The sequence below is a fragment of the Dendronephthya gigantea genome, unplaced genomic scaffold, assembly GCF_004324835.1.
Source record: "Dendronephthya gigantea isolate DGI-Jeju-01 unplaced genomic scaffold, DenGig_1.0 000162F, whole genome shotgun sequence".
Lineage (NCBI taxonomy): Eukaryota > Metazoa > Cnidaria > Anthozoa > Malacalcyonacea > Nephtheidae > Dendronephthya > Dendronephthya gigantea.
The window spans coordinates 1-288,358 of NW_021163172.1; the positions used below are offsets into that span (position 1 = coordinate 1).

At 38.1% G+C, this 288,358-nt stretch overlaps 15 protein-coding genes and 3 long non-coding RNA genes across 19 annotated transcripts; 16 read left to right on the forward strand and 2 right to left on the reverse strand.

Moving 5' to 3' along the window:
• Positions 1-91: 91 nt before the first annotated feature.
• LOC114537689 (probable ATP-dependent RNA helicase DDX10) lies at positions 92-3,227 on the reverse strand (the record flags this gene model as incomplete). The annotated part of the gene is made up of 11 exons (XM_028558791.1): positions 3,015-3,227; positions 2,459-2,519; positions 2,112-2,242; positions 1,887-1,967; positions 1,547-1,745; positions 1,168-1,282; positions 1,064-1,097; positions 778-840; positions 592-696; positions 299-461; positions 92-176 (listed from the first exon to the last, which is right to left on the reverse strand). Coding segments are annotated over exons 1-11 (1,181 nt in total), but the record flags the coding sequence as incomplete, so codon positions are not given.
• A 400-nt stretch (positions 3,228-3,627) lies between these two features.
• On the forward strand, positions 3,628-23,550 carry LOC114537690 (CAD protein-like). Its single transcript, XM_028558792.1, has 40 exons — positions 3,628-3,801; positions 4,597-4,866; positions 5,265-5,323; positions 5,461-5,544; positions 5,817-5,955; positions 6,219-6,393; positions 6,810-7,242; positions 7,502-7,633; positions 8,124-8,357; positions 8,876-9,097; positions 9,444-9,632; positions 9,740-9,973; positions 10,166-10,303; positions 10,699-10,866; positions 11,087-11,169; positions 11,622-11,868; positions 12,081-12,179; positions 12,258-12,359; positions 12,781-12,903; positions 13,059-13,241; positions 13,478-13,696; positions 14,142-14,309; positions 14,772-15,059; positions 15,464-15,700; positions 16,102-16,350; positions 16,785-16,949; positions 17,235-17,366; positions 17,690-17,891; positions 17,977-18,092; positions 18,400-18,615; positions 18,941-19,148; positions 19,443-19,615; positions 20,079-20,153; positions 20,243-20,384; positions 20,807-20,877; positions 20,955-21,080; positions 21,327-21,482; positions 21,892-21,993; positions 22,160-22,254; positions 22,854-23,550. The coding sequence occupies exons 1-40, from the start codon at positions 3,720-3,722 to the stop codon at positions 22,951-22,953; spliced, it is 6,636 nt and encodes a 2,211-aa protein (XP_028414593.1). The 5' UTR covers positions 3,628-3,719; the 3' UTR covers positions 22,954-23,550.
• Positions 23,551-25,722: 2,172 nt separating this feature from the next.
• LOC114537706 lies at positions 25,723-42,403 on the forward strand. Its single transcript, XM_028558805.1, has 14 exons — positions 25,723-25,942; positions 26,018-26,074; positions 28,757-28,887; positions 29,684-29,851; positions 30,621-31,030; positions 35,106-35,337; positions 36,273-36,408; positions 36,897-37,117; positions 37,904-38,160; positions 38,612-38,901; positions 39,051-39,540; positions 40,285-40,463; positions 41,101-41,159; positions 41,341-42,403. The coding sequence occupies exons 5-14, from the start codon at positions 30,781-30,783 to the stop codon at positions 41,720-41,722; spliced, it is 2,496 nt and encodes an 831-aa protein (XP_028414606.1). The 5' UTR covers positions 25,723-25,942; positions 26,018-26,074; positions 28,757-28,887; positions 29,684-29,851; positions 30,621-30,780; the 3' UTR covers positions 41,723-42,403.
• Positions 42,404-42,584: 181 nt separating this feature from the next.
• Positions 42,585-49,458, forward strand: LOC114537699 (DEP domain-containing mTOR-interacting protein-like). Its single transcript, XM_028558801.1, has 9 exons — positions 42,585-42,612; positions 42,734-43,024; positions 44,789-44,909; positions 45,818-46,002; positions 46,345-46,557; positions 47,312-47,398; positions 47,643-47,713; positions 47,931-48,035; positions 48,108-49,458. Exons 2-9 carry the CDS (start codon positions 42,775-42,777, stop codon positions 48,237-48,239), a joined length of 1,164 nt encoding a protein of 387 aa, XP_028414602.1. The 5' UTR covers positions 42,585-42,612; positions 42,734-42,774; the 3' UTR covers positions 48,240-49,458.
• Positions 49,459-50,003: 545 nt separating this feature from the next.
• Positions 50,004-53,205, forward strand: LOC114537708 (NAD-dependent protein deacetylase sirtuin-6-like). Its single transcript, XM_028558807.1, has 7 exons — positions 50,004-50,069; positions 50,669-50,979; positions 51,068-51,217; positions 51,538-51,618; positions 51,925-52,048; positions 52,443-52,629; positions 52,736-53,205. The coding sequence occupies exons 1-7, from the start codon at positions 50,004-50,006 to the stop codon at positions 53,203-53,205; spliced, it is 1,389 nt and encodes a 462-aa protein (XP_028414608.1).
• A 2,232-nt stretch (positions 53,206-55,437) lies between these two features.
• LOC114537705 lies at positions 55,438-56,649 on the forward strand. The gene is made up of 3 exons (XM_028558804.1): positions 55,438-55,606; positions 55,756-55,857; positions 56,450-56,649. Exons 1-3 carry the CDS (start codon positions 55,529-55,531, stop codon positions 56,573-56,575), a joined length of 306 nt encoding a protein of 101 aa, XP_028414605.1. The 5' UTR covers positions 55,438-55,528; the 3' UTR covers positions 56,576-56,649.
• Positions 56,650-57,412: 763 nt separating this feature from the next.
• LOC114537707 lies at positions 57,413-58,790 on the forward strand. The gene is made up of 3 exons (XR_003688626.1): positions 57,413-57,509; positions 58,077-58,181; positions 58,574-58,790. It is a non-coding gene; the product is annotated as an uncharacterized LOC114537707 (long non-coding RNA).
• Positions 58,791-60,229: 1,439 nt separating this feature from the next.
• LOC114537693 (tenascin-like) lies at positions 60,230-62,718 on the forward strand. Its single transcript, XM_028558795.1, has 6 exons — positions 60,230-60,359; positions 60,696-60,767; positions 60,932-61,003; positions 61,485-61,556; positions 61,853-61,966; positions 62,533-62,718. Exons 1-6 carry the CDS (start codon positions 60,273-60,275, stop codon positions 62,677-62,679), a joined length of 564 nt encoding a protein of 187 aa, XP_028414596.1. The 5' UTR covers positions 60,230-60,272; the 3' UTR covers positions 62,680-62,718.
• A 1,609-nt stretch (positions 62,719-64,327) lies between these two features.
• On the forward strand, positions 64,328-91,177 carry LOC114537691. Of its 2 annotated transcripts, none has more exons than XM_028558793.1 (29): positions 64,328-65,091; positions 68,824-69,055; positions 69,752-69,982; positions 71,901-72,054; positions 72,310-72,372; positions 76,240-76,374; positions 76,901-77,032; positions 77,184-77,310; positions 77,554-77,848; positions 78,203-78,660; positions 79,154-79,321; positions 79,689-79,949; positions 81,101-81,190; positions 81,359-81,558; positions 81,697-81,804; positions 82,517-82,681; positions 82,807-83,166; positions 83,517-83,676; positions 83,863-84,021; positions 84,348-84,431; positions 84,716-84,967; positions 85,453-85,719; positions 86,299-86,485; positions 86,773-87,000; positions 87,362-87,557; positions 87,880-88,162; positions 88,921-89,143; positions 89,349-89,497; positions 89,664-91,177. In XM_028558793.1, the coding sequence occupies exons 1-29, from the start codon at positions 64,603-64,605 to the stop codon at positions 89,817-89,819; spliced, it is 6,012 nt and encodes a 2,003-aa protein (XP_028414594.1). In that variant the 5' UTR covers positions 64,328-64,602; the 3' UTR covers positions 89,820-91,177. The 2 variants fall into 2 exon arrangements, with proteins under 2 accessions (XP_028414594.1, XP_028414595.1); XM_028558794.1 differs by having other exon boundaries at positions 78,317-78,660.
• A 3,455-nt stretch (positions 91,178-94,632) lies between these two features.
• LOC114537709 lies at positions 94,633-155,484 on the forward strand. Its single transcript, XM_028558808.1, has 13 exons — positions 94,633-95,273; positions 95,823-95,885; positions 96,104-96,262; positions 96,572-96,689; positions 96,959-97,143; positions 97,558-97,770; positions 98,022-98,189; positions 98,791-98,964; positions 99,093-99,227; positions 153,381-153,643; positions 154,253-154,334; positions 154,988-155,133; positions 155,347-155,484. Exons 1-13 carry the CDS (start codon positions 95,201-95,203, stop codon positions 155,482-155,484), a joined length of 1,917 nt encoding a protein of 638 aa, XP_028414609.1. The 5' UTR covers positions 94,633-95,200.
• On the forward strand, positions 100,337-101,646 carry LOC114537700. Its single transcript, XM_028558802.1, has 3 exons — positions 100,337-100,407; positions 101,063-101,208; positions 101,419-101,646. The coding sequence occupies exons 1-3, from the start codon at positions 100,368-100,370 to the stop codon at positions 101,554-101,556; spliced, it is 324 nt and encodes a 107-aa protein (XP_028414603.1). The 5' UTR covers positions 100,337-100,367; the 3' UTR covers positions 101,557-101,646.
• On the forward strand, positions 140,128-140,949 carry LOC114537703. The gene is made up of 3 exons (XR_003688625.1): positions 140,128-140,194; positions 140,520-140,654; positions 140,859-140,949. It is a non-coding gene; the product is annotated as an uncharacterized LOC114537703 (long non-coding RNA).
• An 11,736-nt stretch (positions 155,485-167,220) lies between the features above and the next one.
• On the forward strand, positions 167,221-169,323 carry LOC114537710 (zinc finger MYM-type protein 1-like). The gene has a single exon (XM_028558809.1). The coding sequence runs from the start codon at positions 167,221-167,223 to the stop codon at positions 169,321-169,323; it is 2,103 nt and encodes a 700-aa protein (XP_028414610.1).
• Positions 169,324-171,481: 2,158 nt separating this feature from the next.
• Positions 171,482-172,852, reverse strand: LOC114537711 (zinc finger BED domain-containing protein 4-like). Its single transcript, XM_028558810.1, has one exon. The coding sequence runs from the start codon at positions 172,850-172,852 to the stop codon at positions 171,482-171,484; it is 1,371 nt and encodes a 456-aa protein (XP_028414611.1).
• Positions 172,853-196,695: 23,843 nt separating this feature from the next.
• On the forward strand, positions 196,696-198,122 carry LOC114537712. The gene is made up of 3 exons (XM_028558811.1): positions 196,696-197,048; positions 197,157-197,297; positions 197,415-198,122. The coding sequence occupies exons 1-3, from the start codon at positions 196,842-196,844 to the stop codon at positions 198,120-198,122; spliced, it is 1,056 nt and encodes a 351-aa protein (XP_028414612.1). The 5' UTR covers positions 196,696-196,841.
• A 5,906-nt stretch (positions 198,123-204,028) lies between these two features.
• LOC114537713 (properdin-like) lies at positions 204,029-205,602 on the forward strand. Its single transcript, XM_028558812.1, has 4 exons — positions 204,029-204,221; positions 204,736-204,909; positions 205,038-205,172; positions 205,406-205,602. The coding sequence occupies exons 1-4, from the start codon at positions 204,029-204,031 to the stop codon at positions 205,594-205,596; spliced, it is 693 nt and encodes a 230-aa protein (XP_028414613.1). The 3' UTR covers positions 205,597-205,602.
• Positions 205,603-231,502: 25,900 nt separating this feature from the next.
• On the forward strand, positions 231,503-232,005 carry LOC114537702. The gene is made up of 2 exons (XR_003688624.1): positions 231,503-231,602; positions 231,930-232,005. It is a non-coding gene; the product is annotated as an uncharacterized LOC114537702 (long non-coding RNA).
• Positions 232,006-264,060: 32,055 nt separating this feature from the next.
• On the forward strand, positions 264,061-282,321 carry LOC114537701 (MAM and LDL-receptor class A domain-containing protein 2-like; the record flags this gene model as incomplete). Its single annotated transcript, XM_028558803.1, has 9 exons — positions 264,061-264,146; positions 264,352-264,431; positions 278,825-278,992; positions 279,431-279,604; positions 279,746-279,880; positions 280,116-280,378; positions 280,982-281,063; positions 281,616-281,761; positions 281,943-282,321. Coding segments are annotated over 9 exons (1,272 nt in total), but the record flags the coding sequence as incomplete, so codon positions are not given.
• Between the last annotated feature and the right edge of the window lie 6,037 nt (positions 282,322-288,358).

Consider the following 288,358-nt stretch of genomic DNA (forward strand, 5'->3'; position numbering starts at 1 on the left):
AAGAAGAGATGAAGGAGAGTTGGTCAGAGATATGAAGAGCTCTGAAGTTACTAAAGATTGTGAACGTTATTTCAAACATCATGAGGTTAACCTTGCTGTTCTTCCAGCCCGGTGAATGTAGGTATTTGCATCCTCGGGACAATCAAGTTGAATCACCCAATGTACCGCCGGAAAATCTGTTCGGAAAATACATTTTGAAATGCAAATCATCCCGTCAATCGTTTGACAATTCGTGCACTAAACTCTTAACTCAAATTTCATAGCGCTTTCGTTCAAATTTTATATGAATTTCGCTCACCCAAGCCGCGAGCAGCTATATCCGTAGCGAACAAAACTGCCGACGTTTTCCGACAGAAATCATTGTAAATCGCGACACGTTTTATCTGATTCTGCTTTCCATAGAGTGCCATTAGTTGGACGCCTGGCCTGAGACGACGATATACCTCGTATGTGAATTTCACCTAAGAAAAATTGAAAAGTATTCAAGATGAATTAGTAAATTGTTGTTTCATGAATATGAATCATGGTGTAGAGCTCCTAATGTAAACAAACACTTTGTTTCATTTTGAACTAGTAATGATCGCAACTCACCTGCTTGCAGCTGGATAGAAACACCAAGATCTTGCTTTTCAGGTGATTTTTGATAAAGGAATATAAGAAATTGATCTTGTCTTCAAGTTCACAAACAACGTAACTCTATAATGGATCGCAAAACTTTTAATATCGAAGTGTATAAATAATTAGGTTGGCAGAAAGAATGAAAGTTGTTCAGCTCACTTGTTTTAATTCCTGAGGCGTGGTAGCTTCGGAATCTTTGTACACAGATACATACTCTGGGTCCTAAAGTAGAGTGTGCCATTAATATATCTGTCTTACACTGGATAGCTCTATCAGTTCTGAGCTGTTCTTCCTGGACGTCCAGTAAGGATCATCTCTTATTGATCCAGTGTTGCTACAGGACGAAGCTTAAACTAAACTAACTTTGTTTATATATATTGGATCAGTTCTAAACAGTTTTTCATAGATGTAAAAAAGTGTACACAGCTATTAATGGAAAACTTACGTGAAGGCTTAGTCTAGCCAAATCACTCACAGAGCTAAAGAAAAAAGATTTCATCAAAATTTGTCAAAAGTACATAATGCAATATCAATTTTCTCTTTCATTACCTGGTTTGTGTAGCAGAGTAAAGAAGTGTTTGCCTTTCCTCAGGAAGATTTTCAATGATAGCATTTACTGTTTCACTAAAGCCCATGTCTAATATTCTGTCTGCCTCATCAAGCACTGCAAACAAATGAAACTCTAGTTGCCTTTGAGGCCATTTTTTAAAGTTAAAACAGGTTTTGGAGAGAAGTACAGCACCTGGATTAATAGTGGGAATGTTTAGAATTTAAAAGGCAAAGAGATCAAGGTTGTAGAAAGTTCTGACAAGCTGCTGTGTCCAACAAATGGACAAGCAATGTGAAGAATATGATAACTTTCTATGGAGAAGATTCCTTGCTATGCCATTTGACTGTAAAAGAGGTGAGTTTTCTAACCATTACCTACCCAACATTTTTAAATTGCTACAATCGAAATTGGGTGTTTCATCCATATGTTGCAAGAGACGTCCAGGCGTACACACTATGATATTTGTTTTGTGAATTCTCTGTTGTTCAAAACTGACTTCTTTACCGCCAATTATCAGACCAGCTGATATGTCGTGATGTTTGCCAATTTTACACAGCACTTCAAATGTCTGATACGCCTGTGTCAAAATAAATGTTATGTCCTACAGTAATACAATATTTGTTTCCCATGCAGGCCGGGATAAACTTCACTTGGTTCTGTTGGTAGAATTTATAGGTCCACTTCATTTAAATTCAGTTAGGGTTTAGAGTAGACATACCAGTTCTCTTGTTGGAGAAATGACTAATGCTCCAAGACCATCAATGGCTGACCACTTTAATTTCCATAAGCACTCCAGCAACTTGTGTTTTAAAAGATTACATAAATAATAATATTGATGTATGTATACACCTCTTATACGGACATCTCTCTAATACAGATGCCCCAATAATATGGCATAGACATCTCTTTAATAAGGACATTTCTATGCCATCACTTTACTCACAGGAATAAGAAAAGCTAGTGTCTTTCCAGAACCAGTCTTGGCAGCTCCAAGGACATCCAAACCCTTCAATGCAATTGGTATACTTTTCTTCTGAATTTCTGTAGGATTTATGTACGCACAACTTTCTAGTGCTAAAATTAAAAATAGCTTTTCTTCTGAATCTCTGTAGGATTTATGTACGCACAACTTTCTAGTGCTTAAAATAAAAAAAAGCTTGATATTTTATACTACTTTCACTTGCTTTCTTCAGGTTTCTGAAGTGTTTGATGAATGGAAGTGCAGTTCATTGAACAATTTAGTCATCTTTCATTAGGATCAAGCATTTAACCCTTATTGATATGTCTCACCTCTTTGCGTCCGACTTGAGAGTGGAATATCTGAGAACTTGGTGATGGTTGAAGCATCAAGCTTTGGTAGAAACAAAGAATTATTGAAAATTAAACAATGATAACAATGCATGGTTGGTAGTGATTATTCAGAACTTCACGATGTGCATGTATGCAGGCAATGAATAGATCTAGTTAAAGCTTGTTAGGATTACACTGGCCATTAACCTTTTGATCATTTGACAGAGCTGATCAACCAAATGCTGTCAATCTAAGTCAATTAGAATTGATTTATTCAATATGTGGTGTCTAGGAATCGTTGTCAGTCATGTCAGCGATCATTTCAGAATTCTCTGCTAAAATCCTAGAACCACTGTCAGTCTAGATCGTGTTATTTCAGATGTCGTCAGGAGTTGTTTACTCAAATTACGAATTGAAATCGTCTAAGAAATTTAAAATGTACTAAATATAGGCTAATTCAGACCTTTCATAACAAGGCAAAGCATTCGCTCCTAAATAGCGCTCAAAAGACGCCGATTCTACGATATTCGATACATAAAAACATCTTCCAACTCACAGCTAAAATATCCTGATCAAGCGCACTCATTTCAATCTCTTCATCCTTAACTTTTCTCAGCCTAGCTTCGCGTTTCGCCCATTTTGACTTCATTTTAGGCTTCCTGGTGCTCTCAGCTTTCTTATTCTTCTTTCCCTTGTCCATTTTGAAAAGAGGAAAACAATGAAAACCTCTAAAATTTTGTTCAAATCGTAAAAAATCACGAAAACGTGGCCGCCATGTTTGGAAAAGAAAACCCCAAAAACTGATTGGTTGATGAAACAACCAATCACCATTGGAGAAATGGGAGAACCAGATTTAAAATTTAACATATGCGAAGCGGTATTTTTAAATAATTCTAAAATTGTTTTTAACCTGCAAAACTAAACACAATGAGGCAAACTCTTTCCCTCTCCTGGTTTAAAAAGACGCAAGAAAATTTATTGACCGATAAAGTTTTAAAAAACCCTGAAAAGCACTTAAAGCAGGTACCATGAGAAAAAGAGAAAGTAAAAGATAACATAAAGTAGTCCAAAATGCAGATAGAATTCGCTGGCGCATTTTGGAACCTTTTCAAATATTTACCCGCCATAGCCCGCCAAATTCAGCCAATGAGCACGTGAAGTCAAACGTGTTCGAAGCGAAGGATTGTTCGAAAACCGTTGAAAAAGTAGCTTTTTATTTTCAAAGTTTCATGATCTTGGCAAGATCGCAAGTGTAATCGTTATGGCAAGTCTTGTTCTTGAAGACGGAACCGTATTTAAGGGCAAGCTCTTCGGAGCCGCCAGAAACTCGCCTGGGGAAGTTGGTAGGTCTTGAAACGAGATCGGAATAATAGTATAAACCCGATTACTAATGTATATTCATGTAGTGAAGAATGGTAGCATGATTTGAGCGTATTAATACTGTTCTGATCGGCTTCCATCGAGAGTAATTTTACTTAAAAACATCGTTTTATTTTGTGATGTTGTTATTGAAGTTCTACTTTGTTGTTTTACTTTAATTGTTATGTAGAGCGCAGACGATCTTATATTTGTACTTTTTATACGTGATTATAATTTAAATTATTCAAAGATATTTATCGTGTTATGTGCGATGTTTTTCATGCAAAATTTCCTTTCGTTTGTGAGAATATGTTGTTCGTGACCGTCGATTATAAACCTACCCTCGTTAACCTCGTGGGGTTTATCAAACTCGTCGATGATAGGAAAAATATACCGCAATAATAATATTGGAACAGCATGTATTCTAATTTTAGCATTGTGTGTGGGCTGTGGGGGTAGAGGTGGGGTAGGGGTGAGGTGATCACCACAACTACCAGAGGGGCCCTTGGTCAGAGCAAACTTAAAATAAAAGGACAATCAACCTACCAACCAAACCCATGCCATAAATTGTTGAGGGGCCTGCCTTGCCCTGACCCTATTCAATCTTTTCTTGCAAACACACCTGGCAGATTTCAAAACATTGACACCGTGCATTAGGAAAAGCAATACTGTGATTGTACCTATATTCCAAACTCCACCCCCCAAGTCCATTTCTTTCACAATGGAACCGTAATGATCAATATTTGATGATAATGTTCACTACCATAAAACTTTCCTAGTATTTCAGACTGGGATGGTTGGCTACCCTGAATCACTCACAGATCCATCGTACCGTGCCCAGATCTTGGTTCTCACCTATCCTCTCATCGGCAACTATGGTATACCTGGTAATAGCCTCGATAAATTTGGCATTTTGGAGGCATTCGAGTCAGAGAAACTCTGGTTATCAGGTTTGGTTGTTGGGGATTATGTGGAAGAATACAGTCATTGGAATGCCAAGAAATCACTGTCAGAATGGTTGAAAGAACATGACATTCCTGGGATTCAGGGTAAGTGGGAATCTTAACCCACAGGATTGGGATCAGGGTAGGAACAAGCACACATTGCATGGATTGGGTTGTTTAAACTCCAAATAAAGTAGATCAAACAATAAAATTTGGTACTGATTAGTCATAGCTTATATCTAAATTTGCACCCCTCTTGCAATCAACTTAGCCTTGGGTGAAGGAAATACACCCCCCTCATGTTGTCCTGTTAAATCCATCCCTGTAGTATGTTACCTTATGATAATTTAGAACTTACATTTCATCCAAACCTTATGCTTATATACAACATCCCAAGTGCTTAATGCTCTAGATTTCAAAGTATTCTGTGATATTAATCCACTGGCAATCAGAGAGGTTGGAGCATTTTGCCATTTGACCAAAGAGCTAATATGAATTTGTAGGTGTTGATACCAGAGCACTCACAAAGAAAATCAGAGAAAAAGGCACAATGTTGGGAAAGGTTTGAGCTTTTTTGTTTTAAAAATAATTAATGAACAGAAAGGTATTTGAGTCATATATTTTACTTATCTGGTGCACAATATCAACACAAGTAAATTGCATTAGTTGAAGAACATGTATTTATGGTAATTTTTTTAGATTATTATTCATGGCACAGAGTCATCTGCTGTCCCCTTTGATAACCCTGATGAACGCAATCTTGTTGCTGAAGTTTCATTGAAGGTAAACTTCCTACACAAATTTCCTCTTCATTTAACAAAATTTCAATGCTTAGTTACCTCATTATTCTTTAGATTCAATAGTTCTTGTGTCATTCTAACAGAACTTTATCATAACAGTATTAATCCTAGGAAATTGAATAATCTGACTCTAAATAAGGAAAACAATTACAATGGCCACTCCTGTGTGCATTCTGGAATAATAGAAAAAGAAAGACAGACTGAGTTCTGTTTTTCTCTTGATTTCTCTAACTGACAAGGTCATTGTTCTTCTAGAAACCTGTTGTATATAACCCCGAAGGCGATGTAAAGATTATAACTGTTGATTGTGGGTTGAAATACAATCAGATCCGATGCCTGGTGTCTCGGGGTGCTTGTGTTGAAGTGGTTCCGTGGGACTATGATTTTAACCAAGGTACACAGTGTTGAAAAGTGTTAATATGTCATGGTTTTTGATCATGCATTATTAGGCAAGATTAATTGAGTCAAAAAGATTTTAATTTTCCAAGATTTTGAGAAAAGAAAGCTGCAGTCCAGCTACTGATGCAGATATAGGTTACCTTACAAGCAGCATAGAACTGCAAGCAAAAATTTGACTTGGGCTAGTGTAGCATAGAACTTGACAGAGACATTGTTGTTATTTAATACCAATTGACTTATAGTTGTACGTTTGTTAAGGTGAATTTGATGCTGTATTTCTGAGCAATGGCCCTGGAGATCCGATGCAATGTTCGGCCACAATTGAAAACATCCGGAAACTTGTGAACAGCAAGACACAGAAACCGATCTTTGGAATTTGTTTGGGACATCAATTGCTCTCACTCGCAGTTGGATTAAAAACCTTCAAGATGAAGTAATACGTTGTTGTATATTGAACTCGAACACACGAATAAGAACACGATTTGGGCAAAGTTAAAACTAAAAACAGAATGAGATAACTGGAAGGGTATTCTGGTAGTGCCATTTGTTCCCAGCTAGAACAGGCAGAACCTTTGTTTTAAAATGCACTCTCGGAAAAAATACAATAGATGATTCTCCCCTGTTCCAGATCAGGCGGTCTGGCAATTTTTAAGAAAATAAGAGCGCTTGTTAACTATCGGTGTACTAACGGAACGTAAAATAATACAATAATAATGGATAACGGTCAACCACGGTCTTATGTGAACAAAGGTTCCAAGTTTTTGGGCAATTGTGAATGGTAGACCAGAGACAATTACAAGCGTTTTTCGTGCCTATCAGATAAGTTATTCCAGACTTTCGTTTTTCCAGGTATGGGAACCGCGGTCACAATCAACCTTGCATCCATGAAGAAACTGGTCGATGTTTTATCACAACACAAAACCATGGATTCGCCGTCGACACCAAAACTCTGCCCTCGGACTGGTCCGTGCTGTTTACGAACGCAAACGACAAGACAAACGAAGGAATCATTCACAACAGTTCCCCATTTTTCAGCGTACAATTCCATCCCGAACATACAGCAGGACCCGAGGATTTGGAATGTCTTTTTGACGTGTTTCTACAAACCGTACGCGATTTTAAGACGGGAACGAAGACTAGTGTTAAAGACTTGATTAATAAAAGATTCGCTGTTCCGTCTATCTCCTCAGACATCTCAGTTCGACCAAAGAAAGTGCTTATTTTGGGATCGGGTGGACTGTCGATCGGTCAGGCTGGAGAATTTGATTATTCCGGTTCTCAAGTGAGTTCGTTGTTTTTCATCCCCGTTACTTGTTGGGATGTACCCCAGTGTGGTTTTGTAGGAGGGTGGATTACGGGCCCCCCTGCCGCTATAGGAAAAGAGGTACTATTCAGATTGTCAGAGACCCTCCACACCCCGTCTCAGGCTAGGTGGGTGCACCCAGGCCCTGCCCTGAGTTGCAAGGAGTCTTCAACCTTCTCTAAGGAAAATCAAGACCCCCAGAAGGTAATTTCAAATCAGTTTTATTCCGTAATTTTAGGCTATCAAAGCTTTAAAAGAAGAAGGGATTCAGACCGTCCTTATCAATCCAAACATCGCCACAGTTCAAACGTCAAAGGGCCTGGCTGACAGAGTATATTTTTTGCCCGTTACAACCGAATATGTTACACAGGTATTTAATATTATTTCTCTTTAACATCGTACGTATTATTGTCATCAGGGTCATTTTTTCTGACTCAGATTGTATAAACAGATTTATGCTGAGATATCCACTAATATCGTTTAGCCACAACAATATGAAAATTGAATCATAAATGAATATTTACAAAAACCTAGTTGAGATCTAGCTTAAAATATTACCTTGAACTTTCGCTGAGAGTTGAAGTTAAAGGTTACACGAACTGAATTATTGCATGTTCAAGTGAATTGGCAATCCTGCCCAGAAACTTTTTCATGTTTTAAAAGTGATTTTGCGTTCATATTGGATCCCAAACATTTATTAACGCCAAGCAAAAGCGCGCTTTTATTGACTGTAAAATACAGTCAATAAAATGTATGAGAAGCGGTAAATGAAATGGTGGATAGCGGGAAACTTGGCCAGTAAAGAGCTAGTTTTTCCAACGCGAGGACTACTATTGACCCAATAGTCTTTTTTCTAACAGGTTATTGAAAGCGAACGACCCAACGGAATTTTGCTATCATTTGGCGGCCAAACCGCGTTGAATTGTGGTGTAAAACTGCAGGAGGAAGGCGTTCTGTCAAAATACCAACTCCGGATTCTCGGAACGCCTGTACAGTCGATAATCAACACCGAAGACAGACAGATATTTTCTCAGAAGCTCAGTGAAATAGGCGAAAAATGCGCTCCAAGCGAAGCTGCATATTCTATGGAAGAGGTAGGTATCAAGGTGTCCTTTTTGAGCGTTTCAAATATTTCTTTTGATAGTTTTAATGGTTTGTCAGCACAGCCCATAGCTTAGGATAAAGAATCAAATATTTGTCAACACTTTTGCGATCGATTTCGCGTTGTTTTCATTGGTTTTGTGTCAGAAAAACAAATAAAACGCCACAAAAATTAGGTGCTATTTACATATTCCTGTTGGCCTGGAGAAAGCCGTTTCTGCGTCGGTTTTTGTAATACGGTTATGAAATTTGTTTAGTATCTTAGTTTATTTTCGGAAGTAGCCACAGTAATTTTATGTATGAATACTATTTATTGCAAGTTCGCCAAAACAATATGAAATGACTGTGCAATACACCTTTCTTATAATGACGTTAACGCGGAAAGTCTGATGTTTCACGAAATTCGATTGGTTCCACAAAACTATCGAATCAACAAACTTCGTGTAACATCAGACTTTCCGCGTTTGCCGTCGTTATGAAAAAGGTCTATTGCGAGTGTTTCGTCTTCTAGGTTCTAGCAGCAGCGTCGAGGCTTGGTTACCCGGTGATGGTCCGCGCGGCCTTTGCCCTCGGTGGCCTGGGATCTGGCTTTGCAAAAGACGAGGAGGAGTTGGTTCGACTCGCACGGATTGCCTTCGCCCACACGAAGCAGGTGTTGGTTGATAAGGCGTTGAGAGGATGGAAAGAGGTCGAATATGAAGTCGTGCGTGATGCATACGACAATTGTGTAACGGTAAGCGACCATTGAGCTCATTTTATATCTGAAGTGACAATATCAGATGGCAGGCTCGTTCGGGGAAATCATTTCTGGTAGTTCATGAGCAAACCACGACAGGTTATTGTAGAATACTACCTACACTGAACCACCACGTTTGAGATATCTTTCTCAGGTAGTTCAGACACAAACCAAGACAGCATATTGTAGAATACTACCTACACTGGACCACCACGTTTGAGAAATCTTTCTCAGATAGTTCAGACACAAACCACGGCAGTTAATTGTAGAATACTACCTACACTGGATCACCACGTCAGACTTTTTTATACATTATAATTAAAAAAATGGTTTCCATCCACAGGTATGCAACATGGAAAACGTGGATCCACTTGGAATACACACGGGTGAATCAATCGTTGTAGCTCCCAGTCAAACGTTAAGTAATGCTGAATACAACATGCTTCGTACGACTGCAATCAAAATGATTCGACATCTTGGCATTATTGGAGAATGTAACATTCAATATGCCTTAAATCCTTATTCGAGCGAGGTTAGTTGCAAAAGTAAGAGCAATCTCTCATCGATCCTGTTTTACTACAGGAGGAAACCAAATGTATAAGTTTCAAATTTGAATAAGTATTTTTAATTTTCATTTAGTATTACATCATTGAAGTAAATGCTCGGCTTTCACGAAGCTCTGCACTGGCCTCAAAAGCCACTGGATATCCCCTGGCGTACGTCGCTGCTAAGCTATCCCTAGGAATCCCCTTACCTGATCTCAAGAACTCTGTGACTAACTCGACCACTGCCTGTTTTGAACCAAGCCTTGATTACGTGGTCGTGAAGGTGCCCAGATGGGATTTGAAGAAGTTTAACAGAGTCAGCACCAAGGTAAGGAAGTTACTCATGAAAGTTAGTTTACTTCTTTGTTGTTATCCATCTTGTTTTTCAAAATAGTTGCGATCTAAACCTTTCTGATCTAAACCTTTCTGATCTAAACCTTTCTGATTTAAACCTTTCTGATCTAAACCTTTTTGATCTAAACCTTTTTGATCTAAACCTTTCCTGCTTGATATTGTCAAGATTGGTTCTTCGATGAAAAGCGTTGGTGAAGTTATGGCGATTGGTCGCAAGTTCGAAGAAGCTCTGCAGAAAGCATTGAGAATGGTTGATGAATATAACATTGGCTTCGATGCAAATGGCTGCGAGGTTACTGAAGATGTAAGTGAATAAAAGTGTCTGTATTAGAGAGATGTCTGTATTAGAGAGATGTCTGTATTAGAGAGATGTCTGTATTAGAGAGATGTCTCTATTAGAGAGATGTCTGTATTAGAGAGATGTCTGTATTAGAGAGATGTCTGTAATAGAGAGATGTCTGTATTAGAGAGATGTCTGTATTAGAGAGATGTCTGTATTAGAGAGATGTCTGTATTAGAGAGATGTCTGTATTAGAGACATGGCTGCATTAAAGAGATGTCTGTATTAGAGAGATGTCTGTATTAGAGAGGTGTCTGTATTAGAGAGATGTCTGTATTAAAAAAGTGCTTGTATTAGAAAGGCATTGCCCGTATTCTTATTTCCGTATTTGAATTTATTGCTAAATAACATTTATGTAGGAACTGAGGCAACCTTCTGATAAACGTATTCACGTGCTGGCGGCAGCTTTGGAAGAAGGTTATGATGTTGACAAACTTTACGAGTTAACGAAGATAGATCGCTGGTTCTTGTATCGAATGAAAAACATCATTGACGTGAAGAAAAACCTAAAAGAAAGCCATTTGAAGGTATAGTTAATCGATGATGAATCATCGATTAATCATCTCTGCTTGATGTAGTCAAGTTATTGATTATAACTGATCACTCAGGGGAGGCCAGGTCAGGTGATCCTCTCTGGAACCTCGAGGGAGGACTTTTAGATCTGGTAGAGAGATACAGTTTAATTTAGGTTATGAAATTGTTGAGTCAGTGAAGGAAAGGTTTTGATCATGTTGGCTTTTTTTTCAGGTTCACGATTTATCTCCACCTCAGCTACTTGAAGCAAAGAAACTCGGCTTTTCTGATAAACAAATTGCCAAAGTCATTCAAAGGTTGGTAAATTCTTACTATACTATATGATACGATACCATATCATACTGTACCATACAATACAATACCATACCATACCATACTGTACCATACCATACCATACCATACTGTACCATACCATACCATACTGTACCATACCATACCATACCATATGATATCATACCATACCATTAAATACTGTACCATACTATACCATATCATATACCATACCATTAAATACTGTACCATACCATACCAAACCATACTGTACCATACCATACCATACCAACCATATCAATACAGTGCTATGCTGGGCAATATTATACCATGCTATAGCTACTATGCTATGTTGCACACAGTTATATCATACTATGCTGTATAAAGCTATACTACGCCATTTTTGACCATTGGATTAACTATACCGTAACGTTACCAAACTCTGTAATACCATTACATTTACATTTCTTTTCCTCAGCACCGAAGCCAGTGTTCGTCATGCAAGAAAGACAATGAACATCATGCCATGTGTTAAACAGATAGACACAGTGGCAGCAGAATATCCAGCAGTTACCAACTATCTGTACTTGACCTACAGCGGTGATCAGAACGATCTGGAGTTTCCTGGTGATGCTATGATGGTCCTAGGCTCTGGAGTGTATCGTATTGGGAGCAGTGTCGAATTTGATTGGTGTGCTGTTGGCTGCATACGTGAACTTCGCAGAGTAAGTATGTCTCGCTCCATGTAAACAGGCCCTATGTCACAGACCTCAAGCTGTTACAGGAACTGATTGAAAAAACTGATTGGACAAACTCATTGGAAATGACAGTTTGTGGATTGACACAAACTGATTGGAAAGAAAGAATTACTAGGTTTGAACAAGTTTCCAAGTTACCTGTTACCGCTTAACTATATTTATCTCATTCTATACCACAGCTTGGCAAACAGACGATAATGGTGAACTACAATCCAGAGACGGTTAGCACTGATTATGACGAGTGTGACAGACTATATTTTGATGAAATATCTTACGAGGTAAGCATTTGTCCATTGTTTATAGGTAGAGTTGTTTTAACACCCAATTCAGAATTAACTGCTTTCCGTTTTCCTAAGACCGTGATGGATATATATGAGATGGAGAATCCTGAGGGTGTGATATTGTCCATGGGAGGACAGTTACCGAACAATATCGCAATGGCATTGCATCGTAGTCAGGTATAATGGAGCTTAACGAATCTATAAATAAAGTTAGTTTAGTTTAGGTTTCCTCCTGTAGTAACACTGGATCAATAAGAGATGATCCTTACTGGATCTCTAGGTATAAAACAGTTTAGAACTGATAGAGCTATCCAGTATGAATAAAGTTAGTTTAGTTTAGGTTTCCTCCTGTAGTAACACTGGATCAATAAGAGATGATCCTTACTGGACCTCTAGGAAGAATAGTTTAGAACTGATAGAGCTATCTAGTATAAATAAAGTTTGTTTAGTTTAGGTTTCCTCCTGTAGTAACACTGGATCAATCAGAAATTATCTTTTGACTAGACCTCTAGGAAGAGTTAATTGATAGTGCTGCTATCTGGTATGATTAAAGACTAAAGTGTAATTTTGTTCACCGAAATACGTTTCTTTGCTCCAGGTTCGAGTCTTGGGAACTTCTCCTGAAATGATCGACAATGCGGAAAACAGATTTAAATTTTCTCGTTTGTTGGACAGTGTGAACATTTTACAGCCGAAGTGGAAAGAATTAACGACGCTAGAAGTAAGCACAAGTCAGAGATCGTTTAAAAGCCAAGGTTTTGAGCCAAGATTAACGTAATCTACCATGTCTAAGTTTCATTTATAGCCGGTGATGTGTCCGCAGTATGATCTGGTTTTGCGTGTTTAGACATACGAATTTGTTTCGTCTGTTAATAGGCAGCCAAAGAATTCTGCAACACAGTTGGATATCCGTGTCTTGTTCGACCATCGTATGTGCTGAGCGGTGCAGCGATGTATGTTGCTTTCTCTGATGATAATCTCACTGAATATATGGCAATGACTGCGTCAGTTTCCCGTGAACATCCAGTCGTCATTTCCAAGTTTATTATGGAGGCTAAGGTGAGTTTTCAGGTATTCGGATTGATGGAATGGTATTCGGATTGATGGAATGGTATTCGGATTGATGGAATGGTATTCGGATGGATTTCGTCAGGAGAGTTAATATTACTAGTGTTAAACTATGGAGGTAGCTGACTAGCTGCCAAGACCAAGCGTGGTGAATTGGGTATAGCTAGAGTGGTAATGCCTTGAAGGTTGTGATTCCAACATGACAAGACTTCTTCTCACCCTCTCAGGAAATCGACGTGGATGCGGTGGCCTGTGACGGGGAAGTCCTCGCTCTCGCCATTTCTGAACACGTTGAGAATGCTGGCGTTCATTCTGGGGACGCTACGTTGGTTCTCCCCGCTCAAGATATCAATAAAGAAACTATGGAGAAAATACGGAATGTCTGTTATGCCATTGGCAAGGCGCTGATGGTCAGCGGCCCTTTCAATATGCAACTCATCGCTAAGGTAAGAATGTACACTGGAGGTAAACGAGATAACGTTTGATAGAAAGGGAATCGGAGGGTACTTGTCTCTGAGAAAACTCGATAACAAGGAAGAAAATTTTAGAACTGATGAGCTATCTAGTATAAAAGTTAGTTTAGGTTTCCTCCTGTAGTAACACTGGACCAATAAGAGATGATCCTTACTGGACCTCTAGGAAGAACAGTTTAGAACTGATAGAGCTATCCAGTATAAATAAAGTTAGCTTAGTTTAGGTTTCCTCCTGTAGTAAAACTGGATCAATAAGAGATGATCCTTACTGGACCTCTAGGAAGAACAGTTTAAAACTGATAGAGCTATCCAGTATAAATAAAGTTAGTTTAGTTTAGGTTCAATAAGTTTGTGTCAAATTTGAGGTGACGTCAAGTTTGCTTTCTGTATTAATCAATACAACTCTCTATTTTTGTAGGACAACGAACTAAAAGTAATTGAATGTAACCTCAGAGTGTCCAGATCATTTCCCTTCGTATCCAAAACACTCAATCACGATTTCGTTGCGATGGCAACGCGCGTGATCTGCAATGCTGATATCGAACCAGTGAATGAATTGAACTGCAATGGCCGTGTGGGAGTAAAGGTGGGTATTTAATGTCCCTCGTTGTTTCCTGGGTACATCAAGCTTTTTTTCACGAGGGTCTACAGGTGGCAGCGTGGACAACCACGAAGTTGCCCGCAGTCACCATACAATATTGTACCATACTGTACCATACCATACCATACTGTACCATACCATACTGTACCATACCGTACCATACCATACCATACTGTACCATACCATACTGTACCATACGTACCATACCATACCATACCATACTGTACCATACCATACTGTACCATACCGTACCATACCATACCATACCATACCATACCATACCATACCATACCTTGTTCTGTATTACTAAAGATTTGTGCTGTATTAGTAAAGATACGCTATCAATTGTTTTTTGGTTCCCGAGTATTTTCAACCAAGGTTAACATCATTATGATTGAGAGGGCCGATGTGTCTTTCTGTTAAAATATCAACATTTTTCCCTCGTAGGTTCCACAATTCTCGTTCGCTCGCTTGGCTGGGGCAGACGCGATGCTTGGCGTGGAGATGGCCAGCACAGGTGAGGTCGCGTGTTTCGGAGAAAATCGTTACGAAGCTTATCTTAAAGGATTGATCAGCACCGGGATGACCGTGCCGAAGGAAAGCATCCTTCTGTCCATCGGGAGCTTCAAGGCGAAGAATGAAATGCTGCCCAGCGTTAAGACTTTGAGGAGTTTGGGTTTTCAACTGTACGCAAGCCTTGGTACAGCAGACTTTTATACAGAACACGGAATTGAGGTTGGTTCTAAACGTTGGACATGTAAAAAACCTTCCAAATTCCTGTTCCCTGCCCTAATCTTATTAATAATATGTTTCATATTTTGTTCAGTGTTTTGTTATCGAAAAATAGACTATAATATAAAAAGAATTCAAGACGTAGCCTGACTAAAATTTGAGAAGGTTATCGGCTTTTTGTATTTTGACTGTAATCTTTAAAACTCCGATGCATATGTGGTGAATAATTTGACATTATATGAAAATTTTGTTAAGAATTTTAGCTGGAAAATATAACTTTTATTTGTGTAAAAACGTGAACTATAGGGTTGTCAATAACTTAGCATTGAGTTTATCTGAAACCACGAGTCATAAGTGCCACCAACACAGGGGATCCTTTATTAATCTAGGACTTTTCGTTTCTATAGGTCCATCCAGTTGACTGGCCCTTCGAAGATGTGAACGGGAATGGCAATAAAAAGAAAAACATTGCTGATTATTTAACACAAAATAAGTTCGACATGGTTATCAATCTTCCGTTGAGAAACTCCGGTGCTAGGAGGTCTTCTGCATTCCTGACTCATGGTTATCGGACGAGACGGATGGCTATCGATTACTCGATACCATTGATCACCGATATCAAGTGTGCCAAACTTTTCATTGAGGTAAAAGAAAGATAGATTTAAACTATGTTGAAACTCTTGGTTTTTAATTGGATTGGCTTGAAAGTATATTTCACTTTGGTCATGGTAAAGGAAAGATTTTAATATTTCGTATAATTGGTTTAAAAACTTTATCTTCTAACTAGAAACATATAAAAGACATTTAGACATTTTCACAACAAATAGACTAAGAGCCTATTTACATGGAGCGAGTTATCTCGGCTAGGCGAGGTGAAACTGCATATAATGAAAAATTAAGCCTTTGATGTGATCGGCTTTTTACCAAGTCTAGCCGGAATAACTCGCTCCATGTAAACAGGCCCTAAAATGGGAGTCCTTGGTAAAACAGTTTAAACTCGTATAGCCATCCGTTGTAAACTAATACACAGATAATAAATCTCCAGGCCTTACGAAGAGTGCGTGGTTCACCTGCCATCAAAACTCACATCGACTGTCTGTCCTCATTCCAAGCGTATCGCCTGCCAGGCTTGATCGACATTCACGTACACATGCGAGAGCCTGGCGCGAATTACAAAGAAGATTTCGATTCTGGTACAGCGGCAGCGCTTGCTGGCGGCATTACAATGGTGCTGGCAATGCCTAACACAAACCCTGCCGTCATCGACCAAGAGTCGTTCCAAGTTGCACAACAGGTATAGATTCCGACATATCAAACATTCATAATGTGCCCGCGCTGGGGGCAGTTGTATTCAACTCTTAATTGAATTTTGCGTGGTTTAATAACCACTTTTCTATTCCTCCAATTCCTGGTTTTTTAAAATCCGTTTTGCCACTCCAGTATGAAGTTGTAACATCGGTCAAGTAGTTGACATTGAACAAAAGTATTTAACATATAAAGTGCTTAAAAGTTAAATCCACTTTTTAAATGTTTGTTTTTAAATAAACTGTCATTTAAACTAAACAGTTCTCGTATAAGCGAGCGAGGGAGCTGGATAGAATTGAATACGAGAATCCGAAGCAAATTTCTAAATGGATTTAGTGTATGGTGTAAACTTGCAAGGACGCTTCAAAATAGGTAATGCTAACACTGTTGACGAATCATCACAAGTGTATCTTTCGTTTTTAGGCCGCTGCCCATGGTTCACGCTGCGATTACGGTCTGTATTTTGGTGCCTGTGCCACAAACACAACTCTCTCCCCACAACTTGCAAGACAAGCCGCTGGTCTCAAGATGTACCTGAATGACACTTACACGACTTTAAAAATGGACGACTGTGGTTTGTGGATGAAGGTGCTGTTCATATTGAACACGAGTTACCCCGTTTTTGTTCAGTTGCTCCCCGTGAACTTTGCCCCATTGACTTCAATCTTTGATTTTAAAAAGCTCTTCTATCTCCCTGTTTAATGAGGGGTTTTTTTTATCGCATTATTTGAAATGTGCTTAATCAAGCTCATCAAATGAGATTGGTTCCACTTTGCATTGTTTTCGAACGTGCGACATTTTCGTTGAATGAAAATACGCCTTAACCACTGTTCTGATGATTTCGTACTTCAACTTTGTATTTGTGTCTTTTAGCATTTAAACAATTGGCCAAAACATCTTCCAATCTGTTGCCATGCCGAGGGGCAAACGACGGCGGCCATTTTGTTGCTTGCTGAACTGTGTGACAGACCTGTACACATTTGTCATGTTGCTAGACAGTCGGAGGTTAGTCGCGTAGAACAGTTGAAAAGTTACTGGGCCCGGTTGTATCAAGCCGTTTAGCTTAAACGGTGGATAAGTCAAAATTAAATAACACTCTTAGATCTCTCTTGAATGAGTCAACTTGAATATTATGCACTGAATATGTAGTTGTAAACAGTATCTTTGTATCAAGGTCAAAAACATTTAGTCCGCTTGTTGAATAAAGCGGCAGGCTTGATTTCTATTTTGAACTTATCCACCGTTTAAGCTAAACGGGCTTGATACAACCGGCCCCTGGAGTGTTCATGGTTTCCCTGTTGAGTAACTCGAAGATTTTCGTCATTTAGATCACCGTTATTCGAGCCATGAAAGAGAAAGGTTTTCCGGTCACCTGCGAGGTTGCACCACATCATTTGTTTTTGACCGAGGACGACTTGAACCGAATTGGACCAACCAGGGGCCGAGTTAAACCACCCCTCGTCACCACTGAAGACCAACAGGCATTGTGGGATAACATGGATATCATTGATTGCTTTGCAACCGATCATGGTATATGTCCCTTTAGTGAATTTCAGTGTGGCTATGTTTGTTTTGTTTGATTCTAACTGTAGTTGATAAATGTGTCTCTATTCAGCTCCACATTCTGTGTCCGAGAAAGATTCTGAGAATGCCCCTCCAGGATTTCCAGGATTGGAGACAATGTTGCCATTACTTTTGACAGCCGTTCACCAAGGAAGATTGACCATCGAGGTAAGTTTCATGATATTATTTTATTCCTCTAAAGGTAAAGTATGGATCATCTCTTATTGATCCAGTGTTACTACAGGAGGAAACCTAAACTAAACTAACTTTTTTTAAACTGGATAGCTCTATCAGTTCTAAAACTGTTCTTCATAGAGGTCCAGTAAGAATCATCCCTTTGTGATCCAGTGTTACTAACGGAGAAAACCTAAACTAAGTTTATACTGGATAGCTTTATCAATTCTAAACTGTCCTTTCTAGACTGCAAACACACAAGTGAAAGACGCTTGAACTAACCACATTAATCTCTCTTAAGGATATCATACTTCGGCTCCACACCAACCCAAGACGTATATTTGGTTTGCATGAGCAACCTGACACGTACATTGAAGTCGAGGTGGGCTCAGAGTGGACGATACCTGACGCTATGAAATACACAAAGTCGAAATGGACACCTTTCGCTGGCATGAAGGTCTACGGATCTGTTAAACGTGTCTATCTGAGAGGACAAATTGCTATGGTTGATGGCAAGGTTAGGAAATTAGATTTAATGCAGTACTTACTGCTTTGCAATGTTTTATTCAGTGTTTCACTTTCAACCTTCCTCAATGTCAGTTGATCATTGCAGTGCTGCTAGTCTGACTGAGTGTTGACTGTTGCTACTAATACTAGCCTGACTAGTCTAGTACTTACTGCTTTGCAATGTTTTATTCAGTGTTTCACTTTCAACCTTCCTCAATGTCAGTTGATCATTGCAGTACTGCTAGTCTGACTGAGTGTTGACTGAGTGTTGACTGTTGCTACTAATACTAACCTGACTAGTCTAGTACTTACTGTTTGCAATGTTTTTTCTACAGGTGTTAACTGAGCCTGGTTATGGTATAGACATTCGTTGCCATGGCTTCGTGCCGTTCACGTCAGCACCAGTGAAACCTCATGCCGTGGGCTCAGCTCCTAGCAGTCCACTAAAGTCCTCCGAGCAACGCTGGGGATTTCCCCCAACTGTGCAGCGTAATTTGGACACGGCCTTCTATTCTGGAGAACATACGTCATCATCACGGCTAGGTACTTAGTGTAGGCCTTCTTCATGCTCAATCATCTCAGATTTGGTATGACATCGAATTTGCTCTGTAGAGACAAAAAACTCTTCTACGAACTTTAACTTTGTAAAATTACCCGCCTCGTTTGAAGCTATTGTTTTTGTGCACTTATGCAAATTTGGGAAGTTTTTGGTCTCCTAAGATTTGGTCGAGTTTTGTTGAATTTAGGGGGGGGGAAGCATTCACAATCGTTAGAACCATATGTAGATTACCTGCTAAACATGGGATGATTTGTCAAGACGTTTTCCTCTCTTCTTAGACGCCATAACTCCAGCTCATCCGCACGACGGTCAGCAGCCCACACCAGCGTCGTATCCCGCCGCTCTTCGTCCATCGCCGCCAAGCATTCGGAAATTCATGCTACCGCCTACGTCATTTCATGGCTTGCATAAACATCACGTGCTCTCTGTAAAAAGCTTCACAAAGAAACAGGTGAACAGAGATTTCACTTTCATCCCTTCGACAATTCATGGCTGATTTAATAGTTAGGAAAGGTTTCGGAACACCCTGTATTATATAATCGAGATAAACCTCGACGTTTTAACCAATAACAGCTTTGAGGTTTTCATTCACAACTACAGGCTTTTACATTCTAAACTACAGGGGCCGGTTGCTCGAAAGGCGTTTAGCTTAAACGGTGGATAAGTTCAAAATGAAAAACAAAATTATTCATTTATTGAAAAACTGAGCCGAACTATTTCGATGTAAATAGTTTAATTGTCAATGAAAGTATATATTTAATGCATAAGATGTAGGTTCAATCATTTACAAGATGTATGAGAGTATTTTTAAACTTTGGCTTATCCATGCACCGTTTAAGCTAAACGCCTTTCGAACAACCGGCCCATGGCTTTTACATAAGTACTGCAAATGTATGATCCTTATTGGATTTTAGTTGCGACACCTATTCAATGTTGCTCACGAAATGAGAATGGTCGTTCAGAGAGATGGCTACGTTCCTATTCTTGAGGTATTGCCTGGAATTTGCTTCATATTTTCAAAGGCAACCATCGTCGCGATATGGACATCGCTATAGTAACTTGTGTCTTGTACAACTAGGGTCGAATCATGGGCTCCATCTTCTTCGAAGCAAGCACAAGAACATTTTGTTCTTTCGCGGCCGCCATGCAAAGATTGGGAGGATCTGTCATCCCTTTGAAGGTTTCTGATTCTTCAACAATGAAGGGTGAAACTCTTTCTGGTATGAATAATGATGTAGAATATTATTTTACCTGATGATGATGATACCATGATGTCGTGACATTGTGGATCCCTAGAATGTAAAAGGGTCTAATGAGTCATATCGATTTAGAAACCCAGTAAGAATCATCTCTTATTGATCCAGTGTTACTATACAGGAGGAAACCTAAACTAAACTAACTTTATTTATGCTGGTTAGCTCTATCAGTTCTAAACTGTTCTTCCTTGAGTTCCGGTGAGGATCATCTCCTATTGATCTAGTGTTACTACAAGAGGAAACCTAAACTAACTTCATTTATACTAGATAACTCTTTCGGTTCTAAACTTTCTTCCTAGGGACCTCGTGTCAAAAACAGGGGTCGAGAAGATCGTGTAACGTGGGCCTAAATATTTCCACCATAAATTGTGGCTCGTATTTTTCAGATACTGTTCAAATGATGCAATCATATTGCGATGTCGTTGTCTTGCGTCATCCGACCCCCGGAGCAGTAGAGGTAGCTACATAATCTTTGTGTCCTCCACGTGTCGGCCACGTGATTATTGATGGAGAATACTGTACTGCTATTTCTAGAAGGCGGCGAAGAATTCTCTGAAACCGGTGATCAATTGCGGTGATGGCGTGGGGGAACACCCAACCCAGGCCCTTCTCGATGTCTTTACGATTCGTGAGGAAATTGGCACGGTGAATGGTTTAACGGTAAGTATAGGGGAGATCTCACAGAACAGGAATATACGAGCTTTTACCCGTTTGAGTTTGGCATTCGGACCTGAATTAAAATTTTAGTAGATCTATCCAGTGATTACTATAAGATCAGGATTAGGGTAGATAGCTAGATTTTGGGAGAGCCCACATTTAAGGTGAACACGCTTATCGGGAGATAAACATGAGCTACATTCACACGTGTCTGAAGATCAAGAAAGGATCTTGTCTTTATTGTTGTAGGTAACAATGATTGGTGATCTCAAGCATGGACGAACGGTTCATTCCTTGGCGCGGTTGCTCAGCCTATATCGAGTGGATCTCAGATATGTCTCTCCTGAAAGCCTAAAGATGCCCAAAGAGGTCAAAGATTATGTTGCTCAGCGAGGAATTACTCAGGTTTGTGTTTACACAGTCAGTGTTGAGTTAAGTGATCTGCAAGGGCCAAGGGTATACTTCCACTGGAAATTGTTATAAGTCCTACAGAGACCGGTTGTATCAAGCCCGTTTAGCTTAAACGGTGGAAAGTCAAAATTAAATAACACTCTTACATCTGTCTTGAATGAGTCAACTTGAAATATAAACAGTGTCTTTGTATTAAGGTTAAAAACATTTAGTTCGCTTCTTGAATAAAACAGTAAACTTGCTTTCTTTTTTGAACTTATCCACCGTTTAAGCTAAACGGGCTTGACACAACCGGGCCCTGAACTACACAAGAATCGAAGGATTTCAAGAAAGTTATATAATGTTCACGAAAGTCATCTTTTCCTTTTGAGAATTTTCTTTGAATGCCATTCATTTTTAACAGACGGAATATACAAGTCTCGAGGAAGTGTTACCAGATTCAGATGTTGTTTACATCACACGGGTCCAAAAAGAAAGATTCAAAAGCGTTGATGAATACATTAAGGTTAGTCATTCACAAGATGCAGTGTTTTTGTATGTTTTAACTTTGATCCACCGTTTGAGCTTACACACTTTTCGAACAATCGACCCCAGAGCATCGTTTGAAAACCTTTAAACCTATTCAAAAGCTATGACCGGCCTCTAACAGTTTTCCCACGACTTTCCTACAGGTGTCTGATCGTTATATTATAACGCCAGAGATTTTAACCAAAGCGAAAGAAAAAATGGTGGTGATGCATCCTTTACCAAGAGTTAATGAAATCAGGTAGGGCATATGCTGAAATATGTGACTAACAAAAACACACTTACAGTATATACACTAAATTGATCGATCGTATTAGGCCTCTGACAGGCGTCTTGGCAAGTTTTTTGTTACTAAGTTTCGCTTGTGAAATCGTACATGTTCAACGTGAAGTTAAACCTCCTACAGTTTTTCCCCTCGTGTCTTCTTTCTTCGAAATAAAAAGGTTTTTTATACTAAGAAAAAGGTCTTTGAACGATGATTACAAGTGGAGTTTGATTTGAAGGTGATTTGCTGTCTGTAGTGTAAACAAACTCTTCTTTCACCTTTTCAACTGCCATATTTCGTAATATAACAAACTGTCTGCAAATCTAACGTGTTATGGTTCGCTATATGGTTCTAAATTACGGCTGAGTTCACATGGGTTTGGAACTATGCTGAAATTCGCCGGTTTCCTCACGTGAACGCGGTAGAACCGTTCAAATCTTCATCCATTTTTCACCCTGTGAACACCTTAACCAGAGTTCTTGCATGTCGAGATCTTGTCCATGGGCAGATCCGTCTGGACATTACCTTTTAAACTGGAATTAAAGTTTACATGAAGTTTCTGTCGTCCTTTTCAGCACTGAAGTAGACACAGATCCCCGGGCTGCCTATTTCCGTCAAGCAGAGTATGGTATGTACGTTCGCATGGCATTGCTTGCCCTGGTCGTTGGCAAGTGAAGTTCACTCCTATTCTATGAATCAAATGAAAAGTAGGCTTTGATATTTGTTTTAGCCGAATTTAGCGTGTTGCGAACTAGATTCGTTTTAGAAACATTTGTATAATTTGAATGTATACCATTCATGACTTCGTTGAAACTTCACAATGGATATTTAAGCGAGAAAGAACAGTGCATGTTATAGTTCAGATGAGTATTAGAAACAGTTTATCGAGAGCTATTCACTTTAATAATTAGTCGTATGAGGTCTATGTTAGTCTAATCAATACCTACTTATGCATTATTATAAACAACCCATTTTGGACGATGTGAAATAGTCTGAATTAACTGAGTTAATTAAATGAAGAGATAAACCTACACACTTTTCCATCGTTAAGCTTGATGTGTTTATGACACTTACATAATTGAATGCACGGAGACGAATCTTTTCATTTAAATTCAAACGCATCACGAAGATTGTGACAGCACGCTATTATAGCTCTCGTTTTAGCTTAACAATACATGAATTTTGTAGCATTATGACAGGGTCAAATACATCCAAAAACCATCAAATAATAGTTTTGTAGACCTCTAGAATACTATATAAAATTCACAATTTCACTATCGGCCTGGAATAAAAAACTTTCCTAGCGTTCTCAACGGCAATATATAAGATGAAAGTTGCAATATCCTAAGGCTATTTTTCCACTTCAACCCTATTACAAAACGTTGCATATATTGCTTTGTTAAAATCGTTATTGTCCTCCTGAATGCTCAGAGAATCAATGATTTACGCTAACGCTTTGTTAAGATATGCTGTTAATTGTGTTTCTTGGTCCGGTGTGAATACTTCGTCACATCGTAAAAACTCTTGAAGGTAACAAGCCATTAAGATTTGTCACTCCACGAGCAATCAGTGAGCTTAAGCAAGTGACGTTTTTGACAACACAAACGGGATGAGTAACGTAAAAAGACTGGGTCAAGGATTGTGATTGGTGAAAAACAAAAACTTTACTTCCGGTTAACGTACGTGTTGTCAAAGACGTCACTTGCTTATATAAGCTCACCATTAATTCATGAATTCTGTCAAATGAGATGTTGTGACATTGTGGAACCGCTAGAATGTAAACGGGTCTAATGAGTCATTGTCGATTTAGAACCCCGTTTACGCAATACCGGATTCAAATGGTCACGACATCAGTTTAAGTTGTTTTATGGCATCTTTATCCCAATAACTGTTTTATTTGGTGGCAGATCATATTAAGACAATCATACTTTTGGGGGTAAAACTCGCATTGACATGGCTAGATTTGGGTAAAACTCGCTTTGACATGGCTAGATTTGATATCGTGACGATGCGAATAGTGTATACATGGTCTTAGTGTCAAAAATGGCGGCAAAATTTCGTATTAGTTTTTGAAAAGCTCGCTCACTGGTTCAACACCGTAACTGAGATATTGGAATGTTGTCGAAATCGTGTAAACATCTTTCTGTTTATCTTTTTTCTGTTTTCGCGGCGTAGACGAGGAATCCTGCCAGACAAAGGCCTTTTCATTTGTATGGGTCTTTATCTTCGCCACAAAGTCAAAGCACTTGATACAACAACTTCTCGGACAAACAAATTCCTCAAAGTTGACCTTCAATGATCGCACAAATTTTGAGTGCGAATTATTGTAGACCGCTTGCAGAGTAAACTAGGACAATGTGTCACCACATGCTTTTTGATCTTCTTTTCACCTTTAAGTATTTTTTTGTTGAGAGCTTTAATGTATATAGCTTTTGATGACTCATTTTTCCATCAACTGTTCCTGGCTTGAATTTGAATTGAAGGGTGTATAATTCCACTCGAAATTAAGACCCTTTCAACCTCTAGAATTTACCTGCATCGAGTGAAGTGCCAAAAATCGTAAAAGCTTTTGAGCGATATGCACAATAGTCAATACCATGCATGCATTGTTTATCTGTCAACGAAAATTTAGTTAAGTGTAATGCAAAAGAATACTCTATATATGGCATATGAAAAGTTTGACCTCTGCATGCCAGGTTTTTGAATGACACTTTTTTTATTTATTTTAACAGCATAATTGGTGCTATTATTTACGAGATACTGTTTCATACAAAAAACATAGTTCTAGAAAACAGCATGAATTTCTAGTACTTTAGTGAAAACAGATGCAACAAGAGCTAGTAGCTCCGGACGTAAACATTTTCCGTTTGACTAAAGTATACAGTCGAAAAATCGAAATAAATGTTACGAAAATGTTTATATTTTAAGTTAACATTGCTGTGAAAAATTCCATGAATTATACCAAGTCTTGTGACCAAAAATCTTTATTGTTCGTTTCCCTGTGTTGTAAAACCTATGATGAAATAAGGGCGTGTTTCCAACGTCAAACTTTTGCTATGCAGAAGTATTAAAACAATATGAACTTTTAGAGAATGACGTGAAATGTTTCTATTGAGTATTGTTCTCTAATGTATATCCGGCTAATTAAATTAAATTAGATTAAGAGTTTGTGCTTGTTTTCAGAAAATCGTAGGTAAGTCGTACAATAAATAGTGTTGGCTTTGTACTTACAAAGGATGCATGTACTTACAAGGAATTGCTAAATCGTTCGTCAAAAGATGAGCGCGATTTTGTAGCCTAAAAATGAGATATTCAGAGATTCCTTTTCAGAGGTGGATTTGAACAATTTTGAGCCAGTTCAGATTTTCGTATATATTTGCATTTTCGATATTTCCTGATCTGTATTTAGACTGGAAACGATGCGTTACGACGTACGTAGAGACAATATCAAGATTCCAATAGTCTCTTCCGAATTCCAATTGATTAGTTAAGGTCATTTTATATCGACTTTGTGTGGCCAATGTTTGTGAATGCAGTGACCATATATAGGGTAGATAAACTACGTGGTTTTTTAGTTATTATTCGATCGACTGGGTAACCGTAGAAAGAAACGAGTTTTCCGGCGCGGTGGTTGTAACGATTGGCGAGTTTGATTGCTCGTAAGGTAAGTATATCACAGTATTTTTACCGCTTCACAAAATATGCAACTTATTAGTTATTTTGTATTTACATTTGCCAGTTTAGGAAAGTGTCGCGGATATATTGGTTTGCGGTTGAAGTACAGAGATTATCGCTGGTAAGTTTTTCGAATCGATGTTGTAATAAATTCAGAACGCAGACCAAGGCTGGATTTCCACTTGCAGGAAAATGAGAAGAGTAAAGCTGAATTAATTAATTTGTTTATTTATTCTGTCAAAATTCCAAAAAATATATGGAAATATTTCGATCTAGCGAACTGTTTCTCTACAAGTGGAAATACAAACTGACTGCCGAGAATTCTCCCACTAAATCCTATTATTTCTTCGACTTTGACGAAAGCGTTTGTAAGTCACGTTGTCGGCACTCGGCATAAATTTTACGCTGTCTGTTCATGAAAAGTGATGTGTGTCGCGTGACAGAATTTATCAATTCGTTTATACTGAGAACTATTGCCCACGCTTGCGATTAGCGTTGATTGAAAGTATAACTAAAAAAATCCAGTCGGTTCGTGTTGACATCAATCATTTAAAATTGATCAAAGATCTCTTTCGCTTTACAAACTAGTTCCTAATCCTCTTTAGTCTTTACCGCACTTTTAGACTTGTGACGACGTCACAACAGAATAGTTGCAATCTAGGATTAAATACGGTTTTCGCTCAATTTCGAAATGAAATTTAACAAATAACAACGATTAAACGTCAAGTCCTACCCATTATTACAAATTCGAAAGATTTCCAAAACTCGAAAATATTTACATTACAATATTTACATAGGTTTTAATTTTTCAATGTCGATTTACTGTTATTTACTGTTATCACAGGTTATTACCGCGACACATCTATGTACAATAATACAATTACTAATGACATGTGTCGGCAGAATTTGAAAACGCAAAAAATTTTTATCCGCGTCCACACGTAAACACAAAAACGATCCGAAAACGCTAAAGTTATATGATCCTGCAATAAACCTTCATGTTCTCCACCCGCGTGTCACAAGTTGGATGTCGAATTCAAAGCAAAAATCTACCAAAACCAAAGTAAAACACAAGAATGAGGACTTTCGGACAGACGACAAGCTCGAACTCATAAATGTTGTTGTTGAAGTATCTATTAAATGCATGTCGTGTATAAGAAATTGTGTATAACCATACTCCGACATTTTGGACATGTTTCTCTCGTAAAATACTTCCGCAAATGCTAAAAGAATTGGCGAAGATTTTACTCACCATGAAAATAACCTAAATAAGACTTATTTGAGGCTAATACAGCAATATAAAATTGAGATTAAGCCAGCAGACTTGAAACAAGCCTCATTAATATGGAAACGACTTGATGCATGACGTCATCGTTTTCAAATTTATCCGGCAAAGCTCTCCACACGTATCCGCTTAGCCGTCGTTTTCAAATTCTTCCACTCTGGAGAGCGTTTTCATATTCTTCCGTTTTCAGTGGGCGAAAACGCCGTATACGTGTGGACGATACGCGTAACCGTGGGAATATTCTTGCGTTTTCAAATTCTTCCGGCATCGTGTGGAAACATTGTGTAGTGTTGTTTTAGGTAAATTATAGCGCGTCGTAACCTGTAACTTTTACACATCTTAAAAGCCCAAGCGAAGCGAAGCCAACTTTAATCTTTAAGTGGTCCGCATCTCGTTGATAGATAGATATACAGGGTGTCCCAAAAAAAAGCAACCACTTAAATATGCAGAACATTAACACAGCTCTAAAGCGCAATAGATAAGCACCTCTGGGAATTGAAAATGGCTCTTAATCCTTCATTTACAATGCTAAAAGTCATTTTAGCTGAACTATGGTGCAAACCCGAACAATTTTAATATTCTTGCATATTTAAGTGGTTGCGTTTTTTTTGGGACACCCTGTATATAGATATAGATATAGATAGATAGTAAATTCTGTCATTCTTCTAAACCGTCGTTCATTGTTTAAAGCGTCGCCACAGCCTGAAATTGTGTTTATAAAGCCCTAAACTAATTCCACGGCCTAAATTTTCAAACGAAATGCGAAATATTTCGCCTGCTTTTTTGGATGTTAGCAATGAAGCAGAATTAATTTAATCAAGTGGTCGAAATTCAAAAGAAACAGGCGAAATATTTCGCATTTCGTTGAGAAAAAGTGCCCGTGGAATTAGGCCCTAACGTTTCTGAATTGCGTTTATACATTTCCAAAACTCTTCAATAATTAACATCACTTCAAAGACACACTGGGTTTGCCGTTTTGCAAGTTGAAAGAAAAATTTCATCGTGTGAAATTGGGTTTGGAATTGATTAATTCAGGCATACAAGTAATGCCTAAAATTTATGTTGACATTGAAAGCTTTTAGAAAAAAACTAAGATTCACACGATTAAAATTGTGGATAATACACCTCTATACACACGTTATGCATGCATGCACGATCAGATAAAGATAATGGATCCACATGTTGTCTGAAAAGTACGTGAACAACAAACGATTCGACAGATAAAATACTTCATGCCAATATTCAATAAGATACATGCAGCATGCATGCAGGCCAGGCAATATCGCCTTCCATCGCATTCGCTAAAATATATAGATGTTTGTAACCTTTATATTCGTCAAAGCTGAGTGTCTACAATTGCATTTGAAATGTTAAGTTTTAATTCATATTTTGTATGATAATGTTTTCATTTTTTGTATAACCGACAGGTGATAATTAGGGTGGCTCGATAGGAATGTAATACTTTAGGATTTCTTCCCTTTAAAAAGGTTGACAGCGTAAAATTTTCTTTTTTTTTAGGTAATTGCCCCCAGCCTAAGTGCTGACTGCTGAGTAACGAAAGCATTAGTGGCCACAGTTTACCAGGGAACCGGCGAGGAGGAATCGGTGTTCTAGTTGCGAAAATCTATTTTGCATAAAATTTCCAAAAGGTAATTTGTCTAGAAACGTTGGAAGTTTCAAACTTTATTATAAGCATCGTTCACTGGACTAAGACTGTAACTGTGCAATATACTCAGAAAGAAGTACAAATCTACGGTCAAACGTTTTAGAGGAAAAAAATGCTCTTTCCATAATTCATTCCTATAGTAAGCCATCTTTACTAGACTTCCTGTTGAGAGCCGACATAATAGTCGACAATGGGTTTTTTTGAAAGATGTTTTTCTCCGATACAACCAGATTAATTCAAAGCATACTGCTGTGGTTGGTAAAAAAACAATTTAGTTTTAGCTCAAGGCTTAAATCATAGTTCTATCGCAACATAACAAGCATTGCTTTGACGTCGCAACCGGCAGCTTGCATGAGTAAACATACTTTATTCGCACGATTTTTCAGCGTCCTATTCGCTGCCACTGGGCTGGAATGCAATTATAAATTGTTTATGCCGACGTTTTCACTGTGATAAATATATATACATGCCAACATGGCATAAAAAACGTAATAGTCGCTTTCCACTGTTAAAAAACAACCAGTGTAGTTAACAAAAATATTTACATTCTAGAATTTAGAAAAGACCTTTTGCTATATTGGTTATAGCCTATAGTATATATATTTTTTTAATACGTATTCATATCCTTATTAATAATATTGCCTTAACTCTACCCTAGTTTACTTTTGAAGAGTTCGCTTGCATTGTATGTGAAATGTAAATATTAAATTCTTCTGACGTATGGAATATAGAGCCAGTGACATTGACATAAGCCGTTATTTTGTTACGTTGTTTTGCAGCTTAACATTACACGCGAGTAATCCACCGAAAACATCCGTCACAAGTCGAATAGGTATAATCCGACAAATATTGGATCCAGTGAAACCATTAAGTTCGAGATAGGAACTCGTATGCTGTGTTTGACGATCCACTGATTTTAATAAACATAACTTGCCGACGAACGGCAGGTGAGTGTAAATAAATTCACACATTTCCCAGACCCAATACTCGTTGCCTGTGTGATACTGAATAGAAACTGGCAGTCGTTCAAATATTTTTACCACAAAAAATGTTATCCGACTTTATAAAACATTTGACGGGATTAGTCAAAAAGATTTATGACACGCGAGTAAAGTTTCTGATAGTTTTAAACAGCCGTCTGGTATGTTCTGAGCTTGAGGAGTTATTGACTGTTAGAAACAATTTTTTTAATCATCACGATGCTTATTTTGAGAATGTTTCTTTGTAACTTTTCACATACGATATAGTTGAATTCTAATGTTTTAGAACTAAGCTCTCAAAGTTGACTACAAAAACAACCACAGTACATAGCTTTTCGCCTTTGAATTTTCTTATCAGCATTGTATGTTTGACTTCTGTATTTTGAAAACAAACCGTATTATACAAAAGGCTATTTGGTTTTAATCTACCTGCATGCCTCTAAACTCTAAAGGCATTTGATAGAGCTTAACGGATTACAACTCGTCCGCGTGTGGTTCAAGGTTTACAGTTTTTAAAGGACATATACAGCCTTTATTGAAATAAGCTGTGAACGTTTGAGTTTCACTTGGATAAAATGGCATGGTATCGTTTTCCGGTTTTACGTTCGTACGAGTCCGGTTTTCAAATCCATCTTTCTCAAAAAGATTATGATAATTTTCATTTTTCTTAATTAAAGGAAGATTATACAGTTGAATGGTTGCAGTTCTAATTACATTATCCTGTATCGCGTTTCAGCTTAGCGTTTCTCATCTGAAATCCCGCCACTGAAGATTCGGAGGTATTTTTCGCCACGGGAAACGAGAAAAAATTTATCTAATTTCCTGGTGCAAAGGAGGCTCGAATAGCGTTCCAAGTGGGTCGATTATTTTCACAAAAAGCGATCCGAAGATTCGTCATGGCACTCGCGAACCGAGGTGCGGATGTCGAAGTTGAGATGGACCCGAAAGGCGAGTCGCTGGTCAAAGGCACCAACTTCGCTGGGAATAAGAATTTTGGAATATTTTCAATTCGTACTCAGATGGAAAAGATCTTACTTGTCGTTGCGGCGATTTTGCTGATTCTGTGCATCGTTTTTATTGCGCTTTTGGCGAAAGAAACTGCGGATAACGATAGCTCTAAAGCATCGACAACTGGTGGCCGTGAAGGTAATTAGAGTTCAATTTTTTTTCTGATCGGGAATGTAGCTGCATGTATTCAGATTCAATGATTTTGTTTCAACCTTTTGCACATTTTCTTCGCGGTAGCTATTTTTCGTCGCGGCCGGCAACTCTGCATCTCATGCTATGAACAATCGCGGTGTGGTTTTGTTAAAGTCGAGGAAACTCATCGATATAGTTTCAGTATCGAATGGTATTTGATAGACGCAAATGAAAAGGAGCGATGACCCACGGGGCTTTGACGATTTCAGTGCGCTTATATTTTCTGTCTTAGTGTCCGTTTAAACCAGAAGAGGCCGAACAAAATGGCAGCAATATTTATTAATCAACTGAAAAAATGCTGACTTAATCACTGATCCAATTCACACCTTGGTAAACATAAATTAAAGTAATTCGCCAATTCTATTTCAATTTTCAAATCGAATACGAAACTTCAGCTGCACATAGACGCGAATTGCGCAAGAAATTCGTTACCTTCTGCTTTTACTGTTTTTAACGCTTCATTTGTGACATATTTACATGTACTTGTGGGGATAAGTCTTGTACCGCGCGCTCTCTTACTAACGGTGTTTTGAAACGGAATAGATTTCGCGTTATCCTATTTCCGATTGTGAAGCCAAAACTTTTCTGTTTTCTTAACACTTTCCGCGGTGTCGGCAGCCTGAAGTTAGGCCCGAAAGCAAAGGTTATTGTAGAGGCCAAATTCGCAAGTAAACAGGGTGAGAACTATTATCACCCACCAGAGATAATCGACCCGTAGACCAGAATATAGGTTGATCAAAACTTCGCAGATCAGAGAAGACTTTTGTTTTCGGAGATTATTATTTGAAATATCCATGCAATATTCGGTGAAGTTTTTGCCGCATTTTTGCGCAGCTGTTAACGCTAAAATTCAAGATAAATTTGCATGTGGTTGCTATGGTTTTTCGTAACTAGATAATAATTCTCTAAATGGCGTGACACGTCAATGAATAGTTGGAAATAGAATTCACGAGTTAGCGCTGCGCTTTTCATCTTTCAAACCGATCGCATATTCTTACGCAAGTATCGGGCTAGGTAATGCATTAGAAACGCATCAACGGTCATAAAATTGATATATCCCCAGTGATAACAATCTAATATGGCACTTCATTTAAAAAAATGAGAAGTCATTTTACGAACGTAAAGCAGATTATCATATAAGAAAAAAGAGAACCGCTTGAAATTATATTTGTTCTTATACCCGTTCGTCATTGCTATTTTTCCTCGCTTTTTTTTTCAGAAATGTTCGTTTGTCATTATTGCTAAAGCACGTATATTTGTTTTGGGAAGTTAGCTGAGTCATGCGTTCTGTCATTGTTGATTAGGAGACAAGCTCTTGACTTGAAATCACGCGATTACACGAGCGATTTTCTCGTTTTATTCCGAATTATTCGTATGTTGTTTTGTGAATTATGTACGCAGTTGTGTAAGCTTTGCGAAGGAAGGTGTAACACTGTAACCTATTCTGTGTTTACTCAGTTTACTCAGGAAACGAAAATCGCCCGTGTAGCTGGGGCTTTGTATAATATAGGAAGACAATTTGTGGTTGGTTTCAGGGATACATGTTCATACATGCTTAGCATTTACTAAATTATAACTTTAGGAAAATAACCTAAACAAACAGATAATAAGTCTTTCGTCAAACATGTTTTCATGCGTGGGAAACATTGGCATGGTCGCATGTATATTAAACAAATATTTTTAAAAACAGCAGGGCTCTTTAAATCATCTTAAGTTATGCCGTGTACGCATGTTTTATAACTATACATACTCCTGCAACATAAATTATTTTGTGTATAGAATAATGGGTTTAAAACGGCCGGTTGTACCATGATTCTTCGAGTTATCATCATGCAGGTTTCAGAGATTCAAATGTAAGCGATAAAACGTGTCTGATCATGAAACGCGAAAAAATGGAAATATTTGACCTTGGATGGGTCACCCCACTGAGGTGATGACGAATGATGTTACACATTTGGTTCTTATCTGAAATGTGTTGCTTTTCGTTTAAACTCTTCGAACACAAGTATATTGTACGGCACCGAAATGGGTTTCGTTAGCAAAATTTTAGAAGGTGCATGAACACTTAAAATTAGTTCGGGTGGTCTGCATGGATACTTTAATCATATTACGTTGTAACACAATATACTTTAAGGTGTCATTGACAGAATTGTCAGGAGGGCTTTATTTATTTGAAGCTTCCAACTCTAATAACACAGAGCCATCCAGTATAAATAAAGTTTGTTTTGTTTAGGTTTCCTCTTGTAGTAACACTGGATCAATAAGAGATGATCCTTACTGGACCTCTAGGAAAAACAGTTTAGAACTGATAGAGCTATCCAGTATGAATAAAGTTAGTTTAGTTTAGGTTTCCTCCTGTAGTAACACTAGATCAATAAGAGTTGATCCTTACTGGACCTCTAGGAAGAACAGTTTAGAACTGATATAGAGCTATCCAGTATAAATAAAGTTAGTTTAGTTTAGGTTTCCTCCTGTAGTAACACTGGATCAATAAGAGATGATCCTTACTGGACCTCTGGGAAGAACAGTTTAGAACGGATAGAACTGCCCAGTATAAATAAAGTTAGTTTAGTTTAGGTTTCTTCCTGTAGTAACACTGGATCAATAAAAGATGATCCTTACTGGACCTCTAGGAAGAACAGTTTAAATAGATAATTTTCCTGCCCATTTCCGGACAATGCAGCTGTAATCAATTTTGCAATCTTCGATTAATCTGTTTCCTTGCTCGGAGATATTTAATTTAGTTTAAATTACGTGCGACATTGTGTAACAGGGAGCCAGATAATCTGTCAATATATTGCCAGCGTAGTTCAAGAGGTGTATGTAAAAAAAACGTTCATCTCGCAAGTTCGTGAGAACGTCTCATGCAAGATGGCCATTTCATGAACGGGTTAAATATATTCAAGTGCTTTTTGTGTGAGTCGACTCTCCTGACGAAGGCCCTCAGGTCGAAACGTCGAGAAGTGTTCTGTTTACTTTAGGCAGTTGTTATGCCACATTTGATGCTAACGCCTCTTACAGACGAGCAAGTTTTCTATGATAAGTTTTTATATATATAACGAGTTTTAATTGGCAATTGCACGTGTGTATGCACGACAAAATGTTCTATGACAAGTTTTTCTTTGACAAGTTTTATTTGCTCGTGGGACAAGGTCTTGTGTTAGAAAAAATTGTCAAAGTTGGGTGCACAGACGAACAATTCAAACTTGTCACATAAAAACTTGTCATAGAAAACTTGATCGTCTGTAAGAGGCGAGGCTTGTTTGAGGACGCTGCCACGCTGCCTCCCGAGTATATATTCAATACGTTTTCTGTCAAAGATATATATATATATATATATATTATATATATATATATATATATATATTTATATATATATTATATTATATATATATATAATATATATATATATATATATATATATATATATTACTATCACGGCAACTATCATAGCGCGACATTTAAATTCACCTGATGAGTGTGGCAAGCACTGCTTGTTATACGAAACAAATTTGTAGTGAATGAAATCATATGAAGTAAACCATTTTTACTGAATTTTATTCCCGTTTTCTCGAATTTTATTTTATTTATATATATCGCCTCAAAATTGTTTAGCTAGCTTTTAGCCTGTCGATACAGTTTGCTCATAGCATGATACACATCACTGTCATATGGCATATGCCTACATACAAAAACCGCTCGCCCAAAGCTTGCTAACTTGGCGCTGATAGCATGTCTTTGAATGGGGTGCAGTTAAAAGACGGGTGCGGATGTGCGGATGAGTATTCTTAAAGCACGGCTCAACGGCAACAGGGCTTTTTGAATCTTCAGTCAAGTGGATGTGGTCCGTCCCTCTGAGATATAAATCAAGCTGAATGATTCGTAGTATTCAGTTTAGTAACTCGAACTTCAAACACTTTCTATGAGGTCGGACTTATAAATGTGCAGGTTTTCAACAAAGGCCTTGGCTTATGAATTATGTAAATATTTCATTCCTTGACGTTGATTTCTTTCATTTCAGCCCAAACGACTGCTGAACCAAACCAAACCACATCAAAGCCTACCGCAATGCCCTCGCCAAAGCCTACCACCAAGCCTTCAGGAAAGTACGTCTATTCCGATGAAGCTCAGCGTATTAAGTTTCCTGACTTTTTGAAGAGGGTTCAGGACACTTATTACGAGTATAATCGTGACCAGTTTGCCTGGCAGTCCCATAAAAATGTTGCAGAAATAACTGATGATTTGAAAACTAGGTCAGTTCCATGATTCTTTTTCGTTTGTGCTAGTTATATTTGTTTGTTTTTAACAGCTGAAGCGATAAATAATCTTTTATCCTTTTCGTTCTAAACGGTTCGTCTCCTATTCTTCCAGTGTTACTACAGGAGGAAGCCTAAACTAAACTAACTTAATTTATACTGGATAGCTCTATCAGTTCTAAACTGTTCTTCTAGGAGGTCCAGTAAGGATAATCTCTTATTGATCCAGTGTTACTACAGGAGGAAACCAAAACTAAACTAACTTTATTTATACTTGATAGCTTTATCAGTTCAAAACTGTTCTTTCTAGAGGTCCAGTAAGGATCAACTCTTATTGATCTAGTGTTACTACAGGAGGAAACCTAAACTAAACTAACTTTATTAATACTGGATAGCTCTATTAGTTCTAAACTGTTCTTCCTATATAGGAGGTCCAGTAAGGATCATCTCTTATTCTACAGGAGGAAACCTAAATTGAACTAACTTTATTTATACTGGATAGCTCTATCAATTCTAAACTGTTCTTCCTAGAGGTCCAGTAAGGATCATCTCTTATTGATCCAGTGTTACTACAGAAGGAAACCCAAACTAACTAGCTAAAAACTGCACTATGCTCGTTTCTAAATCTTCGTCTTAAGCTCATTCTATACGATTCATCAGATATAGTTATTGGTCAGCAATATAAGCCCCGTTTACACAACACTGGATTTATTGGTACGGCACGGCTAAAATGGGTACCCGTGCCCATTTCATCTGTGCTCGGCCTTTGTTTTGGTAGCCTGAATGCCAATAAAATTGGGCACGGGTACCAATTTTAGCCGTGCCGTGCCAATAAATTGAGTGTAGTGTAAACGGGGCTATAGACCCAGTTCAGGTGGTACTTTTTAAATCGAATCGCTTGGTTAAATTTATATACTTGTGACTTTTTTCAGACATCTGGCATACAATGCAACTCCAGCGTATCTCAAAGCAAAAACAGACGCTGCGTTTAAGCTCCTGAAAGAAATCAACTCAACTGCTTTGGATGAAAACTTGATGACGCCACGAGAAGTTAAAGCCCTTGAACAGGTTCGTTTTCGAGAGCTAAGCGTCATAGTTCAATAAGTTCATGCATGGACTTTGCTATTGTGTTTTATTATGTAGTTCTATACTAGAATATCTATCCTTCTCAAGAAAAGGAGAGGAAAATTTGTCACTGATGCATTTTCGATAAAACAGGCGAATATACAGCCTTAGGATTGTCAAGATTTTCTATGGATTTAAAAACGAAATCTGACTGATTTCTTTGCCAACAAAATCCACGCCAGTAGCCATAAATGTTACGTTGTAAGAGCAATGAACTGTAAGGCTGAATTTCCACTTGCAGAGAAATGGTTCCCTAGCGAAATACTTGCATATTTTCTATTTTGCTATAAGAACAATCAAGCTGAACGAACTTATTTATCCTGTTCAGTAAAATTCAAAAGAAAAATGTAAATATTTCGCTAGCGAAACCTTTCTCTGGCGAACCCTAAGTTGTTTAAACCTTCGTTCATACGGCGTTCGTTATTTTTTAGGTTAAACATTTCCTCAGAACTGTATTCGGGGCTCCTTTTGACGAAAACTTTTACAATGGCGATTGGATGCTTGGTCCTAATCACTTTTGTTGGCAGGCTATTTGTTCCATTGCCTATGACATCAACGCTTACGCTTTCTACATCAGCCCCACGAACTTTAGCGATGCTGAAAAAATGATCCAAAAGATTTTGGCCAATAAACAATCCATCTTGCAATACAAGTAAGAGTTAAACAATTAAACAATAGCCTGTATTCAGGAAAGTTCCCGGAATTGAGAGCACCGGTTTCTATGTTTGCAGTATACAGTATCCTGTATTTTGGCGATGTTCAAGATATTTAATGTTTTCGGCATATCACTTAAAAATCGCTTTATGAATGCCTCAATGCCTTAATGAAAAGCTCTGGGGCCGGTTGTATGAAAGCCGGATAGCGCTATCCACCGGATAGTGGTTTTTTCAATCGCTTCAAAATCGCTCGTTATTTGCCACAACTTTGATTAAATTTTAGTATTCTTAAATCGAGGATCCTCTTTAATAATTGTTAATAATTGATAATAAATTTTATCGCTTTTCGAGCATTTTTAGAACGGTTGAAAAAATCACTATGCGGTGGATAGCGCTATCCGGCTTTGATACAACCGGCCCCTGTTCTCGCGATTTATCAAATTTAACGTATAAGTTTATGTTTGTTTTTATTCAACATCGCTGTCATGTCAAATTTTAACGCCTGTATATTCAAAACGTCCACCTACACTTACACTTTTTGAGTGTGACATAAAAATTATGTTATTCCTGATCAATGAAAAGTGCTTTCATAATCAGAGGAAAGATTTAAGGTAAACAACTGAAAATCAAGCTCTTATTCGAGTGCAAATACCACAAAGGAATCGCTATGAAGTAATTGAGATCTTTCGCTCAATGAGTTTGAGTGTGAGTGAGCTTTTAGAATACATGCAGGCGTAAGATTTCATGCACTGTTATTGCAATTATTTCGTTGTTTTACTTAGGTCAAATATGCAACTTGGTGTGAAAACTGGTATGGTTCGTTCCAAATTTAATTGTATTTCTGGCATAGATGCGTTTAAACAAGAGTTCAAAAAAATTTCAAGCGAAAACGATCCTGCCGACGTACTGCAGGAGTGGTTTGTGAAGTATTACATCAGAGCTGAGTTTACAAAAGATTTTTCTAAGAATGACCAAAACAAATGGATGGCTAAATATGGTAAAACGTTTCAGCAATCTGTGAATGACAGTTTGATAGAAGGTAGGAAAGTGCAAGATCATACTCGTAAGATATAAAAAAAAGGGATTTAAGAAGAAGAGTTTAGATACTACAGAAGGAAAACTAAACTAACTTTATTTATACTGGATAGCTCTATCAGTTCTAAACTGTTCTTCCTAGAGGTCCAGTAAGAATCATCTCTTATTGATCCAGTGTTACTACTGGAGGAAACCTAAACTAAACTAACTTTATTTACACTGGATAGCTCTATCAGTTCTAAACTGTTCTTCCTAAAGGTCCAGTAAGGATCATCTCTCATTGATCCAGTGTTAATACAGGAGGAAACCTAAACTAAACGTACTTCATTTATACTGGCTCTATCAGTTTTTAACTGTTCTTAATTCCTGGAGGTCTAATAGAGATCATCCCATATTGACTTAGTAGGCTTCAATCCAGTGTTAACACGACTAATTCAGAGATAATATGTTTGCAGGTATTGGCCAACCTGTCGTTGATCTGATTGATTACATGGAGAAAGTCCACCTTAGGCATTGTCTTCCAAGGGATGTGGCTAGCGGTATAGCAGAACTTCCAGTTGACTTCATCTACTTTGATGGAAATGTAACAGCGAATTCTACGACAAAACGTTTGCCGATAACAAATGATTTACTGGATGGAAAGAAATCTTACAAGAATATTCTACCTTACTTCACCACCAGCGATATTACGCCAGAAAGAATCAACGAAATTGGTCATGAAAGATTGAATGCTTTGTATCCGCAGGTATTTGTAATATGTTGTTGTTTATTTGCTTCTGTTTGTTTGCTTGTTTATTTGTTTACCTGTTTTCCTTAATCCGGACCGGTACCGGTTCTCCGGCTGTCCAGGGACATGTCCATGGCTGTTCAAACCCTACGAATTCTTTCCTTCAGGTGATCGAAATCGCAAAGGCTGTAACGAATATCTCCGATGAAGCGAATGCCATCAAAAGATTCCGAGAAATTCTCAGCAATCAATCGTCCTATTACAACGATGCTCCTTTCCCGGAAATTGAATCAAACGGCACTGCTCATAAACGTTGCACCGACGAGGATGAAGCGAAAAAATACTGCCCGAAACGCTATGAATCTTTGTTAAAATGGAAAGCAACATGTAGAGAGACCATGAGCATGCTCTCTCCAAAGCTCATACCATTGTTTTATCACACTGGTGATAAAATAACCGTACCAAACTGCCCGATTGATATGCTCCCGAGTTTCAATCCTTCCTCAGGCGCGCAGTTTTTCCAGCAGGCGGACGCTAACTGCAAGAGGTCGGCGAAATTTGGACTGCCGTTTTTCTTAGAGAATCATGGACCACGATTTTCTGAATGGTCCGTGACCGCTCACGAATCGTGGCCTGGTCACCATACACAGATACAAGGTAAGATTTGCTTCTAACTCTAAAGCCTGGTTTCCATTTAGTTGTAATTGTCGTGAACATGTCATTTTCACCGATGAGAAATTGTGGGGATGTAAATTCGTCTTCATTCCTGTATTCAAATCTGTCATTGTTGTCTGCAGACGTATAGAAATATTCTATCACATCAGCCAACTTGACATGTTCACGACACTCACGACTAAATGGAAACCAGGCATTAGCGACATTGAACTGGAGAGGAGAACAAGGCGAAACCAGTTCAGCTAGCCTTCCACAGTCATCAAAAATCATAATACAAGTGCAATTGACCATAACAAAAAAGATGGCGGGTGTATATTTTACCAGAATGCATTGCGGTCGGAAATCGTTTAAAAACGCGAACTGACGTCTTTTAAAGGACAGGCATAAAACAGGAAGTTATTTTCTTCGCTGTGTTAAAATTTCACGTCATTAGGAGTTTTTCTTGCCATCTTTTTTCAGTCAATCATTTTTAATGCATGCAATGCATTCTGGTAAAATGGACCTGCCGCTATCTTTTTCGTTACGGTCAATTGCCAATTCATACTGACCTATAGTATTACTGTCGAGCATGCATGCTGACATTGTACATTTCTCGATCTTTTGGTAACTTCTCAAGATTATATTTACTTTGAATTATTCTGTGCGGAGTTTCTATGCACACGAATCAAACTATACGTTCGCCTGAATCCGAGAACTTTACACCTGTTTTTTCTGCGATTTTTTCAGCTCAAATTGAGTATTTCAAGGATAAATATGGCGGCGTTCCAAAATGGATCGACGATAAGACATACTACACGTTCTTCACCGAAGGATGGGGCTTGTATTCAGAAAACCCTGTCATCGCTAAAGATACGAACACTTATGATGGCCAGCTGATGCAGAAATTTGGCATGCTGAAGTGGCAGGTAATAAAGATCGTTTGTGTTTTAACATTCCTTGTTTCGTTGGGAGGGGAAGCCATACGTCAAGTAATCGTTGAAGAAATGAGAAGTATATCCGATTTCCTAACTCGACATAAGCTATGACATTTCCTAACTCGCATAGCCTCTTACAGACGATCAAGTTTTCTATGACAAGTTTTTATGTGACAGATTTTAATTGTTCGTCTGTACGCCCAGCTTTAACAACAAGTGTACTTGTCATAGAAAAAAAATGTCAGAGTCGGCCGTACAGACGAACAATTCAAACTTGTCATAGAAAAATTGCTCGTCTGTAAGAGACTTAAGGCCGGTAAACACTTTTTCGGCGACAAATTTCAAACGTCTGAACAGGGAAATTTTAGTGAAAACAGTGATGTAGCCTAGTGTGTGTCAGCCTTCACAAACAACTTGTCACGAGTACACATATATGTTTGTGTATGTTATTATGCTTAATTGTATTTTACATTGTGTGTGCAATTTTTTGCGATTAATAATCTCTCTCCCTCCACATTTCATCACCGAGTATATAAATTATAGTTGTCTTGGCCTTTTTTTAACAAGTCTATATATAAGTTTTCTCTATGAATGAATTATTTTCACTCATATTTCTTTTAATTTTTAGGTTTGGAGAGCGCTTCGTCTGATTGTCGATACCGGTCTGCATTATCGAGGCATGAACAGGTGTGTATGTTTGTGTACACCGGTAAAAACCCCCAGTTGTCCCTCCGTAATCCTACCCGATTATAATTGGACGGAATACATATTTTGAGCGAAGCGATTGGCTTCAAATGTTCATACCAGTACGTGTACAGTGTTAGTATATAGATCATCGCCTGAACTACGTCATGTTTTGCTCTTTCAGAACTAGAGCACTGTGGTACTTCTCGGAATATGCCTGGGACAGCTCCGATTTGGCGCAGAAAGAGATAACTCGTTACCAGGGCGTTCCCGGTCAAGCGACGGCGTACATGTTGGGTCAGCAGAAGCTCGTGCAGCTCCGGGGGTACGCGAAAAAGATGCTCAACGAATCGTTCAACATTCAAGATTTTCATTACCAGGTTCTGTCGCAAGGCTCGGCACCAGAAGCCTATCTTCAGAAACACGTAACAAAATACGTGCAATGCAGTCTGGGAAAACTAAATGGTACAACGTGTGACGTAATTTTGAAACCGCCGAAAAAGACTGCCACCCAGAGCGTTGCGGACGAGGGACCTCCCCAGCCTCCCAAACGTCATCACTATTAAAGAGTTTTAATGCTTTCTTAATCCGATAGGAACGATTGTATAAATTGATCTCGTTCAAAATTTTAATCATTACGTAATCGTAGTCACTGATCTGCAAACCAGAACTGGATAGTCCTAACATACTTTTCAAATGCATTGACCAATTTTACGGAGAAAATATTTTAAACCATTGACGACGTTCAAATTTCGGCATTGTTATTTCACTGTTTTTGTAGAATGTGTTAGTGCAACGGGCGAAATCATTTCTAAAGAGCCAATCTAGTTCACTTCTGATGGATGTTTTATAGTCTGTTGTCTTGCAGTATATATGGGCGGCAAATCGACCAAAGCCGATGCATTATTGCTTTATTGATAGTAGACTACATTACATACGTCAGAAGTGAATTGGCCTACACATAATGGATCACAGATTGATGAGACCTTGGTTAAATCTTCCTGCGTCTATTCCAAATACACTTTCAATACAATTATTTCTAAGGTGGTGCATTTGAATGTTGATATATAGAAACTTGCAAAGCATAGTCAGAACTGTTTTAAAATGGGCCCTGATGTGTTAGTTAGTAATATATAACTACCAGATGCAACAAAGCACCTAGTTTTGAAACGGGCCTTCATAAACACTTATTTTATAGCATAGTTTAATCATTAATTAATAAACGTAAATTTTCATTGATTGAAAAATTACTTTTGCCATCAATTATAACCGGATAGCTTTTATCAGCTATAACCCTGTCTTCAAGATTATTGTCAAATTAGGAAATCACCTCAAATTACTAATTTTTCGTATTTTATTAGACGAAAAATTTGCGTACCTATTTTTTACAAATGTCGTATTTGTGGCGCCTGTAGATTTTAAGGGGTTCAGAAATCGGGCGTCGCAGGATTTGCGGGTAAGTAACATGCGTAACATATTGACATACGTCCATTTAATACCACGGCTTAATTAATCGCCATTTAATCCACACGCCATGCTAAGGTTTCATGTTTGAAAAGTATCTTGTTTGCAAACAGAATCCGATGCGGGGAGACGGTTGTCGAAGTGCAGACCAGAAATGGCTCAAGTCGCTCAGAATCGTTCGCGGAAAGCCGAGCTAGTTATTGTAAGCGAATATTTGAGACTTCGTTTGCATTGTGGGCAGCCATCGATGATAAAGGACAGACGATACCACGCTCGTTTGTACCAGAAGTGCTTCGTTGGTCGTGAACTCGTCGACTGGCTTGTGGAACATTTGGAAGCGACTAATCGAAATATCGCTGTCCAGTGCATGCGGGCTTTGCAAGATATTGGATTGATACATCATGGTATTGTATATTTCTATGTTTACGGACCTAGAATTTAATTAGACTCTGGCGTATACGAAATGCTCAAATTTGCACGTTGGTACCTCGTCTGCCCTGTACGAGTCGCACGCTCCAGGCAGCTGGGCACAACTTAATGCGAACACGCGAGTTCTCGCCCGAAGGTGTGAGATACTTGTCCGGATCTTGAGTAAGGCTTTCTCTGCGCTAAAAGTAACGTGGAGTAAGGAATAAAGGCTGGTTAGGACGTGTTTATGTTCGCCCGAAGCCGTCTAGTTCACGTTTCTCATGCATGCTAGTTCGCATGTCTATAGTTGAACAACCGTTCTGATACCGATGCAGGCAAGAGTTCTTGCTCTATCGCTGTTTCGGCCTGCCATCGTTTTCAGAATTTCGACTGAGCACAGTTAACTGTGGACCGAGCTTGCAGAGCGCGTTCGTCTTCGGGGAAATTACTTTAGAGTCTTGAAATGCAACTTCCCAGCACGGAAGTTTTACAATATCCGTGTTGTAATGAAAGACAGAAAGTATTCAAGTTTCAATTTAATAATCCCCTAGCATTTGTTCGCCGGAAATTCGCATACGGTAACGTGGCAAATTACGGCAATTCAACTGTAGTTTATCCCGAAACTTCAAACTTTTGTTAACCATTGTTTGTGTCAAAATACACAAGTCGGTTCCGTTGAATGCTTGAAATGATAACCTATGACCCGTCGTAGACAAAACAAGTTTTATCGTATATATATTAATCATATATATCATGCATTTTGTGTGTTTTTTTTGCAATAACTTCAAGCACAATAATGTAAATATTTTTCGTTGGCGACAATGGCTAAGGTTTCAAATATTTGCGTTCGGCTCGACTGCAGTGTCTGTCAAGGATCAGAAGTGTCATGTCGATAATTTCGTCACGAAAGAATTGAGAAATGTATAATTGTTTAAAATATGTGACCCCATGATGGTTTTGTATTTAAATGGTAACTTTGTACGGTTGTAATAAAATTTCGCCACGTTTGTCTCAAGATAGTTGTGCAAAGAATACACAAACATCGCTTGAAGTGACATCTTTATACCTCACTGTGAGAGGTTTTGTAAAAACACCGGAAATATAAGTGAGTAAAATTAGATTCCTGCTTAACTAATGGCGACTTGGAAATTAAGCACTTGGAAATTTTGAAACATAATACACATAATTGCAGGGTTTCGAAGTTCAGCCGGTAGAAAAAACAATAGCTGATATACGATATTGATTTTTTTACAACCTTTTTTTTTATTGTTTAAAATATTTATCGTCAACAAAACCTATTTCCAGCCACGAACACGAGATTGAATTTGCGAATGACGACGTGATACGCATTCCCAAATAGTCGGTCCTTGTTCTTCGAGAATACACTACATACTTGATACTTTATGCGCGAATGCGCCGATTAAGTGTAGATATATCGGGAGAAAACCTATTTGCCTTTGAGCTCCGGAGTACGACATCAAGTTATCATTTGGATATAAGAAATTTTCGATTCAAAGGTGTGGATAAATTTCATTTGGGAAGTAAAAGAAAGCTTGGTATTTCTCTTTCAACGACACATTTCATCACGTGTGGTTGACAAGTTCGAAAATTACCATTAACAAAATGAAATTGATAAATCAAATTAATGCATGAAACCTTTTTCCTTTTTATTCGAGAAGGCAGTATCAGAACTCCCTTCGTCTCTCGCAAAACACTTTGAAAGTTTTCAGTTAATGATTGTTCTTTTGATTATACTCTAGTATGCGACGATCATCAATTTAAGGATCAGATGCTGTTCTACAGATTTCGTCGGGATGATGGTAGTGGTGGTTTTGATAAGGAAACAGAATTTGTATTCCAAGCCGTCGACCTTTATAACAGGTTTTTAGAATTTCGAGTTGTTTTAAGTAAACGTAGCATATTACAGCCGATGCATGAAATCAGTCAACTGTTTTTATTTTATTTTACTTTTCTATTTTACTTATGTATGATTAATACCGTTAAAGTCATCCTCAATGTTCTCACTGCATAACATCTGTGACCAGCTCTCCTTCATCTCTTCTTATTACGTGTTCATATCATCTCAACCTTGCTTCCTCATCTTCTCTGCAACGTCTACCACCTCACATCTTCTTCTGATCTCTTCATTCCATAATATCTCTGACCAACTCTCCTTCATCTCTTCTTATTACGTGACCATATCATCTCAACCTTGCTTCCTCATCTTCTCTGCAATGTCTACCACCTCACATCTTCTTCTGATCTCTTCATTCCATATATAATATCTCTGACCAGCTCTCCTTCATCATCTCTTCTTATTACATGACCATATCATCTCAACCTTGCTTCCCTCATCTTCTCTGCAATGTCTACCACCTCACATCTTGTTCTGATCTCTTCATTCCATAATATCTCTGACCATCTCTCCTTCATCTCTTCATATTACATGTCCATATCATCTCAATCTTGCCTCCCTCATTTTCTCTGCAATGTCTACCATCTCACATCTTCTGATCTCTTCATTTCATAATATCTCTGACCAGTTCTCCCTCATCTCTTCTTATTACGTGTCCATATCATCTCAACCTTGCTTCCTCATATTCTCTGCAATGTCTACCACCTCACATCTTCTTCAGATCTCTTCATTTCATAATATCTCTGACCAACTCTCCTTCATCTCTTCTTATTACGTGTCCATATCATCTCAACCTTGCTTCCCTCATCTTCTCTGCGATGTCTACCACATTGCATCTGTATAATCAAAATCTCATTTCGTTCTTTTTCTAAAGAATTTTAGCAGATCAAAAGAAATTCGTGGTCTTGCAAGATATTCAATATAACGGCCAAGTATTCAAAACTTGTTTTTTCGCTCGTCGCTTCATTGATTGGCTGGTTTTGAATGGCGAGACTCATTCACGTGACGAAGGAGTTGAAATCGGAAAAGCTTTTCTACAGACCGGAGTTATAAAACAATGTAAGTGATAGTTGTCACAGCTCTAGATAGCTTTATAGCTTTACTAAAACTGTTCTAAACTGTTCTTCTTGGAGGTCCAGTAAGGTTCATCTCTTATTGATACAGTGTAACTACAGGAGGAAACCTAAACTAAACTAACTTTGTTTACACTGGATAGCTCTATCAGTTCTAAACTGTTCTTCCTAGAGATCCAGTAAGGATCATCTCTTATTCATCCAGTGTTACTACAGAAGGAAACCTAAACTAAACTAACCTTATTTATACTGGATATAGCTCTATCAGTTTTGAACTGTTCTTCTCAGTTCTTAATGAAACCTAATATAATTTAAAACTAAATTGCAGTGTCCCCCAGCATCGCTTTTCAAGATGATAGCCTTTACTACCAGTTTCGAATTGAAGATATGAAGACATCAAAGCTGATGAATGTTGTGAACCTGAGCGAACTAGATAAAAACAAGCAAATCACGACCTCTACAAAAAAGGATGGAACACCGATCAAAAATATCGTGCATTTCTTTGATGACATGGCCAAACTTCAGGTCAACAAGTCAAAAGGTTTGTGTTTTTGTCTTCAGAGTTGCCTATTATATGGATTATGGTATCCGTAATATCAACTTGTTATTTGCAAATGAGAACCTGTGTAGATGTGCACGAAATATTGTGCTGACAAAGAAAGTATTGATATTTGACGGACATGTTCAGGACTTTAGAATTTCCAAGAAAGGTTCAATATTTCTAGTACAACACTTCAAAAGTTCTTTGTCTTTTGTGTTTTACAGTCTGACCTCCCGTGAGGCTGGTTACAGTTGCTTTGGTTTTGCGGTAGAGTTATATCTTTAATATCTAAGACAATAGAATATTCTTTTCGACTAATGTGACAAAAAGAGGTTGAACAGTAGTCGGGAATCCGAATGCAGAATACAGGCTGTAGTTAAAAAGGTCCTATACTTCAAGAAGGTTGCACAGGTCATTAACAAGTTAAATAAAGCGAACGGTATACACGCTGACACAAAGTAATTGATAGGGAAGTCGAGTACTGTTTCTTTCTACATGCATCTCATCAGTTTGGATCAGTTTTATAATGTTTTTAAAGACAAGTCTATCAATCTAGTTATTCTAGTATCCTCTAATGTCATTAACATTGTCACGCGATTGTTTCACGAAATTCATCACGCACGTCATTTCCAGTGCAATATCTATGCTAATATCAATGCATGTCTAGATATATTCATTTTCCATATTAAGCTGTCTCTGTAACTGATCAGTATAGTTTATGATCGTGTCTTCAAAACTGTCAAACTTGTTTCAGAACTAAACAGACGGCGCCATTCAAGCTTCGACACGCCTCCAAATACTCCTCCAAACATGGAAGACGTTCAAATTTCGCCCAGACCAGGTAAAGATTGAATGTATCTCGTATAGTAAATAGCGAATGCCTAATCTCTGAAAAATTGTACGCACGAGTCAATGCTTCAACACAGCCTTCATGAAACCTTGTATGTATACTTTAATCATATACCAGTCATGTTCCGTTGCAAGTGATTGAATGTATCCCTGAAGAAACTATATCGTACCACTGTATTTATTATAACGGCAGATACCTTGAAGTTATATGACCGATTAATTTCAATTGATTTCAGTCGTACTGAGAGATGTGACCGTTGAAGAGTTAGAAGACAGAAGAAACCCGTATGTCATGACAAAAATATCTGTAAGTTTGGGCCAATTTAAGACGCCGAATTTCACAAGCCGAGCTTGCCTGAAATATGCAAATAAAAACTTCGCGAGATTTCGACCGGCCGCCCTCCATCAGGAGTTTAAAGCTTTCACCATACCATATTTCGACGAGACATCATGAAGTTCTCGTGTTTGTTTAAAGACCGTTATTCACTCGAATTCACTCGCTATTTCTGTTCAAAATCATCTAGATTTTGCGGGATGCTGTTGGATATGGATTCGTCGTTCGCGGTAGTATGCCTGTCTACGTTCAAACTGTCGATCCTGACGGCCCGGCAGCTGCCGCAGGCGTGAAGGTCTGTGTAATCATAAATATCCCAAACAGTCAAATGCATTCAATCTGTAATTATCATGATGTTCTTCCACAGGTAAGGCAGTATATTCACTCTGTGAACGGAAAGTATGTGTTAAGATGGACGCATCGCGAGGTTGCGGACGTAATCCTGAACTCGCCAAACGTCGTTGAACTGGTGGTCATGAACCATTTCAGGGGTTCCTAGAGAGATCGTCTCCGCTTGCGTAAAACACTGAAGTTTCGGACTAAATCAAATCCATTCAGGTTTTTTGGGGGGGTCTTTAGTCGATTTGTCCATCGGAAAGCCTTTGATGGTGAGTTCAGAAATGGTTCATAGTGTTGCAGTATGATTGTGTAAATATATGGTTGGTATTCGGTCTGTGACCTCCAGCGACGAGAATCTAGGATCATTGGTGTTGATGATTCTTTTCTCAGAAGTTAAAAAAGATATGCCCGCTTGGGCAAAATTGGTTTTGAGCTTTTTTAACGCTATCTCCCTCTTCCCTGTAAAGGTGGAGGGGATAGTTCATCCTACAGGGGCCTCTTGCATGTGGGAACAACTTCACAAATGCTGCTTACTTACAGCTATAAACTGTGATCGAGCGAAGACGATTGGACTCGACCAGCTTAGATAAATCATACAGCTAAGCTTGGTCTATATTGGACAACATTTTAAAAGTAAACTCCGTCTTCCGTACAGTTAAAACTCATGAGAGGTTTAACCGTTTAACTCATTTTAAGATGTGATGTTGGCCATAGTTCTTGTCTCGATCAAAATTTTGTTTACAGCTGGAATCCTACATTACCATTGTCATCAGTGGACAATACAGGAAAATAGTTTGGATACATAATATTGAGAATATACAACACTAGCGTTTTATACTGCATTTTATAAAGGTTCAGGTATAAATTTTATAATGAGATATACTTTTTAATCACCGTTTGATTTGAGCTTAAAGTTTTAGTCACGAATTGTAGAAATTGTGTCAAGGTATGTATATAGTTTATGCAGTCAGATTTTACATTGATTAATACAATTAATTGCCAGGGGCCAGTTGTATGAAAGGCTAGTTAACTTTCAACTGTACTTACTGTAGTTAAGGACAGAATTGGCCAATAAAAGTCGTGTATTTCTAAGAGTTAACCATGCAAAATGTAGTTAACTAGGTTAAAATGTGGAGCTAACTGGGATTTAACCATGCAAAAAAGAGTTTTATACAACCGGCCCCTGATATTTACCTCTGTTACCCAGCAATGAAAATGTAAATACTATGCTGGAAAAAATGCGCACATACAATTAAATTATTCAGTATATATTTTAAATTTTTACGGTAGTAATTTTGTAAATATAAAAATATCGCTACGATGTAACTGTTTAACTACTTTTCGAACTTTCATATTTTTTTATGCAAAAATAAAAATATAGTCACAACGATCAAATGGATTGCTAGTTATAATCTTAGTGAATTTATTCTTATTTTATCTTCAACTCTTCCTGGATTTCCGCGGCAAACGACGCGAAAATTGAGTGAGAAACTGTTTATTTTTTAACAGGGACCTTGCAAGGAGCGGCTCCCTTGCAAGGAGCGGCTTCGCAATCTGCATAGGCTGCCCAAGACAATTGGAAGTTCGTTTGTTCATGATTTGAAAGCATTGTAAAATGAGTTGATGAAAATTGAATTGAGCGAGCTATCATTCGATTGGCGAATCTTATTTTGCAAGCAAGCTAGCTAAACTGTTTTTCGAAAGTAAAGCACGCAAACATTTTATACTTTGGTTAAATTTTTCCAGAAAGAAAACTACCAAAGATTAAAGGGAAGAAAGGGAAGTTCATACCAAATTAGTGATTTTCCTTGAAAGCAGGAATTTGGACTGATATACAACTTCCTTTGTTTGATACTTAAGGGAAATTTAGGAACCTCAGATATATCGCCAAGGAATTTTCCAAGCGAAGTTTCTGAATTTCAAAATGGCCGTCGACTATGCGTCTGGTTTGTCTGATTATCCACATAAAGGAAAGTGTGGAGCGCCAGAGGTTTGTTGTTTTTCCTTGTTTCTTTGTAGATACAGTCTCTCGTTCAGCCAAGTTCTTTGTGATTTGTTTTTGTGTTGTACTGTGTGCAAAATCATTTCATTTCTTTCAATTTCGATATGAAAAGCGGCGTGCACTTTTTAAAGCATCTTGTGGACAATGCATTTATCACCTGCGATCTGACCAAAAAATACAAAAAAATTCTGTGTATTTTTGGCAGTTGATAAACTGATTATCACGTTATTAAATAAATTAGTTATGTCTTCAAATGCTGCTTTTTTTATTATCAAATTTGAATCGTTTTTGATGATGCACAACTTTGAAAGTTTTTATGCGAGGAATATAATTTTGTGTTTGGGGGGAAATGTAGTGGCTATATATCCATTATTTTAAAAGGTTAACTGCTTTAAGATGAAGGGGAAAGTCACCTGCCTTTGCAGCTTGCGATAGATTGCTACATTAACCCACTGAGTTACAGTGTTCCTTAAATGACTTTTTTATTCAGCTTTATCTGAAATAAGTCAGTGTCTCACATCAGGAAAGAGCTTGAAGAGTGCTGCTTCTTTAAGAATAAACAAAACCTAAATATCAAAATTTATTAGCTTTTTGACTCAGAAGAGGAACTCGAGAGAAAAATAGTTGAATTAACAAAGTTAATCAAGGAATCGAAACACACAGTATTTCACACGGGAGCCGGGATAAGCACTTCCTGTGGGATACCAGACTTCCGTGGTCCAAAGGGCGTCTGGACCTTGGAGGCTAAAGGAGAAAAACCGACGTTTGATGTGACCTTCAAGAGTGCAGAGCCAAGTTTGACACATATGGCAATTGTAGAGCTTGAGAGGGAAGGCTACCTGAAGTTTGTTGTTAGTCAGAATGTTGATGGCCTGCATTTGAAATCAGGTTTTCCCAGGTATGAAATTGTACCTTAACTGTCCTTTATTTACATATCTTGTGCCTAGCAGTTAGAGAAATGATATTTATAATTGTTTTCATTTCAGGTCAAAGCTGGCAGAACTGCACGGAAACATGTTTGTAGAACAATGTGATAATTGTGGAAGGCAATATCTGTTTGGGGATCCTGTCAAGACTCTTGGTTTAAAACGAACTGGGAATTTTTGTTTGAAGGGTGGAAAGAGAGGAAAATGCAGGTGAGATTTTGGACTGATTATATAAGTGAACTGATTACATAACATGAAGGTTTAAATACTTTTTCAACTTTTTAAATACTTTTCCCCATAATCAGTCATCTATTTGCAACGTAATATATTCCAATTTGTTTTGATTTTTTGTTTTCTATTGGCCCATTTTTATCACATGTTTTGCCCCCATACAAAACATGTGTTCTCCGCTATTTATTTTCATACTAATTCTCCTGACGAAGGCCCTCGGGTCGAAACGTCGAGAAGTGTTGTTATACCACATTTGATACTTTTCCAACTGATGATTGTTGGTAATATTTCGCATTCAGGGGTAAACTTCGTGACACAATATTAGACTGGGAGGACTCTCTTCCAAATGATGATCTGGCTGCATCTGAACATCATTCAAGGTGAAATTTTTGTGATGACCATCCAGTCATGACCATATCATCCAGTGAAATATTATTGTACAGTACACGTTTCTTATTACCAATGATAATAAAAATAATGAATAGTAATAGCTACAATTTATAGTGCATGTGTTCCATGTTGTATGTGTTCACCTGATACACATTATGTTCCCCTTTATACCCAGTATGTCCGTTCTTATATACCCTCCTAAGTCCTAACACACTGACTTGTTCCTATAAACTCCCTCTTGTATACACCATCCTACACATTTACTCCATCTGATCCATGACCTTCCTCCCATTTAGACAAGCAGATTTATCCGTGTGTCTTGGCACTTCATTGCAAATCAACCCGAGCGGTAATCTTCCGGCTCAAACCGTGAAACATGGCGGGAAACTGGTCATCATTAACTTGCAAAAAACTAAACACGTACGTCAATTTTGGTTGAAACATTATTGCATATCACTTCTTATAACAACCAGAATATTTGGGTACTTTTACGAAAATAACATTGCAAGTTCGCATGTGGATCTTTAGACTTAAACTAAACTAAATATTTCAAACACAATTGCTGAATTGCAAAAGCCCGTCTACAAGTTCTTCTGGGATTTTAAATGCGTTTTCATCTTTTGATGGATGTGAACGTGTGGATAAGTTACACGGACGTTTAGTTCTGTTTAGTTTACGCTTACAACTACTGATCAGAAAGCGGCTATTCGCTCTTTTGCATCCAACAAGTGGAGATGCAAACTCTTGATGATAAATATATGTGAAAGCTTCACCTAACAGGATTGACATAAACAATTTCTTTCGCATTTTATAGGACAAAAAAGCGTGCTTGGTTATCCACGGTTACGTGGACAAGGTTATGGAAGGTGTAGCAAGACATTTAAACATGATAATTCCACAGTTTGTCCCGATTTCGCCGTTCAAAGACACGGGCGCACCTCCCGTGTTGCAAGCCCCTGTCAAATACGACACAAAACACTGGTTATTGAAAAAAGAGGGCGGTCTTCTCAGAAAGGATACTAAAAAGTTTTCGAGAATTGAATACTTTTGAATCGGGCGAATCTAAAAGAACACCCGATTGGCAAAAAAAATCGAGTGAAAATAAAGGGTGTGAATGTGGAGAGGAAAAATCTGGTGTCACTCCAGTTAAACGCGATCAATCTGAACTGAACTTCGAAGATCAACTGGATGTTAGTTCTTCTTGCGATTCTAGTTTCATTGAAAGAAGTTGGGACCAGGGTAGTGCTGATATAGTTGGGAAAAAGGAATTAAAGGGTGATTGTGGAAGATCAGATTTGACCTCGAGTGAGAGTGGTCAAGATGAAGAAGCGAGGTCAAAAAATACATCTGATCTCCGAAACACGGAGAATGCCTGCAGCTCTGGTTTAGATTGTATCCAATCAGGGGATTCTGCTACGAATCTGGAGCACGAACAATCGAATATCAACGAGAGTTTGATAGTAAAGAACGAGGATCCAAGATCATCTTTGCTTGATCCGAGTGCAACACATTTTCCCTCAAAACATCTCGAAGTTCCACTGAAGAAAGCGAAGTATAACCAGGATGCAGGTGTTTAAACGCTTACGCATGCCCAGACAATGTACATATATTCATACGACAAAGCTATTGTATTGTAAAACGCGTCTGATCTCGCCGCCTGAAATTGCGCAAAGTAATATTTACACAGGCGCCGTCCTTGTATATGATAATTCGCATATTTTACCTTCGCATTAAACATTTTATTCTAAATTATCTTTTAAAGAAATGATATTGTCTATAACTGCGTATTTTTTTAACCGATTAAGACTGATAATTATTGTGAGCTTTTTGAATTTCAAAGTAATGTTTAGGTTTTTACCATATCGCTCCCAGTTCACAGTATAAAACTATGTTCAGAGCTGAAGAGATGTATATCTTGAAGCCGTGCGTTTTTAGCAACGCCGTGACGTGGTATTTTCCTTCGTTTTGACTCTCCGAAAGTTTATTATTTTTTTCGGCTTGATTCTTGTAAGTTTGGTTGCCACATCCAGTGCATAAAAAGATCAGTGTGCCTGTTCTGCATCGAACATGCATGTACCACGACTTAGACCTGTAGTTTTCAAATAATATTCTCGCCTCAATTTTGGCGGGTTTTACAACAAAAACGCAACTTTCGGTCAATTAATCATATGATTTACGGTAACAACGACCAAACTGTCCTTTTGTATATGAGTACAGACAAATTACTGGTATTTTAGAGTGTTTCAAGAACTCTGCATTCAAGTATATTGTTGTTTACATCTGCCTAACACGGGAAACGCAGCTTCGCCGCTATATTCTTAACGAAATACCTTATTTCAATTCAAAATATGACCGGTCTGGCCATTTTGGCCGCTTAAGCGCCCTATGAACGCATGCATGAGCCTATATTCGTGTCGTTTGCAAATACTCGTGAAAATCTGTGAGAATTTATGTCGTTTTTCTTATTTTCCCATCAATAATTAGACTTGTACAGACTACAGGCGTTTTTAAAAATCTACTAACGAGACCATAATGAAGATTCTATAGTGAAATAAAACATTTGAAATGCTTCAGATTGTCTGCTTTTGGTTCCCGAGATTTTCGTTTTGAAATCAATAGGAAATCTCCATGCAACCTGACGTTTTAAAAAGAATTTCACTTTTAGAATATAATGAAATAGTTGAATGCGTTTATTCAAAATGTTTACCCAGTTTAAACTGTTGATTATTCATTAGGAAATTTTAATTAAAAAAACCGCTTGTTTAAATACGTTTCGCAAACAAATTTGTATTTAATAAATGACGTAATGCTTGTAGTTGAACGTGAAAGGTACTTTTCCTGCGTTATTTTTTTACCAAGATTTCTTAAACACGAAAAGCTCTAGTATCGACATCTCAATACAGACATCTCTCTAATACAGATAACTCCTCAATACAGACATCTCTTTAATACAGACATTTCTCTAATACAGACAACTCCATACAAGCATCTCTCTAATACAGACATCTCTCTAATACAGACATCTCTCTAATACAGACACCTCCATACAAGCATCTCTAGAATTTAGGCACCTTTCTAATACAGACAATTCTCTAATACAGACATCTCTCTAATACAGACATCTCTCTAATGCAGACAACTCCATACAAGCATCTCTAGAATTTAGGCACCTTTCTAATACAGACATCTCTCTAATACAGACATGCATCTCTCTAATACAGACATCTCTCTAGTACAGACATCTCTCTAACACAGACATCTCTTTAATACAAACATCTCTCTAATACAAACATCTCTCTAATACAGACATCTCTCTAATAGAGACATCTCTCTAATACAGACATCTTTCTAATACAGACATCTTTCTAATACAGACCTCTCTCTAATACAGACCTCTCTCTAATACAGACACCTCTCTAATACAGACACCTCTCTAATACAGACATATCTCTAATACAGACACCTCTCTAATACAGACCTCTCTCTAATACAGACACCTCTCTAATACAGACACCTCTCTAGTACAGACATCTCTCTAATACAGACAATCCTCCTTATACAATCGCTTCTAATACAGACGCCTCAGACCAGCACCTCTTTAATCATTGCACTAAGAGAGGTGCTCTTGGGCCGCTGTGCAAATTTTAATATAAGTAACAAATGCCCAGCGCAAACTTCTGAGCGAAGTTTATTTTCATAGCGGTATTAAACATTGAGTTTTTTACTTGCTGTTAATTCTGTTGAACAAATGTTAAATTAGCTCGAGGGAGATTCATTTACTCAGGGGTTATGTGAATCCTACTATAATAAGTACCGTTTCGTTGAGAACAGTCTAATTTTGCTTACCTTTTCGTGTGCATATAACGTCATATTGAAAGCGTGTGGATTTTAGTCAGAAAAATGAAGACATTTATCTTCGTGCTCGTTCTGTTTGCTTTGGCTTTCGCCGATGAAGAAAAGAGATTTTTGTTGGACGATGTATGTACTTTTCGTTGATTTGGAATAGAATGATGTAGAATGAATCTATTTGCATGTCCGAGACGTTATAGCCTCAATTTAGATTGATTTGATGTAAGGTTATTAACGTTTAAACATATTAATCTTGCAATTCCTTTAACTCATTTTAGAAATGTAACGATGATAGCGACTGTCCTGGCCAATGCTGCCTAGAACGTTATTGGATAGGAAAGAAGTGCCATGATTATATCTCGGAAGGAAGTCGATGCTATGTACGTGTATTATCATTTTGCTATTTGCTGAAAATTCTATCCCCTGCCCTCATAAAGACGCGGCAATATAGTTTTGATTGCTGGATAACAAAGATTGACGGAACGTCGAATAAAGGTTTCGGAATATTTCCGCAAGTGATGTGTGGTAAAGCATTCATGAATCTTTTTCGTGTTTAAAAAGTTAAAAGTCGATTTCTCCTCTAAGTTGAAAATGGCATGAAGCTGAGAAGCTGAGGGTGGCATTTTGGTGGTTTGGGATGAGATTCAGTGCAAAACACTGTTTAATTAACTGAGAACAACTTGAGCATTTCAACCGCGTGGGACACACAATCATCGCAGATTCTTTCTCCCTCCTACAATGTGTTTTGCTGTGCTTTTAAGCGCTAGCCAAACGGAATGAATGAATCTTTCCCCTTGAAAATCACACTTGCACCGTAGCAATGAAATATTTGACTCGAATCACTTTTTTCCAGGAGTAATATATATGCAATAATAAGCGTGTAATCATTCAGAAATATTAAATATGGATTGGTTATTCTTTAACTAGGGTATGCATGTCTTACTGTAATAACTCCTTATGTTTTTTATACAGCATAGTTCTCTCGGCTGTGGATGCGAGCCAGGAACCTCTTGCCAATACGTATCAGGTGGCGGAGTTTTGGGTCTCCCTTCTTACAGATGTGTTTCTGATGGAGGCGAAGGATCTGGGTCGTTGTAAAACAAACGTCATTGCATAAACATGTAAAGTTTGTGAAGAATAATTAGCTAATAATTAAACGTAAAGAAAAACAACGCTGTCTGTTTGTGTATTGTTTGCCGATGCATTCAACTGATTCAAGCCATCTCAATTAAGTCAATTTGTAGTTTCATGGTTTATTATATGTTACTAACCTTTGCTTAATTCTTAAAACGTGTCTCTAAGGACATTATAACGGAGGTGTCTGGCTAAATGATTTACAATTGTACTAAAGTTTTAACGTAATACAAAATATACAACATTTGCCAAGTTCGCAACGCCATCTCACAGAGTAAATGATAGTTAAGATTAGATATCTATATCATTTACTCTGTATCAAATGTGGTATAACAACTGCCTAAATTAGACAAAACACTCTAGGTTACTCTGTGTTTTATTTTCGAAATATTTCGCAGGCAAATTTGGCAATTTTGCTAAATTTAGTATCGTGTTCATTCCATGCAGACATTTTCTTTTTATCGCAAAGAGAAAAATAGTCCAAATTAAGCGACATGTGATTCAGGCAGCGATAAATCAGATTTTGGTGAAGAAGTCTGATAAGAATCTAATTCGTTAAGGATTTCTGTATGAAGCAGCAAATTTATACTAAGAAAAATGCATTCAAGAAACCCAATCAATATATAGTTAACAGCTAGCCTAAACAGTGAAAATTGTTTTTTAAATTGTGTGTGCCCAGGTGTTATACCAAATGCGTTTATATATAGATCTTGGCTTGATTATAAAAGTGATAGGAAAGTTTGCGGTTTCTTCAGTTCAGTTCAGTTATACATCACATACAAGCAATTGCAAGGAATTTTTTTGTCCGTTTTTCAAAATGAAATCTTTCATCGTCGCTGCGTTGGTTGTTGTTTTTGCCCTTGTGGCCATTGCAGAGGAGAAGCGATTCTTTATTAAGGTTTGCTTGAAATATAGGGAGTAAACCTAAACTAAACTAACTTTATTTACACTGGATAGCTCTATCCTTTGTCAGTTCTAAACTGTTCTTCCTAGAGGTCCAGTAAGAATCATCTCTTATTGATTCAGCGTTACTACAGGAGGAAACCTAAACTAAACTAACTTTATTTATACTGGATAGCTCTATCAGTTCTAAACTGTTCTTCCTATAGAGGTCCAGTAAGGATCATCTCTTATTGATTCAGTGTTACTACAGGAGAAAACCTAAACTAAACAAACTTTATTTACACTGGATAGTTCTATCAGTTCTAAACTGTTCTTCCTAGAGGTCCAGTAAGGATCATCTCTTATTGATCCAGCGTTACTATACAGGAGGAAACCCAAACTAAACTAACTTTATTTATACTGGATAGCCCCATCAGTTTTAAACTGTTCTTCCAAGAGGTCCAGTAAGGATCATCTCTTATTGATCCAGTGTTACTACAGGAGGAAACCTAAACTAAACTAACTTTGTTTTATACTGCATGGATAGCTCTCAGATCAAATCATTATACTATATCATTCTTAGACATGTAGGTCTGATCAAGATTGTCAAGAGGGGCAATGCTGCGCGAAGTACTTCCTTGTTGGCAAATGCCAAAACTACCTCCAAGAAGGAAAGTTATGTCTTGGGGTATGTTTGGTGAAAACCACACATCACTTAAAATACAAACTCAGTATTAATAAAGGATGGTGTAAAAAAAGATGAGATTGACGTTATACCATTCGGATTATCATTAAAAGTAATATGACAGGGTGTAATATGATAATTTACATTGAAAAGAGAGAATATTAAGGCATGTTTATACTTGCAATTTTGCTGCGATTTTATTAGCGATATTCTTCCTTTGATAGATGTGAACGAGTTAATTAATTACTGATGTTCAATGAAGAGCTCTTATTAATCAGTGCATTCGTAACTAATTACTCATTCACATCTATCAAAAGGCAATCACATAGGGTGATGTGCGAAAGGGCTATACGATTAAGTTATACGAGTTTTTAACATTTTGCTTTTCGCGATAGGGTTTTGGGAAGCGTGGTTTGGGTTTCAAGCCAAGCTGTGGCTGTGCTGAAGGGCTATCCTGCCAAAAGTCTGGCTTTTTTCTTCGAAAATGTGTGGTGGAGGAAGGATCTGGCGAGATGTAGTTCCAAAAGTTATACCATCACATAACTCGACTCGTGGACATGCATGCTAAAAATAAAATGATCAAATAAAGTTGAAAAGTAATTAAAAATGAAATTCGCAATTACCTCTCAATTCTTTATCTCTGCAAAAGGCTTCGGAAAACGATTACGGCATGCAACAAAACCAGATTCCAAGTGAAGCTGGACAAACCAACAATCTTTGATGCTCAGCCGCCTTGTCAGACATGGACAAACTAGAAAACAATAAACTGACATTGTTTCCTAGTAAGCAATGTTTCATGAAGGAAGACAAACCAGGAAACATTGTTTCCTAGCCATGTTTCATGAAGGTGGAAAACCAGGAAACATTGTTTCCTAGCCACGTTTCATGAAGGTAGACAAACCAGGAAACATTGTTTCCTAGCCACGTTTCATGAAGGTAGACAAACCAGGAAACATTGTTTCCTAGCCATGTTTCATGAAGGTAGACAAACCAGGAAACATTGTTTCCTAGCCATGTTTCATGAAGGTAGACAAACCAGGAAACATTGTTTCCTAGCCATGTTTCATGAAGGTAGACAAACCAGGAAACATTGTTTCCTAGCCATGTTTCATGAAGGTGGACAAACCAGGAAACATTGTTTCCTAGCCATGTTTCATGAAGGTAGACAAACCAGGAAACATTGTTTCCTAGCCATGTTTCATGAAGGTAGACAAACCAGGAAACATTGTTTCCTAGCCATGTTTCATGAAGGTGGACAAACCAGGAAACATTGTTTCCTAGCCATGTTTCATGAAGGTGGACAAACCAGGAAACATTGTTTCCTAGCCATGTTTCATGAAGGTAGACAAACCAGGAAACATTGTTTCCTAGCCATGTTTCATGAAGGTAGACAACCAGGAAACATTGTTTCCTACCCATGTTTCATGAAGGTGGACAAACCAGGAAACATTGTTTCCTAGCCATATTTCATGAAGGTGGACAAACCAGGAAACATTGTTTCCTAGCCATGTTTCATGAAGGTAGATAAACCAGGAAACATTGTTTCCTAGCCATGTTTCATAAAGGCGGACAAACCAGGAAACATTGTTTGCTAGCCATGTTTGACAAAGAGTTCTCAAGAAACTCTGTGTGACAACAATGCATGCTTCTTTAGGCTAGACAAACCATGAAACTTTGTTTCCACAGCCATGTTTATCAAAGTTAAACAAACCAAGATAAAATTACGCTGCATGTTTTGTGAATCAGAAAACATTATTGACTGCATACAGGCTATTTTGAAGAGCTCAATATATACATTTGTAGGCAAGAAATATCAACACGATTATGTTTTAGTACACGAAAGTACATGAAATCGATAAAGCCGGTGTATCAAGAACAAGAAGAGCATTTTGGCATAAATTAGTATTTAAGCAAACTGTCTGGGTACACATCAGTTGAGTAAATATTAAAAAACATTCTGTTTCCACAGGTGCATTTTTTCCCTTAATAAAAACTAGTCATATATATCTCAGCATAAAAATATTTCTCTTCATTCCACTTGAGGGAATAGAAGGAACTTGTCTGTTTTTTGTATCCACTTGTTTCACTTTAGATATGAGAGCCTTTATTTTGGTCGCCTTGTTCGTCGTTTTGGCTGTGGTTGTAACTGCAGAGGATATCGAGGAGAGACATTTTTTGAAGGTAAGAGACCTGCATATGATGCAGTGGTCATTAGTATACTCATTACAAGATGGACCGACAAAATAAGTAGAACTCGCTTTTCGCTTCATTTCAAAATGAAGCAGTTAGCTCAGCCCGAAAACCATCCGCACACGTGAGACAGAAACGTTTTTATTCCTGTTGTGAAACTGCGGTAATAACAAAAGTATTACTTCACGTCCGCGTCGTAGATTTGGTGTATCTTAAGGTCGCTATAATAGCTAGCTCTCGTGAGCGGCGGGCTTATTCAAAGATCCGCATCCATCCCTTCGTCCCAATCTGAGCCGGGCTGAAAAACGGTATTTTCTCATTGTATAGCGATGCAGATCCGATCGACATTGTCGCAGAGGAGTTTGCTGTAAAGGATTTTGCCGGAGAGCGTGTCCAAAGGTAACTTGAATTTTGATACCGAAAACCTGCGTGCGTGCTTCACTGTTCATAGCAGAGTTTTTGGCGATTTTTCCGCGGCTTTCGTGTATCTTTATAGAAATTGCGTATATGGCGGTATATGTATAGTATATAGGTGTCGTACAATGAAATACCGTGTTTTGTAGAGATGCGAGTCTGATGGTGATTGTCAAAAGGGGCAGTGCTGTGGAGGTTTCTGCCGTAAAAAATGTATTAAGGTGGGTAATTAAATATTTTCTTATGGAATTTCACCATCCCTGACACTTAGTGTGGAGAGAAAGGCGCACTGCTGTAGAACCGCTGTTCACAAAATATGTTGGATTTATGGAAGAGTTTTTGGCGATCAGTTTCCCGCAGCTATATCGTGTAAAAAATCGTTATCCCAAGCGTGAGAATTTTGTCAACATTGGTTAACGTTTTAAAAGATACTCACTTAGACTTGGTTTATGATCAATAATTTCGAAACAAATTTACGAGGACATGCAGACAGCATTCTTCCTTAGCCTTACGGGGTTTTGCGAACCCACAATCTTTAGTTCGAATACCGCTCGAATATTTTATTTCGACGCGGAAAAAATTGGGCGTGACTTATATATAAGCTGTCTATATGCCATTTTTTATTTGTAGTACTGTATAACGACTGTATACTGACTGTATTTACGCCTGAGGCGTCTTAACATGAAATACTGTGTTTTATAGAGATGCAAGTCTGATGGTGACTGTAAAAAGGGGGAGTGCTGTGGAGGTTTCTGCCGTAAAAGATGTATTAAGGTATAATTCAATATTTTATTTTGATCTATTCAATTTACACCAATTATCAATTTACGCAAATTAATAATAATGAAATTATTGGCACTTTGTATACATATATATTGGAATTTCGCCTCGAGCTTAATATTATTGCACTGATGAAGGCCCGTGGGTTAACGGACCGAAAGCTTTGCAGTATTAAATACTTACGTAGTGTACCTACAAGCTAATTTAAACGTACAAGAATATTATAGATGCAAACGTGTAAACATACAAGAATATTATAGATGTCAGTTTGTTTTCTTTCTAATTTGTAGCGATGTAAATCTGAAGACGATTGCAAAGAAGGACAATGCTGTTTGAAATATTTTTCACATTTCCGATCAGGAATTTGCCAGGATTATAAACAAGAGGGGGAAAAATGCTATAAGGTTAGTATGTTATTTTTTCTACCAGCGAAAATTGCCCGACAGTAAAACTTCACAGTAAAAAAAAACACGCCTGGCAGTAAAGTTCACTTTCAACCTTCCTCGTGCAATGTCAGTTGATCATTGCAGTATACTGCTAGTCTGATTGAGTGTTGACTGTTGCTACTAATACTAGCCTGACTAGTCTAGTACGTACTGCTTTGCAATGTTGTATTCCGTGTTTCTCTTTCAACCTTCCTCAATGTCAGTTGATCATTGCAGTACTGCTGGTCTGACTAAGTGCTGACTGTTGCTACTAATATTAGCCTGACTAGTCTAGTACTTACTGTTTGCAATGTTTTATTCAGTGTTTCACTTTCAACCTTCCTCAATGTCTAAGCGCTAATTGTTGCTACTGTAATACAAACAAGCCTATTAGTTTAGTGAAATCTTACTATAGTATACGTACTCAAGTAGTACTCGATGCGTTGGAGTGCTTTGTTTCAACGGTTCACTTTCGGTCTCAACTCCTGTGCATGATTGCTGTAAACTATCCCTCTGAAATTAATGTTTTTTTACAATCAATACAGAAATCCAATTTTCACTCCATGAGGCGTAGTTGTGGTTGTGCTGAAGGCTTGCAATGCGAAGTAAAAAAAGCGTTCTTCTTTGGCTTTGGCTACTCTCGTCCTGGAAAGTGTGTCAGTGAGGAAGGCTCTGGTGAGATTGACGATTAACTGAACATCCCCAGCTTGCTAGTTTGTATGTTCATGCAATAAAACGTATCTCTGGCTGTAATTTTTTGTATTATGTATGAGGCGTAATGTAATTTTTTTGGAAGAAAGGAGTAGCGTTAAAAGAACCTAATATTTTTCATGCACGGGGAACTGACCTACTTTCCCAAAGGCGAAATCGAAGAAGAGTTGGTTAAATCAATTTTGAAAATGAAATCGATAGCTCGAGCAATCAAATATTCAAGTAGGTCGATCCTAACAGTCGAAGGAGATCTTTTCTATTGGCTAGTAAAATACGATAGATACACGAGATGAAAGGCATTTTTTATCGGAAGTATGCTCAGTTTGAACTAATATAAATTATCTAAAATATGATCATCTTTGGCACTTTGCTACAAGGGGTGCTTTGTGACATCGACACGCACAGTTGCAGCATTAGGCTTTTCAAAATTCAACCAATATAAAGTTAATTGTACATCTTAACAACATGGCTTTTCGTCACGAAATACAATGTTTAATTTGCATACAATATAGTTGCACGTGGAAAATCACTACAGCCAGGCCCGTGTATTTTATATCGGAAAAATCCAACAAAAGAACCTTTATATAGGCTCAAGCATATAAGCAACAGAGTAGAACATCAAAATAATCACAATTTGAAATAGTATTTTCAGTTACAATTGGCTTCGCCTCAATGGCACATGCTAAAAAACAGACTCAATTGTCTGCCAAAAATGTTCATTTGTATGTATGCTATTTTTTGTCTTTGGCACAAACAAGCTCTATTTGACGTAATCAAAAGTGCTTGTGAATTTTTACTAGCCGAAGGAACGTCACTCTCACGAGCGAATAAAAAAATTGCTTCCTGTCCGTAGTCTGTACATTAAGCATATTACATTTTAGTTTCAACGACTCTTGCTATTCTCGTAGTTTTGTTTATGGCTTTAGTGTTACCACAAAGAAATGTTTACCCCCTGGTCTTGCCAGCCAAAAGCGTCTACAGTTATAGTATATATTCAAATACATATTGTTATTGTGATTGGTCCTGCTGTTCTCACGTCATACGATGCAATATTACCGTTGTATTTTCCCATGGAATTTTAGACATTTCAAGTATGAGGTTAATATAATATACGAGTACGTTTTGAGCCTGGTTTGTTCTTAATATCTGCGTTTTATGCAAGTTTTCGGATCCGTTAGGTGGACGTTTAGATATTGTATACAACAAGCAGTTGCCATAATGTTGCGGTTTTTACCCCACGTTGTTTTTGCCAATAACATGTTGTTTTTCTAGTCAATTTCACGCGCGCGTTTGTCGTGTGAGCGTAGACAGGCGATCGCAGAGCATGTCGTGCAAAATATGAGCGGAAAGTTTTTAAAGAACGCTTTCCGTTATTTTGTCCCATTGAAGATGGCCTTCCATCTTGTTCCCCAACTTCCTCGATCCACGACGAGGCTCTACTTTTCTCCTCGGCTCTCGAGATATTTTTCTCGAGACTTTAGCCTCGATATTCCTCATTGGTCATGCCTCTTGAACGTGGGCCTCGCGCGCGATTTCAATGAGATGAGACGGTGGTCGACCAATCAGCGTGAAGAGCGCCAGGTCGCGTTGTTATTGAATTCTCCGACAATGCGTGTGTTTCACTTTGGCTCTCATTACAAAAGCACTGAACTTCACCAACAACTTCAACAAATGCCATTTAAATCGCGAATTCCAATCGAATACGCTCAGAATTGAACGAGCAGATGGCCTGAGTTTCAATGATGGCCAAACCGGTTTTATATGGCTGAGAATCAGCGAGAAAGTACGATTTGAGCGGTTTTAAAGTAGGAACGTGCTAGTCATATGCATAGTTAGCGTTGTGGAAAGTTGAAAGTTGACCACGATATTTTAAAGGGAAATGGTCTATTTGCGAAAGGGCTGAAATGTTGCCGAAGCTTAGGAAATTTCTGACGAGGCAAAGTCGATCGAGGTCAGATAAAGGGGAAGAGAACGGCGATGTTGTACTGCCTACGGATTTGGCTGATCAAGACAACTTGTTTACAGAGGACCCGTATCGCAATCGAACAGGTTCGATGGGCGACAATATTTTTAACCAAGAGCTACATTTCATTGTGGACTATTTAGGATACTCTCAGGTCTCCGAAGTACAGTCGATTTCACTGCTTTTGGAAAGCGTAAAGCGTGTTAAAAAAGGCTGCTCCGAAGCTAGCCGTGTCGACTTCGTAATCAAAGAAGGAGTTCTAAAGATTTCCACAGTCGGTTGTCATGCATTAATTCTTACCGTGCCACTGTATATTGTTGCCCTCTGTGCACAGGAATCGCTTAGAGGGTTTGATAAGTGTTTTGGCTTAAACATCACTCGAAAGAATTCCCACCTTTGCTATGTTTTTCAAGCTGGCTCGAGCCTCGAGGTAGGTTCGATTTGTACTATACAAAATTGCCTTGTCATTAAATTCTTCCGCCTGCGTTATTACGGCGTAAATATTCTAGGTTTTTTGTCAATTGTCTAAAGGAGCCATGCCATTGCTTTGTAAACTTTCACGAGGGTCACAACACCGATATTATGAAAATTATATTTCAACAAACTTGTGTAATTAAACGAATCGCAGGGGAGCTCTACAAGGGGGCCAAGATTTATACTAGATACAGTGTCTTTTCCCGGCTTTAACATAACATGTCGACGGTGTTTGCCTATTAAAAAATTAAATCCCAGCAGTAGTTTACCCTTATCACATTTACAGATTACGAATAGTTTCGAGGCTTTTTTAAAAATACCCGGGGAAATTCGACACCACGAAAAGAAATATCAACTTGTTTGTTTTTCGGACCTTGGATTACGTGTGGCGTTCGGAAATTGTTTAAATATTGTACTTGTTGACTTGTTCACTTTACAAAACGCGAACATTTCCTTTGATAATAGCACGCTTTGACTAAAAAATCATAATTGCAGGTCTTGTTTGATCGTTACATTGTTTTAGCGGATAATTTCTATTGAAATTCCACCGTGTTTTTGTGTTACAGCCGATCTGGTCGACTGGCTATGAACAGATTTCGAACTTACATAACGCAAATAATTTTACACATGCATGCGCGTCATTTAGGGAGGGCAAGCAATTATACTCGTATTGGCCCTTTTTTTCTTCAACCACACATATTGTATCGCCGGTTTTTGCCTTTTCTTTCCTGCGCAAACGTCAAGCAAACAAATACCGCCATTTTCGTAACTTCCTGTATTATAAAGATACGGTCAGTTTTTGTGCGCAGTGAGAAGCGTTGTGATCTTGCAACATTTGATTCGGGTTGAAAATAGAAAATACATCCATAAATGGTCCGCACTTGAAAATATCGCACACAGCGAACAATTGTAACAGATTCTGTCATGCAATCACCGTGTTTTTACACAAGGCTTCCCGAGAGCACCTCATTTGAATCTCGTGTTTATTCCCTTGCCACATGCACCCTGCCCTTATCCTCACAAAGTGGATGATCTTTTGATAAAATCTGTTTGTTAGCTAGCTCTGTATTTTACTGGTGTAGACAAACAGTGCTGGATTTTAATTGAAGAGGTAATTGGAAGCTCATGTAACAGTTGACATGTCAGTCAAACTGCAGGACTTCTTCAACTCTTCTGCATTCTGACAAAATTGCAAATACTCTTGAGTATTTTCAAAGTGAGTAATATGCCAAGCCATTGTCGGTACACTTGTACACAATATGGCTTGGTTATTACCCTTGGACTTATTTTTTTATTATGCGGGAAAACCTGACATTTTAACACAGACAGACCCAAACCATAACCCATTATATATTGTGGATTTCATGGATGGTTAAACATGGTGAAATATTTATTATAAAGTCAGAAAGTAGGACATTCTGACTTTCAAATTGCACAATCTTTGCTGACAAATTGTACTTCTAGGAACAAACCACAAACATCCGTGATATAATTCCTTCCTTCGTTATTTTTCTCATGCAATATTTATGTAGACAGGCCATCTGTGAATTAAGAAATATTTACATGCATGCGACATTAAATTATTAAGTTCGACAAGCATCATTAATACATTTACAAGGACAATTTCCCCTTTCCTCTCAAGTCGGTCGGTTGGTCTACACCAAGCATAAAATGAGCAGAATTGTCAGACTCAAATCAAAATATTTCCTTATTTATTGTTGTTTTTTTATCGAAATGTCAGAAAGGCCTAAATTACTGTACGGCGTGAAACTTTTTGATACTTTTTCGAATATATCTGTGCAAATTTCGAAGCCAGACATTGCCTAGATAGCATACGGTATTGGCCTTTTGTATATCAACTGTTTCCTAGCAGTTAAGTGTATGAATGTACGAAGGATTATATTCAAGCAAGCTGTCACATTCTTATTACCGCGAGTTTAGTCAAGATTAGTCCTTGGATAAAGACACAAGCTTGACGTTGTTCTAACTAACTCGGCGGGGATTTTGTAAACAATTGACCATTGTTACTCGCATGTAATACGACTTTACGCACTTTCCCTTCTGTTTCTAGTCTTGCAGATGGAAATATATGTTTCCATTAGCGGGTTTTTAGCCGTAGCTAATGTGTGGAAAATTGCCACGAATTAGGCGGAGTGATGTTTATTTAAGTACTGTTTCCGCATTACATTAGTTAATGGCCTTTCGAGATCGCTTGCAGATTTTTTTACCTCGATTTTTTTTACCTGTCAACTGACAGCGCACTCTTCTTTTTAGTCTCGTCAACAGAGAAGCGCCCAAATTTAAAACGTCTCATGTTTTACAGAGAAAATATGGTTACTTTCCAAAGACAAAACCCTGGCTAAGATGAGTCATGTCCTTGATCAAAGTATAATTCGTCGATATGACGATACAAGATCATCAAAAAGTTGATGATTGTCATGATTGTCGTTGAAATTCGTCACGTACAGCCTATTAATGTGTCATTATCAGAAATAACTGCAAATCAATGCAAATTATGTTCAAGTTTTGTATATTACGCAAGGAAATTGTTACAATTTTCGAGCCGAAAGTGGTTGACAACTTCTGCACCCAATGCAAAAATGAAAATGGACAAAATTTGCTAATTTTTCAAGGCTAATTTTTTTCTGATTTTACATCAGATCAAAACAAGTCCACGATATGCAAACCTTGACTATTTACCTTGAAAAATTGCGAAACACGGGCATAATTATTGCTCAATTTCGAAACTACCGTTTGGGGGATTTCCTGGGTCGCTCCATGTTTCATCGCAGTCATCGTGACCTGTTTCTATATTCTATTTAACACAGTATCATAAACGATCAACATTATCATTTAAGAATACCCATGTGCTCTAAATACAAACGAGATGCCAGCGTTTGGTAATTTTTAGAGATGATTCATTGTTTTTTTGTACGATAGAGGGCATGTCCGGTGCTCGAAACTTACTTTACCCACTATCGCTGACCATATTTATCGACCTAAAACGTATACTCACTATGCTAAACTTGATGTGCCCTTCTCAAGTGCTTTAGGTCACAAACATTCTAGAGAACGTGTCTTCCCCTTCCTATTGCGGCCCAGGGTGTACCCCTCACACCCACACACCAATCCCCCCTCTTGCACATCAGTCATGCACATCCCTAGCCAGAGGGTGAACACGCATACAAAATTCCTCTCATTCGACTCAAGCAATCTCTTCCACATTAGGTCATTTCCTTTTTTTCCAGCAACTTAACATGACCCTTAAAAACGGCAATATTTCAATCGTGGGAATTAAGAGCCCCTAGTACACTTAGGCATACCCGCTAAACTCCTTAAATCAGTTAGGATCGGTTTCAAATTTTTAGGTCTTATATCTGTTTATATATGCTCGCTTTGTCTGTATTTTCCGTCGACAAAGTCATATCGACAATCGCTACTCATCCTGTTTAGGTTTGGAATTATTTGTACATCTTTCTCTCCTAAGTTTCTTGCGTAAATCGCCCATGGCAAAACCTCCCTGCATTCCATTTTCAAGATATTTTCGAAAATTCAAGTGCATTCTGAATGCATACAGCAATATATCTCGTTGACCTCATAGAAAAAACTCACCACAACACTTTTTATCCATTTAGGAATCCGATTGCATAATAACTAATAAATATTCTTATTTATGATATCCATCCAGGCATCGAGCGTCGTTCGGTCAGTGGCACTGTCGTTCAAGTCTTTGGGTAAGATGTTGCGGGACAGAAAGGAAAAGATGCGTCTGATGAGACGAAGGAAGAACACCCCCCTGTATCACCCGAATTCGGTTGAATCTGATTGGTCGAGTCAAACTGGTTACTACAATGACTCTGGTTTCGATCCTTGGCAGAAATTTGAGACATGGTCGAGGGTCTCCAGTACGATAAGTAGAGGTAAGAAATTTGAGCCTTTGCACGTGTATTGTAAATCTTTTTAATACAGACATCTCTTCAATATGACATATAATCTTTAATGCGGGCATCTCTCTAATATAGACATTTCTCTAATACAGACATCTCTCTAATACTGACATCTCTCTAATACAGACATTTTTCTAATACAGACATCTCTCTAATACAGACATCTCTCTAATACAGACATCTCTCTAATACAGACATCTCTCTAATACAGACATCTCTCTAATACAGTTATCCTTCTAATACAGACACCTCTCTAATACAAACATCTCTGTAATATAAACATCTCTTTAATGCACTCTTCTCTCTAATACAGACATCTCTCTAATACAAACATCTCTTTAATGCACTCATTTCTCTAATACAGACATCTCTCTAATACAGACATTTCTCTAATACAGACATCTCTCTAATACAAACATCTCTCTAATACAAACATCTCTTTAATGCACTCTTCTCTCTAATACAGACATCTCTCTAAATACAAACATCTCTTTAATACAGACATCTCTCTAATACAGACATCTTTCTGATACTCCAACGCAGACACCTCTTGCTCCTGATGTCCATACATCTCTAATATGCAGTCACCCCTCTAATACGGACACCTCTCTACTACAAACACCTCAAAAGTAGGGACATCCTTCTTTAGTCGACAACTCTGCGTTGTAGGTACTGGTAATGAGCAGCAAAGATCATCCATGTCTCAAAAACATTCATTGAATCAATCAACGTCACGGAGACCGCCAACACATCATTCGTTCAAACACGTAGAATTCACTGCACTGTCGCCCGTTCCATCCCACAATAGCAGCATTGAGAACAGAATGAACGACATTAACATATCCAGAAGTAAGCAAGACGAAAGATCGCGTGAAAGCTCTAATACTGTAAAACGAAAAGGTAATTGGTGAATACGGTGCTGTATAAAAGTACCTTTGCTAAAGGCCTTTTACGCTTGCAAAATTTGTTCTGAATTTATGCGTGATTTTCTTCCTTTGATGGATGTGAATGAGGGAAAAGTCAGAGCATTCACGACTTTTTGTTTCATCCGCCAAAAGGCGAAATTCGCATCAGAAATCACTTCACTTTGTGAAGGTTGTAAACGGTTACCCTTGCGATTTTTAGACCAAAAACCATGACCAGCCGACAATTTAAAAAAGTAAAGTAAAAAGCAAATTCCGAATAAACAAGACATCTTGAGAATCAAAATATAATTCAAAAAAGACACAGATTGAGACTGTAAATTTTCGACTTTATTACAAAGTCATCTTCAGAGTCTATTAGAAGATGAGTTTGTAATATAGTCGAAAATTTACAGTCTCAATCTGTGTCTTGTTTGAATTATATTTTGATTCTCAAGATGTCTTGTTTATTCGGAATTTGCTTTTTACTTTACTTGCGATTTTTCGGACCATTTTTGTGCGATTTTCTTACACAAATCCGATCTCCATACAAGGGCATGTTTACATTCGTACCTACGCACTTGTTTGAATCTATCTAATTTGAGGGGTTAACAATCATGTCATCCCCTACCCTCTCCCCCCCCTCGTTCTTTCCCATTCCACTAAACAGCCTCGAGCTTTTCATTTTATGTCCCAATATATCTAGACTTGCTAATTGCCTTCTTTTGCGTACGTAATAAAGTAATTAAAATCTTGCAAAGGAAATGTTCTTATACTCGTCCAGGATCTCGTGAGGGGTTTTTTTTATTATAATTTTGAACCATTAAATGCGTGCACGAAATTTGTCATCTGTTGCTAAAAACCCCTAGCTTTTTACCCAAGTCATCTTGCGAAAATAGCAGTCGTCGAGCTTTCAAGCACGATCTACCCACGGTACCGTACGCTCGGTAAATTCGTCTGTTTTCATCACATCGCGTGAGCAACAATTGAATCGCTATGGCGACGAATTGCATGCCCTTTTTGAACGGTAATGCTCTCTTGTATATTTCTACGAGGATAATAACCTCTTCAACACAGAAGTGCACAGAAATCTCTTCTTACGCACGATTTGCTTTAAATAGAAGTGTTGGAACATTTTTTTCGAAGTGTTGCGATTTACATAGTCACGAAAGTATTTCGTGTGCTAAAGCATTTCTTTCGCAAGAGCAAGGTTTTTTAGCCCCAAGCTATGTTAAGGGTTGTTCTTGGTCGATCTTAGTAGTTTGCTACAAGTACGAATGTGCTGTAATAATTCTATTTACGCAAGATCACTTCACAAGTTTTGAGCTGACCCTTCACTTGAGCCTTGATTTATTGCTACTTGATAACTCCCAGATGTAAATCGTTCTTCCTAGAGGTCCAGTAAGAATCATCTCTTATTGATCCAGTGTTACTACAGGAGGAAACCTAAACTAAACTAACTTTATTTATACTGGATAGCTCTATCAGTTCTAAACTGTTCTTCCTAGAGGTCCAGTAAGAATCATCTCTTATTGATCCAGTGTTACTACAGGAGGAAACCTAAACTAAACTAACTTTATTTATACTGGATAGCTCTATCAGTTCTAAACTGTTCTTCCTAGAGGTCCAGTAAGAATCATCTCTTATTGATCCAGTGTTACTACAGGAGGAAACCTAAACTAAACTAACTTTATTTATACTGGATAGCTCTATCAGTTCTAAAGTGTTCTTCCTAGAGGTCCAGTAAGGATCATCTCTTATTGATCCAGTGTTACTACAGGAGGAAACCTAAACTAAACTAACTTTACTTCTCCTGGATAGCTCTATCAGTTCTGAACTGTTCTTCTCGGAAATTCTGTATGAGGCGAGAAGAATCAGTCGAGAGTTATTAAAACATCTTTGTTTTCATCGTTCAGGAGAGTTTCAAATTGAAGTGGACGTCCACACAGATGTCAATCAAAGATTGACGAAAATTGAACGACCTGATAACAGCGTGGTGCAGGAATCGTTTTTGGAATTATCAAGAGAAGAATCATCTAGTGTATTACAGAATGAAGATCAGAGTATTTGGTGAGAGGAAATTACAAAATTTATACAAAATCCACGACTTTTTTCCCGGCACCTTGTACATCATTTCATTATATCAAACTTTGCAATTACACGCATTTCTAAGATGCTCTTTCAAGTTGTGAAGTTTAATTTCGTTTTTGGCCGGATCAAAATCTGGCCAAGCACACCCTCAGTCATCAAAACCAACATACTGCATGTTTTTCTTATATCTCAAAGTTGAATTTACGAATGCAGTTTTCCTTTTTGTCTGTGTAGTATGTGCGAGAAATCCGATGTCGTTGACGAAAGGATAGATATGGTCTTGTCCGCAATCCGAAGGTAAACTATTTCGAGCGATTTTCCATAAAAATGTCAGAATGCTCGAACACGCAGACTTGCTCCAAGTCTGCTTCTTGATGGTATAAAATTAGTACAATAGTAAAATTAGTATAAAAATAATGGCACTGCCCTGAACCAAAGCTTTTCAAAATGATTTTATCCTTTACCTTTTGGAACTAAAAGATCTCATCAAATAATGTTATTGTAAAGCACCTGTTCCTGGCCTGCGTGAAACTGATTAGCTCAAGATTATAAATTAATAGGCGTACGTTTCATCAGTGGTTTATCTAAACAGTTCTTTTTCAGTTATAAATTTGCTGCAACTTTCGCATATATACAGTAGCTCCGGCCTTTTTCTCCTGACGAAATTGTAGCCGAAAATTTACAGCGCATGCATGCAACTATATTAAAAACACTGCAGGTTCTAGAGCTTTCCCTCATTTTGCACCTACTTGATGTATACTAATGCGCGTAAAGGTAAAACGATTAAGCTTACGGCTAATATGCACGCATTATACAAAGTCAAAGACACGGTTTATAAGCTCAAAATTACCGCGTGATAATATATCTGCATAGGCACAGCCTGGCCTAAGTTTTTAAAGATTTGCCGCGCGTATTTTTTCAGAAAACGTGCATTAAAACATGAACAGTGGTTCTGCCCTGGCATCAGTTACATAAATCGCTTAAACTTCGGATTTATATCAATGTAAGATAGCTACGAGTTGAACTGTGTGCCCAGAAACAGTTTGACAGCATGCACTAGAATGCATGTAAACCTTGCCTTTAAACGTGGCGTCAGCAGTGAAAATTCAACTGGAACGAACGCTCTACATTGTCTATAATATCGGGTAAACAGAAGTCTTGCTTATCATTCTATAGTACTCCGGCTGGCGCCAGATTATCCACACTTCTTAAGAAAGAAACTTGTTTACGGCATCAACTATACGCTTTTTCCCCACGGTCGCGTGTGAAAAGTGCTTTCTAGTTCCATCTACAGATTCGCGGGTAGCGTTCAGATTCAATACTCAAGGGAATTAGGCGCACGAACGGCGACAATCGTCTGACAGAAGTCTATAAGTCTCTTTGATGTTCAATATTATTGCAGAGATTCAACTTCGGCTTATATATAATTAGGCATTTTTTATATAAGGTTGACTGCTGTTGCTGCATGGTAATAGCTATAGGGCAAATTTCTGCTGTCGCGTTTTTTCTACGGACGAACGCATACGTTTTAAAACCTTGTATGTTGTTATACAAATTATCTTACGCAGAAAAAACACACCAAATCGTCAACGCAATCCTAGCCTAGTATCTTCTAAATGATTTTAGACTTTACGTGCGTGTAACTGCTACCTACGTGCAAAAAAAATCTGAATAGGCTCTCTCAACTCAAGTGTTTAAGAATTTTATTTCCGAAATATCGTATTTAATACATTGTTTCCTCTAAAGTCGAGTGTTTTCTCAAGCAGTCACGAAACCATTTCACGCACCAAATTCCCTTCGTTTGTTTTGCTCCGGGCGAATTTGCTCCCAAATTTAATTTTCCTTAGCGCGTGTATTTGCGTGGAGCATGGAGAGGACTTTTGCTATAGTGGAGGATACTTTGCAATGATTGCAATGTCAAGGTTAATATCGTTTGCATCCACGCTCGCAACTCTTCTTCGCCCACGACTCTCGACTCCTTTTCCTCGTCACTCGAGACACATTTTCCACGATTCTTCGTGTGACAAACACTCTATGTTATACACTAAAACTGCGCGACACCCACGATCCTCGAAATTTTCCCCACGATCCTCGAGATTTCTCACACGATCCCCGCCATGATTGTACTCGTTCAGTTTGACTGGTTATAAGTTACTCAATTTCTTGCTTTCTCACGGAATGACCCTGCACTTCCTTCTTTCATTGTCTTAAGCAACTAATGTCCGGTGCAAAGTGTTTAACACTCAAAATTAAGGCGCGAAATTTAAAATTAGAAACGCTTGCTATATTTGTCCTTCGGCAAAACTGCACGACTCCTGCATGATGGCACTTGCATTTTGCCAAGGAAACGTTTTGCATCAAACTTTCTTCAACTTTATAGCTTGCTTTGTTTACTGTAGTCATACTAAGTTGGTCGAATATGTGTATTAATGCCCGTTGTAACGAATATATAGTTTACATTATCAAGCAAATATCTCGTTACTGGCTTGTAGTGATGCTTGAAGGATACTTACTTTTGCAATATAATGCAATCGTGAGCCATATTGCATTTCGCAAGGTTTGAACTAGATTGTTGCACAAATTAAAACACAGAAAACATCAGAGCATGCGATTCATGCATCATTCAAACATCAAAACATGAGATTCACCCTGCTGCATACGTCTCCTAAAGTCAGAGTCAACATTCATTTTGTAGGACACGCCAATGTGACACAATTAACACTAGATTGCAAAGGGTATTCTACTTCGTTTCCAGAGAAAACAGTTTTTGCAGAACTTATAGAAATATTCAGCATATAAGTTAAGTTCGTTTAACAATGCTTTATATGGACGTTCTATATAGATCGGCATTTTTTACCTGGTCATGCTCTTAGAAGATTTTAGAAATGTTTCACTCTATGATATTCATCGATATACCTTCAAAATTAACAGGAAGACTACGTTTTGCGTGATTTTCGAAGTTGCGTAAACGCATTGTGATATTGTTTGGCTACAAGCGGCCCTCAAGACCCGAGTAATCTCGGAAGACCTAACCTAAAATTTACCAGCAATTCCGACGAGGAACAAAGAAGACGCTCTTGGAATCAGCAGAGCTTATTAAGGGTCATCGAAATTCAAACACGAATGCTAATATTGAATATATTTCCGCACACAACAAACACGGCATACTTCGCGCAAACAGGGCGGCCCGCACAATCATCCGTTTGCAAGAACCAATGCCGCAACTTTCAAGTAATAAAAATAGAAATGAAACGCATTGCTATTTCCCGTTTCGAGAGGACCCATGCACAGAATCGAACTTGAACTCTCTAACAATCGAATTTGGATGCACCTTTGAAGTGGCTCGAAATATATACATCTAAAACGTCTCTTGATAAACCTCGAAATTTTGCACAGCAGAAAATGAACACAATTTAAAGTGATCAGGATTATATTTTAGGACGCATGTTCCTATCTCCGCTTTCCTAAAGAATCATTAGCATTTCTTTTATGTTCGCATTTTATATTCGATTACCCAATCCATACATAATAGGTGCATGTATGCCTCCTTGATTTTGTACTCGGTATTTTCCTGAAGTCTTATTGCGTTCAACCACCCTCACAAAGACTTTCCTTTCCATTCGAGGAATCCTTTCCAATCTAACTTCTAGCCCTTGAAGGACCTGTTTTTTTGGTCACGCGATCTGCTTAATTAGATTGTTCGACTTAGTTTAAAGACTTTTGTAATGTACTTTAAATTGCATTGAGCTCGGTTACGAACAAAACTGTTGTGATCATAGATATCCATAAATCCCAAAGCATGATTGTAGAAAGTACAGGAAGCCATGGAGCGATGCTGCCTTCAAAATCGGAAAGACTACTTCAGGATGCAAATATATACAATCGAGTAATTTAAAACTGAGTCTTAGAATCTCTTAGCCTATTTGCATTTGAAAATAAATGGCTATACGTGCACAAAAATATACTCTACACAGTTTCAGCAATTTGTAACAAAAAAGTTAAAAAACTCAGTGTTGATAATTGCTTTCGTCCTTTCAACAACCTCCCTCCCAACCACTTGTTTAAAATACATCAAATATCTCTGGTAAATTCCAGCTGATGACAAAGAACTTGACAATTGAAAGTAGACTTACTTTAACACGTCTGTTTTCCCGCTCTTTTAAGGGGTGACGTGGCGTGTGTTTCCTCGTACCTCGATGATGGAGTGGACGTCGATTTAGCTGATTCGACAAGGAGAACTTTGCTTTTTCATGCAGTTAACTACGGTCAGAATGCGGTGGTGCAACTTCTGCTGGACAGGTATGATAAGGACAAGTATATAGCAACGTTATAGCAACCTTGGTATTCTGGGAGCTCCAAGGTGACTACCCCCCCCCCCTAATCCCCCACAGTATTGAGGGGTATAGTAACACCCATGTGTCTGGGGGTCTAAGGGAAAAGGGGGGGGGGGAAGGGTGTGACCAATCAACCCCTCCCAACCCCCCACATTATTAAGTGGTATAGTAACAGGTGTGTCTGGGGGCTCTAAGGATACAAGGATATTGGGGGTGACCAACCAACCCCCCTAACGCCCCGCAGTATTAAGTGGTATAGTAACACAGGTGTTTCTGAGGGTCTAAGGGAACAGGGGTAGAGGGTGTAACCACCTCTTTTCCCCACAGTATTGAGCAGCATACTACTAATACCAGTACCGTTGAGGCTCCAAGGGAACAGGGGTAGAAGGGTGTGCCCCCAATCACCCTGACCCCACAGTGTTGAGCGGTATATCAACTCGTATTTGTTTGATACTCAAAAAGTAATCAAGGCCGTTATATTTACTTTGTAGAGATGCTTCGGTGAACTGGGAAGGACCCAATGACATGTCTCCACTTCACCAGGCCGCTGCTAATAAAGACAAATCTATCGCGCAGATTCTGTTGGCTAACGGAGCCAATGTTCGTGCAAAAGATTGTGAATTGTAAGAATTTAGAACTGAGCATTTTCTTTTATGATGAAACTAATTATTAAGAGATGACCCTTACTGGACCTCTAGGAAGAACAGTTTAGAACTGATAGAGCTATATCCAGTATACGTATGGCTGGCCTAACTTATTCAAAACTGTTTTCAGCCGTACTCCGCTCCACATGTGTGCTGGTCACCCAAGTGGTACGGAGCTATCGTGTATACTGGTCGAACATGGCGCGAGAATTTGTGATAATACCATTGATGGAACACGACCTTTGGATCTTCTACCAGTAAGTCCAGAGCAAGCTTGCGAATGAACAATTATGATAAGGGTATAATTTTGAGGCGGAAGAATCATAGGACATTTCGACAACGATTGAAGGCAAACAAGAATAGAAAGGTTCAATTCAATTTGTACCAAAACACAGGCAATTTTAGAGAGGCAGTGTCCAGTGGTTAGCAATATCTGCCCTTCCTAAAACTGGCGCTGGAATGTAGTATTAATTGCCTAATTCTTGTTTATATCTTCCTAGGACTTGAAGGAACTTCAAAGTCGTTTGGTTCAATCAGTGTGCGAGGCGTTTATCGCAGCCGACACGTCGAAGTCTCATTCGAATTCTGTCACCTCATCTCAGTCGGTTCAGTCGGGCCACTCCGTGTTCTCGGGCGGCTCCGTCGTTCCTCACGTCGGCAGTCTACGGCATATGTACAATCAATCGCCGCAGATGAAGCACGCACGTCATGTAAGCCGACGCCTAACGGCCAACTTCGATGTGGGTAGCTTCCAGTGGAAGAAGGATGCAAAGTGCATGATGGATGAGGCGACAGGTGGGTGAGATATTGCCTCTCCCCCACGATAAGGGTACTCCCCCTCCATGCTAAGGGTACCCCCTACACGCTAAGAGTGCTGTTTTCCCCGTGGTGAAAAAGTGTTGTTAATCTGGAACTGGTTTTGTCCACCCAACACTTTCTTGTTAATCCCTTTCCTTGGAGAAAAATTTTTAACGTTCCTTGTTTTACAATAAGAAAATTACATTTTATTATATATTGACACGGGAAAGTGGTTGAACTATTTTAGGTGGACAATCGACTTAGTTTTTAAAAAAATAGCCCAAACCTAGCCAAAAAATGCACCGTTATCGCGTACCTTAAATGAAAACTCTCTCGACCTTTGTCCTGTAGACGAAAATTTCAGAGAAGAGGATGAGATTGACGCCGTAAATGGGACTCCTTGTAACGCATGCACTACTGAGGAAATCAAAGAGACTGTCGGTAAATCATCTCTTGTAAACACAGGCTGTGAAGACCAAGACTATCAAAATGGACACCTCACTTCGCCGACTACGAATACTCGTGCAAAGGCGCCGTTTAGCGCTTGCGAAACGCGGGAACTTCATGAAAACATACTCGCAGCACATCACAAAAGGACGTTTGTAATCGGCTCTATCGACACGTGGGCTGAAGGTAACGCGTACGAAGCTTTGATGAGCTCAACTCCAGCTGATGGTCTGCTAGAAGAAACTGTGAAACCTTGTTTTGGTGAAGACGATACCATACAGCCATTCACGGCCTTTGGAAATTCAAATGATTCTGGCCTACACACGAAAGATGAGACGAGAAGCACCGTTTGTGCTCATCAGGTATAATAGAATCTTTTGTCTTTCGATTGTAACCTTCCAGTATGAAATTATCATCAAAGTAGTTTGGCACCTTCTACTTGAGGTTTTCTTCTTTCATTTATGCAACAGAATTGGTATTAGTTGAGGATGCATGCATGGTTTAGTATAAAATAGAGGTTCCATTCATTGTGCAAATCATATCTGAAATGGCGGGAAGGGACTGGTTCTCAAATCTCGGTTGAAACAACTCAATATTTCTGGAATTACAAGTTGAAGAAATATATGCCAGAGCTATGGTTTTCATAACCAAACATAATCACAAAACTTCGACTTTTTTTATAAAGAACAACAAAAGTTATATTCGATTGAATTCTGCAGAATGCATTTCTATTTTGGCAACTCTTTTGGGGCCAGATGTATCAAGCCCATAGTGGTTAAGTTCAAGATAGAATCTTTTCCATCCTTCTGGAGGCAATTTGAAGCATTAATGTAACTCTTCTGTTTTCTTGCACAGAGTATTCTTCACAACAGCAAGACATGCTCTGAAACGATGAGAGGAAGAACTCGGGGAGACTCGGTTCGTTTTCAAGACGTCGTTTCACCGGTGAAAGAAACCGATTCTGGTCTCGGGTGTTCCGAAGGCTCGCCGTTACCTCACGAAGGGAAGGATTTGGCAGAGAGGGTTAGTTGAAAAGATTTTTGTAGAGTATATACTGTATTGAATACATTATGATCTCTTGGAGAATTTGAATATACCATTAAGATATGCCTGTATAATTTGGGGGCTAGTTGTAAGTTGTACGAACACTTTGACATCTCTCGTGACTGCGCTGGCTTGAAATATTATACAGCTATAATATCAAGCCTATAAACATTGTTTTCTTAAACTTTCAGTTAAGTAATTGAATTGTCCAATAAATCTGGGTCACTTTAGTTTGGAATTAGCTCCATTTATGCTAAAAGGCTTTGTTTCAACTCTCTAGTTTGCTAAACCTATTCCTTACTTAGTTTTTAAACGATGAATTTCATTTTATTTATATTTTCCTTAGTTTCGTGAGAGAGCACGCTCAAACGCAGACAGTTGCTACGGCTCCATGGCGCCTTGTTGTTGTTGCAAAGAGGATGATCCTATATTGATAGCTCTGAACTCGTTGGTAAAACTATCATTCAATCCCGAATGCCAACCACTTCTTCTGTCCTATCTTTGCCTACCAAAGGCTTCATCGTTGCTGTCGGTGTTTGCAAGGTCACCCACAGCGAAACAATGGGTCGCCGAGGCTGTGGCACTCTTGATTAAGAATCTCGCCAGTGTAAGTGGTGTAGTTAACTTTATGACTGTTATCATTGCAGTATTGCTAGTCAGAGTGTCTATACTGAGTGGCTACTACTACAGTACCTAAAGATACTCACCTGTCTAGTCTAGTACTTACTCCTTTGTTTTTGCTTCAACCCTCCTTAATGTCGATTCTAAATTGCTGTGCTGCCAGTCTGACTGACTCGTTCAGTACTTACTGCTTTGCAATGTTTTATTCAGTGTTTCTCTTTCAACCTTCCTCCATGTCAGTTTATTATTGCAGTACTGCTAGTCTGACTAAGTGTTGACTGTTGCTACTAATACTAGCCTGGCTAGTCTAGTACTTACTGCTTTGCAATGTTTTATTCAGTGTTTCTCTTTCAACCTTCCGCAATGTCAGTTGATAATTGGAGTACTGCTAGTCTGACTGAGTGTTGACTGTTGCTACTAATACTAGCCTGACTAGTCCAGTACTTTATGCTTTGCGATATTACATTCAGTGTTTCACTTTCAACCTATCTCAATGTCAATTGATCATTGCAGTACTGCTAGTCTGACTGTCGTCCCTTTTTTAGTAGGTGTCTAGTCTTGTACTTACTGATTTTCCGGACATAATGGACCCTTTTGCATAATAGACCAACTTATGATTTAGGCAACAAAAAGGGAATTTCCGAAAGGTGCATACTAAATTTTGAAAAATTACCAAGTTTGGCTGCAAAATATTGTAAAGTACGGAAAATGAATAGCCATGCGAACTTGGCAATTTTGTATACTTTTTACTACAGCTGGAATTGTGTAACTAAATTAGTTAAACGCTTCCGGGCGTAGTAGAAAAGTATACAAAATTGTTTACTTCGCATGGCTATATTTTCCGTAATACTTGACATTTTGCGGCCAAACTTGGCAATTATACTAATTTCGGTATGTTCTTTTTAGCTGTGGTGATTTATTTCCTTCTTGTTGCCTAGATCGTAAGCTGGTCTATTATGCAAATGGTCCATTATACTGGCGAATGATCTGGAAAGATTCCTTCCTAAAATGCTTTTTCGGAAAACTATCGAACCGCAATTTATGTGCACTGAAATGACTCAACTGACCAAATTCGGAAAATATCTCTTAAAAAGGTTCGTGTTTCTATGTTTCACGATGGTGTTTTTAACTCCTTAGATCGAAGGGCCGGACAGTCGGCGAAGGGCAGCCGAAGCTGGTTTTATCCGAACTGTTTTACAACTTGCTGAAACACAGGAGCCTGTGCAGGTAGCTACGTTTATTTTAAATACACAAGTTTGTACTTCTTGAAAATGCTCATTGAAGGATCTTAGCGGCATATTTCTGGGGCAATCTTCAACTCTTCTGGGGGGAATCATATGGGCCAGGTGTATACAGTATTCCTTGCTTTGATTGTGGAGTCTTTATATCTTTTAGACAACGTGTTTAGAAGTGTTGGATAATCTGTTGAAAGACGTGAAGTGTGAGCGTGAATATAATTCCACCATGACCAATATCCCGTCAGGACCTTTACTAAACCTTTTGCATTATCAAAACGACATGGAAAGCTCGTCGCTACAAACAGGGATTACAGAAGTTGCAGATTCCTCTGTTGGAAAGAAGCGAAAAATTTCACGGTACGTTATTGCAGAAAGAATGCCCTTGTGTGGTGACTCAACCTGACGATGAGTTCAAATTGATCGAGATTATATATAGCCATAGTTACCCACCCGCAGTTTATGTAATTTTGTTGAGAAGGATATTCTTTTCATCAGCTCACAACAAGAGACTCCGGTAAAACTCAGTCCTCGTCTTGTGGCGACACGTTTGCTTGCTGCTTCCAGCACTCACTTGAAAATGCAACGAGAACTTGGATCACCACGGTAAGACTAACAGTTTAACTAACTTAGTGTTAATACACGAGTCACCTAAATTTCTTATTGAATTATTAAATCCTATTGATCCAGTGTTACCACGGGAGGAAACCTAAACTAAACTAACTTTATTTATACTGGATAGCTCTATCAGTTCTAAACTGTTCTTCCCAGAGGTCCAGTAAAGATCACCTCTTATTGATCCAGTGTTACTACAGGAGGAAACCTAAACTAAACTAACTTTATTTATACTGGATAGCTCTATCAGTTCTAAACTGTTCTTTCTAGAGGGCCAGTAAGGATCATCTCTTATTGATCCAGTGTTACTGCAGGAGGAAACCTAAACTAAACTAACTTTATTTATACTGGATAGCTCTATCAGTTCTAAACTGTTCTTCCTAGAGGTCCAGGCAGTAAGGATAATCTCTTATTGATCGAGTGTTACTACAGGAGGAAACCTAAACTAAACTAACTTTATTTATACTGGATAGTCCTATCAGTTCTAAACGGTTCTTCCTAGAGGTCCAGTAAGGATCATCTCTTATTGATCCAGTGTTTCTACAGGAGGGAACCTAAACTGAACTGACTTTATTTATACTGGATAGCTCTATCAGTTCTAAAATGTTCTTTCTAGAGGTCCAGCAAGGATCACCTCTTATTGATCCATTATTACCATAGGAGCAAACCTAAACTAACGTTATTTCAAATCGATTAATTTCAGATCGGTGGACCTGCTCCTGGAAGCTTTGGAGGAAAGAGATGCGGAGATAGTTCACAATGCTGCCGTAACTCTGGCAAATATCGCCATGTATGATGGCAACCATAGTCTATTGATAAGCTCTGATGCCGTTGAATCATTAAAAAGATGTGTTCCTAAAGATGCAAGGTTTGATCTTCCTCTTCTAAGAAACATATTCTGAAATAATTGACTTCGGCTTCCGTGGATTCAACTGCTATCTCATGTAAACAGCATTTAATCCACGCGCTAAAAATGAATCCTTTTCTTCGCAGAGCTTATTATCACGTCTGTCGTGCCCTCGTCTACCTGAACTGTGACGAGGATGACAAATGCGATTACCTTTTCGACTTCGATCAAGAGGAACCAAGACCTCTGTACACAGAGAAGTCTCCGAATCAAGAACCTTACATCAAGGGTGGGAGCTTGGAGTCTCTGGTGAGGATACTGACCACCAGAGCTATCACTTTATGGGGTGGAGTTCCGTTGCTTAGTCCAACGCCGAAAAACAGAACGAGAATGAAAGTAGCGAAGAGGAAGAGTAGAGCCACTGAAGAGCAAGTGATCGAGTTCTTTCTGGCCACTTATTCGACTTATACCAATCCTATTGTCCTCATGAGATTGTTGGCTCACAGGTAGGAAAAGACACTATAGCAACAAGGCGGGAAATTTCGTTTTAGACCAATCAGCAAGTTTGTTTACATTTTCAGTAACCCAATCAGAATGCGTGAATTTTGATAAAAAGTACAATATATACCATTTTACATGAAGTATTTAAAATGTAGGCATTCTGATTGGCTTTGCCTAAAAAAATGTAAACAAATATGGCGATTAGTTCTGAACGAAATTCCTTTTCAGCAGCACTTTGCCCGCAGTAAATGCTGTGAATATAGCTTTTGTTTGCTCCGCCAATCACTTTAATATAAAGACAAAGCCATGGAAGTCTTACTGAGTCGCTCACATGTACATTTTTCGGTTCTCTAAGGTTTCGTGAACCGGCAATAAATTCGTTGTTTGATGAAGAAACAGGAGTGTTCAAGGACCAAACACGATGTCTGCCTTTTATTCACATTTCTCTCATGAGAATTTGGGTGGCTTGGTTAGAGAAATTCCCTCAGGATTTCAGGGAAAATTCCACTCTTCAGGTTTGTAATGCTTGAGAAACGAAGCTAACTACTGTTCTATCATGCAGTTCTAAACAGGAGGAAACCTAAACTAAACTAACTTTATTTATTCTGGATGACTCTATCAGTTCTAAACTGTTCTTCCTAGAGGTCCAGTAAAGATCATCTCTTATTGATCCAGTGTTTCTACTCTTTACCTCTTTCTAGATTGAACTTGGTAATTTGATTGACAACCTTGCAGCACGCCAGGGACCGTATCTGGTTTGTGCTCAACATCTAGAAAGTCTTCTAATGCACAGCCAAGAGGACACATCAATATCACTGCCACCGGAGAATCATTGTCATCATGATATCCTCTTCAGGAGCGTAAGTTGGGCTTTCATTGTGGAATTGCTCCGTGGTCCACATCTGCAGTCTTAAAATAATGACCTGATTTTCGTGTCTAAACAGAGTTAAAACACTGAATATAAAGAATTGTTTTATGTAACCTACGTGTAATGTAACCTGACTGCCCCCTCTAACAACCACCATCCCCCTCTAACAACCACCACCACCCCCTAACAACTACCACCCCCTCTAACAACCACTACCCCCCCCTAACATTCACCACCCCCTCCCTCCCAGTATTGCTTAAGAGTGTATCCCCCAGATTACTTACTGTTTGTGTTTGAGAAACATATTTTATCTTTCAGTGCCAACAGGCAGTTCTCAGCGGTGCTCTTCCAGCCAAAATCGATGATGCAATATATCTAGCAGCATTGCAACTGTACATTGAGGTACGCCCTGATAAAATATACGATATTCTTTGTTCGCATACGACGTCAGAATATGCCTTAAGGCGCCATCTTGAACCTACCGTGTTTATTACTGCTTTTCAAGAACACAAACTAGTTGTCCTGAACATATTTGGAAAGTCAACAATGATGGCACAATTACGAATTGGTGTGTAAACACACACCACGCAAATTAACCACTACTCTTACTAAAAACATCCCTTTTGACTCTAAAAACGTTTTTCATTCATTATACTGCTGAAATTTAACCTTGAAACCTCCTTTAGTTGTCTTCGACGGGAGACCAGCCAAATGAGAAGGTGTTTGTCACGGACGTTGATCTGGAGAAGATCTCGACGTCACGTATAAAACTTTGCCTCAATCCTGCTTTTCATAAAGTGAAAAACGTTTACAAAAGAGTTCGTGTGTATGCCGAGCAAATCTTCAGAGAGGCTCCGTCTCAGCGTAAAGCGAAGCATGATTTCATCGATTGTTGTCAGGGGATGGTCGCGTATGGCTGCAAGTTCTTTCGTGTGAAGGTAGATAATATATTTTGAGCACTGTAGTAACACTGGATCAATAAGAGATGATCCTTACTGGACCTCTAGGAAGAACAGTTTAAAACTGATAGAGCTATCCAGTATAAATAAAGTTAGTTTAGTTTAGGTTTTCTCCTGTAGTAACACTGGATCAATAAGAGATGATTCTTACTGGACCTCTAGGAAAAACAGTTTAGAATTGATAGAGCTATCCAGTGTAAATAAAGTTAGTTTAGTTTAGGTTTCCTCCTGTAGTAACACTGGATCAATAAGAGATGATCCTTACTGGACCTCTAGGAAGAACAGTTTAGAACTGATAGAGCTATCCAGTGTAAATAAAGTTAGTTTAGTTTAGGTTTCCTCCTGTAGTAACACTGGATCAATAAGAGATGGTCCTTACTGGACCTCTAGAAAGAACAGTTTAGAACTGATAGGACTATTCCCCTAAGCTCAAATTTGAAGCTACAATTTCTTCCCTATTTTAGGAGATAACTTGCACAACGAAATCACACACGAACAGGCGACTGTTGGGAGTCAGTGCCCAAGACGTGGTCGTTCTGGATAATAAGACTAAAAGTGTTTTGAAAAAATGGGACCTCAAGAGCTTACTCGGTTGGAAATGTGACGAAAGTAACGGTTCACTATTCCTGCTGTTCTCCGAGTCAAGTTTTCATTTTCTTTGTGAAAATAAAATCGAACGTGGACGGCTGCAGGATACTATTAAACAATGTGTCTATCAACGCAATTGCGAGGTAAGACAGTGCCTCATTTAGCATACATATAGTCTACTACTCTCTTTGTCGATGGACGAAACTGGTTCAGTCTAGGTTTTCTTCTTTAGTAAACTGCTAACAAATCGATGGTAGTTCTAACTGCACCTCTCAAAAGGAGAACATCACAAGTTATAAAACTTAAAAAGATGGTTTAGTTTTCAATGACTTTTCCCTGAATTCACCGGTGGCGTAACCACTAACCAGCCTGGAAAATTAGAATGCAATTCACACAATAGATAATGAGATGATAAACCTCATTAATCTTCATTATAATCTTATTAACTATTGTTCGACGCGACCAAAATGCGACGTATTATAACCTAGGCCTTAGACTGAACTAAATCCTGCTATGCTACTAATATTTTGATGTTCTTTGACTGTGAAAACAACGAATTTCTAAGAAATACTGATAATGATAATTACATAAAATTTGCATTGCGAGACTACATCGTCGGGATGCCTCGCCCTTGTCCTTCCCCATGGAAACATTTGTCGTTTTAACATCAAAGGATTCACAAACAAATCCCCTCAATCCATTATTTTAACCATGTTCTCCAGGGTTTAAACGGAAAAGATTTTCTTCCTTGGACAAAAAGATCTGAAGAGAAGCGAAACTGGGGTGACAAAGCGATGGAGGAAGAAATCAATCATAGATTAGAGAATTTGTCGAAATCAACGAAAATATTTCAAAATCACGATGAATGGAAGTCGTTGAGCCTGTTGTACATGCGACCAGGGGTTGAAGGTCAGTATCATTCTGGTTACAACACTGTGTCTTTGGGGGGAGGGAGAGTAGCACAGTTTCCAGCTTGTATCCTTGGAGAAACTATGGCCCAGCGAACTTGATTATCTATCATGGGGTGGTTTGATAGGTTGAAACACCATCTGTGGCTAGTGATTTCGTAGTTAACTTTTCATAAAGGCTCAACAGTTAAACATTTTGAGATCTCATCATCTCAGATAGGCCGGTTTTAACCAACGTAATAAATGATTTCATTTCACTTATTTCTGTGTTTATACCTTGAACATCAGAGCCTCGCCACAGGCGTCACTCCTCCCCGTCGCACAGAAATTCAGTGAAACGCAATGGAAAGAGGAACTCGGTGATGTACTCAAATGCAACAGTTGCTGCGGTGGATCAGGCGGTCAACAGTTTAGACGAGGAAGATGATGACGTTTGTGTACCAATTATGGCGTACAGTGTCGGTACTTTGGATCAACGTGATGGTGAAACATCCCATTTATCAAAATCTCAAGCCTGTGAGTGTTTCTAGCAGACCTTTAGCGCGTAGTTTTAAGCTTTACAGGGCGGCATTCAATGACCCAATGGTTGTTCAAAGTCAGCTTCACTTAATCACGGATTAACGCAAATCTTCAAATCCAACTTCCCGGCAACAGTTTATATTAAAATTTCACAAATTACGTCAAAGATAGCGTTGGGATTAAGGGTTAAGATTAGGATTTAAATTAGGATTAGGCTCAAGTTAGAGTTAGAAAAAAAGGTTAGCGTTAGATTTAAGTTAGATTAGGATTAGGTTTACGAGTTTAGGACTAGGTTTACGGTTTGGATTAGGATTAGTTTCAAGTTTAAGGTTTTGAAAAAAATGGGGTTATTTTGTAGCCACAGTACAGAAGTCCTCGGTGACGACACAGTCGACATTTGGTCAGCAGTCCTTTCTGGGAAACACGTCAAGTTATCTCAACGATTCCAACATTCGAAAAGACCAGGTGTATTCGACAATTGATCCCATATTCTCCCCAAAGCTGAAGATCTGCCTGTGTCCTCCTGATGCAGAATTTGTCCGCAGCGAATTTACGTAAGTGTAATTAGATCACTGACATTTTTGCTAGTCTCAAATCCTTCAGAACCAGCTCGTAAAGGGCCATGCTATATGCCTCTCCACAGAAATCACCATCTTCGACTCAAATATGATGATAATCTTACTGTGAAATCCAAACTATTCAATGTTTACCAGAGGCTACCCTTTCCTCTCATTCGAAAATCCCGACTTTAGCAATACTCTAGATTGAAGATTCCTCTGCAGTTGGAATCATTTAGTAAAAATTCAAGCGCGTATATTCCTTGCCATCCAGTAAAACTGAGCTGGTGAAATAATTTTTTTCTGCTTTACCACGTAGACTTCTTGAGCTCCTGAGCTATCCTCGTGAGCTAGCGCGTCAGATCACGCTCATCGATCACGAGCTGTTTCGAAACATAACGACGGCAGACATCTTGCAGAGAGTTTCGGAAGGAACGAACAAGAAGCGGAAGAAAGGAGACGAGAATTCTCAAAGAACGACCGTCGAGTTGTTTTCTGATCGATTTAATCAGCTGAGTTCGTGGGTCGTGGCTACCTTGATCAAGGAAGAGTCGGATCAGGACACCGCTTACATGATGGTGCAGTTCATTGAGACTGCAAAGGTAGAAAATTATTGTCCATACCATACCATGCCATACCATGCCATACCATACCATGCCATGCCATGCCATGCCATGCCATGCCATACCATACCATACCATACCATGCCATACCATACGATACCATGCCATACCATACCATGCAATGCCATGCCATACCATACCACACCACACCACACCACACCACACCGTACCATACCATACCATACGTGAATGAACGTACAATTTTTTATTTTAATTCACTACACCACATGATATTAATAGTATAACATATTATCTTCTACTAAAGTTAACCCCAATCTACTATATCCATCGTTCACCACAAGTCACCCTACTTTATATACCATCAACTCAGACAACTCTAGTTACCCTACCTCAAACATACCACATGTTACCACCCATACATAACACTGTAACCCCTTATTTCACCCTACCATACCACGTGTTACCATGCATTGCACCATGACACCCCAATCTACCATGCTAAGTCCCATGTTACAACACAATACATTATAACCCTTATTTAACCCTATTTTACCACGTTTGACCACACATAACACCATAACCTCCGTTCCACCATACTATATCACATGTGAGCATACCTCACTTTGCCATATCTTCACCCCTACTTTACAATATACAAAATTTTATCACCACTAATGTACCACCACGAATTCCACCATATTTTACCATGTCATACCATATGCATATACATATATGGTGCTGTACCATTCCCGCTCACATCCAATTCCCTTATACAGCAATGTCTAGAGCTTCGCAATTACAATGCAGTGATGGCCATTGGCGTGGGCGCCCTGTGCAGCGCTCCTGCACGGCGATTACGTAAGGCCATCCCTGACCTCGTACCAAAACGATACCTGGACCAACTCCACATCATGGAGGTCCTCATGGACTCCAGAGACAACTACAAAAAATATCGGGAATCTTTAAAAATATGCCCAAGTCCCGCCGTTCCGTACTTCGGTAAGCTTACGGCGATGTTGTTGTTGTATTCTTGTAATCGTTTTTCGTCTTTTGATAGATGTGAACGAGTAATTATTTACGAAAGTTCTGATGCACAAGTGCTCTTATTTCGACATCCGAACAAATCAACTTGTTCACATCTGTCAAAAGATGGCATATATAAAGGACATTTTTCACAGTTCTTTCTGTGTGTTTTTTTTCGCAGGCGTATATTTGAAGGATCTTATATACATCTCGGAAGGTAATCCGGATTACCTCAATGGCGGCATGGTAAATCTCGCCAAACGGCGGCTGCTGTATGCAGTTCTGCACCAAATTCGAAGATTTCAAGTAAAATCATACAACTTTGAACAGGTATTTTCCAAAGTTGTTTCTGTATTGCTCAAAGCAATCTATGTTCCTAGTTCCTACAGATACAAAACTAGCTGTTTCGAAACTATCACACCTGTATCTCATTTCACAAAGCGAGTGTGTTTTAGCTTTGTAATTGCTTGCGTCTAACAAGAGTTTATCCTGGCAGGTCTCCGAGATTCAAGAATTCCTCCTAAACACAGAGAGGTATTCTGACGAAGAGCTCCATCGAATGTCCCGTAAACTGGACACGAGCTCGAGAAGGACTGTGTCCGAGGCAAGCCGCGAGGTGTCCATGTCTGTATCGGGCGTCTCGATCGCCTGAACGTGGAGGAATGGTGACCAGTCACATGACAAGCCCAGAACACCTCGATCAACCTCGAAGGATCTTTACAAAATGTAATCACGAGGCAAAAGCCGCCGTAGGCTAACCTTACTGGTAGATGGATATACGAAAGAGTGGAGTTTCAATTCATTGAAGAGAAGATTGCGAATAGGCTTTTTTTTTTGAGGAAATTTGCGGTCAAGAGTGTTAAACAGAGAAAAAACAAAATTGGCGAAATGCATACAGTGCCTGTATGGAGTTCAGATGTAATGAAATACGCGCGTGGCATCTTGGATCCTGCTCTGTAAATTGATGTGTTTTTAGCGAGAAAAACCTGGATTTATATTTTTTTTCGGCGCTGTCGCAGTGGGAAATACAATATTCGTTGCACATCAGCTGTGTTGGGACTTTAACGCCGAATCCTGGATTTCGAAATTGTTTCATATCCATGGTGGTGTCAAAATTATGTCAGAACCTCAAAACCGTGTGAAAATATATATAAAGCATCGTTCGTTATTAGTTATTTGACTTATTTCTATGCAATAAACGCATTTTACGGGTGTCTACGACATATGAAAAAATTTATAAAAATATTTATTATAGGATAGTCTATTATATTGTTCGTCAGCAGCAATTGTTGATTCTAATTCGTAACGTAAAAACGTATTTTGTCATGCAAACATACAAGTTGGAATTTTGGTGGGTTTTCATATTAGCAAGTAATATTTTCTATAATTTGAGGCGCGAGTTGTCAAGGCTGCCCCTCGAGTGGCTAAGAGTCTTATCTGAAGATGGCACCAGTGATGTTTTTATACTTGTGTAAAAATTAAAGCAATGATGGACCCTTTTAACATTAACACTAGTTAAGCATGTGACGTTTTTGACAACGGAGACGGCATGAGTAACATCAAAAGGCTGGGGGTAAGGATTGTGATTGGTGAACTGAAAGTTTACAACTTTAATTGTGACTGTGATTGTTGAAAAACTTTACTTCCGGTCAACGTACGTGTTCTCAAAACCGTCGCTTGCTCACTACTGTCATATATCGGGGTTACATTCGCAGTTAAATAGTATGACTTTGAATCATTGGCGCGCGTGAACGTTAAATTTGTGTCAGTTTTTACAAAGGCTCATTTTAGCCATTTTGTGAAAACAGTGAGTGATAGAGCGCTATCGAAAGATGGATTCATTCATTGAAGAATTTCATATATTTGCTCTGCCGGAATACAATATTTTACTGAAACGTCTTCTGCACAAGACGTTCGGCAAATTTTAAGTCGCGCCTGTCGTGGGAATGCCCTGAATAGTCACTTCCGGAATGAAAACCATCCCACTAACAATAACGGTTTTGCCGTGCACTCGAGCAAATTCAGGAAGTGTCTATTCGTTGTTCAAAAACACGAGTCAAATCTTTCAACTGGTTTCTTACAAACTTAATCTTGTTTGCAGGATAAATAGATGTTTAACTTTCTCGAATTTCTTAATGGTTCGCCATGAAGAAAGATGTAAACAAACCTAGTATTACTATATACATGCACGCGTCAAATTCAACCTAGGCTAACCCGAGTTTTTGAACAACAAATTTGTGCAGCATTCATTCGGATGTCTTCTAGTTTTGAAGTATAACATTTAAAGGCTATCATGTATTCTAGTCTCCAGAAGCTCGTGTTATAGAAATAGTGTAGCTAATTCTCTGCTCTAGTCAGAGCATATGTGGATATAAAAAGCGTCATAGCTTTAATATGAACATGTTAAATGTATATTTAAGCACCATCGCTGAAAAGATAGATATTTATTTTATTTAATAAAATTTGAGATAACAATCCGTCTGCATGTGTAGTTTCGTGATTGTTTTGGAGTCACCAATTTTTAAACTACCTTATTAAAATGTATAGCGACGCCTATATTTCTATAATAATACGGTTGTCACGAAAAACATTCTTCTAAGGATTCAAACCAACGAATTACGACGCGGGCGAGAGGCAAAAACCCACAGCGCGGGGTTTGAGGTCGCGTACTTTCAGCTGACTGAAATAAACAATTTCCTTTGTTCAAAAGAAACTGAGCGATTGTCTGCTGTTATTATCTAGCGCACGTTTAAAATACATCTTAACTCCCAAAGGAACAATATTTAAATTTTAGATTAATTATTGATTCACTTTAGGCTGATTCTGCCAGATTACACATGGATACGGTTGTATAAACTCTTTTTAACTACACTTTGCATAGTTAAATCCTAGTTTCCTGACTTTCCTCAGAAATACACAAATCAGATTGGCCAATTCTCAGTCCTTGACTACAGTTAAAAGTTAACTCATCTTTTATATAACAGCATGGACCCAGATATTCGACTCATTCTGTATTAAAGACAAAAGATAATGCTTTGCCTTCAAGGTTGATTACCTCGGGATTTCTTCAAGTTTCTTCTCTTTTTACTTTTGTCGGGCAAGCGAGGTCGAGGAAGATAAGTTCGCCCGCTATTTAGTCGATTAACGCATGTAAAATCTTTATCGCGAGGAGCCTTGTAGCCTCAAAGCGTTTAAAGTAACTTGTAACAGCCGGAGACCGAAGTGTTTTTGCTAAAGATGTCACCAAATCACCACATCCATTCGTTGGGGCAAGTGGTTGAAATATCGAGGTGTTTCGAAATCCCGAAAGCGAAAGTAATTCGCGAGTGCGCTGTTTCTTCGTGAGATCGTGTCAGACCATTATTGATCGCTTTGGTGCAAAATGGAAGCAATTTGAAAGCTAGAAGTTTGATAGTTACCTCGGTGTAAAATGTAAGTGAAAAATTGCGAGTATTCTGCTGGTTGAGAATAAATATCAGAGCTTCAAAGTGTTCATTTAGGCTGAAATCTTTCAGCCCGATCAGGTCTTAAATATGACCAAATTCTGCTCGATTTGCCATCAACTATGGACTCTTTGATATCTATCCCAGTTTATCGAGTGAAATGTCCAAGGTGATATGTGTTATTTACCCTTACACAATAACCCCAGGTTGACTCTTGGCGGTTCCTTCCGTTTAGACAATGGACAGAGCCAGAGGCCCAGAGCCAATACCTGAACTAACTGTAAATGTTGAGCACAATTTCATCTTATATAATAAGTGTCGGGGAAAACTTTGATTTTGTAGCCCTAAAATAAAGTTAACTATATTTCTTCAGAGGGGCTGAATTTCGCAATAATGGGAGGCCGAATTTCCCAGGTATTAAATGTGGATTTTACAAGAATCAAATTTATTGCAACACATGTTTTCAATTGACTATAACCTCCCCCCCCCCCCCCCCCAGTGAAAATTTTGTATTGTGTACGGGTCTTTAAGTTGCGCGGTGATATAACTAAAGTCAAGGAAACGACACGATGGGAAATACAACATCCATAGTCTTTTTAACGTAGAATATATATCGTCATATTGCTATTTTTCTTTTTTAACAAAATTGAATAGCATTTGATTTTTCGTCTAAAAAATCTGTCAAATTTCAAAATATTTTCGTCATGTGAAAATTTGCCGTGCAAATTCAGCTTATAAAAATCGGCTTAACAGCACCTGCCTTTACTTCTGAAAAAATCGTGTTGTATTAAGTATTGTTAGTATGTTTATGTAAATTGTTAACGTGTTTCTCATACAGATTGATAAATATATAAGTTTGTATACACAAGCTTTAAGTAGAGCTGTTGACAGAGTACACTTTCCTTGATTTTATAGTGTCTATAGGGGTAGAAATTTCATATATTTATGTCTTAATGCATACACAAAAGGTATTTGGATCAGGCTATTTGAAATCTGCCGAGCTAATTTAGGTCACGAAAATCTCTTTTAACAAAGGAAGAGTTCTCATCCATTCAATGTTCAGTTTATGAAATTATAGACCCCAATTCTAGACGGATATACTATAGATTAATTATTCTAGCTCTTTGGCCTGAGGAAATAATACTTGTTTTGCTTTAAATTTTTCGAACATGCATGCATGGTGCCGTGGTTATAAGTGTAGGTAGTACTTTACAATAAGCTGTCATGATTTGTATTTTTACTCTTAACTACCTGAAAAAGATCTCAAACGTGTTGGGCCACGTACGTTGATAACTAGCGCATCTCTAGTTTGTTAGAGAGAAGCGAACATTTCATTATTTCCATGCTGACTCCATGGTGACTGCACCACCATTAATCATTTGCCTTGTTTGAAGATATTCGTATCGCAAGTGACACGCGTGAAATATTGGCGTCTCGAGTAGTGGGATGATAATTAATTGTACATGCAAGTATTTCGTGTAAACTCATTTTATTTGATAACAATAAACAACTTATGTCAATTCGTTTAATTTTTAATAACATTGTTTTTCTTTCATTTAACGATGTAGAACTCCTTCAGATGGCCAAATATAGAAATATCACGCAACTTTGGACGACAATTCAGAAAGAGGTATGTATATATGCCCCGATTTCAAAAAATCTACCTTCATCCTGCACTAACCATCTTCCAACTATAAAACAACTGAATATGCACAAATTTGAGTCGAACTGTACTTTAGGTTTCCTCCTGTAGTAACACTGAATCAATAAGAGATGATCTTTACTACACCTCTAGGAAGAACAGTTTAGAACTGATAGAGCTATCCAGTATAAATAAAGTTAGTTTAGTTTAGGTTTCCTCCTGTAGTAACACTGCATGGATCAAAATAAGAGATGATCCTTGTTGGACCTCTAGAAAGAACAGTTTAGAACTGATAGGAACTGGCGTGTCATTTTAAAATGAATGCAGAGAATGATGTGTATAATCTAATTTTTCTCTCGAGACAACAGCGGGCTGCCATGAAAAGTGTTTTCACCTTGTTTTGCAATCCAAATTCGTTGCACCTACGCGATACACCTCTGCAAAATTTTCTTCGTGTGAACTGCAATAAAATGCAACAAAATTGACTCCGTTTATTATTGTCATGTATTTAATAGATCATAAACAAGCCAGTTAAGACAGGTAAATACGCTCACAGCCTCACAGTCGTATTAATGGACAGGCCCGTTCGAATTTGAACCTTAATTTCACTTTATGAATAGTAATAACTCAAATAGCGTTGATTAGAGGTGATTTTCGGCCATTAAAATTGTCCTGAACGATGGCGCGGCTTTGTCTTAATCCTCTTTGTGATGGTCGGTGTTTACAATGATGTTTTTCACCGAAGACATCCTACGCTTTGTTTGTCAAACAAACGTGAGAACTTTAACAGATTATTAATTTTACTCCATTAATGATACCTTACTAACTAGTGTGCTCTGTATTAAAAACATTCATTAATCACAACACTTCCTTACTGATCAGGAAAGACTTTGACAGTCCTGTGAACATCGGCTATAGATTTATGAAATAAAACTAAAACGTCCACAAATGAATAAACTGTATTTTCTTAGCCTTTTTCTACTCCTAACCGGTGATGCCTTTGGAAGGAGTTTTTCGAAAGGTAACGTACAGTTTGTTGAAACAGTTTTAGTATATTACAGCCTTGTGTAGAGAAATCTGTTAAGAAATTTGTCTACTGCGAACTGATAGACACATTCACGGTCTGTGTTACATTCAGCAGAAAAGTTTCGGATAAAGAATTGACTTAAATGGCAGCTGTATTTGGTGCTGAAAGTATGTTTCGAAAGAAGAGTTGTCTAGTTGTGTCCAATGACCTTAAAGTTATATTAGGTAGTCGACATTTCAAGTCGACTGGTTTGCACAGTAAAGATCACTGCTTAAAACAGGCTTATAGATTGAAAAAAACCGGCATGTTTATAATTTGTATTTGCCAACATGGCTTTTACAAAAACCCTAGCTGATAGGACGTTTTATACGTCTGCAAAGAGAGTTAAAACTTTCTGCATTATCCATGAATGATATCTATAGAAGTCTGTATGATATCTATACAGCAGTGTGTAATTTGATCTCGCTAGTCTATGAAGCATTGTGTGTACCAGTTTGTAGAACCAAGGAATCATTTCAAGGAATCTTGGGGTTTTTTCCACAGATTTCGCAGAAGAGGACGGGGGAGACGTGGCAGCCATGGACAAAATTGTTGAAATCAATACTAGTGAGTAAATAACGATTGCTTCGTCATCACCTTCCGGATGTGATCATTATCATAATCATCATCATTAAAACATGATTATTCGCATATTATCTTTGATTATCATAACTGGGAAGAACTCGTTACATTATGCTAAAATTGCAATTTATTATACTTATTATATCAACACTCAAGTCATACGATCGGCCACAGTTCTCAACTAATATGTCTCTATTCACTAGAGCAAGGTTTGTACAAGCTTTTTGAAGGCGATGTGAGACTAAGAGACGGTGATCTTAAAAACAGAAACGGCGACACGAACAAGAAGAGAAACGCTTTGAGAGACAGATCTAAGCTTTGGCCAACTCGTGTTATACCCTACGAAATATCAAATGACTTTGGTGAGCATATATTGTCACTTGATCGCCTGGAATGGACAGAAGTCGTGGATACTTGGGCTTTGTTCCCCAGAGAGTACTGACTGCTATTACAAGAAGGAATTTCGTTTTTGACCAATGAAGAAATTTGTAGCATTAACCATTTAAGCATTTTGATTGGCTTAACCTGAAAAATATAGACAAATTTGCCGTTTAAGCCAAAGCAAATGCCTTTCCCCCTCGTAATTCTGCATGCTTTTTATTGAAGGGACAATGATTAGCGTAGTAATTTCCCGGGCTACTAACTGAATTGAATACATGTAATTTTTTCAGGCCCGGATGTACACACCAAAATACAGGATGCTTTGGAGTACTTTCACAAACATTCCTGCCTTAGATTTACAGTGAGATCGACAGAGAAAAACTGGATCAACTTCTTCAGCGGTTCTGGGTGAATATTTTAAGGCCCTGTTACACTGTGCAATTTTTCTTGCAACTTGCAAATGCAATTCTTCTTTTGAGAGATGTATATTTGCAGCCCAGAAACGTTTGTGCTTATTACACTCTATTCTTATCCTTTTTTAGATCCCTCTTCACTAATTTACATCTCTTAACATGTAGAATTGCTTTGCAAGTTGCAAGAAACCCGGAAGAAAAAACTAACCGGCAACTGTGCTACGATTATGTTCTCAATTGACATTTTCTCAATTTCTGTCGTAGGTGCTGGTCGTTCATTGGTCGCGATTATTTGAGCCCAGGCCCCCAAAGCATATCGCTCGGTTCAGGCTGTTACAGTCGAGGAGTAATCATCCACGAAATACTTCATGCTCTTGGGTTTTACCACGAGCAGTCCAGACCGGATAGAGATCAGTATGTGGAAATATTCTGGGAAAATATTATCGAAAGTAAGGAATTCGGGAGATATGGAAGTTTAAAGAGACTCTAAAACCTATCATTGGAGCTTGTAGACGTTGAATATCGAAATTTTTCGAAAACTCCCAACTTTCATCAGCAGAGGTGCTCAGTTCGAATATACGAATAAATCGCACCTGTGCCTCTAACCAGAGGGCAGCGCTCCAACCCATTTAACAACCCCCGCCCCCACCCGTAGAAAAGTGTGCCTCTCCCTCCTCCCTCCCCTCCCTCCCCCCCCTCCTCCTCCCCCTCCCAAATGGTCGAAGACAAGGTCATCCAAAGAACTCTAATTATTCTGGGAGTTGCTACGCGCCTAAGAAAGACGAAGCTGATCTCGCATATGACTTGACGATCAGTTGAAATTTGTGTTTTCTCGTTACTAAGAAAGACATTCTTTTGTGTAGAGGAATCTCATAATTTTAACAAATACAGCCACGAGTATTTGGATGTTCTCGGGGTACAATATGACTACGAGTCCGTGATGCATTACGGAACGAAAGCATTTACAAAGAATGGGAAAGCCACCATTAAGGCGATCTCTGGTGCGAGCATTGGACAGCGAGATGGCTTCAGTAAAATTGACTTAATCAAACTTAATTCATTGTATAATTGCCACAGTAAGTATTGGAGACTTTTAGCAAGCTTATTCTAGCATTTCAACGTATTTTATCAAATTTCAAGTTTATAATGTTCTTGCAACTTCGCGCATTACAAATAAACAAGGTGAAGATGTTTCTACAAATTGTTGAATAGAAATTCTAATTGCTGCAAGATTAAAATTTGTTACTAACAGCTTGTTCCTCCATGTTATTTGATCAATAAGGAGCAGTATAACTTTCTTAAATGAATATCACGTCTTTTCAAATAGTCAATGGCGTTGGGTTTAGCGAGTGGTCCAGTTTTTCGCCTTGCAGTAAAGATTGTGTTAAGAAAAGGCAAAGATATTGTTTCTCTTCAAACCACGCGGACTGTCCTGGAGCATCGTCGCATGGCGTGGAATCTCAATGGCAGAATTGCACGAACGAGGAATGTTACGGTAGGTCCTTTACTTCGAGCACTTAAATTTATCGCATATCAGTGACATACGTAGATCAGTGGCTGAGATCCTTTTTTTTCCCTGTCGTGACTCGTGATCTTTCACGGGAACACAAAAATTGATTCTCAATGATAGGGGGGACCTTCTCACCTTCATCGTGTAAAAATACGAACGCCTTCCCCTCCCCCCCACGGGCCTCTACGCTTATGACAGAACCAGTGACACATACTATAGCTAGATATAATTGCATGAGTCATTGACTAGAACGCAAGCAATTACCTAAACCCCACAAGCCAGGGTTTTCTACCTTCGATCCACGGCCCACGTTGGCTTGCGAGGTTGCCAATGGCTTCCAGAAATACAACCAGGGAGCAGCGTGGCATCGTCTTCAAACAACTTAGCATCAAATGTGGTATACCAATTGCCAAAATAGACAAAACACTTCTCGACTTTCGTCTTCTGACGAAGGACCTCAGGTCGAAAGGTCGAGAAGTGTTTTGTCTATTTTGGCAGTTGTTATACCACATTTGAGGCTAAGTTCCAGAAATACAACCTCTGAGCTCGTCTATCTTGTTTAAACGCTTTTATTTTCTCGTTTCAGCTCCTGTTGCTGGTCATTGGGGTCGCTGGTCCTCTTGGACAGAATGCGATGAAAATTGCAAGCGTCATCGATCCAGAAAATGTTCAGATCCCGCCCCGATGCATGGCGGGAAAGACTGCCCAGGGGTTGGGAAAGAAGAAAAAGATTGCTACGCCAACAGTACATGCAACCCAGGTTTGTTTTTTGGATAAGTTCAATTCAGCTTGGTTAGACAACATCTTGTCTCTGCCCGCCCATCATTTTTCACCCTCAGGCGAAGTCTCGTTAAACTAATGATGGAATATTCTTTTATTTCTTTGTAGATAACTGTGATTTTACGCGTGGTAGTTACTGTCATTGGAACCGTTATAAAAACATGGATTATTTCTGGCAAGCACATAAAGGATCAACACCAACCGGGAGCACTGGTCCAAATCAAGACCATACTACTGGCACGGGTAAGAAATCTCTAGGATACATCATCATCATTTGTCATCCCCTTTTGATCCCAACTCATGGGCCATCTCTATCCTTCACTTTCCATGGTTATCCATCATTATCAAACAGTTATTCATTATTTTCTATCGTTACTAATCGTTTCACCTGATCCTCAATATCCACTATTATCCCACAAATGATTATCCACCATTATCCAAGAGTATCCACCATTATTCATAATTACCATTACCGTCAAATTTCCAGGCCATTACATTTTTACCGAGGCCAGCTTCCCCGCCAAGGAGAACGACACAGCTCTGCTAACAAGCAAACTGTTTCCACCCTCGCAATGTCGTTGCATTTCCTGGTACTATCACATGTATGGCCGCTCAATGGGAGAACTCAGCGTGTACATTAAAGACCCTGTGGGTTCTAAGAGGATAATATGGGATAAGAAAGGTGATCAGGGAAACAGATGGATATTAGGTAGCACAACAATATCTAACGTGTCTACGACTAGTTACCAGGTTTGTATGATATTTTCGTTATAGTTGATAATTTTTTTACTCTTCAACATTACTTTTGGGCCATCCATGGAAGTATCGCAATGCCTTACACCGGATTTCGAAAGAAATGCTCTAATTGGACTGTTTTTACTTGTATACAGTCATTTTAATCCAGTTAAAGAGCAGTTGTGAAAATGAAGCTGATAAAAATATTTTCGTAAAATTTTTGAATTGTCCATGTATTGAAATAAATACATCGATAAAACTTCGTAGGATTAGTTTGTGCTTTGATTAGTTTGTTCATGCATGAGGGTATAGGAATAACAGTTCACCATTCTAAACCAGGAGCGGGAGACACAGGAGGGTTGAGGGGCCCTCCCTGGTCCAAAAGTAAATTAATATTTGTTCTACCGCCCGGTGATTTAGACCCAATCTTGTTGTCCCAGGTAGCAGTTTTATTTTGGAGTAAACGTAAGGCAATGACCAAAATCATCCAAAATCATTCGATACTTTCCAAGCATCTTTGATCTTCGAATGTTTACTTAAAACGGTTTTATTCCAGTGAAAAAACTACTGCTTGTTCACATTCTTACGTCACAAATTTTCATTTAGGTGGAATTTGAAGCAATTCGTGGCCGATCTTTTTATTCTGACATGGCTTTGGATGACATTAATTTCAAGGAAATGCCCTGTGGTAAGTCGCTACACTCTGGGATAAACATGATCATTTTAGTTCATCGATGGTCCTCAAATTAATGTACATCTCTGATTGACTTTGAAACTACTTAAGGGAACCCGACTGGTTCTTCCGATAGATGAAGGGCCTTTGATAAGACCAACAATGCCTTGATCCTTCAATAAAACATGATCCTCGCGATGGTAGAAATTGGAAACATTTTTTAATGCTAACAGTGGTTTTGCATTTGAAACATTGATTCAACGAGAATGCGAGTTGGCAAACAAAGGTTAATTTTTCTGGATGAGGGTTTTTTTTTGATGGAACTATCAATGCTTGGTCAAACGTCAACAAGAGTTCTATGCGATTTAAACCGAGTTGACTGGCCATTGATCAGAATTTAGGACAACAGATAACAACTGACTTTCACTGTAATTTTTCAAATATAAAATTAAGTACACATCAATGACTTTAGTGTCCATTAACAAAGATACATATTTAAGTGAACTTTCTACAGTAAAATGGGGCTCATGTTTTGAAACAAAGATACTTTGTTACAGCGAGCTTATCTTAAACGAACTTTACAAAAGCTCTTTGTTCAAATGACAATTGTTCGGTTCTTGAAATCAACACACAAGGCAAACGTCAAACACAGCTCTTCGTATATATTTAGGTATACAACACTTGGGATGTTTTAACGATCGTTATAAAAGAGCTTTGCCAGACTTGATTGCGAATCTCCGGGATAAAATAGACTGGTATGACATGCAAAAGACCGTCAGAGAATGCGCCTGTGTTGCTTATGACAAAGGATACAAGGTATTTATAAAATTATTAAAATACCAGGCCAGTGCAAGGCTTTTATGTTTGTCTCAGGCCTCAATAAAGTCAATTATAACTGGACCATCCACAACATGGATATTTTGAACCAATTCCTCTCATATTTACAGTAATAATACTGCATTGCGTTAACCTAATATGAATTTCGCTTCCATTTTTCAATGAGCAAGCATTGATTATATTATTTAGTATTTTGCTGTGCAGTTTTACGGAGAGTGTTGGGGCGCAAGAAGTATGATTGAATATGACAAATATGGTGCTTCCAACGACTGCTGGTTTGGTGTCGGAAAAGATTTCACGAATTATGTTTATAAATTCACGAAATAAGATACGTTTTATGTTCATTCTATATCTTAACATTCCCAATATTTTAGGATTAAGCCACTAGTATGTAGGAAGTTGCATGACAAAAGTCACAAAGATTGGAAAAAAAAGACTTGCGTCCGTGCATTTCTATTGTTAGAGAGTTTACCGTTCAGTATTGTATATATATTTATTTTAATTTTTGAATAGAAACAGCCCACTATTGCGTTTGATGATTATTTGAAATTTATTATTATTAATTATTTCTAGATGTCATGCATGTATTTCTAATCTATTAATATTAGCACTGATATCAAAGCGAGTATCATATTTCTAATGCAGACATCACTCTAACACAAACATATCTCTATACAAACATCTCTCTAATAGAGACATCTCTCTAATACAGACATCTCTCTAATACAGACACCTCTCTAATAAAGACACCTCCCTAATACAGACATCTCTCTAATACAGACATCTCTCTAATACAGACATCTCTCTAATACAGGCATCTCTCTAATACAGGCACCTCTCTAATACAGACATCTCTCTAATACAGACATCTCTCTAATAAAGACACCTCCCTAATACAGACATCTCTCTAATACAGACATCTCTCTAATACAGACATCTCTCTAATACAGGCATCTCTCTAATACAGACATCTCTCTAATACAGACATCTCTCTAATACAGACATCTCTCTAATACAGGCATCTCTCTAATACAGACATCTCTCTAATACAGGCATCTCTCTAATACAGACATCTCTCTAATACAGTCATGTCTCTAATACAGACATCTCTCTAATACATGCAAACGTCTCTCTAATACAGACATTTCTCTAATACAGACATCTCTTTAATACAGACATCTCTCTAATACAGACATTTCTCTATTACAAACATCTCTATCTCTACACTACAGACATTTTAACTTTTGATTGATGTGAATGAGGAAATAGTAATGATGTAATGATGTATGCGTGTTCTTATCTGAACGTCCATAACTTATCTACTTGTTTGCATCTATCAAAAGAAGAAAACTTGATCGTAATACAGACATCTTTCCAATACAAACATCTCTCTGACATGACCGCACAATTCGTCAAGTCAAGACAGGTTGAAATTCATCCCAAGTTATTGACCCGAATTATTAAAAAGGCAGGCGTGCATTTATCGAGTTTATTCAATCGAGCCAAGCACAAACGAGAACTCTTTGCTGTGTTAAAACTTTAAACTGACTTCAAAAGACGGTTTACATTACCAGAAAATCATGTATCACCACAATTAAACCTGGGCCTAATCACACCTGATCTCTGCCAGTCGAGATGCAGAATTTGTGAAGGTACGTTCGGTGAACTGTTATTATTTTATCTCTGTTCTGGCATTGCACCAGTTTTCCCACAAGACTTGATAAGTGAGAGACGAGATTGCTCAACTATTGGTGCTCAAATCTTTCAACCTTTGTAGATAACTGTCATTTCACGCTGGAAATACTGTCAGTGGGTCTGTAAATAAGGATGAAATGCTGTTGGGAAACACAAAGGATCATCAGAAACCGGTAAAACTGGTACCAGTCAATACCATATTACTAGAACGGGTAAGAAATAAAAGTGATCCGTCATCACAATTTTTCATTAATCATCACTACAGATATGACCTTTATTCCATTCGACCTAACCGTTATCCATCGTTGTCCATCATTGTCCACCGTTATCCATCGATCATACATTATCATACATATTTGTTGTGATCCATCATTATCATCCAATGTGTATACATGATTATCCCTGATCATCAATTATTATCAATTTGGATATATAGTTCGCTACACCTTTCTTCTGAAGCGATCACCCGGCGAATCGATATTTATAATATACTAGTAGTAATCACAGATTAGTGATATGCGTTCGGAATATTTTGATTTCGGTTACCGATGATGGCTCATATGCTTTAATTAACAACAAAATGTCAAAATAGAGCGAGCACATGGTCTCCAATTACTATGACGACACATCAGAACGAGGCAAATCTGACATCGCAAATCTCGATATGACACGGCTAGGAAGCGTTCTCCTTCATCGAAAGCGCATCGTCTGCGCTACAAACTGCAGCAAAACTCGGCACAGCACATTGTATTATTATGCAGAACAATGAAATCATACCTTCGTAAACAGAAGTTTTATCTTCAATGCAGTGCATGGAATAGGCATGCATTTTGTATGAAATGCATAAGTTTAAATTGCACAATTAGGACGATAACGTGGATATATATGTCAACACCATGTAATATTGTAAGATGTTTTTGCAATGAGTCGTTGCTGTTGCCCTCAAATATTCAGCGTGTAACGTCTGCGCCTTCAACTGATGTGTACTTTTTGATAGATGGGAAAATACTGTTCTAAATAACGTTTGAAACGATCGTATATATGCGTCTGGAAGTTGCGCCAAGTTTAACTTATAATCCTCATTGGACCATTGTTTGTCATATGGCAATAGTACTTTTGATTTGTATGCACATCTACGCTAATTCTTGTTGTAGCAACTGACTTTGGCAAATTGTAACATTAACATTAATAGCGTCGGTGAGAGGATCATATACTAGTTAAGTCTTTTTTATTTATATCATAATGAAATTTTTAATTTGAGCAAGGAAGCAAATAATCCCGAGTATGTTGGGACTGTGCAGCACAATGATGCACGCCATTTGTAAGGCCGTATAATTCTGTAAAACATAGACGTATACACAGGAATTGCAATAAACCAGTTCGGTTTATGCCACATCTAGGTGGGTCAACCGCTTCTCACACAGTGCCCTAAAATAATAATCAATTTACTCTGTAAATCTGTATAAAATCGACTGCTTTATTCTAATTACAGTCTAGCAATGCATAAATAAGCTATACATATTCGTAATTTTAAAGTTTAAACGAAAAAATGACTAAAAAACCTGTTATTATTAAATAACCAAATTCTACTTTTGAATGATTGAACACAGTTGAATGTGAGGCCCAATAAAAGGGCCAATCTGAGGCCGAATCCGCGGCTAACTTCACACCTTCATATCTCGCCTGTTTCTCATGTGATGAAGTTTCCGGAAGAACGTAGATAAAAACATCGTTAGGAATCATATGATTGAATGTGTTTGAGCATATTCACCAGTGTTTAGTCAAAATTTAACCTTAATTTTTGGCTTCAGTGAAAAAACTCGGTATGTCTTCAATTGTGACAAGTATTCTCAGTTCAACAGTTGGTTTATTATGGAATAAGGTCAGAGACTCGACGGCAGACAAATTCAAAGACGGCGATGTAACCGATGCAGAAATTCGAAAGATTGTCGTACGAGAGTTAAATGATATCAAGTCTAAAATCGATGGCCTTTCTAGATCAACTTTACTCGCCAGTTATAATTTTTTAAAAGAAGGAGTAGAGTTACTCCGTGTTTCTCTTGATAAATCAAATCCCGAGCAGAAAGCGAGCGAAACTCAGGACGAACCAGATGAACCTTCGAGCGTTATTCAGTCTGGTATCTTAAACCAAGGAATAGAGCTTCCTCGCGCCATGGAAAAGCTTAAAATGAATTCGGACAGAGAGTTTGAAACTGCGAGGGAAAGATTCAAGAAAGCGCGCGAGACAGCAACCACTGCTTTCTGCAATGAGGCATTTAGTATCGGAGATCGAATTTTTGCTGCGAAGCTACGAATAGTTTCAGAAATACTGGAACATGTCGATAGTCCTGAGACCGCAGTCACTGGGTGTTTGTCGTTTTTGAGACCCTTCATAGCTTACCAGCCATTCAAGAGATATTCTCGGTGTATTTGAACGGTGGAGTCAAATCGGTGTTGAATAAAACTCAACGAGTGGAGAACGTCAAGTCGGTTATGTTAATCAACTATGTGTTGTTTCAATATGTTTGGAAATTCAGCGGCAAGTATTCGTTTGAAGTGTCCGCCTGCATGCCAACGATTGAACTTCCTGATCGTAGTTTTCACCCAATAAGAAATTGGAAAAAAATTTCAACAAGAAAGTCTATGGGAGAGGAATTGCCTCATCCTCCAAACGAACAGTTCCTTGATGAAAAAATAAGACCCGACTTCTCTGCTGTGAACAGTCAGGGGGATGTTCTTACTTTCCTTGATACTGGGTCTCGTGACGACATCATGATTATCCATGAGGCAGGAAAAATCAAACGGGTTAAAATACCTGAATTTGCAGGTTATTATTTAAGGGCGCTTGCTGTTGATATGAATAAAAATGTTTACGTGGTGAGAAGACGTTCAGGTGAAGTATTCATATTGACGATATTGGACGAGAATTACAATGTAAAAGCAAATCATACATTGGATTTTCTCGAGGACAATGATTTTTCTCGAGTTAGAATCGCGATATGCAAAGACGATGATATTATCATCATCCAAAGCGAAGTCCCTCATGTGTATGTTTGTGACAAGACGTGTCAATTGAAATACAAGTTTAAACGCGGCTTGAGTTGGGCATTTTCATTGAGTATTTCCCAGCAGAATGAAATCATGACACCAACACACGATCGTACGGCGGTTCGAATATACACCAAGGAAGGAAATCTGAAGACAACAATAAAAGTCCCAGAAGATCATGAGGTATGGAGCGTGGCATTTCACTACGAAATTTGTAAAATATTGGTTTTAACCTGGGTTAAGGAGAAAGATTCCTGTTTCATTCTGTGCTACCCTGAAGCAGGCGGGGAGCCGGAGACTCTTACCTTCTTTTGTAAAGATAAAAATCGGTTCACTCCCCAACTGGTATCTCATCCCAAGGGTCCTGTTGTTGTTGTAAGAGACAGAAGCATCACTTACCTTTAATGAGATTTAGTATGAACAAACATGTCCTGCATAAAACGCAGTAAATACTTGTCTGAAATAGTGCAACTTTGAGTTAACTAAAGCAAACAATAGATGCAGCATGGTTTATATAATTTGTGAGACTTTGCTGAATTACATCCCATTAAAGCATTCCTGTTTCTGTTGTAAGAGAGACAAAAATAAGTGTAACTGATATTTAAATAATTTAAATAATAATGTTTTTTGACATTTGCCAACCTAGACAATAAGCTTTTAACGACATTTAAAAGAGTATGAATTCTATTTCATATGATATAATATAGTGAAAACTTTCTTGGCTCTTGTAATAAATGATAAGGTTCTTAACATAATAAACTTATGAAACCACCCCTGGCTAAGCTTGGAGCTATGAATCATATTATTAGTGGGTATATTGATGGCTTCTATCTGCAGGGTGATACATATGCTAAGTGTGCTACAAATGCTCTTGACACAGTTGAAACATTTGACTGCCTAGATCTAGTTATCCATCCTGATAAGTCCACTCCTTCCCCTTCTCAAGAGGTAATTATCCTAGGATTTGTCATTAACTTGATAACAATGACTATCCAAGTTACAAATAAGAAAAAAGGAAAAAAATTAAAAAAATTTTGTTTGAAGTTATTGAATGTCCAGTGTTTCAAATTTATTCTCTTCGTAACATATACCTATATTTGTATATTTATTCCCGAAACTTAGTCCAACAAATTACAACCTTTTCACTTCAAGTCTCTGTCCTTCATGCCCACTTATCAATCACAACCCTCCTAACAACTTATTAAATACTAACTCCATTATTAATAATATCAACCTTATTACATAATGTAACATCCAGCAGACATTCCTATCCAGCAGGTAGCCAAGATTATTGGTTACCTAGTCTCCTCCTTACCTGGGGTTCAGTATGGGGCTCTTCATTATAGGTACCTCGAAATGGATAAAAAAGATGCTCCTAAAAGAGCTAAGGGTAATTTTGATTCCTATATGACTGTCTCTGAGGATGGCTTGATAGAGTTACGATGGTGGGTCACCCATCTTGAAGAGAGTTTTAGATTTCTTTTCATTCCTCCTATTGATATAACTATATACTCTGATGCATCCCTAGAAAGATAGGGAGCTGTACTAGGTGATACATCTTCAAGGGGAAGATGGTTGCCAGATGAATGCACCCATCACATAAACTACATTGAATTTTTGCCTGCATTTTTTGCCCTTAAACTGTTCTGCACCACTCTTAAGTGGTGTAAGCATGTAAAACTCATGATAGATAACACCACAGCAGTAGCTGTAATAAATAACATGGGTTCTTGTCATAGTCGTATTTGGCGCTCTATGGGCTGCGAAATCTGGGAATTTTGTATAAAATACAACACTTGGCTTACTGCTGCTCACATTCCTGGTTCACAGAATGTCTTAACACGCAAAGAATCTCGTCATTTTCATAATCCGGATAGCGAATGGAAACCAAACCATTGTTATTACATAATACGCTCAGTACCTTGAATTTTCACACTTAGATCGATCTTTTTGCATCACACTTAAATATAAAACAGTTCCCAACATATTGCTCTTATCCGCCAGATCCTGAAGCAGTGTTCGTTGATGCTTTCTCTATTTCGTGGATTGACTTGAAATCTTATTGTTTCCCGCCGTTTAATTTTCTTTTACAGGCTGTAAAGAAAATAATTCAGGAGCATGCCAAGAGAATTTTAGTTGTTCCCGACTGTCCCACCCAGCCTTGGTATCCTTTGCTAGCCTCTCTTCATGTTCCACCTCCTGTGGTCCTTCAACCCAGTCACAAACTACTGAACCTCGGTCGGAAATCATCGGAAACAATTCATCCCCTTTGCAAGAAGCTCAAACTTTTGGTTTGTCATGTCTGCGGCAACAACTACAACAACCTGGCTACTCGTTAAGAACCATTAACATAATTGAATCCTCTTGGAGAGACAGCACTAAATCTCAGTACCAAGTGCATCTGCAGAAATGGTTAAAATTTTGTATGAAGAGGCACTGTGATATCATCTCCCCTCCCTTACCACGGACGTTAGATTTTCTGTCATCGCTGTTTGACTCGGGTTTGTCCTATCGCTCAATGAACTCGGCGAGGTGTGCTTTATCTTCTATTTTGCAGTTAAGTGATAGTGAAGTCACTTTCGGACAGCTACCTATTGTTTAGCACTTTATGAAAGGTGTATTGGAACTGCGCCCGGCTCTACCGCTTTACCAGAAAACATGGGATGTTAGCAAGGTCTTATAGTTTTTTCGAAAGCAGCCTATACCTTCCGCGCTGACTTTGAAGGAGCTTACTGTTAAAGTTTCCTTCTTATTGACCTTACTCAGTGGACAACGCTGTCAAACTATTCATCTTCTCATTGTCGATAACATGATTCTCGTTGCGGACAAGTGCACTTTCCACGTCATGGAAAAAGTCAAACAGACACGTGTCGGAACTCATGTCAAACCCCTCGAGTTTTTGAAATATCCATTTGAGCCTCAGCTTTGCGTCGTTACTCATCTCTTAGAGTATATCAAGAGAACTGATGAAAATAGCCATGATAGAAAGCAATTGTTACTGAGTTATGTGAAACCGTATGGACATGTTTCCAAAGATACTATATCTCGATGGATAAAGTCTGTTTTGGTAGCTGTAGGTTTAGATGTTAGCAAATTTAAAGGTCATAGTGTTCATGCAGCAACTACATCCTTTTTAGCGTCCAATAACTGTAACATTAAGGATATTATGTTATCCGCAGGATCAACGGTTTTATAATAAACCGAGCGAGAAGGAATTTAATTTTGGCGCTTCGGTGTTAGAGTGCTATACAAACGTTAATTGTTCCTAGGATATATAATGGAATTGAAAACTAAACGAGACTTACCTGGAAATTAAAGTTTGATTTTGGCCGGAAGTGTGAGAGTTGTACGCCCCCCCTGTTCTCTCCCATTCCCTTACTTGCAGTCCACTCTCACACTCATCACGTCCGTGCGGTCTTTGTCTGGTAAAGCTCTAAAGACTGATTGGCGCAGGCGCTCCACTCTCTCTCGTACAACTCTCACACTCCAGGCTGTTCACACTCCAGGCGGGTTCATAGTTTATTGAGCGTGGCATTTCAATACATTATTTACAAACACCTCTCTGAAGCAACGTTTACAAGTCCAATTACCATCCTATTTTTGGTGCGATTTTCGTCTTTTGATTGATGTGAACGAGCGAATATTTATGATGTAATGATGTATAGGTGTTCTTATCTGAACAACCATAACTAAATCTACTCGTTTACATCTATCAAAAGAAGAAGATGGCAGCAACAATTGCAAATGTAAACTTGTCTCAATACATGCACCTCTTCAATACAGACATCTCTCTGATATGAACGTATTTTCAACTGCACAATTCGTCAAGTCAGGAATGGTTAAGATTCATCCTCTGCTAATGATGTGAATTATTGCAAGTGCGTGTGAAGAGATAAACAATTGTGATATCAACAGCTCGTGTAACTCAGGTATATTTACTGCATTCGTTTATTCATTCATTCGTTCGTTCATTTGAGCCGAGCTCAAACTCTTGGCTGAGTTAACAACCTCAAGAGACAGTCGAAACTCTCTGCAGAGAAGAACTTCACAAACTACACACACTTAAATTTTGTTAGATTACATCTGATGCCTGTCTGTCGACACGCGGGATTTTGATTTTGAAGAGCGAATGTTGTATTGTAATTATTTTATCCATGTTCTGGGGCCGGTTGTATCAAGCCCGTTTAGCTTAAACGGTGGATAAGTCAAAATTAAATAACACTCCTACATCTCTCTTGAATGAGTCAATTTGAATATTATGCACTGAATATGTAGTTGTAAACAGTATCTTTGTATTATGGTTAAAAACATTTAGTTTGCTTCTTGAATAAAACGATAGACTTGCTTTCTATTTTGAACTTAACCACCGTTTAAGCTAAACGGCCTTGATACAACCGGACCCTGGTATAACACGAGTTTACTCGCAAGGTTTTGATAAGCAATTATTCTGGTGAGAGCTAACTCAACTGATGATGTACAACTCTTTCATTCCTGGTAGATAACTGTGATTTTACGCGTGGTAAATATTGTCATTGGGTTCGTGATAAAAACCAGCGCTGCTATTGACAAACAAAGAGAAGATTGAGACAATCCAGGAAGACTGGACCCAGTCGAGATCACACTTCAGACTCAGGTATGAAATAAGAGTGATCTCATGACCACCATCATTTTTATGAATAGTCATTACCTCATTACTCTACATCGATTCCATCATTGTCCATGTTTGCCAATTGTTATCCATCGATGCACAAGATTATCATATTTAATCATACCAACCCATCCATAATTATACATCAACATCCCTGAACATCAATCATCATTCTCGTCTTCATTATCATGGTTGCGGAGATCTCCGTTGAGATTTTCGTCTTTTGATAGATGTGATCGTGTCGATAAGTTACGAGTTTTCAAATTAGGGGGTTGCTTTCCACATATAAGGATTTAGACTTTTACGTTCGTGTACGTGCGTATGAAAAACGCGTAACTGGAAAGCAGCGTTAAGGGTCTTTATACACAGAGCTTTTGTAACTATTCATTTATTTCAATCTGGCTAAGGTCAGATGTCATAATAGTTATTTACGAGACGTCATTATTCGTTTGCGCTGAGTGAGAAATTAAAAAAAAAGACTTCGTCAAACAGGCGGAAAGAGCGTTAGTATTCTCCACCTTGAATTGTTTAGACTGTCTCGTGAATCTAATAAAATAACTTGAGGTAAAACCTAATGCGTTTTACGAGTCATTTTCATTGTTTTGCTTGGGTTCCCTGTACACTCACTTTTCTCGACATGACAAACGCCCCCATATTGGAATGAATTATCTCTATAAACAATAAGCATTGAATTCATTCTTGAAATAACTTTAATCTATCATTTTTTACTAAATATGTGTTTGATTGTTTCAACTCATAATCATAGAAAAGTTTGATTTTCAGTTTTCAAGTGGGAACGTCAAGCCTTGTGTCAGCAACAGTCTGCACCTGATTTACTTTGCTTTAAAATTTGATTGATAGTTCTATTAAAATGAGCAATATTTTAAACCGTAGAAACTAGGCTGGAGACTTCTCAAAGAAAGAAAGTGACACAAATCATCAGGATCCCCGCCACGTCCTTTATACGATAAAAACACTTTGAATTTTTGCAAGCATTAGCAAAGATACGTAGATCTCGTTCAAATATACTTTTCTCTGATCCCAGTTCGATATCATGGAAAAGAATATTGTGTTAAGATGATCGTAAGAAACTCTGTGAATGAAGTGACAGGAATATTTGTGCAAAAAGCCCGCACTAACATATTGTAGGTGAAGAAACTTAGCGGGATTTCTGCCTGGCAATTTCCATATGGTAAAATTACAGGATGAACATACCACAAGATTGTGAGGAATTCAACGCAAGAATGAATATGCTTTGACATATTGTCTTATGTTTAGTCAAAGTTTAGCATCGCTTGGAGTAAAGAAACTCGGTATGTCTTCAATTGTGACAAGTATTCTCAGTTCAACACTTGGTTTATTATGGAATAAGGTCAGAGACTCGACGGCAGACAAATTCAAAGACGGCGATGTAACCGATGCAGAAATTCGTAAGATTGTCGTACGCGAGTTAAATGATATCAAGTCTAAAATCGATGGCCTTTCTAGATCAACATTACTCGCCAGTTACGATTTCCTTCAAGAAGGAGTAGGATTACTCAGTGTTTCTCTTGATAAATCAAATCCCGAGCAGAAAGCGAGCGAAACTCAGGACGAACCAGGTGAACCTTCGAGCGATATTCAGTCTGGTATCTTAAACAAAGCAATAGAGCTTCCTCGCGCCATGGAAAAGCTTAAAATCAATTCGAACAGAGAGTTTGAAACTGCGAGAAAAAGATTCGAGGAAGCGCGCAAGGCAGCAACCACTGCTTTCAGGAATGAGGCATTTAGTATCGAAGATCGAATTTTTGCTGCGAAGCTGCGAATAGTTTCAGAAATACTGGAACATCTCGATAGTCCTGAGACCGCAATCACTGGGTGTTTGTTGTTTTTGGAGAAGGTTCATACCTTACCAGCCATTCAAGAGATATTCTCGGTGTATTTGAACGGTGGAGTCAAATCGTTGTTGAATAAAACTCAACGAGTGGAGAACGTCAAGTCGGTTATGTTAATCAACTATGTGTTGTTTCAATATGTCAGGAAATTCAGCAGCAAGTATTCGTTTGAGGTGTTCGCCGGCATGATTGAACTTCCTGATCGTAGTTTTCACCCAATAAGAAATTGGAATGAAATTTCAACACGAAAGTCTATGGGAGAGGAATTGTCTCATCCTCCAAACGAACAGTTCCTTGATGAAAAAATAAGACCCCGTTTATCTGCTGTGAACAGTCAGGGGGATGTTCTTACTGTCCCTGGTACTGGGCCTCCTGACAACATCATGATTATCCATGAGACAGGAAAAATCAAACGGGTTGAAATTCCTGAATTTGCAGGTGATATTTTATTGTCGCTTGCTGTTAATATGAATAACAATGTTTACCTGGTGAGAGTAGATGAGAGTGAAGTATTAATGTTGACGATATTGGACGAGAATTACAATGTAAAAACAAATCATATATTGGATTTTTTTGAGCACGATTTCATTTTGACTATAGTTAGCATCGCGATATGCAAAGACGATGATATTATCATCATCCAACACGAAATCTACGCTGGCAAAGTCCCTCATGTGTATGTTTGTGACAAGACGTGTCAATTGAAATACAAGTTTAAACGTGACTCGAGTGCGGCATTTTCATTGAGTATTTCCCAGCAGAATGAAATCATGATACCAACAAATGATCTTACGGCGGTTCAAATATACACCAAGGAAGGAATTCTGAAGACAACAATAAAAGTCCCAGAAGATCATGAGGTATGCAGCGTGGCATTTCACTACGAAATTTGTAAAATATTGGTTTTAACCAGGGTTCATGAGAAAGATTCATGTTTCATTCTGTGCTACCCTGAAGCAGGCGGGGAGCTGGAGACTCTTACCTTCTTTTGTAAATATGAAAAACATCTCACTCCCAAACTGGTATCCCATCCCAAGGGTCCTGTTGTTGTTGTAAGAGACAGAAGCATCACTTACCTTTAATGAGATTTAGTATGAACAAACATTTTCTGCATAAAACACAGTAAATACTTGTCTGAAATAGTACAACTTTGAGTTAACTAAAGCAAACAATAGATGCAGCATGGTTTATATAATTTGTGAGACTTTGATGAATTACGTCCCATTAAAGTGTTCCTGTTTCTGTTGTAAGAGAGACAAGTGTAACTTATATTTAAATAATTTAAATAATAAAGTTTTTTGACATTTGCCAACATGGAAAATAAGCTTTTAATTACATTTAAAAGTGTATGAATCCTATTTCATATGATATAATATAGTGAAAACTTTCTTTGCTCTTGTAATAAATGATCAGGTTCTTAACATAATAAACTTATGAAACCACCCCTGGCTAAGCTTAGAGCTATGAATCATATTATTAGTGGGTATATTGATGGCTTCTATCTGCAGGGTGATACATATGCTAAGTGTGCTACAAATGCTCTTGACACAGTTGAAACATTTGACTGCCTAGATCAAGTTATCCATCCTGATAAGTCCACTCCTTCCCCTTCTCAAGAGGTAATTATCCTAGGATTTGTCATTAACTTGATAACAATGACTATTGAAGTTACAAATGAGAAAAAAAGAAAAAATTAAGCAATTTTTGTTTGATGTTATTGAATGTCCAGTGTTTCAAGTTTATTCTCTTTGTAGCATATACATATATTTATATATTTATTCCCTAAACTCAGTTCAACAAATTACAACCTTTTCACTTCAAGTCTCTGTCCTTCATGTCCCACTTATCAATCACAACCCTCCTAACAACTTATTAAATATTAACCCCATTATTAATAATATCAACCTTATTACATAATGTAACATCCAGCAGACATTCCTATCCAGCAGGTAGCCAAGATTATTGGTTACCTAGTCTCCTCCTTACTTGGGGTTCAGTATGGGGCTCTTCATTATAGGTACCTTGAAATGGATAAAAAAGATGCTCCTAAAAGAGCTAAGGGTAATTTTGATTCCTCTATGACTGTCTCTGAGGATGGCTTGATAGAGTTACGATGGTGGGTCACCCATCTTGAAGAGAGTTTTAGATTTCTTTTCATTCCTCCTATTGATATAACTATATACTCTGATGCACCCCTAGAAAGATGGGGAGCTGTACTACTAGGTGATACATCTTCAGTGGGAAGATGGTCGCCAGATGAATGCACCCATCACATAAACTACATTCAACTTTTGGCTGCATTTTTTGCCCTTAAACTGTTCTGCACCACTCTTAAGTGGTGTAAGCAGGTAAAACTCATGATAGATAACACCACAGCAGTAGCTGTAATAAATAACATGGGTTCTTGTCATAGTCGTATTTGCCGCTCTATGGGCTGCGAAATCTGGGAATTTTGTATAAAATACAACATTTGGCTTACTGCTGCTGACATTCCTGGTTCGCAGAATGCCTTAACACGCAAAGAATCTCGTCATTTTCATAATCCAGATAGCGAATGGAAACCAAACCATTGTCATTACATAATACGCTCAGTACCTTGAATTTTCAAACTTAGATGAATCTTTTTGCATCACACTTAGATATAAAACAGTTCCCAACATATTGCTCTTATCCGCCAGATCCTGGAGCAGTGTTCGTTGATGCTTTCTCTATTTCGTGGATTGACTTGAAATTTTATTGTTTCCCGCCGTTTAGTTTTCTGTTACAGGCTGTAAAGAAAATAATTCAGGAGCATGCCAAGGGAATTTTAGTTGTTCCCGACTGTCCCACCCAGCCTTGGTATCCTTTGCTAGCCTCTCTTCATGTTCCACCTCCTGTGGTCCTACAACCCAGTCACAAACTACTGAACCTCGGTCGGAAATCATCGGAAACAACTCATCCCCTTTGCAAGAAGCTCAAACTTTTGGTTTGTCATGTCTGCGGCAACAACTACAACAACCTGGCTACTCGTTAAGACCATTAACATAATTGAATCCTCTTGGAGAGACAGCACTAAATCTCAGTACCAAGTGCATCTGCAGAAATGGTTAAAATTTTGTATGAAGAGGCACTGTGATATCATCTCCCCTCCCTTACCACGGACGTTAGATTTTCTGTCATCGCTGTTTGACTCGGGTTTGTTCTATGGTTCAATCAACTCGGCGAGGTATGCTTTTTATCTTCTATTTTGCAGTTAAGTGATAGTGAAGTCACTTTCGGACAGCTACCTATTGTTTAGCACTGTATGAAAGGTGTATTCGAACTGCGCCCGGCTCTACCGCGTTACCAGACAACATGGGATGTTAGCAAGGTCTTATAGTTTTTTCGAAAGCAGCCTATACCTTCCGCGCTGACTTTGAAGGAACTTACTGTTAAAGTTTCCTTCTTATTGACCTTACTCAGTGGACAACGCTGTCAAACTATTCATCTTCTCACTGTCGGTAACATGATTCCCGTTGCGGACAAGTGCACTTTCCACGTCATGGAGAAAGTCAAACAGACACGTGTTGGAACTCATATCAAACCCCTCGAGTTTTTGATTTCCATTTGAGCCTCAGCTTTGCGTCGTTACTCATCTGTTAGAGTATATCAAGAGAACTGATGAAAATAGCCATGATAGAAAGCAATTTCTACTGAGTTATGTGAAACCGTGTGGACCTGTTTCCAAAGATATTATATCCCGATGGATAAAGTAAAATATTATGTTATCCGCAGGATGGTCGAATGAACAGACATTTCAACGGTTTTATAATAAACCGAGCGAGGAGGAATTTAATTTTGGCGCTTCGGTGTTAGAGTGCTATACAAGCGTTAATTGTTCCTAGGATATATAATATACTATATATATAATATACTTCTCTATATATCGAGATGTCTTTGCACTTGGTTTTATCACGCTGGCTATAGTTGCAGTGGTTTGTGTATCTCTCCAGGACAAATACCTCACTGATTGCTCTGAAATCTCGTACAACGTCACATGACTTTGGCTGATGACGAAATAGAATTGAAAATTAAACGAGACTTACCTGGAAGTTGAAGTTTGATTTGGCCTGGAGTGTGAGAGTTGTACGCGCCCCCTGTTCTCTCCCATTCCCTTACTTGCAGTCCACTCTCACACTCATCACGTCCGTGCGGTCTTTGTCTGGGAAAGCTCTAAAGACTGATTGACGCATGCGCTGCACTCTCTCTCTCGTACAACTCTCACACTCCCAGCTGATGACTCATACAATCCAAATCAAATTTCACCTACTTTTCTCGACATAACAAACGCCCCCATATTGGAATGAATTTATTCTTTAACAAGTAAACAATAAGCGTTGAATTCATGCTCGAAATAACTTTAATCGAACATTTTTCTAAATTATGTGATTGATTGTTTCAACTCATAATCATAGAAAAGTTTGATTTTCACTCTTCAAGTGGGAACGTCAAGACTTGTGTCAGCAGCAGTCTGCACCTGATTTACTTTGCTTTAAAATTTGATTAATAGCTCTATTAAAATGAGCAATATTTTAAACCGTGGGAATTAGGCTGGAGACTTCTCAAAGAAAGAAGATGACACAAATCATCAGGATCCCCGCCACGTCCTTTATACGATAAAAACACTTTGAATTTTTGCAAGCATTAGCAAAGATACGTAGATCTCGTTCAAATACACTTTTCTCTGATCCCAGTTCGATATCATGGAAAAGAATATTGTGTTAAGATGATCGTAAGAAACTCTGTGAATGAAGTGACAGGAATATTTGTACAAAAAGCCCGCAATAATATATTGTAGGTGAAGAAACTTAGCGGGATTCCCGCCTGGAAATTTCGATATGGTAAAATTACAGGATGAACATACCACAAGATTGTGAGGAATTCAACGCAAGAATGAATATGCTTTGATATATTCTCTTGTGTTTTGTCAAAGTTTAGCATCGCTTCGAGTAAAGAAACTCGGTATGTCTTCAATTGTGACCAGTATTCTCAGTTCAACAGTTGGTTTATTATGGAATAAGGTCAGAGACTCGACGGCAGACAAACTCAAAGACGGCGATGTAACCGATGCAGAAATTCGTAAGATAGTCGTACGAGAGTTAAATGATATCAAGTCTAAAATCGATGGCTTTTCTAGATCAACTTTACTCGCCAGTTACGATTTCCTTCAAGAAGGAGTAAAGATACTCAGTGTTTCTCTTGATAAATCAAATCCCGAGCAGAAAGCGAGCGAAACTCAGGACGAACCAGGTGAACCTTCGAGCGTTATTCAGTCTGGTATCTTAAACAAAGCAATAGAGCTTCCTCGCGCCATGGAAAAGCTTAAAATCAACTCGGACAGAGAGTTTGAAACTGCGAGGAAAAGATTCAAAGATGCGCGCAAGACAGCAACCACTGCTTTCAGGAATGAGGCATTTCGTATCGAAGATCGAATTTTTGCTGCGAAGCTACGAATAGTTTCAGAAATACTGGAACATCTCGATAGTCCTGAGACCGCAATCACTGGGTGTTTGACGTTTTTGGAGACCCTTCATAGCTTACCAGCCATTCAAGAGATATTCTCGGTGTATTTGAACGGTGGAGTCAAATCGTTGTTGAATAAAACTCAACGAGTGGAGAACGTCAAGTCGATTATGTTAATCAACTATGTGTTGTTTCAATATGTTGGGAAATTCAGCAGCAAGTATTCGTTTGAAGTGTCCGCCCGCCGCATGCCAACGATAGAACTTCCTGATCGTAGTTTTCACCCAATAAGAAATTGGAAGGAAATTTCAACAAGAAAGTCTATGCGAGAGGAATTGCCTCATCCTCCCTACGAACAGTTCCTTGATGAAGAAATAATACCCGACTTCTCTGCTGTAAACAGTCAGGGGGATGTTCTTACTGCCCCTGGTACTGCAGGGTCTAGTGACTACATCACGATTATCCATGAGGCAGGAAAAATCAAACGGGTTGAAACACCTGAATTTGCAGGTTATATTTTAGTGCCGCTTGCTGTTGATATGAATAACAATGTTTACGTGGTGAGAAAACGTTCAGATGAAGTATTCATGTTGATGATATTGGACGCGAATTACAATGTAAAAGCAAATCATACATTGGATTTTCTCGAGGACAAAAGTGTGTTATCTTCAGTTAACATCGCAATATGCAAAGACGATGATATTATCATCATCCAACACAAAGACCCTCATGTGTATGTTTGTGACAAGACGGGTCAATTGAAATACAAGTTTAAACGTGACTCGAGTGATGCATTTTCATTGAGTATTTCCCAGCAGAATGAAATCATGATACCAACAGACGATCGTACGGCGGTTCAAATATACACCAAGGAAGGAAATCTGAAGACAACAATAAAAGTCCCAGAAGATCATAAGGTACAGAGCGTGGCATTTCACCTTCTGTTGTAAATATGAAAATTTCTTCCGTGAAGTCATTCCCAAACTGGTATCCCATCCCAAGGGTCCTGTTGTTGTTGTAAGAGACAGAAGCATCACTTACCTTTAATGAGATTTGGTATGAACAAACATTTCCTGTATAAAACACACTAAATACTTGTCTGAAATAGTACAACTTTGAGTTAACTAAAGCAAACAATAGATGCAGCATGGTTTATATAATTTGTTAGACTTTGCTGAATTACATCCCATTAAAGTGTTCCTGTTTCTGTTGTAAGAGAGACAAGTGTAACTTATATTTAAATAATTTAAATAATAATTTTTTTTGACATTTGCCAACATGGACAATAAGCTTTTAATGGCATTTAAAAGTCTATGAATCCTATTTCCTATGATATAATATAGTGAAAACTTTCTTTGTTCTTGTAATAAATGATTAGGTTCTTAACATAATAAACTTATGAAACCACCCCTGGCTAAGCTTAGAGCTATGAATCATATTATTAGTACTATTTAAAACACGAGTAGGATTGTTTTATGCGATATAAAACGCGAGGCGCAGCCGAGCGTTTTATATCACATAAAACACGACCTACGAGTGTTTTGAATAGCTTAAAATACGACATTAATATTTAATAGACATTGCGACCAATCGGATTGAACATGAACTTTATATATAAAGCCACATGTGTCTTTATATAAAACAGTGGCCTGATAGTGCTTTATCGAGTATAAAAGCCTACTCACGTGTTTAAAAAGGTTCATTGGATTGGTCAAAACGTCTATTGAATATTAATGAGTTTTTTAAGTGGGTATATTGATGGCTTCTATCTCCAGGGTGATACATATGCTAAGTGTGCTACAAATGCTCTTGACAGAGTTGAAACATTTGACTGCCTAAATCTAGTTATCCATCCTGATAAGTCCACTCCTTCCCCTTCTGAAGAGGTGATTATCCTAGGATTTGTCATTAACTTGATAACAATGACTATCCAAGTTACAAATGAAAAAAAAAGAAAAAATTAAAAAAAATTTGTTTGATGTAATTGAATGTCCAGTGTTTCAAGTTTATTCTCTTTGTAACATATACGTATATTTATATATTTATTCCCTAAACTCAGTTCAAGAAATTACAACCTTTTCACTTCAAGTCTCTGTCCTTCATGCCCACTTATCAATCACAACCCTCCTAACAACTTATTAAATATTAACCCCATTATTAATAATATCAACCTTATTACATAATGTAACATCCAGCAGACATTCCTATCCAGCAGGTAGCCAAGATTATTGGTTACCTAGTCTCCTGCTTACCTGGAGTTCAGTATGGGGCTCTTCATTATAGGTACCTTGAAATGGATAAAAAATATGCTCCTAAATAAGCTAAGGGTAATTTTGCTTCCTTTATGACTGTCTCTGAGGATGGCTTGATAGAGTTACGATGGTGGGTCGCCCATCTTGAAGAGAGTTTTAGATTTCTTTTCATTCCTCCTATTGATATACCTATATACTCTGATGCACCCCTAGAAAGATGGGGAGCTGTACTAGGTGATACATCTTCAGGAGGAAGATGGTTGCCAGATGAATGCACCCATCACATAAACTACATTGAACTTTTGGCTGCATTTTTTGCCCTTAAACTGTTCTGCACCACTCTTAAGTGGTGTAAGCATGTAAAACTCATGATAGATAACACCACAGCAGTAGCTGTAATAAATAACATGGGTTCTTGTCATAGCCGTATTTGCCGCTCTATGGGCTGCGAAATCTGGGAATTTTGTATAAAATACAACATTTGGCTTACTGCTGCTCACATTCCTGGTTCGCAGAATGTCTTAACACGCAAAGAATCTCGTCATTTTCATAATCCAGATAGCGAATGGAAACCAAACCATTGTCATTACATAATGCGCTCAGTACCTTGAATTTTCACACTTAGATCGATCTTTTTGCATCACACTTAAGTATAAAACAGTTCCCAACATATTGGTCTTATCCGCCAGATCCTGGAGCAGTGTTCGTTGATGCTTTCTTTATATCGTGGATTGACTTGAAATTTTATTGTTTCCCGCCGTTTAGTTTTCTGTTACAGGCTGTAAAGAAAATAATTCAGGAGCATGCCAACGGAATTTTAGTTATTCCCGACTGTCCCACCCAGCTTTGGTATCCTTTGCTAGCCTCTCTTCATGTTCCACCTCCTGTGGTCCTACAACCCAGTCACAAACTACTGAACCTCGGTCGGAAATCATCGGAAACAACTCATCTCCTTTGCAAGAAGCGCAAACTTTTGGTTTGTCATGTCTGCGGCAACAACTACAACAACCTGGCTACTCGTTAAGAATCATTAACATAATTGAATCCTCTTGGAGAGACAGCACTAAATCTCAGTACCAAGTGCATCTGCAGAAATGGTTAAAATTTTGTAGGAAGAGGCACTGTGATATCATCTTCCCTCCCTTACCACGGACGTTAGATTTTCTGTCATCGCTGTTTGACTCGGGTTTGTCCTATCGCTCAATCAACTCGGCGAGGTTTGCTTTATCTTCTATTTTGCAGTTAAGTGATAGTGAAGTCACTTTCGGACAGCTACCTATTGTTTAGCACTTTATGAAAAGTGTATTCGAACGTTACCAGACAACATGGGATGTTAGCAAGGTCTTATAGTTTTTTCGAAAGCAGCCTATACCTTCCGCGCTGACTTTGAAGGAGCTTACTGTTAAAGTTTCCTTCTTATTGACCTTACTCAGTGGACAACGCTGTCAAACTATTCATCTTCTCACTGTCGATAACATGATTCTCGTTGCGGACAAGTGCACTTTCCACGTCATGGAGAAAGTCAAACAGACACGTGTCGGAACTCATGTCAAACACCTCGAGTTTTTGAAATATCCATTTGAGCATCAGCTTTGCGTCGTTACTCATCTCTTAGAGTATATCAAGAGAACTGATGAAAATAGCCATGATAGAAAGCAATTTCTACTGAGTTATGTGAAACCGTATGGACATGTTTCCAAAGATACTATATCTCGATTGATAAAGTCTGTTTTGGTAGCTGTAGGTTTAGATGTTGGCAAATTTAAAGGTCATAGTGTTCGAGCAGCTACTACATCTTTTTAGCGTCCAATAACTGTAACATTAAGGATATTATGTTATCCGCAGGATGGTCGAATGAACAGACATTTCAACGGTTTTATAATAAACCGAGCGAGGAGGAATTTAATTTTGGCGCTTTGGTGTTACAGTGCTATACAAACGTTAATTGTTCCTAGGATATATAATATACTATATATATAATATACTTCTCTATATATCGAGATGTCTTTCCACTTGGTTTTATCACGCTGGCTATAGTTAGAGTGGTTTGTGTATCTCTGCAGGACAAAGCCCTCACTGATTGCTCTGAAATCTCGTGCAACGTCACATGACTTAGGTTGATGACGAAGTAGAATTGAAAATTAAACGAGACATGCATATCTGGAAGTTGAAATTTGATTTGACCTGGAGTGTGAGAGTTGTACGCCCCCCCCCTGTTCTCTCTCATTCCCTTACTTGCAGTCCAGTCTCACACTCATCACGTCCGTGCGGTCTTTGTCTGGTTAAGATCTAAAGACTGATTTGCGCATGCGCTGCACTCTCTCTCGTACAACTCTCACACTCCAGGCTGATGACTAATACAATCCAAATCAAATTTCAACTTCCAGGTAAGTCTCGTTTGATTTTCAATTTTATCTCATGTGAGATAAGATTTGAATTCAATGCCAATGATTCTCGATATGAATCAAATAAACAATGATTTTCGTTTCCAATAACAAAGATATGTGCGGCATCTCTTTCAAGTGAACTTTCCTTAAAAAAACACGACTGTTTGGAAATTCAGCAGCAAGTATCCATAAGTGGCGGGTTCATAGTTTATTGAGCGTATCATTTCAATACATTATTTACAAACACCTCTCTGAAGCAACGTTTACAAGTCCAATTACCATCCTATTTTTCGTGCGATTTTCGTCTTTTGATTGATGTGAACAAGCGAATAGTTATGATGTAATGATGTATAGGTGTTCTTATCTGAACAACCATAACTAAATCCAAAATCCCCTTTCCCCCTCTTTTTTGAAATTGGCCCTGGGAACGAGGTTGAACTAAATCTACTCGTTTACATCTATCAAAGAAGGAGATGACAGCAACAATTGCAAATGTAAACGTGTCTTAATACATGCACCTCTTCAATACAGACATCTCTCTGATATGAACATATTTTCAACTGCACAATTCGTCAAGTCAGGAATGGTTAAGATTCATCCTCTGCTAATGATGTGAATTATTGCAAGTGCGTGTGAAGAGATAAACAATTGTGATATCAACAGCTCGTGTAACTCACGTATATTTACTGCATTCGTTTATTCATTCATTCGTTCGTTCATTTGAGCCGAGCTCAAACTCTTGGCTGAGTTAACAACCTCAAGAGACAGTCGAAACTCTCTGCAGAGAAAGACTTCACAAACTACACACACTTAAATTTTGTTAGATTAAATCTGATGCCTGTCTGTCGACATGCTGGATTTTGATTTTGAAGAGCGAATGTTGTATTGTAATTATTTTATCCATGTTCTGGTATAACACGAGTATACTCGCAAGGTTTTGATAAGCAATTATTCTGGCGAGAGCTAACTCAACTGATGATGTACAACTCTTTCATTCCTTGTAGATAACTGTGATTTTACGTGTGGTAAATATTGTCATTAGGTCCGTGATAAAAACCAGGGCTGCTATTGACAAACAAAGAGAAGATGTAATAGGAGTGTGAAGAAATAAGAGTGATCTCATGACCACCATCATTATTATGAATAGTCATTACCTCATTACTCTACATCGCTTCCATCATTGTCCATGATTGTCAATTGTTATCCATCGATGCACAAAATCATCATCTTCAATTATACGTAACGATCCATCGTTATCCATGAAAATGTACCAGATCTGGTCACACTGACTTCAATATTTACAGGTGCCACAGTTTCCTCCCTCAACGACGACCAACGCAAATCCCTAACACTGGAAGCAATCAAGACCACACAACTGACACTGGTAAGAAATAGGAGTGATTCATCATCACCATTTCTCATCATCACCACCGTGCAATAACATGGGGTATCCTTACCCCATCTATCTATATCGTTGTCCATCATTGTCCATCGGCATCCACAATCGTCTATTGTTATCCACCAAGCACATAATCATCGTCGTTTACCTTAATTATGCAGTATAGGATATAAATAATTCATTTTTTCCCAAGAAGCAAACGTCTTGCAATTGCGTGGTAATAAGCTTTGACAAATCTTATTGTTATGCGAGTTGCAGGCGGAAGGGAAGGAGTCGGGCAGGTGCGGGTTATCAGCTTGTTGCGCAAACTTTCCTGTTAAACTTCAATTGTGCTTTAGTTACCGTGAATGAAACCTATTTCTATCAGTCTTTCTCATTAAATCTAAATTACATTTAAACTACTAGATCATATTCTGCTATTATTCATTCACGGACATGCGCAACAAGCTCTCCTAACACATTTATTTGTGCTTTTCTTTTCTTGATTTATCGCCCAGGTTTGATTTTAAAAATAATTGCAGTGATTTCTATCGTATTTCTTCAATCTTTAGTTTTGTTTGACAGTTCAGCGATAAATAAAGACTATCGTACAGCGTTAAGGCGCATATAACCAATCATACTTTCTGCCCTCCCATGTGCATTTTAAGAGTTTAAGTTAGCCTACGTGAGGTTAAACAAAGAAATTTCAGAGAGAAAAAACGCGTACTGGCGAGAGAAGCGATTTCGGTTTGTTAGTCCGAATTTCTTGCAAGATTTTTTCACAAATACTGTTGTTGGTGTCATGAGTAATTCAAGAATTCCGCAATGTAAGGTCAAGTATCTATATATTGTTAACTTTTATATGCCTAATTTATGTACTTTTGTAAATACCTATTGCCCTAACTTAGTTCTGTTTAAACTGTGTTTTGTTCAACTACGAACACGCAATGATTTCATCTCGCTCGTGTCTATAACTTTTCCTATAAAACTTGGCTCGTGCAGGGACATATTAAAGACTAAAGTGAAATACAGCTGGGATATTTATATACGAGATCGCTCCCAGATGTATTGTAGACGATGTAAACAAGGTAATTCTATACTGTAAACTTGAACAACCTTCATATCTCGCCTGTTTCTCATGTGATGAAGTTCCCGGAAGAACGTAGATAAAAACATCGTTAGGAATCATATGATTGAATGTGTTTGAGCATATTCACCAGTGTTTAGTCAAAATTTAGCCTTAATTTTTGGCTTCAGTAAAAAAACTCGGTATGTCTTCAATTGTGACAAGTATTCTCAGTTCAACACTTGGTTTATTATGGAATAAGGTCAGAGACTCGACGGCAGACAAATTCAAAGACGGCGATGTAACCGACGCAGAAATTCGTAAGATTGTCGTACGAGAGTTAAATGATATCAAGTCTAAAATCGATGGCCTTTCCCGATCAAGTTTACTCGCCAGTTATAATTTTCTAGAAGAGGGAGTTGAGTTACTCAGTGTTTCTCTTGATAAATCAAATCCCGAGCAGAAAGCGAGCGAAACTCAGGACGAACCAGGTGAACCTTCGAGCGTTATTCAGTCTGGTATCTTAAACCAAGCAATAGAGCTTCCTCGCGCCATGGGCATGGAAAAGCTTAAAATCAACTCGGACAGAGAGTTTGAAACTGCAAGGGAAAGATTCAAAGATGCGCGCAAGACAGCAACCACTGCTTTTTGGAATGAGGCATTTAGTATCGAAGATCGAATTTTTGCTGCGAAGCTACGAATAGTTTCAGAAATACTGGAACATGTCGATAGTTCTGAGACCGCAATCACTGGGTGTTTGTCGTTTTTGTTGTTTAATAAAACTGAACGAGTGGAGAACGTCAAGTCGGTTATGTTAATCAACTATGTGTTGTTTCAATATGTTTGGAAATTCAGCAGCAAGTATTCGTTTGAAGTGCCCGCCTGCATGCCAACGATTGAACTTCCTGATCGTAGTTTTCACCCAATAATAAATTGGAACGAAATTTCAACAAGAAAGTCTATGGGAAAGGAATTGCCTCATCCTGCCTACGAACAGTTCCTTGATGAAGAAATAATACCCTACCGCTCTGCTGTGAACAGTCAGGGGGATGTTCTTATTGTCCCTGGTACTGGGTCTAGTGACTACATCATGATTATCCATGAGACAAGAAAAATCAAACGGGTTAAAATACCTGAATTTGCAGGTGATTTTTTAGTGGCGCTTGCTGTTGATATGAATAACAATGTTTACGTGGTGAGAGGACGTTCTGGTGAAGTGTTCATGTTGACGATATTGGACGAGAATTACAATGTAAAAGCAAATCATACATTGGATTTTCTCGCTACGTTTCGAGTTAAGATCGCGATATGCAAAGACGATGATATTATCATCATCCAACGCAAAGACCCTCATGTGTATGTTTGTGACAAGACGTGTCAATTGAAATACAAGTTTAAACGTGACTCTAGGTTGGCATTTTCATTGAGTATTTCCCAGCAGAATGAAATCATGATACCAACACTCGGTCGTACGCCGGTTCAAATATACTCCAAGGAAGGAAATCTGAAGACAACAATAAAAGTCCCAGAAGATCATGAGGTATGCAGCGTGGCATTTCACTACGAAATTTGTAAAATATTGGTTTTAACCTTGGTTAGGGAAAAGGATTCTTATTTCATTCTGTGCTACCCTGAAACAGGCGGGAAGCTGGAGACTCTTACCTTCTGTTGTAAATATGAAAATTTGTTGTTTCAATCCACTCCCAAACTGTTATCCCATCCCAAGGGTCCTGTTGTTGTTGTAAGAGACAGAAGCATCACTTACCTTTAATGAGATTTAGTATGAACAAACATTTCCTGCATAAAACACAGTAAATACTTGTCTGAAATAGTGCAACTTTGAGTTGACTAAAGCAAACAATAGATGCAGCATGGTTTATATAATTTGTGAGACTTTGCTGAATTACGTCCCATTAAAGTGTTCCTGTTTCTGTTGTAAGAGAGACAAGTGTAACTTATACTTAAATAATAATGTTTTTTGACATTTGCCAACATGGACAATTAGCTTTTAATGACATTTAAAAGAGTATGAATCCTATTTCATATGATATAATATAGTGAAAACTTTCTTTGCTCTTGTAATAAATGATGAGGTTCTTAAAATTTAATAAAGATAATCATGTTTCTGTCTTAGATAGATATTCAGCCTACAAACAAGTTTGTAAATATAGTTTCCCAGGAAAACCCTTCCAGTCGATTTCAAGGCCCGCAGGCCTACCAAGCTACAGGCTGGACTGAGCCTTTTTAAGCCAACACGGAGTTAGGCTCTCCCTTACCATGCACGGACGTTAGATTTTCTGTCATCGCGCTGTTTGACTCGGGTTTGTTCTATTGTTCAATCAACTCGGCGATGTGTTCGTTATCTTCTATTTTGCAGTTAAGTGATAGTGAAGTCACTTTCGGACAGCTACCTATTGTTTAGCACTTTATGAAACAACATTATTATATCAAACAACAATATGACTTCTTGAGCTATATCTGCAGACTTCACTGTAATTATTTTTTCTTTCCCTGCTTCCTTATTTGTAAATAGTATTTAGTGTAAGTAATCATCATCTTTGTGATTGTACTGATTTTACAGTGGACATTATTAGTAATAGTTAAATTTATGTATCATCACTAGGGGCCTAGCCTCAAAAGCCTAACTAGGTTTCTAGAAGGTCTCTACCCTAACATTATTATAAAATCATATGTAATATTTAATTATAAAACTGTACATAGGGGAATAAAAAAAAAAAAAAGGTGTATTCGAACTGCGCCCGGCTCTACCGCGTTACCAGACAACATGGGATGTTAGCAAGGTCTTATAGTTTTTTCGAAAGCAGCCTATACCTTCCGCGCTGACTTTGAAGGAGCTTACTGTTAAAGTTTCCTTCTTATTGACCTTACTCAGTGCACAACGCTGTCAAACTATTCATCTTCTCACTGTCGGTAACATGATTCTCGTTGCGGACAAGTGCACTTTCCACGTCATGGAGAAAGTCAAACAGACACGTGTCGGAACTCATGTCAAACCCCTCGAGTTTTTGAAATATCCATTTCAGCTTTAGCTTTGCGTCGTTACTCATCTCTTAGAGTATATCAAGAGAACTGATGAAAATAGCCATGATAGAAAGCAATTGCTACTGAGTTATGTGAAACCGTATGAACCTGTTTCCAAAGATACTATATCTCGATGGATAAAGTCTGTTTTGGTAGCTGTAGGTTTAGATGTTAGCAAATTTAAAGGTCATAGTGTTCGAGCAGCAACTACATCCTTTTTAGCGTCCAATAACTTTAACATTAAGGATATTATGTTATCCGCAGGATAGTCGAATGAACAGACATTTCAACGGTTTTATAATAAACCGAGCGAGGAGGAATTTAATTTTGGCGCTTCGGCGTTAGAGTGCTATACAAACGTTAATTGTTCGTAGCCCTATATATATATATATATATATATATATATATATATATATATATATATAATATATATATATAAATATTATATATATATAATATAATATATAATATTATATATATATTGTCTGTTTCACGGTAAATCTTAAAACATTCAACCACACTGTTGCAAAAAGACAAATTTATATGTTGACGATTTTACCTCATGGTAAGTTATCATGGCTCATGCACAGTATCATTCAAATTACAATTGCAACCATTGCAGTTTATTATCATTGCTTCGCAATTTTTATGCACATCAATAATTTCGTTCGGCCGTGAGAAGAAATTTGGGGCAATATTCGTTGAAGCGAGCTGTGAAAATGCTCACGAGTTTCTGTCAAAAGTGTCTGTCGGCACCGCGTCTTGCGTGAGTTACCCCACGCTATTTCATCTCTATAAACAAAGAATCATTCTTGTTTACAATAACAAAGACATAGTAAAGTAAAAAGCGAATTCCGCATAAACAAGATATCTTGAGAATCAAAATAAAATTCAAACAAGACACAGATTAAGACTGTAAATTTTCGACTTTATTACAAAGTCATCATGACTTTATTACAAAGTGCTATACAAACGTTAATTGTTCCTAGGATATATAACGTACTATATAATTATATAGGGATTATAGTGTCGTTTGCAGGTTTTTGATGTTTTTGAATTTTGACCTTTGCTCGCGTAAACTTTCGTTTTTGATAATATTTACAATATTATAATATTAATTCGATATTTTATGATATAATTTAGTAAGAATTTTTGGTGTATAAACATAATAAAGATGATAATGTTTCAGTTTGTCTGTTTCACGGTAAATCTTAAAACATTCAACCACACTGTTGCAAAAAGACAAATTTATATGTTGACGATTTTACCTCATGTATAAGTTATCATGCACACTATCATTCAAATTACAATTGCAACCATTGGTTATTATCATTGCTTCGCAATTTTTATGCACATCAATAATTTCGTTCGGCCATGAGAAGAAATTTGGGGCAATATTCGTTGAAGCAAGCTGTGAAAATGCTCACGAGTTTCTGTCATGCAAGAGTGATTCAGAATAGCGTCGTGAAACGTTTGACCCATAATTCGACAGAGATCCAAATCACCGCATCTTGCGTGAGTTACCCCACGCCATTTCATCTCTGTAAGCAAAGAATCATTCTTGTTTACAATAACAAAGACATGATCTTCCTCTATAGAATCATAGTTAATAGAATTGAGTTCTTGTGATCACACACTTATCCACCACACACGACCTCGATATGATGGGGACAATAAAAATAAAAATGTTCGTAGATGCTGATAGACGAGACAGACTACCTTTACGAATGAAATGGGTGCAATATTTTTGTAATAAAAGTTCCGGCTCCAATGTAGTTTAGACAAAGAAATTTAATACTGTAAACTTAACCCAAGCCTTTAATGCTCCTGATGGTAACGTCACAGGAAGGACGAACACTCGACATCGACACAAGAATTATTCGTGCATGAGTTGATGTGCTTATCCAGTGTGTTCGTGTGTAGTCAAAGTTTAGTGTTGGCTTGTTGTTGCTTCAGTGAAAAAACTCGGTATGTCTTCAATTGTGACAAGTATTCTCAGTTCAACAGTTGGTTTATTATGGAATAAGGTCAGAGACTCGACGGCAGACAAATTCAAAGACGGCGATGTAACCGATGCAGAAATTCGAAAGATTGTCGTACGAGAGTTAAATGATATCAAGTCTAAAATCGATGGTCTTTCTCGATCAAATTTACTCGCCAGTTACGATTTTCTAGAAGAAGGAGTTGAGTTACTCAGTGTTTCTCTTGATAAATCAAATCCTGAGCAGAAAGCGAGCGAAACTCAGGACGAACCAGGTGAACCTTCGAGCGTTATTCAGTCTGGTATCTTAAACCAAGCAATAGAGCTTCCTCGCGCCATGGAAAAGCTTAAAATCAACTCGGACAGAGAGTTTGAAACTGCGAGGGAAAGATTCAAGAAAGCGCGCGAGAAAGCAACCACTGCTTTCAGGAATGAGGCATTTAGTATCGAAGATCGAATTTTTGCTGCGAAGCTACGAATAGTTTCAGAAATACTGGAACATGTCGATAGTCCTGAGACCGCAATCACTGGGTGCTTGTTGTTTTTGAAGAAGCTTCATAGCTTACCAGCCATTCAAGAGATATTCTCGGTGTATTTGAACGGTGGAGTGAAATCGTTGTTGAATAAAACTCAACGAGTGGAGAACGTCAAGTCGGTTATGTTAATCAACTATGTGTTGTTTCAATATGTTTGGAAATTCAGCAGCAAGTATTCATTGGAAGTGCCCGCCTGCATGCCAACGATTGAACTTCCTGATCGTAGTTTTCACCCAATAAGAAATTGGAAGGAAATTTCAACAAGAAAGTCTATGGGAAAGGAATTGCCTCATCCTCCAAACGAACAATTCCTTGATGAAAAAATAAAACCCTACTTCTCTGCTGTGAACAGTCAGGGGGATGTTCTTACTGTCACTGTTACTGGTTCTCGTGACGACATCATGATTATCCATGAGGCAGGAAAAATCAAACGGGTTGAAATACCTGAATTTGCAGGTGATATTTTAAAGGCGCTTGCTGTTGATATGAATAACAATGTTTACGTGGTGAGAAGACGTTCAGGTGAAGTATTCATGTTGACGATATTGGGCGAGAATTACAACGTAAAAGCAAATCATACATTGGATCTTCTCCAGGACAAAGGTCTTTATGGTATTAAGATCGCGATATGCAAAGACGATGATATTATCATCATCCAACAAAAAGACCCTCATGTGTATGTTTTTGACAAGACGTGTCAATTGAAATACAAGTTTAAACGCGACTCGAGTGCGGCAATTTCATTGAGTATTTCCCAGCAGAATGAAATGATGATACCAACACACGATCGTACAGCAGTTCAAATATACACCAAGGAAGGAAATCTGAAGACAACAATAAAAATCCCAGAAGATCATGAGGTATGGAGCTTGGCATTTCACTACGAAATGTGTAAAATATTGGTCCTAACCAGGGTTTGGGAAAAGCATTCCTATTTCATTCTGTGCTACCCTGAAGCAGGCGGGGAGCTGGAGACTATTACCTTCTGTTGTAAAGATGAAAATGTGTTCTTTGAATTCACTCCCAAGCTGGTATCCCATCCCAAGGGTCCTGTTGTTGTTGTAAGAGACAGAGGCATCACTTACCTTTAATGAGATTTAGTATGAACAAGCATTTCTTTGATAAAACACAGTAAATACTTGTCTGAAATAGTGCAACTTTGAGTTAACTAAAGCAAAGAATAGATGCAGCATGGTTTATATAATTTATGAGACTTTCCTGAAATTCGTCCAATTAAAATGTTCGTGTTTCTGTTGTAAGAGAGACAAGTGTAACTTATATTTAAGCAAGATGCCCGCTAGGCATTTAACTCGCATTGCTTGAGTCGAGCTAGGGCTATGACAAAAAAGACGCTTACTCAGGCGTGTGTTTGGGCTTGCCATAGTTGTTCAGCTATGCAACGGAACGGGCGTGAAAATGGGGAGAGCATTGGATAAATTTAATTGCGCTGTGAAGTTAGTCTTGTTGCACAGTGGAGTTAGTCTTGTTCAGACATTCGTAGCACGTCATGGCACAGTTCATTGACAACGTCGTTGTATGGTTTTCAATTGATAGTACTAGTGAGAACTCGTGAGATTGATTTGAGATTGTATTCAGTTTGATCAGAGAATTCATAGCGATATTAAGCAACTTTTGTTCAACATGAAGTTGAAAAGCATGAGAGCAACAGAAGACCCCGTTTCGAAAACGCTCGCCATCTTTTAGTGTAGGGCTACTGTGCTCGGCGTGTGCAGTTGTATGTAAGGTGAGCGTTAAGATAAATATGGCACTTGGAAGCCACATTTCGAAATATCTTGAATTTTTATCGTCTTTTGTCCACAAGAAAACGATGAACGTCATGAACGAATGCACTCAGCAGTGCAGCATGCACGTTAGCTTAGCAACCACTCGCTTAGCTCGTGGCTTGCAGGTCAGCGCACCTTATCGCACCTTGTGGGTCGCGAAATTCTCGACCATAAAAATATGAATAAGAACGCTTCCCATTTTAAGAACTCGCTTGCGCACGCATGCGCAATGCGAGTTAATAATTTAAATAATAATGTTTTTTGACATTTTCCAACATGGACAATAAGCTTTTAATGACATTTAAAAGCGTATGAATTTAATATAGTGAAAACTTTCTTTGCTTTTGTAATAAATGATCAGGTTCTTAACATAATAAACTTATGAAACCACCCCTGGCTAAGCTTAGAGCTATGAATCATATTAGTGGGTATATTGATGGCTTCTATCTGCAGGGTGATACATATGCTAAGTGTGCTACAAATGCTCTTGACACAGTTGAAACATTTGACTGCCTAGATCTAGTTATCCATCCTGATAAGTCCACCATGCACTTTCCCTTCTCAAAAGGTAATTTATATCGGGAATGAAACGCCTTCGTTATTTATGAAAAAAAGATAAAGATATTTAAAAAATACCAGGCTAATATAAGGCTTCCTTGCTCGTAGACTTTCAGATATTTTATCGTGTTCCTATTTTTTATCTGTTGTGTTATACGTTCCACTTTCAAAACGTATCTTTGAAAAGTGTCTTCGTATTATCAGCCAAGACAAACCTATATACTATTTAATTCAAAAGTTCATTTTTCCCACTCGAGTCTATGCGTCCTATTATGTAAGAGACGACCTGCGTTTTTGCAAGATCAGTCTCTGATTTGGACTTAAATCACAATTCAAAAGTTAGGATGCATGATTTCAACAGTTAAAACTATGTATGGCCATCGAAAATTGGTTGGAAAATATTGTGAGGTTTCGTGATATTGAACATTTATACATAACAATAACAGTATTAATAAATTATAAAGTGGCTTCGTGCATGTTATTCGAAGAAAACGAGAATTTTTTGACATATATAGCAAAGTACACTGTCCGTTGTTTTCTTGCATATAAAATCATGCTCAGAAATTAGTTTAAAGTGCTACTGAAACGAAATTTTGGGTACCTATTTTTTTTCTTCATTGAATAATTCAAACTTTCCTGATCAATTTGGTGTATTGTTTATCAAAATCGAAGAATGGGAACACGCATAGATTTTGCCTCAAAGTTAGGTTATGCGTGCGAATTTTTACTCCTGATATATGATGCCGGTGTGACGTAATTAAAAGGACGGAAGTCGAAGTTTGAGCATAGCTTTGCTAGTGTTTTGATATTTGCGCTGTATATATTTGGGAATAAACATGAGTTTATCAAGCGGTGAGAGCGAACGTTTCTAAAGCGAGAAATCTGACGCAGAAAATGAAAATTTACATTCGGATCCCGGCGATGAAGATACATAAAATTGTATATGAACTCATATTTTTTAGAGATAGTTTAAGAGCAGTTGCATACCGGTGGATTATTCGATGGCTGTGTTGATGCCTTGGTTGGGAAAATTCTAGACCTTTACCTGTATGCGTCTACACATTAGAAAAATATTTTCACTAGGAAATCCTAATGAATTTGCTCGCTACAAGTCCGCACAGAAAAGAAACTAATGAAAGTATGAAACATTCATCATAGAATTTTTTTCTATCGAGTCTATTGCTGGAATAGCGTCAGGGCATAGTTGTCGTCTCATATTTCGCGCTTTAGCGACCTCTGCGTTAACAGTAAGCAAATGCGGAATCGGCAAAGTGCATTGAACACGGCACAGAATACTGTTGAGGAATGAACTTTGGTCGATGTCTTCTTACAAATGTGAAATGTTGTCCATTTATTCAGCCTCTCTTTGTCTTTCATTGGGAACGATGTACATAAACACCTTCTGTGTATTGGCTATTTGTGCAGCTTTTCCCGTTGGGCCATTCCGCAGGCCGCAACATAGTATTTTCCTCCGCGAGGTTTTTTTGCATAATCCTACGTGGAATACGTGCTCGCCATATTTGACTTGCATGCAGTGTATCGCTTCTTTTCAGACTACCTAACAGACTAACTTCACGGAAATTTGTTCTTATATTGTATCATTGCCGAGCAAGCAAGTTACAGTTTTTCCCTGATTATACTTGCGTGTGAAATAACGACAGAATGCGTCAAGGATGCTGCGCTATTTCCCGAAAATTATCTATATTCAACAATGTGGGTTATACGTGCATTAATTGTTTTGCTAGTTTACACAATCTGCGTGAAGGAAAGTTAAAACTAAAGTACAACTTGAGTTGAAAAGCAACAAATGTGTATATATCTGTATAGGTTATAGCTTATCAAATTTAACTTCCGTCCTTTAAATGACGTCAAGCGCGCAAGGTCAATTTCGCATCAAAACAAGCAAAAATGCCACATTTGATCGCAATTTTAAACACGTTCCCGTCGACAGAATTCATTGTGCGATAGCTCAAAATGATCAGTAAAACGTGAAGAAACCGATCGTGTTAAAAACCCAAATATGAAAATTTCGTTTCAGTAGCACTTTAATATGAAGTAAAAAGGGTAGCTTTACATCGCTCGCTACAGTTAATGCAATATTAATGCAAATACAAGGTTTGCAGTACAATAAGCGTGCGGTAGCTATGTTTTTTTTACATCTCCATAATATGACTATGTAATTTAGTTGCACGTTAGTCGCTATAAATTGACACCATCACGGCGTTCATTTTTCATAAACACTGTCAACAAACCACATTAACGGATACTATATATTTGAATAAGAATAAAAAGTAAAACGTGTTCAAAATATTTCATGCACTGTTCCAATTTTCCTAAAAGAAACAAAACAACAGGTATTTGGTGTTTTATTTTGCCTAAAAGATACCACATTTGCCTCTCTCCCTTGGCAACATTCGCATCCTTAAACAATAAACCTGTCACGGATGATATAAATACATCCATTCAGTCCCTCTTCTGTTCTAAATCGTCTCCACTTCCCGAGTTTATATTAGTTTCACGAATTTCGTCAGGTTTTCAGTGAAGTTTAGCATCGCTTGGAGTAAAGAAACTCGCTATGTCTTCAATTGTGACAAGTATTCTCAGTTCAACAGTTGGTTTATTATGGAATAAGGTCCAAGACTCGGCGGCAGACAAACTCAAAGACGGTGATGTAACCGATGCAGAAATTCGTAAGATTGTCGTACGAGAGTTAAATGATATCAAGTCTAAAATCGATGGCCTTTCCCGATCAACTTTACTCGCCAGTTACGATTTTCTAGAAGAAGGAGTTGAGTTACTCAGTGTTTCTCTTGATAAATCAAATCCCGAGCAGAAAGCGAGCGAAACTCAGGACGAACCAGGTGAACCTTCGAGCGTTATTCAGTCTGGTATCTTAAACCAAGCAATAGAGCTTCCTCGCGCCATGGAAAAGCTTAAAATCAATTCAGACAGAGAGTTTGAAACTGCGAGGGAAAGATTCAAAGATGCGCGCAAGACAGCAACCACTGCTTTCAGGAATGAAGCATTCAGTATCGAAGATCGAATTTTTGCCGCGAAGCTACGAATAGTTTCAGAAATACTGGAACATCTCGATAGTCCTGAGACCGCAATCACTGGGTGTTTGTCGTTTTTAAAGAAGCTGCATAGCTTACCAGCCATTCAAGAGATATTCTCGGTGTATTTGAACGGTGGAGTGAAATCGTTGTTGAATAAAACTCAACGAGTGGAGAACGTCAAGTCGGTTATGTTAATCAACTATATGTTGTTTCAATATGTTGGGAAATTCAGCAGCAAGTATTCGTTTGAAGTGTCCGCCTGCATGCCAACGATTAAACTTCCTGATCTTAGTTTTCACCCAATAAGAAATTCGTACGAAATTTCAACAAGAAAGTCTATGGGAGAGGAATTGCCTCATCCTCTCTACGAACAGTTCCTTGATGAAAAAATAAGACCCGACTTATCTGCTGTGAACAGTCAGGGGGATGTTCTTACTGTCCATGATAATGGGTCTGGTGGTTCAATCATTATTGTCTCTACTTCTAGTGGAAACATCATGATTATCAATCAGGCAGGAGAAATCAAACGGGTTAAAATACCTGAATTTGCAGGTGATATTTTAGTGGCGCTTGCTGTTGATATGAATAACAATGTTTACGTGGTGAGAAAACGTTCAGGTGAAGTATTCATGTTGACGATATTGGACGAGAATTACAATGTAAAAGCAAGTCATACATTGGATTTTCTCGAGGATTTCTCTCTAGTTAATATCGCGACATGCAAAGACGACGATATTATCATCATCCAACGCGAAGACCCTCATGTGTATGTTTGTGAGAAGACGTGTCAATTGAAATACAAGTTTAAACGCGACTCGAGGTGGGCATTTTCATTGAGTATTTCCCAGCAGAATGAAATCATGATACCAACAGAGGATCATACGGCGGTTCAAATATACACCAAGGAAGGAAATCTGAAGACAACAATAAAAGTCCCAGAAGATCATGAGGTACAGAGCGTGGCATTTCACTACGAAATTTGTAAAATATTGGTTTTAACCTGGGTTAGAGAAAAGCATTCCTATTTCATTCTGTGCTACCCTGAAGCAGGCGGGGAGCTGGAGACTCTTACCTTCTTTTGTAAATTTGGCAATGAGTTGCCTCCCAAACTGGTATCCCATCCCAAGGGTCCTGTTGTTGTTTTAAGAGACAGAAACATCACTTACCTTTAATGAGATTCAGTATGAACAAACATTACCTGCATAAAACACAGTAAATACTTGTCTGAAATAGTGCAACTTTGAGTTAACTAAAGCAAACAATAGATGCAGCATGGTTTATATAATTTGTGAGACTTTGCTGAATTACGTCCAATTAAAGTGTCTCTGTTTCTGTTGTAAGAGAAACAAGTGTAACTTATATTGAAATATTTTAGATAATGAACGTTTTTTAACGTTTGCCAACATGGACAATAAGCTTTTAATGATATTTAAAAGCGTATTAATTCTATTTCCTATGATATAATATAGTGAAAACTTTCTTTGCTCTTGTAATAAATGATAAGGTTCTTAACATAATAAAGATAATCATGTTTCTGTCTTAGAAAGATATTCAGGCTACAAACAAGTTTGTAAATACAGTTTCTCAGAGAAACCCTTCTAGTCGATTTTAAGGCCCGCAAGCCTACGAAGGGGCTGACATTTACCTGACATTTACCCCTACCTGAGAAGTACCTAACCAAGTTTTACAGGGTCTGTTTGCACCAGTTACCTAACGGAACTTATATACATACACGCAACATAAAGTACTTTCAGAAGAGTATTAAAATGCAGTTCTTGCAATCAGTTAATAAAATGCAGCTTGCAGTTCTTTGTTTGTTTATTTCGTACAAACTACAAAGCCTCGTAAAAGAATACGACGTAGTGATTACTGGGATTACTGGCAAACAACGATTTCATGCAAAATTAAAAAATATATGATATAACTTATCGGCAAGTTCCGAAATTCGCCATGTAGCTAATTATCAACTCTGAATTTTCCCCTAATTTTTGCAAAATCGCGCTAAAATCCCAAGACCGCTAAATGCTGATATCAAAGACTCGAATTTACGTTTGTTGTCATGGAAATTAGCTTCGGTCACACTTGGGTCAATGAAAATGTGTTTACACCGCCAGACTGACTTGAGACTTACCTAGGACTTACCTAATACCATGTTTTCAGGCCACCTCTAATGCTTGGTTTGAAATCATGGTCTTAGGTCAGTGCTAATGCGTTTAAACTACAGGACTAACTGCTTAAGTTAGGTCTTAGGTCAGGTATAGGATAGGTCTCTAGTGTAAACACTGCTTTAGTCCCTCCCTTACCACGGATGTTAGATTTTCTGTCATCGCTGCTTGACTCGGGTTTGTCCTATCGCTCAATCAACTCGGCGAGCTGTGCTTTATCTTCTATTTTGCAGTTAAGTGATAGTGAAGTCACTTTCGGACAGCTACTTATTGTTTAGCACTTTATGAAAGGTGTATTCGAACTGCGCCCGGCTCTACCGCGTTACCAGACAACATGGGATGTTAGCAAGGTCTTATAGTTTTTTCGAAAGCATTCTATACCTTCCGCGCTGACTTTGAAGGAGCTTACTGTTAAAGTTTCCTTCTTATTGACCTTACTCAGTGGACAACGCTGTCAAACTATTCATCTTCTCACTTTCGATAACATGATTCTCGTTGCGGACAAGTGCACTTTCCACGTCATGGAGAAAGTCAAACAGACACGTGTCGGAACTCATGTCAAACCCCTGGAGTTTTTGAAATATCCATTTGAGCCTCAGTTTTGCATCGTTACTAATCTCTTAGAGTATATTAAGAGAACTGATGAAAATAGCCATGATAGAAAGCAATTGCTACTGAGTTATGTGAAAACGTATGGACCTGTTTCCAAAGATACTATATCTCGATGGATAAAGTCTGTTTTGGTAGCTGTAGGTTTAGATGTTAGCAAATTTAAAAGTCATAGTGTTCGAGCAGCAACTACATCCTTTTTAGCGTCCAATAACTGTAACATTAAGGATATTATGTTATCCGCAGGATGGTCGAATTAACAGACATTTCAACGGTTTTATAATAAACCGAGCGAGGAGGAATTTAATTTTGGCGCTTCGATGTTAGAGTGCTATACAAACGTTAATTGTTCCTAGGATATATAATATACTATATATATAATATACTTCTCTATATATCGAGATATCTTTCCATTTGGTTTTATCACGCTGGTTATAGTTAGAGTGGTTTGTGTATCTCTGCAGGACAAAGACCTCACTGATTGCTCTGAAATCTCGTACAACGTCACACGACTTAGGCTGATGACGAAATGGAATTGAAAATTAAACGAGACTTACCTGGAAGTTGAAGTTGGATTTGGCCTGGAGTGTGAGAGTTGTACGCCCCCCCTGTTCTCTCCCGTTCCCTTACTTGCAGTCCACTCTCACACTCATCACGTCCGTGCGGTCTTTGTCTGGTAAAGCTCTAAAGACTGATTGGCGCATGCGCTCCAGTCTCTCTCGTACAACTCTCACACTTCTGGCTGATGACTCATACAATCCAAATCAAATTTCAACTTCCAGGTAAGTCTCGTTTAATTTTCAATTTTATCTCATGTGAGATAAGATTTAAATTCAATGCCAATGATTCTCGATATGAATCAAATAAACAATGATTTTTGTTTCCAATAACAAAGATATGTGCGGCATCTCTTTCAAGTGAACTTTCCTTAAAAAGACACAACTGCTTGGAAATTCAGCAGCAAGTATCCATAAGTGGCGGGTTAATAGTTTATTGAGCGTGGTATTTCAATACATTATTTACAAACACCTCTCTGAAGCAACGTTTACAAGTCCAATTACCATCCGATTTTTGTGGCGATTTTCGTCTTTTGATTGATGTGAACGAGCGAATAGTTATGATGTAATGATGTATAGGTGCTCTTATCTGAACAACCATAACTAAATCTACTCGTTCACATCTATCAAAAGAAGAAGATGACAGCAACAATTGCAAATGTAATCTTGTCTTAATACATGCACCTCTTCAATACAGACATCTCTCTGATATGAACATATTTTCAACTGCACAATTCGTCAAGTCAGGAATGGTTAAGATTCATTCCTCTGCTAATGATGCATGTGAATTATTGCAAGTGCGTGTGAAGAGATAAACAATTGTGATATCAACAGCTCGTGTAACTCAGGTATATTTACTGCATTCGTTTATTCATTCATTCGTTCGTTCATTTGAGCCGAGCTCAAACTCTTGGCTGAGTTAACAACCTCAAGAGACAGTCGAAACTCTCTGCAGAGAAAAACTTCACAAACTACACACACTTAAATTTTGTTAGATTACATCTGATGCCTGTCTGTCGACATGCGGATTTTATTTTGAAGAGCGAATGTTGTATTGTAATTATTTTATCCATGTTCTGGTATAACACGAGTTTACTCGCAAGGTTTTGATAAGCAATTATTCTGGTGAGAGTTAACTCAACTGATGATGTACAACTCTTTCATTCCTTGTAGATAACTGTGATTTTACGCGTGGTAAATATTGTCATTGGGTCCGCGATAAAAACCAGCGCTGCTATTGACAAACAAAGAGAAGGTTGAGACAATCCAGGAAGACTGGACGCAGTCGAGACCACACTACAGACTCAGGTATGAAATAAGAGTGATCTCATGACCACCATCATTATTATGAATAGTCATTACCTCATTACTCTACATCGCTTCCGTCATTGTCCATGATTATCAATTGTTATCCATCGATGCACAAAATTATCATCTTCAATTATACGTAGCAATCCATCGTTATCCATGAAAATGTACCAGATCTGGTGACACTGACTTCAATATTTACAGGTTCCACAGTTTCCTCCCTCAACGACGACCAACGCAAATCCGTAACACTGGAAGCAATCAAGACTACACAACTGGCACTGGTAAGAAATAGGAGTGACCATCATCACCTTTTCTCATCACCACCACCGTGCAATAACACGTCGGGGAATCCTTACCCCATCTATCTATATCGTTGTCCATCATTGTCCATCGGCATCCACAATCGTCTATTGTTATCCACCAAGCACATAATCATCGTCGTTTACCTTAATTATACAGTATACGATATAAATAATTCATTTTTTCCAAAGAGGCAAACGTCTTGCAATTGCGTGGTATTAAGCTTTGACAAATCTTATTGTTATGGGAGTTGCAGGCGGAAGAGAAGAAGTCAGGCAGTTGCGAGTTATCAGTTTGTTGCGCAAACTTTCCTGTTAAACTTCAATTGTGCTTTAGTTACCGTGAATGAAACCTATTTCTATCAGTCTTTGTCTTTAAATCTAAATTTAAACTACTAAATCATATTCTGCTATTATTCATCCACGGACATGCGCAACAAGTTCTCCTAGCACATTTATTTATGCTTTTCTTTTCTTGATTTATCGCCCAGGTTTGATTTTAGAAATAATTGCAGTGATTTCTATCGTATTTCTTCAATCTTTAGTTTTGTTTGATAGTTCAGCGATAAATAAAGACTATCGTACAGCCTTAAGGCGCATATAACCGATCATACTTTCTGCCCTCCCAAGTGCATTTTAAGAGTTTAAGTTGACCTGCGTCAGGTTAAACAAAGAAATTTCAGAGAGAAAAAACGCGTACTGGCGAGAGAAGCGATTTCGGTTTGTTAGTCCGAATTTCTTGCAAGATTTTTTCACAAATACTGTTGTTTGTGTAATGACTAATTTATGAATTCGGTAATGTAAGGTCAAGTATCTATATATTGTTTACTTTTATATGCCTAATTTATGTACTTTTGTAAATACCTATAGCCCTAACTTAGTTCTGTTGAAACTGTGTTTTGTTCAACTACGAACACGCAATGATTTCATCTCGCTCGTGTCTATAACTTTTCCTATAAAACTTGGCTCGTGCAGTGACATAAGACTAAAGTGAAATACAGCTGGGATATTTATATACGAGATCGCTCCCAGATGTATTGTAGACGATGTAAACAAGGTAATTCTATACTGTAAACTTGAACAACCTTCATATCTCGCCTGTTTCTCATGTGATGAAGTTTCCGGAAGAACGTAAATAAAAACATCGTTAGGAATCATATGATTTAATGTGTTTGAGCATATTCACCAGTGTTTAGTCAAAATTTAGCCTTAATTTTTGGCTTCAGTAAAAAAACTCGGTATGACTTCAATTGTGACAAGTATTCTCAGTTCAACAGTTGGTTTATTATGGAATAAGGTCAGAGACTCGGCGTCAGACAAACTCAAAGACGGCGATGTAACCGATGCAGAAATTCGAAAGATTGTCGTACGAGAGTTAAATGATATCAAGTCTAAAATCGATGGCCTTTCTAGATCAACTTTACTCGCCAGTTATAATTCGTTAGGAGAAGGAGTTGAGTTTCTCCGTGATTCTCTTGATAAATCAAATCCTGAGCAGAAAGCGAACGAAACTCAGGACGAAGCAGGTGAACCTTCGAGCGTTATTCAGTCTGGTATCTTAAACCAAGCAATAGAGCTTCCTCGCGCTATGAAAAAGCTCAAAATCAACTCGGAAAGAAAGTTTGAAATTGCGAGAAAAAGATTCGAGAAAGCGCGCGACAGAGCAACCACTGCTTTCTGGAATGAGTCATTTAGTATCGAAGATCGAATTCTTGCTGCGAAGCTACGAATAGTTTCAGAAATACTGGAACATGTCGATAGTCCTGAGACCGCAATCACTGGGTGTTTGTCGTTTTTGAAGAAGCTTCATAGCTTACCAGCCATTCAAGAGATATTCTCGGTGTATTTGAACGGTGGAGTCAAATCATTGTTTAATAAAACCCAACGAGCGGAGAACGTCAAGTCGGTTATGTTAATCAACTATGTGTTGTTTCAATATGTCAGGAAATTCAGCAGCAAGTATTCGTTTGAGGTGTTCGCCGGCATAATTGAACTTCGTGATCGTAGTTTTCACCCAATAAGAAATTGGAAGGAAATTTCAACAAGAAAGGCTATGGGAGATGAATTGCCTCATCCTCCAAACGAACAGTTCCTTGATGAAGAAATATTACCCGACTTCTCTGCTGTGAACAGTCAGGGGGATGTTCTTACTCCGTCTCGTGACGACATCATGATTATCCATGAGGCAGGAAAAATCAAACGGGTTGAAATACCTGAATTTGCAGGTAATATTTTACTGTCGCTTGCTGTTGATATGAATAACAATGTTTACGTGGTTAGAGAACCTTGGCGTGAAGTATTCATGTTGACGATATTGGACGATAATTACAATGTGAAAGGAAATCATAAATTGGATTTTCTCGAGGGGAAAAGTTTGTTATCTTCAGTTAAGATCGCGATATGCAAAGACGATGATATTATCATCATCCAAAACGAAGACCCTCATGTGTATGTTTGTGACAAGACGTGTCAATTAAAATACAAGTTTAAACGTGACTCGAGTTGGGCATTTTCATTGAGTATTTCCCAGCAGAATGAAATCATGATACCAACAGACAATCGTACGGCGGTTCAAATATACACCAAGGAAGGAAATCTGAAGACAACAATAAAAGTCCCAGAAGATCATAAGGTATGAAACGTGGCATTTCACTACGAAATTTGTAAAATATTGGTTTTAACCTGGGTTAGGGGCAAAGATTCCTGTTTCATTCTGTGCTACCCTGAAGCAGGCGGGGAGCTGGAGACTCTTACCTTCTGTTGTAAAAATGAAAATTTGTTGTTTCAATCCACTCCCAAACTGTTATCCCATCCCAAGGTATCCCATAAATGATCAGGTTCTTAACATAACAAGACGCCTACTAGGCGTTATGATCGCGTCGTTCACAGCGGCGTAGCCAGCCCAGCTATGCAAATTTTGTGTCGTAAATGTTCTTAATAATAAAAATGAACAATATACCGAACTATAGTCGCATGTTGAAAGCAGGAGAAACACACAACAGCCCATTTCGAAACTGCTTGAAATCCTTTAGTGCAGGCTTACTCTGCTCGGTGTGTGCAGTTGTATGTGTAATGAGTGTAAAGATAAAGATAGCACATGCTAGCATTTTTATCGCTTTATTGATTCTACTTTACTGCTTTGAAGGTGAAACGAAATATGCCCAAAGTGAATACAACACGTGATATAACTAGCAACTTACCTGTGCGCAGGTTCCCGATTAGGGTGATATGGCCTGCAGCTAGCGACGCTTGGGGTCGACCCGAGAGGAAAATAAAAAAAAAAACCAAGCCGAAACTATAGATCGCTGTCGCTACGCGACGCGATCAATAAACTTATGAAACCACCCCTGGCTAAGCTTAGAGCTATGAATCATATTATTAGTGGGTATATTGATGGCTTCTATCTGCAGGGTGATACATATGTTAAGTGTGCTACAAATGCTCTTGACACAGTTGAAACATTTGACTGCCTAGATCTAGTTATTATCCTGATAAGTCCACTCCTTCCCCTTCTCAAGAGGTTATTATGATGAGACGCCTTCGTTGTTTACACTGTTATTTTCAGGGTGTTATTTTAACACCAAAAACAGGGGTTACGAGATTTAATCGAAAATAATCCTTTTTTTGGGGTTACAAATAACACCGTTTCTGGAGTTAAATTTTAATCCCCATTTTGGGGTTACATTTAACTCCCATTTTGGGGTTAAAATAACCCCGTTTTCAGGATCACGCTATAATACCCGGAAAGAAATAAAGAATCATACAAAAATTTGAGCAAAATTTTATTACTTTATATCCAATCTACAATATTTACAACATAAATACAACTTCATATTAAAGTTTCCTGATAAATCATCAGAAATCTAAACATTTTTCTTTTAAAGAACAAACAAATGCATTGTAAAAACTTTACAAATTATATCCTAAGGTAGGCAACTTCAATCACAATATCGAGATGTACACATGAAAACAATCCGAAAATACGTCAATTAATACCTAAAACTAATCTAAAATAACAAGTGAAATGAAATCTACAATATTTTTACTATATACTTCCTATGTTTTAACTTTGAAAACAAGTTATAGAAGCGAGAAAAATGCGAAAGTTTTTGATATTTTACTTATTTTTGGAATAGGCCGATGCTGGACCCGCGCTGTAGACTTTTAAGAACGTTTGAAAATGACGAATTCGTAACCTCATTGGCTGTTTTTTATTCTTGCTGTTGTGACAGCCAATGAGATTACGAATTCGTCATTTTCAAACGTCAACATGCAGCGCGGGTCCAGCAACGGCCCATTTAAAAAATGAGTAAAATATCAAAAACTTCGCATTTTTCTCGCTTCTATAACTTGTTTTCAAAGTTAAAACATAGGCAGTATATAGTAAAAATATTGTAGATTTCATTTCACTTGTTATTTTAGATTAGTTTTAGGTATTAATTGACGTATTTTCGGATTGTTTTCATGTGTACATCTCGATATTGTGATCGAAGTTGCCTACGTTAGGATATATTATACTATATATAATACCTTTTCATCCTATTATTAAATATATTTAACTCATATATAAGTCCTTATTTTCCTTTAGACTATGAGAATATGAAAAATGTTTTTCATGTCTACTGTTCCATATCAAGATATTTTTAGCGACCTACATTAATAGTTTCTTTGTATTGAATTATTTTGTCGACACTTGCTGAAGGTTTTCTGTTGAAATATTGAAAATATATTACACACCAGCGCAATTGTGTTTGTATCCTGGATGGCTGAGCAACTGTACACTTTCTTCCAACAGAGAATTACAAACAATTTAGCTCACGAACTGCAGTTTAATTTATATCCAATTTCGGCAGGTAAACAGTCGCACTCCGAGAGGCATGAAAATGATATTCAAGTACGTACATTGCCGTTTTTAACTGCATACAGCAAATCCGCCAACCGTTCTTTGACTTTTCTTCGTTCAATTCGGTTTTAGTCGTAATTTATCTTTAAAAATACAGGCAATTCTCCCGTGGAACCAGCAGTGCTTGCGAAGGTTTTGAAAAATAGCTCGTTTTGCATGATTGCATCAGCTTGATCACGTGGTATAATGTACTTATTTTAACCCCCAAAATGGTGTTACATTGCGCGTAACCCCCTTACGTGGTGTTATTTTAAGTCCAACTATGGAGTTATTAAGCTGGAATTTTGTAACTCCCCTATTACACCCCTAGAATCCCTTAAAAGTGGTGTTAAAATAACACCCTGAAAATAACAGTGTATGAAAAAAAGATAAAGATATTTATAAAATACCAGGCTAATATAACGCTTCCTTGCTCGTAGACTTTCGGATATTTTATCGTGTTCCTATTTTTTATCTGTTATGTTATACGTCCCACTTTCAAAACGTGTCTTTGAAAAGTGTCTTCGTATTATCAGACAAAACAAACCTATATATAATACTCAATTCAAAAGTTCATTTTTCCCACTCGAGTCTATGCGTCCTATTATGTAAGACACGACCTGCGTTTTTGCAAGATCAGTCTCTGATTTGGACTAAAATCACAATTCAAAAGTGAGGATGCATGATTTCAACAGTTAAAACTATGTATGGCCATCGAAAATTGGCTGGAAAATATTGTGAGGTTTCGTGATATTGAAGATTTATTCATAACAACAGTATTTATAAATTATAAAGTGGCCTTGTGCATGTTATTCGAAGAAAACGAGAATTTTTTCACATATATGGCAAAGTACACTGTCGTTAGTCGTTACTGTCGTTATTTTCTTGCATGTAAAATCATGCTCAGAAATTAGCTTAATATGAAGTAAAAAGGGTAGCTTTACACCGCTTGCTACAGTTAATGCAATATTAATGCAAATACAAGGTTTGAAATACAATAAGCCTACGGTAGCTATGTTTTTTACATCTCCATAATATGACTATTATTTAGTTGCACGTTAGTCGCTATAAATTGACACCATCACGGCGTTCATTTTTCATAAACACTGCATGTCAACAAACCACAATAACGGATACTATATATTTGAATAAGAATAAAAAATAAAACGTGTTCAAAATATTTCATGCACTGTTCCAATTTTCCTAAAAGAAACAAAACAACAGGTATTTGGTGTTTTATTTTGCCTAAAAGATACCACATTTGCCTCTCTCCCTTGGCAACATTCGCATCCTTAAACAATAAACCTGTCACGGATGATATAAATACATCCATTCAGTCCCTCTTCTGTTCTAAATCGTCTCCACTTCCCGAGTTTATATTAGTTTCACGAATTTCGTCAGGTTTTCAGTGAAGTTTAGCATCGCTTGGAGTAAAGAAACTCGCTATGTCTTCAATTGTGACAAGTATTCTCAGTTCAACAGTTGGTTTATTATGGAATAAGGTCCAAGACTCGGCGGCAGACAAACTCAAAGACGGCGATGTAACCGATGCAGAAATTCGTAAGATTGTCGTACGAGAGTTAAATGATATCAAGTCTAAAATCGATGGCCTTTCCGGATCAACTTTACTCGCCAGTTACGATTTCCTTCAAGAAGGAGTAAATGTACTCAGTGTTTCTCTTGATAAATCAAATCCTGAGCAGAAAGCCAGCAAAATTCAGGACGAACCGGGTGAACCTTCGAGCGTTATTCAGTCTGGTATCTTAAACCAAGCAATAGAGCTTCCTCGCGCCATGGAAAAGCTTAAAATCAACTCGGACAGAGAGTTTGAAACTGCGAGAAAAAGATTCGAGGAAGCGCGCAAGACAGCAACTACTGCTTTCAGGAATGAGGCATTTAGTATTGAAGATCGAATTTTTGCTGCGAAGCTACGAATAGTTTCAGAAATACTGGAACATCTCGATAGTCCTGAGACCGCAATCACTGGCTGTTTGTCGTTTTTGGAGACCCTTCATAGCTTACCAGCCATTCAAGAGATATTCTCGGTGTATTTGAACGGTGGAGTGAAATCGTTGTTGAATAAAACTCAACGAGTGGAGAACGTCAAGTCGGTTATGTTAATCAACTATATGTTGTTTCAATATGTTGGGAAATTCAGCAGCAAGTATTCGTTTGAAGTGTCCGCCTGCATGCCAACGATTAAACTTCCTGATCTTAGTTTTCACCCAATAAGAAATTCGTACGAAATTTCAACAAGAAAGTCTATGGGAGAGGAATTGCCTCATCCTCTCTACGAACAGTTCCTTGATGAAAAAATAAGACCCGACTGATCTGCTGTGAACAGTCAGGGGGATGTTCTTACTGTCCATGATAATGGGTCTGGTGGTTCAATCATTATTGTCTCTACTTCTAGTGGGAACATCATGATTATCAATCAGGCAGGAAAAATCAAACGGGTTAAAATACCTGAATTTGCAGGTGATATTTTAGTGGCGCTTGCTGTTGATATGAATAACAATGTTTACGTGGTGAGAAAACGTTTGAATGTAGGATCCATGTTGACGATAATGAACGAGAATTACAATGTAAAAGCAAGTCATACATTGGATTTTCTCGAGGATTTCTCTCTAGTTAATATCGCGACATGCAAAGACGACGATATTATCATCATCCAACGCGAAGACCCTCATGTGTATGTTTGTGAGAAGACGTGTCAATTGAAATACAAGTTTAAACGCGACTCGAGGTGGGCATTTTCATTGAGTATTTCCCAGCAGAATGAAATCATGATACCAACAGAGGATCATACGGCGGTTCAAATATACACCAAGGAAGGAAATCTGAAGACAACAATAAAAGTCCCAGAAGATCATGAGGTACAGAGCGTGGCATTTCACTACGAAATTTGTAAAATATTGGTTTTAACCTGGGTTAGAGAAAAGCATTCCTATTTCATTCTGTGCTACCCTGAAGCAGGCGGGGAGCTGGAGACTCTTACCTTCTTTTGTAAATATGAAAATTTGTTCTCTGAAGTCACTCCCAAACTGGTATCCCATCCCAAGGGTCCTGTTGTTGTTTTAAGAGACAGAAACATCACTTACCTTTAATGAGATTTAGTATGAACAAACATTACCTGCATAAAACACAGTAAATACTTGTCTGAAATAGTGCAACTTTGAGTTAACTAAAGCAAACAATAGATGCAGCATGGTTTATATAGTTTGTGAGACTTTGCTGAATTACGTCCCATTAAAGTGTTCCTGTTTCTGTTGTAAGAGAGACAAGTGTAACTTATATTGAAATATTTTAGATAATGAACGTTTTTTAACGTTTGCCAACATGGACAATAAGCTTTTAATGACATTTAAAAGTGTATGAATCCTATTTCATATTTCTTTTAATTAATGATCAGGTTCTTAACATAATAAACTTATGAAACCACCCCTGGCTAAGCTTAGAGCTATGAATCATATTATTAGTGGGTATATTGATGGCTTCTATCTGCAACATGATACATATGCTAAGTGTGCTACAAATGCTCTTGACACAGTTGAAACATTTGACTGTCTAGATCTAGTTATCCATCCTGATAAGTCCATTCCTTCCCCTTCTCAAGAGGTAATTATCCTAGGATTTGTCATTAACTTGATAACAATGACTATCCAAGTTACAAATGAGAAAATAGGAAAAAAATTAAAACATGTTTGTTTGATGTTATTGAATGTGCAGTGTTTCAAGTTTATTCTCTTTGTAACATGTACGTATATTTATATATTTATTCTCTAAACTCAGTCCAACAAATTACAACCTTTTCACTTCAAGTCTCTGTCCTTCACGCCAACTTATCAATGACAACCCTCGTAACAACTTAATAAATATTAACCCCATTATTAATAATAACAACCTTATTACATAATGTAACATCCAGCAGACATTCCTATCTGGCAGGTAGCCTGGGGTTCGGTATGGGGCTCTTCATTATAGGTGCCTTGAAATGGATAAAAAAGATGCTCCTAAAAGAGCTAAGGGTAATTTTGATTCCTCTATGACTGTTTCTGAGGATGGCTTGATATAGTTACGATGGTGGGTCACTCATCTTGAAGAGAGTTTTAGATTTCTTTTCATTCCTCCTATTGATATAACTATATACTCTGATACACCCCTAGAAAGATGGGGAGCTGTACTAGATGATACATCTTCAGTAGGAAGATGGTCGCCAGATGAATGCACCCATCACATAAACTACATTGAACTTTTGGCTGCATTTTTTGCCCTTAAACTGTTCTGCACCACTCTTAAGTGGTGTAAGCATGTAAAACTCATGATAGATAACACCACAGCAGTAGCTGTAATAAATAACATGGGTTCTTGTCATAGTCGTATTTGCTGCTCTATGGGCTGCGAAATCTGGGAATTTTGTATAAAATACAACATTTGGCTTACTGCTGCTCACATTCCTGGTTCGCAGAATGTCTTAACACGCAAAGAATCTCGTCATTTTCATAATCCGGATAACGAATGGAAACCAAACCATTGTCATTACATAATGCGCTCAGTACCTTGAATTTTCACACTTAGATCGATCTTTTTGCATCACACTTAAATATAAAACAGTTCCCAACATATTGCTCTTATCTGCCAGATCCTGAAGCAGTGTTCGTTGATGCTTTCTCTATTTCGTGGATTGACTTGAAATGTTATTGTTTCCCGCCGTTTAGTTTTCTGTTACAGGCTGTAAAGAAAATAAATTCAGGAGCATGCCAAGGGAATTTTAGTTGTTCCCGACTGTCCCACCCAGCCTTGGTATCCTTTGCTAGCCTCTCTTCATGTTCCACCTCCTGTGGTCCTACAACCCAGTCACAAACTACTGAACCTCGGTCGGAAATCATCAGAAACAACTCATCCCCTTTGCAAGAAACTCGGTTTGTCATGTTTGCGGCAACAACTACAACAACCTGGCTACTCGTTAAGACCATTAAAATAATTGAATCCTCTTGGAGAGACAGCACTAAATCTCAGTACCAAGTGCATCTGCAGAAATGGTTAAAATTTTGTATGAAGAGGCACTGTGATATCATCTTCCCTACCTTACCACGGACGTTGGATTTTCTGTCATCGCTGTTTGACTCGGGTTTGTCCTATCGCTCAATCAACTCGGCGAGGTTTGCTTTATCTTCTATTTTGCAGTTAAGTGATAGTGAAGTCACTTTCGGACAGCTACCTATTGTTTAGCACTTTATGAAAGGTGTATTCGAACTGAGCCCGGCTCTACCGCGTTACCAGACAACATGGGATGTTAGCAAGGTCTTATAGTTTTTTCGAAAGCAACCTATACCTTCCGCGCTGGCTTTGAAGGAGCTTACTGTTAAAGTTTCCTTCTTATTGACCTTACTCAGTGGACAACGCTGTCAAACTATTCATCTTCTCACTGTCGATAACATGATTCTCGTTGCGGACAAGTGCACTTTCCACGTCATGGAGAAAGTCAAACAGACACGTGTCGGAACTCATGTCAAACTCCTCGAGTTTTTGAAATATCCATTTGAGCCTCAGCTTTGCATCGTTACTCATCTCTTAGAGTATATCAAGAGAACTGATGAAAATAGCGATGATAGAAAGCAATTGCTACTGAGTTATGTGAAACCGTATGGACCTGTTTCCAAAGATACTATATCTCGATGGATAAAGTCTGTTTTGGTAGCTGTAGGTTTAAATGTTAGCAAATTTAAAGGTCATAGTGTTCGAGCAGCAACTACATCCTTTTTAGCGTCGAATAACTGTAACATTAAGGATATTATGTTATCCGCAGGATGGTCGAATGAACAGACATTTCAACGGTTTTATAATAAACTGAGCGAGGAGGAATTTAATTTTGGCGCTTCGGTGTTAGAGTGCTATACAAACGTTAATTGTTCCTAGGATATATAATATACTATATATATAATATACTTCTCTATACATCGAGATGTCTTTCCACTTTGTTTTATCACGCTGGCTATAGTTATAGAGTGGTTTGTGTATCTCTGCAAGATTAAAATTAAGTCTTGCTGCAAGATTAAAATTTGTTACTAACAGCTTGTTGCTCCATGTTATTTGATCAATAACAACTTTTTAGGAGCAGTTCAACTTTCTTAAATGAAATGAATATCACGTCTTTTCAAATAGTCAATGGCGTTGGGTTTAGCGAGTGGTCTAGTTTTTCGCCTTGCAGCAAAGATTGTGTTAAGAAAAGGCAAAGATATTGTTTCTCTTCAAACTACGCGGACTGTCCTGGAGCATCGTCGCATGGCGTGGAATCTCAATGGCAGAATTGCACGAACGAAGAATGTTACGGTAGGTCCTTTGCTTCGAGCACTTAAATTTATCGGATATCAGTGACATACGTAGATCAGTGGCTGAGATCGTTGTCTTTCCCTGTCGTGATTCGTGTAAGTCGTGTTTCGTGACGATGTCTTGATCCCACACTTTGTTGACCAGTGTTGGTATGTGCTGTGATGCTGAGTCATTCGGCCACATTTGGGGCAAAACAAATCTTTTACGGGAGTACAAAAATTGATTTTCAATGATAGGGGGGACCTTCATCGTGTAAAAATACGAACGCCTGCCCTTCCCCTTCACGGGCCTGCACGCTTATGAGAGAACCAGTGACACATACTAAATATAGTTGCATGAGTCATTGACTAGAACGCAAGCAATGACCTAACCCTGCAAGCCAGGCTTTTCTACCTTCGCTCCACAGCCCACGATGGCTTGCAAGGTTGCCAATAGCCTTCCAGAAATACAACCTCTGAGCTCGTCTATCCTCGTTAAACGCTTTTATTTTCTTGTTTCAGCTCCTGTTGCTGGTCATTGGGGTCGCTGGTCCTCTTGGACAGAATGCGATGAAAATTGCAAGCGTCGTCGATCCAGAAAATGTTCAGATCCTGCCCCGATGCATGGCGGGAAAGACTGCCCAGGGGTTGCGAAAGAAGAAAAAGATTGCTACGCCAACAGTACATGCAACCCAGGTTTGTTTTTTGGATAAGGTCATTTCAGCTTGGTTAGACAACATCTTGTCTCTGCCTGCCCATCATGTTTGAAGGGCGTTTTAGCTGCTCAGGCGAAGTCTCGTTAAACTAATGATGGGATATTCTTTTATTTCTTTTTAGATAACTGTGATTTTACGCGCGGTAGTTACTGTCATTGGACCCGTTATAAAAACATGGATTATTTCTGGCAAGCACATAAAGGATCAACACCAACCAGGAGCACTGGTCCAAATCAAGACCATACTACTAACACGGGTAAGAAATTTCAGGGATACATCATCATCATTTGTCATCCCCTTTTTGATCCCAACTCATCGGCCATCTCTATCCCTCACTTTCCATGGTTACCCATCATTATCAAACGTTATTCATTATTGTCTGTCGTTACTAATCGGTGCACCTAATCCTCAGTATCCACTATTACCACTATTATCCCACAAATATCCATGATTATCCATAATTATCCAAGACTATCCAGCCCTATCCATAATTTCCATTATCGTCAAATTTCCAGGCCATTACATTTTTACCGAGGCCAGCTTCCCTGCCAAGGAAAACGACACAGCACTCCTAACAAGCAAACTGTTTCCACCCTCGCAATGTCGTTGCATTTCCTGGTACTATCACATGTATGGCCGCTCAATGGGAGAACTCAGCGTGTACATTAAAGACCCTGTGGGTTCTAAGAGGATAATATGGGATAAGAAAGGTGATCAGGGAAACAGATGGATATTAGGTAGCGCAACAATATCTAACGTGTCTACGACTAGTTACCAGGTTTGTATGATATTTTCGTTTTAGTTGATAATTTTTTTACTCTTCAACATTACTTTGGGGCCATCCATGGAAGTATCGCAATGCCTTTCACCGGATTTCGAAAGAAATGCTCTAATTGGACTGTTTTTGGTTGCATACAGTCATTTCAATCCAGTTAAAGAGCAGTTGTGAAAATGAAGCTGATAAGAATCTTTTTCTAAAATATTTGAATTGTCCATGTATTAAAATACATCGATCGATACAACTTCGTAGGATTAGTTTGTGCTTTGATTAGTTTGTACATGCATGAGGGTATAGGAAAAACAGGTCACCATTCTAAACCAGGAACGAGAGACACAGGAGGGTGGGGGGGGCCTCCCTGGCCCAAAAGTAAATTTGTTCTACCGCCCCGGTAATTAAGACCCAACCTTGTAGTACCAGGTAGCAGTTTTATTTTGGAGTAAATGTGAGGCAATGACCAAAATCGTCCAATATCATTCGATACTTTCCAAGCATCTTTCATCTTCGAATGTTTACTTAAAACGGTTTTATTCCTGTGGAAAAACTACTGCTTGTTCACATTCTTACGTGACAAATTTTTGAAAAATTACATGACAAATTTTCATTTAGGTGGAATTTGAGGCAATTCGTGGCCGATCTTTTTATTCTGACATGGCTTTGGATGACATTCATTTCAAGGAAATGCCCTGTGGTAAGTCGCTACACTCTGGGATAAACATGATCAATTTAGTTCATCGATGGTCCTCAAATTAATGTGCATCTCTGATTGACTCTGAAACTACTTAAGGGTCCCCGACTGGTTCTTCCGATAGATGAAGGGCCTTTGATAAGACCAACAATGCGTTGATTCTTCAATAAAACATGATCCTCGCGATGGTAGAAATTGGAATCATTTTTTAATGCTAACAGTGGTTTTGCATTTGAAACATTGATTCAACGAGAATGCGAGTTGGCAAACAAAGGTTAATTTTTCTGCATGAGGGATTTTTTTGATGAACTATCAATGCTTGGTCAAACGTGAACAAGAGTTCTATGCGATTTAAACCGAGTTGACTGGCCATTGATCAGAATTTAGGACAACAGATAACAACCGACTTTCGCTGTAATTTTTTAAATATAAAATTAAGTACACATCAATGACTTTAGTGTCCATTAACAAAGATACATATTTAAGTGGACTTTCTACAGTAAAGACGGGCTCATGTTTTCAAACAAAGATACTTTGTTACAACAAGCTTATCTTAAACGAGCTTTACAAAAGCTCTTTGTTCAAATGACAATTGTTCGGTTCTTGAAATCAACACACAGGGCAGCCGTCAAACACAGCTCTTCGTATATATTTAGGTATACAACACTTGGGATGTTTTAACGATCGTTATAAAAGAGCTTTGCCAGACTTGATTGCGAATCTCCGGGATAAAATAGACTGGTATGACATGCAAAAGACCGTCAGAGAATGCGCCTGTGTTGCTTATGACAAAGGATACAAGGTATTTATAAAATTATTAAAATACCAGACCAGTGCAAGGCTCTCATGTTTGTCTCAGGCCTCAATAAAGTCAATTATAACTGGACCATCCACAACATGGATATTTTGAACCAATTCCTCTCATATTTACAGTAATAATACTGCATTGCGTTAACCTAATATGAATTTTGCTTCCATTTTTCAATGAACAAGCATTGATTATGTTGTTATTTAGTATTTCGCTGTGCAGTTTTACGGAGAGTGTTGGGGCGCAAGAAGTATGATTGAATATGACAAATATGGCGCTTCCAACGACTGCTGGTCTGGTGTCGGAAAAGATTTCACGAATTATGTTTATAAATTCACGAAATAAGATACGTTCTATTTTCCTTCTATCTATATCTTAACATTCCCAATATTTTAGGATTAAGCCACTAGTATGTAGGAAGTTGCATGACAAAAGTCACAAAGATTGCCGGGGAAGAAAAAGACTTGTGTTCGTGCAAATCTATTGTTAGAGAGTTTACCGTGTAGTATTGTATATATATTTATTTTAATTTTGAATAGAAACAGCGCACTATTGCGTTTAATGATTATTTGAAGTGAATAAAAATAATTGACATCTATTAATATTAGCACTGATATCAAAGCGAGTATCATATTTCTAATGCAGACATCTCTCTAACACAAACATATCTCTAATACAGACATCTCTCTAATAGAGACATCTCTCTAATACAGACATCTCTCTAATACAGACACCTCTCTAATAAAGACACCTCCCTAATACAGACATCTCTCTAATACAGACATCTCTCTAATACAGACATCTCTCTAATACAGGCATCTCTCTAATACAGGCATCTCTCTAATACAGACATCTCTCTAATACAGACATCTCTCTAATACAGACATCTCTCTAATACAAACATCTCACTAATACAAACCTCTCTCTAATAGAGACATCTCTCTAATACAGACATCTTTCTAATACCGACACCTCTCTAATAAAGACACCTCCCTAATAGAGAATACAAGCATCTCTCTAATACAGACATCTCTCTAATACATGCATCTCTCTAATACAGACATCTCTCTAATACAGACATCTCTTTAATACAGTCATCTCTCAAATACAGACATCTCTCTAATACAGACATCTCTCTAATACAGACATCTCTCTAATACAGACATCTCTCTAATACAGACATCTCTCTAATATAGGGATCTGTCTAATACAGACATTTCTCTATTACAAAACATCTCTATCTCTACACTAGAGACATTTTAACTTTTGATTGATGTGAACGAGGAAATAGTAATGACGTAATGATGTATGCGTGCTGTTATCTGAACGTCCATAACTTATCTACTTGTTTGCATCTATCAAAAGAAGAAAACTTGATCGTAATACAGACATCTTTCCAATACAAACATCTCTTTGACATGACTGCACAATTCGTCAAGTCAAGACAGGTTGAAATTCATCCTCAGTTTTTGACCCGAATTATTAAAAAGGACAGGCGTGTATTTATTGAGTTCATTGAAATTTCAGAAAATCATGTATCACCACAATTAAACCTGGGCCTAATCACACCTGATCTCTGCCAGTCGAGATGCAGAATTTGTAAAGGTACGTTCGGTGAACTGTTATTATTTTATCTCTGTTCTGGCATTACACCAGTTTTCCCGCAAGACTTGATAAGTGAGAGGCGAGATTGCTCAACTAATGGTGCTCAAATCTTTCAACCTTTGTAAATAACTGTCATTTCACGCTGGAAATACTGTCAGTGGATCTGTAAATAAGGATGAAACGCTATTGGCAAACACAAAGGACCATCAGAAACAGGAAAAACTGGTACCAATCAATACCATACTACTAGAACCGGTAAGAAATAAAAGTGATCCATTATCACAATTTCTCATTATTAATCATCACTACAGATATCACCTTTATTCCATTGGACTTAATTGTTATCCATCGTTGTCCATCATAGTCCACCGTTATCCATCGATCATACATTATCATACATATTTGTTTTGATCCATCATTATCATCCAATGTGTATACATTATTATCCCTGAACATCAATTATCATCAATTTGGATATATAGTTCGCTCCACGTTTCTTCTGAAGCGATCATCCGGCGAATCGATATATATATAATATAATAGTAGTAATCACAGATTAGTGATGTGCGTTCGGAATGTTTTGATTTCGGTTACCGATGATGGCTCATATGCTTTAATTAACAACAAAATGTCAAAATAAAGCGAGCACATGGTCTCCAGTTACTATGACGACACATCAGAACGAGGCAAATCTGACATCGCAAATCTCGATATGACACGGCTAGGAATCGTTCTCCTTCGTCGAAAGGGCATCGTCTGCGCTACAAACTGCAGCAAAACTCGGCACAGCACATTGTATTATTATGCAGAACAATGAAATCATACCTTCGTAAACAGAAGTTTTATCTTCAATGCAGCGCATGGAATAAGCATGCATTTTGTATGAAATGCATAAGTTTAAATTGCACAATTAGGATGATAACGTGGATATATATGTCAACGCCATGTAATATTGTAAGATGATTTTGCAAAGAGTCGTTGCCGTTGCCCTCAAATATTCAACGTGTAACGTCTGCGCCTTCAACTGATGTGTACGTTTGGATAGATGGGAAAATACTGTTCTAAATAACGTTTGAAACGATCGTATATATGCGTCTGGAAGTTGCGCCAAGTTTAACTTATAATCCTCATTGGACCATTGTTTGTCATACGGCAATAGCACTTTTGATTTGTATGTACATCTACGCTAATTCTTGTTGTAGCAACTGACTTTGGCAAATTGTAACATTAATAGCCTCGGTGAGAGGATCATATACTAGTTAAGTCTTTTGTATTTATATCATAATGAAATTGTTAATTTAAGCAAGGAAGCAAATAATCCCGAGTATGTTGGGACTGTGCAGCACAATGATGCACGCGCCATTTGTAAGACCGTATTATTCCGTAAAACATGGACATTATACACAGGAATTGCAATAAACCAGTTCGGTTAATGCCACATCTATGTGGGTCAACCACTTCTCACACAGTGCCCCAAAATAATAATCAATTTACTCTGTAAATCTGTAAAAAATCGACTGCTTTATTCTAATTACAGTCTAGCAATGCATAAATAAGCTATACATATTCGTAATTTTAAAGTTTAAACGAAAAAATGACTAAAAAAACCAAATTCTACTTTTCAATGATTGAACACAGTTGAATGTGAGGCCCAATAAAAGGCCGAATCTGAGTCCGAATCCGCGGCTAACTTCACACCTTCATATCTCGCCTGTTTCTCATGTGATGAAGTTCCCGGAAGAACGTAGATAAAAACATCGTTACGAATCATATGATTTAATGTGTTTGAACATATTCACCAGTGTTTAGTCAAAATTTAACCTTAATTTTTGGCTTCAGTAAAAAAACTCGGTATGTCTTCAATTGTGACAAGTATTCTCAGTTCAACAGTTGGTTTATTATGGAATAAGGTCAGAGACTCGACGGCAGACAAATTCAAAGGGGGCGATGTAACCGATGCAGAAATTCGAAAGATTGTCGTACGAGAGTTAAATGATATCAAGTCTAAAATCGATGGCCTTTCTAGATCAACTTTACTCGCGAGTTATAATTTTTTAAAAGAAGGAGTAGAGTTACTCCGTGTTTCTCTTGATAAATCAAATCCCGAGCAGAAAGCGAGCGAAACTCAGGACGAACCAGGTGAACCTTCGAGCGTTATTCAGTCTGGTATCTTAAACCAAGCAATAGAGCTTCCTCGCGCCATGGAAAAGCTTAAAATCAACTCGGACAGAGAGTTTGAAACTGCGAGGGAAAGATTCAAGGAAGCGCGCAAGACAGCAACCACTGCTTTCTGCAATGAGGCATTTAGTATCGAAGATCGAATTTTTGCTGCGAAGCTACGAATAGTTTCAGAAATACTGGAACATGTCGATAGTCCTGAGACCGCAATCACTGGGTGTTTGACGTTTTTGGAGACCCTTCATAGCTTACCAGCCATTCAAGAGATATTCTCGGCGTATTTGAACCGTGGAGTCAAATCATTGTTTAATAAAACCCAACGAGTGGAGAACGTCAAGTCGGTTATGTTAATCAACTATGTGTTGTTTCAATATGTTTGGAAATTCAGCAGCAAGTATTCATTTGAAGTGTCCGCCTGCATGCCAACGATTGAACTTCCTGATCGTAGTTTTCACCCAGTAAGAAATTGGAACGAAATTTCAACAAGAAAGTCTATGGGAAAGGAATTGCCTCATCCTCCAAACGAACAATTGCTTGATGAAAAAATAAGACCCTACTTCTCTGCTGTGAACAGTCAGGGGGATGTTCTTACTGTCCCTGATACTGGGTCTCGTGACGACATCATGATTATCCATGAGGCAGGAAAAATCAAACGGGTTGAAATACCTGAATTTGCAGGTGATTTTTTACTGGCGCTTGCTGTTGATATGAATAACAATGTTTACGTGGTGAGAAGACGTTCAGGTGAAGTATTCATGTTGACGATATTGGACGAGAATTACAATGTAAAAGCAAATCATACATTGGATTTTCTCAAGGATTTTCCTCGAGTTAAGATCGCGATATGCAAAGACGATGATATTATCATCATCCAACACGAAGTCCCTCATGTGTATGTTTGTGACAAGACGTGTCAATTGAAATACAAGTTTAAACGCGACTCGAGTGATGCATTTTCATTGAGTATTTCCCAGCAGAATGAAATCATGATACCAACAGACGATGATACGGCGGTTCAAATATACACCAAGGAAGGAAATCTGAAGACAAGAATAAAAGTCCCAGAAGATCATGAAGTATGGAGCATGGCATTTCACTACGAAATTTGTAAAATATTGGTTTTAACCATGGGTAGGGAAAAGAGTTCCTATTTCATTCTGCGCTACCCTGAAGCAGGCGGGGAGCTGGAAACTCTTACCTACTGTTGTAAATTTGCCAATGAGTTTCATCCCTATCTGGTATCCCACCCCAAGGGTCATGTTGTTGTTGTAAGAAACAGAAGCATCACTTACCTTTAATGAGATTTAGTATGAACAAACATTTCCTGCATAAAACACAGTAAATACTTGTCTGAAATAGTGCAAACTTTGAGTTAACTAAAGCAAACAATAGATGCAGCATGGTTTATATAATTTGTGAGATTTTGCTGAATTACGTCCCATTAAAGTGTTCCCGTTTCTGTTGTAAGAGAGACAAGTGTAACTTATATTTAAATAATTTAAATAATAATGTTTTTTGACATTTGCCAACATGGACAATAAGTATTTAATGACATTTAAAAGCGTATGAATCCTATTTCCTATGATATAATATAGTGAAAACTTTCTTTGCTCTTGTAATAAATGATCAGGTTCTTAACATAATAAACTTATGAAACCACCCTTGGCTAAGCTTAGAGCTATGAATCATATTATTAGTGGGTATATTGATGGCTTCTATCTGCAGGGTGATACATATGCTAAGTGTGCTACAAATGCTCTTGACACAGTTGAAACATTTGACTGCCTAGATCTAGTTATCCATCCTGATAAGTCCACTCCTTCCCCTTCTCAAGAGGTAATTATCCTAGGATTTGTGATTAACTTGATAACAATGACTATCCAAGTTACAAATAAGAAAAAAGAAAAAAATTAAAAAAAATTGTTTGATGTTATTGAATGTCCAGGGTTTCAAGTTTATTCTCTTTGTATCATATACGTATATTTATATATTTATTCCCTAAACTCAGTCCAACAAATTACAACCTTTTCACTTCAAGTCTCTGTCCTTCAAGTCCACTTATCAATCACAACCTTCCTAACAACTTATTAAATATTAACCCCATTATTAATAATATCAACCTTATTACATAATGTAACATCCAGCAAACATTCCTATCCAGCAGGTAGCCAAGATTATTGGTTACCTAGTCTCCTCCTTACCTGGTGTTCAGTATGGGGCTCTTCATTGTAGGTACCTTGAAATGGATAAAAAAGATGCTCCTAAAAGAGCTAAGGGTAATTTTGATTCCTCTATGACTGTCTCTGAGGATGGCTTGATAGAGTTATGATGGTGGGTCACCCATCTTGAACAGAGTTTTTGATTTCTTTTCATTCCTTCTATTGATATAACTATATACTCTGATGCATCCCTAGAAAGATGGGGAGTTGTACTAGGTGATACATCTTCATTGGGAAGATGGTTGCCAGATGAATGCACCCATCACATAAACTACATTGAACTTTTGGCTGCATTTTTTGCCCCTAAACTGTTCTGCACCACTCTTAAGTGGTGTAAGCATGTAAAACTCATGATAGATAACACCACAGCAGTAGCTGTAATAAATAACATTGGTTCTTGTCATAGCCGTATTTGCCGCTCTATGGGCTGCGAAATCTGGGAATTTTGTATAAAATACAACATTTGGCTTACTGCTGCAGACATTCCTGGTTCGCAGAATGTCTTAACACGCAAAGAATCTCGTCATTTTCATAATCCAGATAGCGAATGGAAACCAAACCATTGTCATTACATAATACGCTCAGTACCTTGAATTTTCACACTTAGATCGATCTTTTTGCATCACACTTAAATATAAAACAGTTCCCAACATATTGCTCTTATCCGCCAGATCCTGAAGCGGTGTTCGTTGATGCTTTCTCTATTTCGTGGATTGACTTGAAATCTTATTGTTTCCCCCCGTTTAGTTTTCTTTTACAGGCTGTAAAGAAAATAATTCAGGAGCATGCTAAGGAAATTTTAGTTATTCCCGACTGTCCCACCCAACCTTGGTATCCTTTGCTAGCTTCTCTTCATGTTCCACCTCCTGTGGTCCTACAACCCAGTCACAAACTACTGAACCTCGGTCGGAAATCATCGGAAACAACTCATCCCCTTTGCAAGAAGCTCAAACTTTTGGTTTGTCATGTCTGCGGCAACAACTACAACAACCTGGCTACTCGTTAAGACCATTAACATAATTGAATCCTCTTGGAGAGACAGCACTAAGTCTCAGTACCAAGTGCATCTGCACAAATGGTTAAAATTTTGTATGAAGAGGCACTGTGATATCATCTCCCCTCCCTTACCACGGACGTTAGATTTTCTTCCATCGCTGTTTGACTCAGGTTTGTCTTATCGCTCAATCAACTCGGCGAGGTTTGCTTTATCTTCTATTTTGCAGTTAAGTGATAGTGAAGTCACTTTCGGACAGCTACCTATTGTTTAGCACTTTATGAAAGGTGTATTTGAACTGCGCCCGGCTCTACCGCGTTACCAGACAACATGGGATGTTAGCATGCAAGGTCTTATAGTTTTTTCGAAAGCAGCCTATACCTTCCGCGCTGACTTTGAAGGAGGTTACTGTTAAAGTTTCCTTCTTATTGACCTTACTCAGTGGACAACGCTGTCAAACTATTCATCTTCTCACTGTCGATAACATGATTCTCGTTGCGGACAAGTGCACTTTCCACGTCATGGAGAAAGTCAAACAGACACGTGTCGGAACTCATGTCAAACCCCTCGAGTTTTTGAAATATCCATTTGAGCCTCAGCTTTGCGTCGTTACTCATCTCTTAGAGTATATCAAGAGAAATGATGAAAATAGCCATGATAGAAAGCAATTGCTACTGAGTTATGTAAAACCGTATGGATCTGTTTCCAAAGATACTATATCTCGATGAATAAAGTCTGTTTTGGTAGCTGTATAGGTTTATATGTTAGCAAACTTAAAGGTCATAGTGTTCGAGCAGCAACTACATCCTTTTTAGCGTCCAATAACTGTAACATTAAAGATGTTATGTTATCCGCAGGATGGTCGAATAAACAGACATTTCAACGGTTTTATAATAAACCGAGCGAGGAGGAATTTAATTTTGGCGCTTCGGTGTTAGAGTGCTATACAAACGTTAATTGTTCCTAGAATATATAATATACTATATATATAATGTACTTCTCTATATATCGAGATGTCTTTCCACTTGGTTTTATCACCCTGGCTATAGTTAGAGTGCATGGTTTGTGTATCTCTGCAGGACAAAGCCCTCGCTGATTGCTCTGAAATCTCGTACAACGTCACAAGACTTAGGCTGATGACGAAATAGAATTGAAAATTAAACGAGACTTACCTGGAAGTTGAAGTTGGATTTGGCCTCGAGTGTGAGAGTTGTACGCCCCCCCCCCCTGTTCTCTCCCATTCCCTTACTTGCAGTCCACTCTCACACTCATCACGTCCGTGCGGTCTTTGTCTGGTAAAGCTCTAAAGACTGATTGGCGCATGCGCTGCACTCTCTCTCGTACAACTCTCTGATTCCAGGCTGATGACTCATACAATCCAAATCAAATTTCAACTTCCAGGTAAGTCTCGTTTAATTTTCAATTTTATCTCTTGTGAGATAAGATTTAAATTCAATGCCAATGATTCTCGATATGAATGAAATAAACAATGATTTTTGTTTCCAATAACAAAGATATGTGCGGCATCTTTTTCAAGTAAACTTTCTTGAAAGAAACACGACTGTTTGGAAATTCAGTAGCAAGTAGCCATAAGTGGCGGACACCTCTCTGAAGCAACGTTTACAAGTCACTCCAATTACCATCCGATTTTTTGTGCGATTTTCGTCTTTTGATTGATGTGAACGAGAAAATAGTTATGATGTAATGGTGTGTAGGTGTTATTATCTGAACAATCATAACTAAATCTACTTGTTTACATCTATCAAAAGAAGAAGATGGGGGCAACAATTGCAAATGTAAACTTGTCTTAATACATGCACCTCTTCAATACAGACATCTCTCTGATATGAACATATTTTCAACTGCACAATTCGTCAAGTCAGGAATGGTTAAGATTCATCCTCTGCTAATGATGTGAATTATTGCAAGTGCGTGTGAAGAGATAAACAATTGTGATATCAACAGCTCGTATAACTCAGGTATATTTACTGCATTCGTTTATTCATTCATTCGTTCGTTCATTTGAGCCGAGCTCAAACTCTTGGCTGAGTTAACAACCTCAAGAGACAGTCGAAACTCTCTGCAGAGAAAAACTTCACAAACTACACACGGTTAAATTTTGTTAGATTACATCTGATGCCTGTCTGTCGTCATGCTGGATTTTGATTTTGAAGAGCGAATGTTGTATTGTAATTATTTTATCCATGTTCTGGTATAACACGAGTTTACTCGCAAGGTTTTAAAAAGCAATTATTCTGGTGGGAGCTAACTCAACTGATCATGTACAACTCTTTCATTCCTTGTAGATAACTGTGATTTTACGCGTGGTAAATATTGTCATTGGGTCCGTGATAAAAACCAGCGCTGCTATTGACAAACAACAAAGAGAAGATTGAGACAATCCAGGAAGACTGGACCCAGTCGAGACCACACTACAGACTCAGGTATGAAATAAGAGTGATCTCATGACCACCATCATTATTATGAATAGTCATTACCTCATTACTCTACATCGCTTCCATCATTGTCCATGATTGTCAATTGTTATCCATCGACGCACAAGATTATCATATTTAATCATACCAACCCATCCATAATTATACATCAACATCCCTGAACATCAATCATCATTCTCGTCTTCATTATCATGGTTGCGGCGATCTCCGTTGAGATTTTCGTTTTTTGATAGATGTGATCGTGTCGATAAGTTACGAGTTTTCAAATAAGGGTCCTTAAACACCGAGCTTTTGTAAATATTCATTCATCTCAATCTGGCTTAGATCAGATGTCATAATAGATATTTACGAGACGTCATCATTCGTTCGTGCTGAGTGAGAAATTTAAAAAAAGACTTCGCGAAACAGGCGGAAAGAGCGTTAGTATTCCTTACCTTGAATTGTTTAGACTGTCTCGTGAATCTAATAAAATAACTTGAGGTAAAACTTGATGCGTTTTTCCAATCATTTTCCTTGTTTTGATTGGGTTCCCTGTACACTCACTTTTCTCGACATGACAAACGCCCCCATATTGGAATGAATTTACTCTCTAACAAGTAAACAATAAGCGTTGAATTCATTCTTGAAATAACTTTAATCTATCATTTTTTACTAAATATGTGATTGATTGTTTCAACTCATAATCATAGAAAAGTTTGATTTTAACTCTTCAAGTGGGAACGTCAAGCCTTGTGTCAGCAACAGTCTGCACCTGATTTACTTTGCTTTAAAATTTGATTGATAGCTCTATTAAAATGAGCATTATTTTAAACCTTGGGAACTAGGCTGGAAACTTCTCAAAGAAGAAAGTACGTGACACAAATCATTAGGATCCCCGCCACGTTCTTTATACTATAAAAACAATTTGAATTTTTGCAAGCATTACCAAAGATACGTAGATCTCGTTCAAATACACTTTTCTCTGATCCCAGTTCGATATCATGGAAAAGAATATTGTGTTAAGATGATCGTAAGAAACTCTGTTAATGAGTGACAGGAATATTTGTGTAAAAAGCCCGCACTAACATATTGTAGGTGAAGAAACTTAGCGGGATTCCCGCCTGGAAATTTCCATATGGTAAAATTACAGGATGAACATACCACAAGATTGTGAGGAATTCAACGCAAGAATGAATCTGCTTTGACATATTGTCGTGTGTTTAGTCAAAGTTTAGCAGTCGCTTGGAGTAAAGAAACTTGGTATGTCTTCAATTGTGACAAGTATTCTCAGCAGGGGCGCCGGAACCACGGGGGCAGCGGGGGCAGCTGCCCCCCCTGCCCTTTGTTCACGGGGGCAGCGGGGGCAGCTTGCCCTTTATATGTTCATAGGCATTGAATGTATATATTTTCAGGCAATTTGGGAATTAATTCCCAATGAATCGTTGCAAACTTGTAGTTGTCAGTTTTTATAGTCATCGGCCGATACTCCTACTGCCTACTGACAAGTTTAAAACCCGTGTAAAATTGAATTGCTACTCCATTCCGCTGTCCACTGGTGTTTTTTATACGGTTGTGGGTTGCGTAAGAGATAAATGGCGGACGCGCGAGGGTATGACGGTTGTCCCAGGGATAATTAGGGATTGATGTACACATGCACAAGGAAATATGGGAGCTTGCCTATCCAAAGCGAATTGATATGAATTATTGATAAAGGTAATTTCATACATATTATTGATATTAAGTATTCAAAGCTCTTCTATCTCGATCAGTATTCTAGGACCTAGGTTTCTTGCCAAAGAAGTGTACATTGAAAAGTGTACAGGTGAAAATGCCAAAGCATGAAGGGTTTTAGGTTTACTATTTCACAATTATTTACCAAATGTGAGCTGTGATAACAAGCCATCTCGTAAATATGCAGCTTGTAATTAACGAACCTGAGGTCACTAATTGTTTGAGTATAATTTCCCAGAGAGAAAACAGGGCCTAAAAATTTGTATAATTGTATTTTCGCAAATTTCTAGATTTCATGTTTACAATGGCTTTAAAACGAAAGAGTGCTTTGCAAATGTTTTAGGGAAGTCAGTTCAAGCGTAGTTTTGCTTCTTGTAGTATTTTTATTTAAGCACGAGTATTTTCATTTGTATATTTCGGTATATTGACACTTCGCAAATTTGAGTATTTGACCGAGGTGGCGACATGGCGTGCGCTGAGAGAATAATGGCGCCAGCGCTACTATATGTCAGCACTTGAATAAAGAAATACTTCATCTAAAAGCAATCTAATAGAAGGCCACCTGTGACTTGTAAAATATAAAACACAGATGTTTACTTTAAAGATGCTTACTAGATGTTCCCTTTACGAGTTCCGATACTTAAATTATATAAAAAACTCTTTCAGTGACAATACAATGCCAAGAGCAAATCGCTTGCAAAGTGTTGCTAGGAAGCAACTTTTAGAAGCTTCTAAAGCTAGGGGCCAAACTAAACTGTCCTTTTCCACACAATCTATCGCTTTTAATGATAATGCTGAGTGTACCACAGAAGAGAGACATAGCAGTGTTAGTGATGCCTCCACTTTATGTGATGAAACAGACGATCCTTGGATTAAAGCCACGAATTATGACTTTCGTTTTACATCGAGCGTGAAAAAAATGAGTGAAAACAAAGGAAGGTATTTTCAAAAGGAATGGTTTCATCACCATAACTGGTTGTGGTACCACCAAGAAAAAAGGGCTGCGTTTTGTGGAGAATGCACCTTGTTTCGACAACCACATGATTACTCGCCGTTTATCTTCTCCGATAAGGCAGAAGGTTTTAAAAACTGGAAAAAAGGCAAGGAAAGAATAGAGGAACATGAACGCAGTGAACAGCATCGAAGTGCTGCTAAAGAATCCAAAAAAGACCAACCTGACGTAGCTTGTCAAATAGATAGTGAGCGACGAAAGCAGCAACAACTGAGACAGACTGGTTTAGTCGCTCACTTGGATACTATGAAAACTCTCTTAAGGCAGGGACTTGCTATTCGAGGTCATCAAGATGAAGAATCCAATATTGCTCAATTTAATAGGGACAAAGCCAAAAGTAACCCCGGCTTGAAAATGCTAATAAGTGAAAAATATTTCTCTCACGATATCCTAAATGAGCAAGAAAGATTGATAGTGTTGAATGCAAGACGAACATTAGTTGAAGAAATTAATTCAAACAATTTCTTTTCTATCATATGTGATGAAGCAAGCGATATTTCAAAATTGGAGCAATTGTCGTTTTCAGTCCGAACTTGCAACAACAGTTACGAGACAACCGAAAACTTCATTGGCGTATTGTCATGCGACCAAGGCTTGACATCAGACGCTTTGTTGAAGTATATTCACGACATAATGTTGCGATGCAATATGGACACAAAAAAGCTCGTTGGCACAGCTTTTGACGGAGCATCGTCTATGACACGACTTGCCGCACTCATGAAAGAAAAGTTTGGGGATAACATAATCCATATCCACTGTTTTGCACATTGCAATGAGCTTGTGTTTAAAGATGCCACAAAATTGTCCCCGTTGATTGCTGAAGCACAAGATCTGTGCGAAGATTTGTATGTTCTAGTGGGCGTGAGTCCAAAACGTGTCCTTCTTTTTGAGAATATACAAAAAGAAATCGCTAATTCTTCAGAGAGCTTCTCAGAGATTCTGAAGTTAAAGAATTTATCTCGAACAAGATGGACGACAAGAGGTTCAGCAGCTGCGGTGCTCATAAAAAAAACTCCAGAGTTACAAGAGGCGTTAGAAATCTTATCAAAGGATCTTAGCATCACTCCTGAGTGTCGTGCAAAATCACGTGGATTGCTTGGAAAAGTTAGATCAGTGCGACCGATGTTTCAAGTGGTTGTTATGCATGAACTTGCAAATTTATTAGAAAATAATTCCAAGAATTTACAATCCGCATCACTCACGGCAGAACAAGCAGTTTATAGTATAAAGAAATTGCAAGTGCGTCTACAGGAGATAAGGTCCGAAGAAGAGTTTCAACGTCTGTATGAGCAGACAATGAAGTTGGCAGAGTTACGAGAAGAACATGAAACACAAAAGTCAAAAAGGCAAAGAAAAGCTCCATGTCGTCTGTCCGAGTATGTTGCTCATTCAAGTTCGCCATCATCTGCGACAGAAATGAATATTACAACGGAATTACTGCGTATTTATTATGAAGCTGTTGATGCTGTGGTGGAAGCACTACAGGGACGTTTTCGTCAAGAAGATTTAGAGATTCTTGAAGCAATAGAGTCATGTTTACTTGCAGCAGCAAACAAAAAAAATTCCTCAGAAGAAGTTCGACCACAGTTAAAAAGTTTACCAGCAGTTATTAATACTGATATCTTGGAGGAGCAGCTAAAAGAGCTACCAGTTGTGTTAAAGCTTTACAACGCAGAACATGCATTACCTATCAAGACGGTCACCACCCTATCGACGCTTTGTGAAATTTTGAACTCTAGAAAGAGCATCAAGGAATGCCTTTCGGAAGTTCATAAACTGTTGACATTTTACATGTCAGTTCCCATCAGCTCCGCTACAGCAGAAAGAACTTTTAGCACAATGCGCCGTATCAAGTCATGGCTCAGATCGACCATGTCCGAGAACACCCTAAATAATAGAATGTTCGCTGCTATCCACAAAGGACGAATTGACGAAATAAATAGCGAAAATATTGCTAAAGAGTTCATAGTGGCAAACGAACAACGGCGACGTTATTTTGGAAAATGTTAATTAAAAGGTTTAATTAACTCTATCGTGGAATAACTAGTTTGTTACTGTTTGTTTATATAATTTCATCATTTCAATTTTTCATTAAAGCATTATTACATCTTTATTTTGTAATTTTTGTTCTTTAATATCGGTTTATTGCCGAAAGCAGAAGCGCACAACGTTGAATTCCATAAGAAACCATTCTTTATTTGAAGATTGAAAAAAGACATGCATTTTCTAACTTTAAGTCTAACTTTTTTTCTTGTTTTCTTAACAAACTAAAGTGCCCTTTTTCGAGTTGCTGCCCCCCCTGCCTTTGACTGTGTCCGGCGCCCCTGATTCTCAGTTCAACACTTGGTTTATTATGGAATAAGGTCAGAGACTCGACAGCAGACAAACTCAAAGAAGGCGACGTAACCGATGCAGAAATTCGAAAGATTGTCGTACGAGAGTTAAATGATATCAAGTCTAAAATCGATGGCCTTTCTAGATCAACTTTACTCGCCAGTTATAATTTTCTAGAAGAAGGAGTAGAGTTACTCAGTGTTTCTCTTGATAAATCAAATCCGGAGCAGAAAGAGAGCGAAACTCCGGACGAACCAGGTGAACCTTCGAGCGTTATTCAGTCTGGTATTTTAAACCAAGCAATAGAGCTTCCTCGCGCCATGGAAAAGCTTAAAATCAACTCGGACAGAGAGTTTGAAACTGCGAGAAAAAGACTCGAGAAAGCGCGCGAGAAAGCAACAACTGCTTTTTGGAATGAGGCATTTAGTATCGAAGATCGAATTTTTGCTGCGAAGCTACGAATAGTTTCAGAAATACTGGAACATCTCGATAGTCCTGAGACCGCTATCACTGGGTGTTTGTTGTTTTTAAAGAAGCTTCATAGCTTACCAGCCATTCAAGAGATATTCTCGGTGTATTTGAACGGTGGAGTCAAATCGTTGTTGAATAAAACTCAACGAGTGGAGAACGTCAAGTCGGTTATGTTAATAAACTATGTGCTGTTGCAATATGTCGGGAAATTCAGCAGCAAGCATTCGTTTGAAGTGTTCGCCTGCATGCCAACGATTGAACTTCCTGATCGTAGTTTTCACCCAATAAAAAATTGGAAAGAAATTTCAACAAGAAAGTCTATGGGAGAGGAATTACCTCATTCTTCCTACGAACAGTTCCTTGATGAAGAAATAAAACCCTACTGCTCTGCTGTGAACAGTCAGGGGGATGTTCTTACTGTCCCTCTTGGGTCTCGTGACGACATCATGATTATCCATGAGGCAGGAAAAATCAAACGGGTTAAAATACCTCAATTTGCAGGTTATTTTTTATTTGCGCTTGCTGTTGATATGAATAACAATGTTTACGTGGTGAGAAGACGTTCTCGTGAAGGATTCATGTTGACGATATTGGACGAGAATTACAATGTAAAAGCAAATCATACATTGGATTTTCTCGAGGACAAAAGTTTCTGTAATATTAAGATCGTGATATGCAAAGACGATGATATTATCATCATCCAAGGCGAAGACACTCATGTGTATGTTTGTGACAAGACGTGTCAATTGAAATACAAGTTTAAACGCGACTCGAGTGAGGCATTTTTATTGAGTATTTCCCAGCAGAATGAAATCATGATACCAACAGACGATCGTACAGCGGTTCAAATATACACCAAGGAAGGAAATTTGAAGACAACTTTAAAAGTCCCAGAAGATCATAAGGTATGGAGCGTGGCATTTCACTACGAAATTTGTAAAATATTGGTTTTAACCTGGAATTTAAAAAAAAAAAATTCCTATTTCATTCTGTGCTACCCTGAAGCAGGCGGGGAGCTGGAGACTCTTACCTTATTTTGTAAATATGGAGATATATCTTTTTCCAATCTGGTATCCCATCCCAAGGGTCCTGTTGTTGTTGTAAGAGATAGTGATGGGCGATACCAGCTTTTTCTGTTCGATACGATACCAATCCCGATACCATAAATTTTAGTCGATACCGATACCAAAATCGATACCGATACTTAATTTTTTTGCATATATTAAAATTCTTTAAAACAACAAACATTACATACAATGATATATTAAATGAATATACAATGAATAATTGTATCAAATCTAAATTTTCAAATCTAAACAATATCAAAATATAAACATGTTTGATGCTCTCCTTAACTATATTGCTACATGTTTTTATTCAAGAACAGCATCATGTTAACATTCTTTGCCTTCAGCCTGTTCCGACGAATAGAAACAAGCTCACCCGCCTTAGAAAATAATCTTTCAGATGGAACAGATGTACCAGGAACACTTAAATATTTCTTGGCAAGTTGAGAGAGTAGACTAAAGCGTTTTTCATTTATCTTCCACCAGGATAATGGATCTTCTAATCTTGGCAGAACATCTTCACCAAAATATGTTCTGACTTCAACGGTTGCTTTGCTAGTGGAACTTCTTGCATTCTGTGAGTCGATCACCTTTTTATCGAAGAACTCCCACAAACCAGACGATGGTTCACCTACTTCACCACAGCTTTGCATATTACCATCTTGTTCTTCAGCAGGAAATTCTGTTGCTGCTGTGATCAAGTCTTTAGCTTCCTGAGTGATCCACTGTTCCCCTTGCCGAGCAGCCTCGCTATTTGAAAAAGCCATCTTCTTCAACCTTGGGTCCATCAATGTTGAAAGAGCAAGGAGGTGAGCACGCTCTATTGCGGTGTATCTTCGACGCATTTGAGCACTCAATTCTGATCCAAGTGTGGTTTCATGTGAACGTCCAGCAGTTATGTGTTGAAGTGATCTTGCCAATGGTATTGCCTTCGAAATGGACACATATTTGTCGGCTGAGATCTCCCTTGTAGCAGCTTCGAATGGTTGTAAAATAGACAGTGACGCTTCTAGTAATTTAACATCTGCAAGTGAAAGGCACAATTCATTGCGACTATTCAGGCAAAGAGCTGTTGTGATTGCTTGGTGTTGCTCAAGAATTCGTTCAAACATGTAAAATGTTGAATTCCACCTGGTGTCTACCTCCTGGATAAGCTTATGTTCTGGAAGTTTGAGCTGAAATTGTACTTCCTTCAATTTCTCAGTGGCTTTTACACTCTGATGGAAAAACGTCACAATTTGCTTACATCTTTTTTTTAAATCATTAACTCTTTCATCTGACTTAATTGCCTCGGAAACAATTAAGTTTAATGTGTGCGCAAAGCAAGGGACGTGTATCCAGCCAGTGATTTTCACAGCTGCAACAATATTCGAAGCATTATCTGTAACAATGGCAACAACTTTGGTTGATATATTCCAATTATCTGCGACCTGCAAGAGCGCATCAGCAATATGCTGAGCAGTGTGGCTCAAGTCAAATTTTAGAGTCTCTAAGACCAATGACATAAGCTCCCATGTAGCTGTAAGGAAATGACATGTGATGGTGATATAGCTTTCTGTAGTTCTGGATGTCCACAAGTCACTTGTGAGGGCTACATGTGAAACTTGGGAAATTTCCTTCTTCATTTCTTCCACTTTCTTGTTATAGGCATCAGGCAACATCCTCATGATAGATTTTCTAGAAGGGAGTTGGTACCTTGGGTCAAGTACATGTAACAGAGATTGAAACCCCTCATCCTCAACTACAGATACAGGTTGCATATCTTTTACAATCATTCTGAACACAGCTTCGTCGATTGTTTTTCGTTTCGTGGAAGTAGAAGAGTATTTGCTTTGTTGGGTTAGCAATTTCTGTATGGTGTTTTGCTGTGCCTTTGGAGTGACACCTTTTTTCTTCTTGATTTTTGTGTTCTCCCTCTCATTTTCTTTTCGTTTTTGCTCAGCCTCTTTATACTGAATGGGGTGCTTTGACTTCAAGTGCTAAAGAAAGTGACACATAAAACAATAATGCAATGAGACAGTGGATAGTTGGGACATAATGGGACAGGGGATAGTGGACTTCTAATTTTCTCACCAATTCTAGAAAAATAGACGTTAAATTGTTCTGCTATTTTGGTTTTATTATCCTCGTCGCGACCATTGATATTCAGCTTGCTTATTTGTCTAGTATTCTTCTTCTTTGAACCAGTTAGTATTTTCATTGACCTCCAAAAATTAAATAAATTTCGACGGATTATACTTTTATACTACAACATACCTTGAATAGATTGGTAGTGTTTAACGAGTGTTTTAAAGACTCCGAACATATTGTGCATTGTGCTTTTTCATCTTCCTTTGATAACTTCTTAAAATAGTCCCATACGACGCTTTTAGTAATAAGCTGGCGTTTGCCAGTTGACTGTGTACTTGCAGTTTGAGTTTCACTCGCATTTTCATCGTCTAAAATCACAAAATTGCACTCTTCAGAAAAAAGCTATCCACTGCACAATTAACTGAACTTGCAAACTGATAATAAAAAGAATTTATCATATACCTTCATCCATAATTCATTATTTCATCATTTGAATTTCTGTACTGAATCAACCACAAAGTGAAAAAGGCGCGACTTTATACATCTTTGCAAAATAAAGTATCCCCGAACACTGACAAAAATTTTGCAGGCTCGGTATCGAATCACCGATACTTTTTGCGAGTATCGAGAGTATCGATACTTTTGTTAGTTTTGTAAGTATCGGTGACTTCGATACTTTATCGATAGTATCGCCCATCACTAGTAAGAGACAGGCGCATCACTTACCTTTAATGAGATTTAGTATGAACTCTAAACAAACATTTCCTGCATAAAACGCAGTAATATAATTTGTAAGACTTTGCTCAGATTGCTGAATAATCCCAGTAAAGTATTCCTGTTTCTGTTGTAAGAGAGACAAGTGTAACTTATATTTAAATAATTTAGAATATATAGTTTTTTGACTTGCAAACATGGACAATAAGCTTTTAATGACATTTAAAAGTGTATGAATCCTATTTCATATGATATAATATAGTGAAAAGTTTCTTTGCTCTTGTAATAAATAATCAGGTTTTTAACATAATAAACTTATGAAACCACCCCTGGCTAAGCTTAGAGCTATGATTAGTGGGTATATTGATGGCTTCTATCTGCAGGGTGATACATATGCTAAGTGTGCTACAAAGGCTCTTGACACAGTTGAAACATTTGACTGCCTAGATCTAGTTATCTATCCTGATAAGTCCACTCCTTCCCCTTCTCAAGAGGTAATTATCCTAGGATTTGTCATTAACTTGATAACAATGACTATCCAAGTTACAAATGAGAAAAGAGGAAAAAATTTAAAAATTTTTGTTTCATGTTATTCAATGTCCTGTGTTTTAAGTTTATTCTCTTTGTAACAGATACGTATATTTATATATTTATTTCCTAAACTCAGTCCAACAAATTACAACCTTTTCACTTCAAGTCTCTGTCCTTCACGCCCACTTATCAATCACAACCCTCCTAACAACTTATTAAATATTAACCCCATTATTAATAATATCAACCTTATTACATAATGTAACATCCAGCAGACATTCCTATCCAGCAGGTAGCCAAGATTATTGGTTACCTAGTCTCCTCCTTACCTAGGGTTCAGTATGGGGCTCTTCATTATTGGTACCTTGAAATGGATAAAAAAGATGATCCTAAAAGAGCTAAAGTAAATTTGGATTCCTCTATGACTGTCTCTGAGGATGGCTTGATAGAGTTACGATTGTGGGTCACCCATTTTGAAGAGAGTTTTAGATTTCTTTTCATTCCTCCTATTGATATAACTATATACTCTGATGCACCTCTAGAAAGATGGGGAGCTGTACTAGGTGATACATCTTCAGGGGGAAGATGGTTGCCAGATGAATGCACCCATCACATAAACTACATTGAACTTTTGGCTGCATTTTTTGCTCTTAAACTGTTCTGCATCACTCTTAAGTGGTGTAAGCATGTAAAACTCATGATAGATAACACCACAGCAGTAGATGTAATGAATAACATGGGTTCTTGTCATAGCCGTATTTGCCGCTCTATGGGCTGTGAAACCTGGAAATTTTGTATAAAATGCAACATTTGACTGCCTAGATCTAGTTATCCATCCTGATAAGTCAACTCCTTTCCCTTCTCAAGAGATAATTATCCTAGAATTTCTCATTAACTTGATAACAATAACTATCCAAGTTACAAATGAGAAAAAAGGGAAAACTTAAACAATTTTTGTTTGATGTTATTGAATGTCCAGTGTTTCAAGTTTATTCTCTTTGTAACATATACGTATATTTATATATTTATTCCCTAAACGCAGTCCAACAAATTACAATCTTTTCACTTCAAGTCTCTGTCCTTCATGCCCACTTATCAATCACAACTCTCCTAACAACTTATTAAATATTAACTCCATTATTAATAATATCAACCTTATTACATGATGTAACATCCAGCAGACATTCCTATCCAGCAGGTAGCCAAGATTATTGGTTACCTAGTCTCCTCCTTACCTGGGGTTCAGTATGGGGCTCTCCATTATAGGTAGCTTGAAATGGATAAAAAAGATGCTCCTAAAAGAGCTAAGGGTAATTTTGATTCCTCTATGACTGTCTCTGAGGTTGGCTTGATAGAGTTACGATGGTGGGTCACCCATCTTGAAGAGAGTTTTAGATTTCTTTTCATTCCTCCTATTGATATCACTATATACTCTGATGCACCCCTAGAAAGATGGGGAGCTGTACTAGGTGATACATCTTCAGGGGGAAAATGGTCGCCAGCTGAATGCACCCATCACATAAACTACATTGAACTTTTGGCTGCATTTTTTGCCCTTAAACTGTTCTGAACCACTCTTAAGTGGTGTAAGCATGTAAAACTCATGATAGATAACACCACAGCAGTAGCTGTAATAAATAACATGTGTTCTTGAAACGTTAATTGTTCCTAGGATATATAATTGTAGTGCATTAGCACAATTAAGTAATGAAGTGTGACTAATGAGCATGCAAATTAGAATAAGTGTACAGGGTGTCTCCAAAAAAACGCAATCACTTAAATATTCGAAAAAATTAATACAGCTCTAAAGCGCAATAGATAAGCACCTCTGGGAATTGAAAATGGCTCTTAATCCTTCATTTAAAATGCTAAAAGTAATTTTAGCCGAACTATTGTGCAAACCCGAACAATATTAATATTCTTGCACATTTAAGTGTTGCGTTTTTTTTGAGACACCCTGTATATTGACAGCGATTACATGCAGTGTAGGTTTTAGTGTATGTTTTTGATCGCAAGAAGCGGCTGAAGGCCAGATTAAGAATCAGTCAGAACAAGTTGTGGACGAGCGAAGACAACTAGTCGGTATTGTTATTGAAGACACGGGAATGAGGGCGAGAGAAATATGTTTGTTGTTAACTGAGCAGAAGAGAATTATAAAGACGCAGCAAGTAATGAAACAGTATAGTTCATTGAGGAGATAAGAGATTGGCAGCGAACACGAACAGAATTATTAAACGAATTAAAGGAGTCGCGAATGAAGTTTTAACAATTAATCGTCGGTTAAGTGATTTTTGAAGCGGATATTTACTGTAGATTTGACAAATTGAGACGAGGGATCATCGAAGAAGGGAAAGTTAAAGACGAAACTGAAGCTTTAGATATGTACTCAAGTCTTCTGGCGTCGACAATCGAGGATATGAAACAAGAAATTAAAGCGGAATTTAGCCAAGAGATTAGCAAAGACATTGATGATAAACTTTCTTGCATACAAAGTGACTCAACACCTCAAGTAATCGGGCGCGTGCGAGTAAAACCGGTTGACAACACTTTTGGAGAAATACCAAAGTTATCAAAAACAAGAAAATCGGGCGAGTACAGTTCAAAGAGCGATACATCAATATTACATGAAGTACATCAACCAACGCAGAGACCAACAACATTTAATTATGATGGCAAAACGTCCTGGGATACATATAGAACACAATTTGAAATTGTCGCACAAATATAAATGGCTTGGACGATCGGGAAAAGGCAGCTTTTCTTTCAACCAGTTTGCAGGGACAAGCAGTAAACGTCTTAAATTGTCTGTCAGATTCAAGTAAGCGTGACTACAAAACTCTGTTGCAAGCATTAGATCGCCGTTACGGGACCTTGTGTCAGTCCGAATTAAATCGAGCTACTTTACGAAATCGTTTACGACGTCGCGACGAAAGCCTCCCAGAATTGGCTGGAGACATTGAAAGATTGCTTGGACTTGCATATCCTAATATCACGTCAGAAATGCTTGAAGCCTTGGCTGAGGATCATTTTGTGGATGCGGTGTACGACGACGAGATTCGCTTACGAATTGCGCAGAGCAGACCACTATGAAACTACACTGCGACAAGCCTTTGAACTTGTCTTGGAGTTAGAGTCGTTCGCACTGGCCAGCAAACGACGGTCGTGGTATGTGCGCGAGATCCGGATTGAAGAACCCCGAGACCAAACTCGATAACCAAAACCACTCCGTGGAAGAGTATGATGGATCAACTAAATGAATTGACAAAAGAAATGAGAAATTTCACCGGCAAAATGGGCAGACAGCCAGACATGAATACAAGGTTTAACAGATCAACTTCACCTCCGTGGAAATGCTGAACGTGTCGTGGAAATCACTTGCAGAAGGACTGCCCTGATTACCACCGATCAAGAATGAATCAACCCATTAATGGAAACGAAGAGAAAAACTGGGAATAGAGAAATCGACCACTTGAAGGAAATCTCGAAAGTCGTCGCCAAAAAATGCGGAATGATCGCAGAAGTTCGTCAACAGAGGGTAATACGCGAATTCAGGGAAACGGAGGGTAGCTGGGTGGGCAAGGGGTCTGGATCCAGCTAATAAACACGCGAAAGAAACGCGCGAAAGCCTGCTCATAAACAACGATAGCGGACAACAAAGTAGTGACTTTGGTGCAAAAGAGAGAGAGAGAGAAAGTCAATTGATAAACCGCGACAATCTAGTTGCACGAAAATGTGATTCTGGAAAGACAGTTTTCGAACAAATTAGTAAGGAGGCTTACTAATTTAACAAGGCTCCCCTTAAGACCTATTTAGTTGGAGCACCAATCGAAAGAATCTGTGTAGACATCAAGCGAAATCAGAAGAAGCAAACAAATATTTGCTGGTATGCATGGACTACTTTACCAAATGACTCGAGCGTATCCGATTACTGCATTCGTTTGTTCATTCGTTTGTTCATTCAAGATTCATCCTCTGCTAATGATGTGAATTATTGCAAGTGCGTGTGAAGAGATAAACAATTGTGATATCAACAGCTCGTGTAACTCAGGTATATTTACTGCATTCGTTTATTCATTCATTCGTTCGTTCATTTGAGCCGAGCTCAAACTCTTGGCTGAGTTAACAACCTCAAGAGACAGTCGAAACTCTCTGCAGAGAAAAACTTCACAAACTACACACACTTAAATTTTGTTAGATTACATCTGATGTCTGTCTTTCGACACGCGGGATTTTTATTTTGAAGAGCGAATGTTGTATTGTAATTATTTTATCCATGTTCTGGTATAACACGAGTTTACTCGCAAGGTTTTGATAAGCAATTATTCTGGTGAGAGCTAACTCAACTGATGATGTACAACTCTTTCATTGCTTGTAGATAACTGTGATTTTACGCGTGGTAAATATTGTCATTGAGTCCGTGATAAAAACCAGCGCTGCTATTGACAAACAAAGAGAAGATTGAGACAATCCAGGTAGACTGGACCCAGTCGAGACGACACTACAGACTCAGGTATGAAATAAGAGTGATCTCATGACCACCATCATTATTATGAATAATCATTACTTCATTACTTTACATCGCTTCCATCATTGTCCATGATTGTCAATTGTTATCCATCGATGCACAAGATTATCATATTTAATCACACCATGCCATAATTATTCATCAACATCCCTGAACATCAATCATTATTCTCGTCTTCATGATCATGGTTGCGGAGATCTCCGTTGAGATTTTCGTCTTTTGATGGATGTGATCGTGTCGATAAATTACGTGTTTTCAAATAAGGGTCCTTATACACAGAGCTTTTTAAGTTTTAACTATTCATTCATTTCGTAGATCCTCGCTAACTCGAACTCCCAAGGGGAAAGAAAAATTTTTCGAGTTAGCGAGGGTTCGAGTTAGCCGGAGTTGGTGTCAGATTACGTTTATTATAAGTTATTAGATACAGTAATGTATAAAATTCAATCGAATCATCAAGGGATATCATGCTTACCAACATGAATTGTCGTCAAGAGTGGACGACGTTTTAAATTTAAAATATTAAAAAGATCGAAAAAATACAAAAGGAACTAAAAAGGCTAGACAATAACGACCGTGGCACCACACAAAATCTTTCAAAATCTCGCATTTTAAGGTATGACGATCTGCGAAACCAAAACAAAGTTCGAGTTAACCGGATATATTTGACCAAGAGAAAAACAAAATTTGTTCGAATTAGCGAGGAGTTCGAGTTAAGCGAGTTCGAGTTAAGCGGACTAAATTACCATAGAGAACATTACCAAATCCAAGGGGAAATGGATTTAGTTTGAGGTAGTAAGGAGTTCGAGTTAGGCGAGTTTGAGTTAGCGGGGGACTACTGTAGTTATTTACGAGACGTCAACATTCGTTCGTGCTGAGTGTGAAATTAAAAAAAAGATATCGCCAAACAGGCGGAAAGAGCGTTAGTATTCTCCACCTTAAATTGTTTAGACTGTCTCGTGAATCTAATAAAATAACTTGAAGTAATCCTCGATGCTTTTTTCCAGTTATTTTCATTGTTTTGCTTGGGTTCCCTGTACACTCACTTTTCTCGACATGACAAACGCCCCCATATTGGAATTAATTTATTCTCAGACAAGTAAACAATAAGCGTTGAATTCTTTCTTGAAATAACTTTAATCGATCATTTTTCTTAAATATGTGATTGATTGTTTCAACTCATAATCATAGAAAAGTTTGATTTTCACTCTTCAAGTGGGAACGTCAAGCTTTGTCTCAGCAACAGTCTGCACCTGATTTACTTTGCTTTAAAATTTGATTGATAGCTCTATTAAAATGAGCAATATTTTAAACCGTATGAACTAGGCTGGAGACTTCTCAAAGAAAGAAAATGACACAAATCATCAGGATCCCCGCCACGTCCTTTATACGATAAAAACACTTTGAATTTTTGCAAGCATTAACAAAGATACGTAGATCTCGTTCAAATACACTTTTCTCTGATCCCAGTTCGATATCATGGAAAAGAATATTGTGTTAAGATGATCGTAAGAAACTCTGTGAATGAAGTGACAGAAATATTTGTACAAAAAGCCCGCACTAACATATTGTAGGTGAAGAAACTTAGCGGGATTCCCGCCTGGAAATTTCCATATGGTAAAATTACAGGATGAACATACCACAAGATTGTGAGGAATTCAACGCAAGAATGAATCTGCTTTGACATATTGTCTTGTGTTTAGTCAAAGTTTAGCATCGCTTGGAGTACAGAAACTCGGTATGTCTTCAATTGTGACAAGTATTCTCAGTTCAACAGTTGGTTTATTATGGAATAAGGTCAGAGACTCGACGGCAGACAAACTGAAAGACGGCGATGTAACCGATGCAGAAATTCGTAAGATTGTCGTACGAGAGTTAAATGATATCAAGTCCAAAATCGATGGCCTTTCTAGATCAACTTTACTCGCCAGTTACGATTTCCTTCAAGAAGGAGTAAAGATACTCAGTGTTTCTCTTGATAAATCAAATCCCGAGCAGAAAGCGAGCGAAACTCAGTACGAACCAGGTAAACCTTCGAGCGTTATTCAGTCTGGTTTCTTAAACCAAGCAATAGAGCTTCCTCGCGCCATGGAAAAGCTTAAAATCAACTCGGACAGAGAGTTTGAAACTGCGAGAGAAAGATTCAAGAAAGCGCGCGAGACAGCAACCACTACTTTCAGGAATGAAGCATTTAGTATCGAAGATCGAATTTTTGCTGCGAAGCTACGAATAGTTTCAGAAATACTGGAACATCTCGATAGTCCTGAGACCGCAATCGCTGGGTGTTTGTCGTTTTTGGAGACCCTCCATAGCTTACCAGCCATTCAAGAGATATTCTCGGTGTATTTGAACGGTGGAATCAAATCGGTGTTGAATAAAACTCAACGAGTGGAGAACGTTAAGTCGGTTATGTTAATCAACTATGTGTTGTTTCAATATGTCGGGAAATTCAGCAGCAAGTATTCGTTTCAAGTGCCCGCCTGCATGCCAACGATTGAACTTCCTGATCGTAGTTGTTTTCACCCAATAAGAAATTGGAACGAAATTTCAACAGGAAACTCTATGGGAGAGGAATTGCCTCATGCTCCCTACGAACAGTTCCTTGATGAAGAAATAAAGTACTACTACTCTGCTGTGAACAGTCAGGGGGATGTTCTTACTTACCCTGGTACTGGGTCTAATGACCACATCATGATTATCCATGAGGGAGGGAAAATCAAACTGGTTAAAATACCTGAATTTGCAGGTGATATTTTAGTGCCGCTTGCTGTTGATATGAATAACAATGTTTACGTTGTGAGAGGACGTTCAGGTGGAGGATTCATGTTGACGATATTGGACGAGAATTACAATGTAAAAGCAAATCATACATTGGATTTTCTCGACGGCAAAAATTTTTCTCGAGTTAAGATCGCGATATGCAAAGACGATGATATTATCATCATCGAACACGAAGACCCTCATGTGTATGTTTGTGACAAGACGGGTCAATTGAAATGCAAGTTTAAACGTGACTCGAATGCGGCATTTTCATTGAGAATATCCCAGCAGAATGAAATCATAATACGAACAGACGATCGTACGGCGGTTCAAATATACACCATGGAAGGAAATCTGAAGAGAACAATAAAAGTCCCAGAAGATCATGAGGTATGCAGCGTCGCATTTCACTACGAAATTTGTAAAATATTGGTTTTAACCTGGGTTAAGGAGAAACTTTCCCATTTTATTCTGTGCTACCCTGAAGCAGGCGGGGAGCGAGAGTCTCTTACCTTCTTTTGTAAAGATAAAATGTCCTTCTTTTCCAAACTGGTATCCCATCCCAAGGGTCCTGTTGTTGTTGTTGGAGACAGAAGCATCACTTACCTTTAATGAGATTTAGTATGAACAAATATTTCCTGCATAAAACACAGTAAATACTTGTCTGAAATAGTGGAACTTTGAGTTAACTAAAGCAAACAATAGATGCAGCATGGTTTATATAATTTGTGAGACTTTGCTGAATTACGTCCCATTAAAGTGTTCCTGTTTCTGTTGTAAGAGAGACAAGTGTAACTTATATTTTTAAATTTAAATGATAATGTTTCTTGACATTTGCCAGGGTGGACAATAAGCTTTTAATGACATTTAAAAGTGTATGAATCCTATTTCATATGATATAATATAGTGAAAACTTTCTTTGCCTTGTAATAGATGATCAGGTTCTTAACATAATAAAGATAATCATGCATGTTTCCGTGTGTTAGATAGATATTCAACTTTGTAAATACCGTGTCCCAGGGAAACCCTTCCAGTCGATTTCAAGGCTACAGCCCGGAAGCCTTTTTTAGGCCAACAGGGGAGGGGGATATATCCACCCTAGAACAACTTTTGCCAAGGGTTTCATAAACAACAGGTGTCCTCTGCCCCTCTCAAAAAGAAGCCCAAGAACAACTCACATTTTTAAAGTTCCAGCCTCAGTTAAATAGTTTTTTCCTTTTATGGAGAGACATTTTTAAATGCTCCGGTAAACATGAAGGAATAAATGTTGCATACCCTGCACTCAAAGCAAGAATGTACGCAAACACGCAGACGACGTTTAATTCGACTGACAGGACGTTTTAATGGATGTGTAGTAGCCCGATGCCGTAGAACCGAAATGATCAGCATCATGCATATCCCTGAGAGTTGAAAGAAGTAAACTAGATTGTTGACAAGACAATACCCGACCGTGGAATAATCCAGAAGCTTTTGAATTCCAAGAAATGTACGATTATGCATCCAAGATCACAAATTGCGAGCTGTAGAATCAAAAAGTAGTAGTTCTTCTTCAACAATTTTCTTTCTGTTAAAATGGAGAATATAACGATAAAGTTCCCAAGAATTCCAAAAACAACGACTGAAATTAAGGAATATGTGAAGAAATCATCATGCACTAATTTGCATTTCACACACACACAAGCCTCTACTTTACACCACTATAAAATTCATGGAGTAAAACTTTAAAATCGCTGTTTCGCTTTTTCCACTGTTCGTCGATATCTGTATGAATAGAACAGCCGTTTTGCGACAATTTGGTAATAATCGAATTCCTTTTACCTTCTAAAATAAGGATTTTGGAAACATGCAGCATTGCAATTACTATCGCCTAAATATCCTTTCCGATAATACCTTGGCTTGTGTACAGTAAGGGCTGTCGACGAAGGCTTCCATATCATAATTTTTTTATTACAAGTGCAGCCTCGTACCCAGGTGCTTTAATAGTAAAATATATAGCGTTGCATTCAGTTATTGTGTAGAGGTCAACCGTTATATATTTTACTATTAAAGCGCCTGGGTACGAGGCTGGGTCAATGGTGTTTTCCAAGGGGCAGTTATCTTCTTACTATTTGGAATGGGCTGGACTTACTTCAGAGAGCTCTATACTTGAAACAGTTTTCGGAGTGGAATTAGACTTCTCAAACTTTTGGTTTGTCATGTCTGCGGCAACAACTACAACAACCTGGCTACTCGTTAAGACCATTAACATAATTGAATCCTCTTGGAGAGACAGCACTAAATCTCAGTACCAAGTGCATCTGCAGAAATGGTTAAAATTTTGTATGAAGAGGCACTGTGATATCATCTCCCCTCCCTTACCACGGACATTAGATTTTCTGTCATCGCTGTTTGACTCGGGTTTGTCCTATCGCTCAATCAACTGGGCGAGGTTTGCTTTATCTTCTATTTTGCAGTTAAGTGATAGTGAAGTCACTTTCGGACAGCTACCTATTGTTTAGCACTTTATGAAAGGTGTATTCGAACTGCGCCCGGCTCTACCGCGTTACCAGACAACATGGGATGTTAGCAAGGTCTTATAGTTTTTTCGAAAGCAGCCTATACCTTCCGCGCTGACTTTGAAGGAGCTTACTGTTAAAGTTTCCTTCTTATTGACCTTACTCAGTGGACAACGCTGTCAAACTATTCATCTTCTCACTGTCGATAACATGATTCTCGATGCGGACAAGTGCACTTTCCACGTCATGGAGAAAGTCAAACAGACACGTGTCGGAACTCATGTCAAACCCCTCGAGTTTTTGAAATATCCATTTGAGCCTCAGCTTTGCGTCGTTATTCATCTCTTAGAGTATATCAAGAGAACTGATGAAAATAACCGTGATAGAAAGCAATTTATACTGAGTTATGTGAAACCGTATGAAGATACTATATCTCGATGGGTAAAGTCGGTTTTGATAGCTGTAGGTTTAGATGTTAGCAAATTTAAAGGTCGTAGTGTTCGAGCAGCAACTACATCCTTTTTAGCGTCCAATAAATATAACATTAAGGATATTATGTTATCCGCAGGATGGTCGAATGAACAGACATTTCAACGATTTTATAATAAACCGAGCGAGGAGGAATTCAATTTTCACGCTTTGGTGTTAGAGTGCTATACAAACGATAACAAATAAACCGCGACAATCATGTTGCACGAATATGTGATTCTGGAAAGACAGTTGTTGAACAAATTAGTAAGCAGGCTTACTAATTTAGCAAGGCTCCCATTGAGACCTATTTAGTTGGAGCACCAATCGAAAGAATCATTGTAGACATCAACCGAAATCAGAAGAAGGAAACAAATATCTGCTGGTATGCATGGACTACTTTACCAAATGACTCGAGCGTATCCGATTGCTGCATTCGTTTATTCATTCATTCGTTCGTTCATTTGAGCCGAGCTCAAACTCTTGGCTGAGTTAACAACCTCAAGAGGCAGTCGAAACTCTCTGCAGAGAAAAACTTCACAAACTACACACGCTTAAATTTTGTTAGATTACATCTGATGCCTGTCTTTCGACATGCTGGATTTTGATTTTGAAGAGCGAATGTTGTATTGTAATTATTTTATTCATGTTCTGGTATAACACGAATTTACTCGCAAGGTTTTGATAAGCAATTATTCTGGTGAGAGCTAACTCAACCGATGATGTACAACTCTTTCATTCCTTGTAGATAATTGTCATTTTACGCGTGGTAAATATTGTCATTGGGTCCGTGATAAAAACCAGCGCTGCTATTGACAAACAAAGAGATGATTGAGACAATCCAGGAACACTGGACCCAGTCGAGACCACACTACAGACTCAGGTATGAAATAAGAGTGATCTCATGACCACCATCATTATTATGAATAGTCATTACCTCATTACTCTACATCGCTTCCATCATTGTCCATGATTGTCAATTGTTATCCATCGATGCACAAGATTATCATCTTCAATTATACGTAACGATCCATCGTTATCCATGAAAATGTACCAGATCTGGTCACACTGACTTCAATATTTACAGGTGCCACAGTTTCCTCCCTCAACGACGACCAACGCAAATCTGTAACACTGGAAGCAATCAAGACCACACAACTTGCACTGGTAAGAAATAGAAGTGATTCATCATCACCATTTCTCATCATCACCACCGTGCAATAACACGGGGTATCCTTACCCCATCTATCTATATCGTTGTCCATCGTTGTCCATCGGCATCTACAATCGTCTATTGTTATCCACCAAGCACATAATCATCGTCGTTTACCTTAATTATACAGTATACGATATAAATAATTCATCAGTTTTTCCCAAGAAGCAAACGTCTTGCAATTGCGTGGTAATAAACTTTGACAAATCTTATTGTTATGCGAGTTGCAGGCGGAAGGGAAGGAGTCGGGCAGGTGCGGGTTATCAGCTTGTTGCGCAAACTTTCCTGTTAAACTTCAATTGTGCTTTAGTTACCATGAATGAAACCTATTTCTATCAGTCTTTCTCATTAAATCTAAATTAAATTTAAACTACTAGATCATATTCTGCTATTATTCATTCATGGACATGCGCAACAAGCTCTCCTAGCACATTTATTTATGCTTTTCCTTTCTTGATTTATCGCCCAGGTTTGATTTTAGAAATAATTGCAGTGATTTCTATCCTATTTCTTTAATCTTTAGTTTTGTGTGATAGTTCAGCGATAAATAAAGACTATCGTACAGCGTTAAGGCGCATATAACCGATCATACTTTCTGCCCTCCCATGTTCAGTTCATTTTAAGCGTCTAAGTTAGCCTACGTCGTGAGGTTAAACAAAGAAATTTCAGAGAGAAAAAACGCGTACTGGCGAGAGAAGCGATTTCGGTTTGTTAGTCCAAATTTCTTGCAAGATTTTTTCACAAATACTGTTGTTGGTTTTCATGACTAATTTATGATTTCGGTAATGTAAGGTCAAGTATCTATATATTGTTAACTTTTATATGCCTAATTAATAAGCTTTTGTAAATACCTATAGCCTTAACCCTGCCTTAACTTAGTTTTGTTGAAACTGTGTTTTGTTCAACTACGAACACGCAATGATTTCATCTCGCTCGTGTCTATAACTTTTCCTATAAAACTTGGCTCGTGCAGTGACATCAGACTAAAGTAAAATACAGCTGGGATATTTATATACGACATCGCTCCCAGATATATTGTAGACGATGTAAACAAGGTAATTCTATACTGTAAACTTGAACAACCTTCATATCTCGCCTGTTTCTCATGTGATGAAGTTCCCGGAAGAACGTAGATAAAAACGTCGTTAGGAATCATATGATTGACTGTGTTTGAGCATATTCACCAGTGTTTAGTCAAAATTTAGCCTTAATTTTTGGCTTCAGCAAAAAAACTCGGTATGTCTTCAATTGTGACAAGTATTCTCAGTTCAACACTTGGTTTATTATGGAATAAGGTCAAAGACTCAACGGCAGACAAACTCAAAGACGGCGATGTAACCGATGCAGAAATTCGGAAGATTGTCGTACGAGAGTTAAATGATATCAAGTCTAAAATCGATGGCCTTTCTAGATCAACTTTACTCGCCAGTTATATTTTTAGAAGAAGGAGTTGTGTTACTTGTTCTCTTGGTAAATCAAATCCCGAGCAGAAAGCGAGCGAAAATCAGGACGAACAAGGTGAACCTTCGAGCGTTATTCAGTCTGGTATCTTAAACCAAGCAATACAGCTTCCTCGCGCTATGGAAAAGCTTAAAATCAACTCGGACAGAGAGTTTGAAACTGCGAGGGAAAGATTCAAGAAGGCGCGCGAGACAGCAACGACTGCTTTCAGGAATGACGCATTTAGTATCGAAGATCGAATTTTTGCCGCGAAGCTACGAATAGTTTCAGAAATACTGGAACATGTCGATAGTCCTGAGACCGCAATCAAAGGGTGTTTGTTGTTTTTAAAGAAGCTGCATAGCTTACCAGCCATTCAAGAGATATTCTCGGTGTATTTGAACGGTGGAGTCAAATCGTTGTTGAATAAAACTCAACGAGCGGAGAACGTGAAGTCAGTTATGTTAATCAACTATGTGTTGTTTCAATATGTTTGGAAATTCAGCAGCAAATATTCGTTTGAAGTGTTCGCCTGCATGCCAACGATTGAACTTCCTGATCGTAGTTTTCACCCAATAAGAAATTGGTTCGAAATTTCAACAAGAAAGTCTATGGGAAAGGAATTGCCTCATCCTACCTACGAACAGTTTCTTGATGAAAAAATAAGCCCCTTCTGCTCTGCTGTGAACAGTCAGGGGGATGTTGTTACTGTCCCTGTTACTGGGTCTCGTGACGACATCATGATTATCCATGAGACAGGAAAAATCAAACGGGTTAAAATACCTGAATTTGCAGGTGATTTTTCAGAAGCGCTTGCTGTTGATATGAATAACAATGTTTACGTGGTGAGAAGACGTTCAGATGAAGTATTCATGTTGACGATATTGGACGAGAATTACAATGTAAAAGCAAATCATAAATTGGATTTTCTCGAGGACAAATTTGTCTTGGATATTAACATCGCGATATGCAAAGACGAGGATATTATCATCATCAACGAAAGACCCTCATGTGTATGTTTGTGACAAGACGGGTCAATTGAAACACAAGTTTAAACGTGACTCGAGGTGGGCATTTTCATTGAGTATTTCCCAGCAGAATGAAATCATGATGCCAACACACGATGATACGGCGGTTCAAATATACACCAAGGAAGGAAATCTGAAGACAACAATAAAAGTCCCAGACGATCATGAGGTATGCAGCGTGGCATTTCACTACGAAATTTGTAAAATATTGGTCTTAACCAGCGTTAGGGAAAAGCATTCCTATTTCATTCTGTGCTACCCTGAAGCAGGCGAGGAGCTGGAGACTCTTACCTTCTGTTGTAAAAATAAAAATCTGTTCTTTCATTTAACTGCCAAACTGGTATCCCATCCCAAGGGTCCTGTTGTTGTTGTAAGAGACAGAAGCATCATACATCATTTACCTTTAATGAGATTTAGTATGAACAAACATTTCCTGCATAAAACACAGTAAATACTTGTCTAAAATAGTGCAACTTTGAGTTAACTAAACCAAAAAATAGATACAGCATGGTTTATATAATTTGTGAGACTGTGCTGAATTACGTCCCATTAAAGTGTTCCTGTTTCTGTTGTAAGAGAGACAAGTGTAACTTATATTTAAATAATTGAAATAATAATGTTTTTTGACATTTGCCAACATGGACAATGAGCTTTTAATGACATTTAAAAGCATATGAATCCTATTTCATATGATATAATATAGTGAAAACTTTCTTTGCTCTTGTAATAAATGATCAGGTTGTTAACATAATAAACTTATGAAACCACCCCTGGCTAAGCTTAGAGCTATGAATCATATTATTAGTGGGTATATTGATGGCTTCTATCTGCAAGATGATACATATGCTAAGTGTGCTACAAATGCTTTAGAAACAGTTGAAACATTTGACTCCCTAGATCTAGTTATCCATCCTGATAAGTCCACTCCTTCCCCTTCTCAAGAGGTAATTATCCTAGGATTTGGCATTAACTTGATAACAAAGACTATCCAAGTTGCAAATGGGAAAAAAGGAAAAAATTGAAAAATTTTTGTTTGATGTTATTGAATGTCCAGTGTTTCAATTTTATTCTCTTTGTAACATATACGTATGTTTATATATTTATTCCCTAAACTCAGTCCAACAAATTACAACCTTCAAGTCTCTGTCCTTCACGCCCACTTATCAATGACAATCCTCCTAACAACTTATTAAATATTAACCCCATTATTAATAATATCAACCTTATTACATAATGTAACATCCAGCAAACATTCCTATCCAGCAGGTAGCCAAGATTATTGGTTACCTAGTCTCCTTCTTACCTGGGGTTCAGTATGGGCTCTTCATTATAGGTACCTTGAAATGGATAAAAAAGATGCTCTTAAAAGAACTAAGGGTAATTTTGATTCCTCTACGACTGTCTTTGAGGATGGCTTGATAGAGTTATGATGGTGGGTAACCCATCTTGAAGAGAGTTTTAGATTTCTTTACATTCCTCCTATTGATATAACTATATACTCTGACACACCCCTAGAAAGATGGGGAGCTGTACTGGGTGATACATCTTTTGGGGGAAGATGGTTGCCAGATGAATGCTCCCATCACATAAACTACATTGAAGTTTTGGCTGCATTTTTTGCCCGTAAACTGTTCTGCACCACTCTTAAGTGGTGTAAGCATGTAAAACTCATGATAGATAACACCACAGCAGTAGCTGTAATAAATAACATGGGTTCTTGTCATAGCCGTATTTGCCGCTCTATGGGCTGCGAAATCTGGGAATTTTGTATAAAATACAACATTTGGCTTACTGCTGCTCACATTCCTGGTTCGCAGAATGTCTTAACACGCAAACAATCTTGTCATTTTCATAATCCGGATAGCAAATGAAAACCAAACCATTGTCATTACATAATGCGCTCAGTACCTTGAATTTTCACACTCAGATCGATCTTTTTGCATCACACTTAAATATAAAACAGTTCCCAACATATTGCTCTTATCCGCCAGATCCTGGAGCAGTGTTCGTTGATGCTTTCTCATTTCGTGGAATGACTTGAAATTTTATTGTTTCCCGCCGTTTAGTTTTCTGTTACAGGCTGTAAAGAAAATAATTCAGGAGCATGCCAAGGGAATTTTAGTAATTCCCGACTGTCCCACCCAGCCTTGGTATCCTTTGCTATCCTCTCTTCATGTTCCACCTCCTGTGGCCCTACAACCCAGTCACAAACTACTGAACCTCGGTCGGAAATCATCGGAAACAACTCATCCCCTTTGCAAGAAGCTGAAACTTTTGGTTTGTCATGTCTGCGGCAACAACTACAACAACCTGGCTACTCGTTAAGACCATTAACATAATTGAATCCTCTTGGAGAGACAGCACTAAATCTCAGTACCAAGTGCATCTGCAGAAATGGTTAAAGTTTTGTATGAAGAGGCACTGTGATATCATCTCCCTTCCCTTACCACGGACGTTAGATTTTCTGTCATCGCTGTTTGACTCGGGTTTGTCCTATCGCTCAATCAACTCGGCGAGGTTTGCTTTATCTTCTATTTTGCAGTTAAGTGATAGTGAAGTCACTTTCGGACAGCTACCTATTGTTTAGCACTTTATGAAAGGTGTATTCGAACTGCGCCCGGCTCTACCGCGTTACCAGACAACATGGGATGTTAGCAAGGTCTTATAGTTTTTTCGAAAGCAGCCTATACCTTCCGCGCTGACTTTGAAGGAGCTTACTGTTAAAGTTTTCTTCTTATTGACCTTACTCAGTGGACAACGCTGTCAAACTATTCATCTTCTCACTGTCGATAACATGATTCTCGTTGCGGACCAGTGCACTTTCCACGTCATGGAGAAAGTCAAACAGACACGTGTCGGAACTCATGTCAAACTCCTCGAGTTTTTGAAATATCCATTTGAGCCTCAGCTTTGCGTCGTTACTCATCTCTTAGAGTATATCAAGAGAACTGATGAAAATAGCCATGATAGAAAGCAATTGCTACTGAGTTATGTGAAACCGTATGGACCTGTTTCCAAAGATACTATATCTCGATGGATAAAGTCTGTTTTGGTAGCTGTAGGTTTAGATGTTAGCAAATTTAAAGGTCATAGTGTTCGAGCAGCAACTACATCCTTTTTAGCGTCCAATAACTTTAACATTAAGGATATGTTTCTCGTTTAATCTAAAACTACTGGATCATATTCTGCTTATATTCAGCGACGGACATGCGCAATAAACTATCCTAGCGCAACAAACTAGAGCGTTTATTTACGTTTTTCCTTGTTTGATTCGTAACTCACGTTTGACCTTAGAAATGAATAATTGCATCGATTTCTATCGTATTTCTTTAATCTGTAGTTTTGAGTGCTAGTTCAGCGATAGATAAGGACTATCGTACATGCATTGTAGCTAAACAGCGCATGTAACCGTTCATATTTTCTGCCCACCCAAGTGCATTTTAAAATATTTCACAAGCTCAACACAAGAATTTCAGAGTTTGCGTTTGCCTATATGTGGGGTTAAATGAAAAAAATTCAAAGAAAAAAACGCGTGCTGGCGAGAGAAGCAATTTACGTTTATCCAATTTAGTATATTTTTATAAAGAAACGCAGTTTGTTTGTCCGAGTTGCTTGCAAGATTTCTTCACATATACCATTTGATGTAAGGTCAAGTAGCTATATATTGTTAACTTTTATATGCCTAATTTATGTACTTTTGTAAATACCTATAACCTTAACTTAGTTCTGTTGAAACTATGTTTTGTTCAACTACGAACACGCAATGATTTCATCTCGCTCGTGTCTATAACTTTTCCTATAAAACTTGGCTCGTGCAGTGACATAAGACTAAAGTGAAATACAGCTGGGATATTTATATACGAGATCGCTCCCAGATATATTGTAGACGATGTGAACAAGGTAATTCTATACTGTAAACTTGAACAACCTTCATATCTCGCCTGTTTCTCATGTGATGAAGTTCCCGGAAGAACGTAGATAAAAACATCGTTAGGAATCATATGATTGAATGTGCTTAAGCATATTCACCAGTGTTTAGTCAAAATTTAGCCTTAATTTTTGGCTTCAGTAAAAAAACTCGGTATGTCTTCAATTGTGACAAGTATTCTCAGTTTAACAGTTGGTTTATTATGGAATAAGGTCAGAGACTCGACCGCAGACAAATTCAAAGACGGCGATGTAACCGATGCACAAATTCGTAAGATTGTCGTACGAGAGTTAAATGATATCAAGTCTAAGATCGATGGCCTTTCCCGATCAACTTTACTCGCCAGTTACGATTTCCTACAAGAAGGAGTAGAGTTACTCAGTGTTTCTCTTGATAAATCAAATCCCGAGCAGAAAGAGAGCGAAACTCAGGACGAACCAGGTGAACCTTCGAATGTTATTCAGTCTGGTATCTTAAACCAAGCAATAGAGCTTCCTCGCGCCATGGAAAAGCTTAAAATCAACTCGGACAGAAAGTTTGAAACTGCGAGAAAAAGATTCGAGAAAGCGCGCGAGACAGCAACCACTGCTTTCAGGAATGAGGCATTTAGTATCGAAGATCGAATTTTTGCCGCGAAGCTACGAATAGTTTCAGAAATACTGGAACATGTCGATAGTCCTGAGACCGCAATCACTGGGTGTGTATCGTTTTTGAAAAAGCTTCATAGCTTACCAGCCATTCAAGAGATATTCTCGGTGTATTTGAACGGTGGAGTCAAATCGTTGTTGAATAAAACTCAACGAGTGGAGAACGTCAAGTCGGTTATGTTAATCAACTATGTGTTGTTTCAATATGTTCGGAAATTCAGCAGCAAGTATTCGTTTGAAGTGTCCGCCTGCATGCCAACGATTGAACTTTCTGATCGTAGTTTTCACCCAATAAGAAATTGGAACGAAATTTCAACAAGAAAGTCTATGGGAGAGGAATTGCCTCATCCTCCCTGCGAACAGTTCCTTGATGAAGAAATAAGACCCGACTGCTCTGCTGTGAACAGTCAGGGGGATGTTCTTACTTTCTCTGGTACTGGGTCTCGTTACCACATGATTATCCATGAGGCAGGAAAAATCAAACGAATTGAAATACCTGAATTTGCAGGTGTTATTTTAAAGGCGCTTGCTGTTGATATGAATAACAATGTTTACGTGGTGAGAAGACGTTCTGGTGAATTAGGATTCATATTGACGATATTGGACGAGAATTACAATGTAAAAGCAAATCATACATTGGATTTTCTCAAGGACAAAGATTTTTCGCTAGTTAAGATCGCGATATGCAAAGACGATGATATTATCATCATCAAACACGAAGACCCTCATGTGTATGTTTGTGACAAGACGTGTCAATTGAAATACAAGTTTAAACGTGACTCGAGGTGGGCATTTTCATGGAGTATTTCCCAGCAGAATGAAATCATGATACCAACAGACTATAATACGGCGGTTCAAATATACACCAAGGAAGGAAATCTGAAGACAAAAATAAAAGTCCCAGAAGATCATGAGGTACGGAGCGTGGCATTTCACTACGAAATTTGTAAAATATTGGTTTTAACCTTAATTAGGGAAAAGGATTCCTATTTCATTCTGTGCTACCCTGAAGCAGGCGAGATGCTGGAGACTCTTACCTTCTTTTGTAAAAAAGGAAATGAGTTTCCTCCCAAACTAGTATCCCATCCCAAGGGCCCTGTTGTTGTTGCAAGAGGCAGAAGCATCACTTACCTTTAATGAGATTTAGTATGAACAAACATTTCCTGCATAAAACACAGTAAATACTTGTCTGAAATAGTGCAACTTTGAGTTAACTAAAGCAAACAATAGATGCAGCATGGTTTATATAATTTGTGAGACTTTGCTGAATTACGTCCCATTAAAGTGTTCCTGTTTCTGTTCTAAGAGAGACAAGTGTAACTTATATTTAAATAATTTAAATAATAATGTTTTTTGACATTTGCGAACATGGACAATAAGCTTTTAATAACATTTAAAAGCGTATGAATCCTATTTCATATGATATAATATAGTGAAAACTTTCTTTGTTCTTGTAATAAATGATCAGGTTCTTAACATAATAAACTTATGAAACCACCCCTGGCTAAGCTTAGAGCTATGAATCATATTATTAGTGGGTATATTGATGGCTTCTATCTGCAGGGTGATACATATGCTAAATGTGCTACAAATGCTCTTGACACAGTTGAAACATTTGACTGCCTAGATCTAGTTATCCATCCTGATAAGTACACTACTTTCCCTTCTCAAGAGGTAATTATCGGGAATGAGACGCCTGAGTTCGTCGTTTATGAAAAAAAGATTAAGATATTTATAAAATACCAGTCTAATATAACGCTTCCTTGCTCGTAGACTTTCGGATATTTTATCGTGTTCCTATTTTTTATCAGTTGTGTTATACGTTCCACTTTCAAAACGTGTCTTTGAAAAGTGTCTTCGTATTATCAGCCAAAACAAACCTATATATAATATTCAATTCAAAAGTTCATTTTTCCCACTCGAGTCTATGCGTCCTATTATGTAAGACACGACCTGCGTTTTTGCAAGATCAGTCTCTGATTTGGACTAAAATCACAATTAAAAAGTGAGGTTGCATGATTTCAATAGTTAAAACTATGTATGGCCATCGAAAATTGGCTGGAAAATATTGTGAGGTTTCGTGATATTGAAGATTTATTCATAACAACAGTATTTATAAATTATAAAGTGGCCTTGTGCATGTTATTCGAAGAAAACGAGAATTTTTTCACATATATGGCAAAGTACACTGTCGTTAGTCGTTACTGTCGTTATTTTCTTGCATGTAAAATCATGCTCAGAAATTAGCTTAATATGAAGTAAAAAGGGTAGCTTTACACCGCTCGCTACAGTTAATGCAATATTAATGCAAATACAAGGTTTGAAATACAATAAGCCTACGGTAGCTATGTTTTTTACATCTCCATAATATGACTATTATTTAGTTGCACGTTAGTCGCTATAAATTGACACCATCACGGCGTTTATTTTTCATAAACACTGTCAACAAACCACATTAACGGATACTATATATTTGAATAAGAATAAAAAGTAAAACGTGTTCAAAATATTTCATGCACTGTTCCAATTTTCCTAAAAGAAACAAAACAACAGGTATTTGGTGTTTTATTTTGCCTTAAAAGATACCACATTTGCCTCTCTCCCTTGGCAACATTCGCATCCTTAAACAATAAACCTGTCATGGATGATATAAATACATCCATTCAGTCCCTCTTCTGTTCTAAATCGTCTCCACTTCCCGAGTTTATATTAGTTTCACGAATTTCGTCAGGTTTTCAGTGAAGTTTAGCATCGCTTGGAGTAAAGAAACTCGCTATGTCTTCAATTGTGACAAGTATTCTCAGTTCAACAGTTGGTTTATTATGGAATAAGGTCCAAGACTCGGCGGCAGACAAACTCAAAGACGGCGATGTAACCGATGCAGAAATTCGTAAGATTGTCGTACGAGAGTTAAATGATATCAAGTCTAAAATCGATGGCCTTTCCCGATCAACTTTACTCGCCAGTTACGATTTTCTAGAAGAAGGAGTTGAGTTACTCAGTGTTTCTCTTGATAAATCAAATCCTGAGCAGAAAGCGAGCGAAACTCAGGACGAACCAGGTGAACCTTCGAGCGTTATTCAATCTGGTATCTTAAACCAAGCAATAGAGCTTCCTCGCGCCATGGAAAAGCTTAAAATCAACTCAGACAGAGAGTTTGAAACTGCGAGGGAAAGATTCAAAGATGCGCGCAAGACAGCAACCACTGCTTTCTGGAATGAGGCATTTAGTATCGAAGATCGAATTTTTGCCGCGAAGCTACGAATAGTTTCAGAAATACTGGAACATCTCGATAGTCCTGAGACCGCAATCACTGGGTGTTTGTCGTTTTTGAAGAAGCTTCATAGCTTACCAGCCATTCAAGAGATATTCTCGGTGTATTTGAACCCAGGGGCGTAGCTACGGGGGGGTGCGGGGGGGTGCTGCACCCCCCCAATGCCGTGCTTGTCGGCAAAATAAGGCAACTGTCGGCACAAAAATAAAATGAATTTTACTGATTTGTAATTTCGTACAAGTAATTTGAATGCATCGGAAAATACTTGAAAATGAAGAAATGAATTGTTTGTTCGGCCTCGGGTTCTGAAGATTCAGGCTTGCGCCATTGCGCGACAGTTCAGTGCCAGTTGCGGGCACATTTGACTTTTCGCAGCGCCACCTGCGGTCCGTACGCTGCAATAAGATATATCATATTACGTATATGAAAGTTGCGCTATGAAACATGATATAGCATACAAAACACAACACTCATCTGCGCGTCATTTGCTTTGGGAATGTTTATACTTTATTATATACACGAATTTGCGAAATTAAAAAGGTAAACGAATAAAACAAACTGAATGAATGGAGAGTAGCAAAGGTAAACGCAAACGGAAGCGAGAGAAACTGACATGTTTAGTCTGTAATCGGTCGTTTGATGATGATTACCGAAATGAACACAACAAGAAATACCACGATGATTTGTTAAAGGCAGGGAAATCAATATCTTATAAAGTGGCCGGTGCTCCCGCAAACCCGTTTGTCTTGGCGGCACAGATACATAAGGAAAAGGTAAGGCTTTTTTAAATACCATATTTCTAGCTCCCCACAAACATATTAATTAGTAATAACCTCAAAGGAACATTTAAGTTTAAAACCTCCAATGTGTGATAACTATAGGTATCACAGACAAAGAATGATCCGGAAAGCTCTGGTGCCCCTTTGGAGACGTTGACTGTTTCCGCAGGCGAAAGTGTTGCCGAGAAAGATTCCCAACCCTCAAAATCACATAATGTTGACACAGCAGTACTTTCTTCAAAGGTAACTTTTTTATCTTTCAAGTCTAACTAAATTTATCCAATTAACTTTTTCCATATTTGTTATGAAATATTTGTAAATAGCTCTCAACGTTTTGAATTTTCAATAATATTGAATTAGGCATCAGGAAGCGAAAGTGACAAATCACACAAAGACGAAACAGTCGAGAGCTATACCGTGGAAGACGTGAACAAAGAGACCGAAGTAAGCGAGGGCGATGGTAACATCACATGGCTTCAGTGCGCAGGGTTGCTCCATTATCTCAAGTTTCAACTTCGTAACGTTGAAGGAATTATGGACGAAGTTGCATCGGCTGATAATCCCAATCAGGAACATTTTCTGAGCAAAGTGGTCGAAACTGCTGATCAAGTTAGGGAAACTGCAAGCGAGCTTGTTAAAAGATCATCTCAAGTTCTCAAAAACATTGAAAAGGAGAAGATGACACTCGAAGATAGCAATGAGAATTATTTTTCCCCTGCAATTCCACCATTGGATCCTGCATTGCGATCAAGGCATCTGACAGACAGTCAAAAAACGTACCTGATACAAATCGGTCCGAATCAACCGCATTTACAGGCATATCCAACCAACCCAAGTGCCTCCGACGTTATGAGAGAAGGCCACAAGCAGTCCAGGTTTAATCCATCCTGGTACAAAGATTACCCTCACCTGGAATATAGCATATCAAAAGATGCTGCCTTTTGCTTTGTATGTTCTCTGTTTAGCAGTGGTCCAGGGATGGAGAAAGCGGAAAGTGCTTGGAGTACAGAAGGAGTGCGCACATGGCATAAATTTAAGAGCTGTGGAAGGCGAAGCCTGGGAAGTTAGCAACACACTTCTCATCTACGAGTCACAAAAGTGCCGTCCTGGCGTATGCAAATTTTGTGAAAACGTCTGGACACGTCGATGTACTGCTTTCTAAGGCCAGACGTCAGGCTCTCATCCAGGAAGAGGAAGACCTAATCCACAACAGGAAGATTGTTGAGATACTGCTCGACGTAACGAAAACACTCGGACGCCAAAGTATCGCGTTTAGAGGTCACGGAGATGACAAAGAAGGAAATTTCCAGCAGATTGTGATGATGATGGCCAGACATTGTCCCGATTTAAAAGCCTGGTTCAACACTACCCGGATGCGACCATACCGCATAACATATCTAAGTGCACACTCCCAAAACGAATTTATTCAACTAATTGGCCACCAATTGCAAAAACAGATTGCCAAAGAAATTGAAGAAGCCCACATGTACTCGGTCATGGCTGATACAACGCCAGATGTTTCACACAAAGATCGCCTTGCACTTGCTTGTCGGTACGTGGATGCCAACGGTCAGCCAAGAGAACGATTGATGTCACTGACGGAAGCCAAAGACAAGACGGGGAAGGAGGAGCTAGGGAGATCATCGAGGCGCTAAATAAGCATGAGATCAATTTAGACGATCTATGCTTCCAAAGCTACGACTACGCAGCTTCAATGTCTGGAAGATTCAATGGAGTTCAAAAGAAGATTCAAGATAAGCTTGGAAGAAGAATTCCATATATGCCATGCTTAGCACACCGTTCAAACACGGTAATTGAACACAGTTGTGAAGCAAGCGCTATTATAACTGAGTTGTTCAACGTACTCGAGGAATTGTATGTTTTCTTCACGAGCAGTACCAAGCGCATTTCATCGCTTAAAGAGCACATCGATGATGCAGATATCGATAACCCGTTGCAGCTAAGGAACCTGTCCAAGACACGCTGGGTGGCTCGAGCGGAATCGATCAAGGCTGTGTGGTCGACGTACGAAGCAATCTTGAAATCATTGACGGATCTTAAAGAACGTTCAACTGATGGTAAGACAAAAACGGCTTCCTCGGGTTTGTTGGCCAAAATCACTCAATTCGATTTCATCGGTGCATAATGTTTATGAAAACATAATGTACAAAACGAAGAGAATGACGGAGATCCTTCAGAAAGAGGAACTTAACATCATTGACGCAATTACAATTATGGAATCAACCATAAAAAGCTTGGAAAGCGTGGCCAACGACAGTGATGCAATGAATGCAGAAATTCAAGCAGCAACTGTGTTCGCAGAACGGCTTGGTGTGGATGTAGAGAGTGATTTCCGACGCCATCATCGCCTCAGAAAACCACCTCGAAGAATCGATGACAACCCCTCTAATACTGTAGCACTAAGCCTGGAGTCCTTTTACCGGAAAGAATTTAAAGCAGTATTGGATACTCAGATCACCCGCTACAAAGAAGTGTACAACAGTTCCAAAGAAACGACTGGTCCACTGATCGATGTTTTGCATCCTTCCAAAGGCAAGGTTCCACTGGAATCGTTTAAAGACTTCGGAGAATTTTTCCCACGAGACCAACGACCAGACGCAGAAGCTCTAATGGCAGAAATTGAAGTTTTCAAGGTGCACCTAGCTGACAATCACAACGACGTTAAAAATATTTCTGAGGCAGGCGAAATATCAGAGAAACAGAAGTCAGTGTTTCCCTTGACGAACAAGGCTTATCGCCTAGCTCTTACTGCACCAGTTACTGTAGCGAAAGACGAAAGAACATTTAGCAAGTTAAAGCTTGTGAAAACCCTGTGCAGATCAACGATGCGCGATGAACGACTGGAAGAACTGCTACTAATGGCTTGTGAAAAAGATATCACAGATAGCATAAGCATTTCCCGAATGGCTACAGCTTGGGCAGCTTTAAAACAACGTCGGGTCTCCATTTCCATATCATAGAGAAGACTAGAACTGTATGTCTGTATATACTGTAGTGGGAAATTTTATAAAATGCACACACGTTTCAACATTTTAGAAGTTTTAAATTTAGGAATCACATGAATAAAATATTTTACTTGGGAGTTATTGCCTTTTATATCACCTTCGACCACGCCCTAATTGCGCACTTAGCCACGCCCTTTTATCGGCAAAATGCGGTCGTGCACCCCCCCAAAACAATGACACTCGCTTCGCCCCTGTTTGAACCGTGGAGTCAAATCGTTGTTGAATAAAACTGAACGAGTGGAGAACGTCAAGTCGGTTATGTTAATCAACTATGTGTTCTTTCAATATGTTTGGAAATTCAGTAGCAGGCATTTGTTTGAAGTGTCCGCCTGCATGCCAACCATTGAACTTCCTGATCGTAGTTTTCACCCAATAAGAAATTGGAAGGGAATTTCAACAAGAAAGTCTATGGGAGAGGAATTGCCTCATCCTCCAAACGAACAGTTCGTTGATGAAGAAATAATACCCCACTTCTCTGCTGTGAACAGTCAGGGGGATGTTCTTACTTTCCCTGATACTCCACTTCTCTGCTGTGAACAGTCAGGGGGATGTTCTTACTTTCCCTGATACTGGGTCAGTTATTCGGCCTCGTGAGCACATCATGATTATCCATGAGGCAGGAAAATTTAAACGGGTTGAAATACCTGAATTTGCACGTAATATTTTTTTAGAGGCGCCTGCTGTCGCTGTTGATATGAATAACAATGTTTACGTGGTGAGAGAACGTTCAGGTGTAGGATTCATGTTGACGATATTGGACGAGAATTACAATGTAAAAGCAAATCATAGATTGGATTTTCTCGAGAGCAGAAGTGTCAATAATATTAACATCGCGATATGCAAAGACGATGATATTATCATCATCCAAATCGAAGCCTACGCTCTCAAAAACCCTCATGTGTATGTTTGTGACAAGACGTGTCAATTGAAATACAAGTTTAAACGTGACTCGTGGTGGGCATTTTCATTGAGTATTTCCCAGCAGAATGAAATCATGATACCAACAGACGATCATACGGCGGTTCAAATATACACCAAGGAAGGAAATCTGAAGACAACAATAAAAGTCCCAGAAGATCATAAGGTATGGAGCGTGGCATTTCACTACGAAATTTGTAAAATATTGGTTTTAACCAAGGTTTGGGAAAAGCATTCCTATTTCATTCTGTGCTACCCTGAAGCAGGCGGGGAGCTGGAGACTCTTACCTTCTTTTGTAAAGATGGCGATCAGTTTCGTCCGTATCTGGTATCCCATCCTAGGGGTCCTGTTGTTGTTGTAAGAGACAGAAGCATCACTTACCTTTAATGAGATTTAGTATGAACAAACATTTCTTGCATAAAACACAGTAAATACTTGTCTGAAATAGTGCAACTTTGAGTTAATAACTAAAGCAAACAATAGATGCAGCATGGTTTATATAATTTGTAAGACTTTGCTGAATTACGTCCCATTAAAGTGTTTTCTTGTTGTAAGAGAGACAAGTGTAACTTATATTTAAATAATTTAAATAGTAAAGGTTTTTGACATTTGCCAACATGGACAATAAGCTTTTAATGACATTTAAAAGCATATGAATCCTATTTCATATGATATAATATAGTGAAAACTTTCCTTGCTCTTGTAATAAATGATCAGGTTCTTAACATAATAAACTTATGAAACCACCCCTGGCTAAGCTTAGAGCTATGAGTCATATTATTAGTGGGTATATTGATGGCTTCTATCTGCAGGGTGATACATATGCTAAGTGTGCTACAAATGCTCTTGACACAGTTGAATTATTTGACTGCCTAGATCTAGTTATCCATCCTGATAAGTCCACTCCTTCCCCTTCTCAAGAGGTAATTATCCTAGGATTTGCCATTAACTTGATAACAATGACTATCCAAGTTACAAATGAGAAAAAAGGAAAAAATTAAAAATTTTTTGTTTAATGTTATTGAATGTCCAATGTTTCAATCTTATTCTCTTTGTAACATATACGTATATTTATATATTTATTCCCTAAACTCAGTCCGACAAATTACAACCTTTTCACTTCAAGCCTCTGTCCTTCATGCCCATTTATCAATCACAACCCTCCTAACAACTTATTAAATATTAACCACATTATTAATAATATCAACTGTTGTGATGAACACTTACTTTAGACCGATTACTAATTTATATATTCTATTACTAGTGATTTACATTTGATTGACATTTAATTACGTAGGCTTAAAATTGGGGTATCATATATCTGCACGGACATGCTTAGAATTAAGGCAATTGATACAAGTTACTGCTAACCTGAGGATCTAAACCGAACTGTAGAAAAAGTAGACGTTAATGCTAACCTGTAACTGTATTTGTTTATGTGAATCAACACGAGGATATTGGCACAGAAGTGAGTTAATTATAAAGTTAATCTATAAGTTAGTATATAAATTCCGTTAATCAAACCATAATATCTTATTCATTATTCTTATATTAATATTTAGATCGAATTGTGATTGCGCACAATATTATTTGTGACAATAAATACGATATACCAATATCCAGTCGTGCTGCGTAGTAATACGGGCGTATTGTCGATTCGACGAACCATCAACCTTATTACATAATGTAACATCCAGCAGACATTCCTTACCAGCAGGTAGCCAAGATTATTAGTTACCTAGTCTCCTCGATCCTTACCTGGGGTTCAGTATGGGGCTCTTCATTATAGGTACCTTGAAATAGATAAAAAAGGGTAATTTTGATTCCCCTATGACTGTCTCTGAGGATGGCTTGATAGAGTTACGATGGTGGGTCACCCATCTTGAAGAGAGTTTTAGATTTCTTTTCATTCCTCCTATTGATATAACTATATACTCTGATGCATCCCTAGAAAGATGGGGAGCTGTACTAAGTGATACATCTTCAGGGGGATGATGGTCGCCAGATGAATGCACCCATCACATAAACTACATTGAACTTTTGGCTGCATTTTTTGCCCTTAAACTGTTCTGCACCACTCTTAAGTGGTGTAAGCATGTAAAACTCATGATAGATAACACCACAGCAGTAGCTGTAATAAATAACATGGGTTTTTGTCATAGCCGTATTTGCCGCTCTATGGGCTGAGAAATCTGGAAATTTTGTATAAAATACAACATTTGGCTTACTGCTGCTCACATTCCTGGTTCGCAGAATGTCTTAACACGCAAAGAATCTCGTCATTTTCATAATCCAGATAGCGAATGGAAACCATACCATTGTCATTACATAATGCGCTCAGTACCTTGAATTTTCACACTTAGATCGATCTTTTTGCATTACACTTAAATATAAAACAGTTCCTAACATATTCCGCCAGATCCTGAAGCAGTGTTCGTTGATGCTTTCTCTATTTCGTGGATTGACTTGAAATTTTATTGTTTCCCGCCATTTAGTTTTCTGTTACAGGCTGTAAAGAAAATAATTCAGGAGCATGCCAAGGAAATTTTAGTTGTTCCTTACTGTCCCACCCAGCCTTGGTATCCTTTGCTAGCCTCTCTTCATGTTCCACCTCCTGTGGTCCTACAACCCAGTCACAAACTACTGAACCTCGGTCGGAAATCATCGGAAACAACTCATCCCCTTTGCAAGAAGCTCAAACTTTTGGTTTGTCATGTCTGCGGCAACAACTACAACAACCTGGCTACTCGTTAAGACCATTAACATAATTGAATCCTCTTGGAGAGACAGCACTAAATCTCAGTACCAAGTGCATCTGCAGAAATGGTTAAAATTTTGTATGAAGAGGCACTGTGATATCATCTCCCCTCCCTTACCACGGACGTTAGATTTTCTGTCATCGCTGTTTGACTCAGGTTTGTCCTATTGCTCAATCAACTCGGCGAGGTTTGCTTTATCTTCTATTTTGCATTTATCTTCTATGTTATTTGATCAATAACAACTTTTTACGAGCAGTTCAACTTTCTTAAATGAATATCACGTCTTTTCAAATAGTCAATGGCGTTGAATTTAGCGAGTGGTCCTGTTTTTCGCCTTGCAACAAAGATTGTGTTAAGAAAAGGCAAAGATATTGTTTCTCTTCAAACCACGCGGACTGTCCTGGACCATCGTCGCATGGCGTGGAATCTCAATGGCAGAATTGCACGAACGAGGAATGTTACGGTAGGTCCTTTGCTTCGAGCACTTAAATTTATCGAATATCAGTGACATACGTAGATCAGTGGCTGAGATCGTTGTCTTTCCCTGTCGTGACTCGTGTAAGTCGTGTTGCGTGGCGATGTCTTGATCCCACACTGTGTTGACCAGTGTTGGCATGTGCTGTGATGCTGAGTCATTCGGCCACATTTGGGGCAAAACAAATCTTTCACGGGAGTACAAAAATTGATTTTTAATGATAGGGGGGACCTTCTCACCTTCATCGTGTAAAAATACGAACGCCTGCCCCTCCGCCCCACGGGCCTCTTCGCTTATGAGAGAACCAGTGACACATACTATAGCTAGATATAATTGCATTAGTCAATGACTAGAAGGCAAGCAATGACCTAACCCCACAATCCAGGCTTTTCTACCTTCGCTCCACGGCCCACGTTGGCTTGCGAGGTTGGCAATAGCCTTCCAGAAATACAAATTCTGAGCTCGTCTATCCTCGTTAAACGCTTTTATTTTCTCGTTTCAGCTCCTGTTGCTGGTCATTGGGGTCGCTGGTCCTCTTGGACAGAATGCAATGAAAATTGCAAGCGTCATCGATCAAGAAAATGTTCAGATCCCGCCCCGATGCATGGCGGGAACGACTGCCCAGGGGTTGGGAAAGAAGAAAAAGATTGCTACGCCAACAGTACATGCAACCCAGGTTTGTTTTTTGGATAAGTTCATTTCAACATCTTGTCTCTTCCTGCCCATCATGTTTGACGAGCGTTTTAGCTGCTCAGGCGAAGTCTCGTTAAACTAATGATGGAATATTCTTTTATTTCTTTGTAGATAACTGTGATTTTACGCGCGGTAGTTACTGTCATTGGACCCGTTATAAAAACATGGATTATTTCTGGCAAGCACATAAAGGATCAACACCAACCGGGAGCACTGGTCCAAATCAAGACCATACTACTGGCACGGGTAAGAAATCTCAGGGATCCATCATCATCATTTGTCATTCCCTTTTGATCTCTACTCATCGGCCATCTCTATCCCTCACTTTCCATGGTTACCCATCATTATCAAACGTTATTCATTATTGTCTGTCGTTACTAATCGGTGCACCTGATCCTCACTATCCTCTATTATCCCACAAATGATTATCCAAGAGTATCCACCATTATCCATAATTACCATTATCGTCAAATTTTCAGGCCATTACATTTTTACCGAGGCCAGCTTCCCTGCCAAGGAGAACGACACAGCACTCCTAACAAGCAAACTGTTTCCACCCTCGCAATGTCGTTGCATTTCCTGGTACTATCACATGTATGGCCGCTCAATGGGAGAACCCAGCGTGTACATTAAAGACCCTGTGGGTTCTAAGAGGATAACTATGGGATGAGAAAGGTGATCAGGGAAACAGATGGATATTAGGTAGCACAACAATATCTAACGTGTCTACGACTAGTTACCAGGTTTGTATGATATTTTCGTTTTAGTTGATAATTTTTTTACTCTTCAACATTACTTTGGGGCCATCCATGGAAGTATCGCAATGCCTTACACCGGATTTCGAAAGAAATGCTCTTATACTTTCCAAGCATCTTTGATCTTCGAATGTTTACTTAAAACGGTTTTATCCCAGTGGAAAAACTACTGCTTGTTCACATTCTTACGTCACAAATTTTCATTTAGGTGGAATTTGAGGCAATTCGTGGCCGATCTTTTTATTCTGACATGCCTTGGGATGACATCCATTTCAAGGAAATGCCCTGTGGTAAGTCGCTACACTCTGGGATAAACATGATCATTTTAGTTCATCGATGGTCCTCAAATTAATGTACATCTCTGATTGACTCTGAAACTACTTAAGGGTCTCCGACTGGTTCTTCCGATAGATGAAGGGCCTTTGATAAGACCAACAATGCCTTGATCCTTCAATAAAACATGATTCTCGCGATGGTAGAAATTGGAATAATTTTTTAATGCTAACAGTGGTTTTGCATTTGAAACATTGATTCAACGAGAATGCGAGTTGGCAAACAAAGGTTTTAATTTTTCTGCATGAGGGATTTTTTTGATGAACTATCAATGCTTGGTCAAACGTGAACAAGAGTTCTATGCGATTTAAACCGAGTTGACTGGCCATTGATCAGAATTTAGGACAACAGATAACAACCGACTTTCACTGTAATTTTTTAAATATAAAATTAAGTACACATCAATGACTTTAGTGTCCATTAACAAAGATAAATATTTAAGTGAACTTTCTACAGTAAAGAGGGGCTCATGTTTTTAAACAAAGATACTTTGTTACAGCAAGCTTATCTTAAACGAGCTTTGCAAAAGCTCTTTGTTCAAATGACAATTGTTCGGTTCTTGAAATCGACACACAAGGCAAACGTCAAACACAGCTCTTCGTATATATTTAGGTGTACAACACTTGGGATGTTTTAACGATCGTTATAAAAGAGCTTTGCCAGACTTGATTGCGAATCTCCGGGATAAAATAGAATGGTATGACATGCAAAAGACCGTCAGAGAATGCGCCTGTGTTGCTTATGACAAAGGATACAAGTTATTTATAAAATTATTAAAATACCAGACCAGTGCAAGGCTTTCATGTTTGTCTAAGGCCTCAATAAAGTCAATTATAACTGGACCATCCACAACATGGATATTTTGAACCAATTCCTTTCATATTTACAGTAATAATACTGCATTGCGTTAACCTAATATAAATTTCACTTCCATTTTTCAATGAACAAGCATTGATTATGTCGTTATTTAGTATTTTGCTGTGCAGTTTTACGGAGAGTGTTGGGGCGCAAGAAGTATGATTGAATATGACAAATATGGTGCTTCCAACGACTGCTGGTCTGATGTCGGAAAAGATTTCACGAATTATGTTTATAAATTCACGAAATAAGATACGTTTTATGTTCCTTCTATCTATATCTTAACATTCCCAATATTTTAGGTATAAGCCATTAGTATGTAGGAAGTTGCGTGACAAAAGTCACAAAGATTGGAAAGAAAAAAACTTGCGTCCGTGCAAATCTATTGTTAGAGAGTTTACCGTGTAGTATTGTAAATATATTTATTTTAATTTTTGAATAGAAACAGCCCACTATTGCGTTTAATGATCAGTTGAAGTGAATCAAAATAATTGACATCTATTAATATTAGCACTGATATTAAAACGAGTATCATATTTCTAATACAGACATCTCTTTAATACAAACATATCTCTAATACAGACATCTCTCTAATACAGACATCTCTCTAATACAGATATCTCTCTAATACAAACATATCTCTAATACAGACATCTCTCTAACACAAACATATCTCTAATACAGACATCTCTCTAATACAGACATCTCTCTAATACAGACATCTCTCTCTAATACAGACATCTCTCTCTAGTACAGATATCTCTCTCTAATACAGACATCTCTCTCTAATACAGACATCTCTCTCTAATACAGACATCTCTCTCTAGTACAGACATCTCTCTCTAATACAGACATCTCTCTCTAGTACAGATATCTCTCTCTAATACAGACATCTCTCTCTAATACAGACATCTCTCTCTAATACAGACATCTCTCTCTAGTACAGATATCTCTCTCTAATACAGACATCTCTCTCTAATACAGACATCTCTCTCTAATACAGACATCTCTCTCTAATACAGACATCTCTCTAATACAGACATCTCTCTCTAATACAGACATCTCTCTAATACAGACATCTCTCTCTAATACAGACATCTCTCTCTAATACAGACATCTCTCTCTAGTACAGACATCTCTCTCTAATACAGACATCTCTCTCTAGTACAGATATCTCTCTCTAATACAGACATCTCTCTCTAATACAGACATCTCTCTCTAATACAGACATCTCTCTCTAGTACAGATATCTCTCTCTAATACAGACATCTCTCTCTAATACAGACATCTCTCTCTAATACAGACATCTCTTTCTAATACAGACATCTCTCTCTAATACAGACATCTCTCTCTAATACAGACATCTCTCTAATACAGACCTCTCTCTAATACAGACATCTCTCTAATACAGACATCTCTCTAATACAGACATCTCTCTAATACAGACATCTCTCTAATACAAACGTCTCTCCATTACACCCCCCCCCCCCCTATCTCTACACTATAGACATTTTAACTTTTGATTGATGTGAACGAGGAAATAGTAATTATGTAATGATGTATGCGTGCTCTTATCCGAACGTCCATAACTTATTTACTTGTTTGCATCTATCAAAAGCAGAAAACTTGATCGTAATACATGCACTTTCCAATACAAACATCTCTCTGGACATGACTGCACAATTCGTCAAGTCAAGACAGGTTGAAATTCATCCCATGTTATTGAGCCGAATTATTAAAAAGGACAGGCGTGCATTTATTGAGTTCGTTCAATCGAGCCAAGCACAAACGAGAACTCTTGGCTGAGTTAAAACTTCAAGCTGACTTCAAAAGACGGTTGACATTACCAGAAAATCATGTATCACCACAATTAAACCTGGGCCTAATCACACCTGATCTTTGCCAGTCGAGATGCAGAATTTGTGAAGGTACGTTCGGTGAACTGTTATTATTTTATCTCTGTTCTGGCATTGCACCAGTTTTCCCACAAGACTTGATAAGTGAGAGGTGAGATTGCTCAACTAATGGTGCTCAAATCTTTCAACCTTTGTAGATAACTGTCATTTCAAGGTGGAAATACTGTCAGTGGGTCTGTAAATAAGGATGAAATGCTATTGGCAAACACAAAGGACCATCAGAAACAGGAAAAACTGGTATCAATCAATACCATATTACTAGAACAGGTAAGAAATAAAAGTGATCCGTCATCACAATTTCTCATTATTAATCATCACACCAGATATCACCTTATTCCATTCGTCATAATCGTTATCCATCGTTGTCCATAATTGTCCACCGTTATCCATCGATCATACATTATCATACATAGCTATTTGTTTTGGTCCATTATTATCATCCAATGTTAACATTATTATCCCTGAGCATCAATTATCATCCCACCTTGGTCACCTGCTATTATAGTTTCTATCGTTCCTCTTTATATTAATTAAAACCATTTGCAGCGATGCCAAAGATATTCATTATTGCCAGAGCCCAAAATCGTTACTGTCAGCTATACCATCAGTTCAATGTGCATACAATATCAAAAGTTAATATTTATACCCACCATGGGCACAAAATAGCTCTAATTCAGTTCCTAGTTACAACAACCGCTACTACCAAAATAATAACAACGCGCAATCCAGCTTAGTTTCAAACCTAATTTCGGTCAGTATTTTTTGCCATTATAACGAATTGTTTCATTTTTCGCATTTGCGGAAAACCGGACGGTGACAGCTCAGAACAACGGATTTCGTTTCCAATAGCAACGATATCATCTTCCGTTAGAAATCTAGGCTCATGTGATCAGACACGCGATAACACACCTAATCTTAATAAGATGAAAACAAATAAATATTCCCAGATGATTGAAGACAAAACTTCTCTTGCGAATGAAGTATCAATATAGTGCAATATTTGCATATTGTAATATCCTGTTCCAATATAGTTTAGATAAAGAAACTCTGACACTATAAATTTAACCAACCCTTCAATCAGTTGGATGCAGCAACCAAGAACACTTAACATCTACGCAAGAGTTGTTCATGCACGAGTTTGTGTTTACCCTGTGTTCGTGTTTAGTCAAAATTAAGTATTAGCTTGTGTCTTCAGTACAGAAACTCGGTATGTCTTCAATTGTGACAAGTATTCTCAGTTCAACAGTTGGTTTATTATGGAATAAGGTCCGAGACTCCACGGCAGACAAATTCAAAGACGGCGATGTAACCGATGCAGAAATTCGTAAGATTGTCGTACGAGAGTTAAATGATATCAAGTCTAAAATCGACGGCCTTTCTAGATCAACTTTACTCGCCAGTTACGATTTTCTAGAAGAAGGAGTTGTGTTACTAACTGATTCTCTTGATAAATCAAATCCCGAGCAGAAAGCGAGCGAAACTCAGGACGAACCGGGTGAACCTTCGAACGTTATTCAGTCTGGTATCTTAAACCAAGCAATAGAGCTTCCTCGCGCCATGGAAAAGCTTAAAATCAAATCGGACAGAGAGTTTGAAACTGCGAGAAAAAGATTCGAGAAAGCGCGCGAGACCGCAACCACTGCTTTCAGGAATGAGGCATTTAGTATTGAAGATCGAATTTTTGCTGCGAAGTTACGAATAGTTTCAGAAATACTGGAACAAGTCGATAGTCCTGAGACCGCAATCAAAGGGTGTTTTTTGTTTTTGAAGAGCTTCATAGCTTAGCCATTCAAGAGATATTCTCGGTGTATTTGAACGGTGGAGTCAAATCGTTGTTGAATAAAACTCAACGAGTGGAGAACGTCAAGTCGGTTATGTTAATCAACTATGTGTTGTTTCAATATGTTGGGAAATTCAGCAGCAAGTATTTGTTTGAAGTGCCCGCCTGCATACCAACGATTGAACTTCCTGATCGTAGTTTTCACCCAATAATAAATTGGAACGAAATTTCAACAAGAAAGTCTATGGGAGAGGAATTGCCTCATCCTCCAAACGAACAGTTCGTTAATGAAAAAATAAAACCCTACTTCTCTGCTGTGAACAGTCAGGGGGATGTTCTTACTGTCCCTTATACTGGGTCTAGTGACGACATCATGATTATCCATGAGGCAGGAAAAATCAAACGGGTTAAAATACCTGAATTTGCAGGTAATATTTTACGGGCGCTTGCTGTTGATATGAATAACAATGTTTACTTGGTGAGAGGACGTTCAGGTGAAGTAATGTTGACGATATTGGACGAGAATTACAATGTAAAAGCAAATCATACATTGGATTTTCTCCAGGACAAAGGTCTTTATAGTATTGAGATCGCGATATGCAAAGACGATGATATTATCATCATCAAACGCGAATACCCTCAGGGGCGCCGGAACCACGGGGGCAGCGGGGGCAGCTGCCCCCCCCTGCCCCTTTGTTCACGGGGCAGCGGGGCAGCTTGCCCTTTATATGTCATAGGCATTGAATGTAATTATTTCAGGCAATTTGGGAATTAATTCCCAATGAATCGTTGCAAACTTGTAGTTGTCAGTTTTTATAGTCATCGGCCGATACTCCTACTGCCTACTGACAAGTTTAAAACCCGTGTAAAATTGAATTGCTACTCCATTCCGCTGTCCACTGGTGTTTTTTATACGGTTGTGGGTTGCGTAAGAGATAAATGGCGGACGCGCGAGGGTATGACGGTTGTCCCAGGGATAATTAGGGATTGATGTACACATGCACAAGGAAATATGGGAGCTTGCCTATCCAAAGCGAATTGATATGAATTATTGATAAAGGTAATTTCATACATATTATTGATATTAAGTATTCAAAGCTCTTCTATCTCGATCAGTATTCTAGGACCTAGGTTTCTTGCCAAAGAAGTGTACATTGAAAAGTGTACAGGTGAAAATGCCAAAGCATGAAGGGTTTTAGGTTTACTATTTCACAATTATTTACCAAATGTGAGCTGTGATAACAAGCCATCTCGTAAATATGCAGCTTGTAATTAACGAACCTGAGGTCACTAATTGTTTGAGTATAATTTCCCAGAGAGAAAACAGGGCCTAAAAATTTGTATAATTGTATTTTCGCAAATTTCTAGATTTCATGTTTACAATGGCTTTAAAACGAAAGAGTGCTTTGCAAATGTTTTAGGGAAGTCAGTTCAAGCGTAGTTTTGCTTCTTGTAGTATTTTTATTTAAGCACGAGTATTTTCATTTGTATATTTCGGTATATTGACACTTCGCAAATTTGAGTATTTGACCGAGGTGGCGACATGGCGTGCGCTGAGAGAATAATGGCGCCAGCGCTACTATATGTCAGCACTTGAATAAAGAAATACTTCATCTAAAAGCAATCTAATAGAAGGCCACCTGTGACTTGTAAAATATAAAACACAGATGTTTACTTTAAAGATGCTTACTAGATGTTCCCTTTACGAGTTCCGATACTTAAATTATATAAAAAACTCTTTCAGTGACAATACAATGCCAAGAGCAAATCGCTTGCAAAGTGTTGCTAGGAAGCAACTTTTAGAAGCTTCTAAAGCTAGGGGCCAAACTAAACTGTCCTTTTCCACACAATCTATCGCTTTTAATGATAATGCTGAGTGTACCACAGAAGAGAGACATAGCAGTGTTAGTGATGCCTCCACTTTATGTGATGAAACAGACGATCCTTGGATTAAAGCCACGAATTATGACTTTCGTTTTACATCGAGCGTGAAAAAAATGAGTGAAAACAAAGGAAGGTATTTTCAAAAGGAATGGTTTCATCACCATAACTGGTTGTGGTACCACCAAGAAAAAAGGGCTGCGTTTTGTGGAGAATGCACCTTGTTTCGACAACCACATGATTACTCGCCGTTTATCTTCTCCGATAAGGCAGAAGGTTTTAAAAACTGGAAAAAAGGCAAGGAAAGAATAGAGGAACATGAACGCAGTGAACAGCATCGAAGTGCTGCTAAAGAATCCAAAAAAGACCAACCTGACGTAGCTTGTCAAATAGATAGTGAGCGACGAAAGCAGCAACAACTGAGACAGACTGGTTTAGTCGCTCACTTGGATACTATGAAAACTCTCTTAAGGCAGGGACTTGCTATTCGAGGTCATCAAGATGAAGAATCCAATATTGCTCAATTTAATAGGGACAAAGCCAAAAGTAACCCCGGCTTGAAAATGCTAATAAGTGAAAAATATTTCTCTCACGATATCCTAAATGAGCAAGAAAGATTGATAGTGTTGAATGCAAGACGAACATTAGTTGAAGAAATTAATTCAAACAATTTCTTTTCTATCATATGTGATGAAGCAAGCGATATTTCAAAATTGGAGCAATTGTCGTTTTCAGTCCGAACTTGCAACAACAGTTACGAGACAACCGAAAACTTCATTGGCGTATTGTCATGCGACCAAGGCTTGACATCAGACGCTTTGTTGAAGTATATTCACGACATAATGTTGCGATGCAATATGGACACAAAAAAGCTCGTTGGCACAGCTTTTGACGGAGCATCGTCTATGACACGACTTGCCGCACTCATGAAAGAAAAGTTTGGGGATAACATAATCCATATCCACTGTTTTGCACATTGCAATGAGCTTGTGTTTAAAGATGCCACAAAATTGTCCCCGTTGATTGAAGCACAAGATCTGTGCGAAGATTTGTATGTTCTAGTGGGCGTGAGTCCAAAACGTGTCCTTCTTTTGAGAATATACAAAAAGAAATCGCTAATTCTTCAGAGAGCTTCTCAGAGATTCTGAAGTTAAAGAATTTATCTCGAACAAGATGACGACAAGAGTTCAGCAGCTGCGGTGCTCATAAAAAAAACTCCAGAGTTACAAGAGGCGTTAGAAATCTTATCAAAGGATCTTGCATCACTCCTGAGTGTCGTGCAAAATCACGTGGATTGCTTGGAAAAGTTAGATCAGTGCGACCGATGTTTCAAGTGGTTGTTATGCATGAACTTGCAAATTTATTAGAAAATAATTCCAAGAATTTACAATCCGCATCACTCACGGCAGAACAAGCAGTTTATAGTATAAAGAAATTGCAAGTGCGTCTACAGGAGATAAGGTCCGAAGAAGAGTTTCAACGTCTGTATGAGCAGACAATGAAGTTGGCAGAGTTACGAGAAGAACATGAAACACAAAAGTCAAAAAGGCAAAGAAAAGCTCCATGTCGTCTGTCCGAGTATGTTGCTCATTCAAGTTCGCCATCATCTGCGACAGAAATGAATATTACAACGGAATTACTGCGTATTTATTATGAAGCTGTTGATGCTGTGGTGGAAGCACTACAGGGACGTTTTCGTCAAGAAGATTTAGAGATTCTTGAAGCAATAGAGTCATGTTTACTTGCAGCAGCAAACAAAAAAAATTCCTCAGAAGAAGTTCGACCACAGTTAAAAAGTTTACCAGCAGTTATTAATACTGATATCTTGGAGGAGCAGCTAAAAGAGCTACCAGTTGTGTTAAAGCTTTACAACGCAGAACATGCATTACCTATCAAGACGGTCACCACCCTATCGACGCTTTGTGAAATTTTGAACTCTAGAAAGAGCATCAAGGAATGCCTTTCGGAAGTTCATAAACTGTTGACATTTTACATGTCAGTTCCCATCAGCTCCGCTACAGCAGAAAGAACTTTTAGCACAATGCGCCGTATCAAGTCATGGCTCAGATCGACCATGTCCGAGAACACCCTAAATAATAGAATGTTCGCTGCTATCCACAAAGGACGAATTGACGAAATAAATAGCGAAAATATTGCTAAAGAGTTCATAGTGGCAAACGAACAACGGCGACGTTATTTTGGAAAATGTTAATTAAAAGGTTTAATTAACTCTATCGTGGAATAACTAGTTTGTTACTGTTTGTTTATATAATTTCATCATTTCAATTTTTCATTAAAGCATTATTACATCTTTATTTTGTAATTTTTGTTCTTTAATATCGGTTTATTGCCGAAAGCAGAAGCGCACAACGTTGAATTCCATAAGAAACCATTCTTTATTTGAAGATTGAAAAAAGACATGCATTTTCTAACTTTAAGTCTAACTTTTTTTCTTGTTTTCTTAACAAACTAAAGTGCCCTTTTTCGAGTTGCTGCCCCCCCTGCCTTTGACTGTGTCCGGCGCCCCTGAATACCCTCATGTGTATGTTTGTGACAAGACGTGTCAATTGAAATACGAGTTTAAACGTGACTCGAGTGAGGCATTTTCATTGAGTATTTCCCAGCAGAATGAAATCATGATACCAACAGACGATCGTACGGCGGTTCAAATATACACCAAGGAAGGAAATCTAAAGACAACAATAAAAGTCCCAGAAGATCATAAGGTATGCAGCGTGGCATTTCACTGCGAAATTTGTAAAATATTGGTTTTAACCAGAGTTGATGAGAAAGATTCCTATTTCATTCTGTGCTACCCTGAAGGAGGTGGGGAGCTGGAGGCTCTTACCTTTTTTTGTAAAGGTGGCGATGGGTTTCATCCGTATCTTGTATCCCATCCCAAGGGTCCTGTTGTTGTTGTAAGAAAGAGAAGCATCATTTACTTTTTACTAGATTTAAGTATGAACAAACATTTCTTGCATAAAACACAGTAAATACTTGACTGAAATAGTCCAATTTTGAGTTAACTAAAGAAAACAATAGATGCAGCATGGTTTATATAATTTGTGAGACTTTGCTGAATTACACATCCCATTAAAATGTTTGTGTTTCTGTTGTAAGAGAGACAAGTATAACTTATATTTAATTAAATAATTTAAATAATAATGTTTTTTGACATTTGCCAATGTGGGCATCAAGCTTTTAATGACATTTAAAAGCGTATGAATCCTATTTCATATGATATAATATTGTGCAAACTTTCTTTGCTCTTGTAATAAATGATCAGGTTCTTAACATAATAAACTTATGAAACCACCCCTCGCTAAGCTTAGAGCTATGAATCATATTATTAGTGGGTATATTGATGGCTTCTATCTGCAGGGTGATACATATGCTAAGTGTGCTACAAATGCTCTTGACACAGTTGAAACATTTGACTGCCTAGATCTAGTTATCATCCTGATAAGTCCACTCCTTTCCCTTCTCAAGAGGTAATTATCCTAGGATTTGCAATTAACTTGATAACAATGACTATCCAAGTTACAAATGAGAAAAAAGGAAAAAATTAAAAAAATTTTGTTTGATGTTATTGAATGTCCAGTGTTTCAAATTTATTCTTTTGTAACATATATGTATATTTATATATTTATTCCCTAAACTTAGTCCAACAAATTACAACCTTTTCACTTTAAGTCTCTGTGCTTCATGCCCACTTATCAATCACAACCCTCCTAACAACTTATTAAATATTAACTCCATTATTAATAATATCAACCTTATTACATAATGTAACATCCAGCGGACATTCCTATCCAGCAGGTTGCCAAGATTATTGGTTACCTAGTCTCCTCCTTACCTGGGGTTCAGTATGGGGCTTTTCATTATAGGTACCTTGAAATGGATAAAAAAAGATGCTCCTAAAAGAGCTAAGGGTAATTTTGATTCCTCTATGACTGTGTCTGAGGATGGCTTGATAGAGTTACGATGGTGGGTCACCCATCTTGAAGAGAGTTTTAGATTTCTTTTCATTCCTCCTATTGATATAACTATATACTCTGATGCACCCCTAGAAAGATGGGGAGCTGTACTAGATGATACATCTTCAGTAGGAAGATGGTCGCCAGATGAATGCACCCATCACATAAACTACATTGAACTTTTGGCTGCATTTTTTGCCCTTAAACTGTTCTGCACCACTCTTAAGTGGTGTAAGCATGTAAAACTCATGATAGATAACACCACAGCAGTAGCTGTAATAAATAACATGGGTTCTTGTCATAGTCGTATTTGCCGCTCTATGGGCTGCGAAATCTGGGAATTTTGTATAAAATACAACATTTGGCTTACTGCTGCTCACATTTCTGGTTCGCAGAATGTCTTAACACGCAAAGAATCTCGTCATTTTCATAATCCAGATAGCGAATGGAAACCAAACCATTGTCATTACATAATGCGCTCAGTACCTTGAATTTTCACACTTAGATCGATCTTTTTGCATCACACTTAAATATAAAACAGTTCCAACATATTGCTCTTATCCGCCAGATCCTGGAGCAGTGTTCGTTGATGCTTTCTCTATTTCGTGGATTGACTTGAAATCTTTTGTTTCCCGCCGTTTAGTTGTCTGTTACAGGCTGTAAAGAAAATAAATTCAGGAGCATGCCAAGGGAATTTTAGTTATTCCCGACTGTCCCACCCAGCCTTGGTATCCTTTGCTAGCCAGGCTAGCCTCTCTTCATGTTCCACCTCCTGTGGTCCTACAACCCAGTCACAAACTACTGAACCTCGGTCGGAAATCATCGGAAACAACTCATCCCCTTTGCAAGAAGCTCAAACTTTTGGTTTGTCATGTCTGCGGCAACAACTACAACAACCTGGCTACTCGTTAAGACCATTAACATAATTGAATCCTCTTGGAGAGACAGCACTAAATCTCAGTACCAAGTGCATCTGCAGAAATGGTTAAAATTTTGTATGAAGAGGCGCTGTGATATCATCTCCCCTCTTTTACCACAGACGTTAGATTTTCTGTCATCGCTGTCTGACTTGGGTTTGTCCTATCGCTCAATCAACTCGGCGAGGTTTGCTTTATCTTCTATTTTGCAGTTAAGTGATAGTGAAGTCACTTTCGGACAGCTACCTATTGTTTAGCACTTTATGAAAGGTGTATTCGAACTGCGCCCGGCTCTACCGCGTTACCAGACAACATGTGATGTTAGCAAGGTCTTATAGTTTTTTCGAAAGCAGCCTATACCTTCCGCGCTGACTTTGAAGGAGCTTACTGTTAAAGTTTCCTTCTTATTGACCTTACTCAGTGGACAACGCTGTCAAACTATTCATCTTCTCACTGTCGATAACATGATTCTCGTTGCGGACAAGTGCACTTTCCACGTCATGGAGAAAGTCAAACAGACAAGTGTCGGAACTCATGTCAAACCCTTCGAGTTTTTGAAATATCCATTTGAGCCTCAGCTTTGCGTCGTTACTCATCTCTTAGAGTATATCAAGAGAACTGATGAAAATAGCCATGATAGAAAGCAATTGCTACTGAGTTATGCATGTGAAACCGTATGGACATGTTTCCAAAGATGCTATATCTCGATGGATAAAGTCTGTTTTGGTAGCTGTAGGTTTAGATGTTAGGAAATTTAAAGGTCATAGTGTTCGAGCAGCAACTACATCCTTTTTAGCGTCCAATAACTGTAACATTAAGGATATTATGTTATCCGCAGGATGGTCGAATGAACAGACATTTCAACGGTTTTATAATAAACCGAGCGAGGAGGAATTTAATTTTGGCGCTTCGGTGTTAGAGTGCTTTACAAACGTTAATTGTTCCTAGGATATATAATATACTATATATATAATATACTTCTCTATACATCGAGATGTCTTTCCACTTAGTTTTATCACGCTGGCTATAGTTAGAGTGGTTTGTGTATCTCTGCAAGATTAAAATTAAGTCTTGCTGCAAGATTAAAATTTGTACTAACAGCTTGTTGCTCCATGTTATTTGATATAATAACAACTTGTTAGGAGCAGTTCAACTTTCTTAAATGAATATCACGTCTTTTCAAATAGTCGGTTGGGTTTAGCGAGTGGTCCAGTTTTTCGCCTTGCAGTAAAGATTGTGTTAAGAAAAGGCAAAGATATTGTTTCTCTTCAAACCACGCGGACTGTCCTGGAGCATCGTCGCATTGCGTGGAATCTCAATGGAAGAATTGCACGAACGAGGAATGTTACGGTAGGTCCTTTACTTCGCGGAACCTAAATTTATCGGATATCAGTGACATACGTAGATCAGTGGCTGAGATCGTTGTCTTTCCCTGTCGTGACTCGTGTAAGTCGTGTTGCGTGGCGATGTCTTGATCCAACACTGTGTTGACCAGTGTTGACATGTGCTGTGATGCTGAGTCATTCGGCCACATTTGGGGCAAAACAAATCTTTTGCGGGAGTAAAAAAATTGATTTTCAATGATAGGCACCTTCATCGTGTAAAAATACGAACGCCTTCCCCCCCCCCCACAGCCACCTGACACATACTATAGCTAGATATAATTGCATGGTCATTGACTAGAACGCAAGCAATGACCTAACCCCACAATCCAGGCTTTTCTACCTGCGTTTCACGGCCCACGTTGGCTTGCGAGGTTGCCAATGGCTTCCAGAAATACAACGAAGGAGCAGCGTGGCAGCGTCGTCAAACAACTTAGCATCAAATGTGGTATAACAACTGCCAAAATAGACAAAACACTTCTCGACGTTTTGACCTAAGCGCCTTCGTCAGGAGAGTAGTAACTCTCCTGACGAAGGCGCTTAGGTCGAAACGTCGAGAAGTGTTTTGTCTATTTTGGCAGCTGTTATACCACATTTGATGCTAAGTTCCAGACATGCAACCTCTGAGCTCGTCTAACATTTCGTTTCAGCTCCTGTTGCTGGTCATTGGGGTCGCTGGTCCTCTTGGACAGAATGCGATGAAAATTGCAAGCGTGAAAATTGCGATGAAAATTGCGATCTAGAAAATGTTCAGATCCTGCCCCGATGCATGGCGGGAACGACTGCCCAGGGGTTGGGAAAGAAGAAAAAGATTGCTACGCCAACAGTACATGCAACCCAGGTTTGTTTTTTGGATAAGTTCATTTCAGCTTGGTTACACAATATCTTGTCTCTGCCTGCCCATCATGTTTGAAGAGCGTTTTAGCTGCTCAGGCGAAGTCTCGTTAAACTAATGATGGAATATTCTTTTATTTCTTTGTAGATAACTGTGATTTTACGCGCGGTAGTTACTGTCATTGGACCCGTTATAAAAACATGGATTATTTCTGGCAAGCACATAAAGGATCAACACCAACCGGGAGCATTGGTCCAAATCAAGACCATACTACTAGCACGGGTAAGAAATATCAGGGATACATCATCATCATTGATCTCTACTCATCGGCCATCTCTATCCCTCACTTTCCATGGTTACCCACATTATCAAACGTTATTCATTATTGTCCATCGTTACTAATCGGTGCACCTGATCCTCACTATCCACTATTATCCTACAAATGATTATCCACTATTATTCAAGAGTATCCACCATTATACATAATTACCATTATCGTCAAATTTCCAGGCCATTACATTTTTACCGAGGCCAGCTTCCCTGCCAAGGAGAACGACACAGCACTCCTAACAAGCAAACTGTTTCCACCCTCGCAATGTCGTTGCATTTCCTGGTACTATCACATGTATGGCCGCTCAATGGGAGAACTCAGCGTGTACATTAAAGACCCTGTGGGTTCTAAGAGGATAATATGGGATAAGAAAGGTGATCAGGGAAACAGATGGATATTAGGTAGCGCAACAATATCTAACGTGTCTACGACTATTTACCAGGTTTGTATGATATTTTCGTTATAGTTGATAATTTTTTTACTCTTCAACATTACTTTTGGGCCATCCATGGAAGTATCGCAATGCCTTACACCGGATTTCGAAAGAAATGCTCTAATTGGACTGTTTTTAGTTGCATACAATCATTTCAATCCAGTTAAAGAGCAGTTGTGAAAATGATGCTGATAAGAATCTTTTCCTAAGATCTTCAAATTGTGCATGTATTGAAATACATCGATCGATACAACTTCGTAGGATTAGTTTGTGCTTTGATTAGTTTGTGCATGCATGAGGGTATAGGAATAACAGGTCACCATTCTAAATCAGCAGAGACACAGGAGGGTTGGGGGCCCCTCTATAGCCCAAACGTAAATTTGTTCTACAGCTCCGTTAATTTAGACTCAACCTTGTAGTCCCAGGTAGCAGTTTTATTTCGGATTAAATGTGAGGCAATGACTAAAATCATCCAATATCATTCGATACTTTCCAAGCATCTTTGATCTTCGATTTTACTTAAAACGGTTTTATCCTGTGGGGAAAAATTACTGCTTGTTCACATTCTTACGTGACAAATTTTTAAAAAATTACATCACAAACTTTCATTTAGGTGGAATTTGAAGCAATTCGTGGCCGATCTTTTTATTCTGACATGGCTTTGGATGACATCCATTTCACGGAAATGCCCTGTGGTAAGTCGCTACACTCTGTGATAAACATGATCATATTGATGTTCATCGATGGTCCTCAAATTAATGTACATCTCTGATTGACTCTGAAACTACTTAAAGGACCCCGACTGGTTCTTCCGATAGATGAAGGGCCTTTGATAAGACCAACAATGCCTTGATCCTTCAATAAAACACGATTCTCGCGATGGTAGAAATTGGAATCATTTTTTAATGCTAACAGTGGTTTTGCATTTGAAACATTGATTCAACGAGAATGCGAGTTGGCAAACAAAGGTTAATTTTTCTGCATGAGGGATTTTTTTGATGAACTATCAATGCTTGGTCAAACGTCAACAAGAGTTCTATGCGATTTAAACCGAGTTGACTGGCCATTGATCAGAATTTAGGACAACAGATAACAACCGACTTTTACTGTAATTTTTTAAATATGAAATTAAGTACACATCAATGACTGTTTTGTCCATTAACAAAGATAAATATTTCAGTGAACTTTCTACAGTAAAGAGTGGCTCATGTTTTGAAACAAGGATACTTTGTTACAGCAAGCTTATCTTAAACGAGCTTTACAAAAGCTCTTTGTTCAAATGACAATTGTTCGGTTCTTGAAATCAACACACAAAGCAAACGTCAAACACAGCTCTTCGTATATATTTAGGTGTACAACACTTGGGGTGTTTTAACGATCGTTATAAAAGAGCTTTGCCAGACTTGATTGCGAATCTCCGGGATAAAATAGACTGGTATGACATGCAAAAGACCGTCAGAGAATGCGCCTGTGTTGCTTATGACAAAGGATACAAGGTATTTATAAAATTATTAAAATACCAGACCAGTGCAAGGCTTTCATGTTTGTCTCAGCCTCAATAAAGTCAATTATAACTGGACCATCCAGAACATGGATATTTTGAACCAATTCCTCTCATATTTACAGTAATAATACTGCATTGCGTTAACCTAATATAAATTTCGCTTCCATTTTTCAATGAACAAGCATTTATTATGTTGTTATTTAGTATTTTGCTGTGCAGTTTTATGGAGAGTGTTGGGGCGCAAGAAATATGATTGCATATGACAAATATGGTGCTTCCAACGACTGCTGGTCTGGTGTCGGAAAAGATTTCACGAATTATGTTTATAAATTCACGAAATAAGATACGTTTTATGTTCATTCTATATCTTAACATTCCTAATATTTTAGGATTAAGCCACTAGTATGTAGGAAGTTGCATGACAAAAGTCACAAAGATTGGGGAGAAAAAGGTTTGCGTCCGTGCAAATCTATTGTTAGAGAGAGTTTACCGTTCAGTATTGTATATTTATTTATTTTAATTTTTGAATAGAAACAGCCCACTATTGCGTTTAATGATTATTTGAAGTGAATAAAAATAATTGACATCTATTAATATTGGCACTGATATAAAAACGAGTATCATATTTCTAATACAGACATATGTCTAATACAAACATCTCTCTAATACAAACATCTCTTTAATACAAACATCTCTCTAATACAGACATCTCTCTAATGCAGACATCTCTCTAATACAGACATCTCTCTAATGCAGGCATCTCTCTAATACAGACATCTCTCTAATACAGACATCTCTCTAATACAGAGATCTCTCTAATACAAACATCTCTCTAATACAGACATCTCTCTAATACAGTCATCTCTCTAATACAGACATCTCTCTAATGCATGCAAACGTCTCTCTAACACAGACACCTCCCTAATACAGACATTTCTCTAATACAGACGTCTCTCTAATACAAAGATCTCTCTAGTACAAACGTCTCTCTATTACAAACATCTCTCTATTACAAACATCTCTATCTCTACACTACAGACATTTTAACTTTTGATTGATGTGAACGAGGAAATAGTAATGACGTAATGATGTATGCGTGTTCTTATCTGAACGTCCATAACTTATCTACTTGTTTGCATCTATCAAAAGAGGAAAACTTGGTCGTAATACAGACATCTTTCCAATACAAACATCTCTCTGACATGACTGCACAATTCGTCAAGTCAAGACAGGTTGAAATTCATTCCCAGTTATTGACCCGAATTATTAAAAAGGCGTGCATTTATTGAGTTCATTCAATCGAGCCAAGCACAAACGAGAACTCTTGACTGAGTTTAAAACTTCAAGCTGACCTCAAAAGACGACTGACATTACCAAAAAGTCATGTATCAGCACACTTAAACCTGGGCCTAATCACACCTGATCTCTGCCAGTCGAGATGCAGAATTTGTGAAGGTACGTTCGGTGAACTGTTATTATTTTATCTCTGTTCTGGCATTACACCAGTTTTCCCACAAGACTTGATAAGTGAGAGGCGAGATTGCTCAAATAATAGTGCTCAAATCTTTCAACCTTTGTAGATAACTGTCATTTCACGCTGGAAATACTGTCAGTGGGTCTTTAATTAAGGATGAAATGCTGTTAGAAAACACAAAGGACCATCAGAAACAGGAAAAACTGGTATCAATCAATACCATATTACTGGAACGGGTAAGAAATAAAAGTGATCCATCATCACAATTTCTCATTATTAATCATCACTGCAGATATCACCTTTATTCCATTCGACCTAACCGTTATCCATCGTTGTCCATCATTGTCCACCGTTATCCATCGATCATACATTATCATACATATTTGTTGTGATCCATCATTATTATCCAATGTGTATACATCATTATCCCTGAACATCAATTATCATCAATTTGGATATATAGTTCGCTACACGTTTCTTCTGAAGCGATCATCCGGCGAATCGATATATATATATATAATATACTAGTAGTAATCACAGATTAGTGATGTGCGTTTGGAATGTTTTGATTTCGGTTACCGATGATGGCTCATATGCTTTAATTAACAACAAAATGTCAAAATAGAGCGAGCACATGATCTCCAGTTACTATGACGACACATCAGTACGAGGCAAATCTGACATCGCAAACTCGATATGACACGGCTGGGAATCGTTCTCCTTCGTCGAAAGCGCATCGTCTGCGCTACAAACTGCAGCAAAACTCGGCACAGCACATTGTATTATTATGCAGAACAATGAAATCATACCTTCGTAAACAGAAGTTTTATCTTCTGTGCAGTGCATGGAATAGGCATGCATTTTGTATGAAATGCATAAGTTTAAATCGCACAATTAGGATGATAACGTGGATATATATGTCAACACCATGTAATATTGTAAGATGTTTCTGCAATGAGTCGTTGCTGTTGCCCTCAAATATTTAGCGTGTAACGTCTGCGCCTTCAACTGATGTGTACTTTTGGATAGATGGGAAAATACTGTTCTAAATTACGTTTGAAACGATCGTATATGCGTCTGGAAGTTGCGCCAAGTTTAACTTGTAATCCTAACCTCGTTGGACCATTGTTTGTCATATGGCAATAGTACGTTTGATTTGTATGCACATCTACGCTAATTCTTGTTGTAGCAAATGACTTTGGCAAATTGTTACATTAATAGCGTCCGTGAGAGGATCATATACTAGTTAAGTCTTTTGTATTTATATCATAATGAAATTTTTAATTTGAGCAAGGAAGCAAATAATCCCGAGTATGTGGGGACTGTGCAGCACAATGATGCACGCGCCATTTGTAAGGCCGTATAATTCTGTAAAACATGGACATTATACACAGGAATTGCAATAAACCAGTTCGGTTTATGCCACATCTATGTGGGTCAACCGCTTCTCACACAGTGCCCTAAAATAATAATCAATTTACTCTGTAAATCTGTATAAAATCGACTGCTTTATTCTAATTACAGTCTAGCAATGCATAAATAAGCTATACATATTCGTAATTTTAAAGTTTAAACAAAAAAATGACTAAGAAACCTGTTATTATTAAATAACCAAATTCTACTTTTGAATGATTGAACACAGTTGAATGTGAGGCCCAATACAAGGCCGAATCTGAGGCCGAATCCGCGGCTAACTTCACACCTTCATATCTCGCCTGTTTCTCATGTGATGAAGTTTCCGGAAGAACATAGATAAAAACATCGTTAGGAATCATATGATTGAATGTGTTTGAGCATATTCACCAGTGTTTAGTCAAAATTTAACCTTAATTTTTGGCTTCAGTGAAAAAACTCGGTATGTCTTCAATTGTGACAAGTATTCTCAGTTCAACAGTTGGTTTATTATGGAATAAGGTCAGAGACTCGACGGCAGACAAATTCAAAGACGGCGATGTAACCGATGCACAAATTCGAAAGATTGTCGTACGCGAGTTAAATGATATCAAGTCTAAAATCGATGGCCTTTCTAGATCAACTTTACTCGCCAGTTATAATTTTTTAAAAGAAGGAGTAGAGTTACTCCGTGTTTCTCTTGATAAATCAAATCCCGAGCAGAAAGCGAGCGAAACTCAGGACGAACCAAGTGAACCTTCGAGCGTTATTCAGTCTGGTATCTTAAACCAAGGAATAGAGCTTCCTCGCGTCATGGAAAAGCTTAAAATGAATTCGGACAGAGAGTTTGAAACTGCGAGAAAAAGATTCAAGAAAGCGCGCGAGACAGCAACCACTGCTTTCTGCAATGAGGCATTTAGTATCGAAGATCGAATTTTTGCCGCGAAGCTACGAATAGTTTCAGAAATACTGGAACATGTCGATAGTCCTGGGACCGCAATCACTGGGTGTTTGTCGTTTTTGGAGACCCTTCATTGCTTACCAGCCATTCAAGAGATATTCTCGGTGTATTTGAACGGTGGAGTCAAATCGGTGTTGAATAAAACTCAACGAGTGGAGAACGTCAAGTCGGTTATGTTAATCAACTATGTGTTGTTTCAATATGTTTGGAAATTCAGCAGCAAGTATTCATTGGAAGTGTCCGCCTGCATGCCAACGATTGAACTTCCTGATCGTAGTTTTCACCCAATAAGAAATTGGAATGAAATTTCAACAAGAAAGTCTATGGGAAAGGAATTGCCTCATCCTCCAAACGAACAGTTCCTTGATGAAGAAATAATTCCCGACTTCTCTGCTGTGAACAGTCAGGGGGATGTTCTTACTTTCCCTGGTACTGGGTCTGGTGACGACATCATGATTATCCATGAGGCAGGAAAAATCAAACGGGTTGAAATACCTGAATTTGCAGGTAATTCTTTACTGGCGCTTGCTGTTGATATGAATAACAATGTTTACGTGGTGAGAAGACATTCAGGTGAAGTATTCATGTTGACGATATTGGACGAGAATTACAATGTAAAAGCAAATCATACATTGGATTTTATCGAGAACAAATATTTACTTGATATTAAGATCGGGATATGCAAAGACGATGATATTATCATCATCCAAGAGGAAGACCCTCATGTGTATGTTTGTGACAAGACGTGTCAATTGAAACACAAGTTTAAACGTGACTCGAGGTGGGCATTTTCATTGAGTATTTCCCAGCAGAATGAAATCATGATACCAACACACGATCGTACGGCGGTTCAAATATACACCAAGGAAGGAAATCTGAAGACAACAATAAAAGTCCCAGAAGATCATGAGGTATACAGCGTCGCATTTCACTACGAAATTTGTAAAATATTGGTTTTAACCTTGGTTAGAGAAAAGGATTCCTATTTCATTCTGTGCTACCCTGTAGCAGGCGGGGAGCTGGAGACTCTTACCTTCTTTTTTAAAGATGAAAATTTGTTCCTTCAATTTACTCCCAGACTGGTATCCCATCCCAAGGGTCCTGTTGTTGTTGTGAAGGACAGAAGCATCATTTACCTTTAATGAAAATTAGTTTGAAGAAACATTTCCTGCATAAAACACAGTAAATACTTGTCTGAAATAGTGCAAACTTTGAGTTAACTAAAGCAAACAATAGATGCAGCATTGTTTATATAATTTGTGAGACTTTGCTGAATTACGTCCCATTAAAGTGTTCCTGTTTCTGTTGTAAGAGAGACAAGTGTAACTTATATTTAAATCATTTAATTAATAATGTTTTTTGACATTTGCCAACATGGACAATAAGCTTTTAATGACATTTAAAAGCGTATGAATCCTATTTCCTATGATATAATATAGTGAAAACTTCCTTTGCTCTTGTAATAAATGATCAGATTTTTAACATAATAAACTTATGAAACCACCCCTGGCTAAGCTTATAGCTATAAATCATATTATTAGTGGGTATATTGATGGCTTCTATCTGCAGGGTGATACATATGCTAAGTGTGCTACAAATGCTCTTGACACAGTTGAAACATTTGACTGCCTAGATCTAGTTATCCATCCTGATAAGTCCACTCCTTTCCCTTCTCAAGAGGTAATTATCCTAGGATTTGTCATTAACTTGATAACAATGACTATCCAAGTTACAAATGAGAAAAAAGGAAAAAATTAAAAAATTTTTGTTTGATGTTATTGAATGTTCAGTGTTTCAAGTTTATTTTCTTTGTAACATATACGTATATTTATATATTTATTCCCTAAACTCAGTCCAACAAATTACAACCTTTTCACTTCAAGTCTCTGTCCTTCATGCCCACTCATCAATCACAACCCTCCTAACAACTTATTAAATATTAACCCTATCATTAATAATATCAACCTTATTACATAATGTAACATCCAGAAGACATTCGTATCCATCAGGTAGCCAAGATTATTGGTTGCCTAGTCTCCTCCTTACCTGGGGTTCAGTATGGGGCTCTTCATTATAGGTACCTTGAAATGGATAAAAAAGATGCTCCTAAAAGAGTTAAGGGTAATTTTGATTCCTCTATGACGGTCTCTGAGGATGGCTTGATAGAGTTACGATGGTGGGTCACCCATCTTGAAGAGACTTTTAGATTTCTTTTCATTCCTCCTATTGATATAACTATATACTCTGATGCACTCCTAGAAAGATGGGGAGCTGTACTAGGTGATACATTTTCAGGGAGAAGATGGTCGCCAGCTGAATGCACCCATCACATAAACTACATTGAACTTTTGGCTGCATTTTTTGCCCTTAAACTGTTCTGCATCACTCATAAGTGTTGTAAGCATGTAAAACTCATGATAGATAACACCACAGCAGTAGCTGTAATAAATAACATAGATTCTTCAAACGTTAATTGTTCCTAGGATATATAATTGTAGTGCATCAGCACAATTAGGTAATGAAGTGTGACTAATGAGGATGCAAATTAGAATAAGTGTACAGGGTGTCTAAAAAAACGCAATTTAAGTAAATATGCGAGAACATTAATACAGCTCTAAAGCGCAATAGATAAGCACCTCTGGGAATTGAAAATGGCTCTTAATCCTTCATTTAAAACGCTAACAGTCATTTTAGCTGAACTATGGTGCAAACCCGAACAATATTAATATTCTTGCATATTTAAGTGGTTGCGTTTTTTTTGAGACACCCTGTATATTGACATTGATTACATGCAGTGTAGGTTTTAGTGAATGTTTTTGATCGCAAGAAGCGGCGGAAGGGCAGATTGAGAATCAGTCAGAACAAGTTGTGGACGAACGAAAACAACAAGTCGGTATTGTTATTGAAGACACGGGAATGAAGGTGAGAGAAATATGTTTGTTGTTTATAACCGAGCAGAAGGGAATTATAAAGACCCAGTAAGTAATGCAACAGCAGTTCATTGAGGAGATAAGAGATTGGCAGCGAACACAAACAGAATTATTAAACGAATTAAAAAAGAAATTCGCGAATGAAGTTTTAACAATTAATCGTCGGTTAAGTGATTTTGAAGCGGGTATTTACTGAAGATTTGACAAATTGAGACGAGAAATCATCGAAGAAGGGAAAGTTAAAGACGAAAAAGCTTTAGATATGTACTCAAGTCTTCTGGCGTCGACGATCGAGGATATGAAACAAGAAATTAAAGCGGAATTTAGCCAAGAGATTAGCAAAGACATTGATGATAAACTTTCTTGCAAAACTCAACTCCGACCTGCAATCCCTTTCCTGTTATCTTAACAACAACCTCCTTACACTCAATTATGAAAAGACAAAGTTCATCATTTTTGCTGGTACTCGACGCCTACGATCCATATCTGAAATAAACATCTCTATTGGCAATCGTACTATAAAACAAGATGAATCGTTGAAATACCTGGGAATCACGATCACCGAAAACCTTACCTGGCATAAACATATTGAGAACCTAATGGGGAAAATTAACCAAAGATTGGGATTGCTGCGCCGTGTGAAATATTTCTTACCGCTGGATGCAAGACAAATTTTCTATACCTCGGCAATTTTACCACTATTCGACTATGCTGATATAATATGGGGCGATAAAAACAATTCTGAGCTTATGAATTCCCTACAAACCCTGGAAAATAAAGCAGCTAAATTGATTCTAGACCCCCTCCTCTTTCGTCAGCAACAGAAGCACTCGCTACATTACACTGGTCAACACTCTCTTCTCGCAGATATAAACATCGATGTATCTTCATATACAAATGCACCAATGGACTGATCGATTTCGGCTTCAACTTAAGAACCAACAGAAGCGTCCATTCCCACAACACATGGTCGTGTAACAACCTTCATCTTCCGAAAGTCAACACTAACTGGGGTAAACATAAACCTACATACCAAGCTTCTAAAGAATTCAACAACTTGAACGATTCCATCAGAAACTCTATCTCTCTGAGTCATTTTAAGTCGTCCCTGAAGTGACATTCACTGACACACTATATATAAATATTGTTAATTGCATGTCTCAATATGTTTTTTGTTTGTCTATGTCCATGTCCACGTCGTTGTCCTTGTCCTTTTTAATGTATGTGTATGTCTATGTCTATGATTATTAGAAAACGTAGAACACTTATTCATATGTTGTTATGTGGTATTTTAAAATTGTATATATGATAGAAGTTACGTTTAAATTATTATATTAGTAATATGATTGTATCATGCAGGACCCCACTGAAAAACACTATAAGGTGATGTGGGTATCCTGGTTAAATATAATAATAATACAAAGTGACTCAACACCTCAAGTAATCGGGCGCGTGCGAGTAAAACCGGTTGACAAAGCTTTTGGAGAAATACCAAAGTTATCAAAAACAAGAAAATCGGGCGAGTACAGTTCGAAGAGCGATACATCAATATTGCACGAAGTACATAAACCAACGCAGAGACCAACATGCAACATTTAATTATGATGGCAAAACGTCCTGGGATGCATATAGAACACAATTTGAAATTGTCGCAGAAATATAAATGGCTTGGACGATCGGGAAAAGGCAGCTTTTCTTTCAACCAGTTTGCAGGGGCAAGCAGTAAACGTCTTAAATTGTCTGTCAGATTCAAGTAAGCGTGACTACAAAACTCTGTTGCAAGCATTAGATCGCCGTTACGGGACCTTGTGTCAGTCTGAATTAAATCGAGCTACTTTACGAAATCGTTTACGACGTCGCGACGAAAGCCTCCCAGAATTGGCGGGAGACATTAAAAGATTGCTTCGACTTGCATATCCTAATGGCACGTCAGAAATGCTTGAAGCCTTGGCTGAGGATCATTTTGTGGATGCGGTGTACGACGACGAGATTCGCTTACGAATTGCGCAGAGCAGACCACTATGAAACTACACTGCGACAGGCCTTGGAAATTGCCTTGGAGTTAGAGTCGTTCGCACTGGCCAGCAAACAACGGTCGTGGTATGTGCGCGAGATCCGAATTGAAGAACCCCGAGACCAAACTCGATAACCAAAACCACTCCGTGGAAGAGTATGATGGATCAACTAAATGAATTGACAAAAGAAATGAGAAATTTCACCGGCAAAATGGGCAGACAGCTAGACATGAATACAAGGTTTAACAGATCAACTTCACCTCCGCGAAAATGCTGAACGTGTCGTGGGAATCACTTGCAGAAGGAATGCCCTGATTACCACCGATCAAGAATGAATCAACCCATTAATGAAAACGAAGAGAAAAACTGGGAACAGAGAAATCGACCACTTGAAGGAAATGTCGAAAATCGTCGCCAAGAATTGCGGAATGGTCGCAGAAGTGCGTCAACAGAGCGTAATACGCGAATTCAGGGAAACGGAGGGTAGCTGGGTGGGCAAGGGGTCTGGATCCAGCTAATAAACACGCGAAAGAAACGTGCGAAATCCTGCTCATAAACAACGATAGCGGACAACAAAGTAGTGACTTTGGTGCAAAAGAAAGCGAGAGAGAAAGTCAATTGAACGACCGCGACAATCTAGTTGCACGAATATGTGATTCTGGAAAGACAGATTTCAAACAAATTAGTAAGGAGGCTTACTAATTTAGTAAGGCTCCCATTAAGACCTATTATATATTTAGTTGGAACACCAATAGAAAGAATCTGTGTAGACATCTACCGAAATCAGAAAATGGAAACAAATATCTGCTGGTATGCATGGACTACTTTACCAAATGACTCGAGGGTATCCGATTACTGCATTCGTTTATTCATTCATTTGTTCAACTGCATAATTTGTCAAGTCAGGAATGGTTAAGATTCATCCTCTGCTAATGATGTGAATTATTGCAAGTGCGTGTGAAGAGATAAACAATTGTGATATCAACAGCTCGTGTAACTCAGGTATATTTACTGCATTCGTTTATTCATTCATTCGTTCGTTCATTTGAGCCGAGCTCAAACTCTTGGCTGAGTTAACAACCTCAAGAGACAGTCGAAACTCTCTGCAGAAAAAAACTTCACAAACTACACACACTTAAATTTTGTTAGATTACATCTGATGCCTGTCTGTCGACATGCTGGATTTTGATTTTGAAGAGCGAATGTTTTATTGTAATAATTTTATCCATGTTATGGTATAACACGAGTTTACTCGCAAGGTTTTGATAATCAATTATTCTGGTGAGAGCTAACTCAACCGATGATGTACAACTCTTTCATTCCTTGTAGATAACTGTGATTTTACGCGTGGTAAATATTGTCATTGGGTCCGTGATAAAAACCAGCGCTGCTATTGACAAACAAAGAGAAGATTGAGACAATCCAGGAACACTGGACGCAGTCGAGACCAGACTAAAGACTCAGGTATGAAATAAGAGTGATCTCATGACCACCATCATTATTATGAATAATCATTACCTCATTACTCTACATCGCTTCCATCAATGTCCATGATTGCCAATTATTATCCATCGATGCACAAGATTATCATCTTCAATTATACGTAACAATTCATCGTTATCCATGAAAATGTACCAGATCTGGTCACACTGACTTCAATATTTACAGGTTCCACAGTTTCCTTCCTCAACGACGACCAACGCAAATCCGTAACACTGGAAGCAATCAAGACCACACAACTGACACTGGTAAGAAATAGAAGTGATTCATCATCACCATTTCTCATCATCACCACCGTGCAATAACACGGGGTATCTTTACCCCATCTATCTATATCGTTGTCCATCATTGTCCATCGGCATCCACAATCATCTATTGTTATCCACCAGGCACATAATCATTGTCGTTTACTTTAATTATACAGTATACGATAGAAATCATTCATTTTTTCCCAAGAAGCAAACGTCTTGCAATTGCGTGGTAATAAGCTTTGACAAATCTTATTGTTATGCGAGTTGCAGGCGGAAGGGAAGGAATCGGGCAGGTGCGGGTTATCAGCTTGTTGCGCAAACTTTCCTGTTAAACTTCAATTGTGCTTTAGTTACCGTGAATGAAACCTATTTCTATCAGTCTTTGTCATTGATCGCGTAGCGACAGCGATCTATAGTTTCGGCTTGGTTTTTTTTTTTTTTTTTTTTTATTTTCCTCTCGGGTCGACCCCCAGCGTCGCTAGCTGCGGGCAATATCACCCTAATCGGGAACCTGCGCACAGGTAAGTTGCTAGTTATATCACGTGTTGTATTCACTTTGGGCATATTTCGTTTCACCTTCGAACTTCGAAGCAGTAAAGTAGAATCAATAAAGCGATCAAAATGCTAGCAAGTGTTATCTTTATCTTTACACTCATTACACATACAACTAACTGCACACGCCGAGCAGAGTAAGCCTGCACTAAAGGATTTCAAGCAGTTTCGAAATGGGCTGTTTTGTGTTTCTCCTGCTTTCAACATGCGACTATAGTTCGGTATATTGTTCATTTTTATTATTAAGAACATTTACGACACAAAATTTGCATAGCTGGGCTGGCTACGCCGCTGTGAACGACGCGATCATATAACGCCTAGTAGGCGTCTTGTTAAATCTAAATTACATTTAAACTACTATAGATCAACACCGCGGAAAAACGTCTGCGCACGCGTCAACTCTGCCTGTAAGTGAGATTAAAAATAATTAAAAAGCGGTTCCGAACGTTTCCGAAGGCTAAAAATGGCGGTAAAAAGGAGTGATTTCATTCGTGTCTTCAAATCCATATTTCGAGGGCATAAATAAACACTGCATTATAGAAACTAAGAGAAAAAAACGTCCAGAGAGTCCTAGAAGTGGCATCCTACAAAAACACCTGTAAAAGGTGACTGTTAACAAATTTTTCGTCTCAAACATTTTGTTTATAAAATAAGCAACGACAGTTTCCGAACTTTTAATTGAGACACGTTTTATTAAAAAAAAATATGTCGCCAGATACGAGACGTTTGCGTGTTCTCAATGATTGAAAATTAAGATGTATTTTACAATTTAAATACATTAGAAAGCTTAACTTTCCGCGGGTTTTCTTAACTTTTAGGTTTAAACATTTGTTTTCGAAAAATATTCTAAAGCCACCCCGTAAAAAAAGGAAAATTTACCGTGAATTCCAGTTCGTTCGATACTCTAAATGCTAGAAGGCTTTTAATTTATGTTCTGTCTGGCCGTCTTGTATATTTTTGCCTTTTCTTAACTTATATTTTATCAAATAATGGGCATGTTTTGTTCCAAAAGTTGAGATTTAGATTTACCATCATATTTTGATATTTCAGCGCGTGCGCAGACGTTTTTCCGCGGTGTTCTATAGATCATAGACCAATTGCGAAACTTAGTAACCGCGCCTTCGCTCAACATGGAAACGAGGCTTATTATGCAAAAAACAATATTTGTATTTTTTGCAGTACAAAGCTATTCGCCGAGTTATATGCCGTTTTTCGCCTTTGTTTTACATATTTTTCGATTCCTTTCAGCTTGGTTTCATCGTTGTTATCATAGTTTTCAGGTCAGGAAGTTTTGCCTTTCAATTGAGGCGCTTTTGGGGTGTTTTCATTAATCTTTTCGGCTGCTTTCGTCGGGGAAATATAGAAAAGGCCGACACAAACTCAGGTAAAAGTTTAGTTTTTCAAAACTATTTCGTCTCAAGTTTTGAAAATGTATTTCATTTTTCTCCCTCTTATTTGTGCAAAATTTGGCGATGTATATTTGGTGCAAAATCTATGTTTTTTATGTCAAAAATTATTGAAAAGTCACGATCGAACAAACCACCATGTTCACATTTCTCATCTAAAATTTTTTTTATACCAATTTTATCGATCGATAAGATGTAATTTGACAGCAATTTTACAGCTCAGCAAAAAAATAGTAGAAATCTGTTGACAGAAACTATAAGAAATAAAATAAGCAACGGAGTTTTATGTTTATATTTTCCCTGTGTATATAGACTACAGTACATGTGATGTGATGCCGACTGAAAAGCAAAACAACTCTTCAACTTGGCACACATGCATGACATGGATAGTAAAATACTTATAACCAAGACATAATATCATTGTCTATTTTGAATTGCCATTTGAATATTCATTTTCCCGCAATAACATACTATAAAGGTAGCCACAATGCGAGCTGCAGCGTTTTTTAAGATACACCTTTACATGATGGCAAAGCTGAAAGCGAAAAATATTTAAACTGGAGTTCGCAAGTGTTTTTCCGTTTACGATGGTGAACGGAATCCTTTCCTTTTCAAGTATTCCTGGTTCACCCTTATTAAACATCTATTGCATGGTAGTAGATAGAAAGAATAGTGTTTTGTACTAACAAAAATGCAGAACTCAGATGCAAACTCAGATGCATTCGAATTCGACTTTTATAAAATTCGGCCTTCAGGCCGGCATGCAAGCTATGCATCGTCTGTAGTTTATTAAAATGAAAATAAACAAAAACATTCAGTCAGTTACTTTTGACCATTTTAACGGTATTACTGTGGTATAAAGACTGAAAAAAATACAGTGATATTTGTGAATAAATTTGAATAAATGAAGCCATTTCAGTCATCAGGTTTGAAAATTATATAATCTGACTGTCACTTTTCCATAATTTTTGACAAAAAAAACATAGATTTTGCACCAAATATACATCGCCAAATTTTGCACAAATAAGAGGGAGAAAAATGAAATACATTTTCAAAACTTGAGACGAAATAGTTTGGAAAAACTAAATTTTTACCTGAGTTTGTGTCGGCCTTTTCCATACTCCCCCGACGAAAGCAGCCGAAAAGATTAATGAAAACACCACAAAAACGCCTCAATTGAAAGGCAAAACTTCCTAACCTGAAAACTATGATAACAACGATGAAACCAAGCTGAAAGGAATCGAAAAATATGTAAAACAAAGGCGAAAAACGGCATATAACTCGGCGGATAGCTTTGTACTGCAAAAAATACAAATATTGTTTTTTGCATAATAAGCCTCGTTTCCATATTGCACGAAGGCGCGGTTACTAAGTTTCGCAATTGGTCTATATTCTGCTATTATTCATTCACGGACATGCGCAACAAGCTCTCCTAGCACATTTATTTATGCTTTTCCTTTCTTGATTTATCGCCCAGGTTTGATTTTAGAAATAATTGCAATGATTTCTATCGTATTTCTTCAATCTTTAGTTTTGTTTAATAGTTCAGCGATAAATAAAGACTATCGTACAGCGTTAAGGTGCATATAACCGATCATACTTTCTGCCCTCCCAAGTGCATTTTAAGAGTTTAAGTTGGCCTACGTCAGGTTAAACAAAGAAATTTCAGAGAGAAAAAACGCGTACTGGCGAGAGAAGCGATTTCGGTTTGTTAGTCGGAATTTCTTGCAAGATTTTTTCACAAATACTGTTGTTTGTTTCATGAGTAATTTAAGAATTCGGTAATGTAAGGTCAAGTATCTATATATTGTTAACTTTTATATGCCTAATTTATGTACTTTTGTAAATACCTATAGCCCTAACTTAGTTCTGTTGAAACTTTGTTTTGTTCAACTACGAACACGCAATGATTTCATCTCGCTCGTGTCTATAACTTTTCCTATAAAACTTGGCTCGTGCAGTGACATAAGACTAAAGTGAAATACAGCTGGAATATTTATATACGAGATCGCTCCCAGATATATTGTAGACGATGTAAACAAGGTAATTCTATACTGTAAACTTGAACAACCTTCATATCTCGCCTGTTTCTCATGTGATGAAGTTCCCGGAAGAACGTAGATAAAAACGTCGTTAGGAATCATATGATTGAATATGTGTTTGAGCATATTCACCAGTGTTTAGTCAAAATTTAGCCTTAATTTTTGGCTTCAGTAAAAAAACTCGGTATGTCTTCAATTGTGACAAGTATTCTCAGTTCAACAGTTGGTTTATTATGGAATAAGGTCAGAGACTCGGCGTCAGACAAACTCAAAGACGGAGATGTAACCGATGCAGAAATTCGAAAGATTGTCGTACGAGAGTTAAATGATATCAAGTCTAAAATCGATGGCCTTTCCCGATCAACTTTACTCGCCAGTTACGATTTTCTAGAGGAAGGAGTAGAGTTACTCAGTGTTTCTCTTGATAAATCAAATGCCGAGCAGAAAGCGAGCGAAACTCAGGACGAACCAGGTGAACCTTCGAGCGTTATTCAGTCTGGTATCTTAAACCAAGCAATAGAGCTTCCTCGCGCCATGGAAAAGCTTAAAATCAACTCAGACAGAGAGTTTGAAACTGCGAGAAAAAGATTCGAGGAAGCGCGCAAGACAGCAACCACTGCTTTCAGGAATGAGGCATTTAGTATCGAAGATCGAATTTTTGCTGCGAAGCTACGAATAGTTTCAGAAATACTGGAACATCTCGATAGTCCTGAGACCGCAATCACTGGGTGTTTGTCGTTTTTGAAGAAGCTGCATAGCTTACCATCCATTCAAGAGATATTCTCGGTGTATTTGAACGGTGGATTCAAATCGTTGTTGAATAAAACCCAACGAGTGGAGAACGTCAAGTCGGTTATGTTAATCAACTATGTGTTATTTCAATATGTTGGGAAATTAAGCAGCAAATATTCGTTTGAAGTGCCCGCCTGCATGCCAACGATTGAACTTCCTGATCGTAGTTTTCACCCAATAAGAAATTGGAACGAAATTTCAACAAGAAAGGCTATGGGAGAGGAATTGCCTCATCCTCCAAACGAAAAGTTCCTTAATGTAGAAATAATACCCTACATATCTGCTGTGAACAGTCAGGGGGATTTTCTTACTGTCCCTAGTGACGACATCATGATTATCCATGAGGCAGGAAAAATCAAACGGGTTAAAATACCTGAATTTGCAGGTGATTTTTTAGAGGCGCTTGCTGTTGATATGAATAACAATGTTTACGTGGTGAGCAGACGTTCTCGTGAAGTATTCATGTTGACGATATTGGATGAGAATTACAATGTCAAAGCAAATCATACATTGGATTTTCTCGAGGACAAAAGTGTGTTCTCTTCAGTTGGTATCGCGATATGCCAAGACGATGATATTATCATCATCCAACGCGAAGACGCTCATGTGTATGTTTGTGACAAGACGTGTCAATTGAAATACAAGTTTAAACGTGACTCGAGTGGGGCATTTTCATTGAGTATTTCCCAGCAGAATGAAATCATGATGCGAACACGTACGGCGGTTCAAATATACACCAAGGAAGGAAATCTGAAGACAACAATAAAAGTCCCAGAAGATCATGAGGTATGCAGCGTCGCATTTCACTACGAAATTTGTAAAATATTGGTTTTAACCGGGGTTTGGGAAAAGGATTCTTATTTCATTCTGTGCTACCCTGAAGCAGGCGGGGAGCTGGAGACTCTTACCTTCTTTTGTAAAAATGAAAATGAGTTGAACAAGTTTCATCCCTATCTGGTATCCCATCCCAAGGGTCCTGTTGTTGTTGTAAGAGACAGAAGCATCACTTACCTTTAACGAGATTTAGTATGAACAAACATTTCCTGCATAAAACACAGTAAATACTTGTCTGAAATAGTGCAACTTTGAGTTAACTAAAGCAAACAATAGATGCAGCATGGTTTATATAATTTGTGAAACTTTGAGGCTGAATTACGTCCCATGGCCATTAAAGTGTTCCTGTTTTTGTTGTAAGAGAGACAAGTGTAACTGATATTTAAATAATTTAAATAATGTTTTTTTTGACATTTGCCAACATGGACAATAAGCTTTTAATGATATTGAAAAGTGTATGAATCCTATTTCCTAGGATATAATATAGTGAAAACTTTCTTTGATCTTGTAATAAATGATCAGATTTTTAACATAATAAACTTATGAAACCACCCCTGGCTAAGCTTATAGCTATAAATCATATTATTAGTGGGTATATTGATGGCTTCTATCTGCAGGGTGATACATATGCTAAGTGGGCTACAAATGCTCTTGACACAGTTGAAACATTTGACTGCCTAGATCTAGTTATCCATCCTGATAAGTCCACTCCTTTTCCTTCTCAAGAGGTAATTATTCTAGGATTTGCCATTAACTTGATAACAATGACTATCCAAGTTACAAATGAGAAAAAAGGAAAAAATTAAAAAATTTTTGTTTGATGTTATTGAATGTCCAGTTTATTCTAACATGTACGTATATTTATATATTTATTCCCTAAACTCAGTCCAACAAATTACAACCTTTTCACTTCAAGTCTCTGTCCTTCATGCCCACTTATCAATCACAACCCTCCTAACAACTTATTAAATATTAACTCCATTATTAATAATGTCAACCTTATTACATAATGTAACATCCAGCAGACATTCCTATCCAGCAGGTAGCCAAGATTATTGGTTGCCTAGTCTCCTCCTTACCTGGGGTTCAGTATGGGGCTCTTCATTATAGGTACCTTGAAATAGATAAAAAAGATGCTCCTAAAAGAGCTAAGGGTAATTTTGATTCCTCTATGACTGTCTCTGAGGATGGCTTGATAAAGTTACTATGCTGGGTCACCCATCTTGAAGAGAGTTTTAGATTTCTTTTCATTCCTCCTATCAAACTATATACTCTGATGCACCTCTAGGAAGATGAGGAGCTGTACTAGGTGATACATCTTCAGGAGGAAGATGGTCGCCAGATGAATGCACCCATCACGTAAACTACATTGAATTTTTGGCTGCATTTTTTGCCCTTAAACTGTTCTGCATCACTCTTAAGTGGTGTAAGCATGTAAAACTCATGATAGATAACACCACAGCAGTAGCTGTAATAAATAACATGGGTTCCTGTCATAGTCGTATTTGCCATTCTGCATAGTCTATGGGCTGCGAAATCTGGGAATTTTGTATAAAATACAACATTTGGCTTACTGCTGCTCACATTCCTGGTTTGCAGAATGTCTTAACACGCAAAGAATCTCGTCATTTTTACAACCCGGATAGCGAATGGAAACCAAACCATTGTCATTACATAATGCGCTCAGTACCTTGAATTTTCACATTAAGATCCATCTTTTTGCATCACACTTAAATATAAAACACTTCCCAACATATTGCTCTTATCTATCAGATACTGAAGCAGTGTTCGTTGATGCTTTCTCTATTTCGTATATTGACTTGAAACTTTATTGTTTCCCGCCGTTTAGTTTTCTGTTACAGGCTGTAAAGAAAATAATTCAGGAGCATGGCAAGGGAATTTTAGTTATTCCCGACTGTCCCACCCAGCCTTGGTATCCTTTGCTAGCCTCTCTTCATGTTCCACCTCCTGTGGTCCTACAACCCAGTCACAAACTACTGAACCTCGGTCGGAAATCATCGGAAACAACTCATCCCCTTTGCAAGAAATTCAAACTTTTGGTTTGTCATGTCTGCGGCAACAACTACAACAACCTGACTACTCGTTAAGACCATTAACATAATTGAATCCTCTTGGAGAGACAGCACTAAATCTCAGTACCAAGTGAATCTGCCGAAATGGTTAAAATTTTGCATGAAGAGGCACTGTGATATCATCTCCCCTCCCTTACCACGGACGTTAGATTTTCTGTCATCGCTGTTTGACTCGGGTTTGTCCTTTCGCTCAATCAACTCGGCGAGGTTTGCTTTATCTTCTATTTTGCAGTTAAGTGATAGTGAAGTCACTTTCAGACAGCTACCTATTGTTTAGCACTTTATGAAAGGTGTATTCGAACTGCGCCCTGCTCTACCGCGTTACCAGACAACATGGGATGTTAGCAAGGTCTTATAGTTTTTTCGAAAGCAGCCTATACCTTCCGCGCTGACTTTGAAGGAGCTTACTGTTAAAGTTTCCTTCTTATTGACCTTACTCAGTGGACAACGCTTTCAAACTATTCATCTTCTCACTGTCGATAACATGATTCTCGTTGCGGACAAGTGCACTTTCCACGTCATGGAGAAAGTCAAACAGACACGTGTTGGAACTCATGTCAAACCCCTCGAGTTTTTGAAATATCCATTTGAGCCTCAACTTTTCGTCGTTACTCATCTCTTAGAGTATATCAAGAGAACTGATGAAAATAGCCATGATAGAAAGCAATTGCTACTTAGTTATGTGAAACCGTATTGACCTGTTTCGAAAGATACCGACTATATCTCGATGGATAAAGTCTGTTTTGGTAGCTGTAGGTTTAGATGTTAGCAAATTTAAAGGTCATAGTGTTCGAGCAGCAACTACATCCTTTTTAGCGTCTAATAACTGTAACATTAAGGATATTAGCTATGTTATCCGCAGGATGGTCGAATGAACAGACATTTCAACGGTTTTATAATAAACCGAGCGAGGAGGAATTTAATTTTGGCGCTTTGGTGTTAGAGTGCTATACAAACGTTAATTGTTCTTAGGATATATAATATACTACATATATAATATACTTCTTAATATATCGAGATATCTTTCCACTTGGTTTTATCACGCTGGCTATAGTTAGAGTGGTTTGTGTATCTCTGCAGGACAAAGACCTCACTGATTGCTCTGAAATCTCGTACAACGTCACATGACTTAGGCTGATGACGAAATAGAATTGAAAATTAAACGAGACTTACCTGGAAGTTGAAGTTTGATTTGGCCTACAGTGTGAGAGTTGTACGCCCCCCCCCTGTTCTCTCCCATTCCCTTACTTGCAGTCCACTCTCACACTCATCACGTCCGTGCGGTCTTTGTCCGGTAAAGCTCTAAAGACTGATTGGCGCATGCGCTCCACTCTCTCTCGTACAACTCTCACACTCCCGGCTGATGACTCACACAATCGAAATCAAATTTCAACTTCCAGGTAAATTTCGTTTAATTTTCAATTTTATCTCATGTGAGATAAGATTTGAATTCAATGCCAATGATTCTCGATATGAATCAAATAAACAATGATTTTTGTTTCCAATAACAAAGATATGTGCGGCATCTCTTTCAAGTGAACTTTCCTGAAAAAAACACGACTGTTTGGAAATTCAACAGCAAGTAGTCATAAGTGGCGGGTTCGTAGTTTATTGAGCGTGGCATTTCAATACATTATTTACAAACACCTCTCTGAAGCAACGTTTACAAGTCCAATTACCATCCGAATTTTAGCGCGATTTTCGTCTTTTGATTGATGTGAACGAGCGAATAGTTATGATGTAATGATGTATAGGTGTTCTTATCTGAACAAATATAACTAAATATACTCGTTTACATCTATCAAAAGAAGAAGATGGCAGCAACAATTGCAAATGAAAACGTGTCTTAATACATGCACCTCTTCAATACAGACATCTCTCTGATATGAACATATTTTCAACTGCACAATTCGTCAAGTCAGGAATGGTTAAGATTCATCCTCTGCTAATGATGTGAATTATTGCAAGTGCGTGTGAAGAGATAAACAATTGTGATATCAACAGCTCGTGTAACTCAGGTATATTTACTGCATTCGTTTATTCATTCGTTCGTTCGTTCATTTGAGCCGAGCTCAAACTCTTGGCTGAGTTAACAACCTCAAGAGACAGTCGAAACTCTCTGCAGAGAAAAACTTCACAAACTACACACACTTAAATTTTGTTAGATTACATCTGATGCCTGTCTGTCGACACGCGGGATTTTGATTTTGAAGAGCGAATGTTGTATTGTAATTATTTTATCCATGTTCTGGTATAACACGAGTTTACTCGCAAGGTTTTGATAAGCAATTATTCTGGTGAGAGCTAACTCAACTGATGATGTACAACTATTTCATTCCTTGTAGATAACTGTGATTTTACGCGTGGTAAATATTGTCATTGGGTCCGTGATAAAAACCAGCGCTGCTATTGACAAACAAAGAGAAGATTGAGACAATCCAGGAAGACTGGACCCAGTCGAGACCACACTACAGACTCAGGTATGAAATAAGAGTGATCTCATGACCACCATCATTATTATGAATAGTCATTACCTCATTACTCTACATCGCTTCCATCATTGTCCATGATTGTCAATTGTTATCCATCGATGCATAAGATTATCATATTTTAAAATCATACCAACCCATCCATAATTATACATCAACATCCCTGAACATCAATCATCGTTCTCGTCTTCATTATCATGGTTACGGAGATCTTCGTTGAGATTTTAATCTTTTGATAGATGTGATCGTGTCGATAAGTTACGAGTTTTTAAATAAGGGTCCTTATACACAGAGCTTTTGCAACTATTCATTCATAATTTTCAATCCGGCTAAAGTCAGGTGTCATAATAGTTATTTACGAGACGTCATCATTCGTTCGCGCTGAGTGAGAAATTAAAAAAAAGACTTCGCGAAACAGGCGGAAAGAGCTTTAGTATTCTCCACCTTGAATTGTTTAGACTGTCTCGTAAATCTAATAAAATAACTTGAGGTAAAACCATAGGCAGCCCACTGGCGAATGGTTTTATTTGAAATAAAAGTGCACTAAAACATTGAAAATTAGAACAAAGCTATCCGTATTTTGATTAAACTGAAACATGTATCATTTATTCATGCTAACTAAAATCCTGACATCCTGTGTATATTACGCAACAGGCGGCTCGCGTACCTGACAGTGTTCAGGCAATGTTGGCATTATATAGTATATATATTTATATTGCCTACCTTAGGATATATATACTATATAATGCCTACATTGCCTGAACACTGTCAGGTACGCGAGCCGCCTGTTGCGTAATATACACAGGATGTCAGGATTTTAGTTAGCATGAATAAATGATACATGTTTCAGTTTAATCAAAATACGGATAGCTTTGTTCTAATTTTCAATGTTTTAGTGCACTTTTATTTCAAATAAAACCATTCGCCAGTGGGCTGCCTATGGTAAAACTTTATGCGTTTTTCCAGTCATTTTCATTGTTTTGCTTGGGTTCCCTGTACACTCACTTTTCTCGACATAACAAACGCCCCCATATTGGAATAAATTTACTCTCAGACAAGTAAACAATAAGCGTTGAATTCATTCTTGAAATAACTTTAATCGATCATTTTTCTAAAATATGTGATTGATTGTTTCAACTCATAATCATAGAAAAGTTTGATTTTAACTCTTTAAGTGGGATCGTCAAGCCTTGTGTTAGCAACAGTCTGCACCTGATTTACTTTGCTTTAAAATTTGATTGATAGCTCTATTAAAATGAGCAATATTTTAAACCGTGGGAACTAGGCTGGAGACTTCTCAAAGAAAGAAAGTGACACAAATCATCAGGATCCCCGCCACGTCCTTTATACGATGCAAGCATTACCAAAGATACGTAGATCTCGTTCAAATACAATTTTCTCTGATCCCAGTTCGCTATCATGGAAAAGAATATTGTGTTAAGATGATTGCAAGAAACTCTGTGAATGAAGTGACACGAATATTTGTACAAAAAGCCCGCATTAACATATTGTAGGTGAAGAAACTTAGCGGGATTCCCGCCTGGAAATTTCCATACGGTAAAATTACAGGATGAACATACCACAAGATTTTGAGGAATTCAACGCAAGAATGAATATGCTTTGACATATTGTCTTGTGTTTAGTCAAAGTTTAGCATCGCTTGGAGTAAAAAAACTCGGTATGTCTTCAATTGTGACAAGTATTCTCAGTTCAACAGTTGGTTTATTATTGAATAAGGTCAGAGACTCGACGGCGGACCAACTCAAAGACGGCGATGTAACCGATGCAGAAATTCGTAAGATTGTCGTACGAGAGTTAAATGATATCAAGTCTAAAATCGATGGCCTTTCTAGATCAACTTTACTCGCCAGTTACGATTTCCTTCAAGAAGGAGTAGGGTTACTCAGTGTTTCTCTTGATAAATCAAATCCCGAGCAGAAAGCCAGCGAAACTCAGGACGAACCAGGTGAACCTTCGAGCGTTATTCAGTCTGGTATCTTAAACCAAGCAATAGAGCTTCCTCGCGCCATGGAAAAGCTTAAAATCAACTCGGACAGAGAGTTTGAAACTGCGAGGGAAAGATTCAAGGATGCGCGCAAGACAGCAACCACTGCTTTCAGGAATGAGGCATTTAGTATCGAAGATCGAATTTTTGCTGCGAAGCTACGAATAGTTTCAGAAATACTGGAACATGTCGATAGTCCTGAGACCGCAGTCACTGGGTGTTTGTTGTTTTTGGAGAAGCTTCATAGCTTACCAGCCATTCAAGAGATATTCTCGGTGTATTTAAACGGTGGAGTCAAATCGTTCTTGAATAAAACCCAACGAGTGGAAAAAGTCAAGTCGGTTATGTTAATCAACTATGTGTTGCTTCAATATGTCGGGAAATTCAGCGGCAAGTATTCGTGTGAAGTGTTCGCCTGCATACCAACGATTGAACTTCCTGATCGTAGTTTTCACCCAATAAGAAATTGGAATGAAATTTCAACAAGAAAGTCTATGAGAGAGGAATTGCCTCATCCTTCCTACGAACAGTTCCTTGATGAAAAAATAATACCCTACTTCTCTGCTGTGAACAGTCAGGGGGATGTTGTTACTGTCCCTGATACTGGGTCTAGTGACGACATCATGATTATCCATGAGGCAGGAAAAATCAAACGGGTTAAAACACCTGAATTTGCAGGTAATATTTTAGCGCCGCTTGCTGTTGATATGAATAACAATGTTTACGTGGTGAGAGAACGTTCAGGTCAAGTATTCATGTTGACGATATTGGACGAGAATTACAATGTAAAAGCAAATCAAACATTTGATTTTCTCGAGGACAAAGATTTTTCTCTAGTTAAGATCGCGATATGCAAAGACGATGATATTATCATCATCCAACACGAAGACCCTCATGTGTATGTTTGTAACAAGACGTGTCAATTGAAATACAAGTTTAAACGCGACTCGAGTGAGGCATTTTCATTGAGTATTTCCCAGCAGAATGAAATCATGATACCAACAGACGATCGTACGGCGGTTCAAATATACACCAAGGAAGGAGATCTGAAGACAACAATAAAAGCCCCAGAAGATCATGAGGTATGCAGCGTGGCATTTCACTACGAAATTTGTAAAATATTGGTTTTAACCTTGATTAGGGAAAAGCATTCCTATTTCATTCTGTGCTACCCTGAAGCAGGCGGGGAGCTGGAGACTCTTACCTTCTTTTGTAAATATGAAAATTTGTTCTCTGAATTCTATCCCAAACTGGTATCCCATCCCAAGGGTCCTGTTGTTGTTGTAAGAGAGAGAAGCATCACTTACCTTTAATGAGATTTAGTATGAACAAACATTTCCTGCATAAAACACAGCAAATACTTGTCTGAAATAGTGTAACTTTGAGTTAACTAAAGCAAACAATAGATGCAGCATGGTTTATATAATTTGCGAGACTTTGCTGAATTACGTCCCATTAAAGTGCTCCTGTTTCTGTTGTAAGAGAGACAAGTGTAACTTATATTTAAATAATTTAAATAATAATGTTTTTTGAGATTTGCCAACATGGACAATTTTTTAGTTAGTTAATTAAAGCATTTATTTTGATAATAATTAAAGATACAGCAGAAGCTGATAGGGTCGTGAATATATAGATATAAGTACCGGTATACAATATCAATATCTATAATATTACTAATTTAATGTTACTATTTATACTAAAAATGAAGAGATAGAGTTACAATTAAAACATTGAGTCTCTTAATTCTAAATTAGCTACAGACTGCGAGAACAGCCTATTGTTTTCTGTTTCTCTCGTCTCATTTTGTAAGTTATTCCACAAAACTGAGCCCTTATAGGTAATTGACTTCTTCATTATTTCAGTCCTCACCCTCGGTAGCCTTAGACAATTAGTTTCTCTTAAATTATACTCGAGCGAATGTTTTACTATCAGATCAGACATAATTGTTGGAACATTTTGGTACTAAATTTTTTGAATCAGTTTCGCCAGCGATTCAAGATGCATTTGTTTTAATGTTCTCCATTTGTAAACTGTAATTACATCTTTTGTTGGCATGTGCCAATCAAGGCAATAGATAATTTTAGCAGCCCTCACATGCAATTTTTCAAGGTCATCAAATAAAATTTTGCTACACGACCCCCACAAAACGATGCCATATGTCAGTGACGGAAGTATGACCTTATAATAGAAATCAAGTCTAACTTTCTTTGGTAGGAAATACAAGGACTTTAAAAGGCTAATTTTCTGAGAAAATGCTTTCGTTAAATCCAGCATTTGTTTGGACCGTTTCAATTCATCATCCAACTCCATCCCCAAGCATCTTGTCGACCGTACTCGTTTTATGATCGAATTTCCTAGTTTTATAGCTTGCTCTGGCCCGACAAATGATTTCCCTCCCATAATCATGAATTCTGTCTTACCTGGGTGAGGTGTTAGAGAATTATTAATGCACCAGTCCCAAAATTTTCTCAAAATCTTATTTAGCTTTAACGATACTATGTCTACTGTTTGTCCAACCACATAAATGGTTGTGTCGTCAGCAAACATTTCAATTTCTCCATCTTCATCCTCTTCTACTATATTTGGTAGATCATTGCAAAATAAGCTTTTAATGACATTTAAATTAATGCGTATGAATCCTATTTCATATGATAAAATATAGTGAAAACTTTCTTTGCTCTTGTAACAAATGATCAGGTTCTTAACATAATAAACTTATGAAACCACCCCTGGCTAAGCTTAGAGCTATGAATCATATTATTAGTGGGTATATTGATGGCTTCTATCTGCAGGGTGATACATATGCTAAGTGTGCTACAAATGCTCTTGACACATTTGAAACATTTGCCATTCCCATTCATTTGCCATTAACTTGATAACAATGACTATCCAAGTTACAAATGAGAAAAAAGGAAAAAATTTAAAAAAATTTGTTTGATGTTATTGAATGTCCAGTGTTTCAAGTTTATTCTCTTTGTAACATATACGTATATTTATATATTTATTCCCTAAACTCAGTCCCACAAATTACAACCTTTTCACTTCAAGTCTCTGTCCTTCACGCCCACTTATCAATCACAACCCTCCTAACAACTTATTAAATATTAACCCCATTATTAATAATATCAACCTTATTACATAATGTAACATCCAGCAGACATTCCTATCCAGCAGGTAGCCAAGATTATTGGTTGCCTAGTCACCTCCTTACCTGGGGTTCAGTATGGGGCTCTTCATTATAGGTACCTTGAAATGGATAAAAAAGATGCTCCTAAAAGACCTAAGGGTAATTTTGATTCCTCTATGACTGTCTCTGAGGATGGCTTGATAGAGTTACGATGGTGGGTCGCCCATCTTGAAGAGAGTTTTAGATTTCTTTTCATCCCCCCTATTGATATATTACTATATACTCTGATGCACCCCCAGAAAGATGGGGAGCTGTACTAGGTGATACATCTTCAGGAGGAAGATGGTCGCCAGATGAATGCACCCATCACATAAACTACATTGAACTTTTGGCTGCATTTTTTACCCTTAAACTGTTCTGCACCACTCTTAAGTGGTGTAAGCATGTAAAACTCATGATAGATAACACCACAGCAGTAGCTGTAATAAATAACATGGGTTCTTTTCATAGCCGTATTTGCCGCTCTATGGGCTGCGAAATCTGGGAATTTTGTATAAAATACAACATTTGGCTTACTGCTGCTCACATTCCTGGTTCACAGAATGTCTTAACACGCAAAGAATCTCGTCATTTTCAAAATCCAGATAGCGAATGGAAACCAAACCATTGTTATTACATAATACGCTCAGTACCTTGAATTTTCGCACTTAGATCGATCTTTTTGCATCACACTTAAATATAAAACAGTTCCCAACATATTGCTCTTATCCGCCAGATCCTGGAGCAGTGTTCCTTGATGCTTTCTCTATTTTGTGGATTGACTTGAAATTTTATTGTTTCCCGCCGTTTAGTTTTTTGTTACAGGCTGTAAAGAAAATAATTCAGGAGCATGCCAAGGGAATTTTAGTTGTTCCCGACTGTCCCACCCAGTCTTGATTTCCTTTGCTAGCCTCTCTTCATGTTCCACCTCCTGTGGTCCTACAACCCAGTCACAAACTACTGAACCTCAGTCGGAAATCATCGGAAACAACTCATCCCCTTTGCAAGAAGCTCAAACTTTTGGTTTGTCATGTCTGCGGCAACAACTACAACAACCTGGCTACTCGTTAAGACCATTAACATAATTGAATCTCTTAGAGAGACAGCACTAAATCTCAGTATCAAGTGCATCTGCAGAAATGGTTAAAATTTTGTATGAAGAGGCACTGTGATATCATCTCCCCTCCCTTACCACGGACGTTAGATTTTCTGTCATCGCTGTTTGACTCGGGTTTGTACATCGCTCAATCAACTCGGCGAGGTGTGCTTTATCTTCTATTTTGCAGTTAAGTGATAGTGAAGTCACTTTCGGACAGCTACCTATTGTTTAGCACTTTATGAAAGGTGTATTCGAACTGCGCCCGGCTCTACCGCGTTACCAGACAACATGGGATGTTAGCAAGGTCTTATAGGTTTTTTCGAAAGCAAGCCTATACCTTCCGCGCTGACTTTGAAGGAGCTTACTGTTAAAGTTTCCTTCTTATTGACCTTACTCAGTGGACAACGCTGTCAAACTATTCATCTTCTCACTGTCGATAACATGATTCTCGTTGCGGACAAGTGCACTTTCCAGGTCGTGGAGAAAGTCAAACAGACACGTGTCGGAACTCATGTCAAACCCCTCGAGTTTTTGAAATATCCATTTGAGCCTCAGCTTTGCGTCGTTACTCATCTCTTAGAGTATATCAAGAGAACTGATGAAAATAGCCATGATAGAAAGCAATTGCTACTGAGTTATGTGAAACCGAGTATGGACCTTTTTCCAAAGATACTATATCTCGATGGATAAAGTCTGTTTTGGTAGCTGTAGGTTTAGATGTTAGCAAATTTAAAGGTCATAGTGTTCGAGCAGTAACTACATCCTTTTTAGCGTCCAATAACTGTAACATTAAGGATATTATGTTATCCGCAGGATCAACGGTTTTATAATAAACCGAGCGAGAAGGAATTTAATTTTGGCGCTTCGGTGTTAGAGTGCTATACAAACGTTAATTGTTCCTATGATATATATTGTACTATATATATAATATACTTCTCTATACATCGAGATATCTTTCCACTTGGTTTTATCACGCTGGCTATAGTTAGAGTGGTTTGTGTATGTCTGCAGGTTAAAGCCCTCACTGATTGCTCTGAAATCTCGTACAACGTCACATGACTTTGGCTGATGACGAAATAGAATTGAAAATTAAACGAGACTTACCTGGAAGATGAAGTTTCATTTGGCCTGGAGTGTGAGAGTTGTACGCCCCCCCCTGTTCTCTCCCATTCCTTTACTTGCAGTCCACTCTCACACTCATCACGTCCGTGCGGTCTTTGTCTGGTAAAGCTCTAAAGACTGATTGGCGCATGCGCAGCACTCTCTCTCGTACAACTCTCACACTCCAGGCTGATGACTCATACAATCCAAATCAAATTTCAACTTTCAGGTAAGTCTCGTTTAATTTTCAATTTTATCTCATGTGAGATAAGATTTAAATTCAATGCCAATGATTCTCGATATGAATCAAATAAACAATGATTTTTGTTTCCAATAACAAAGATATGTGCGGCATCTCTTTCAAGTGAACTTTCCTTAAAAAGACACAACTGCTTGGAAATTCAGCAGCAAGTATCCATAAGTGGCGGGTTAATAGTTTATTGAGCGTGGTATTTCAATACATTATTTACAAACACCTCTCTGAAGCAACGTTTACAAGTCCAATGATACCATCCGATTTTTGTGGCGATTTTCGTCTTTTGATTGATGTGAACGAGCGAATAGTTATGATGTAATGATGTATAGGTGCTCTTATCTGAACAACCATAACTAAATCTACTCGTTCACATCTATCACAAAAAGAAGATGGCAGCAACAATTGCAAATGTAATCTTGTCTTAATACATGCACCTCTTCAATGCAGACATCTCTCTGATATGAACATATTTTCAACTGCACAATTCGTCAAGTCAGGAATGGTTAAGATTCATTCTCTGCTAATGATGCATGTGAATTATTGCAAGTGCGTGTGAAGAGATAAACAATTGTGATATCAACAGCTCGTGTAACTCAGGTATATTTACTGCATTCATTTATTCATTCATTCGTTCGTTCATTTGAGCCGAGCTCAAACTCTTGGCTGAGTTAACAACCTCAAGAGACAGTCGAAACTCTCTGCAGAGAAAAACTTCACAAACTACACACACTTAAATTTTGTTAGATTACATCTGATGCCTGTCTGTCGACACGCGGGATTTTAATTTTGAAGAGCGAATGTTGTATTGTAATTATTTTATCCATGTTCTGGTATAACACGAGTTTACTCGCAAGGTTTTGATAGGCAATTATTCTGGTGAGAGCTAACTCAACTGATGATGTACAACTCTTTCATTCCTTGTAGATAACTGTGATTTTACGCGTGGTAAATATTGTCATTGGTTCCGTGGTGCAAACCAGCGCCGCTATTGACAAAGAAAGAGAAAATTGAGACAATCCAAGAAGACTGGACCCAGTCGAGACCACACTACAGACTCAGGTATGAAATAAGAGTGATCTCATGACCACCATCATTATTTATGAATAGTCATTACCTCATTACTCTACATCGCTTCCATCATTATCCATGATTGCCAATTGTTATCCATCGATGCACAAGATTATCATATTTAATCATACTAACCCATCCATAGTTATACATCAACATCCCTGAATATCAATCATCATTCTCGCCTTCATTATCATGGTTGCGGAGATCTCCGTTGAGATTTTCGTCTTTTGATAGATGTGATCGTGTCGATAAGTTACGAGTTTTCAAATAAGGATCCTTATACACAGAGCTTTTGTAACTATTCATTCATTTCAATCTGGCTAAGGTCAGATGTCATAATAGTTATTTAGGAGACGTCCACATTCGTTCGCGCTGAGTTAGTTAGGAAAGAGCGTTAGTATTCTCCACCTTCAATTGTTCAGAGTGTCTCGTGAATCTAATAAAATAACTTGAGGTAAAACTTCATGTGTTTTACCAGTCATTTTCATTGCTTTGCTTGGGTTCCCTGTACACTCACTTTTCTTGACATGACAAACGCCCCCATATTGGAATGAATTTACTCTCAGACTAGTAAATAATAAGCGTTGAATTTATTCTCGAGATAACTTTAATCTATCATTTTTTACTAAATATGTGATTGATTGTTTAAACTCATAATCATAGAAAAGTTCGATTTTAACTCTTCAAGTGGGAACGTCAAGCCTTGTGTCAGCAACAGTCTGCACCTGATTTACTTTGCTTTAAAATTTGATTGATAGCTCTATTAAAATGAGCAATATTTTAAACCGTGGGAACTAGGCTGAAGACTTCTCAAAGAAAGAAGGTGACACAAATCATCAGGACCCCCGCCACGTCCTTTATACGATAAAAACACTTTGAATTTTTGCAAGCATTAGCAATGATACGAAGATCTCGTTCAAATATACAAGGTTAATGTGCCGCGATTTAACACATACTATATGAAGAACTCAATTTCCCACAGGAGCTCTGTCATATGGAATGCGATATCCATGGAATTTAATGATTCTGAACCAAATATTACCACCACCTTTATTAAGATGATCAAGGAAAAAGACATACTAAAGTTTATAAATTTTGAAACGCAATCTGTGCAAACCGCACGTAGGCGAGATGACTGTTTCAGATATTATTGATATGTGTATATAATAGTATACAATAGTGTATAATAGTCTTTTTTGTCTTTGTATGTAATAGGTAAACACACGACCCCACAAGCTTTGCTTTAATTTGTATCGTGTTTAAATAAAATTTATTGTATAGTATTGTACTTTTCTCTGATCCCAGTTCGATATCATGGAAAAGAATATTGTGTTAAGATGATCGTAAGAAACTCTGTGAATGAAGTGACAGGAATATTTGTGCAAAAAGCCCGCACTAACATATTGTAGGTGAAGAAACTTAGCGGGATTTCCGCCTGGAAATTTCCATATGGTAAAATTACAGGATGAACAATACCACAAGATTGTGAGGAATTCATCGCAAGAATGAATCTGCTTTGACATATTGTCTTGTGTTTTGTCAAAGTTTAACATCGGTCGGAGTACAGAAACTCGGTATGTCTTCAATTGTGACAAGTATTCTCAGTTCAACAGTTGGTTTATTATGGAATAAGGTCCGAGACTCGACGGCAGACAAATTCAAAGACGGCGATGTAACCGATGCAGAAATTCGTAAGATTGTCGTACGAGAGTTAAATGATATCAAGTCTAAAATCGATGGCCTTTCTAGATCAACTTTACTCACCAGTTATAATTTTTTAAAAGAAGGAGTAGAGTTACTCAGTGTTTCTCTTGATAAATCAAATCCCGAGCAGAAAGCGAGCGAAACTCAGGACGAACCAAGTGAACCTTCCAGCGTTATTCAGTCTGGTATCTTAAACCAAGCAATAGAGCTTCCTCGCGCCATGGAAAAGCTTAAAATCAACTCGGACAGAGAGTTTGAAACTGCGAGAAAAAGATTCGAGGACGCGCGCAAGACAGCAACCACTGCTTTCTGCAATGAGGCATTTAGTATCGAAGATCGAATTTTTGCTGCGAAGCTACGAATAGTTTCTGAAATACTGGAACATCTCGATATTCCTGAGACCGCAATCCCTGGGTGTTTGTCGTTTTTGGAGACCCTTCATAGCTTACCAGCCATTCAAGAGATATTCTCGGTGTATTTGAACGGTGGAGTCAAATCATTGTTTAATAAAACCCAACGAGTGGAGAACGTAAAGTCGGTTATGTTAATCAACTATGTGTTGTTTCAATATGTTTGGAAATTCAGCAGCAAGTATTCGTTTGAAGTGTCCGCCTGCATGCCAACGATTGAACTTCCTGATCGTAGTTTTCACCCAATAAGAAATTGGTACGAAATTTCAACAAGAAAGTCTGTGCGAGAGGAATTGCCTCATCCTTCCTACGAACAGTTCCTTGATGAAAAAATAATAACCAACTTATCTGCTGTGAACAGTCAGGGGGATGTTCTTACTGTCCCTGATACTGTGTCTCGTGACAACATCATGATTATCCATGAGGCAGGAAAAATCAAACGGTTTAAAACACCTGATTTTGCAGGTAATTTTTTAGCGGCGCTTGCTGTTGATATGAATAACAATGTTTACGTGGTGAGAAGACGTTCAGGTGAAGAATTCATGTTGACGATATTGGACGAGAATTACAATGTAAAAGCAAATCATACATTGGATTTTCTCGGTACGTTTCTAGTTAAGATCGGGATATGCAAAGACGATGATATTATCATCATCCAAGACCCTCATGTGTACGTTTGTGACAAGACGTGTCAATTGAAATACAAGTTTAAACGTGACTCGGGTGAGGCAATTTCATTGAGTATTTCCCAGCAGAATGAAATCATGATACCAACAGACGATCTTACGGCGGTTCAAATATACACCAAGGAAGGAAATCTGAAGACAACAATAAAAGTCCCAGAAGATCATGAGGTATGGAGCGTCGCATTTCACTACGAAATTTGTAAAATATTGGTTTTAACCAGCGTTAGGATAAAGCATTCCTATTTCATTCTGCGCTACCCTGAAGCAGGCGGGGAGCTGGAGACTCTTACCTTCTTTTCTGAAGATGACGATACATGGTTTCCTAAACTGGTATCCCATCCCAAGGGTCCTGTTGTTGTTGTAAGAGACAGGAGCATCACTTACCTTTAATGAGATTTAGTATGAACCAACATTTAGGCATAAAACACAGTAAATACTTGTCTGAAATAGTGCAACTTTGAGTTAACTAAAGCAAACAATAGATGCAGCATGGTTTATATAATTTGTGAGACTTTGCTGAATTACGTCCCATTAAAGTGTTCCTGTTTCTGTTGTAAGAGAGACAAGTGTAACTTATACAGGGTGTATCAGAAAAAACTAGAAGATTTTAAAATGTTCAGAAAACTATCATTTTATGAAGATATCTCAAAAATATATTTACGTCTAAGTATTTTAGCATCGTCTGGTTTATCTAACAGTAAAAACTAGCAGAAAAATTAACCTCGAAAAGCGGAAGAAAGGTTTGTAAAAGCCTCATTTTTAACCGCTTGTGCAAAGAAAATGAGACGTTGAAAATCCAAGTTCAGTTAAAGAGGTGAAAGTTTGGAATCTTTTGTGCAATGTATCGCAATTTCAAAAAATTTGATAAACATTAGCTCCGCCGCGAAACGTTTCAAAATTGGATTTTTTTCCCCGTTTACTCCGCTCTCTCGTAACTTTTTACACGCAAGAATGATTACATGCATGAGTGATAGTTGGAATGACGTAATTACGAGCACTCTTTGTTAAATGAAAACAAAAGAACAAGAGTATTCATTGTTAGTTATGTTTAAGTACGTCATTGCACAAAAGATTCCAAACTTTCACCTCTTTAACTGAACTTGGATTTTCAACGTCTCATTTTCTTTGCACAAGCGGTTAAAAATGAGGCTTTTACAAACCGATCTCCTGCTTTTCGAAGTTAATTTTTCTGCTAGTTTTTACTCTTAGATAAGCCAGAAGATGCTAAAATACTTAGACGTAAATATATTTTTGAGATATCTTGATAAAATGATAGTTTTCTGAACATTTTAAAATCTTCTAGTTTTTTCTGATACACCCTGTATTTAAATAATTTAAATAATAATGTTTTTTGACATTTGCCAACATGGACAATAAGCTTTTAATGACATTTAAAAGCGTATGAATCCAACCTCGTACCCAGGGTCCCCGCGTTTAAAGTTCTGGTGACGCGACAACTTGGTGGTCACCACCAAGTTGTCGCGTCACCAGAACTTTAAACGTGGGGACCCTGGGTACGAGGTTGGTATGAATCCTATTTCATATGATATAATATAGTGAAAACTTTCTTTGCTCTTGTAATAAATGATCAGGTTCTTAACATAATAAACTTATGAAACCACACCTGGCTAAGCTTAGAGCTATGAATCAAATTATTAGTGGGTATATTGATGGCTTCTATCTGCAGGGTGATACATATGCTAAGTGTGCTACAAATGCTCTTGACACAGTTGAAACATTTGACTGCCTAGATCTAGTTATCATCCTGATAAGTCCACTCCTTCCCCTTCTCAAGAGGTAATTATCCTAGGATTTGTCATTAACTTGATAACAATGACTATCCAAGTTACAAATGAGAAAAAAGGAAAAAAATTAAAAAAAATTTGTTTGATGTTATTGAATGTCCAGTGTTTCAAGTTTATTTTCTTTGTAACATATACGTATATTTATATATTTATTTCCTAAACTCAGTCCAACAAATCACAACCTTTTCACTTCAAGTCTCTGTCCTTCATGCCCACTTATCAATCACAACCCTCCTAACAACTTATTAAATATTAACCCCATTATTAATAATATCAACCTTATTACATAATGTAACATCCAGCAGACATTCCTATCCAGCAGGTAGCCAAGATTATTGGTTACATAGTCTCCTCCTTACCTGGGGTTCAGTATGGGGCTCTTCATTATAGGTACCTTGAAATGGATAAAAAAGATGCTCCTAAAAGAGCTAAGGGTAATTTTGATTCTTCTATGACCGTCTCTAAGGATGGCTTGATAGAGTTACGATGGGGGGTCACCCATCTTGAAGAGAGTTTTAGATTTCTTTTCATTCCTCCTATTGATATGACTATATACTCTGATGTACCCCTAGAAAGATGGGGAGCTGTACTAGGTGATACATCTTCAGTGGGAAGATGGTCGCCAGATGAATGCACCCATCACATAAACTACATTGAACTTTTGGCTGCATTTTTTGCCCTTAAACTGTTCTGCATCACTCTTAAGTGGTGTAAGCATGTAAAACTCATGATAGATAACACCACAGCAGTAGCTGTAATAAATAACATGGGTTCTTGTCATAGTCGTATTTGCCGCTCTATGGGCTGCGAAATCTGGGAATTTTGTATAAAATACAACATTTGGCTTACTGCTGCTCACATTTCTGGTTCGCAGAATGTCTTAACACGCAAAGAATCTCGTCATTTTCATAATCCAGATAGCGAATGGAAACCAAACCATTGTCATTACATAATGCGCTCAGTACCTTGAATTTTCACACTTAGATCGATCTTTTTGCATCACACTTAAATATAAAACAGTTCGCAACATATTGCTCTTATCCGCCAGATCCTGGAGCAGTGTTCGTTGATGCTTTCTCTATTTCGTGGATTGACTTGAAATCTTATTGTTTCCCGCCGTTTAGTTGTCTGTTACAGGCTGTAAAGAAAATAATTCAGGAGCATGCCAAGGGAATTTTAGTTATTCCCGACTGTCCCACCCAGCGTTGGTATCCTTTGCCAGCCTCTCTTCATGTTCCACCTCCTGTGGTCCTACAACCCAGTCACAAACTACTGAACCTCGGTCGGAAATCATCGGAAACAACTCATCCCCTTTGCAAGAAGCTCAAACTTTTGGTTTGTCATGTCTGCGGCAACAACTACAACAACCTGGCTACTCGTTAAGACCATTAACATAATTGAATCCTCTTGGAGAGACAGCACTAAATCTCCGTACCAAGTGCATCTACAGAAATGGTTAAAATTTTGTATGAAGAGGCACTGTGATATCATCTCCCCTCCCTTACCACGGACGTTAGATTTTTTGTCATCGCTGTTTGACTCGGGTTTTTCCTATCGCTCAATCAACTCGGCGAGGTTTGCTTTATCTTCTATTTTGCAGTTAAGTGATAGTGAAGTCACTTTCGGACAGCTACCTATTGTTTAGCACTTTATGAAAGGTGTATTCGAACTGCGCCCGGCTCTACCGCGTTACCAGACAACATGGGATGTTAGCAAGGTCTTATAGTTTTTTCGAAAGCAGCCTATACCTTCCGCGCTGACTTTGAAGGAGCTTACTGTTAAAGTTTCCTTCTTATTGACCTTACTCAGTGGACAACGCTGTCAAACTATTCATCTTCTCACTGTCGATAACATGATTCTCGTTGCGGACAAGTGCACTTTCCACGTCATGGAGAAAGTCAAACAGACACGTGTCGGAACTCATGTCAAACCCCTCGAGTTTTTGAAATATCCATTTGAGCCTTAGCTTTGCGTCGTTACTCATCTCTTAGAGTATATCAAGAGAACTGATGAAAATAGCCATGATAAAGCAATTACTACTGAGTTATGTGAAACCGTATGGATCTGTTTCCAAAGATACTATATCTCGATGGATAAAGTCTGTTTTGGTAGCTGTAGGTTTAGATGTTAGCAAATTTAAAGGTCATAGTGTTCGAGCAGCAACTACATCCTTTTTAGCGTCCAATATATGTAACATTAAGGATATTATGTTATCCGCAGGATGGTAGAATGAACAGACATTTCAACGGTTTTATCATAAACCGAGCGAGGAGGAATTTAATTTTGACGCTTCGGTGTTAGAGTGCTAATTGTTCCTAGGATATATAATATACTTCTCTATGTATCGAGATGTCATTGTTTCCAATAATGATGTAAATCTCGTGCAACAAAATCTCGTACAACGTCATATGACTTTGGCTGATGACGAAATAGAATTGAAGATTAAACGAGACTTACCTGGAAGTTGAAGTTTGATTTGGCCTGGAGTGTGAGAGTTGTACGCCCCCCCCTGTTCTCTCCCATTCCCTTACTTGCAGTCCACTCTCACACTCATCACGTCCGTGCGGTCTTTGTCTGGTAAAGCTCTAAAGACTGATTGACGCATGCGCTCTACTCTCTCTCTCGTACAACTCTCACACTCCCGGGTGATGACTCATACAATCCAAATCAAATTTCACTCACTTTTCTCGACATAACAAACGCCCCCATATTGGAATGAATTTATTCTCAGACAAGTAAACAATAAGCGTTGAATTCATTCTTGAAATAACTTTAATCTATCATTTTTTTACTAAATATGTGATTGATTGTCTAAACCCATAATCATAGAAAATTTTATTTTCACTCTTCAAGTGGGAACGTCAAGCCTTGTGCCGGTCAGCAACAGTCTGCACCTGATTTATTTGCTTTAAAATTTGATTGATATCGAGCTATATATATTAGCTCTATTAAAATGAGCAATATTTTAAACCGTGGGAACTAGGCTGGAGACTTCTCAAAAAAGAAAGTGACACAAATCATCAGGATCCCCGCCACGTCCTTTATACGATATAAACACTTTGAATTTTTGCAAGCATTAGCAAAGATACGTAGATCTCGTTCAAATATACTTTTCTCTGATCCCAGTTCGATATCATGGAAAAGAATATTGTGTTAAGATGATCGTAAGAAACTCTGTGAATGAAGTGACAGGAATATTTGTACAAAAAGCCCGCACTAACATAATGTAGGTGAAGAAACTTAGCGGGATTCCCGCCTGGAAATTTCCATATGGTAAAATTACAGGATGAACATACCACAAGATTGTGAGGAATTCAACGCAAGAATGAATATGTTTTGACATATTGTCTTGTGTTTAGTCAAAGTTTAGCATCGCTTGGAGTAAGGAAACTCGGTATGTCTTCAATTGTGACAAGTATTCTCAGTTCAACAGTTGGTTTATTATGGAATAAGGTCAGAGACTCGGCGTCAGACAAACTCAAAGACGGCGATGTAACTGATGCAGAAATTCGTAAGATTGTCGTACGAGAGTTAACTGATATCAAGTCTAAAATCGATGGCCTTTCCCGATCAACTTTACTCGCCAGTTACGATTTCCTTCAAGAAGGTGTAGAGTTACTCAGTGTTTCTCTTGATAGATCAAATCCCGAGCAGAAAGCGAACGAAACTCAGAACGAACCGTGTGAACCTTCGAGCGATATTCAGTCTGGTATCTTAAACCAAGCAATAGAGCTTCCTTGCGCCATGGAAAAGCTTAAAATCAACTCGGACAGAGAGTTTGAAACTGCGAGAAAAAGATTCGAGGAAGCGCGCAAGACAGCAACCACTGCTTTTAGGAATGAGTCGTTTAGTATCGAAGATCGAATTTTTGCCGCGAAGCTACGAATAGTTTCAGAAATACTGGAACATCTCGATAGTCCTGAGACCGCAATCACTGGGTGTTTGTCGTTTTTGAAGAAGCTGCATAGCTTACCAGCCATTCAAGAGATATTCTCGGTGTATTTGAACGGTGGAGTCAAATCGTTGTTGAATAAAACTCAACGAGTGGAGAACGTCAAGTCGGTTATGTTAATCAACTATGTGTTGTTTCAATATGTTTGGAAATTCAGCAGCAAGTATTCGTTGGAAGTGCCCGCCTGCATGCCAACGATTGAACTTTCTGATCGTACCTTTCACCCAATAAAAAATTGGAAGGAAATTTCAACAAGAAAGTCTATGGGAGAGGATTTGCCTCATCCTCCCTACGAACAGTTCCTTGATGAAGAAATAAAACCCTACTTCTCTGCTGTGAACAGTCAGGGGGATGTTCTTACTGCCCCAGGTACTGCGTCTCGTGACCACATCATGATTGTCCAGGAGACAGGAAAAATCAAACGGGTTAAATTACCTGAATTTGCAGGTAATCTTTTAGTGCCGCTTGCTGTTGATATGAATAACAATGTTTACGTGGTGAGAAGCCGTTCAGGTGAAGGATTCATGTTGACGATATTGGACGAGAATTACAATGTAAAAGCAAATCATACATTGGATTTTCTCGTGGAAAAAAGTGTGTTCTTTTCAGTTAGGATCGCGATATGCAAAGACGATGATATTATCATCATCCGACGCGAAGATCTTCATGTGTATGTTTGTGACAAGACGTGTCAATTGAAATACAAGTTTGAACGTGACTCGAGTCGGGTGTTTTCATTGAGTATTTCCCAGCAGAATGAAATCATGATACCAACAGACGATCATACGGCGGTTCAAATATACACCAAGGAAGGAAATCTGAAGACAACAATAAAAGTCCCAGAAGATCATGAGGTATGCAGCGTCGCGTTTCACTACGAAATTTGTAAAATATTGGTTTTAACCAGAGTTAAGGAAAAAGATTCCTATTTCATTCTGTGCTACCCTGAAGCAGGCGGGGAGCTGGAGACTCTTACCTTCTTTTGTAAATATGAAAATTTCCTCCTTGACCTCATTCCCAAACTGGTATCCCATCCCAATGGTCCTGTTGTTGTTGTAACAGACAGAAGCATCACTTACCTTTAATGAGATTTAGTATGAACAAACATTTCCTGCATAAAACACAGTAAAAACTTGTCTGAAATAGTGCAACTTTGAGTTAACTAAAGCAAACAACTTTAAGACAGACAAGTGTAACTTATATTTAAATAATTTAAATAATAAAGTTTTTTGACATTTGCCAACATGGACAATAAGCTTTTAATTACATTTAAAAGAGTATGAATCCTATTTCCTATGATATAATATAGTGAAAACTTTCTTTGTTCTTGTAATAAATGATGAGGTTCTTAACATAATAAACTTATGAAACCACCCCTGGCTAAGCTTAGAGCTATGAATCATATTATTAGTGGGTATATTGATGGCTTCTATCTGCAGGGGGATACATATGCTAAGTGTGCTACAAATGCTCTTGCACAGTTGAAACATTTTACTGCCTAGATCTAGTTATCCATCCTGATAAGTCCACTCTTTCCCCTTCTCAAAAGGTAATTATCCTAGGATTTGTCATTAACTTGATAACAATGACTATCCAGGTTACAAATGAGAAAAAAGGAAAAAAAAATGTTTGATATTATTGAATGTCCAGTGTTTCAAGTTTATTCTCTTTGTAACATATACGTATATTTATATATTTACTCCCTAAACTCAGTCCAACAAATTACAACCTTTTCACTTCAAGTCTCTGTCCTTCACGCCCACTTATCAATCACAACCCTCAGGGAATTGAAAATGGCTCTTAATCCTTCATTTAAAATGCTAAAAGTCATTTTAGCTGAACTATGGTGCAAACCCGAACAATATTAATATTCTTGCATATTTAAGTGTTGCGTTTTTTTTTGAGACACACTGTATATTGACATCGATTACATGCAGTGTAGGTTTTAGTGAATGTTTTTGATCGCAAGAAGCGGCGGAAGGCCAGATTGAAAATCAGTCAGATCAAGTTGTGGACGAGCGAAAACAACAAGTCGGTATTGTTATTGAAGACACGGGAATGAAGGCGAGAGAAATATGTGTGTTGTTAACCGAGCAGAAGAGAATATAAAGATGCAGCAAGTAATGCAACAGCAGTTCATTGAGGAGATAAGAGATTGGAAGCGAACACAAACAGAATTATTAAACGAATTAAATGAGAAATTCGCGAATGAAGTTTTAATAATTAATCGTCGGTTAAGTGATTTTGAAGCGGATATTTACTGTAGATTTGACAAATTGAGACGAGAGATCATCGAAGAAGGGAAAGTTAAAGACGAAAAAGCTTTAGATATGTACTCAAGTCTTCTGGCGTCGACGATTGAGGATATGAAACAAGAAATTAAAGCGGAATTTAGTTAAGAGATTAGCAAAGACATTGATGATAAACTTTCTTGCATACAAAGTGACTCAACACCTCAAGTAATCGGGCGCGTGCGAGTAAAACTGGTTGACAACACTTTTGGAGAAATACCAAAGTTATCAAAAAAAAGAAAATCGGGCGAGTACAGTTCGAAGAGCGATACATCAATATTACATGAAGTACATAAACCAACGCAGAGACCAACAACATTTAATTATAATGGCAAAACGTCCTGGGATGAATATAGAACACAATTTGAAATTATCGCAGAAATATAAATGGCTTGGACGATCGGGAAAAGGCTGCTTTTCTTTCAACCAGTTTGCAGGGGCAAGCAGTAAACGTCTTAAATTGTCTGTCAGATTCAAGTAAGCGTGACTACAAAACTCTGTTGCAAGCATTAGATCGCCGTTACAGGACCTTGTGTCAGTCTGAATTAAATCGAGCTACTTTACGAAATAGTTTACGACGTCGCGACGAAAGCCTCCCAGAATTGGCGGGAGACATTGAAAGATTGCTTCGACTTGCATATCCTAATATCACGTCAGAAATGTTTGAAGCCTTGGCTGAGGATCATTTTGTGGATGCGGTGCTTGACGACGAGATTCGCTTACGAATTGCGCAGAGCAGACCACTATGAAACTACACTGCGGCAGGCCTTCGAAATTGCCTTGAAGTTAGAGTCGTTCGCACTGGCCAGCAAACGACGGTCGTGGTATGTGCGCGAGATCCGAATTGAAGAACCCCGAGACCAAACTCGATAACCAAAACCACTCCGTGGAAGAGTATGATGGATCAACTAAATGAATTAACAAAAGAAATGAGAAATTTCACCGGGAAAATGGACAGACAGCCAGACATGAATACAAGGTTTAAACAGATCAACTTCACCTCCGCGAAAATGCTGAACGTGTCGTGGGAATGACTTGCAGAAGGAATGCCCTGATCACCATCGATCAAGAATGAATCAACCCATTAATGAAAACGAAGAGAAAAACTGGGAACAGAGAAATCGACCACTTGAAGGAAATCTCGAAAATCGTCGCCAAGAATTGCGGAATGATCGCAGAAGTGCGTCAACAGAGCGGAATACGCGAATTCAGGAAAACGGAGGGTAGCTGGGTGGGCAAGGGGTCTGGATCCAGCTAATAAACACGCGAAAGAAACGCGCGAAAGCCTGCTCGTAAACAACGATAGCGGACAACAAAGCAGTGACGTTGGTGCAAAAGAAAGAGAGAGAGAAAGTCAATTGATAAACCGCGACAATCTTGTTGCACGAATATGTGATTCTGGAAAGACAGTTTTCGAACAAATTAGTAAGGAGGCTTACTAATTTAGCAAGGCTCCCATTAAGACCTATTTAGTTGGAGCATCAATCGAAAGAATCTGCGTAGACATCTACCGAAATCAGAAGAAGGAAACAAATATCTGCTGGTATGCATGGACTAGTTTACCAAATGACCCGAGCGTATCCGATTACTGCATTCGTTTGTTCATTCATTCGTTCGTTCATTTGAGCCGAGCTCAAACTCTTGGCTGAGCTAACAACCTCAAGAGACAGTCGAAACTCTCTGCAGAGAAAAACTTCACAAACTACACACACTTAAAGTTTGTTACATTACATCTGATACCTGTCTGTCGACATGCTGGATTTTGATTTTGAAGAGCGAATGTTGTATTGTAATTATTTTATCCATGTTCTGGTATAACACGAGTTTACTCGCAAGGTTTTGATAAGCAATTATTCTGGTGAGAGCTAACTCAACTGATGATGTACAACTCTTTCATTCCTTGTAGATAACTGTGATTTTACGCGTGGTAAATATTGTCATTGGGTCCGTGATAAAAACCAGCGCTGCTATTGACAAACAAAGAGAAGATTGAGACAATCCAGGAAGACTGGACCCAGTCGAGACCACACTACAGACTCAGGTATGAAATAAGAGTGATCTCATGACAACCATCATTATTATGAATAGTCATTAACCTCATTACTCTACATCGCTTCCATCATTGTCCATGATTGCCAATTGTTATCCATCGATGCACAAGATTATCATCTTCAATTATACGTAACGATCCATCGTTATCCATGAAAATGTACCAGATCTGGTCACACTGACTTCAATATTTACAGGTACCACAGTTTCCTCCCTCAACGACGACCAACGCAAATCCGTAACACTGGAAGCAATCAAGACCACACAACTGGCACTGGTAAGAAATAGAAGTGATTCATCATCACCATTTCTCATCATCATCACCGTGCAATAACACGGGGTATCTTTACCCTATCTATCTATATCTTTGTCCATCATTGTCCATCCGCATCCACAATCGTCTATTGTTATCCACCAAGCACATAATCATCGTCGTTTACCTTAATTATACAGTATATGATATAAATTATTCATTTTTTCCCAAAAAGCAAACGTCTTGCAATTGCGTGGTAATAAGCTTTGACAAATTTTATTGTTATACGAGTTGCAGGCGGAAGGGAAGGAGTCGGGCAGATGCGGGTTATCAGCTTGTTGCGCAAACTTTCCTGTTAAACTTCAATTGTGCTTTAGTTACCGTGAATGAAACCTATTTCTATCAGTCTTTCTCATTACTCCGCCTGCGTATGCGCAGCGGAGTCTTAAAATGCCATGGTCTTTTTTCCTTTTAGTAGTAGTCGTAGTAGTCGTAGTTTTGGGCGACAGAAGTTGGCATTTCTACAGGTAACCCAAAACATTTTGACCGAGAAGCCCTGGGTTACACGGATGAATACGGATGAATTACAGTTGGCATTTAGGGAGGTTTTGGGTTGATTTTGTGCAATGTTTATTTTTCTTCGTGGCCTTGTGCCTCGTGTTTGAATCGAGGTTCTTTCGTTGTGAAAATTGAAAAATATGAATGTCGAATTGAAAGAGCTTTCAGAACCATGTTCAACAACTACAAGGGTAAGTTATTAAGATTTAGATTGTATTCATATGCTGTGGCGGTAATTGCATATTAGTATACCCAAGATTTTCTGTTTTATAGTTGATTTAGTGATTCACGTTGACGTAGTGTTTTAATACAAACTAGGTATATACAAAGTACTGTTTGCTCTCAGAAATTATACATACTACAAGTTTAGCGACCCTGCATGTTTAAGAATTCGATATTTCTATTTACTAGAGTCTATTTTAAAGCCGGTTTGATAAAATGCCTCAATTCGGCAATGAATTTTTATATGAAACATGTTTCTTTGCAATTGGTTTCACAGAATCAAAAATGGCCAAGTTGTGTCGTATTTCAGATTACACCAAGATATTCTTTTATCACAAATATAAATGTATTATTACAAAGCCTGGTCGAATTGTAATCAGTACCCAACATTTTGACAGTCCAGTCTACTGTCTTCATCAGGGGTGATCTAAAGCTGGAATCGAAGCTTCTTAAATAACCAAGGGATGATGTCACCTGCCAATGAGATGCATATATTCCTTTGGCAAATCGCCACCGTCATCCTTATTCAGAGCATGATTACTCATCTTTATATTCCACGCTTCTATGCAAAGTCTTTGACCATATTGATTGTTAGTGGTAATTACTTTAGAGTTTTTCCTTGGCAGAGCACCTGTGTGACATGAAACACAAGATTGCATGGGAAAACTCTAAAGTAATTACCACTAACAATTGATACATGGTCGAAGACTTTGCCTAAAAGCGTGGCATATGAATATGAGTAATCATGCTCTGAATAGGGATGACAGTGCCCATTTGCCAGAGGAATATATGCATCTTATTGGCAGGTGACATCATCCCTTGGGTATGATCACTTCTGATGAAGACAGTAGACTGGACTGTCGAAACGTTAGGTCCTGATTACAATTTGACCAGGCTTTGTGATCATTTATATAAACCAGAGTAGCGAGTGATAACAGGGTTAAAAGGGGTTCCTATCACAGAATTGATTTGCCAAACTTATAAAACCCTATTTTTGTTCTAATTTCCAGGTTTTGGTGCTCATTTGCAGGAAGTTGCAAAAAAAAATTTATGTCCCTGAGTGTGAATTCCATGAATGCACATTTGAATACCAAGTCACATTCGAATACCAAGTCACATTTGTATACCAAGTCACATTTGAATACCAATTTAAGTCACCTTTGAATGCCAACTTAACTTTGAATGCCAACTTACCTTTGAATGCCAACAATGAAGTTACAATGAATAAAGTTATATTAATTAATAAAGTTACATCTGTAAACAAAGTTAAGCAACTGAATGAAGTTACATCATTATAATAAAATAAAGTTACATCAATGAATAAAGATGCATCAATCAATGAATAATTTCATATTAATGAATACAAAATGTATAACAAAAAATCCCAAAAGTATGACAGACAACAGTACAAAAAGCAAAATCACCTCATTTTGTGACCTTTTGTCACCTGTAGTTCTTCACCTGCAGGCGGAGTAACGCCTTGAGCAGGCGTCTTGTTAAATCTAAATTACATTTAAACTACTAGATCATATTCTGGTATTATTCATTCACGGACATGCGTAACAAGCTCTCCTAACACATTTATTTATGCTTTTCTTTTCTTGATTTATCGCCCAGGTTTGATTTTAGAAATAATTGCAGTGATTTCTGTCGTATTTCTTCAATCTTTAGTTTTGTGTGATAGTTCAGCGATAAATAAAGACTATCGTACAGCCTTAAGGCGCATATAACCGATCATACTTTCTGCCCTCCCATGTGCATTTTAAGAGTTTAAGTTGGTCTACGTCAGGTTAAACAAAGAAATTTCAGAGAGAAAAAACGCGTACTGGCGAGAGAAGCGATTTCGGTTTGTTAGTCCGAATTTCTTGCAAGATTTTTTCACAAATACTGTTGTTGGTTTTCATGACTAATTTATGAATTCGGTAATGTAAGGTCAAGTATCTATATATTGTTAATTTTTATATGCCTAATTTATGTACTTTTGTAAATACCTATAGCCTTAACTTAGTTCGGTTGAAACTGTGTTTTGTTCAACTACGAACACGCAATGATTTCATCTCGCTCGTGTCTATAACTTTTCCTATAAAACTTGGCTCGTGCAGTGACATAAGACTAAAGTGAAATACAACTGTGATATTTATATACGAGATCGCTCCCAGATATATTGTAGACGATGTAAGCAAGGTAATTCTATACTGTAAACTTCAACAACCTTCATATCTCGCCTGTTTCTCATGTGACGAAGTTCCCGGAAGAACGTAGATAAAAACATCGTTAGGAATCATAAGATTGAATGTGTTTGAGCATATTCACCAGTGTTTAGTCAAAATTTAGCCTTAATTCTGTGCTTCAGTACACAAACTCGGTATGTCTTCAATTGTGACAAGTATTCTCAGTTCAACAGTTGGTTTATTATGGAATAAGGTCAGAGACTCGACGGCAGACAAATTCAAAGACGGCGATGTAACCGATGCAGAAATTCGTAAGTTTGTCGTACGAGAGTTAAATGATATCAAGTCTAAAATCGATGGCCTTTCTAGATCAACTTTACTCGCCAGTTATAATTCGTTAGGAGAAGGAGTGGAGTTTCTCCGTGATTCTCTTGATAAATCAAATCCTGAGCAGAAAGCGAACGAAACTCAGGACGAAGCAGGTGAACCTTCGAGCGTTATTCAGTCTGGTATCTTAAACCAAGCAATAGAGCTTCCTCGCGCCATGGAAAAGCTTAAAATGAACTCGGACAAAGAGTTTGAAATTGCGAGAAAAAGATTCGAGAAAGCGCGCGACAGAGCAGACACGGCTTTCTGGAATGAGGCATTTAGTATCGAAGATCGAATTCTTGCTGCGAAGCTACGAATAGTTTCAGAAATACTGGAACATGTCGATAGTCCTGAGACCGCAATCACTGGGTGTTTGTCGTTTTTGAAGAAGCTTCATAGCTTACCAGCCATTCAAGAGATATTCTCGGTGTATTTGAACGGTGGAGTCAAATCGGTGTTGAATAAAACTCAACGAATGGAGAACGTCAAGTCGGTTATGTTAATCAACTATGTGTTGTTTCAATATGTCGGGAAATTCAGCAGCAAGTATTCGTTTGAAGTGTCCGCCTGCATGCCAACGATTGAACTTCCTGATCGTAGTTTTCACCCAATAAGAAATTGGAACGAAATTTCAACAAGAAAGTCTATGGGAAAGGAATTGCCTCATCCTCCCTACGAACAGTTCCTTGATGAAAAAATAAGACCCTACCGCTCTGCTGTGAACAGTCAGGGGGATGTTCTTACTGTCCCTGGTACTGGGTTTAGTGACCACATCATGATTATCCATGAGGCAGGAAAAATCAAACGGGTTAAAACACCTGAATTTGCAGGTTATATTTTAGTGGCGCTTGCTGTTGATATGAATAACAATGTTTACGTGGTGAGAGAACGTTCAGGTGAAGTTTTATTCATGTTGACGATATTGGACGAGAATTACAATGTAAAAGCAAATCATACATTGGATTTTCTCAAGGATTTTACTCTAGCTAAGATCGCGATATCCAAAGACGATGATATTATCATCATCCAACGCAAAGACCCTCATGTGTATGTTTGTGACAAGACGGGTCAATTGAAATACAAGTTTAAACGTGACTCGAGTGAGGCATTTTTATTGAGTATTTCCCAGCAGAATGAAATCATGATACCAACAGACGATGATACGGCGGTTCAAATATACACCAAGGAAGGAAATGTGAAGACAGCAATAAAAGTCCCAGAAGATCATGAGGTATGGAGCGTGGCATTTCACTACGAAATTTGTAAAATATTGCTTTTGACCAGGGTTAAGGAAAAAGATTCCTATTTCATTCTGTGCTACCCTGAAGCAGGCGGGGAGCTGGAGACTCTTACCTTCTTTTGTAAAGATGATAATGAGTGTGATACCTATCTGGTATCCCATCCCAAGGGTCATGTTGTTGCTGTAAGAGGCAGAAGCATCACTTACCTTTAATGAGATTTAGTATGAACAAACATTTTCTGCATAAAACACAGTAAATACTTGTCTGAAATAGTGCAACTTTGAGTTAACTAAAGCAAACAATAGATGCAGCATGGTTTATATAATTTGTGAGACTTTGCTGAATTACGTCCCATTAAAGTGTTCCTGTTTCTGTTATAAGAGAGACAAATAAGTGTAACTTATATTTAAATAATTTAAATAATAATGTTTTTTGACAATTGCCAACATGGACAATAAGCTTTAATGACATTTAAAAGTGTATGAATCCTATTTCATATGATATAATCTAGTGAAAACTTTCTTTGTTCTTGTAATAAATGATCAGGTTCTTAACATAATAAAGATAATCATGTTTCTTTGTTAGATAGATATTCAGGCTACAAACAAGTTTGTAAATATTGTGTCCCAGGGAAACCTAGTGAACTCGATACATCTTCAGGAGGAAGATGGTTGCCAGATGAATGCACCCATCACATAAACTACATTGAATGTTTGGCTGCATTTTTTGCCCTTAAACTGTTCAGCACCACTCTTAAGTGGTGTAAGCATGTAAAACTTATGATAGATAACACCACAGCAGTAGCTGTAATAAATAACATGGGTTCTTGTCATAGTCGTATTTGCCGCCCTATGTGCTGCGAAATCTGGGAATTTTGTATAAAGTACAACATTTGGCTTAGGCTTACTGCTGTTCACATTTCTGGTTCGCAGAATGTCTTAACACGCAAAGAATCTCGTAACTTTCATAATCCGGATAACGAATAGAAACCAAACCATTGTCATTACATAATACGCTCAGTACCTTGAATTTTCACACTTAGATCGATCTTTTTGCATCACACTTAAATATAAAACTGTTCCTAACATATTGCTCTTATCCGCCAGATCCTGGAGCGGTGTTCGTTGATGTTTTCTCTATTTCGTGGATTGACCTGAAATTTTATTGTTTCCCGCCGTTTACTTGTCTGTTACAGGCTGTAAAGAAAATAATTCAGGAGCATGCCAAGGAAATTTTAGTTATTCCCGACTGTCCCACCCAGCCTTGGTATCCTTTGCTAGCCTCTCTTCATGTTCCACCTCCTGTGGTCCTACAACCCAGTCACAAACTACTGAACCTCGGTCGGAAATCATCGGAAACAACTCATCCCCTTTGCAAGAAGCTCAAACTTTTTGTTTGTCATGTCTGCGGCAACAACTACAACAACCTGGCTACTCGTTAAGATCATTAACATAATTGAATCCTCTTGGAGAGACAGCACTAAATCTCAGTACCAAGTGAATCTGCAGAAATGGTTAAAATTTTGTATGAAAAGGCATTGTGATATCATCTCCCCTCCCTTACCACGGACGTTAGATTTTCTGTCATCGCTGTTTGACTCGGGTTTGTCCTATCGCTCAATCAACTCGGCGAGGTTTGCTTTATCTTCTATTTTGCAGTTAAGTGATAGTGAAGTCACTTTCGGACAGCTACCTATTGTTTAGCACTTTATGAAAGGTGTGTTCGAACTGCGCCCGGCTCTACCGCGTTACCAGACAACATGGGATGTTAGCAAGGTCTTATAGTTTTTTCGAAAGCAGCCTATACCTTCCGCGCTGACTTTGAAGGATCTTACTGTTAAAGTTTTCTTCTTATTGACCTTACTCAGTGGACAACGCTGTCAAACTATTCATCTTCTCACTGTCGATAACATGATTCTCGTTGCGGACAAGTGCACTTTCCACGTCATGGAGAAAGTCAAACAGACACGTGTCGGAACTCATGTCAAACCCCTCGAGTTTTTCAAATATCTATTTGAGCTTCAACTTAGCGTCGTTACTCATGTCTTAGAGTATATCAAGAGAACTGATGAAAATAGCCATGATAGAAAGCAATTGCTACTGAGTTATGTGAAACCGTATGGACCTGTTTCCAAAGATACTATATCTCGATGGATAAAGTCTGTTTTGGTAGCTGTAGGTTTAGATGTTAGCAAATTTAAAGGTCATAGTGTTCGAGCAGCAACTACATCCTTTTTAGCGTCTAATAACTGTAACATTGATGTAGCAGCTTTCAGCTTGATTAAGCAAGAACAATACCAGGAACCTTTAGTAATTAGCGGTTAATATGACGCGGTAGCAAGTTCCGATTTGAAGCATGCAAACTTTGCATAAATCACCTTTTTCGCTCAGTTGGTTCTGTGCATTCGTCAAGCACAGTGGCACTTGAAATTCGTATCGTAAAGTACAAAATAAGGTACTAGTTTATAAGTATTTCGTAGTCGCACCAATAGTGGATATCGTGATTTGCGCATCGCCTCGACAAGCGGGACTGTTATGTAAGTGTATTTTTTACAATTGTTTTAGTTTGTGTATAGTTCTTTGTTAACGTATAGTTTTAGCAATTTGCATGACTAGAGTTGAACGATCGCCTAGTTTTAGAACGCATGATGTCCATCTCGGTAAATCTTTAGTATAAGTGCATGTAAGCCAATAGGCTTCTTATTAAGTAAGTGGATTGTTATATTCTTTAGTAATGCATGAGTTCAGTTTTTCATACATTTGTTATTTAGTTTACGACAACTATAATCGACAACTCTATTGATCCTCGAGTAAGCTTTGTTACCTGTTCAAGACATTAAATTGTTGCCTGTAAAATATATCCTGCGTTTTGTTTCTTCGAACTTTACAACGCGTTGTGACGTAAGCAAAATCATCATCGTTTCACATAAGGCTTGCGCTGCGGCCGTTACAAGATATGAGTTTCCAACAACAACAATACCATCTTCCGTTAGAAATCTAGGCTCATGTGATCAGACACGCGATAACACACCTAATCATAATAAGATGAAAACAAATAAATATTCCCAGATGATTGGGGACAAATAGTGCAATATTTGCATAATGCAATATCCTGTTCCAATATATAGTTTAGACAAAGAAACTCTGACACTGTAAACTTGACCAACCCTTGAATCAGTTGGATGCAGCAACCAGGAACACTCAACATCTACACAAGAATTGTTCGTGCACGAGTTTGTGTCTATCCTGTGTTCGTGTTTAGTCAAAATTAAGTATTAGCTTGTGTCTTCAGTACAGAAACTCGTTATGACTTCAATTGTGACAAGTATTCTCAGTTCAACAGTTGGTTTATTATGGAATAAGGTCCGAGACTCAACGGCAGACAAACTTAAAGGCAGCGATGTAACCGATGCGGAAATTCGTAAGATTGTCGTACGAGAGTTAAATGATATCAAGTCTAAAATCGATGGCCTTTCCCGATCAACTTTACTCGCCAGTTATAATTTCCTAGAAGAAGGAGTTGAGTTACTCAGTGTTTCTCTTGATAAATCAAATCCCGAGCAGAAAGCGAGCGAAATTCAGGACGAACCAAGTGAACCTTCGAGCATTATTCAGTCTGGTATCTTAAACCAAGCAATAGAGCTTCCTCGCGCCATGGAAAAGCTTCAAATCAACTCGGACAGAGAGTTTGAAACTGCAACAAAAAGATTCGAGGAAGCGCGCAAGACAGCAACCACTGCTTTCTGGAATGAGGCATTTAGTATCGAAGATCGAATATTTGCTGCGAAGCTACGAATAGTTTCAGAAATACTGGAACATGTCGATAGTCCTGAGACCGCAATCACCGGGTGTTTGTCGTTTTTAAAGAAGCTTCATAACTTACCAGCCATTCAAGAGATATTCTCGGTATATTTGAACCGTGGAGTCAAATCGTTGCTGAATAAAACTCAACGAGTGGAGAACGTCAAATCGGTTATGTTAATCAACTATGTGTTGTTTCAATATGTTTGGAAATTCAGCAGCAAGTGTCCATTGGAAGTGTCCGCCTGCATGCCAACGATTGAACTTCCTGACCTTAGTTTTCATCCAATAAGAAATTGGAAGGAAATTTCAACAAGAAAGTCTATGGAAGATGAATTGCCTCATCCTATAAACGAACAGTTCCTTGATGAAGAAATAAGACCCCGTTTATCTAATGTGAACAGTGAGGGGGATGTTCTTACTGTCCCTGGTACTGGGTCTTGTGACCACATCATGATTATCCATGAGGCAGGAAAAATCAAACGGGTTGAGATACTTGAATTTGCAGGTTATACTTTAAAGGCGCTTGCTTTTGATAGGAATAACAATGTTTACGTGGCGAGAAGCCGTTCAGGTGAAGTATTCATGTTGACGATATTGGACGAGAATTACAATGTAAAAGCAAATCATACATTAGATTTTCTCGGTACGTTTCTTGTTAGGATTGCGATATGCAAAGACGATGATATTATCATCATCAAACACGAAGACCCTCATGTGTATGTTTATGACAAGACGGGTCAATTGAAATACAAGTTTAAACGTGACTCGAGTCGGGCATTTTCATTGAGTATTTCCCAGCAGAATGAAATCATGATACCAACAGACGATGATACGGCGGTTCAAATATACACCAAGGAAGGAAATCTGAAGACAACAATAAAAGTTCCAAAAGATCATGAGGTATGCAGCGTCGCATTTCACTACGAAATTTGTAAAATATTGGTTTTAACCTGGGTTAGGGAAAAGGATTCCTATTTCATTCTGTGCTACCCTGAAGCAGGCGGGGAGCTGGAGACTCGCACCTTTTTTTGTAAAGATGACGATGAGTTTCATCCGTATCTGGTATCCCATCCCAAGGGTCCTGTTGTTGTTGTAAGAGCCACCAGCATCACTTACCTTTAATGAGATTTAGTATGAACAAACATTTTCTGCATAAAACACAGTAAATACTTGTCTGAAATAGTGCAACTTTGAGTTAACTAAAGCAAACAATAGATGCAGCATGGTTTATATAATTTGTAAGACTTTGCTGAATTACGTCCCATTAAAGTGTTCCTGTTTCTGTTGTAAGAGAGACAAGTGTAACTTATATTTAAATAATTTAAATAATAATCTTTTTTTGACATTTGCCAAGGTGGAGCATGAATCCTATTTAATTCCATATAATATAGCGAAACCTTTCATTATTCTTGTAATAAATGACCAGGTTCTTAACATTATAAAATAATCATGTTTCTGTCTTAGAAAGATATTCAGGCTACAAACAAGTTTGTAAATGCAGTTTCCCAGGGAAACCCTTCCAGTCGATTTCAAGGCCCGCAAGCCTACCAAGCTACAGGCTGGACTGAGCCTTTTTTAGGCCAACACGGAGTTAGGCTCTCCCTTACCACGGACGTTAGATTTTCTGCCATCGCTGTTTGACTCGGGTTTGTCCTATCGCTCAATCAACTCGGCGAGGTTTGCTTTATCTTCTATTTTGCAGTTAAGTGATAGTGAAGTCACTTTCGGACAGCTACCTATTGTTTAGCACTTTATGAAAGGTGTATTCGAACTGAGCCCGGCTCTACCGCGTTACCAGACAACATGGGATGTTAGCAAGGTCTTATAGTTTTTTCGAAAGCAGCCTATACCTTCCGCGCTGACTTTGAAGGAGCTTACTGTTAAAGTTTCCTTCTTATTGACCTTGAATTTTTGCAAGCATTAGCAAAGATACGTAGATCTCGTTCAAATACACTTTTCTCTGATCCCAGTTCGATATCATGGAAAAGAATATTGTGTTAAGATGATCGTAAGAAACTCTGTGAATGAAGTGACACGAATATTTGTACAAAATGCCCGCACTAACATATTGTAGGTGAAGAAACTTAGCGGGATTTCCGCCTGGAAATTTCCATATGGTAAAATTACAGGATGAACATACCACAAGATTGTGAGGAATTCAACGCAAGAATGAATCTGCTTTGAAATATTGTCTTGTGTTTAGTCAAAGTTTAGCATCGGTCGGAGTAAAGAAATTCGGTATGTCTTCAATTGTGACAAGTATCCTCAGTTCAACAGTTGGTTTATTATGGAATAAGGTCAGAGACTCGACGGCAGACAAATTCAAAGACGGCGATGTAACCGATGCAGAAATTCGTAAGATTGTCGTACGCGAGTTAAATGATATCAAGTCTAAAATCGATGGCCTTTCTAGATCAACTTTACTCGCCAGTTGCGATTTCCTTCAAGAAGGAGTAGGGTTACTCAGTGTTTCTCTTGATAAATCAAATCCCGAGCAGAAAGCGAGCGAAACTCAGGACGAACCAGGTGAACCTTCGAGTGTTATTCAGTCTGGTATCTTAAACCAAGCAATAGAGCTTCCTCTCGCCATGGAAAAGCTTAAAATGAATTCGGACAGAGAGTTGGAAACTGCGAGAAAAAGATTCGAGAAAGCGCGCGAGACAGCAACCACTGCTTTCTGCAATGAGGCATTTAGTATCGAAGATCGAATATTTGCCGCGAAGCTACGAATAGTTTCAGAAATACTGGAACATGTCGATAGTCCTGAGACCGCAATCACTGGGTGTTTGACGTTTTTGGAGACCATTCATAGCTTACCAGCCATTCAAGAGATATTCTCAGTGTATTTGAACGGTGGAGTCAAATCGGTGTTGAATAAAACTCAACGAGTGGAGAACGTCAAGTCGGTTATGTTAATCAACTATGTGTTGTTTCAATATGTTGGGAAATTCAGCAGCAAGTATTCGTTTGAAGTGCCCGCCTGCATGCCAACGATTGAACTTCCTGATCGTAGTTTTCATCCAATAAGAAATTGGAAGGAAATTTCAACAAGAAGGTCTATGGGAGAGGAATTGCCTCATCCTTCCTACGAACAGTTCCTTGATAAAAAAATAAGACCCCGTTTATCTGCTGTGAACAGTCAGGGGGATGTTCTTACTGTCCCTGCCGGGTCTTGTGACCACATCATGATTATCCATGAGGCAGGAAAAATCAAATGGGTTGAAATACCTGAATTTGCAAGTTATATTTTAAAGGCGCTTGCTGTTGATATGAATAAGAATGTTTACTTGGTGAGAAGACGTTTAGATGAATTAGGATTCATGTTGACGATATTGGACGAGAATTACAATGTAAAAGCAAATCATACATTGGATTTTCTCGAGGACAAAGGTCTCTATGATATTAAGATAGCGATATGCAAAGACGATGATATTATCATCATCCAAAACGAAGACCCTCATGTGTATGTTTGTGACAAGACGTGTCAATTGAAATACAAGTTTAAACGTGACTCGAGTGAGGCATTTTCATTGAGTATTTCCCAGCAGAATGAAATCATGTTACCAACAGACGATCATACGGGGGTTCAAATATACACCAAGGAAGGAAATCTGAAGACAACAATAAAAGTCCCAGAAGATCATGAGGTATGGAGCGTCGCATTTCACTACGAAATTTGTAAAATATTAATTTTAACCTTGGTTAAGGAAAAAGATTCCTATTTCATTCTGTGCTACCCTGAAGCAGGCGGAAAGCTGGAGACTCTTACGTTTTTTTGTAAAGATGACGATCAGTTTCGTCCGTATCTGGTATCCCATCCCAAGGGTCCTGTTGTTGTTGTAAGAGACAGGAGCATCACTTACCTTTAATGAGATTTAGTATGAACAAACATTTCCTGCATAAAACACAGTAAATACTTGTCTGAAATAGTGCAACTTTGAGTTAACTAAAGCAAACAATATATGCAGCATGGTTTATATAATTTGTGAGACTTTGCTGAATTACGTCCCATTAAAGTGTCCCTGTTTCTGTTGTAAGAGAAACAAGTGTAACTTATATTTATATAATTTAAATAATAATATTTTTTTGACATTTGCCAACATGGACAATAAGCTTTTAATGACATTTAAAAGCGTATTAATCCTGTTTCATATGATATAATATAGTGAAAACTTTCTTTGTTCTTTTTTAATAAATGATCAGGTTCTTAACATAATAAAGATAATCATGTTTCTCTCTTAGATAGATATTCAGGCTACAAACAAGTTTGTAAATATTGTGTCTCGGGGAAACCCTTCCAGTCAATTTCAACGCTACAGCCCGGAACGGCGGAAGCCTTTTTTAGGCCAACAGCTAGGGGAGGGGGATATATCCACCTTAGAACAACTTCTGCCAAGGATTTCGTCTAGAACAGGTGTCCTCTGCCCCTCTTAGAAAGTAGTCCAAGAACAACTCACGTTTTAGTCCCAGCCTCAAGTAAATAATTTTTCTTCTTTTATGGAGGACTTATATTTAAATTATATAATAGGTCAAGGGTGATTTCCAAAGGGGGCAGTTGTCTTCTCACTATTCTAAATGGGCTAGACTTACTTGAGATAGCACTATATTTGAAACAGTTCTTGGAGAGAAATTGGACTTCTGCAGGGGCGCCGGAACATCGATAATAACGGGGGCAGATATTCATATATTCGTGTTCGTAGATCGTAAAAACAATCGATTTGAAACGAAGTTAATAATGCAGAACACGAATATATGAATATCTGCCCCCGTTATTATCGATGTTCCGGCGCCCCTGGACTTCTGAAACATTTGGTTTGTCATATCTGCGGCAACAACTACAACAACCTGACTACTCGTTAAGACCATTAACATAATTGAATCCTCTTGGAGAGACAGCACTAAATCTCAGTACCAAGTGCATCTGTAGAAATGGTTATAATTTTGTATGAAGAGGGACTGTGATATCATCTTCCTTCCCTTACCACGGACGTTAGATTTTCTGTCATCGCTGTTTGACTCGGGTTTGTCCTATCGCTCAATCAACTCGGCGAGTTTTGCTTTATCTTCTATTTTGCAGTTAAGTGATAGTGAAGTCACTTTCGGACAGCTACCTATTGTTTAGCACTTTATGAAAGGTGTATTCGAACTGCGCCCGGCTCTAGCGCGTTACCAGACAACATGGGATGTTAGCAAGGTCTTATAGTTTTTTCGAAAGCAGCCTATACCTTCCGCGCTGGCTTTGGACGAGCTTACTGTTAAAGTTTCCTTCTTATTGACCTTACTCAGTGGACAACGCTGTCAAATTATTCATCTTCTCACTGTCGATAACATGATTCTCGTTGCGGACAAGTGCACTTTCCACGTCATGGAGAAAGTCAAACAGACACGTGTCGGAACTCATGTCAAACCCCTCGAGTTTTTGAAATATCCATTTGAGCTTCAGCTTTGCGTCGTTACTCATCTCTTATATCAAGAGAACTGATGAAAATAGCCATGATAGAAAGCAATTTCTACTGAGTTATGTGAAACCGTATTGACCTGTTTGTGGCTGTTTCCAAAGATACTATATCTCGATGGATAAAGTCTGTTTTGGTAGCTGTAGGTTTAGATGTTAGCAAATTTAAAGGTCATAGTGTTCGAGCAGCAACTACATCCTTTTTAGCGTCCAATAACTGTAACATTAAGGATATTATGTTATCCGCAGGATGGTCGAATGAACAGACATTTCAACGGTTTTATAATAAACCGAGCGAGGAGGAATTTAATTTTGGCGCTTCGATGTTAGAGTGCTATACAAACGTTAATTGTTCCTAGGATATATAATATACTATATATATAATATACTTCTCTATATATCGAGATATCTTTCCACTTGGTTTTATCACGCTGGCTATAGTTAGAGTGGTTTGTGTATCTCTGCAAGATTAAAATTAAGTTTTGCTGCAAGATTAAAATTTTTTACTAACAGCTTGTTGCTCCATGTTATTTGATCAATAACAACTTTTTAGGAGCAGTTCAAGTTTCTTAAATGAATATCACGTCTTTTCAAATAGTCAATGGCGTTGGGTTTAGCGAGTGGTCCAGTTTTTCGCCTTGCAGCAAAGATTGTGTTAAGAAAAGGCAAAGATATTGTTTCTCTTCAAACCACGCTGACTGTCCTGGGGCATCGTCGCATGGCGTGGAATCTCAATGGCAGAATTGCGCGAACGAGGAATGTTACGGTAGGTCCTTTACTCAGTGACATACGTAGATCAGTGGCTGAGATCGTTGTCTTTCCCAGTCGTGACTCGTGTAAATCGTGTTGCGTGGCGATGTCTTGATCCTACACTGTGTTAACCATTGTTGGCATGTGCTGTGATGCTGAGTCATTCGGCCACATTTGGGGAGTAAAAAAATTGATTTTTAATGATAGGCACCTTCATCGTGTAAAAATACGAACGCCTTCCCCTCCCACCCACAGCCACCTGACACATACTATAGCTAGATATAATTGCATGGGTCATTGACTAAACCGCAAGCCATGACCTAACCCTGCAAGCCAGGCTCTTCTACCTTCGCTCCACGGCACTCGTTGGCTTGCGAGGTTGCCAATAGCCTTCCAGAAATACAACCTCTGAGCTCGTCTATCTTCGTTAAACGCTTTTCTTTTCTTGTTTCAGCTCCTGTTGCTGGTCATTGGGGTCGCTGGTCCTCTTGGACAGAATGCGATGAAAATTGCAAGCGTCATCGATCCAGAAAATGTTCAGATCCCGCCCCGATGCATGGCGGGAAAGACTGCCCAGGGGTTGCGAAAGAAGAAAAAGATTGCTACGCCAACAGTACATGCAACCCAGGTTTGTTTTTTGGATAAATTCATTTCAGCTTGGTTAGACAACATCTTGCCTCTGCCTGCCCATCATGTTTGAAGAGCGTTTTAGCTGCTCAGGCGAAGTCTTGTTAAACTAATGATGGAATATTCTTTTATTTCTTTGTAGATAACTGTGATTTTACGCGCGGTAGTTACTGTCATTGGACCCGTTATAAAAACATGGATTATTTCTGGCAAGCACATAAAGGATCAACACCAACCGGGAGCACTGGTCCAAATCAAGACCATACTACTGGCACGGGTAAGAAATTTCAGGGATCCATCATCATCATTGATCTCTACTCATCGGCCATCTCTATCCCTCACTTTCCATGGTTACCCATCATTATCAAACGTTATTCATTATTGTCTATCGTTACTTATCGGTGCACCTGATCCTCACTATCCACTATTATCCCACAAATATCCATGATTATCCACTATTATCCAAGAGTATCCACCATTATCCATAATTTCCATTATCGTCAAATTTCCAGGCCATTACATTTTTACCGAGGCCAGCTTCCCTGCCAAAGAGAACGACACAACACTCCTAACAAGCAAACTGTTTCCACCCTCGCAATGTCGTTGCATTTCCTGGTACTATTACATGTATGGCCGCTCAATGGGAGAACTCAGCGTGTACATTAAAGACCCTGTGGGTTCTAAGAGGATAATATGGGATAAGAAAGGTGATCAGGGAAACAGATGGATATTAGGTAGCGCAACAATATCTAACGTGTCTACGACTAGTTACCAGGTTTGTATGATATTTTCATTTTAATAATTTTTTTACTCTTCAACATTACTTTTGGGCCATCCATGGAAGTATCGCAATGCCTTACACCGGATTTCGAAAGAAATGCTCTAATTGGACTGTTTTTAGTTGCATACAATCATTTCAATCCAGTTAAAGAGCAGTTGTGAAAATGATGCTGATAAGAATCTTTTCCTAAGATCTTCAAATTGTGCATGTATTGAAATACATCGATCGATACAACTTCATAGGATTAGTTTGTGCTTTGATTAGTTTGTGCATGCATGAGGGTATAGGAATAACAGGTCACCATTCTAAATCAGCAGAGACACAGGAGGGTTGGGGGCCCCTCTATAGCCCAAACGTAAATTTGTTCTACAGCTCCGTTAATTTAGACTCAACCTTGTAGTCCCAGGTAGCAGTTTTATTTCGGATTAAATGTGAGGCAATGACTAAAATCATCCAATATCATTCGATACTTTCCAAGCATCTTTGATCTTCGATTTTTTACTTAAAACGGTTTTATCCCTGTGGGGAAAAATTACTGCTTGTTCACATTCTTACGTGACAAATTTTTAAAAAATTACATCACAAACTTTCATTTAGGTGGAATTTGAAGCAATTCGTGGCCGATCTTTTTATTCTGACATGGCTTTGGATGACATCCATTTCACGGAAATGCCCTGTGGTAAGTCGCTACACTCTGTGATAAACATGATCATATTGATGTTCATCGATGGTCCTCAAATTAATGTACATCTCTGATTGACTCTGAAACTACTTAAGGGACCCCGACTGGTTCTTCCGATAGATGAAGGGCCTTTGATAAGACCAACAATGCCTTGATCCTTCAATAAAACATGGTTCTCGCGATGGTAGAAATTGGAATCATTTTTTAATGCTAACAGTGGTTTTGCATTTGAAACATTGATTCAACGAGAATGCGAGTTGGCAAACAAAGGTTAATTTTTCTGCATGAGGGATTTTTTTTGATGAACTATCAATACTTGGTCAAACGTGAACAAGAGTTCTATGCGATTTAAACCGAGTTGACTGGCCATTGATCAGAATTTAGGACATCAGATAACAACCGACTTTCACTGTAATTTTTTAAATATAAAATTAAGTAAGCTTATCTTAAACGAGCTTTACAAAAGCTCTTTGTTCAAATGACAATTGTTCGGTTCTTGAAATCAACACAAAAGGCAAACGTCAAACACAGCTCTTCGTATATATTTAGGTATTCAACACTTGGGATGTTTTAACGATCGTTATAAAAGAGCTTTGCCAGACTTGATTGCGAATCTCCGGGATAAAATAGACTGGTATGACATGCAAAAGACCGTCAGAGAATGCGCCTGTGTTGCTTATGACAAAGGATATAAGGTATTTATAGAATTATTAAAATACCAGACCAGTGCAAGGCTTTCATGTTTGTCTCAGGCCTCAATAAAGTCAATTATAACTGGACCATCCACAACATGGATGTTCTAAGCCAATTCCTCTCATAAATATAAACTTCGCTTCCATTTTTCAATGAACAAGCATTGATTATGTTGTTATTTAGTATTTTGCTGTGCAGTTTTATGGAGAGTGTTGGGGTGCAAGAAGTTTGATTGAATATGACAAATATGGTGCTTCCAACGACTGTTGGTCTGGTGTCGGAAAAGATTTCACGAATTATGTTTATAAATTCACGAAATAAGATACGTTTTATGTTCCTTTTATCTATATCTTAACATTCCCAATATTTTAGGATTAAGCCACTAGTATGTAGGAAGTTGCATGACAAAAGTCACAAAGATTGCAAAGAAAAAGACTTGCGTCCGTGCAAATCTATTCTTATAGAGAGTTTACCGTGTAGTATTGTATATATATTTATTTTAATTTTTGAATAGAAACAGCCCACTATTGCGTTTAATGATTAGTTGAAGTGAATAAAAATAATTGACATCTATTAATATTAGCACTGATATCAAAACGAGTATCATATTCCTAATATAGACATCTCTCTAATATAGACATCTCTCAAATACAAACATCTCTCTAATACAGACATCTCTCTAATACAAACAACTCTTTAATACAAATTTCTCTCTATATAGATATCTCTCTAATACAAACATCCCTATCTCTACAATACAGACATTTTAACTTTTGATTGATGTGAACGAGGAAATAGTAATGATGTAATGATGTATGCGTGTTCTTATCTGAACGTCCATAACTTATCTACTTGTTTGCATCTATCAAAAGAGGAAAACTTGATCGTAATACAGACATCTTTCCAATACAAACATCTCTCTGACATGACTGCACAATTCGTCAAGTTAAGACAGGTTGAAATTCATCCCAAGTTTTTGACCCGAAATATTAACCAGAGAGGTGCTGAAATCACCTAACGCTCGCCTGCACTGTTTGTCTAGAATAAGGCTAAACTCTGTATGAAAGGTATCTGTATGAAGCACAAATTACCGATCTTTTTATTACAAATTACAAGGCTAAAATCCGCGTTGGAAGGTAATATTAAGCACAAACTTCAGATATTAGTTGTGACCTCAGAATTACTGGCCAAAACTGGCCTCGGAATTACATTAGTTTTATTTGTGACCAATATTTCTTCCGTTTCTCGCAATCCGCGCACGTGATATCAACAGGTAAGTTAACAACGATTTTACGGTAGTTGGTCCATTCAGGTTTAGACATATAGGCGGCCCTTGCCCAGACATGTTTTCCTTCTCGCGGCGCTCGCGCCTCGCGCGTGTACGCGAGTCTACTTGGTCTAATCTGACCAAGTATAGATTGCCAGTCGCCACATTTTTGATGAAAACATCCATCTAGACAATCTAGACAGGAATCGGCCGACTAAAATCGTTGTGTGTGCGCCTAGCTTTATGAAATAAACAAGATTGGATTTTTATATCTACACAAAAAAGGATTATGCATCAAACAACGAAATGGTATGTACATAAATCTTATAGGTGCTTTAAATATTTGCTTGTGTATCTACATAAATAATATGCAAATATATGTCACATGCGTTGCCATTTGCCTTTGCATTCCGAGCCTATCGGCTTTCTACTTATAAATACTTATGTGCTAAAGCTTGTAATTGCGAATTATCTGACAATATTCTTTAAACTTTAACGTTGGACTATGTTTTATATATTTTCACTCCCTGAATGATTTCTATATTTAAGTCATTTAATAAGCGATTGAATTTTGATACGGCATGTCACAACACAATCTCATAATTTATAATTGTACATGTACAATACAAACAAATGGTAGCATACAGGTGAAAATATTTGAAAGTTTTTCATTTGGCTTAGGGTTGTACAAATAGTTTCGTTAAATATGATTCAGCTACAACTTTAAACTAAAAAAAACAGGGCTACACAATAGCCCTGAAAATCGTAATGAGCGTGATAACTCTGGATAACTCTAACATTGACCTTATCATGATGCTAATAAGTTTAACATTTGCCTTATCATTTGATAATTTTGAGCAAAGCTCTCTTTATTATTGTATAAATGTGTACCAAATGGCACTGAATAGTCACAATGCATATCGATGACTTATATTTATGATGATTCCTCTGATGTAAAGCCATAATAAATTTAAACCAGAGAGGTGCTGAAATCACCTAACGCTCGCCTGCACTGTTTGTCTAGAATAAGGCTAAACTCTGTATGAAAGGTATCTGTATGAAGCACAAATTACCGATCTTTTCATTACAAATTACAAGGCTAAAATCCGCGTTGGAAGGTAATATTAAGCACAAACTTCAGATATTAGTTGTGACCTCAGAATTACTGGCCAAAACTGGCCTCGGAATTACATTAGTTTTATTTGTGACCAATATTTCTTTCGTTTCTCGCAATCCGCGCACGTGATATCAACAGGTAAGTTAACGGACCAGGCAAAAGTCCCTGCTTTAAGCCGGGTGCACACACAACGATTTTACGGTAGTTGGTCCATTCAGGTTTAGACTTGCCCAGACATGTTTTCCTTCTCGCGGCGCTCGCGCCTCGCGCGTGTATAGATCGCCAGTCGCCACATTTTGATGAAAACATCCATCTAGACAAGCTAGACAGGAATCGGCAGACTATTAAAAATCTTCGTGTGTGCGCCTAGCTTTATGAAATAAACAAGATTGGATTTTTATATCTACACAAAAAAGGATTATGCATCAAACAACGAAAAAGTATGTACATAAATCTTATAGGTAGTTCAAAGGGTCCTGTCTACAATTTAACTGGCTTAATATATTTGCATGTGTATCTACATAAATAATATGCAAATATATGTCACATGCGTTGCCATTTGCCTTTGCATTCCGAGCCTATCGGCACAGTTTAGAGATATATCCTTAAACTGTGCTATCGGCTTTCTACTTATAAATACTTATGTGCTAAAGCTTGTAATTGCGAATTATCTGACAATATTCTTTAAACTTTAACGTTGGACTATGTTTTATATATATTCACTCCCTGAATGATTTCAATATTTAATAAGCGATTGAATTTTGATACGGCATGTCACAACACAATCTCATAATTTATAATTGTACATGTACAATGCAAACAAATGGTAGCATACAGGTGAAAATATTTGAAAGTTTCTCATTTGGCTTAGGGTTGTACAAATACTTTCGTTAAATATGATTCAGCTACAACTTTAAACTAAAAAAAAAACAGGGCTACACAATAGCCCTTAAAATCGTAATGAGCGTGATAGCTCTGGATAACTCTAACATTGACCTTATCATGATGCTAATAAGATTAACATTTGCCTTATCATTTGATAATTTTGAGCAAAGCTCTCTTTATTATTGTATAAATGTGTACCAAATGGCACTGAATAGTCACAATGCATATCGATGACTTATATTTATGATGTCCTCTGATGTAAAGCCATAATATTTAAAAAATATAGCATCTTAACATTGACCTTATCATTATGCTAATTAGCTTAACATTCACCTTATCATTTGATAATTTTGAACAAAATTCCCATTATTTTTGTGTAAATATGTGCTAATTGTCACCATATAGTCACAAGACATATCGATGAGCTATATTTATGATGAATCTTCTGATGCAAAGCCATAATATTTAAAAAATATAACATCTTAACATTGACCTTATCATTATGCTAATTAGCTTAACATTCACCTTATCATTTGATAATTTTGAGCAAAACTCTCTTTATTATTGTATAAATGTGTACCAAATGGCACTAAATAGTCACAATGCATATTGATGACTTATATTGATAATGATTCCTCTGATGTAAAGCCAAAGTATAGAAAAAATATAGCATTTTAACATTGACCTTATCATTATATTTTGTTGTATAATTTTCACTCCCCCCTGGTAAATGGTTCTTTTGCAACAAATAGACTCCTTAAGTAGATAAGTTGAAAATAATGGGAAAATAAAAGTGGCATCTTAACATTCTACTTATCATGTAGTGTGGACGCGGACGGGGACGGGGGACGGGGACGGGGACGGGGACGCGGACGCCAAGACTATAGCAATAGCTCTCTTGCACTAAAGTGCAGGCGAGCTAAAAATATAGCATCTTAACATTGACCTTATCATTATGCTAATTAGCTTAACATTCACCTTATCATTTGATAATTTTGAACAAAATTCCCATTATTTTTGTGTAAATATGTGCTAATTGTCACCATATAGTCACAAGACATATCGATGAGCTATATTTATGATGAATCTTCTGATGCAAAGCCATAATATTTAAAAAATATAACATCTTAACATTGACCTTATCATTATGCTAATTAGCTTAACATTCACCTTATCATTTGATAATTTTGAGCAAAACTCTCTTTATTATTGTATAAATGTGTACCAAATGGCAATAAATAGTCACAATGCATATTGATGACTTATATTGATAATGATTCCTCTGATGTAAAGCCAAAGTATAGAAAAAATATAGCATTTTAACATTGACCTTATCATTATATTTGTGTATAATGTTCACTCCCCCCTGGTAAATGGTTCTTTTGCAACAAATAGACTCCTTAAGTAGATAAGTTGAAAATAATGGGAAAATAAAAGTGGCATCTTAACATTCTACTTATCATGTAGTGTGGACGCGGACGGGGACGGGGACGGGGACGGGGACGGGGACGGGGACGCGGACGCCAAGACTATAGCAATAGCTCTCTTGCACTAAAGTGCAGGCGAGCTAAAAAGGACAGGCGTGCATTTATTGAGTTCATTGAATCGAGCCAAGCACAAACGAGAACTCTTGGCTGAGTTAAAACTTCAAGCTGACTTCAAAAGACGGTTGACATTACCAGAAATCATGTATCACCACACTTAAACCTGGACCTAATCACACCTGATCTCTGCCAGTCGAGATGCAGAATTTGTGAAGGTACGTTCGGTGAACTGTTATTATTTTATCTCTACTCTGGCATCACACTAGTTTTCCCACAAGACTTGATAAGTGAGAGGCGAGATTGCTCAACTAATGGTGCTCAAATCTTTCAACCTATGTAGATAACTGTCATTTCAAGGTGGAAATACTGTCAGTGGGTCTTTAAATAAGGATGAAATGCTATTGAAAACACAAAGGACCATCAGAAACAGGAAAAACTGGTATTGATCAATATTATATTACTGGAACGGGTAAGAAATAAAAGTGATCCGTCATCACAATTTCTTGTTATTAATCATCACTACAGATATCACCTTTATTCCATTCGACCTAACCGTTATCCATCAATATATAATTCGCTACACGTTTCTTCTGAAACGATCATATCGGATGTATATTATATATATATATATATATAAATATATATATAATATAATATTATATATATATATATATATATAATATATAATAATTATAATATAATAATATATATATATATATGACAATACTATTACAAAAGAGACTTCAACTTCTGCGGACATAAAATTTTTTATATTAAAATAATTAAAAACGTTTCGCTATTTACAGCTTCATCAGTTTATTAAAAGTTCAAGCCATACACCGTTCTCTTTTATAGTGCAGTCCATCTAATTACAATTGCTATATATCAATAAATCTGCCAATACAACCATTCATTAAACTATGTTTACTATTTTTAATTTCAAAAGCTTCTAAAATTTTGCGTTCATTATAATATTGGATATTGTAATGTAGTATTCCCCAGGTGATGGGTGAACCCTCCCTGGAATCATTACTATGTGTTTGTAAATGCGTATATAATGGCCCTTCATTGTCGAAAGTCTTAGCCCCACGTAGAGACAAATTGCATTGTAAAAAGGATTGCGAAACTTGTAAGATGGCGACCAAACCAGATTGTTGTTCGGCCAAAAGCGTCATATATAAGATCTCTTGTTTATATTGTGACGCTGTATACATAGGAGAAACTGGCAGAACCATAGGGACCAGGATTAAGGAACATCTAACCATGAAAAAGCAAACGGTATATACGCATTTACAAACACATAGTAATGATTCCAGGGAGGGTTCACCCATCACCTGGGGAATACTACATTACAATATCCAATATTATAATGAACGCAAAATTTTAGAAGCTTTTGAAATTAAAAATAGTAAACATAGTTTAATGAATGGTTGTATTGGCAGATTTATTGATATATAGCAATTGTAATTAGATGGACTGCACTATAAAAGAGAACGGTGTATGGCTTGAACTTTTAATAAACTGATGAAGCTGTAAATAGCGAAACGTTTTTAATTATTTTAATATAAAAAATTTTATGTCCGCAGAAGTTGAAGCCTCTTTTGTAATAGTATTGTCATATAATACCGGACATGTCTACATCATATATTTCATATATATATATATATATATATATATATATATATATATATATATATATATATATATATATATATATATATATATAGTAGTAATCACAGATTAGTGATGTGCGTTCGGAATGTTTTGATTTCGGTTACCGATGATG

Excerpts from the sequence above, each read along its gene's own strand:
- LOC114537709 (XM_028558808.1), top strand. The coding sequence starts at position 95,201 with ATGAATAAACTGTATTTTCTTAGCCTTTTTCTACTCCTAACCGGTGAT. Across the intron at positions 97,144-97,557 it reads CTGGGAAAATATTATCGAAA|AGGAATCTCATAATTTTAAC; the intron begins GTAAGGAATTCG and ends TCTTTTGTGTAG. Across the intron at positions 98,190-98,790 it reads CACGAACGAGGAATGTTACG|CTCCTGTTGCTGGTCATTGG; the intron begins GTAGGTCCTTTA and ends TTCTCGTTTCAG.
- LOC114537700 (XM_028558802.1), top strand. The coding sequence starts at position 100,368 with ATGGCTTTGGATGACATTAATTTCAAGGAAATGCCCTGTG. Across the intron at positions 100,408-101,062 it reads TTTCAAGGAAATGCCCTGTG|GTATACAACACTTGGGATGT; the intron begins GTAAGTCGCTAC and ends GTATATATTTAG. Across the intron at positions 101,209-101,418 it reads CTTATGACAAAGGATACAAG|TATTTTGCTGTGCAGTTTTA; the intron begins GTATTTATAAAA and ends TATATTATTTAG.
- LOC114537711 (XM_028558810.1), bottom strand. The coding sequence starts at position 172,852 with ATGAGGATGTTGCCTGATGCCTATAACAAGAAAGTGGAAGAAATGAAG.
- LOC114537705 (XM_028558804.1), top strand. The coding sequence starts at position 55,529 with ATGAAGACATTTATCTTCGTGCTCGTTCTGTTTGCTTTGGCTTTCGCC. Across the intron at positions 55,607-55,755 it reads AGAGATTTTTGTTGGACGAT|AAATGTAACGATGATAGCGA; the intron begins GTATGTACTTTT and ends AACTCATTTTAG. Across the intron at positions 55,858-56,449 it reads CGGAAGGAAGTCGATGCTAT|CATAGTTCTCTCGGCTGTGG; the intron begins GTACGTGTATTA and ends TTTTTTATACAG.
- LOC114537708 (XM_028558807.1), top strand. The coding sequence starts at position 50,004 with ATGGCCGTCGACTATGCGTCTGGTTTGTCTGATTATCCACATAAAGGA. Across the intron at positions 50,980-51,067 it reads TTGAAATCAGGTTTTCCCAG|GTCAAAGCTGGCAGAACTGC; the intron begins GTATGAAATTGT and ends TTTTCATTTCAG. Across the intron at positions 52,049-52,442 it reads ACTTGCAAAAAACTAAACAC|GACAAAAAAGCGTGCTTGGT; the intron begins GTACGTCAATTT and ends CGCATTTTATAG.
- LOC114537699 (XM_028558801.1), top strand. The coding sequence starts at position 42,775 with ATGGCTCAAGTCGCTCAGAATCGTTCGCGGAAAGCCGAGCTAGTTATT. Across the intron at positions 44,910-45,817 it reads GCCGTCGACCTTTATAACAG|AATTTTAGCAGATCAAAAGA; the intron begins GTTTTTAGAATT and ends CTTTTTCTAAAG. Across the intron at positions 48,036-48,107 it reads CAGCTGCCGCAGGCGTGAAG|GTAAGGCAGTATATTCACTC; the intron begins GTCTGTGTAATC and ends GTTCTTCCACAG.
- LOC114537713 (XM_028558812.1), top strand. The coding sequence starts at position 204,029 with ATGAATATCACGTCTTTTCAAATAGTCAATGGCGTTGAATTTAGCGAG. Across the intron at positions 204,910-205,037 it reads CAACAGTACATGCAACCCAG|ATAACTGTGATTTTACGCGC; the intron begins GTTTGTTTTTTG and ends ATTTCTTTGTAG. Across the intron at positions 205,173-205,405 it reads AGACCATACTACTGGCACGG|GCCATTACATTTTTACCGAG; the intron begins GTAAGAAATCTC and ends TCAAATTTTCAG.
- LOC114537690 (XM_028558792.1), top strand. The coding sequence starts at position 3,720 with ATGGCAAGTCTTGTTCTTGAAGACGGAACCGTATTTAAGGGCAAGCTC. Across the intron at positions 12,180-12,257 it reads TTGATGAAATATCTTACGAG|ACCGTGATGGATATATATGA; the intron begins GTAAGCATTTGT and ends CGTTTTCCTAAG. Across the intron at positions 19,616-20,078 it reads AAAGCTTCACAAAGAAACAG|TTGCGACACCTATTCAATGT; the intron begins GTGAACAGAGAT and ends ATTGGATTTTAG.
- LOC114537710 (XM_028558809.1), top strand. The coding sequence starts at position 167,221 with ATGAGTGAAAACAAAGGAAGGTATTTTCAAAAGGAATGGTTTCATCAC.
- LOC114537706 (XM_028558805.1), top strand. The coding sequence starts at position 30,781 with ATGGCACTCGCGAACCGAGGTGCGGATGTCGAAGTTGAGATGGACCCG. Across the intron at positions 37,118-37,903 it reads CAATCCATCTTGCAATACAA|GTCAAATATGCAACTTGGTG; the intron begins GTAAGAGTTAAA and ends TGTTTTACTTAG. Across the intron at positions 39,541-40,284 it reads TCACCATACACAGATACAAG|CTCAAATTGAGTATTTCAAG; the intron begins GTAAGATTTGCT and ends CGATTTTTTCAG.
- LOC114537693 (XM_028558795.1), top strand. The coding sequence starts at position 60,273 with ATGAGAGCCTTTATTTTGGTCGCCTTGTTCGTCGTTTTGGCTGTGGTT. Across the intron at positions 60,360-60,695 it reads AGGAGAGACATTTTTTGAAG|CGATGCAGATCCGATCGACA; the intron begins GTAAGAGACCTG and ends CTCATTGTATAG. Across the intron at positions 61,004-61,484 it reads GCCGTAAAAAATGTATTAAG|AGATGCAAGTCTGATGGTGA; the intron begins GTGGGTAATTAA and ends TGTGTTTTATAG.
- LOC114537712 (XM_028558811.1), top strand. The coding sequence starts at position 196,842 with ATGGAGAGTAGCAAAGGTAAACGCAAACGGAAGCGAGAGAAACTGACA. Across the intron at positions 197,049-197,156 it reads CACAGATACATAAGGAAAAG|GTATCACAGACAAAGAATGA; the intron begins GTAAGGCTTTTT and ends TGATAACTATAG. Across the intron at positions 197,298-197,414 it reads CAGCAGTACTTTCTTCAAAG|GCATCAGGAAGCGAAAGTGA; the intron begins GTAACTTTTTTA and ends ATATTGAATTAG.
- LOC114537691 (XM_028558793.1), top strand. The coding sequence starts at position 64,603 with ATGTTGCCGAAGCTTAGGAAATTTCTGACGAGGCAAAGTCGATCGAGG. Across the intron at positions 77,033-77,183 it reads CGTGCAAAAGATTGTGAATT|CCGTACTCCGCTCCACATGT; the intron begins GTAAGAATTTAG and ends AACTGTTTTCAG. Across the intron at positions 81,191-81,358 it reads AAACACAGGAGCCTGTGCAG|ACAACGTGTTTAGAAGTGTT; the intron begins GTAGCTACGTTT and ends TATATCTTTTAG.